This window comes from Tauraco erythrolophus, chromosome 26, assembly GCF_009769465.1.
Source record: "Tauraco erythrolophus isolate bTauEry1 chromosome 26, bTauEry1.pri, whole genome shotgun sequence".
Lineage (NCBI taxonomy): Eukaryota > Metazoa > Chordata > Aves > Musophagiformes > Musophagidae > Tauraco > Tauraco erythrolophus.
This window is the reverse complement of record NC_141490.1, coordinates 6,257,978-6,546,335: the sequence shown is the minus strand read 5'-3', so window position 1 is coordinate 6,546,335 and position 288,358 is coordinate 6,257,978. Positions and strand designations below refer to the sequence as shown.

At 43.6% G+C, this 288,358-nt stretch overlaps 2 protein-coding genes across 3 annotated transcripts; one reads left to right on the top strand and one right to left on the bottom strand.

Annotated features, from left to right (window-relative positions):
- The first annotated feature begins 13,880 nt into the window (after positions 1 to 13,880).
- KCNJ5 (potassium inwardly rectifying channel subfamily J member 5) lies at positions 13,881 to 33,145 on the top strand. The gene is made up of 3 exons (XM_009977882.2): positions 13,881 to 13,911; positions 21,715 to 22,661; positions 32,799 to 33,145. Exons 2-3 carry the CDS (start codon positions 21,722 to 21,724, stop codon positions 33,143 to 33,145), a joined length of 1,287 nt encoding a protein of 428 aa, XP_009976184.1. The 5' UTR covers positions 13,881 to 13,911; positions 21,715 to 21,721.
- Positions 33,146 to 82,266: 49,121 nt separating this feature from the next.
- Positions 82,267 to 263,004, bottom strand: ARHGAP32 (Rho GTPase activating protein 32). Of its 2 annotated transcripts, XM_086626940.1 has the most exons (25): positions 262,910 to 263,004; positions 233,788 to 233,896; positions 216,885 to 216,976; positions 215,851 to 215,892; positions 215,396 to 215,480; positions 179,322 to 179,408; positions 162,269 to 162,406; positions 160,438 to 160,530; positions 158,375 to 158,497; positions 156,132 to 156,209; positions 147,726 to 147,807; positions 141,538 to 141,588; positions 138,851 to 138,925; positions 118,870 to 119,019; positions 104,651 to 104,753; positions 101,558 to 101,702; positions 101,336 to 101,418; positions 94,136 to 94,243; positions 92,791 to 92,936; positions 90,324 to 90,525; positions 89,460 to 89,605; positions 88,441 to 88,515; positions 87,022 to 87,879; positions 85,449 to 86,356; positions 82,267 to 84,522 (listed from the first exon to the last, which is right to left on the bottom strand). In XM_086626940.1, the coding sequence occupies exons 1-25, from the start codon at positions 263,002 to 263,004 to the stop codon at positions 82,267 to 82,269; spliced, it is 6,330 nt and encodes a 2,109-aa protein (XP_086483066.1). The 2 variants fall into 2 exon arrangements, with proteins under 2 accessions (XP_086483066.1, XP_086483068.1); XM_086626942.1 differs by lacking the exons at positions 138,851 to 138,925; positions 141,538 to 141,588; positions 262,910 to 263,004 and having other exon boundaries at positions 233,788 to 233,895.
- Positions 263,005 to 288,358: the final 25,354 nt, after the last annotated feature.

The following is a 288,358-nucleotide window of genomic DNA, read 5'->3' as shown; positions in this document are numbered from 1 at the left end:
GCGAGTGTCACCAACACCCTTCCTTAAATAAACAGCCATGCATGCCAGCATGCAGATAAGCTGGAGGGAAGTGTAAATCTCCAGGACCTAAAGTGTCTGAAATGGAAGAACAGTGTAGCAGATGAAATCGATTATATCCCTCATCCCTTCCAGCACCTTGGAGCGTTGCTACTAATGAAAGTAAAAGGTTCCTAATCACTTCAGCCTTCCTTAGTCTTAGACAGCAGGTAGTTGAAGCCCTTGGCCTCTTCTGCTAACTGTAATGACAAAATTTAAATGCATAGGCTATTTAAATTCAAGAACAAGGCTGACTGTAGTGCAGGCTTAGCAATGCATGTGGAAATCCAGAAAGGCAGAGACCTGTGCTATTTAACTCCTTGAAGTCACAGTCAGCAGCTGAACAGCAACAGAGACCTTGTATTATCTGCCCTCCTCTATACAGAGCTGTGCAGGTGGGCTTGGGAGAGCAGAAAACAGCACTCGTGACTTCATAGCACGCGAGAGAAACTTGGCTGCCCACTGAAGAGTTGTTTTATGTCTTTTAGACACGTTTACACACTTCATTTTTCTGTCACTTTGCAAGGTAGGACACCTCTGCTGATAATGCCACCTGGGGAAAGTGGGCTTTATGCTCTGTTCATGGAGGAAATTACACCAGCTTCTCTCTGGAAGGAGCAAAGCTCATTACTTGTATTTACTTGTAATTCAGCTGCTTGGCAGAGGAGGTCTGTGCCAGAGAAGTCCTTACTTCCCCTGAAAATGTAGGGCATGTAGGGACTGCAACAAAGGCACTTCTCTCCTCCCTGGCTGTAGTAAGCTGGAGCACAGCACACGGAGCGGGGCAGCTGGATCAGAGCTCACAGCACCTCCGAGTAGTCCTTAGTGAGTAAGGGGTGAGTAATTGTGCAGAAGACAGTAAGAGATGTTGAGTCATGAGCTTCTAGTTTTGTTTCTAGATTTTTCGTTCAGGTTCGTCCAGTAGCATTAGAGTTCTGCAGTAGACATCAGACCTCTCATCCCTCTGTTATATATGACAGTATTAAAAGTGGTAACTAGCTGCAACTCACTGGCAATGTGTATTAATTTGGTAAAATTATGTGCACAGATGTCTCAGGGACACACTGTGCTCTAACAAGGTTTTTTTGAGCTGCGATTGATCAAGTGGTATGAAGCCTTAAAACGGGATCACACTTTGTTTCATCCTCTATGTGTTTCCTCTCTCATTGGTTTCCAAATAAACACGCTTCTGTAAGCTCTAAAAAGGTGTTTATGGAGATTTAAGTTGCTCTCAAGGGCAGCAAAATTCAGTTTCTGGAGAACAGCGTATGAACTTTAGTTCTGGAGAACAGAGAATAGGGTTCTGGAGAACTGAATATGGACTTTAGGTAAGCCTGTTGTCTGTCCCTCAGTTTTTCCACCCTTTGTGCTTTGCAGATGAAGAAAAGATGACTTCTGTATAGATACAACACCACGTTATTCTTTACACAACGGTGACCATCCCTTGTACTGCCATTCTCTAAGGTCCCTTGACAATCCAACGAGCTGATCTGGCTGCTTCTCAAAAGCTCTCAAATATTATCGTGCCTCCGGTGTCCTCTGAAGCAGGACCTTCTGGATGGTGGTCATGTCCCCCTTGGGATGCGTTTCTAACATTACTTTTTGGGTCAATTGAGAATTGATCATTTTAGCCTTCTCTTTTTTTCCAGCTTTAGGAATTCATTCCATCTGTTGTCTGTTTACCTGAGAGCCCTCAGCTGCATTTTATAGACTGTTAGATTCAGGTTTTGTTTGTTTGATTATTATTACTGTTTTTATTTTGGACAATGTCCCAGTTGCCTAGCAATGTCAGTAGGTGCTTTGAAAAGAAATAGTAAAGCATAAGCTTTCTGCAAGGTAGAACATTACATTCTGCTTCACATTGAGTCTTTTTATCTGCAAGTCTCCACGGACTCTATCAGCATTAAGAAATGAAATTCACCCTCTCTTTTGGAACGCAGGGGAGGGAGAGGAAGATACAGGAAGCAGCCATCATCTTATTTTTCAGTGCTGACAACCAAGGCAAAGCAAGGTAGAAAGTCTGGTTTGATATCCTGACCCACTGAAGTCAGGCATTGATTTTTTTATGGGAGTTGTGAAGCAAGCTGAGAACATATTGCCTGAAAAATCTGTTGAATTCCCTTTGCAGCCAGTGGGTTGGATGGAGCCCACAGTGTAAGGCAGAGTGAGGAAGCCAGCGAGTTGTGCGGATTGTTTGTTTATTTAGTTATTTCCCAAGAGTAGGAAGATGGTCCCAGAGGCAACACAGGCATAGGACAGGGTAGTGAAGAAATCAGCACGTGCTCTTTGCATGTATTATGCTCTTTGTTCTGCTCTTTCACTGGGAAAAGGGTTGTCATTGATTGTTGTCTGAGTTTACTGCACAGTCCTGCAGAGCCAAGCCTTGTGAAATTTAGGCAAAGCCTCTAAAGTGAGAGCTGGAGTCAAGTTTGTACTTTTGAGCAGCTGCAAGAGTGACCAAAGAGTACGTATGCTGTGTGTAGCCAGTGCTGATGGGAACTATAGCCCCTGTAGTTCCTGCCCTTCCTCTGGTAAATCCACAACTGACCCTTTACCACTAGTGATAAGAGAGCTGGGGGGTCATTTTGTCCTTGCTCCTAAGGGCAGCAGAGCGGGCTGACAGTCTCCCACTGTCCCCATAAAAATTGGCATTGATGTTGCTGTTATCAAAAGAAAAATATATGAAGCATCCTGGTTTTTTTTTACCCCCTCCAGCAAAGAACTGCAGGTACTTCAGCTACGTGCTCTCTTTACAGAAGCACATTTACTAGACCATCGTGCAAAAACTCTGGGCCTTGCTTTTGAAGGTCAGGACGTAGAAATAGCCGTGTAAAGAATGACTGTTTCACAGATGAGTGAACCCATCAGAACGAGTCGCTTGGGAGGGCAGCAAGAACAGGCTGGATAGCAGAGCTGTTACCACATTTGGTAGTAGAAAGCAGCCTCAAGTATCAGCTCCAGCCTGCTAGTTTTGCATGACCAGCAGAAATGGTCAGTGGTGTGCCTTCATGTGTGTAAGGCTTAACATGCAGGCTGGAAAAAACATGTTTTCTGAGGGGCACAGCTCTGGCTGGACTGTTCCTAGTCAAATTTTGGACAAGTTTCTCTGGGTGATACACAGCTTCCATCAAGAGGCACCTGGCTTTAGAGCCTCTACCTTAGTGCTGGACTAGGAAGCAGGAATTTGGCCAACTCTGAACAAGGTTGGCACCTTATCTCTCTTGATGATGCCGTAACAGATTCAATGACTAGGTTAGGCAGCTGAAGACAGTCCTCTGTCCTTCCTTTCACAGTGTGTCTGCATGCTGCAGTCTCTTTGTGCTGAAGTTTCCCCTTTACAATGGGTTTTTGTTCTGTCTAGTTCCACAGAGCCAGGAGGTGCTTTCTGAAGAGGAGCTTGGTTTGTGCCCAGGCAGGCACCTTCATCTCTTGGAGACCTGTGGAAAATCTTGCTACATCGCCCACACTGAGATGCACCTTGGCATTGCACAGCCTTTTGTGCAAATGGTAGATGTGCCAAAACGTGCTCGTCCTGCACAGTAACTCGTAAGTACTTTCTAAAGCTGTAAACTCGTCTGTAGTCCTCATATATGGGTAAAGTGCTTAAAATTGGCCTTTATCATGCAAAAGCTACGAGGAAAGTTCAGCAAAGCTTCTGCTTCATCTTAACCTTTTGTACTTCCTCGCAAATAGGATGCATGGTTAAAGAATGTTTCAGAGAGGTGCGTGGCTTTACCCCTGAGAATGGTGAGGACAGTGAAAAACCAACGTGGCTGCCCATCACCCTCTACTGGCCTGTGCAGGGACTGCTTGAGGCAATGCTGGCTCTGATGTGATGGGAAAATCCCTTCCAAAAAGATGAAAGAAGCAGGGAAGGGGAAAAGGTGAAGCTCTTGGCAGAGAACACCTCTGTTACCACCTTCACGCCACACCTGGCTGACTGCCACGAAGGTCCATCTTCCTTTTTAGATTAGGGCCAGTGTCATCAATTAAAAAAAAAAATAAATCAACCTTTTCTTATATGTCAAAATCACTTTGCTCAGCAAACAGGTGAGACGAGAGAGGGTGAACTTTTTGTCCAGCTGTGGCTGTTTTGCTGATTTTTTGGGGATGGAGTGGGCACAGCGGGGACTGTAGTTCTGAGTTGAAACAAGGGTGATAGTAGCACTCCATGTCTGTTGGCTTTAGTAGTTTTATCTCTGATTTAACACAGCTCAGATGAGAACAGCATCTGGTCTAGGTACATGAGGGAATTCTCTTGGCATTGGCTCAGAGTGCTGAACAAGTCCCTGATAAATCACCCAGAGCACTGATCGTAGCCTTTCTGGCGATTCAGTTTCAATAACCATGGCATGGCAAGGTGTGTGCAAGCTGTCAGCACAGATGAAATCAGTTCTCTCTGAATGGGACAGTACTGAATCTGCAAATTCCAGGGCTGTCGTTAGGGTGGAAACACCACAGCCCAAGGCAATTTAAGTGCTGACATGACATAACCCAGTCATCTTGCTAGAAAACCTTATGACAGAGGAAAGCCTGGGGAACTGGAGGAAGCCTCACCAGAACAAAAACCGTGTCCATATGGCATCGTATTTCATGGGAAAACTTATTTTTACACTTTTTGACGTGTCTACAATCCTGGTGTTACGCCTCATTTACACTGGTACATTCTGGGAAATCTGGTCAGTAATTCCTTGCGTCTGCTCTTGCAAGAGCGAGAGCTGCGACTTGTAGAGTCATCCGAGATATTTCTATGGTTGTGTCGCACGCTGAGAAAGCTTTATAACGGCCTGAGATGACACTGATCTCCTTAATCTTGGGCTCAGATGTATCAAGCAGTGGACGAATTTCATGACTAACAGAAAAGCAAAGTAAATTTCATCCGTTTGGGCGAAGCATCTTTTCCTGTACAGTTTTAGCACCAGGCAGATGGGAAACGTTGAGTTGGTGCGTCGAGAGTAAGCCCCAGGTAAATCCAGCCAGAAAGGAAAGCTCTGCTGAATGGCTGCAGGGTAAATCCAACAGTTTTGCTGCAATTTTAGGGAGCTGTTGCTGCACAAATTCCAGCATGTAAGGGAGCGCTCAAGTGAGCACGGTTGTGTAATAGAACTGAGCGTACTTCCAAAAAAGTTTGAAGATTGCAGAGGACCCAGCTTGTCTCTCAGCAGCACGGCCTCTGAAAGGTCCTCATCACTGGTCTGCATCATGGTTTCATGCAGCTGTAAAGCAGGTCTCAGACGTTCTTTAGGAGGGTGGGAAACGCTTTCAGGAAGGACAATCTCCAAATAAAGGGTTCCCCAAAGTCATTCTGCAGTTGGAGTTCTGGGCATGGCCACCTGCTTACAGACTGTGTAAGGGGACAGGGGCTGGCAGGACCGAACAGCAGCATCTGCATCGCTTGTTTTTCTGCAGAGTTCAGATCCCATAGCCTGGGGCATCATCCACCTTAGGCACACCAGTGTGCTTCCTGAGTGTGTCCATCACGCCCCAATCCACTGCTGGAGGAGTTACGCCAGGGGAAATTTAGGTTGGATATCAGGAAGAATTTCTTTCCAGAGAGGGTTGTGAAGTATTGGAACAGGCTGCCCAGGGAGGTGGTGGAGTCTCCATCCCCGGACGTGTTTAAAAACCGTGTGGATTTGGTGTTGAGGAACATGGTTTGGGGACCCTGACAGTGGAGGGTGAATGGTTGGACTCAATGATCTTGAAGGTTTCTTTCCAACCAGACGATTCTATGATTCTATGGAGAGAAAGGAGCTGTCACAGCGGAGCCATAGGCTGCAGTCTGAGAGTGGTGTGTGTTTTTAGAGATGGCTGCAAAGCCTCGCTGTCACAGCAGTGCAGGATGGCACGTCAGTCCCACAGCAAATGCTTCATCTTCTGGTTTAGATGTATCTCCAGTGTTAACGAGCAGTGGGGAACCTCTCTCCCCATCTCCTCGTGGAGCAGGGAGTAGGGGAAGGCAGGAACAGAGGCACCCGAGTCAAAGGGGTTTAGCACATTTTGTCCTTAGTGCTTTAGCCAGGCACTGCCTGCAGTTTTATATTTATGAACCTGTATCAGAGGATTGCTTGATAGGCCTTTAATTTCCTTTGGTTTCACTCCGAACAGACCTCTCTAGGGACAGTAAGAACATTTTCAGTGTTATTGAATGTCGTCTCTCTGCAAACCAAACAGGGGAAAAATATTCTGATAATAACTATGAAATATATGGGGGGGGTGGTAGGCTTTCTGGCTGCTGATTTATTTTATTTTTTTTCCCTCTGATGAGAGTTTCAAGGTCAGCTGGCTCCACAGATACAAAGATGCCAAGAACAAAACGTACAGATGTGCCAGGAGTCGGGGACAGCGACACGCTGGCACTGTAAACAGACCTGGATCGTGTCCAGCATTGTCAGGCAGCGAGCACACAGGAGGGTTCATAAAAATGCACTTTATTACAGTGGTATCAACATTTATCTTTTCTCTCCATGGCATCATTAAACATGAGTTATTTGTGTGTTTGTGGAAAAGCCTACATTCAGCACAATCTCAAAATTGTATTTGGAGGATGGGGAAGGCTGTTATTCATGTACTCCAGAATCTTACAGCAATATCTGAGTGCATAATAGACAGTGTGGTTCCCTGAATAAGTGGCTGGAGTAGAAACCAGAAGACTGGTTCTTTTTCTGATTCTGCTGCTGACTTATTGTGTAAACAGAGAAAAATATTTTACTGTAGCTGTTGTGAGTTCCCATACACCCTCTGCTTTCCCTCCTAGATATGTTTCCTTTCGTGAGTTATTTGCTTGAACTAAATCTCAACCAGTCAGGCAAAAGCTGGAAATATCTTCAGCTAGCAGTCTTGGGCAGACTTAAAATATTAATGTATTTTATAGTGTACTTATTTTTCGTAACTCTCAGTTGTTGCTACCAAGGCAGGGAATTCCTTATAAATATTGAATGCTGCTGCAAGGTCTGGAAAAAAAAAAAAATTCTAGAAACGGTTCTCTGAAGCTCCCAAATGACTGAAAAACTGCTGAAAATCTCCCTAGCGTTAGTGAATAATGTGGAAATCCAAGTTACCTAACTGTTAGGGGGATTTTCTAATAAACAGTCATAGTTCTTGAATTTAACCAGTCCATGCAGATTACTTACTCGACATAAACACTTTGGGGAACAATGGAACAATTGATTTTGTTCTTAAAGACTCCCTAGAAGTCGTTGTAAGATGCATCTCAGAAATTGGCTTGAAGGTCTGTTGCATATAAGGGAATAAAACTTAATTGCAGAGGAGATCCGCTGCCCAGCTTAAGTGCTGGAATTTTGACAAAGCAGAAAATTCCACTGGTAGAGCTCTTCCAGCCCTTGCAGGGGGAAAGAGTGTGCAGGCAGGGGTCTGCTGTAGTCATGAGTGGTCAGCAACCATGATGCTACTCTGTTCTGGCCGCAGCAATTCACATTTTGGTTCTTTGATGGACCCTCCCACGACCCTTCTTGCATCAAAAGGATCCTAATGCAACACGTTTCGTCTTTTTCTGAAACACGGAGCTGTGTGCATTGTCGATTTAAAATGGGGTTTGAAGAGGTTTTTTAGTTCAAATCCAGCCTAGCTTAACCACGGCCAAAGCTTTAACTCCCAGGTGACGTCAGCGAGATCCTAAGGGACAAGGCTCTGATCTCCACCACCGCTGATTGCAATAGAGAAGCCAAGGGTTAATTGCCCGGGTATGACCAGCTAATCTGTCTGTTGTGCTGGGCAGCCTCTCCAACAGAGCCCTCCTGACTCCAGAGCTGCTCCATCCCGTCACCTGGATACCCTCGGGGCACGATAATGCCCATTTGTGGCTAAATAGAGGCCTTTTGTCCCCAGGGCTGCTACTCTGCTGCCAGGCACACACACACCAGATTAAACAGTAATAAAAAGACTTCGTTAGAGTCAGTGGGGGTCACTTTTTCTGCAGCCAGAGTAGAGCTGAAAAGAATCCTGAAGCGAACTCAGAGCAACGATGTGCGAGACCTGCTGTAACAAACGCCGAGTTGCTTTTAATTCCCAAGGGTGGATTGCAAACGGTATCAAGATATGCCAGTTTAAACTGGACATGCTGGTGTGCCTTGCCTAAAATCCGTCTTCGGGATATTATTTTTGCCCCGTAGATTGTGCTTTCTGCTAAGTAACCACGGAATATGCTGGAAGTGCCTGTTTTATGTCACGCTGATCCGTGATGTTCAGAGGATCGTTGTTTCCCAGAGGGTGACAATCCAGCACTTCTCATGGCCACACTGGGCCTTGAATGATCTCCTCCTGGTGTCCAAAAGCGAAATTTAGTCTGTTACACTCTCATGCAAAGACATTTGTGGAATCCTTTGGAATCAACTAAATACCCTGGTAGATTCCTCCTAGTTAAATTAAGGAGTTGCTGCCTCTAGCTCTTGTCTATCTTTTACCATTCCTGGGAAAAACACAAGCTAGAGGTGAGATCCTTTTGCAGTGAAGGGGCTGCTTACTGGCTGAGTTTGAGAAATAAACTGTACATTTCTGGTTGCATCCTGCATGCACCCACCCCTCTCTGCAAAGGGAAGGCTGTACGTTTTTAGGACGGAATTCAACACCCTAAGATTCCCACCTGAAAGAACCAAGGCGTTTGCTCTTGTCAGAAATCTTTTTGAACCCTGACAGCCTAGCCAGGGAATTGTTTCCATAAATTTGCCATTATTAGCAGTGTGTTACAGGTACTGCCTTGTTGTTGTTGTTTCTGAGCTCGCAGGCAGCAAGGTAATTCATGGAAGATATACCACGCGTGTGCAAGTCCACGCACGCTCAAACGGTGCCCATTGCCAGTGGTCTCCAGCCCTGCAGCTACCACGGGCCTCAGTGGGAAATTTAGTCTCTGGGTGCCCTTCAGCCTTAGGTTCTGCTCCTACACCCACAAAACGAGAGCTTAATTAGTGTTAATTATAAGAGCAGTTCACTAAGAACTGGACTAACACACTTGCGGGCAATCCAGAAGTTAAAAGATAGCACCGATTTGGGGTGTGTGTTGGGATGTGTTGGCTGGTGCAAATCCGTGGTCGACAACAGCTCCGTGTAGCTGTGAGAAGTGCTGTCTCTTTCCCCAGGTTACCATTAGCTCCTCATTATCATATCAAAGGAACTGGTAAGCAGACTCCTCCACTCATGCTTCACACAGGCGGGGGAGTTGGGGTTTATTGCAGAAACTTTTCCTTCCCCTTGTCTGCCTCTGTTCCTACTTCCCAAGTTTCGTTTTGAGTTTGGGGTTTGAATAAGCCCCAAAACACAAAAGGCAGTCGCGACAGAGTGGGTGACTGTCACGTCGAGACTCTGAGCTTTGCTTGAAATCTCAGCTCCCGTTCAGTCGAGCGCACCAGGGAAGAGTGGAGGTGGATGAGACAATCTCAGAAGCTGTTTCCAGCACTGGCTCTTACAACTCTGTTTTCTTCTAGTGAAATGGTGGCTTAATGGTTGACAAACAGGAAGAGGCATCTCTTATTCCAGAGATCAAATTGCACAATAAATTAAAAGGCTCCCTGAAGGCACTGTTGCTCCCTCTTCTCTCACTACATGTAAAGCTGAAGACAGCCTCCGTGGATTTCAGAGCAAGCTACAGATTCTGTCACTGGTGCTCAGATTGAAGACTGTCCCTTGGGGTGATAAATGTCATCCCAGGTGGGATGACTCATTTCTGTGCAGCGAAACCTCGGGGAAATGGAGGTTACTCCCCATTTGGTTCAGGAACGCCCAAAAATTGGACTGCCCTGCTGCATTCTACAGGAACCAGCAAAAGTCCAAACTGTTTGTTTTATGAAAACTTTTTATATACATAATGTCCTCGGAGAGTTATTTAGTTATACCCAAGTGAGAGTAAAGTTTGTTCTTCGACATCTTGTTGCTCCGTTTGCAAATCCAGGAGCTCAGCATTCTGCAGTTGCCATAATTTTACCCTTGCATGTCCTTTGAACAGCCAAACACAGCTGTTAGAGCTTGTGAGCACCCCCAGGAAAATCAAGATGTTGCACCGAAGTGAAATTTGTATCTATGCACTCCTGGAATTAGATCATTCATCCCATCCTAACAGAAGAGTCTAATTTAGATGCTTTCTGATACTACCTGTCTCTCTGCGTCAGTTGGAAAGGAAGGAGCATGGCTGTTTAGACTCGGACCAGTGCATCCTAAATGGCATTGCCTGAGGTGAATCCCATCCCAAACACTGGGAGAACTCAGAAAAGCAATGCCTTTACGTTTCCCTGTTTACGTACTAGCCCCAGAACTGTCCTGCCCTTCTGCAGCAAACTGGTAACCGGAGTTCTTCAGCAGATTTCAGACTTGTGAGGCCATTGACAACTTTTTAAGCACCTTAGTAAGGGCACATTGATGTCACTGACTCACTGAAGTGTAGTTTTCAGCTGAAAAACTGTTTTCAGGTCTGGCTTGTCTTTAATTAGTACAAATTGGAAGATGTCTAATGAAATAATATGTGAAATAATGCACTAGTTCACAGTGTAGGAATAAAGAAGTAGAAGTCTACGAAGATGCTTGCACTCATATGGACCCATGCAAAAGGTACAACCTCTCTGATGATTAAATGGTTCCTAAAAGGCCTTTACCATTGATTGAAGTACGTACTTCTCGAGTGCCCTCTTTTCTGTGGCCTTTGCTGTGCTTTGTGACGTTGGTGGTGCATCAGGTCCCGGAACAGACAGCAACCCCAGCACACAAATGCACTGGGTGCGTGCTGGGCAGGGGTGTGAGCACAGCACCACGTCGTTGCATAAGGTGTTGGCAGAGTCGTGGCAAAGAGAGAAGAGCATCAAAATTAAATGCCTGCTCGTGAACTGGCAGATCTCGTTAGGGAGAGGTCTCTTTTTCTAGCTGAGGTGTTGGGGAAACAGGGCTTTCTGCAGCTTCACAGATTAGTGGGCGCAGGGCGGTTGGAACTGGATGATCTTTGAGGTCCCTTCCAACCCAAACCATTCTGTGATTCATTCTAAAATCCAGGCTCTGCTTTAAACCCTCGCTGTGCCCCACTTTGGGCAGTGTTTGTGGGAAATCGGTGGAAGGATGCGGTGCCAGCAGATGGCAGTGCCTGTTAGCAGAGCTTTCCACTCCTGTCCGAAGAAACAGGAGTCTGTTCAAACCATGGAAATGTTTTCAGTTGCGTTTCGTGAAGCACAGTGCTATTTCTGGCATGGGAGCGATGCAATGGTGTAGCTCAAGGTGGGCAGATGGTCACCACAGAAATGACCATGCTGTGAGCCCACTCCTCTGAGCGTCTGGAAGACCCCTGTCCACTTAGAGGCTGTTGACTGGGTTCATAGTTGGGATGTGTTGGATAAGCACGCGTGGGAGGTGGGAAGGAAGGCTTCTCCTAACATTGACCATGTCCTGCTAGCTTTGCCAAGACTCTGTCCCTCTAGGGCTGCTGGCTGGACAGCTTTTCCTAGCACAAAAATTCATTTTAAATCTTATTAAAAGAGATTAAATGAAAGAAGAAGCAGAGCTGATGCCCTTATGGAGGTGACACTGTCCCTAGTGCTGGTAAAGCAGCATCCAGGGACCTCACCTGCTCGGAAAGCCAGCGCTATGATTTTAGGGAGACTGACTCATGCTGTATGAATTACTGGTTAGAACTTTTTAAGTAAGTTTGAATGCTTATTAAAAACCAAACCAAAACTGTTAACGTACTCCCCAAATAGCACTTTCGTAAGAATACATCATGTATCATAGACATACTCCTAAAAGGTAAAATAAATATTGCTGGAAAGAGCGTTCCTAATGGTTGTGAGCAGGCAGAAGATCTGACATAATTTCATAGGATTTAATCAACAGTTTATTACCATGCCTTTTATTTTAATTGAAGATAGTTTCACCGTTGATTTTAATTTAGTCCTCTGTGCTGCTTGCAACCTAGATGGGGTAGTGCTGTGCTAACGCGTGCGAAGCAGGAGCCAAACTGGCCAGTCTGACCTCATTGCCCATGCTGTGGTGAAGTGGGAAATATAACCTAACGACGAGTGGAAAAGCAAAATTACATCTGCAAAAATAATTGTTAACGACCTAAGTCCTTGGTCTGGCTCCAGATTCCCATCCCATCTGGCCAGATCCAACCTCCACGTACAGCTCAGAGAACAAAAAAAAAAAAAAGTGCTGTGTGTATAGGGATGTGCTTTCTTAACCCAGTCCTCTGTGCAATATGACTATTAATGGTATTCAAAGCTGTGGTTATTTCCCTTGCTTTAGTGTGTCTGTCTTTGAATTTTTCCAGTCTAGCTTCCACAAGAAGGTGTTATGTATCCTAGAGTTAACATGGTCAAGAATCAGATTTTCTGATCTGCAGGAAGTTCCACTAATTCAATATTTTTCCTATTCCAAAACAAGAATGCAAATAATGAGTTGCAAAACATCCGTACAATAAAACAAAAATGTCAGTTTAATGCTGATGTATCTCATGAGTGATAGTGTAACTTTAAAAACAAATTAATAAAATTGAAAGTCATTCAAAGCAGAACATGGAAAAAATAGCTTTCAGATTCCAGCAATACCAACACATGCCTGTACAGTGCTTTGGTTTTGACAAGTTCTCTCTTCCTGACCAGAAAATCTTCTGTGAAGGCCTTTCTGATGGGCTGTGATGCGTGTGGTCCTGGAACAGAGAATTAGGGAGGACAGAGGGATGGGCTTAGGGGAACAGGGCAACAAAGCCTGAAGGTAACCTGTAGTCACCAGGCAGATCTATCTCATAGATGCAGCTGGCCTGACATTTGCTTTTCAGAAGAGGAAATATTTTACTAAGCTAGGGAGACAGTGTGGTATTATCAATGATTAAAAAAAAAAAAAGGAAAAAAGAGAAAGACAAAAAATACCACAACCCACTGAAGAGCTGTGAGAGCATTCCCTGGGACTGGCTGGATCACAGGCAAACAACACAACTCAGCAAACACCTTCTCAGCAGCTTGATGGTTGACAGGCAAGGGAAGGATGCCAGAGCAGTCATGCTCTCCCTCCTTCTCCCCACTTTTCCCAAATTCCTTGCTCCAGCCTGGAAGAGAGAGTTTCCACGATGCCGATGAATATGTACACATGTGCTCCCTGTTAAACGTGCAGCTTCTGCATTCTCCCTGTGGTCCTTTTTTTTTGGGAACTGCTTTCTGTTTGTGTGATTTGAAAGCAAGAACACAGCCCCCACCCCCTAAAAAAATCAAAACCCATCCAGCAATCTGGGAAAGGAGAGGAGCAGGAAACACACAGCGCTTGGGCAACTGGCAAGGAGAGGGCAAAGACCATGGGTGAGGGGGGAGCCCTGTGTTTTGCCTTTTCTCAAGGCACCGAAAACGCCTCTTCCCCCCTCCCAACCAGCCCTTTCTGTGCAAAGCAGCGGCTCAAACCCCTCCCCTCTTCGCTTTCGCTCCCGCCACCTTTCCCTCCGCTGCTCATTCAGAACGGATGATGCTCCCCATCACACGCGCTCCTCTCCTCTCCCTCCCCTCTGCCCCAGCCCTTTAAAAACCATTTTACCCCCCAAGAATTCCTTTTGGATGGGAGAAGTGGGTGTTTGACGGGCGAAAGGAGCCCTGCAGCAGGGGAGGGCGAGGGTTCGGAGCACCCCGAGGGAAATCAGGGATACCCAGGGATAGGGGCGTGTGCGTTTCCATCTCCCGTGCCACGTAAATGTTTTCTAATAACAGGCAGAGGGAAGAAGGAAGGAGGCAGCCCGGGGCTCAGACAACAACGCCAGCTCGCTGGTGATGCCATGGACCGGACACTTCTGCAGCAGCTGTTTTACCTACCTCGCATTGCCATCGCCGGCCGGTATCCCCCGCGTGCCAAGGCACAAGGCTGATGCAGAGCAGCTCTTAGCAAGTAAGTCACCTGCTTTTGTTTGGGTTTTTTTTTTTCCACTTTTCTTCTCTGGTTGCAAAGAATGAGGAGCCCAGAAGGCAGGAGGACGAGCAGCTGAGGTGTTAGGTGAGCTGAACGCTGGGTTTCGATGCCCAAAGGTGCCAGCTAGAGATGTGCTGTTGTCTAACTCACCAGCTGCTAGGGAACTCTTGGGGAAAGCAGGGATTAGATGTTGATCTTGGGCAAAAGCACTGTCAGGAATGCAGGAAAAGATGTTAAAAATGATGAACTGCTCAGAGATCAGCTTAGCAGAAATCACTGAAATACAACGGGCAGGGGGAGGCTGATCAGTAAGCAGCCCTGAAATGCATGGAGTGACTCCATAATCCTCACCTAGAGTCAAAGATTAAATTCTTTTATCATTAGGATACTTACTAGTGTCAGCTTAGGGTTTAAAGAGCCCTTTCAGTGTAGTCTCCGGACAACGAGGTGGCATGTTCAGCCCTTGGAGGGGACAGGCAGCTGAATGCACTGGGAATCCCCAGGGATGTTTATGGCTCTGGGAGGTAAAGCGTGAATAATGTTTTTACCAATGTCCTGCTGGGTCGGTCAAAAAGGTGCCCTGAGTCCTCCTTTTTGTCTTAGCAAGTGCTGGGTGGGAGGAACATGCTAACTTTTATACAGCATGTCTCTCATTTGGTTTTGACTTGGGAGTTTCAGGAACCGATGGAGAATTGGCAGAAACTGTCCCAAAAAGCTTACCATCCAAATTTTGGGGATTCTGTAATCAAGCAGGTCCTTCCTCCTGCACCCTTTTACTTTTGAGTAGACAGCTACGTTGGATTTGTAGTAGAGTAGCTCTGAGGGAAACAAAACTGGCTCCTTTTGCTAGTTCCCTGACCATTCTGAGCAACTAGTATCTTCTGTAGTACGTGGGAAGTGTGTCTGGCAGTGTTTGTGTTGGGGGAGTCATGTCACTTCTGGAGTTCAGTTCTTTCCCTCACTTTTCCTACTCATTTGGAGATGAAGGATCAGCATCATTTCTGGTTCCCATGAGAGAAAATTCTCCATCCCTGGAAGGTTCCAGCCCCATTATTTTCAGACTCTGAAAAAGGCAAATGTAGTTTTGGAGTCATGTTCTGAGCCAAATCTCCAGACTCTTTCATATGAGAGTCATCCACCTTCTATCCAGTTTGAGGTCAGGAGAACGTCTCAGACGTTTGAGGTGAGCATTGGCACTTAACCAGCAGTTTGGTCCTAGGTAGGTCAGTTTGTCTCTCTGTGACTCATCTTCTCTTGTCTGGACAGGGGGTTCATTAGCACTGTTGAATGTCTTGGGGCAGAACGAGCCTGCATTTGGTCAGTTCATCTTTGAACTGTTTGGGTGCAAGTTACAGGAGAAGTGGGAAGTGGTATCAACACCCTCCAATTTTATTTTATTTTTTTAAGCCAGCTGCAGCTTCCCCAGTGATTCTCAGTTGCTATAATGGTGAAATATCTAAACAATGGAGAACAGGGATGCGAGTGCTCTTAGAGAAGGGTTTTCTCTTAGAGCTGAGGTTCTGCTTTTCCCAATATTCAGTGTGTGCTGTGTGTAAGCAGCCAGCAGCAGGAGAAACAGGAGTGTCGTATCAGGACAAAAGTGTCTCTTTCTCTTGGTTCTGTTGTGTTGGTTGAAAGATAACAGTCAAATTTGCAATGACGCCATAAGGACTCCCTAAAAATAGTGTCTGGGGTAAAAGGACAGAGACAGAGAGGCTGCAGAGTGCCTGAGGCAGAGTCACTTCCTTGGGGGTGGAAGGATCAAACTGCTTTATTTTCTGCCTCTATTTGTTGGGAAAGAAAATACTGTTTGACTGTTCAAAATTAAGAAAAACACCTGGGAGCATAATATTGTGATTGTGTCCTTTGCACATGGATTTTTCGTGCTCAGCTTCTTTAATTCAGTGAAGTAGAAGGTAATTGCCTCAAAGTTACAGGGATTATACCCTCCAATCCACCCTGTGCATTTGAACTGTGCTGTATCAAGTAGTAGGTATCCCTTATGTTGTGGAAACTCCATGATTTCCTGTCCTTGTTTTATAACAAGTTGTTATAGTCTGTACACTGAGGTCATTATAATGTCTCATAAGGCATTTATTAGTTTTCATCTTTTTTTCTGAAAAAAACCCAACAAACCCACCTGTAGTCTCTATTCTCATTACAGTTTAGTTTCTCCACTCTTTTCTGCATTGGTCTGAAGTCAATATATTTAACACATCTGCATTAACTTTTGTTATGTATGGAATTTTTCAACACTTTAATCCATAGTTGGGGGGAAAAAAAATCTATTTGAAACCTGTAGCTACTCGAGAGAACAGAAATGTTATTTCTTGGCATTAGAAATGATCTGGCGAGGTTATTCATGCTGATAGATCAGGCTATGTAAGCTTTTCAGAGTCATCTTTAGACACACCTGAAGCAGATAGAGACTGTATTCACTGCTGCTGGATTGGTGGAAGGGGAGAAGAGTGGTGCAGTGACCACAGGCACTCGTTCAGGATTTTGGAAACACAAGGTTTAATTCCTTGCCCTGCCACAGACTCCCAGTGTGACTGTGGAAGTGTGTTTGTGACTCACTGCCCCCTCTTGAGATATGGGAAACAGAGCATTTCCTTGTTCCGCAGATCTTAATAAATAAATTAATAAAATTTTAAAGCACATGATACCTGTGTTGACCACTGTGAAACATCTGGATACTCTGGGAATGGAGGGGCCAGATTTCTGCCTCGCAACTGGCGATGGAAAGGCTGAGGGATGTTAGAACCATGATTATCCAGCATTGCTGGGAAAAAGGCTAGACTGGGAGGTAATTAGCAGATAAAAGTAAAGTGCAAACGCCCATAAGCTCTGTCTGTCTTTGTGTCATATTAGCTTCCCACCTAGACAGATTTTCTTACAGGGTATTTTCTTTTGGAAGACTCAACACCTTCTGTTTCGGTATTTCTGAGCCTAATGAACTCTAAGCAGACAGGCACCGTCATCAGCCTGGCTCTGTAACAAGCACAGAGTCATCCTGCTGCTTTTGGAGCTGCCTGGTTAATCATCAGTCACCCATTTTTGTGTGTTGGTGGGTGGGGGTCCCCTCTAGCCCCAGAGGAGCCTGTCAGCATCCTAGAAAAGCAGTGCTGCGACTTAATGAAAATTAAAAGAGGAAACGAGAGGAATCTTCCTACTTCAGTGCTGAGTGAGGTTACACTTGGAAAAGCAATTAATTGGATGAGGGAGCTTTTGGACCATGCCTTTATTAGTGAAGTGCCACAGGTCTCCCTTCTCGTGCGGTTCCCTTAAATGTTTTGCCTTGGTTTTGAATAACATAACCCTTTTGCATCATTTCCTCCTCCTGTGGATCTCCAAGCACTTCCCAAAGAGGCAGCCACCGTAGTTTGTAAGGCAGAAAACTGAAAGATGATGGTTTGCACAAACTCTACCTGCCTTTCTTTCTCCCGCACACATATGTATGACTCAAAAGGTAACCTCGTCTTGGCATCATTGAGTGCTCACTCTCAGCCATACACAGGTAGTGAATAAAAGGATAGTGGGAAAGACGTGTTTTTCAGGGAAATCAAAGCCCCACCTGTCAGTCAGCACCTGTCTGATAGCCATTTATCTTGAGACTGTCAAAAGCCATCTTTTCCTAATATTTCTTCTTCCTCCATCTTTCCACGAGCGCTCAGTGTTCAGCCATCAACGCTTTTATTCTTTTTTGGGTGCTACTTTAATTTGCCCTGTTCCTCTACCAACTTTCCCATGCTGCCAGTGTCTGTCAAGTAAGAATTTCATTCGCTTCGGCATTGTAACCCAAGAGAAAATATGTGCCCAGTGACCCAGGCTCTGTTTTACGTGGTGTGGACCAAGAGGCAGCAAAAGAACCAGGACAAGTTTTTCAGTAACGATCCGTTTAGTCTTTACTGCTCTATTGGTTGCTTGTTGAGTAGTATAGGACGCTTTGGGAAAAGAGATGACAGAATTAAGTGGAAACCTGATTTGGGAGGGAGGCAGGTTTACTAAAGAACAGTTGTTTATGCTCATAATGCAAGAAAACACAGGCATCAGATTTAAAACCAAAGGAAGTGGGCTTTTTTACACAAACTTGATGCCAAATTCACGTCTTCAAACTCCTCCTGCCTGCCAGTTTAGATTTCTCCAGAAGCAAATCCTACCCTGATGGAAACTTGCATGTACTTAAGTGAGATGAGCAATTATTTAAATTGAAAAAGTCACCACGGTCAGCAGGGGAAAGTGTTTCTTGCAGACTTTTCTTGTTTTACCTCCTGCGATGTCTTCAGCAAATGTCTGTCTTGAAGACTTGGAGCTATCAGGAGGTACATCAGCTCTGTCAGGCAGAGCTCGTAGACAGCTCTGCAAAACAATGCCTCCTGAAGATGCTTAGCTGACCCTGCCTTGACTCTTCTTCAGCAAACCTAAGAGCCCTAAATGTCACCACCTGCCCCGAGTCTGTCATCTGGGCGAAAGCTGAGCAACAAGAAGTCTGATAAAAAGCCTCTTTGCAAGGTTGATAATACACTGACTCACATCTCTTTTTGCAGTAGCCTGTCCAAAAGGAAAGCAGCTTCGTACAGAAGTGACATTTTTATTATCCTGCCCTCGTTTAACCAAAGATGGTAAATGCCAATGAATCAGGACGGTGCATGTGACTATAAGAGGTAATTTCATCTCACAGATCTCTTTGCTGGAGGGAGCAGTGATTTACAAACTGAAGTCTAAATCTCTGTGAGATGCTTGCACGTAATTGCCATCATCTGGAAAAGATGTGTATGCTCGATAGCAGTGTCAGTCTATTACACAATGAAGGAGTTCACCAAATCCTTCCATAGGTACAGTGCTCCTTTTATAGCAGCTCGTCGTTTGTGCTAAAGTTTCCCAGAGCAGTTCAGCTAATAAGGGAATGCTAGCAAATTTCCCAGAAGGATGCCTGTGCCTAGAATCTCACAGACCATTCATATCTGTATCACAATTTTTGCAGCCGGGGACTAAAGGCAGAGGGAAAAGCAGTGATTTGCTCCGAATTAGAGAAAAAATACTGAAATCATTTGGAACAGAAAGCTGGCTAGTCTTCAGACATCCAAACCTGTGCTCAAACTGCTAACAAATATTATTCCTTTTCAAGAATCTAATGCAAAGATCCGTGTGCTTAATGATTTTCAATAACCACATACTGAGGTTATGTTTATACTACGATGGGGGAGTTTGAGATTAAATATTGGGAGAAGTTGTAATTCCACTGAAGCTGTCAGTAAAGTTCATATACAGCAGGAAGTTTTCTGCTTTAATGGACCACGTGTAAGGTGTTCCTGAAGGTTTCCAGACAGATTTCTCTTGACCTATTGTTAAAGATCAGTAGCATTAGAAGAGTGATGTTGCCAGTCCCTTGAGTGCTTTAGTTAAAGCAGGTTTCCCTGTACTTTCATTAATGGACAGTCCCTGCTTCACCAGAGTGATATTTCTAGGGATTTAGGCTTTTTGATTGTTTTGCTTCTACTCTGTTCTTTTTAATATGTTTCAAGATCCTTTGGGTCTCTTTGGTATGACTCTGAAATATGAAACCTTACACTATAGATGAATATCTTGAAATTAATTGTTCTTTCATTCATAGCATCAATGTAAGTGAACCTCAGCTTCAAATATAACTTTTATAACAAAATTAACATGATTTTTTTTTAATTGAAAACGTGCAACACTTGCCTATTTTTACATTTCTACACGTAGGCTTTTTAGTCCAAATGGAGTGATTTTAGATTAATCAAGCAGACACTTTGCACACGTGTAAATAGTCACACGCCACGAGGCAGCAGAGAGCCAGACTGATGATCCAGGGCATTTGAGTTTGCAACAAGTAGTAGAAAATGGCAGAAGAACAGCTAAATATACTGTGAGCCAGCTCTTTGGAGTCCTACCTTCAGAAGAAAGAGAGAGAGAGGGATTAATAGTCTGCCAAAATCCTTGATGTTGCCGTTTGAGGAAGGCAACAGCACAGTGCTGGGGTTATCTGTTCCACCTCCAGGATCGTATGCGGTGGGGGTGGCAAACCTGATTCCTCCTAACTGACCATCCCAGCGTCATCAATCCCTGTTATTTACCCCTTCCTGTGGCTGCACTGGCTCAGCCCTGGCCCAAACCCTTCGAACCAGGCAAATTTGCCAGCGCGAAGAAGCTTTGGGACCGTGCTGTGGACAGATGGCTGGGCTCCCTGGTGATCCGAGCCAGCGGGTACGGATCCAGCAACAGGCTCCGGCTGCTTCATTGGAGTAATGATTGATGGTGACTTATACAAGGGCTAAGAGTAATTCTTTGCTGTTAACCAGCCTTGGCTGCAGCAGAATGGAAGTGGAAATTTGTCGCTTCCTTTATTCATCCTGCCTCTGCTTCCTTCCCGCCCACCCTTGTGCTTTTTAATACCGAAAAGATGAAGCTACTTTGCTCAGTCTTAAAACTGTCTTTCCCAAGATACTCTTAATTGTATCTCTGCACCTTTTCTCGTTCAGACGCATAAGAAGATTAAAGATAGAGGGAGCAGTAATAGATTTAGTTAGGTTTTAATAGGATTTGCAGAGGACAATGCAGAGAATGAACGCCACGGAGAATATTGCTCCCCTATCTTTGACATCCCTAAGGCTTCTTGGGTATAGTCTTTCACAGAGATTTTGTCTGTGCCTTGCATTCAGAGTCAAGACTCTCATTTTCCAATAGAGCATGTGCTCTATTTTTTTTTTTTTTTTAAAGGAGTATCTAATCATCTTGGTAAACAGGGTGTTACACTGTCATCTGCAAAAATCATTGCAGCCATCCTTTTGTGTTCTGTATTCGTTAAGCACAGTTTTGCATGTAGACAGTGGCTTTTTTAACAGCTGTCTGTTATGTTTCTCAAAGTGTCTGGTATTTTTGTCTCGTGTCAGGTGAAGTGAAGGGCTAGGTTCTGATCTCTCTGATGAACAGTAGGCCTGGATTCATCACACCTTCAGCCCCGGAATTCAAGGTGCTAAATTAAAAGCCTATTTCACATTCGGAGCCCAGGCTCCCTAGATAATTTGTGGAGGGGGTGGGTACTTCCAGAGGTGATTCAGGACACCTGAAATCTGAATTATCCCTGGAGGTACTTTTCTCTGCTGACTGTAAGGGAAACCTTCATGCATAATTTAGACTTATGTGAGATTTAGGTAGACAGCGGTGCTCAGCATTTTCTAAAAAATTTCTAAAACTCCTCTTTTATGCACCCAAAACCTGAGGCATCAAAAAACTCCAGACTCTCTTGAAAATATGTGTTGATGTATCTTTACTTTGCTCCTAGTTGTGATCTCAAGCGAATTTTGAGTGTAAAAAAATCTGAGGACCAAAAAAAGACCCAACAAAAACTGTAACAAAGCTTACCTATTTCTTGACTCCCAGTTCGTGCTCATCACCATGTTTTCTGAGGTTCCAGTAGTGCATTGGGTGACTGGCAGCTGGTTCATGCTTGAAGAGACTGTGCATTATGAATCAGTATTTAACATCCAGTCCGATGCAGCGTTATATTTAGCAAGTGGCTGTTGGGAGAGAAGTGCTGAAGCCTTTCAAAGCGTTTCCCAGAACAATACTAGGGACAATGACCACAGCAAAAAGCTTTCCTGATGTAGAATCAGCCCTCCACCAGCATGGGACAAGGTTTCTCAGTGTAGCATTAGTTTTGCAATGTGTGTTGTCCTGGTCTGTCGTAATGGTGAACACCATAAAATTAAATGGCTCTTTGCCTTCTATCCTAAACTTTATTTCTTTGTTCTCCTCTAGCCCAGTCATGGCTGGAGATTCCAGGATCTTCATGAACCAGGACATGGACATCGGAGTTACATCCAGAGAGCCTAAGAAGATTCCCAAACAGGCTCGGGATGATGTCCCCATTGCCACCGACCGAACCCGCCTCATATCAGCAGAAGGTAAGAAGCCACGTCAGCGTTACATGGAGAAAAGTGGCAAGTGCAACGTGCACCACGGAAACGTCCAAGAAACCTATCGATACCTTAGTGACCTCTTCACTACGCTGGTGGACCTCAAGTGGCGTTTTAATCTTCTTGTCTTCACTATGGTCTATACCATCACTTGGTTGTTTTTCGGGTTCATATGGTGGCTCATTGCCTATATCCGGGGAGACCTGGACCACCTTGAAGATGAGAACTGGATCCCCTGTGTTGAAAATCTCAGTGGATTTGTTTCTGCGTTTCTGTTTTCTATTGAGACTGAGACAACTATTGGGTATGGCTATAGGGTCATAACGGAGAAGTGCCCGGAGGGCATCGTACTGCTCCTGATCCAGGCTATTCTGGGCTCCATTGTCAATGCGTTCATGGTGGGGTGCATGTTTGTCAAGATCAGCCAACCAAAGAAGAGGGCTGAAACCCTCATGTTTTCTAACAACGCAGTGATTTCCATGAGGGATGAGAAGCTCTGTCTCATGTTCCGGGTTGGAGACCTCCGCAATTCCCACATTGTCGAGGCTTCCATTAGAGCCAAACTGATTAAGTCCAAACAGACCAAAGAAGGAGAGTTTATCCCTTTGAACCAAACGGACATCAACGTGGGATTTGACACTGGAGATGACAGATTGTTCCTGGTGTCACCTCTTATCATCTCACATGAAATCAATGAGAAAAGCCCCTTCTGGGAGATGTCCCGCACTCAGCTGGAGAAGGAGGAGTTTGAAATTGTGGTCATCCTGGAAGGAATGGTGGAAGCGACAGGTAAGGACTTGTCAAAAATCAGTCACAATTTTAAAGGGGGAAGGGGAAAAATGGAGTGCAGTTTGGCATGCAGATTTTACTGTCCATGTCACCTGAACTGAGAACATGTTGGGATTTGTCCTTCTCTAGTGACTGATTGAGGTGGGATATCGTGATCTGAGATAGACAGCAATTAAAAGACAGGTCCTTTAGCTCATATTGTAGGATTCCACACTCTTTTTATAGGTTCAGGATTCAGACAAAGAGGTTAGACAAGAAACTATCCGTAATCACTTAGAATTGATCCGTGGGAAAAAAGGAATGGGCTAAAAGAAATCCTGAGATCTCTTGTGGTCCTGCTTCCTATGATCAAAATCCATGGTGTAAATCTTTTTCATTCCTCCTCTGTATTAAAAATTGGCTGTAACTGTGCTATTTTAGGTATTGCTGTGGTGTTGCTTTTTAATGGAGGCTATGAAGGAAGTGCCCAAGTATTACTATATCCCATAAAACAGCATGTGCTGAAACCGAATGACTTGCACGTGATGTAGGACATATATTTTCAAAAGGAGCTCAAAGAAGAAAAATACAGAAACTGCTTTTGTGACTCTCAGGACTCAGCAGCTGTTTAACAGCATAAAACAATGCTGTGTAATGGGTAGATTAGGAGATACACTCAGCTGATTCCCAATTTCCTCCTATGGGTGTATTTGTGGCAGGCTACGAGAGAAGCCTCTGTCCATCTGTAATAAATCTGGAAAAGTTGTGTGCCTCAGCTTTCCAAAGCGTAGCAAAGGGAGGTGGTGGCGTGTCTCTCAGGCTTTTAGAAGTCATTTTGCCCTTTGGTGTGTAAGGATTTCAGTTATGAGACAGCACTGGGTACCCATTTTTGATTGGTGGTGGTGGTTGGAATTTTTTTCCATCTTGAATTTTTTTTCCATCTTGAATTTTTTTTCCATCTTGAATTTTTTTTCCATCTTGAATTTTTTTTCCATCTTGATGAGGCACGGGCTCTCTCTGAAACACTAGCAAGGCTTTTCAGCTTGATACAAGTACTCAGTGGTATCAGCACCCTGTCTCACAGATTCTGGCCCTTGCTCGCTATTAATCCTGTCCCCTTCTTGAGATTTGTCCTTGTTAGTCTCTGAACAGCCAGATGTAAGGGAAAACAGCCTCTCAAATTCCTGCATCCCAGGCCTTTGCTCTTAAAGGCAGCTCTCTAGAGAGCTAATTCAGTTTCCCAGTATCTCCCTTGAGTCGTTAGGTGAATAGCAATAGCTGACTTTTCCAAACAGAGCTAATGGGAGGTTATGTATAGATTGCACTGTACCTGGGTTGGAGTACTGCGTCGTAGGAGTGGAATTCATTTGGCATTACTAGGCAAATACTCTTCCCCAGCAGAGTATTGTAGAGATGTGGCAAAAGAAGGGGTGGGTGGAAAAGTCTATCAAAGGCAAAGATTTGTAATGGAAGCTTAGTTTGTAGCCTAAATATTTACTAGATACTAGAGCCTCCTAATCCGAGCATGGAATGCAATTCCTTGTTTGTCCAAAGCCTCTTTCCTCATCCCATGGTGACACTACCAAATTCCTTTGAACAGCTACTGCACTGCCTTCCTCTTATGAAAGCTCAGCCTCTGCTAGACATGTGTGAGAGGAAGTCATTACCAATAACAACCTCAAAATTAAAAGCATGGCATAGGAATAATATTGCTTTACAAATGGGCTCCTCTCCCAGAGGGATTGCACAGGCCAGCGTGTAATGATATTAAGGAGCACACGTCTGTGGAAATGGATTATTCTGGTCTCAGAAGGCAGGCTATGAAATTCCAGAATTGGAGCTAGAAGAGCCAGTTTGCATTGAACTCAGAGCAGAGTGGACCTCAGATGATGCTGAGATGGTTTTCTGAATGACATATGGTAACTGCAGGGGGGGGTGTGATGTTTTGCCACAAGGAAAGTGGCTTGCAGAAGGACAGTGTTTTGTGCTTTCCTGCTTTGTCTTCACACTTCATAACATTAAAAAAGCAGTTTGGGGGCTTTTCATCCCTACCTCCATACCTTAAAATTTGCTCCAAGCAAGTTCTTTAGCTTCTTTCCTTCCTATTGTACTGCTCAAGCCCCATCTGCTTTCAGGAATGGTGTAATTCACTTGCAGTGTGACTTCTATTAAATCCTGACACTAGTACAACCTGGTCAGGTTCAGGGCAGTATAAAAATGCAACGGGCTGATTGTTCCCATCGTAACCCCTGTGAAAAATTAGGAGCCACCATCACAGTGTTCAGGGGTACAACTGGTCAGCACATATAGCTGTGTTCGTGGTGCACGAGAGGCAAGCGAGTGCTGCGTGCTGTCTCTAGGGATAGGAGCAAACCATGCCATGAATGCCTCCTGCACTGGTGGGGAAAAGACAGCTGTAATTTTTCATTAGGTATCTCGAAAGCAGGTCAAAATGGCAATCATCCACCTACAAATGACTAAAGAAATTCAAGCGTAATGTCTGGAATAAAAGCATGAACGTTTTTCACTGAAACATTGGGGACAGCGATTTTATAACTATTTCCAGTAGCTTTAAGCAGCCACAGACCTATCACAAATGAAAAGTGTAGAATAAATTCTGAAAAGTTGAAACACCTCAAGTCATTGGGTTTTTTTCCAAAATGAAACATTGCGGTTTGAAACGATGGTTTTGTTTTCAAGTTGACTTGAATTTCCTAAACAATTCAAGTTGTTTTTTTTTTTTTACAAAGTAAACATGTGCTTTAAAACCATGTTTCTGTTTTCAAGTTGACTTGAAATTTTACAAGGATAAATAGCAACACGCAAGAATCATACCAGCCAGCCTAAAATGCAATGGTTTTACTATGCTGAAAAAGAAAATAAATGATGTATTATTCTAGTGAGAGCTCTCCAGGGACCCACAGCTGTTCTACTGACTAACCCACGAAGCCAGCTGTGGCAGGAGCTCACTGACAGGGGCCTTTCCAATATTTTAGTATGGTTGAGGCATTCTGACTCCACAAGGGGTTAAAAAATGCCAGAGAGAGACTAAGTTTCTGGGCAGATCTGTTTTGAGCATCGCTAAGTGAAACGACCGCTGGAAAGACAAAATCAATAGAGATGACAAGTGTTCTGACTTCCAGTGCTGCTCTGTGGGCATCTGGAAAGCAGCAGCATCGCTCCCAGTGCCTGCTTAATGAATTGGTCACAGAGATTACTTCAGGGAATTAATTCTCTTGTGCCTTATCTGAAAGGGACACTTGTCAAGATCAGCTCGGCCGAAATTAGACCCGCAATAAAAGGGAAGAAAGGGAAGGTGGAAAATCTGTTTGCAAAGTGAATACAGTTTTGCTTTCACTGCCTCCCTGCGTCCCACAGTGGCACCAAAAAATTAGAGGCATCCTGTTGACAGAATAGGTCGAGGCTGTTGTTGGCCAAACTCTTGTCCTTACCCTCCTCATCCTCAACTGAACATAGAGTATAAAGCAAGGCTGCTGGGACGTAGAAGAGCAGTGGAGATTCAGACCCCCCTTCCATATTCCTGCAGAGTCAGTTGGGTTGTGATGAAGAAGCTGGCTAATTCAGTTAGAGAACATTGGAGAGTCCAATATTTTATCTTTTTTTCCCCTGTAAGCCATTCTCCATGTGATGACGCAGTCTGCCTATCCTCCAAGACTTTCTGGCAGATAATTTGAAGATGCTCTCTTCTCTTCCAACTTTACCCTTCTGCTGCTGTTTACTGACAATTAACCAAAACCTGATTTATCAGTAGCTGTCCTGCAAACCTCATTGTGCATCTACAACCTCCAGCATTGTCTGCAGTCTTCAGGCATAGAGATAGCACTGCTCGGTACTTTACTCTCAGTCCTCACTGGTTTTCATTATCTCTTTTTCCCACCACCATTAAATTAGCCACAAGAGACAGTCCAGATGCCTGATTAGTCCAGCCACTACATGAAGTTTTAATAAACTCTTAGGAAAGGCTAGGCACATATATTTCTGGCTTAGAGTGGGTGTGATAAAAAGTGGTTTAACGATTAGAAGTGATTTACCTCATCCTGTCCCTGTGAGGGTATAGGCAAAGAGCAGCTTTTTTGCACCTCAATTTATCTAGCTTTACACAGGACACACTACAATTTCTTGGCTGTAAATATAGGCCCAAAAGAAGCAGTCACAACATAAGATATCCTGACATTAATCATGATTTTCATGGGAGAACAAAGGAAGGGTGAAATTACTAAATGGAGTTTTTGTGCATTCATCATCTGGTTTGGGTTGTCTTGTTGTTTTGTTTTGTTTTGCATTTTGCATGTAGATAAGTTTTCTGCAAGAAGGACCTTGCAGAACTGTTACAGAAACTGCTTATATAATTATAGGGAAGAGAGAGATGTCTCAAGTCATTCTTTTCATGAGCTGAATAGTCCTCCAGAGGTAGACATTGGCAGGCTGGTCATCTTTGGTGCCTCTGTGGTCACTATATACCGTTGTGAGGGAACTAATGCTACATGGTATGAACTCGGTGCTCAGGTTCTGCCTAGTACACGTCAGCTCAATCCAAGATCTTTAAATCATAAAAGGTCCTTCTTGCCCCCCCCAGTTTCCAGTGCCTGGGAGCTGTCACATGCCTGGAGAGCATTCAGATAAATTAAAATCCTATTACTCTCCTCTGGCATAAAAATCAAAGTGAATCAAGCCCAGACATGTCCTCCTCTAAAGGAGACGAGCACAAATAATTGGAGGACCACGCTCCTACCTTCTAATATTCCTTTTCAAGTTGAAGGGATATTGACTTTCTGGAAGTTGCGGTGTTCTTTGGTCTAATTAACGCAAAGAGGCGACTAAATTTTATAACTATCCAAATGCTGATGCTGATCTAAAGACATGTATTGCTTAGAGTGATAGAACTTAACATTTTTATAACTACTCCTTGCCATCCTGACTCACATCAGTCTGTCACTATACCTCTGAGCTCATCAGTTCTTTCCCTGTGCTCCTGTAGTGCAGGTCGAGCTCAGCTGTAGGAGCAGAATAGGTATCATGCAGCTTTAGTGCATTCAGTACAAGAGGAAAAGTCACCCTGCACACAATAGTGTACGAAAACAAGGGCAGAGAAGTGAAATCACTTCCAACAATAGGGGTGTCTGAACTGCAGGGAGAGCCTAGCAAATATGGCAAACATACGGTCAGCATCCACATGACGTTGTGCCAGCAGATAATCACTGAGCTCCGTGGCATTTACACGAGGAGAGTTAATTTTAGGCTGATGAAAAATGTTGTCTTGACAGCCCCAGGGGTTGGGATATCTCTACCCACTGAGAAAGTTCAGGCCGTGTAGCAGCACTGAAAGATTCAGCTACGCTCTTGATGTGATCCAGTTGAAGCCTGTGGCAGATTCTTGGGTTGGGTAGAGCATGTTTTGTGGTCCCCTTGCCCTCTGCTGATAAACTACCAGTAAAGGTACTGATGAACTACTTAGGGATATGGTTTAATGGGGGATTAGGGATGGTTGGACTGGATGATCTCTAAGGTCTTTTCCAACCTAGAAATCTATGAATCTATGGCTATGATGCTATGTTTGCTGAAAATATTCATCCTCCAACAGCTGGAGAGAGACTGCTGGTTCATCTCTGGGTGACCAAACAGCTGCAAAAGCAGGTAGATTTGGCCTGTGATAACGAAGTTTGATTCTAACTGGCAACCTAAGGGTACAGGAGACCTGGAAACGGGGAGCAGTTGTGCCAAAGCCAGACGCGTCCGCTCCAGTTGCATAATCAGCGGCGTTGCAAGCAGAGAAACGTTCTGAAATCTGCAGCTCCCGTTGAGCACGCTGCAGAAAAACGAGCTCCACGGAGCGAGCCATCAAATAACTGCTTTTTGTCAGCACGGGTGAACGTTCCTTTGTCTTTGATAAACTGTGAGTGGTGTGATCCCAACTGATTTTGATGACAGAAAAGTGCCTTATTGGTAGAGTTCCCTGACACCTCTTTTACACACACCAGTCTTTCCTCGGTGAGTCTCTGTTCTCAAACGTAATGAAACACCTGCTTTAATACACACAGCAATATATTTTGCATCTTTTCATCTACTGGAAACCAGAAATGAGCTGTTTAGGAAGGCTTCTCCGGCTGCCTTAAACAGGAACATGCACAAACTCTGTTATTGATCCTGTGACTCCAGCCAACAGACAGAAAATCCACTTCTTAGGATTCTACTGTAATGAAATTATCATTAAAACTCTATGAAATGTTTATTGCAGAACTTGAAACCAGGAGACAGTCCTCTGGTCTCCAGCTTTCTAAAAAGCCTGGAACTGGTTTCAGTTTTGTTGAAAATTTGGAGCATCTGCTTATAACTGTGTACAAACTTTTTTCTGTTTTCAATTAAAACTGAGTTTTGTTTGCGACTGAAAGCTAAGCTGCTGAATTAAGAGATGAGAAAGCTGTAACTAAAACTTGAAAGCTGAAGATTTCACATATCGTTTCACATTTTCCACAGTTGACAGATTGTACAAATTTATATTAAACATACTTTTTCATTTTTAAACCAGATGGTTTAGGAGAAAATTAAACTTCTAATGGTCTTGCTACCCGGAAAAATATGATACACTTGAAAAATAAATATCTCTATGACTTTATTTTTAGACAAGTTTTGAAATACATCTACTTAGGCTGACAAAGGGGAAATGAGGATATTCTTTTGGCATGAAGCTTGTTTAAACGAGATGCCTAAGTCACCAAATACCATTTCTCTACAACTGCACCAAATATCTGTACCATTTAAACCCAAAATGGGTAGTTATACCTACTTTAAGGAAAGGCTTAACAGCCTTTATCAGGGCCATAAATGATGATGATTTTTGCAAGAAATTCCGAGAGTTTGACATCTCCCTCAATCTCTCATCCTCTCCGAGACGTCAGTGCTTCAGGCAGCTGCAGTAGAGTTGTGCAAGGCAGTGCTACTACACTGAGGTAGAACAGCAGTGGCAAAGTTGGTGTGGTTCTTGATGGGTATGAGCACGTGGCACAGCGACTTCCTACACCCAAGATGTCCCATGGCCTCGGATAAGCAAAGCTTATGAAATGAAACCGCTGATTTCTGCAGAGACCCCACAGCCACGTGTGAAAGATCTTGGTCTGGAGAGTTTCTCCATCCCACTGCAAGCTGCAAAGTAGATGTTCATGCACAGAGGGCACGTTGTGTGCAAGTGGAAATGGGCTGCATCTGTGTGTTCTTAATAAAAGCAAGGTTTGTTGTTTCCGCACCTCTTCTGTCATCTTCTTGCAGTTACAGAGGCACTAATTAGCTAGGGACATTACAGATGCATTAATTAACCAGGCTGGAGAGCACAGGGCAGCCTGCAAAGCAGGCACTTAATGGAATTCGAAGCAGAGACAATGCTGTTGTTTACTGGGTGATGCAGGAGTTGCCAAGCAGTATGTCCCCACGCAATTAAAACACCACTGCACATGTGCTAAAAAGGAATATTTGAATGGGATTATGGAGCAATTACAAGTTGTCTTATTGTGCTGGCTCTGTGTACCCCTGGGGTTACAGAAAGCAGCTACTGCAGGAAGCTGGCAGTGTGCAGTGTTTGGTTGCTGAAAGCTTTCTATTGTTCCTTCCTTAATTGAATACTTACAGCAGGAGATGGCTATGATTGTGTCTCTGGAGCTCAGGTTCACTATCAGGTACGCCCCTCAGGGAAGGAGCTATTTCAGGCCTGGATTATAAAGCAGGAGTTCCGTTAGGATGCCTCAGGCCCCCCCATTTAGCAAGGGCACACCCCATCTTGGCCTTGGGGACTTCCACAGGACACATTTGTGCAGCACTTGGAGGACCACGAGAAGCATCAGCCGGTTCATTCCCAGGACCGAATCCTGCAAGGCTGAGCCGTCTCCTCTCCTGCTCTCTGCTGGGCTTTGACAGTGCTCAGAGCTTGGAGGAGGCACTTGAGATTTCTGGTGCAAAACCAGCTCAGTCGAAAGGGAAAAGGGCTATTTTATTTTAACTGCCTCCTTACCATACACATACGCTGCTGGTTGCTTGTGTTCTGGCCTCCCAGCATGAGGGAGCATCAGAAAATGGGATTAGCCCTGCAATGCTGACCCTCAGAACAGCCTGCAATAAAAGCCCTGGCCCAGGGAAGTCGTCAGTGACACAGCTCTCCTGAGAAAAACTGTAGAAGGACTCAGAAATTAGCAGGATCCCATGAGCTGCCCGTGTGTTGAGCTGTTCTTTGCTGGCTGCTAAAAGGGAGTGAAGATCAACCAGTCTTCACCTCGAGGACTGAGGAGCAGGTGGAGCATCTCCAGGGCAGGTGATGCTGCACATCACCATATAGTCAGGAGTGGTCTCCACGCTGCTTTTCACTTGTAAAGCAAAAGTCTATAGTTTCCTGAAAAGGTGCTGTACCACCATAGAGCTTCTTCTTGAGGCAAAAAGCACTTGGGGTAATTTTTTTCTTCCATTATTGCATTTTTCATAGCAGCTTCTGTGCTTCCCGGTTCCTCCTGGGCCAGGAAGCAGGCACGCTAAGAACACTATGACTAACTCTGTACTTGTTGTTCCTGCCCAGAAGCAAATACTCCTGCAGATCTTCTTGGAGGGGAAAAAATGGCTTTTCAGTCTGTGTGATACAGAATTGGAAGTTCCTCTGTGTTGCATGTGTTACTGCCTCTCTTCTCCCCTTTCAAGAACCAAAAGCAACTAATATACCCCTGGCCTGACAGCTTTAAACCAAGAAAAGCAGTCAGAGACAAGCAAAGCTTCCCAGAGAACTTGCTTCTGTGGGTGTCTTTTAATGGACTGTAGCAATGATGAGAACAAAATATTCCTCTTTTCGCAGACGTGCCTTCTCTTTTTTTAAGCAAAGGAGTTTTCTGATTACTCTCAGGTTTCAGTCAGTTAAGCTCTCGTGGTGAGAATACACGATATGCTCTTCCCTGAAGCGTCTGACACTGATATTTTTCCTCCAGTGCATTGCTTTAGATTTCTGTTTGTGTACTTTTGGGCTTCAGGAGTTAAACTTGAAAGTATTGGCCAGGAATGGGATCAAGTGCACGTTTTGAATGTATTCCAGTCAGGTCTATCCCTCATCCTCCAAAAGAGAACAGTGGAAGGACTTTGTGAGGTCCAGTTTTCCAGATTTCACCGAGATTAATTCCAAAATCATAACATAATTCGGACAAGCAGAAGACAAACATTTGGAAAAGAAGTCACCTTCACATTGGCAGGTGATTCCAAGGGAATTTGTTCACAGTTATAGAATCATGGAATGGTTTGGGTTGGAAGGGACCTCAAAGATCATCCAGTTCCAACCCCCCTGCCATGGGCAGGGACACCCTCCACTACACCAGGTTGCCCAAAGCCTCATCCAACCTGGCCTTGAACACTGCCAGGGTTATGCCAATGTTGAACGCTTATCCCTGGTCTGCAAAGCTTCTCTGTAAACTTTTCCAAAGTAAATAAATAAACTCTGATCCTTGGGGCTGAGAAACAGCTTGACAAGTACTGGTTTCATACTGCCTACGGTTCATTCAATCCACAACCCATTAATACATGGAATTCAATATGCTTATGATCATGGTGTTGTGGGTTTTGGTTCTGCCAACCCAACAGTTGGATTGAACCCTCCAAAGGTATTTAAAAACCAGCTTACTGTATAAATCCTTAGGAGTTGTGGCCCTCTCCACCTCTCGGGCTATACGTCTTGGTGTCTTAACCTAAGTGCAGGAGGGAGTTGTAGGTGAAGAGGGATGGGGTCATTCACAGTGGGAGCGCCAGGCAGGGCATCAAAATCCTCAAATCCTGACCCACCAACCCATGAGGAGCATTGGCAGGGTTGCATGTCGTTCTAGCACGGTTCACCAGGTGTGCTGTAAGGACAGAGAGAAGCTGCTTAGTGGTACCAGACTTCCAACCTGTAAGCACGAGGTTCAGGAAACAGTCTGAAGATGCGACGATGAATCCATCCCTTTTCCTTTGAGTGCTCAGCTTTTTCATGATAAAGGCTTTTGTGAGGCTTATTAAGCGAAGACCTTTTCTGTGTCCCAGAGCAATCAGGTATGGAGACAACATGAAAGTGCTTTTAAATGCAAGAAGTGGTTGGGTGAGCATGTAAGGCAGCTTTGCGTTTAACACCCCTCTGTTTCCACCCAGGGATGACTTGCCAGGCTCGCAGCTCCTACATGGACACCGAGGTGCTGTGGGGACATCGTTTCACTCCTGTCCTCACCCTGGAGAAGGATTTTTACGAAGTTGACTATAACAGCTTCCATAGCACTTACGAGACCAACACTCCTGTGTGCTGTGCCAAAGAGCTGGCCGAGTCTCGCCGGGAGGGCCAACTCCTCAGCCACCTCCCCAGTGCCACCCTCCTGAGCGGAGGCAGAGAAGCGGAGCCAGCAAAAGGGGAGGAAGAAGAAGAGGAAGGAGGCAGGGAGCCAGCAGGATTGAATGGAGCCAACGGGACAGCGGGAGAGGTGAAAGAAGATATGCCTGTATAACACACGAGCTGCTGGACAGTAGACACTCACATACTGGGAGACTGTGGCCTGATGAGTGAGGGATTGATCAGGAGTCAGAGAGCTGAGATTTATGTCCAGATCTCTGCTGCTTGATTCTGGCAAGTCACTGAACAGCACTGTGCCTCAGTTTCCCTTCCCTTTTATCTGTATAGTGAGATTCTGAGCTTTGCACTCGTTTGCAAAGCATTTTAATCTCTGTGGACAAGGCTCACTAACTTTGATCACTGTTAAAACTGAAATTCCCACCACTGGTTGTTTCAAAAGATGTTCATTGGATGTTCAAAACCCTTTCCCCCGTGAGAGGGTATTTAAAAAGTAAAAGTCCAGAATGTCCTATCTCAGTATGAAGAATGTGGTTTCATACCTTCACTTAATTTGTGAGTCAATGTATTGTAGACATTGTTACTGCTAAATTAAAAGAAGAGGAAAAAAGCTCTATGTAGTGAAGTGTTTGCCTTCATGGATTTTACAAGTAGTTTTTAGCGTTTTCCTCCTGGATCACAGTCATTGTGATTTGTTTCCTGAAAAATCCCTGATATTAACAGGACAACTTTCTCTGCAAACCTTTGGTCTGTTTTTGCACTATTTTTGACTGTCTTCTCAAAATGAAGTGCTATCTTTGTGTACTCTTTTCATGGAATCCCTGACACATTGCATAGGCTCTCCATGGTTAGAGAAAGTTTAGATCTTGCCCCAGTGAAGGGGTATTCTTGGCCTGGATGTCCCAGTTTCAATTCAAGTTGATGATTTAAAACAAAGTAAGTAGCTATTTGAGAGTTTGAAACGTTCTGGAATTTCAGACAGAGTCCCTGGAGTAGGTAAGTAGCAGTTTGGAGAATTTTCAGCTCTTCTGTAAAGTACCTATTTAAAATAAAGGTTTAGATGCTCATGTTGCTATAGCTAATGGGAACATGAAACCATCTGGTCAGGCTAGTGCAAGCACCTTAGTTGGTGTCCAAAATCAGGATCAGTTCCCCACTTCCACCAGTGGCAAACAATAACATCTCTGGAGGTCTAATGCTACTCTGCCAGTAACTTCCAGTGTTTAGGTGTGCTTCGTCCTGCAGCTCAATTAAGATCACTGTTCCTGTGAAGCACCAAACTGAGTTAACAATTTTGGTCTTCATGAAGAGGCAGGCATAAAACCATAGTTCCCCAAAGAGGATTGTCACGTCCAGAAAAAGGCGTGAAGAAAACTCATCTGTGAGATGACAAATTTCCACAAATTTGAACAACAAAGTAAATAAATGGCCTTGTCGAGGAAAATCTCTTCCCTTACCCCCCAAAATTTGGTGGAAAAAAGAGATACCTGCAGAATTACTTCTTTTACATTGCGTTACTACTACTGCATAATGAAGAATATGTAATATGCAAGGATTGTTTTCCATATAGGATGGACTTGATGTATATCTGTGAGATAAACATCCATCATAGTAGGGGTAGGCTGAGCTGCACTCTAAGGATCTGAAATATGCTTTTGCCCCTTGATATTAGTACAAAGAAACTGGAAACAGAAAGCAATGGTCCTATTGACACGTAAAGAAAGAGGAGAATACTATCTATAGGGACCAGAGATACTATTTCATTAGAGACCTAATGTTATAATGCAGGTAAAAGAGAAATTTGTGTTTCTTTCTGAAAGAGGTGGAAAAATGAACATGACATCACTCCGTTGTACTTAATGCCATGTTAGGAGCCAGCAGTCAGCCTGGCCTCCAGGATATGGGAATTTCCATCATGTTATACAGTAGGTTTCAAAGTGAAGTAACTTCAGTTGAAATCCTCGTCAGTTCTAGAAAGCGTCTTGCAGGCTTGGAAAGAGCAGTATTTTTCAAAAAGGTCTGATTTTAGTTTTTCTGCTCAGCTTCCTCTTTTTTTCCATACTAAGCCACAGAGGAACAGAGGGAAGAAAGAGAAAAATGGGAGAGTTCTCTTAGAAGAGTTTGTTCTTTTTCTGAGACCCTCACTTCTCACCCTACCTCTGCAAAATGATTATGTGTCGAAATTGTTTTTCAGAATTTTTTTTTTCTTCCATAGCTGAAGTGAACTCCTAATGCAGGGGATAGTAATGGGAAGTAAAACTAACTGGTCTGTGCGAGTCAGAGGCAATTTCAGCCCCTCGGAAAGATGTTATATAAGCTCTACCCAACGACCTGACTTGTCCATCTCAATTCAACGTGAGAGAGGGCTTGTGGGTCTCTTATGTGATGCCAGAGATAGAGAGCTTGGAAAATGGCACTAGATTGCCTCTGCACCTTTCTTCTCCTTCCTGGCTGCTATCCTCCAGAGAGAAGCCAGCCATCTTCAAATACCCAAAAAGTTATTTCATCTTCTCGTTGCCCTCGAAACATCTTCCTGTGTGTTTTAATAAGCTGAGCAGATCTGGAGGAGGATATCCTCCAGAGCTGAATGCACCTTGCATTTGATATATCAAAGTTGGGGAATTGTATTTCTGAGTTGTGTAGCCTGGTGTTCAGTTATGTGCAGTCAAGTCGTACACTTTCCAAAGCGTGGACTTTGGAAAGGAAACTTGGCAGGCCCCAGGACTGTCCTGTGTTCTCCTTTTCCTGAAAAGTATCCCAAAGAGGGATTTAATTCAGTGAGCGTGTTGAACTTTTCTGAAAGTAAGAGAGAGCTTCTTCCTCTTCCAGAATTGTCATCTCTGTAAATTACATCACTTTCCCTGCCATTCCCCAAGCATGTGCAGGACAATAAACCATGGGACTAAAAGCATAATAGACCCACTCTTTGCTGTAATGAACATTTAAATACAAGTCTGCATCTCTTATGTGAGTTGAAACAGCTCACATAGATACGTCCACCCACATTAATACATATTATACACTCATCAGCCTCTGTACTTTCAAAAATATTAATGAATACTCCACAAGAAACATTTACAACCTGTAAACACACTATTCATGCACAAATAACCATTCATATTTACATAATGCACTTAGTAAACAGGCTAAAAATACATATTCAAAACGTTGAATGATTACATCTGCCTTATAAACGTACCAGAGAGAAGCAAAATTCCCAACAATATCCATCCACACCAACGTACACTCGTGTTCTCCTGCCGCAGCTCTCGGAACAAGCCCTGTTGTGGGTGTACACAAAGTGTACGTGGTTTTTCACAAACACACCCCCACACAGGCTCACTCACCTGAATCCTGCTTTGTAAAACACCACCTGAGGACTCTGTTATCCATCGGGAGTCCAGGTGCCTTCGTACAGGCATAAGCGTGCGCATTGTCTTTCCGGCAGGCAAACCTACGTGTTCCAAGGATTTCCCAACACCGTGCGGCTAAACCCTGCACGACACAACACAAAACACATCATGTAACCCCTCAGCAGTGCAGAAGCAGGAAAGGAATTGTGTGTGTTTCTGTCCTGCAGTCACTAATGAGAGGTTTTGAGCGAACAAAAACATTTCGTGTTCTTTATTTTTCGACTCGTTGACAGGACAGTTGGGAAACACCTTTCTAATGCTTTTTTTTTTTTTTAGGCTTGAATTTACCCCCTCATTGTTTGCTCTCACTTGTTATTAGGAATATATTTCCATCAAAAATAGCGGATCGTGAAGCTGAGATAAGAGGGAATGTTATTTATGCTCAAGTAATTAATACCCCGCGATAAGCTCCGTGCACTGCCAGCCGTATCTGCTGCAATATCCGAGAGGCACGTTGCCAAAATGTGTTAAGCAGCAGTTTGGTGGATGATGGAGAGGATGCTGAATTAAGTTACAGGAAAACTAGGCGAGCTTGCAGGCCGTGCACGAAAGTGGCAGCAGTTTCCATTTCAAGGTTAGTGAAACAGTGATAATACTGCAAGTTTGATCCCAGTATTTTGGCTGACATTGGTCAGGACTTCATTTCCAGGGATGCGTGGCCATTTAGATGGGTGGGAGAAGCAGGAGAACCTAGCTGTTGGCGTTTTATTATATGAAGGAGTCAAGTCCAAATTCTGATCTCATTTAGGGAGATGGTTCTCTTTCAGGGAAACGGGGAGACATTCCAGGGGAACCCAGGGGTTCCCTCCGCTTTGCCAACATCTGGCAGACCAGAACTCAGCCCTTAAGCACCAGTGGTTGTGTTTTCAGGGAATGGAGGGGAGGGTTGTGTTTTCAGACTTTATTGCACCTAAGAAAACGCCTACAAAGGTGGCTTGTGTTGAACAACAGGTGCTGGTGGAATCATTTCTGCTAAAAAGTAAAGCCTAATTCTGTGGTTTTGCTGGAGGAAGTTTGTTATTTGCCTTACAGGACTGTCCAGGCATCCTGCTTCAGCTAGAACCAGGCAGCACAAACACGCAGCTACTTTCCCAAAAAGCATGAAATCTAACTGAAGTCCCACTGAAGTCAGTGTTTCACGTGCTGATATGAACACAATTGTAGAGTGACTTCAGTGGTGCCACTGGTTTAGCAAGCACTGAAGGTCACTGGTGTAAGCAAATACAGAATTTAGCTCAGTGAGGTGAGCGGAATAAGTGAAAAAATAGCCTGTTTTAATGAACTCCAGCAAAATCTAGAGTAACTCCTCAGAATTAATGCTATATTTTCATCGGTTTAGCGAGCTCAGAACCAGGACATGGAGTGGTAAAGAGGTTGTGAAACTTTGCTTTTATTCACAGTGTTATTTGAATCTCTAAGTAGGGGTGGAGAAGAAAACAAATGACCTTTCCTTACCTGGAGGTAGAAATGAGATGACCAGTGCAGCACAGTAGTATTTCCTACTCTCTAGGTATCTCTTCAACCCTACAAGAACACGACTGGCTTTGTGCAGGTCTGACGTAGAGCCACTATTGCTGCTTCTGATACAGAGAGAGGGGCAGGTGTAGCACTCAGCAGCAAAGAGCTGAGCCTTTAAATTAACACTCAAATACTGTAAATAACAGTCGACAAGGAGGAGGGGAAATGCCTTGGCTGAGCCATCTAAACAGGGGTTTGTTTGCCAAAGAGGATGGCAAGAGCTCAGTGTCTTCTGCATGAAGCTGTGGTTGGTCTATCCAAAGCAGTAGCAGGAGGGACAATGAGGTGGTTCTAGCTGATGAGGTCCCGAGGTGGTTCTAGCTCATGAGGTCCCGAGGTGGTTCTAGTTCATGAGGTTCTGAGGTGGTTCTAGCTCATGAAGTCCCAAGGTGGTTCTAGCTGATGAGGTCCCGGGGTGGTTCTAGCTCATGAGGTCCCAAGGTGGTTCTAGTTCATGAGGTTCTGAGGTGGTTCTAGTTCATGAGGTCCCGAGGTGGTTCTAGTTCATGAGGTTCTGAGGTGGTTCTAGTTCATGAGGTTCTGAGGTGGTTCTAGCTCATGAGGTCCCAAGGTGGTTCTAGCTGATGAGGTCCCGAGGTGGTTCTAGCTCATGAGGTCCCGAGGTGGTTCTAGTTCATGAGGTTCTGAGGTGGTTCTAGCTCATGAAGTCCCAAGGTGGTTCTAGCTGATGAGGTCCCGGGGTGGTTCTAGCTCATGAGGTCCCAAGGTGGTTCTAGTTCATGAGGTTCTGAGGTGGTTCTAGTTCATGAGGTCCCGAGGTGGTTCTAGTTCATGAGGTTCTGAGGTGGTTCTAGTTCATGAGGTTCTGAGGTGGTTCTAGCTCATGAGGTCCCGAGGTGGTTCTAGTTCATGAGGTTCTGAGGTGGTTCTAGTTCATGAGGTTCTGAGGTGGTTCTAGCTCATGAGGTCCCATCGTTACCCACTGCATGTGGAGTGGCTGTTGGATTTAACTGAGGCTGATTTAATACCAAATAGGGCAAGTTATTTAAGGAAGGGTGATTCAAAATTGAAACAACTCTGTTCTTTCAAGCCTCATCTTGTAATTGAAATATTCATAAAGCTCCTCATTCAGCAGAAGACAGTTGCAGGAGTATTTTAAGGATTTCATGCTTTTTGCAGTTACAATGTGCAAATTCAGCGACACTGGCCTGCTTTTTCTGAGTGCAAATGCATCGTATTTTTGACCTTTCGCTCTTTCAATATATTTTTCCTTGAGGGACTTTTCATCAGATTGAATGAAATTGTGTTTTTATAGTATGCACAAACAGCAGCTATGGGCTGGGTTGAGAAACCACCAAACTCATTGTCCCAGCCAGCGAAGGTTTTTGGGGTTCATCTCAGAAAAAACTCATCTTAAAATAGGTTCTTTTTTGAATTTTGCTGTGGTCATCAAATCCTGCCTGGGTTTGGAGCTCACAAAACTAAATGCAGATAAAGCCAAAGGTTAATAAAATATTCTATGAATCTGGGTTTCTTTCCCAAGAAACTGTTCCACTTTCCTGCCTTTGTTTCCCAAATATCCAGGAGCACATTCTTGTGTGCAGCTAGCTAAGCAGTGAAAGTGAAATGTCCGTTCCCATTGCCCAAAAGTGGAAGAAATGCACTACAGGAAATCATGGAAACAGAACAGCCTGCCAGATAAAATACCTGATGAGAATCAGGACGACAACTACAACCCTCCGTATTGATGCAGATTTATCACTGAATGAGAAGAAAAACTCGCAGGAACAGGAAAATTAATGATGGTAAAAGCTATTTGGTATTCATCCCCCCCTCCCCCTCCATGTTTGTTCCGGGTGGTTCTATCATGTGTCCGTGGGTTTTATGCCAAACAAATGAGCAGCACAATCGCTACGGAATTCACGCCCCATCTGCCTCCCTCGCATACGGCAGCAGAGCTCAGCTGTTTCTCTTCCTCCCAGAATAGAAAGAGGAGAGACAGATGCCAGGTGCGGGCAGAGGGAGGCATTGCCCGCTGGACCCTTGCAGGAAGGCCATGAGGGGTTTGTCCTTCCCGGAACGAAACTCCTCTTGGCTGCCAAGCTGCATAAAGGCACAAACCACAATTGGAAACGGAGAGAGGGGTAGGACCAGGACCCTGGATCCTGTGGGGCAGTTGGAACAACTCTCCGAGTACCTTTCCATAGCAAAGAAATTATTTCCACATTTAATTTCACAGTGTCAGGTTTTATCGAATCATAGCTGCCTTGCTGCCCTGTGCTTCCCCTGCCTATTTTCTTTTTTTTTTCCTACCCATCTGCTTCCAGCCTTGGCGCAGCGAGATGCGAGCTCCGGGGCACGGGTCTGCCCCTGTTGTGTCTGCGGGGTGGGTACCACAGCGGGGCTGAGTCTGCCTGAGTATTCCCACCTGGAATACTGTGTTCAACTCTGGAGTCCCCAACACAAGGACATGGAGCTGCTGGAACGGGTCCAGAGGAGGCCACGGAGATGATGTGAGGGCTGGAGCATCTCTGCTATGGAGACAGGCTGAGAGAGTTGGGGCTGTTCAGCCTGGAGAAGAGAAGGCTCTGGGGAGACCTTCCAGCACCTTCCAGTACTTAAAAGGGGCCTACAGGAAAGCTGGAGAGGGACTTTTTCCAAGGATGTGTAGTGATAGGACAAGGGGCAATGGATTTAAACTAAAAGAAGGGAGATTTAGGTTAGATCTAAGGAAGAAATTTATCACTCTGAGGGTGATGAGGCACTGGAACAGGTTGCCCAGAGAAGCTGTGGCTGCCCCATCCCTGGAAGTGTCCAAGGCCAGGTTGGATGGGGCTTTGAGCAACCTGGTGTAGTGGAGGGTGTCCCTGCCCATGGCAGGGGGGTTGGAACTGGATGATCTTTGAGGTCCCTTCCAACCCAAACCATTCTATGATTCTATGATTCCACTCATTCCTGCAATGCACTTAATAGACAACCATAATAACGAACTGCAGGAATAACTGGTCCTACGTGGTGAAAATGACCAGCTAGCCTAGAACAAAGTGCTGTGCTTCGTTATGCACGATGTTGGAGGAGGCAGGCTAATTGATGGGTGAGGCAGTGGGCTGTGACTCAGAGAACTTGGGTTCTGTCCCTGGCTTCCACTGACCCTCCTTGCAATTCTGTGCGAGGCAGTGCTTACACGTGGTGCTTTGCTGGGCGTTATCCGTTTAGGCTCATCGTGAGCATGTCCTGAATTTTAAGCTGGTCGATTTTTTTGAGGTTTTTTTTAATTGAGGCCGGAGCTATTTCCTGTTCTTGGTTCAGGAAACAAACAGCGAAGTGGGACACAGTCAGAGGGCACCATATAGCCCTTAAAAGAAGGGCAGGTCATCTTCCTCGTGATTTCACTCTCATCAGCATGGTCACTGATGTGGATAAGAAACAGTCCTGTCTGGGAAAAACTCTGGCCAGTCAGTGGGGACTGGATTGGAGGGGAGACTCAAACAGGGGAGAGCGAAGCCAAACGTCAGACCATGCAATCATGCCAACTCTGAGATAGGACATGACCTTCAAAACCTGCAGGCCCACACGCTTTTACACAGAGAAGGTGAGGTCTACCAGCCAAATCATAGAATCATAGAATCATAGAATGGTTAGGGCTGGAAGGGACCTTCAAAGGTCATCTAGTCCAACCCCCCTGCAAGGAACAGGGATATCTCCAACTAGATCAGGTTGCTCAGGGCCTCGTCCAACCTGGCCTTGAACGTCTCCAGGGATGGAGCATCCACCACCTCTCTGGGCAACCTGTTCCAGTGTTCTACAACTCTCATGGTAAAAAATTTTTTCCTAATATCCAACCTGAATCTACCTCCCTCTATTTTAAAACCATTACCCCTTTTCCTATCACAACAGGCCCTCCTGAACAGCCTCTCCCCATCTTTCTTGTAGAAAGAAATCCCCAAGAAACCCAACAGTGTCCACGGGGCAGCCTGACAGAAGTGAGATTTGCTCTTCATCCCAGCGACTGCCCTGTGTCCTGTGTCCCTGTGTACGAGGAACATCATCAGCTTATGCCTTGTTTTGACATGGGGTTCACACGGGGTGTACGTAGTGTTCAGAGTAAGGACTGTTTCTGTACCTGGAATAGTAATTGTGCCATTTACATAAAACATACTCATTAAGTAGCCCAAGCAGTTGTACTCTTCTGATGAGCTTTCCCCCTCCTTAGATCTTGCCTGTTTCAGGCTTTATTTATAGGCTCCCCTGACCTTTTCATTACTCAGAGCCTCTCATGGATCCTGTCCTCTCTGTGTTACCATATCAGTCTTTCTCGTCCTGCTTGACATTTAATTTTTATTAACTGCAGTGTAGGTAAAGCTGTTTTTCTTTGTTTTCCACGCCGTGTTCTTCTCCTGCTCTCTAGGCAATAGAAACTGTCGTTCCAGAAACACAAGGGAGAATTTTCTTTCTTGACATTTTGACATTTTCCAGCAGGACATGGGAAATTAAAACTGGGTTTAAGGTTAATAATGTCTCCTTGAGCTGATGGGGATTATAGAGTGGGTACATAAAAATGAGCCTCATTGCTGACCTGCAGAGTCCTGCCTAAGTGTGTTCCTCAGTATCTTGTGGCACACCAGAAGGTATCCGCTGGTCACTGGAAAACCCTTTTGCACCTCCTGCTTCTTTCCATTTCGTGCAAAAAGTGGGAGCACATAATTAGATATTACATATGATGGAGAGACACGTGTTGAAGTTTTCCAGCTGTGCTTAACATATTTGCCACACCTTTAGACGAGGAATCTCTTGTTGTTACTCATTTAACCGAAAAATCACATTAACTCCAACAGTTTAAGCAGAAAAGCAAGTAAAGACACTACTCACAACGACATCCAAAAAGGAATATTTGTGAGACAGTTGAAGAAACATTTCCTTTAGCTCCTCTTTATTTGGGAGGTTCCTACCAATTAACAGAAGCCTTCTTTCACTCACATCATGTGTTATTACCATTACTGGCTAATTAACAAATCCGTGCCTCAAAAAGATAAAATTGTCTCCATCTTTTTGGTGACTCACTGTGCATGTTTCACTCTGAAGGGTCTTATATTGAATTTATAGTCTATATTAGTCTGTATACAAGTATATTTATACAAACATTTATTGGAAATAGATCTATAGCTCATTTCTGACACTAATGGACAGTAGAAAAGCAGAAGCTAATGCCAAATCTCACTAAAATTAAATACTTTAATTCTGTTCAACGGAGCAACTCAACCTCCAGATGCCAACAGAAAGTTTTCTGTACGACTGTGAAGATTGATATGTTCTATATTCTAAAATAATGGAATGTTTTGCGTTCCTTTCAGGTGAAAAGTTGAAAACAGATCTCTGAATTTCTCATGGGACAGTGGTGTTATTTACTGAGCAAAAGTCTTTTGCTACTGTGTGTGCAAGGGAATATCAGATGTCTGGAAGAATTAATGAATATTCAGGGAGCACTGCTTTGCAATGATCTTCAGCTCATAGCTGTGTTCATTCATATACATTTAAGTAAAGCTTAAATCTCCTCGTTTTTCATAAGCCTTCCTTAGAAGGGAGGAAAACAATCAGACTGTGCTTTTAGAGAGTGAATTTGAAATTAAAATGAGACGTTTAGGTGTCATTTCAGTTGTAAAGTAGCCCTTAGTTCTGATGATGGGAACAGGGATTCCAATTATGTTTAATTTGTATGCACGAGGCTTGGTTAGACAAAGTATTAAGGGTTCTCAGTTGTTCATAATATTTCTGTAGTGCACAGGGCTTTTCTACACGAAATTAGCTCTTGGAAGCAGTTGTTCACTATATTAACATAATATATCCCACACATAGTAAGACAAACTGTTTGGCCTTTCAAATGAGAGGACCCCCCATCTTAATAAATATTGAATTATAAAATCTCTGCGTAGGGAATACAAGCGAATTCTTTTCTTTTTTTTTTTTTTTTCACCAGCTGTGAACTGCAGCGTGTGATGTATGGTACAAACTCTCCAGGAAAGAGGAGCAAATTGAAAACACCACCCCTGTGGGTTCCCTTATTAGACTTGAAGTGACTGTGAAATTCACAGGACACAGCTCATTAAAACAAGCCTGGCAATCTGTGACCTCTTGAGTAGGATGATAAGATCCATGCTGAAAAACAGGCTGTTGCTTTGATTATGGGGTAACTCAGCTCAGGAGGAGAAAAAATTGTGTAGCTACTTATTAACCCACTCGTTACCAGAGCTCCTTATAAAAGGCATCTTCAGGAGAACAGCTGAGCAGTGGCCAGGGTGCTCAGGCCCAATTAAAAATGAAGCCATAGGGCCTCTGGAGAGCTGTCGTCATTTCCCATCACAGCTCCTACTCTCAGAGATGTGTTGTGCTTCTTGGACATGTAAATGATCTGGTATGCAGTGTGAAAGGTAATGAAAATTTCAGTAGCTGGGTGTTTCATCCAGTAAAGTGGAAATTCAGCACATTACAGGGCCATAAGCGAGACAGTTGCTTTTTTCAGTACTGGGATGTTTAAAAGGTGTTTGAGGATACCCTTTAAACATCCCAGTACTTGCAATGGACTCCCTGACACAGGCGACTCTATCAAGAGGAGGAAAGTTTCGTTGACATCCTGGGCTCTCCCATGAAATAACCATCTCCTTGGAGTACACCGTGTTGAATTCTGTCCTTTTGGTAACTGAGCTTTAAGAGCACCGTGTTTTGTGTGTGGAAAACTTAAGCAGCAGGAGGAAATGTCCAGGCTGTTGTAAATCAGCATAGCTTTATAAAACTGTCTGAAGCCAGACAAGAGGGCAGTCTGCAGCAGACAATCTGACTTGCCCTCAGGCATAAGTCCTTAAAATTCCTGCGTGAGTGTACAGCTATCTAGGGTGCTTTCTGTTATATTAGTATCAAACCTGATATAGTACAGTTTGGTACTGAATATTCAGTTATAGGTTGTTTGCACTGAAGAAAAGAACAGGATATTTTTTCCACAACTTACTCCAGGTTCTAATAAATCCCATTCTCATGCTGGTAGAACCCAGGGAAAAAATGTGCAGAGAATGTTAACATTTTCTGCTTGGAAAAGCAGCTCTCTAAGTAGTTAGGTTCAATCCCTAAAGTGATCATCTAATTCTAGTCTGACATTTTCTGTAAGTGAATAAACCTGTGTCTTAATTCTATGCCTGTCAAAGATTAAATAATGCAACATCAGCTTTTAACATGATTGATCCAAATAAAGACCAGGAAAAATGGAGCCTGGTTGGAAAGATTCAATGAAATAATACATTTCAGAAAGGGTTCCCCCCCATCACTGCTAATGTGAAAGAGTTGAATTGTGGGAAAAGAAAAAAATGAGATGAGAACACTTAAGCTGGTGTCGCTCTGCATGAGGGAGAGTAGCAGCTGAATACGAAATGGGCTTAATAATTATGAGTGGGATTCATGCTCTAGTGAACTAGGAAAGACTGCTCGGATGTCTTATGAAAACCAGGTTCTCTTGAGGAATGCCAAATTGGATTTCCAAAATGACAGGTCAGTCACAGCTGAAAACTTTGGCCCCACTCTCCATGCTAGAGGAAGGAACTCGACAGGTGAGGGATTGGTACCCTGCTTGTAGTTTTCCCTTAGGAAAAATGGGAAATAGGAGTTCAAGAAACAACAGTCTTAGAAAGTTCTTATGCCTTTTGTGCCAATCTTACTATTCTTTTCAGGGAGTGTGAGGGATGTAGAGATGTCTCACTTGAAGTAACAATAAGGAAAGCACTCTATGATGTTGAACTTGATGCTGTTGTTGTAGTTGTCCATCATCTACCTGCAAGTATCCTATAATCTCTGAGGCATTGGGGTTTTTATTTGTTTTTCAATTGAAAATAGGTTCTAAATTCATCCTGTTATAATTCTGACATAAAGGAGCAGCCTTTTCCTGATTCAAGTCAATTTGAGGATTCGATTCTTACATAGTCTACTGATTGTTACAAGGATGAAATGATAGTCTTTTTAAAATGGTTGTAAAACAGGGGCCTGGCTCATAAATGTTTTGTTCTTGAATCAGTAATTTTAGTAAGTGAACTGAACTTTACTGTAGGTAATCTTGTGATCTGGGAGGCTCCTATCCTGATAATACTGAAAAGGAGAGGTCTATCTGAATATTTAATCTGCACAAAATGCAGAAAAAAAGATAGATAGATAGATAGATAGATAGATAGATAGATAAATAGATAGATAGAGGAAAGAGGGAAAGAAACAGAAAGGAAAACAAAGAAAGGAAGAAAGCCAGGAAAGTACAGGTTTATTTTTAGAAAGTGTTTATTAGCAGTGGTAAATCAGCCAGGCTGAATTCCACAAAGCATTTGTACACAATGTTCTGATATGCAGGCGTCCAGATCCCCTCCAAGAGCCCAACATGCAGGGTACAGGTTGGCCAAGCCTCCATTAGCTTGGTTCATCCCAGGAAAAGTGCCTGATTTCTTTTGCACCTATGCTATTAATAACTGAGTTGGAAGGGGAGAACTGATAAGTTTTAAATAGGATCATTCTTAAAAGTCAAGTTATATTTGGCATATACATTTGTTTCCATCCCAATTAAATTTGTGGTCCTCTTTCTTTAAATAGTTCATGTTCAAAAGATGAAGTAGGAAGTTACTGGAAAAACTCTAAACTGATATAAAGAGGAGTCATATTTCTTAATTATCACCGAGATGGATGCTTTGGCAACATTTCCAAGGCTACACTCAGCTTAGTAGTCACTTTGAACACATCTTACTGAAGTTGTAGCAACTAGGGGAGGATGGGAGGGATGTTATATCCTGCATGACAGTTCTAAAGACTGTAGGATGTGCTGACACAGCCTGTCCCCCCTGACAACTTCCAAGTTAGAGCTTGGATGAAATAAGCCCAAAAGATGCAGACCCTCGCTTAGAGCATCTTCTTATATGGCTTTAACTCCAAACTGTTTACAAAAAGAGAAGGGAGAAACTGGACAGCAATTGTGAAGAAGAGAAGACGCACTCCCTTGTCCCCTCTCCATAGCCATAAGTGCTGACAGCAACTCTGATTCCTATTTGTTTCCCCCCTTCCTATCAGAGCACATGGCTGCCCAAAGGAGGAATCCTTTCATGCCTATCTGCAAGGTCCTTGAGAGGTGTCAAGAGTAAACTAGGTGTGAACAACGCATCAAGTGGGCACACACAGGGAAGCCAAGGTGCTAAAGCATTTGCTCAGTAAAAATAGAACCAGGCTGTTGGCAGAAGGAGGTGTCTCTGACAGATGAGCCCAGCAGTGATTGACAGGAGTGGGGTTTTTGGTTTATTAATGCATCAGTCTGACTTTCTCGACCTTATGAGGAAGGAGGGGGTTTGGCAGGACAGGTGAGTTGGTAATTTGTTCTTTAACGCTGAAAGAAACACACTTCTCCTGATTCTGCTCAGAAAACCAATAGGGGTTTTTAACCCCTGCCTATCAGTTAACGTGCTTAATTGGAATGGAGCATACAGGAGGGATTGCCAACTATTAATGATCCTATGAAGAAGCGTGAGCTCTATTCCTGTTGGATTTTGGTGGGCTTTGTTGTGGAGGAGCTGCAGCTCTGGAGTCCCTAGCATCCATCCAGACGATCCTCTCTGATCATCCTTTGACACTGGAATGCTTGCCAGTGCACTTGGTTTTAAAGAAGGAATGTTCTTCTCAGGTGAAATATTTATAAATCAAGGGGATTTTTTTTTTTTTTTTGACTAAACAATAAACTGCAGTGTGGGTTTGATACGAACATCCCTCATGTATAACAGTCATACTACAGATTGCAATGCTGCCTTCAATCCACAGATCTCCTACGTTCCCATCCCGTAGAGATCAGCATATTACAAGCAGAAAGTGATTTACCAGGCAAGTCACAGTTCCTCTCTGCATTCCTATATGATATATGGCACATCTGATGTAAACGTAGCCGGAGTGCAATACAGAAGCCTGTTTTGCAACACAAACCAAGAGTATTAGACTAACAGATCTGATATTCAAAAGATAGACACCTCCTTTAGATTTCAACTATTTGGCCTGCTGTTTATTTTGCCATCTCACTCAAGCAGCTACTCTGCAAGCTCTAACCTTTCTTCTCTGCTGCCAGAAAGGCTAAAGCAGAAAATGGAATTTCAAGTATCAACAACTGCAGACCGTCTCGTTTAGCCACACATAGCAATCTACTGAATGGGCAACCAAAGATGGGGGGGGGACAGGAAAAGTGAGCCTGTTGAAATCCATGGGATTTTTGATACTGGCTTCAGATTTGGCCCGATGGGAGCAAACGCTGTGAATGAAATTTCAGACACTCCATGGCTATAGATGCACTTGCTTTTAAAAGCATTAATAGTGCATCTAAATTTAGAGCGCTGCACTTGGGTTTCATTAAGAATTCTGCTTTAGCTCCAGATAGACTCCACAGAATCCGTCCCCAAAAAAGACCCACGCGCCACTCTGCCTGATGCGCAGCGTAGCAGGATCTTTTATTTTTAAAATGGCCTCATCTGACCTGCAGCTGCTCAGAACTTGGTGTCTTTTCCACGTTTGTTCTCATTCCTGGAGCTTGAATCCCTGCCACCCTCTATACTTTATGTGTCATGGGGCAAATGTTGCTCAGCTGAAACCACTAAAAAGAGCTGATTTTACTCTAAAGCAGAATTATGAAGTCTTTCGTGGATGCCTATGCAGAAAAGAAACCCATGCTCGTTTGCAAACATTGGGTTTGAATTTCCCTTCTCTGTCTGAGTGAGATGCGTTCACGTGTTTCTCACGGTGAAGCTGAAAGATGCTGAAAATCAGTCTTCAAACTTCTGAACCACCTCACCCCGTCTTCAGGCACCGAGCATCCGACTTCCAGGACTTCAGATGCTCTTAAGTGTCATTCTGGTGGATCATATGCCATATGAGAGCCAGCAGAAGCCTCTGGGGGAAATGAGATTGAATATTAGAAAAGATAGGTACCGATGTTGCAGCAGGACCCTGGCCCAAACCCTGGAAATAACAGAATAAATGCTTTAAATCACAATACATTATACTTCCCAAAAACATTCTAGTAATAGACAGTCTTAATGCTTCTTTTTTGTGGAAGCATACCTCAGTGTGGACCTAACTAAACACTTAGGAAATTTTTTAGCACTTTGTTATTTTAAAAGGTTGAGATTTTGTGTCACTTGAGCAGATGGACTTGAAATCCCTGTTTTGCATCTTGCTAATTTTTCTTTCTGGCCTCGTTTGTTAAGGGCGAGTAGGATTGTTAAGACCAGGGGCACTTTCGTCATCTCTTGGGAGATGGTGCATGTGACTTTCTGTTTTCCATGGAAACCAGAGTAGGAAATAGTTAATGAAAAGCTCCCCAGCTCTGCAGTGTGAGAGAGTAGGTTAAGAGGTTTGAGGGGAAAAAAAAAAAAGGTAAATAAGATCATCATTTTCAGAAGCAGACAAGGACAGTGTTCTCCAAACCTTCTGGCAGAGCGTGTTCCTGAGGTCAATCCGTTTCACCGTCTGCTCTCCAGAGCCTTGTTCCAGTGCTGAGGACTGCACTGGCCTTTCTCACACTCAGACTGGAAATTCTTTCCCTGGGGAGCTCTGACTTTGGGAGTGATTTGATCTAAAGCTTGCAAAAGCGCCTATCCGCCTGGAATACTCAAAGCAAGCAACCTCTGTGCCTCCTCCTTTTAGAAGTGATTCGTTCCAGCACCTCTCAGAGCCCAGGCCACCCCCATTTAATCCTAGATTCCTGCAAAATCAGGGGCTTCCCTTGCCTTGGACATCAGCTCCCTGATCCACCTCGTCAGGCTGAGCCGCGATCTGCCGAGCAGTTGGTGCACGAGGTTGAAAGGCAGCAGAGAGACGTGCTGCAGCCAAAAAGATGCCACTTACAACTAACATAGTACCGCTTCGTAGCAGATAAGTGTCCACTTGTGATGCTGGTCGGGAAACATTTTCACATATATGGACCTTGGCCCTCTTGTGCCTCAGTTTCTCCTCTGCTGGGAAATGGGATACCTCCCTCTCGACTAATTCTGCGACTTTATCGATGCTGGTGAAATGTCAATGCTCGTAAGGGAGGCATTAACTGAGCTTTGGTGGTGGTTGAGCTTTCTCCTTTCCTTGTGCATCTGGACTTTGGAGAAAAATCTCCCCACTGCTCTCCCTTGATATTATTTCATAGCCAGGCACGTCCCCTCAGCTCGACAGCTTTTCCTTGGGGATCTACCCTCGTCTGCTTTTTCCGTGGCAGGCCGTGCAGGGAAGAAGGGCGACGATTTAACAGCAGAGCAAAGCACTCGGAGCCACACCAACACCTGGAGATGAAATGCCTCCTCCCACCTGGATCCCCAAGCAGCTCGCAGAGTCTCAGCACGCTGTTACTGACACACAGCTGCACCTGGAAAGAACTTATCTGAGTATTATAGAAGACAGGGCATATTTTTAAGTCCTTTTTTTCTTCCTTTCGTCCCCCTTTTCAAGGTCTTTCTCTCTTTGATTTATGGGTTTGGAGACCATCTTTAATTATCTCCCTGGAACGGCTGCCTGAAGCGATGCTCCACAGGAGTTAGACGGATGCGGTGTGCGGCCCCCCTGGGTTTTGCATAGCAGCACGCTGGGTGGAATGACCATCCCTACCCCGTGCCAAGGGCACAGTTTCCTGTTGCCATGCTATCTGGGCTATGAACACGTTCACGTCTGGCTCCATCACACACACGTGCTCGTGCACGTTTTCTCTCTGCTCCGCAGCCGGTGCACCAGAGTGACTATTACAAGGGGCACGTCAGACGTGCAAAATCTTCCAGCGAGGGAAATCGCTCTGGATGTGATGCCTAAAGGCATTTTTCAGTGCTGGGAAATAAGGGCTCGCTTATTCCCTTTAAAATTTATGCTCAAAGATGAGTAGCGACGATGAAAATCCATCACAGTGCAGGCAGATTTGCACACATGATGCTCGGTGCTTTGCAAGCACCCTGAAGTCCAGTTTGGGTCTGGGCACTCAGCTTTCCCTGTCCTTAGCTGCTTTGTAAGCCTTTGCCTTGATTGTCTTGCAGAGGAGGGATTGCCATGTCTGTGTGTGAGGCCAAGGAGGTCCTACCCAGCTAGCTCAGGCTCTGGGATAGCGTGGTGGGGTGTACTTCCATCTCACTCAAACAGTTGTCTGATCAGTCCACACCAAAGCATGAACCACCGTAGCTTCCCACCAGCAGCAGCACTTCCATCTTCACAAGCAGGATTGGAGCTCCCATACGTTTACACGTGTTGCAGCTTAACCACTTGCTGAAGTATTGATGCACCCTATGCACCATCATCCTGATCCAACACCATCCTGATGCAACACCTTCGGAGAGGCAGTTCTTTAGGCTGGAAGTGCTGCTTTGTGCAGGCTTTGCCTTCCTCATCGACTGTAGGGATCATCTTCTACTGTGCATGGTAGGGTGCAGAACTGGAGCTTCTTCCATCTATGGGTAAATCCTATTTCAGCTCCCTTACATCATTTTGTACTAAAAAGCTTGCAACAGCTTTCCTTTGGAAGCGGGGAGATTGTTGTCAAAGCCTCAGGAAACCCCTTCGATGTGGAGTGGACAACTGGGAGAGCTGGTAATGAGGTGCTGGGAGAACTTCAATCACCAGTGAGGGAGATCAGCATTTCTGCAGCTGCCAGAGCAGCACAAAGCGAGGACTACCACGCTGTAGGACAAACTGAAGGGGTGATGGAACGGCTGATTAAAAGCTTACAGACCCCCCTGATTTTAGTGCTTTAGGGACATGGCTCTGAATGATGTTGTCGACTTGCAAATTTATGGAAACAATTTTTGGTCAGCAACAAGAGAGCATTCAATTAGCAGACCATATTCTTACGTCCACCTGACTCCGATGCCGGTATGTGGCGGAATTCCACAGACTCCCTTTCTCCCGGTCTTGCAGCCTGTTTGAATTGTGAATTCTTCGGGGCAGGAACTCTGCCCTTCTCTTCTTGCACGGCTCAAAATAGAAAGGGATTTCAGTCTTGGGTGGAGCATCTTGATATCACGGTTATAAATACAGTGCTAGTGACAGAACTCGCTGGTGACATGGCTTTGTGCCCAACCACAGGAAGTCTGGGACTTCAATTTAAGCTGAAGAAGTCGTGAACTAGATCTGTAGACTGCAGATAGAGATTGTTTCCAGGTCCCACTTACTACCATTCAGCTTTACCCTCCCCAGTGTCACCAGTCACAGGCCACCTCTGTGGCTGTTACTGCAAGAACTTCCATGGCAGGGCTGTTTTAGGGACCCAGTCCAACCAATTCCACAGCTGGGCACAGCAGAGGTGTAGGAGTCTAAATATTCTGCTCTGGACGCATCGCCCGTTGCAGCTTGAGAATCCCGATGTTTAAACTGACCCTTCCCATCCTTCCTCTCTCCCATAAATGCTCCTACTGCAATTTGTTTCCAGGGCCAGCAGGTCCAGTGAAGTATCCTGCCACTTTCAAATCCCATAGTCTGGGGGCAACGTGACCTCTCTGAAATGGCACGAGCTCGTCACAGGGAATTCTGTTCATATTACATGATGGTGAACGGTTTACGTACCATCTCCTACCATCTGTCTGGGCAAAAAAAAAACCTTGCCCTGATAGTGGCTGCCTCCTGCACAGCTACCATGAGAACAGAAACATGCTAAACACATTCCCCAAGCCAAATTCCTCTTTGGCTCTGCTGGAATCGCAATCAGCAGGACCACAGTGCAGCATCCTTTGCTGAATAAGGCAGAAAGACCGAGGTGAGTTTTGACCTGGGCTAAGTTTTGAAAGTCTGACCATAAATCAGAAATAAAGATTACATGCCAGACAGATTTTTTTTTTTTTTTTTCCTTTTCCAAAGTACTGCTGGTAACTCAAAAATATTGTCAGGAATCTTGCCTGCTGCAAGTGTGGACACTGGGGAGAATAACAAAGAGAGGATGTTTGTGTGGCTGGAGTTGCTACTTAATAAATTAAGAGACTCTGGCTTCTCATTAGAAAGTACCATTTTACCTTTTTATTCTTTTTTAATGAAACCATTTCTTCCTGAAAGAGAAGAGAATTGCCTTTTTCCTAAGTGGACATTTTCATGAAAAAATAATTTCCAAGTTTTCATTACATTCTTGTACAAGAACTCAAAAGTAAAATATGCTTTTTTCCTTCCCTGGCATCCTGCAAAAGGGGAAAAAATTGGAGAAAAAGAGAGAAGACATGAATTCTCAACACACATTTTTGTGGACAAGCCGGAAACTTGTAAAAGTTCACTCATTTTTGAGAGGCTAGAAATTGAGCTTCTATTCTCATAAGTCCTCAAAAACCCCATTGAATTATTTTTGGTGGATTTCAGCTCTAACCCCCTAACAACACAGACCGACCAGTAAGAGACCAGTAGGAGCAAAGTGGCTTTGCTCACAGGTGGACCTTGTTACCCTCCCCAAGCACTCAGGAGGACTCACTTAGGCTGTTGATTGCTGCTGGGAGAGGAGGGGTGGGGGCAGTTGGGTTATTTCCTTTGTGCTCCGTGATGAAAGTGTGGGTTGTAGTTCGTTTTGCTCTGGGAAGGAAGTAGCTTTGTTTTTGCTGGAGCTTTGTGGTGGTGAAGTCTACTGAGGTACATGGTGTGCTTCTGCTTGACTTCTCTGCTGCTCAGTTTGCTGCCTCGAGCTTTCCGTGTGCTGGTGAGGAAGAGTGTAGTGCTGCCTTCTTCCTTGAGGGAAAAGAACAGCCATGGAGGAGAAAGGAGGTAAGGAAACCTGGTAAGAATTTGCATGCTGCCCTTATTTTGGTATGCAGAAAGCAAGCTGGCTTCTTTTTGGGGTCTTAAACTTCAGGTTTTTGAGGTTTTGTGCCTCAGAGGAGGCATAATTAGTCTGTCCTTAGTGCATCCAGGGATGGTGCTCTCCTTGGGGAAGGATTTATCCCTGCCCTGTGCTGTGGGTAACCAGTAGGTTATGCACTTGGAACAGTTCTTGGAGTTGCTTGCTGTGTGTTAGAGCCTGGTTGTGTTACCCATTGCTCGTGTGAAGGATGTTTCCATTAGCACCAGGCAACGATGGAATGCGTGTCGTGGCTTTGTTAATAGATGCTTTTTGCTTTGCTAAGTCATTCCTGTTCCTTGCACTGAAACATGTAGGAGTCTAAACCAGTTTTCCTGCTCCATGCCTGTGGTTCTTGCTAACAATACTGCCTGGCTGGCCCCAAAGCCCCTTTTGGCCCTACCCCTCCTTTAATAGACTTTGGAGTCTGTTTTAGTAGTTCTTTGGAGAACGTGTTGGTCACAGCGTGCAGCAGCAATCTGACCTGTCCCTAATGCTTCGTGATTTTGTGTCTCCAAGTATTGCCTGGGAATGGCTGGTGTCACTATCACTGTTTGCAAAGAGGGAGAAACTGGAGCACAGAGCGGACTGGTAATGTGATTAAGGGTTCGAAACAAGTCTGTAGGGGAACTTGTTCTGAGTTGGAGAACTTTCTGTAAGTCCTATGTCCCCTCTGCTAAGCTCTTCAGCCTCTTCATCAGCTGCTGACCACAGCTGTGATAGCACTAAAAAAAAAAATAAGAAAATGACTTATCACCCACACCTGCTCCTAGGCCTACACAGGGCACACTTGGCCTGGTTGCCCTCCATGACCTGTCTGTGGGAGGGGAAACTGAGGCACAGAGCTACTGGGTCATCTCAAGAGCCTGCAAAACCCCTGTTTGTGCCTGTTGTGATCTGCAGTGCTTTTAGTGAAAGGTGCTGGGTGGTGGAGTCCTTGCTCCTGCCTTGACAAAACTGGCATTAAAGTGGCTTGTGGGGTTTATCCTCTTTGGTGCCAAAAGGCTTTGTCTCCTGTTTGCATCTGTTCTGTTGTCCTTCTCTAGGCACTCAGAAGCAGTCATCTCTTCTTCTCCCTCCCAAATTCGGTAGGAAGCTGCCTTTCATGCTGCCTAAAATCCCTGACACAGGAGGATTTCCACCCTGCTGGGATCATTAACCTTTCTGCTCTTCCAGTATTTGCAGGTAATAGGTGGTTTCTTTGTTGTTTTGGTGTTGTGGTTTTTCTTATTTATTGAGGCTCTGTGGCTGCCCTGGAACTGTCCTGCTCCAGAGGCACGGCCTCAGCAGGGGTCTGATGATCCCATCAGATACCACCATGGAAATCACAATGGGATGCTGAACTCTTTGTTAATGACTTCCATGCAGTTAAAACATGTCAGTCCTAATTCAGGGCAAGGAGTAAAGAGGTTCTCCACCTCTTTTTTTTTTTTTTTTTTTTTCTCCCTCCCTACAGGGAGGCTGCTAGCTGTTGGCTAAGTAGGATGCTTCTTCAGCCCAGGTGTAGGGAGGCTTGGGATTTAGGAGGATTGACCCAAGATATGTCACTGGCTGGTGATTTATGCAGTACCACAAAGTGATTTCTAACTAGGTCAAACACAGGCTTCTCGAAAGTGCCAGAAATATACCTGTGCAAGGCAGGAAGAGCTGCTTTACTGGGTTGATCACATCCTTTGTCCTTACTATTATAGGGCTGAAGTACCTTTGGGTGCCTTTTCTTCTGGCCCCATGTGAGATCGTTTATATGCAATCAGGAAGCACCAAATGCTTCTCCCGAAAACAGCAACACTCCAAATTACCAAGAACAGACAATCCAACCTGCCCTTTGCAGTCCTTTGATCTTTAGCAAAGAGTTAACAGCAGTTGGCTCTGCCGGGAGGTTATGCTTTATGAAATTGTTTCCTGTTGATCACAGTGCGTTATGGAGGGTTTCTAGTCATTAATGGGAACTTAATTCCTGGTGTATGAAGATTAATTTGCTTTTTCATCCAATAGATGGCTGATACAGCACGTGAAGATGCAGGCAGTCCAGACATCAGTGTGTTGACCAGGATAACTAGTGTGCTGGAAACACTCAGAGTGGTGGCTTCCGGTTCTTTGCAGGTGGTACAATACACACAAGCAGGATTTAAGGATCTGAAGAGTCTTGCCAGGAGCTACACCAAGGAGTTGCTGTTCTGAAAGGGGGGAATCGGATGCTATTTTGGAAGCTAAGGAAAGCTGAAAGGCAAATCCTGCTTTAGGATGCATTGCTTTGTAAGAGCCCAGCAGACAAGTGGGCGTGTTTGGGTGCAAACTGGAGCTAGTGGATGTTGTCTCATTGCCCAAGAGGTGTGATGGATTTTTGGCTAATGGCTGAGGCTTGGTTAGGAAACCCTGTTGTACTTTCTGGATGGGCTGGGCGACGTTTTCAGTGTCTCCACAGTTAAGTTTTTATGGAAGCCTCATTCTGTTTAATGTAGCTGTAGTTGAGTTATAAATTAATAATCCCTGCTGCTGGGACTGCTGTGTAGCAAGATGGCTTTCCTGAATGTATGTGTAAATAATTCATGCTATTAAATTAGTTGTGTTCCCTGTCCACAGCTCGTTTACCTGCTGTGACTACAAATATTCCTCTATACAGTTGGAGTAGGTGTCAGAATATGCCAAGCGTGAGGGGCTCATGTCTATGGGAAGGAGCCCTTACCCCTTGTTAAATGGACTGGAAACTTTTGACAGAGTACTGGAAAAGCCTGGTTTGGTAAACATGACGCACTTTACAGGGATATACCCACGTAGGTGAAATTTTGATCTTGGATTTTTAGATCCTAGGAAGATTCAGGTTGTGGGAGATGGGCTTCACCTGTAAACCACAGTTCTGGGTCTTTTTCAAGCTCTGTCTCTCATTTTAGAGCTTTGCTGGAATGATTCCAGCGGCCTGTGCCTCAGTTTCCCTATCAGGAAAACAGGAGCAATAGGAATTCTTCCCTGCTTCACATGCCAATTATGTGTTTTTTTTTCTAATTTACTATTTTTATTAAAATTTCCTCTACGTTTCTTTGGAAAGCAGCTACCACAGGAACAGCAAATAGCCCATTTCAATCTTGGGGCTGAGATGGTTGCACAGGCATCAGCCGTCCTGTGCTGCAGTGAACAGTGTGCTAAGGACACGAGTCCTCCACAGATAAAGTAAAAAAGGAACAAAGGAAAACAGGGGAGAAATGATGATCTTAAGTCTAAAAGCCATTTTTTTGATTCTAGCACAGTTTCTAAAATGTCTGCATCCACCCAGTGTTCCTAAGAGCTTTGATGCTGCATTGCTTCTGTATTAGCAAATCATTTTAGACCACACTGGTAATATTTTTGCTAGTCTGATGTTGTCAATTCTTGTTTGTTTTCCCCCAGCCTTGCTGCTGCTCGTCTGCATGTGACCATCCAGGGAAAACTGTGCTGTAATATCTTCCATCTTCTCCTTCCACACCAGAAACCTGATCAGCTGGCAGTAAGTAATATTTATATGCTTTCATGCATCATACATAACCTGCAAAATTGTTTTATTGCCAAGTTACCATCGTATTTTATCTAGAAACAACTTCAAAACTTTGGTTTAGCTTAATATATAAATATTGATGAGAAACTTGAACCATGTTTTTCTGTAGAAAATACCTATGTTTAAATCAGACTCGAATACATGTGGAAAAGGTGTTATTCTTTATGCTGCTGCTGAAGTCTATTTAGAAGACATCCCAAGCAAGGATGTGTCTGTATGAAGAACAAGTACTGTTAGTCTGGGACCAGTGTAGTCACTGGAAAGGCTTCTAAAGAAGTGTACCAGCATATTGGAAATCATTAATGGGAGATTTAAAGGTTTTTGTTAATATTTATTGGGACTTAAGACATATGCTTGCAAATGGAATGAATGGAAGCACTTCTAGATACTGAAGGAACTGGCGGCATTGCGATTCGAAGCTTGGCACCTTTCTAGCTTCACTTTCTTAGGAATTAATCTGCTTGTTCTGGTTAAACTTTTACACTGGGATTTGCAAACGATGCCTAGCAAATGTCCGATCTGCCTTGCAAATGTTCCTGTACAAACTGGAAAAGCAGAGGAGTGGCCACTGTGGGCTGCATTGGTGGGATGTGTGTTATCCCAGTCGGTCAATGGGAGGCTGAGTTGGGAGGAGGCAAATGGATGGAACGATTACTCGTAAGCAAGGAAATGGCTTATAATATCTCCTTCTAACCATGTTGCAAACAAGCTGAGGAATGTTTTTTTGTTTGAGGCACTGCAGGCAGACATCAGTAACTTCTCAAATAGCTAGTCCCTTGCTTGCTTTTGCTGGGGGATTGCTGTGTTGCTTTGGTTTGGATGCTGTGTTTCTTGGAGGCTTCTTCTAGCTCTAGTTGGAGCAGCTTGTGTGATGCTGTTTCCACAAAACATGTGGGATAATGAAACATGAAGCATTATGCTCTTCCCTAACCTATTTAAATGACTTAATTAACATTGAATTTTACTGAGCATGTCAGGATTGGAGACACACCGTAGAAGAAAAATAATCTAATAGGAAGGAATAGACCTCTCTGGAGTAGTCAAGCTGTGAGATGAAAAATGTGGTTTAGAACAGAGAAATGAACTGGTGCATTGGGGAAGGAAATTATCACACTCCTGTCCTTCCCCCACCCCCCCAAAAAAAAAAAGTTAAAATTCCTCCCACAACTTCAAATGTTATGACAATATTCAAATATTGTAACCAGTGTGTATCTTTTTCAAAGATGAAAAGGAATAACAAAATGAAAGGTGATGGAAATGGATGGATGGTGTGGTGAGGTGGTGTAGGGGGGAGTCAGTTGGGATTGGGATATATGTTACCCTAAAATATACTGATCAAATATATGACTGTATCTGGGTACCCTCTGGGCTGTGGGAGTTCCCAGACTGTTTGCCCTGATATGGAAGCAATTTAATCTTTAAAAATAATAATGAAAGAGCAAACTGTAAATGAGACCTTCTGGCAGACTGACGGGGCTGCAGTCCCAGAGGCAGAAACACATGCTAGGATGACAAATGAGGTCATTAAAGTAAATAGTGTAAATTGAGTTTTGGCAGTGGGTAGGAATCCTTATTATGATGGAGGGCATTAATATGGGAAGAAAAAGAAAGGGATGGAAGAATTCACTGGTGACAAGCTTATCTGGGGTGGGGAAGCTGTAATTCTGTAGCAGTTCCAGCTATTTATTTCGTTGCAAGGTAATGAGCCTGTTTAATTTAGCAGGGACTTCAGTAGGGCATGTTTTAGAAGGGTATTAAAGATTATAAAGTGTCACCTCACTAAATAGCATCCAGGATGCTGCTTAACTGAAGTCTGAGGTGTTCTTCACTCATTCAGTTGGTTCTGTGACTTTACATTTGTAGCACAGTGGTGCTTTGCATACAGATTTTCTTTTTTTTTTTTTTTTAGAAATTCTTACTATAAGTGTTTTAAATCTGAGCTCTTGATGTCATCTTGAAAGTTTTTTTGAGTATGGGAAGTGCAAAGCATAGTGTTAAAGGGCTGTGGTAGCCATTTCTCACTTTTTACTGACCACATAGAGAGCTCTGGACCTCTGAATTTGGTCTTTTGATGTACTCTGGTAGGTGCTGGTGACAGATGACACGATTACCTTGCTCAGCACAAGAGCTCCTAACAGGCAGTTGTCACAGTGCTTAAGGTCATGGTGAATTTTTAAAGCTATTGGACTTTTCTGCAGCTGTGGTGAGATTTAGTGAGTAACTCTTCTATACAAAGTGTTGGGGTTTTTCCTTTATCACTTGACACTGAAATAAAGCATCATTCTTGTACAAGCAGATGTAGCTTGCAAGTTAGGGCTTTGCCCTGGGAATCCTGAGCCCTGAGTATTGCTGTCCTCTGCTACTAGCCTTTTTGTGGCCTTGGGGACATCTGGGTCCCAGTTTCCCCACCTCTATAATGGAACTAGTGGTGCTCACCTAACTGGTGTAAAGGCACCTTACAAGATATTGCTAATCATGTAGAAGTTCATATGTTCCTGTTAGTACACTAGTTGTGTATTTCCAGTTTCTGTGCTTCTCCTAAAACGAGGATAAATTACTTGTAAAACGCAATTTAGATTTGTGAAATACAGATTTCAGCTTCATGTTATCTGCTTTTGAAATCTGTGCTAGAGCCAGTTTTTTTTCTACATATTCCTGAAACTTCCAGCAGATATAGGGGCCTGTTGGGGTTGGGTGATGTATGGATGTGGCTGTAAGTGATAATTTATACCCTGATAGTAAGCAAAGGCACAAAGATGTGACTGGGCCAAGGGGGTAAGCAGGGTGTTGAGAATGGCATGCAAGAAAGGGCAGAGCTGTGCTGTAGCTGCTGGTTGGCACACACACAGCTCCAGATCTCTGATGGAGATCTTCCTAATGCTGATGGAAATGTGAATCCTATTGGTGACCTGACTGTGCAAATTGATTCTCGTGTTTAGTGTTGGAAGGGAAGGACCAAATCCCACAGTGTGGACCTGGACAGCAGTGGCAATGGAAGCTATTAATCCCATCCTGTGCTACCACAGAGGGCTGTTGTCCATTGAAACATACTTTTCCTATTTGGCTTGCAAAGGAAGATGTTCCTTTAAATGTGTGTTTCTCTCAGCTTTCCAAATGCAGCTCTTATTTTTCACAACATGCCTTTGAAAAAAAACAAACAAAAAGCACAAAACAACAACCCAAAATCAAAATTTTTACTTCCTTTGCCCAGGAAAGGCAGTTTTCTGTTGAACCCATCATCGCATGGTAATACTGATTTTTTTATTTTTTTTTTTTTTCATGGACTGTTAAAAGGAATAAGCACTAAAGCTGTTGTTGGTGCTGAGAATGGCATTGCAGCTGGGGGAAAGGGGGAAGTTGAAGGCTTAAGGACAGTTCAAGGTATTTGCATTAACAAACACTACTGGGTTTGCACTTGAATTTCGGAAAATATATTTCACTCCAGCATCTCTTATGATTGCAGCAGGATGAAGTAATACTTCTAGAGGGTTTTGTTGCATACGATTTGGAGAATAGCTGTTGTGTAGATGGGGGATGAGCAGGGAAATGGAATGTGAAGGAGCTCAAGTAGCACTTAAAATCATGGGAGTCCAGGCGAGGGCTGTACCAGGTAGCTTCATCAGAGCTTTAAAAGCAGTATTCACTTAAAGGCTGTGGCAGGGCTGGCAATGCAGCTGCACCAGTGTACCTCCTGCTGATGTAGGAGACACTTCCAAAGGAATTTTTACACTTGATATGCAGGAAGGAAAGCTATGTGATAATATTATTGTATGGGGCTGGCTGTGGACTGACTCTTGGGTCTCTCATCGCAGAGTTCAGGGCTATTAAATTGTGACCCAGAGCATGGTGCTTGTCTCCTGCTGACCTGTTTCTTGGATTTCAGCAGATGAGGGTGGAGCTGCTGCAGTGTCACCCTGTGCAGGGTTAAACACTGGCAAAGCTTAGTGAGGTGCAAAATTGTTTTGCTCCTTCGGAACAACAAATGCTTACAGTAGATGGGGTTTTCCTCCCTGTGCAAGCCCAGCATGGATGCTTGGAGACCCAAGAGCTTGCTTGGGATTGTCCCTCTTGTAACTGGAGAGGGATCTGCCTGGTAGGCTTTGTGTTGGGCTGCTTGTGCTCCTGTTGGGGTGCAGGGCAGGATGGGATGTTCCCAGACTATTCTGGCATTAGCAATTATGTCAGTCTGGATTTCTCTTTCCTTGGTTTCTGCCTTGCAACTGTTCACCTGTGTGTGCTCGACTGCTGTCGGTCTCCCAGATGTGCACACAGATGTGGTGAGCAGCCTTAGTGTGGCTTTTTTCCTATGAAAGCTCCTGTATCAGGCACTGGCAGCTTGTTCTGACAAAGCCCAGGGAAGCATGAAGCAGAGTTGTTGAAGTTTTGATAGCTAATTTGCTTAGCTCTTGCCTCTAATTACTGCAAACTGAAAGTCTGCTCTACTTTTCCAGGAGGGGCTAAATACAACCTGAGCTCACACCAGAAGGCAATACATGCTCCTTGAAAATGAGGATAGGAGGAAAGTGCTATCATGGATCTCTGGGGAAAGGGACCTGAGGCTGGGAGGAAAGAGTTTGGGGGGGGGGGGCGCTCAGCACTTTCCCAGTGAAACTACTGACCTTGAGAGGATTGGCTGTTTTTTTTGTTATGCTGGGTTGAAAAATCCCCACTATGCATAGCACACCAGGTCCTGACACTGGGAAAAGATTGTATTGCGTGATTGTATGAAATTCTCATGGTTTTGGACCAAAAGTGTGATGGGTGGGTGTTACTGATGATCAGAGCTTTGTCTGTCTTGATAAGAAGTGGGAAGCTGAGCAGAAATTAAAGATCTGTCCCCAGTTGTGTGCAGCTGAAGTTGTCCCTGTGCTCTGCAGTTTAGGAGGAATTCAAGGTCTCCAGTTTAGGAGGAATTCAAAGTCTTGCTTAATGCTGTTGTTGTTAGTTAGAACATCTAAATGCTGGGAAAATGTTCCTAGAATATTAATAAAATAGCTGTATTTTTTTTGCCAAGAAACATTCAAAACCTTTTAAGCAAATACTGGCAAAAAACACTTATTGGAAGAAGGAAAAAAATAAGTTTGACACTTTGAAAAATGGGACTTCCAACACCTCCCTCCTCCTGCCTTGAAGAAACCTGAAGTTGTGCTTAGTCAGTAGCAGACCAGAAATGTGGTTCCAGTGACACAAATCCCTAAACAACAAATGTTCCTTGAATAATAGATTGACTTACTTGTGAGTGCTTTTTCCCTAAGCAAACTTAGAGGTCAATAACTAATTATTTGCAGGAAAAAATCTTGCAAATTTCCCATCATAAATAGATTCAAGAAAACTGTAAGTTGCTCCAACCCATTTGTGAATAAAGAGGTAAAACTAATTATTCTCTTAGCTTAGATGCTAATAGGCACTTTTTTCTCCTGCTGTACTTGATGGAATAGCTGTACTTAACCCATGGCCTCCTTCATGGGAGGAAAAACTGATCCTTTAAATCAGTTCAGAAGTTGCACTAGTTCATTAACTGTAAGTTTCTAGTATAGGTTCCAACTTAATTACTGTTTATGAACTGATCACAGCTGTACTAAGGATTTACTCATGATGAATGACATAAACTTCTAAACAAGCCACTCTTTGAGCAGATTGTGGCTTTCTGCTTCAAACATTAATAAAATTTGCCTCCTGAGAAAGCCTTGCATGCAACAGGGATGCTGTTAGGGCTTCTTTCCCTCTGCCCAGCTGCTCTTCCACAAAACTGGTCAGAACTTATTAATCTTTGGGGCTTCTGTCCTCCAAAATTATTCCTTCCAACTAACTTTCGGATCTGATTTTCTAGTAAAACTTGTCTGGTATTTTTTTTTTGATAGTGTACGAGGAGAATACACTGAGACTTAAAACTTGTTGGCTGCTAATGTTTCCAGGAGGTGTTTTTTCCCTTTTAGAGGCTAGGACAGCATCTGTCTTAGATATCCATATGTGTTTATATTCACTCTTAGACCAAATATAAATTAGCTCAAAGGGGCAAGAGAAATTATGTATTCTGACCAGTTTCTGTCTCTGCAGCCAAGCTGCTGCTTTTCTTGATGAAATCTCCCCCATAATGTCTCTTTCCACCTCAATGAATTGCTTTGTGTGTTCAGTATTTGCTATTGCTGCTGCAATAGCCCTGTACTGAAAGCAGACCTGGTGAAATAAGCTTCGGTGTGAAACGATGGGAGTGTAGAAGTATGCAAGGGGAAAGAGATATAACCATCATCTGCTTCTTTTGGAGCTGCTCTATCAACCCCAGGGATGACAATGAGCTGTATTGTTGCCTGTCTAGTCGTGTAGGAAACCCTCCTCCTCCTCCCCACTCTTTGCTCTTCCGTTCATCCCTTTACTGGCATGGCACTGTCTATTCAGCTCTTTCATTTTCCCACTATCAGCCAGTAACTCCATCCAGGTTTGCTCCCGTGATGCCAACAACACAATTCCTATGGCTTAGTCTCTTGTCAAGCACTTTCTCTCCAGGGTATTTTATTTTGCTTGTTGTCAGCAGCTTTCTCCGGAGAAACTAAATCCTTCCTTCCCTCCCCCTTCTCCCCTGTCCTTCTGTTAAATAATCTGTCTGCACAGGCAAGCCAGAAACAGCTCTCGTGGAAAAATGGGCTGAAAGCCCAAACGTTGCCTGATCACTGACTTGGAGTAGCAAATCCAGAGAAATGGTTTTACCAGCTCAGCTCTGCTGGGGCTTCAGCTCGCCCCCGAGGACCGAGGCACATCCCTGACACTTCATCACAGAAGGAGCTGGAATTGTTCCCCAGCTTGCCTGATCCCAGTGCTTGCTGGTGTTGGGTCTGTGGCTGCCTCCCAGTTAGCTAGCAGAGCTAGCTCAAGGAGGCTGTTTCACAGTCTTGCTTCAAGCTTGTTTAAACAGAGATACTTGGGTGAAAATTAGTCCAAATGAACTAACAGCATGAATTGTAAAGTGGATTACTTAAACTACACTGGCCTGTAGCACGGCTGCTCTTACTCAGAATAAAAGTGGCCTTAATATGTTTACTTCAAAGCTAAATTAAATAAAGCCTGCTTCTAATTCTGGATAAATGTGTCCACACAGGGGTTTAATCTAGTTTACCTATGAGCTTTTTATTCAGATTAACTGCCTTGATCATCCATATGTCAACAAGTCTCTGCAGAGCGGGATATTCCAGGGAATATGGAGTTTTGGTCTGTGAATCCCTGATCATCAGTGTGTGTGTCTACATTTCCCTGTCTGACCTTGTGGTTTGTGACAAGCTTGTTGCTATCCGTGGCAGGAATGAAAGCAGTTGTGTCGAGGACTCCTTAAGACCTGGCAGAGACCCATATCTGTGCTCTCCTGTTTTGTTATTTCTGCCCAAGACCTTGCAGTGGTTGGATAAGCACCAATTTCCTTGTCTGGAAAAGCTGGACAATGGAAAGAAAATAAATCCAATTTGTGTAAGTATAGGGAAAACAGAAGGCTGCTAGTGTATTAGTGTCACTTTTGTATTAATAAGTCTCTGATAAATCCCCATTTTTTTTTCTCTAGTCTAAAAATACTCCTCCAACTTGGCAGCGTGTTGCAGTTGTGATAATGAAAGTGGTGGCATGTGCATGTCAGAGCTCCTGCCCTTTCCTCCTTGGACTGGCAGCAGCTCTGCAGTTGTCTTAGGAAAGGCTAGAGGGCATAAATATATATTTTGAGATGTAAGAAAGCTAGTCGTGACTTCTACTTTCTGAAAGGCCACAGCCTGGAAATTATCTCGATTTCAGTGGAACCGAGTGAATTATGGAAATGTCACGTCCCTGAGCCAGTGAGATCGGTAGAATACAAAAGCAAAACAAGAATGGCATTAAACTTGAAAAGAAAAAGCTAATTTTGAACTGAGCAAAGTAATACATCTATCTATTTATTTATTTATTAATCCCAAAGTCTGTGGAACCCACTGCTAGAAGTAACTTTGGAGCATAAGATGGCACTTTGCAGGTGTGCCCTTGGGAATATGTGGTATGGCAAGTGTAGAGTCTCACATCTGGGTAAGAACAACCCCATGTACCAGTATAAGTTGGGGACTGAACTGCTGGGGAACAGCACAGGGGAAAGGGACCTGGGGGTCCTGGTGGACAGCAGGATGACCATGAGCCAGCAATGTGCCCTTGTGGCCAAGCAGGCCAGTGGCATCCTGGGGTGTATTAGAAGGGGTGTGGTTAATAGGTCTAAAGAGGTGGTTCTCCCCCTCTACTCTGCCCTGGTGAGGCTACATCTGGAATATTGTGTCCAGTTCTGGGCCCCTCAGGTCAAGAAGGACAAGGAACTGCTGGAGAGCGGCCAGTGCAGGGCCACAAAGATGATGAAGGCAGTGGAGCATCTCCCTTCTGAGGAAAGGCTGAGGGAGCTGGGTCTCTTTAGCTTGGAGAAGAGGAGACTGAGGGGGGACCTCATTAATGTTTATAAATATGTAAAGGGTGACTGCCATGAGGATGGAGCCAGGCTCTTCTCACTGGCATCCAATGAAAGGACAAGGGGAAATGGATCTAAGCTGGAACACAGGAGGTTCTGCTTAAACATGAGGAAGAACTTCTTCCCACTAAGGGTAACAGAACACTGGAACAGGCTGCCCAGAGAGGTTGTGGAGTCTCCTTCTATGGAGACGTTCAAAACCCACCAGGATGTGTTCTTGTGTGATCTGATCTAGGTGGTCCTGCTCTGGCAGGGGGATTGGACTAGATGATCCTTTGAGGTCCCTTCCAATCCCTGACATTCTGTGATTCTGTGATGACAGTGCCTTAGCTGAGAGGAGGCCCTGTTATTGGTGATGTGTCTTTATGTTGTGAGGAGTTCTAATCTAAACTGATGCTAAAAGGAGAAACGGTGGCACAAGCTTGACTAAGTACCTGCCTCTTGATCAGCTGATACTGGAGAAGATCATCTTTGTCCTGTCTCGTGGAGAGTCCCGTGCTTAAACAGTGTTTTTTGGGGGTAGCTCTGAAAGCTGAGAGCCCAGTTTGACCAGGGAATGGCTTCTGTGGTTATGTGTGTTTGGGAAAGTGCATCTTGTAATGGAGCTCTTAGCTGCCAGCTCTAACAGGTGGGGAGAAGAATCTGGTCTGTATTTAGGTGTCTGTGAGTGGTGATCACTTCCTTACCGTGTGTGTCTTGTGTCAAACGTGCACCATGGAGGACACAAGAAGTTTTATACTCGTGTAGCAGGCTGGACCAGAGGGTCCTGCCCTGTTGTGGGACCCTGTGGAGGGACCTTAATCTTTGAACGTCCTCGTGTATGTGGATTTTGAGTAAAAGCCCATGTGCTGCAGAAAAGCAATCCACTTGTATTTGTGGAAAAGGAGAAAAACAGACATGGCAGATGTTCTGTGGGATACAGTGGCAAGGATCTGCGAAGGGGTCTATGGTGATATCCAACCAGTCTCAAGTCCTAAGCTTTCATTTGCTGAATTTGGGCTTTGAGCTGTAGCAGTCCTTGCTTAAGTCCTCCATATGGTGGTTGTCACATTTCCACCTGTCCAAGAGCTGGCTCCTGGGGCCAAGGCTTAGTTACTGAGGCAACTGGGGCTGGCAGGGACTGTAGTCATCCTGTGGACAGCATTGTCTGCTGGGAGAAGTGCCAGTGGAGCAAGGGGAGGCTGAGATTCTGCCTGGAGTGACAGATTCACTGTTGTGTTGAGTATTTGTCAGCCTCAAACTCTACCAAGATAAATGCACGAAGCTCTGTCCTGTCCCTGTGAGATGCTTGAACTGTTATTGTTTAGTTGGGGCAGCAAAGCTGACCAGCTGTGGTGCCAAGCAGGAAGGCTGGGTGGACTGGTGTGAGCATCCTGCAGTTCTCCTGCTCCCTCATCCTCTCCTAGCTTGGAGGCTGTTTTGAAGAAGTTAGACTATTCTATTTTTTGCACAGCTGCTGCCTGTATGATGGTCAGACTATCTGATGCCAACAGTTGAGTTACTCTTAGGCCCTCAGCAGTCCCCTAGTAGGAAAGGGGGGGGGGTAGAAAAGTGATCCAGTTAACATACCTTGTCCTAGAAGCAAGCCGCAGCTCATCCACTCAGTGGCCTTAAAGGCAGTGTAGAATTAACTTGGCAGACAGCTGAAAGATTTACTGCTGCTTAGAGAATCCTTGGAAGAAATGTCCTTTTCTTGCAGTTTTTCCTTGAAGTTTCAGTAGCAGACTGATAATTCACTGCGTGTGCGGTGCACAGTGCACTTATTTCATCCTAACTCACTTTCAGAAGGCTGTTTGTGACTCACAGTGAGACAGTCAGGCTCAGCAGAAGAAGAAAAGTCACATCAGAGGTCATGGCAGGGGTCTTGGTGAGATTTGATGTGGCCAGAGCAGTTGGGACAAAGGAAACTTAAAAGGTTTTTTTTTAAGATAATGACAGCTATTTCCTTGCACAGTCTCTCTTAGTCCCTTCCACAAGGACACCGAGTTGCCTTACACTGTGTGTATCCTGGGAAATATCCATAATGGATTGCCCTTTGCAGAAAACATTCACCCCTGACTTTGTCCATGAAAGAACAAAGCAGAAAATGTAGTTGAGCCAGCAAGTCACTAATAGCTTGGTCTTTGAGGGTAGAGCAGGACTCCAGAGTTGTTTTCCAGCATGGTTGCTGGCTGGTTGGTGGCCCTGGGCCAAATAACTCTTGTTAAGAGCTCCCCGAAGCTTTGGTGCTCAGTAATTTGACTTTTTGCCCCTTGTTTCAGGCCATCCATAGGTCCACCATCTATCAGGTGGTTTCCAGGCACCTAACAGAAGTTCGTTTGTGGAAGGGAAGAGTGTTGCCTCATCTGTTGATGATGGTTCAGAGACAACACTCGAATGATTGCTTAAATGGAAAAATGTTTTGTGTACATGGGAGACAACTCACAGCTGTCATGAGGAGCCTGTTGGCTGTTCAACAAGCTCCTGCAGGGTCCCTGTCACTGGTAGGCTTTTGTTATCTCTGTCTTGCAGTTGGCAAAGCTGGGGTGCAAGCAGGTAGAGTGATGGGCTGAAGTAGCTCAGCAGCTGCTTTGAAATGTGGTTTGGTTTTTTTCCTTATAAAACTTGTGTCATTCTATTGGAGAATGCCAGAAGAAACAAGCCTGTATATTACAAAAAGGCAACGTTTTGATTTGAAATGGAAAATTGGGCAGTTTCAGGGGAGGCTTTTCTGTCTCATCTCTCCAATGCCTTGCTTTCAGCTTTTCCTCTTCCCCTGTTCTTTAGGAGAAAAAAAAAAAGCAGGACTTTATATTAACAATTTTTGCAGCAAAGCTTAAGTTGGGAAATGTTCCGCAGAATTTGAATGAGTAGGGAGAAAAAGAACCTCTTCAAACTTAATTGCTTTGACACTTCTATTCCTCAAGTGCTGATACAATTGTAGAGTGTCAAAGCCTGTCTTGGGGATGCTTCAGCACACGTGTCCTGGGTGCACACCAAAGCAAACCTCCAAAACAAGAAAGGCTGGGCATTTCAGGTCTCCATCCTATTCTTCTGCCTTCTAAACCAAGAAATAAGTCTGCTTCATATTTCCAGCTAGCAATTAGAAGCTCAGCTTCTCAAAATTGATTAGCTGCTTAATTACCTGAAGATACTGCCTTGGTTGTTCGTGCCAGCTGAGCTAAGCTCGCGTTTGGCCCCCTGAGTCAGGTTTTGCTGAGTGCTGAGGAACTTCTGAAGGGGTCTGTGGGTTTGACCCATTTCACATTAGTGTGCAAGAATAAATCATCACACTGCTTCGAAGCCAGGAATATAAAATCAGTTCCTCATGGCATAGTATCCCAGGGGATGTGGATGTCTTGGGTAGTAGCTGTGGAGTCTCGTTGTGTCCAGCTTGCCATTTGGTCCCCACAAAAAGCTTGGCCTTCTTTTTTTTATCTGTATAATGAGGGTGGTACCTGCTTCCCAAGAAGCCCTGGTTAAAGAGAAACTGGAGTGTTTTTGAAATCCAATGCTTTAGTGAATGGCATATTTGAAGCCATGTTCTTGTCAGAAGTGGGGCATTTATATGAAGGAACTGCTGGACCAGTTTCATGGTGCTGGACCTCTCCTGTTAAAAAACAATCAATGCTGTGAGCATGGTTTGCTGTTTGAGAATAATTAGCCTGTGGTAAGGTATGTCTTGATGAGGAAAGTCACAATACCCTGCTGTCACTGATAGCTCTCCCAGAGGGAGCTTGGATCATCTCTAGAGGGAAGTGCCCATCTCAAGGATGCATGAGTGCTGGAGGACTCCTGCCAGCTGCAGGCAGGCACCCACTGTGTGAATCTGCTGGGTTGGGCTGGGATAGAGTTAACTTTCTTCACAGTAGCCAGTATGTGGCTGTGGTTTGAATTCCTGCTGAAAACTGTTGACAATAGAGATGTTTTTGTTATGGCTGAGCAGTGCCAACACACAGTTAAGGCCTTTTCTGCTTCTCACCCCACCAGTGAGTAGGCTGGGGGGGCACAAGAAGTTGGGAGGGGACCCAGCTGGGACAGCTGACCCCAACTGACCAAATGGGATATTCCAGACCATATGATGTCATGCTCAGCATATAAAACTGGGGAAGAAGGAGAAAGGGGGAGATGTTGGGAGTCATGGCATTTGCCTGCCCAAGTTACTGCTGTGTTTGCTGGAGCCCTGCTTTCCTGGAGATAGCTGAGCACCTGCCTGCCCATGGGACATAGTGAATGAATTCCTTGTTTGGCTTCACTTGTGTGCATGGTTTTTGCCTATTAAACTGTCTTTCTCTCAACCCACAAGTTTTCTCACTCTTCTGACTCTCTCCCCTATCCCACCGGCGTGGAGCTGAGTTGCTGGTTGGGGTTAGACCTCGGCAGAAGCCCTGGTGCAGCCGGTGAGACTTGGCAGGGCTGCTCCAGCTGTGCCAGGCAACTGTCCAGCTTGCCCAGAGGCACGTACTGAGGTTAAAGCCCTGGGCTGGTGCTCTCTTGGCACGAAGGCTTCACCTGCACTTGACTTTTCTCCAACTATATGTATGAAAATACATACAGCTTGGGTCTGACCTTTTTGAAATGTGCAGGCCTCCATCCCAGCCTCTGGATGGGAGCGATCTGCCATACACCCATAAAACCACAATATCTGTAGGGAAAAAGAGAATGCAATCCTAATTCCTTGTTTTCTTTCTGCCCCTTCGTGATGGGGCTTTAAATCAGCCTCTGACAGAGCTTCTTTCCCAGTGGTGGTGTTGTGGGTAGATGTAAATCAACAGAACTTCCTTCTAATTTGGCCAGTTCAGGTTTTAAGCTGCTCAGTGTCTGGTCTGAACTGCAAAAAGGCGTGCCTGCTCCCTTCTTTCCCTTACCACTGCTCCATTATTCATCCTCCAGGAGATGAGATGAAAGCAAGCCGGAACAAGGACACTCAGGCTGCTGTGTTTGGGGGTGGGAGCAGAGCCATGCTGGGTGGTGGAAAAATGCTAATGTGTGCGCAGCAGCCGAGAGCAGAGGTTGCATCTGTAATACAAACTCCCAAAAAAGCGTAGTCCTGAGGTTACAAAGTGACTTAAAAGGTAGGAATTGCCAGAAAAGAGATTTCTGGTGAATCTCAATTCGTACCTGTGTGTATATGTGTTATGATGGTCTTTAACTGTGCAGCCTCATTGTCCTTTTCCAAAGCCACCAACCTGTCTCACTCGGTGTGCAGAACGGATCATGTCCACTTGCTCAGCCTTTATTAAATCATTTTTCTTCTGTGATGTCTTGTCTGGCCTTGTATTACTTCAAATCCCACTCTGGAAAAAGATTATTAATGATTAACTTAAAGCCGTGTACGCTTCTAATGGCATCGATAGCTCTTGTCTCCATACGCTTCACAAACAGTAAATAACCCCTCTGGCTCTTGAGACAAGGCATCTCCCTGTTTTGCTGGTGGCCTCTCTGTCCCTCAAAACCTCAAGTGAAAAATCCCTCAGTTAAGTTGTGTTGCAGCTGTTGTGTGATGTCCCAGGGATGTGTTCAAGTGCACAGCCTCAGCCCTTCAGCTATTGGAAACGTGGCTCCTGAACCCTGGCTAGCAATTCCAAGTGCTCAGCGGTTCTGCAGAGCAGACCACACCACAAAGTCTTCTGTCAGGCACCCAGAAAATGCATCTGAACAAACGTCTGAGTAGTGTCTTTCTGCCTGTTGCTCAAAGTAGTGGTGGTTTGAGGCTGTGCCCAGTTCTTCTGGAAGCTGGCTTGGCAGCTGGGAGACCTCTGCTCGCTGCCGAGTGGAGATGCTGACCACTGTGCTCATCCTGAAGCTTAAAACAATCCCTGAAGTGGAAGGAGAAGTTTGTGGATTGGGGGTTTTAGTGAAGGGTTTTGGTTTTGCTTTTGAAGTTGTGACGCTAATGGAAGAAAATATTTTCCACTTCTAAAAAACTGTCCTCCTTGAACATTGTTTTCTTTTCCGAAAGAGTCTTTCACTTGAGGAAACATGAGAGTTCAGACCAGCTTTTTTCTCTTGCTCCGTTGCAGAAATTGGTGACTGCTCTGTAGCACGTTCCTGTGCCTTCTGTACGCTACAGCGCTGCTCAGCAGGTGTCAGCTGGGAAGTCGTTGCATTATGTGTTATTACCAACAAACTTCCACTTTCTCTGTATTGGTGAAACATTACTGGCCAGCACAGTGCTGTGTTCATGTGTTTGCTGGGAGGTGTTGGTGTATTTTCCTTCATAGAATGGTTTGGGTTGGAAGAGACTTTAAAGATGTGTTAGTTCCAACCCCCCTGCCATGGGCAGGGACACCCTCCACTACACCAGGTTGCCCAAAGCCTCATCCAACCTGGCCTTGGACACTTCCAGGGATGGGGCAGCTGCAACTTTTCTGGGCAACCTGGTCCAGTGCCTCTCTACCCTTGTTGTCAAAAAACTTTTCTCTTTTGACAAGGGTGTGTAGTGACAGGACACGGGGCAATGGCTTGAAACTGAAAGAGGGGAGATTTAAATTAGATCTAAGGAAGAAATTTTTTACAATAAGAGTGGTGAGACACTGGCACAGGTTGCCCAGAGAAGTTGTGGCTGCCCCATTGCTGGAAGTGTTCAAGGCCAGGTTGGATGAGGCTTTGAGCAACCTGGTGTAGTGGAGGGTGTCCCTGCCTGTGGCAGGGGGGTTGGAACTGGATGATCTTGGAGGTCCCTTCCAACCCAAACAGTTCTATGATTCTATATCTAATTGAAATCTCCCCTCTTTCAGTTTAAAGCCATTGCCCCTTGTCCTGTCACTGCATGCTGTTGTCCAAAGCCTCTCTCCAGCTCTCCTGCAGGCCCCTTTAGGTACATGTGCAGCCATCTCTTCTCAACATCACTGTCTCTTGCAATAGATGATGAGAGAGATCATGCTCCAGTTCCCATCCTTTTGGGGCTAGATAAGGAGAGCAAGGCTTGCAGAGCTTGAATGGGATTCAGAGGAAAGAAACTAAAGGTGTGGGGAAAAAAAAAAAAAATCCTTTAAGCAAGATGATTAAGATACTCTTCAAAAAAGCAACTAGAGGAAAACTGAAGGAAAAAAAAAAATGCTAATAAAGTAAATGACACTTGTGAAAGGCAAGCATTGATGGAAGGCAGAGGGCAAAGCAGATGTCTTCCCATCCTCAGAAGCAAGCCCTGGTCTGTGTGTGTTTCTGCTGGCTGCCTGCCTGTCTGAAAACCTGGCCTTGTCTGGCACTTTTTTTTTGTGATTTTTGTGTTTGAATTTATAACTTCAAGTGCAGCAGAATGAGGTTCTCCTAGAATATTGCTGTTGATGTGATTGTCTGCCCCAGAGGGCGAGGGGTGATTTGGAGGAGGGGAGAATTGTTTTTTACTTCCATGTCCATGGTGGGCTTGTTGCATTACCCTTCTCACTGCACTTTGTTCGTCTGAGTTTCTGCTTTACTGCTGCATTTCTGTGCAAAGTTTGCTTTTAGTTCTGTTTGACACTTGTGAGGCAGGAGTGGTTTCTCCCTGGATGTATCCTGAGTGCATCTCCCTGGGATTTTCTGGGTAGTTCAGGGGTGGAGAGGAAACGGGGCTGCTGTATCCTGCTGAGGTACAGAGCATGGATAGAAGCCATGGAACCATTGCAGCTGCCCCCTCCGTTGGGATGGCACAGATCACCCACACGTCCTCCCTGGGAATGTGCCAGGTGACTTGTTCTCATTGAAGGTTTCCACATCTCTGGTCTTCAAACGTTTGTGCAGTTTGAATAATGCATCAAGCTCCAGCACTTGCTGGAGTCAAATATTTTTCTCTAGCATCTTAGATCATTAAAAAATGGATGAATGCATTTTTCACTTGGAAACCTTCCCCTTGCCCTTTGTGCTTTGTTTCCCCTTTCTAGCATGTCACACTTTGCACAGGCCTTGCATCTTTCTCCAACATACAATTGCCACGAGGGTTAACTGCCCTTTTGTACAAGGATCTCTCTTTCCTGTTGTCTTTGATATTTAGGAGGGTGACTTTTCTTTGTCCAGAAAGGCAGCTGCCTCCTTGACTATATCTGTCCACAATTAATAAATCCAGTCAAGCTGTGGAGCTGGTGGTGTAATAGGGAGTGTGTTGGGTCTGCTACAATGGGGGTGTTTGCATATGTGGGGCCCTGGCAGCTGGGAAAAGGTCTTCTCCTCATTTGCAAGCGTAGGTGGCCTCTCCCCTGCTCTGGGACCTGCAGGTAGGTGCAGAACAGAAGGGAGGGAACTGGGATGTGGTGCTTTGTACCTGTCTGAGAGAAATGCTGGGGGGTTACATGGTAAAGCAGGAGTCTCTTGTGTGAACCTGGTGCTTGATGGGCTTCTCTTGTCCCACGCTGGGCAGAACTAGTGTCCCATTGTTGTGCAATGACCTCCTTGAACTTGGAGCTGAAGCTGCAGTGTTGCTGGCTTCGACTTGATAACTCTGAGCACTTGCAGGGAGGGAAATACCCAGTGAGAGATGTAAAGACAGGACAGACTGGATGCCAGCTCTGTGAAGAGTCGGGAGAAGGCCTGTGTTGGGCAGAGAGACCTTCCCAGGAAGGTGATAAGGCAGATAACTGTAAGCCAGCCTGTCTTGGCTGCTGACTTGAACCATAAAGTGCAGACATCATGTCTGAAGCCAAGGGTGTCTGTCCAGGGGCTGATGATTTACTTCAGCCCACTGGTGGGGTAAGGAGTGATCAGGGGTTCTGAACTTGAAAGATCAAGGTGCTCATGGCAGATTTGAGGCAACTTTAATTTCACTTCCCCTTCTTGCTACAGGACAGCCCGTTCCCTGTTTAGTGGATGCTTTCTGCAGGTAGCATCTTCCCTTTGGGCTCTGTAGCCCGTGGAATTAACGGCTTGAGAGATGGGGTGGGGTGTAGATGGCTGTACTATAGGACAAAGCAGTTGCAGCTGCCTGTCTGCAGAGCTGCAGTGATACCATGTGTGCTCAGCAGTGATGCTGGATGGAGCCAGCAACTCCCTGTGTTTAAGCAGGCAGTGAGAGATCCCTGGTAAGGTTTCTGCAGGACACCCCAGAACTGTTTGTTTGATTCCTGTTCCTCCCTGACTGCTGTTGAGATCCAGTGGCACCTCGACCACTAACTGTTGGGCAATGCACATCCTTAAGTGTCTCGGCGTGCCAAAGGCAGGGATCTGAAGTGTGAAAAGCTTGTGCTACACATACTGCACTTAGGCTGAAAGGTTTTGGCAGGACAGCAGACAGATAAACTGCAGCTGGGTGGCAAGATGGGGCTGGCTGATAGCAGGGAAAGCTGAATTGTTTGGGCTTGTGAGACTTCAAGAGATAAAGTTATAACTTGGAAGAAGAGCTGTGTTGCAGGCTGGAGAACCTGGTTTTAAGTGGTATCCTTTGGTGCCAACCGTACCCTGAACTGACCTGAGGGCTTCATCCCACTGTGTGTGTGCACCCAACTGACAGGACAGAAAAAACCCTTCAGGAAAGAGAGATGAAGTGATTGCAGAGGGGTAGGTGAGTGGTGTGACGGTTCCTGATGAGGGCTGACTCAAAGCTTTTGCACAGATCAAGTGTAGGGCCAGGACTGTGGCCTCTCTGCTCGGAAGAGATGTGGGAAGGAGGAGTGAGATGGGGCTGGACAGCACTGAGTGGGGAGCTTGTCCCTGCTGTCCTTGGGAGGATGAGAGGAGCAGAGAATTCTGCTTTTCCCCATCTGTTCTGGCTGCTGCTGTTGGCCCCCACATCACAAGTGCTCCCTTACAAGTGGCCAGTTGGGCTTTGCTGGGCTGCGATCTTGGTGATGGGCAGGATGCTCTGCCAGCTGTGGCAGCCTGTTTGGGGTGCTGGCTGTCCCTGCATTGAGTAGTGCTTCTGCACCAGGAATGCTTATCTTAGGGGACTTGTGTCACCCCCCGCATCCCTCCCTCGTTCTTGTGACACTGCCAAACTTCTACCAAGTCCTGCTCACCAAGGGCACCAGAAGCCTCCTTGTTTGGAGGGCTTCCTGCCTGCAGGTCCCTTTGTGGGGGCAGAAAGCTGTCAGCTGTCCTGCTGCCCTGCTTGGCCCTGGAGGGAAGGAGTCCGCCTGCACCAGATGCTCAGCCCCTGATTAATGTGAAGGTGAGAAGCCAAATCCTGGTTCGTGCCCAGCCCTGTGCTGGGAAGTGGAGTTGGACAAGTCGCACCCTGCAGGCTGCCGTTGGTGTGAGTGGCTTGAGACTCTTGTGTTTGGATGAGCTTGGCTCTGACAGATGCTGGACTCAATGCATGTGGCTGGGGGGCCTTCTAGGAGTGTAGTCTGCTAATTAATCTTAGCAGGGTGTCCTTGCTGCTGGGAGGAAGCCAAGGGGAGGGACTGAGCAGCATTTGCACCTTCCTGGCTTTGGTTGCTGCTTCTGGATGACTTTTCTACTGTTGATGTGAACATATTGTAGTGCTCCCCCAGGGATGGAGCCCTTGAACAGCTGATGGCTGCTTTGAAAGGCAGCAGTGATCTGCCTTGGTCCACAGTCTGCCTCTGGGCTTGGATGCTCCAGTGTTAGTGGTAGGTCAGTGTACTGGGCTGGGTGCTCTGTGCGAGACCCGTGGGCTGGTGGTGCCTCGGGGAGACAAGCAGGAGCGCTGGGTGCTCAGTATGGCTTTTGAAAAATGGAAAATAATTAAAAAAGAAATCTACCTCTACATATCAGGAGTTGGAAACCTGAAAGGAAACTCCTAGAATAGAACATAAGCCTCTCAAATGGTCTGAAAAGTTGGCTTTTAGCAGCAAATGTGGTTGAACAGCGCTACCTGGTGGAAGCGCTTCTTCAGAAAAATCGGGTTTGATGCCTGAGGTTTTACCGGGCCTTGGGTACTGATCTGTGCTGCTGCCCTGCCCAGTCAGCTCCGAGGTGCTGCTCAGCACAGGCTGTCAGAGAACTTGAGTATTTTCATCTTCTCTTTCTCAAAGCGGTGGGAGAAATAAGGGTGTGCAATTGAGGGACGTTCTCAGCACTGCTGGTACACAGAGTCCTCTTCTGATGTGGGGCAGAACAGCCAGCTGAGAACTTCTGTCATCCTGAGAGCTATTAAGGGAAATGCCCTTGTTGGCTGGGAGGCACAGCACTGCTGTTGGAGTGTTTTAGGCCAAACCAAGCTGGGGAGGTGGTATGGCAGCTCTTGGGGATGCTCCTTGAGGCAATGGGTTCAGATTGCTGCTATGTTCCCTTACCTGCTGAACCAGAGTCTTTTGGGATAGGTGTAGTCATTGATAATTGTCCTTCTGACAACTACTGTACTGTGCAGAAAAATCTGAGCTGCCACAAATGCTTTAGCCAAGATGTGAATTTGTCTACTGGTCTTCAGTAGAATTTTTAAGTCATCTTAATTGTGTTCTGCTGTTGGCCTCCAGGACAACTTCAGCGTTAGTGGCATGAGCAGACGACTTGATCAGACATGTAGGAGCACGGGGGGGTTCCTGTGGAGGTGTGTGAGAGCCTGTCTGATTCTTATCATAGTCTGGATGTGGCAGCAGTGTCTCTGGTGCTCGGCAGAGGAAAAGCTTCCTGCTTTTAGTGCACCTACGCAGGGGAGAGGTGTTGCTCATACTGAGACGTAGCTCAGGTACTTGGTTTGCATGGCAGCCTTTGTGAAAAGGGTCCCCCTGTCCTCTCTCTGTTGCTCTGGAACAGTGGGAATTCCCAGTGCCAAGCAGATGTTAAGAGAACAGAGATGAGGTGGGCTGCTCGGCTTGCTGGTGGGACCGGTTGAAAAGACTGCTAAAAGTATGTATGAAATTAGCTTCCTCTAATCATCTTTTTGCTACTAATTAACTATGAGCAGTATTACCAGAATCCCTCCTGGCCAGCTCCAAGGGCCAAGGTGCCCTGTGCCATCTGCCCTGCGCCTTCTGTGCAAGTGCCAAACTATTTCTCCTTGAGCTGTCGTGCTGAGTGAGAAGAAAGGGAGACTAAAAAAAGCCCAGGCTGGTTTATTTTTTGTTACAAAGCAGTCATGGCCACAGGTGGAACCCAACAGATAAGCAGTGGCACGGGCTTATGGTGAGCAATTCTGCGACAGCCTTGGCATAGGAATACAAAGTCACCTCCTCCTTTGGCTTTAGAGACACCTGCCAGCATCCCTCCAAGGCAGCAGGGCTCTAAACTGGCTTTTCCTGTGTTTTTTTAAAAATATACTCTTAATTAAAGAGGCAGAGGCAAAAACACACACCAACACAAGGGAGTAGTTTTTAACCTGGCTTGATTAATGCTGTCAAGTTGTACATCTGAGTGTGAGCTCAGTGGGACTGTTGCTTTTCTTTAATACCACAAGACACCTCAGTCTGGATTGTTGCATTACAGTACAAATAAAAAACCAAACAAAACCACATCTGCATCATACAAGGTGAGAAGAATATGAGAATTCTAAATATTTACAGAGAAGGGCAAGTGGGGAAACCACAAAAAATATTTACATAAAAATACATGAGCTTGTCAGCATATACATTTTACACCAGTTCACAAAAAAAAAGACACTATATAAATTAAAGTGAAGGGAACTCCAAAGGTAACCCAAGACTTTCTGGGATGTTTTTCTCATGCGGCTCAGGGAAAGAAAAATCAAGTCTTCTACAGCAGGAAAATGAACTGCAAAACAACCCTTTTCTCCCCCCCCCCACCTCCCTCCCTCCCTCCCCCCAAACTGGACGAGGCCAGACTCTGCACACAAAGGTGTCAGGCTGTATGTTTGGTAAAACCAGACTGTGCCTTTCAACATGGGGCATCTGGGAAGAAGAGTCGCCTTGAACAAAAAGTAGCAAAACCATTTCTCATCCAGATTTCCCAACGTGTCGCTTCGGTCAATGCCCTGTCCACGTCCTGATGAATGGCAGAGTACACGGGAGGGTCTGTCCCTTTCTGGGGTTCAAGAGGAACAGTATGTTTTCAAGTTGGTTTTGGTTTTTTTTGTAGCAACTTACTACCACTGTGCAATCCTTACTGACCCCCCTCTTAAATGATGAGTGTAAAACGAGGATCTCTGGAAAGACATAGGCACCGAGTTGTGGGTCTTCTGTCATAGATGCATATAGATTTCACCTGATAAGACTCTTAAAAATCACATTAATGCTTTACTTAAGACTTCATAGGAGCAAGGTCCTCATTACTCACCTAAAACTTGCACTCCCCCTTCACTAAGGAAGGTCTCCTGTGTCGTGTGTTCCGCTCCGGAGTTGGAGCGCACTACTGGACTCTGACTCTTGCATGCACTAGGGAGAAACTGGGCTGGACACTTGGGAAGTGGCAATTTTAAGATGCAGATAGCTGGTGGTGAGTTTAAGGGAACTACTGAAGAACGTAGCTGCTTGTCATCGTGCTGGAGATAAGGTTGGGCAATAAATTACTTAATCTGAGCAAACTGGACCTGCAATAGAGTTATTATTTGTGTTGCTGTCCCCTTGCCCTCTCCTACTTCTCTACTAAAGACTGAACTACCAACTTAGCTCCAGATCATCCACCTTACTCAGATGTCTGGTGTACCCTCCCCTCCTACTTTGCTGCACAATGCCCTTTTTAACCTCAGCCATGATTTTTTGGCAAGATAGAGCTGGATGTTTTGACTTTGTCATGAATCAATTAATGAGGATGTGAAGCTCTTCCTAAGGACCATCAGCTTAACCACAGTGCAAGAGCAGAACTGCATAGATCACTATATGGCTTTGCGTGGGGCGGACGTGGGGGTGGCTGCAGAACTGGACTAGATGATTCAACCATGGGAAGGAGAACACCAGAAGAAAGATGCTCATCATCTGGAAAAAGCAGGTGCCTCAACCTTGCAATTGTGGTTTTTTTTTTTTTTGTTCTTGTGGCTCAACACTGGTGTACAGAAGCTAGTTTGGGTTCTTTGAGAGCTTCCAGCCCCTGAAGTACACACTGACGTGGCTGTATGCAGAGGGATGGGAGGATGGCTGGGTATTAATTTCTCTGCTGTGTGTCTTTTAATGGAGACCTTCTCCTTCCCAAGGGAAGGCTGTTTGTAGCAGCTATCTAAGTGTACGGGTGGGCACTTCTAGAAGCTCTTGTTGAAAGGTGCTGAAAGCTTTTATTTCCCATGGGATGAGAGGGTGCTTCCCGAGCACCTGGCATGTCATACAGGGCAGTGAGCTGAAGAGCCCAGGCTCAGGCAGTAGCAGCACAAGACTTTAAGGAACAGAAGTTGTCCAGGGATGGCACTTGGTCTCGAGGGGGAGACAGTGGCTCTGAGCAGGAAAATCCAGAGAGGCATTTACAAGGAGCAGAAGGACAGTCCTGGTTAATGTAAGGCCAAACAGAGGTTGGGAGAGTTGCTGGGGGGGGGGGGGTGGGGGGCAGGAGCAGGGAGTTAAGGCTTTGGTAGAGAGAGAAGTTTGACCTACAGCTCTTGTTACCTGAATCCCAAATAGCCTGAAGGGAATGTGTTGTCCTTGCTTCCACTGGAGACCTCAGCAGGTAACCAGCAGCTGTGCTGCTCTGGTTGAGGACTGGTACTCACCCTAACGCAATCCATCTCTCTCTCACCTAATGGCCCCTTTCCATGTGTTTTTGTTAGTTTTCCTTAAGAAAACACTACAAAAAGCATTCCCTCACCAAAAAAAACCCCAACCCTTCTACCTGGTAATTCCTCACAAGGAGATTGCGGTAACCTCGATCACAGTGCTGCTTTTTTTTCCCCCTCTTCTTTTTTTTTCCTGCCAGATTTATTTCTGTAACATGTAAGAACAACTCTTCTAAACAAAATGCTTAAAACAACAGCATTGCACAATAAAAATAGGACCAGAAGGTAGTGTCACTGAAACAGCCCCAGACAAGGCTACAAGATTAAAAGAAGCAAACAGCTCAAGACTTTTTGGCTACTAGAAGCAGGTTATTCTTACGATTCAAAAGCCCCAGAATAGCCATGAAACTCTCGTTCAATAAAAAATAATCTAAATTCCCTTTAACTTTCACAGCTGTGTGCGAACTGCAGGACCTCCAGGTTTTTAACAAAACATTAAAGATTCAAAACGGGTCGAGAAGTTCTTCAACCACAAGGAACAGGAATGGCCTTGGAATTTATCAGTGAAGGCTTTAAAAAACTCCTAAATCTCAAGTATTGCTTGCAAGCCCTGTTTAAGGAAACGGATGTGCTTTGTAAGGTGGGGTTGTAGGGAGTCCTGGGAAGTCTGAGGTGCTGCCTGGCTGCTTTTACTAGACAGAAAGCTTTCAGATAGGTAGGACAAGGTTACTGGTGTGTTGGAGTGCACTGGCCTTCTGTCCCTACTGCTAACTCAACACTGGCATGAGCTCCACTCGCGACACGGGAGGCAACACTATTTCACAGCGACAGACAGCACGTAACTACTCTATGTGCCACGACTTCACGGGGATCCCCTTGCCAACACCATGGGACTTAAAGGATACGGAGAGCTGTGTCCTGGAGACCATCCGCTGAAGGTCACCAGGAGCATTCCCTGATCTAAGAGCTGCAGGATCTGGCCTGGGGCAAATAGCTGGTCATGCAGGTAACTTGGCACTTACACAGTCATTCCCAGCTGGTAAGCTGGGCTCCAATTTACAAGCTGGACATAATGCTATAGAGATTTCTTTCATTTTTTTATAGTAATTTTTTTGTTTGTACAGAGATTATACTGTCTGGCCAGCCAAAACATGGTGTTAAATCATCTGGATTGTAGATAGCCTAGCAGTAAAGAGGAATTGGCATGAAATGGGTGTGCTGTTCCCAACTGTGTGTGTATGGTTTGGTGTATTTTCATGTTGTTGTGTTGTTTTTTTCTTTTGGTATGAGAAATGTGAACCTGCCCTACTTGGTTTCCATAGCTGGCCTCTGCTTACAACAGAGAAACTGAAAGCAATTGCATTTCTTGCAGGCAGAAGCAGCTTGTTAAGCAAGCAATTGAAAAAGTGCTTTGTATCCTGGACTTGTTTCGGAGTCTGTTCCACAGGCTTGAAGTCAAAACAGGCTCCCACCCACTTCAAAGCAACCGAAGTGGATCCACTATGCCTAGAGCATGAATTTCCAAGGGAAAGGCAGGACCTCAGCGCTCTTATAGAAAAGACAAGACTTGGGAAGTCTTTCCCCTCTGCCCAGCTCTTCGCCCACTCCTGCTGCGTACCCCCAGGAGGGGCACAACGGCGGCTCTCCCAAGGCATGGCACGGAGCCCTCTCTGGGAAGGCAGCAGAGGGAAGGGCCATGTAACTACACACGGGGAAGAACGGCTGCATGCACAGTCCATCATGCACAGGACCGCGGAGGCACGGTGAGGAAGCGGTGGAAACTGCCGATGGCAAACCTGGGGAAGGAGAAACTTCTCCTTCCCCCCTGCCCCAACAGCATCTCAGCTCTGCCTGGCCTCTCTGGCAACACCTGTGTGCCACCAGCCTGCCCTGTCGTTCCAGTTGTCTCAAAATCACATGGAAAAGCTATATCTCTACTACATAAAAACAGTGAGTGGTGGGCTGGGGCTGAAGGTGGGTTTGCTTTGCTCATGGGGGCAGGGTTGGGTTTTGTGTTTTGTTGTGTGGTTTGTTTTTTTTTTTGTTTGTTTTCCATCACTGAAAAAATAAAACAGTCCGCTGTCCAGCAGAGGCTGCTTAGACTCTATCCCTCCTTCCCCCCACACCAGCTCACTCGACGTGGACCTCTGTTTCGGGCCTCTGCAAACACAGCTCCGTCGGGAGGAAGGCTCCCTGGCCAAGGGCCGTGGCGTAAGTTCTACTGTGCACGTGGCTAAAACTGGGGGGCACGAACCCCCCCCCTCCTCCGACATAGCCCCCTCTTTGGTGCTGAGGCATGGTATGGTAATCCTCCAAATTGTCGTACTGGGACACCACAGTCATAGTGCTTTGGCGCTTCCCAAGGGTTTGGTACGGGTACAGGAGGGCAGAGTCCCTCTCCAGGGTTTCGGGGTGCTGCATTCTGAGGCTGTGGCTCCGTTCGGGCTTGGGGGGTGGTGCCATGGGGGAGGCAGCGTGGTCATCATCTTTATAGCAGTCCCTGGAGTGTTTCTCCATGGCTGTGGTGGGTCTGGCTCGAGACCTCTCCAAATCCAGCCTGTCCTCCACCAACCTCACCTCCTTATGGTTCAGTCTCAGGGTATCCTGGTTCACTGGGATGTACTTCCCACCTGAGTGCTGGTAACTGATGGGCTCGGGGGCCTCCGGGCCACCTTTGGGCCGGTAGTCAGGGTAAGGGGGCCCGTTTTTGGGCTCGGAAGGTTGCCTGTGGCTCGCTTCCTGCTGTGAGTGTGTCCTGTGCTCGTTCGTGGCGCAGCCCGGCTCGTGCGGCTTCCTGCTCCGGATGCTGCTCTGCTTCTGGGGAAGCGATGGCTTCTCCGACTGCCCGTTCCCGTAGGTGCTGTGGTAGTGGGCTCTGTCCGGCTCCGGCTCAGGGTGCTGCATGTAGTACCGTTCGTCCCCCTCGGGTGTAGCTGCTTTGGCTGGGTACCTCCCCTCCTTCCCTTCCGCCACCGTGAGGAGACCGGTTTTCCCAGGGTCCGATTTGCTGCGCAAGTGAATCACATCCAGTCCTCCCAGTTCCTCCTGCAGCAGCGGGGCCACGTTATCGTACTGGGACATCACCGGCCCTTTGACTTTCTGGCGCGTGCGGCTCTCCCGGCGAATAGACTGCATGCGGTACTTCTCCATGTCCTCCAGGTCCCACGACATGTACATGTGCTTGATGTCCGGGGCGGGAGGCACGTCTCTGCTGATGAAACTGTGCTCTTTGCCTGCCAGGTGGCCCACCAGGCCACCCCGAGGGTAGGCGGACAGGCTGGGGTAGCGGTAGGGACCTCTGCTCTGCAGCCGAGAGCCATATGGGGCAAAGTCTCGGCTGGGAAGGGGGTGGAAAGGTCTGACCCGCACGGTGCTGTAGGGGTCCAGGTCGTAAAAGCTCCCATCGGCCGTGGTGTAGTAAGAGGATCCGGAAGAGCTGGAGTAAGGACTGTAGCGGTAGTGCACCCGCCCGTTCTCGAAGTAAGGCTGCAGCTGCGTGACGTGGTAGTCGGAGTGGGGCTGGTATGGCTTGTACTGGTAGAGGGGCCGCGGGCAGTACAGCGGCTCGTCGTCCGGAGGCACCTCGGTCCGCGAAATGGGAACGGAGCGGATGGCGGAGGCGGCAGGGGTGGGGACGTGCAGCGACTGAACCCTTCGGATCATGGGGTAGGGAGGAGCGTCCTCGGCGTAGCCGGCGTTACGCAAGCCCGTCGGGCTGATGGAGGACACGAACTCCGTCCGGCTGCGGGGCTTGGAGTGGAGAGCCGAGGTGCTCTTCCCTTGGCTGGTGTAGGTGTTGTAGCGAGCGCTGGCGGAGGTGGGGGTCTCTGACCGAGGAGGGTAGGCTTGGTGCTGGTCGGGCTTGCTGTGGTAGATGTGAGGAGGAACGCTCTCGGGTCTGTACTGGTGGACGGGAGCTGGCTTGTGGTGCAGGTAGTTGTCTGGCCCAGAGGGCTCGGGGATGCTCTCCGGCTTGGGATGCGGCACGTACACGGACTGCAGGGAAGCGTGCTTGGGTGGGGGAGGCGGCGGTGGTGGGGGCAGCAAGGCTTCCTCCACGGAGGAGGCCAGCATGGAGGAAGAGAGGAAGGCGTGATAATTGGAGTTGTTGACGGTGTCCGTGTTGTTGGAGTGCATGGCGGCGGCGATTTTGCTCTCCAGCGTTCTCACGGGGGGGACGGGGGGTGTAAAGCTGTAGGAGGAGTGAGTAGGGACGGATTCGGACCTCAGGTGCAGTGGGGGAGCCCTCGTAGTCTCCCGAGGCTTTTCCAAATGGCTCTGGTGGCCCGTGGGCACGGAAGAAGAGCAGCGGGTGGTAGAACTGCTTTCTGAGACAAAACCAGGCGTGGGCTCAGGTGGCTTTTCAGGTGCAGTTGTGCTCCACACCTACAGGGAAGAAACCAGTAGAAGTTAGATGTTTGTATGGATTAGTTCAATATACAGTGGTGGCTTGTTTTTTGTTTGCTTGCTGTGGAGAGCCAGCGCTGCTGGCTGCAGAAGAGTGGTGTAGGTCCCTTCTGCAGCATGGTGCCCCTGGGAAACTTCAGGACCTGTCACAAATGGCAGCAGAGGGGCTTGTGAGAGCTCCCCCTGCAAATCTCCAACTGGAGAAAGGGGAGGAGGTGGCTGTCTCGCTATAGCAACAGGTTAAAACTCTTCCACAGTGTTTGGTTATTAGGCGATCTGCTTAGAAACGTACTTGTCTTCATGAAAATGTGCCTGGATTGAAACTCCTCCTGCCCTGGTGAGCAGATGAAGGAGTGGGATACAGCAGAAATCCTTTCCTTAAATGTGGCTGTGGTGCTTAGGACAGGCTGGAGGTGTGTGTGTTTGATGGGCAGCAGGGAGTTTGGGTTTCTCACTGAACATTTCCATGTCTAACTCCCACACAAGCAACCTGGTGTGCTTTATATTACAGAATCATAGAATGGTTTGGGTTGGAAGGGACCTCAAAGATCATCCAGTTCCAACCCCCCTGCCATAGGCAGAGACACCCTCCACTACACCAGGTTGCCCAAAGCCTCATCCAACCTGGCCTTGAACACTGCCAGGGATGGGGCAGCCACAGCTTCTCTGGGCAACCTGTGCCAGTGCCTCACTGCCTCAATATATTGAGGATATTGCCAGCCTCAGTGAAGAGAGGATGCAAAAACGTTCCTGAGCACTTCTAAACTAGCGTTCCCTGCACCAATCACCCCAGCAGATCCTCCTGCCCTTTGGATTGGGGCCGTCTGTCCCAGATCTCAGCCTCTTTGTCCCAGGTTAGCCATGCACGGGCACTGTGCCCGCAGGGCTGAGGGCGCGCCACGTACCTGGCTGGAACTGCTCGATGCTTTCGCAGAGGCTGCTGGCACCTGTCCCATTGCTGACTGGTGATCCTGCCTCTGCGCCGGGGCGGGCTGGCTGGTGGGGAGCGTGCGCGGCGCGGCCGGAGCAGGGATGTCTGCCTGAGTCGTGGCCGGACCCGCCGGCCCGCGGGTCGGCTCGGCTGCTGTGGTCTGGATGGTGGTTAAATACGGGAGTGAAGGCGGGGTGCTCTTCTCCCCGGTGGTTACGACAGGAGGAGACTGAAGTTGGTCATCAGCTGTGCAGACAGGAACGTGGTGCTTGTCCCCAGACATGCCTGCACGGAGATGGGGCTTATCTACAGCCAAGTCTGCTGCGGGTGGTTCCCAGTCAGGCAGTGCACCCGGAGCAGGGTGGGGGGTGTGCTCCCAGTCCCCAGTGTGGGTGGGGAAGTGATCTTTGTCCCCCGGTTTACCAGGATGGAAGCTGGACTGCTCCTGCTCTGCATCTCTGCTAGCAGGCATGTCCCCAGGCATGCCAGGGTGGAGAGGTGGGGGGTCCCGGTTTCCAGGTGCACCCGGTGGGTGGTTCTGCTCCCCGGGTGTGCTGTCACCTTGGAAATCCTGCTCTACTGGTGCACCAGTCTGGAAGTGAAGTCGGTTCTCGGGCAGACCGGTATACAGGTGGAGCTTGTCTGGAGCACCAGCAGAGAGATGGAGCTTTTCTAGAGCTGTGCCAGCTTCAGTCTCTCCATAATTTGTGCTTTCAGAATGAGTATCTCCTGGCCTTTTCTGAGACTGAGCGGATGCTTGCTGTGCAGACTCGGCTAACGCTAGGGCTAGCATGCGTGCTGCGTTTTTCGGAGGAGGAGGAGGGATAAGAGACACAGAACTGACGGGAACAGGATCCTGGGGGGAGTCGAGGGCAACTGCTCCTAATGGGGGGAAAATTGAGAGAGAGAGTGATTTTATGTTACCCAATAAGGAGAGTGACCTCTAACCTTAACGACTACTATAAAAAAATAGATGCTTTCCACACTTTTACAGTGGCAATTCCTTCTGATGCGAAACGCTCTATCTTCTGTCTCACATGCAAATGCTGCTCAACAGCACGGCAGCTCATCCCAAAAAGGAAAAAAAAAAACCACAAGAGATTGTCTAAAGGCTCCTCTTGCATTTCTAGAGAGGTAGGAAGTAGGTAGCAGAGAATGAGATACCCTTACTCAATTTTGATCATAAGGTTTTAGGTGAAAAAAGGTCCCTTCTTCGAGTGTTGGCAGATTTTTAATTTAAAAAAGAAAAGTCTCAGATGGTTTATTGGCTGAAATGATTTAGAAGAACATGCTATAGATTTTCACGTATGACAGGATGGGGGGGGGAAAGAAGTGATATACAAAGTATTATGGAAAATTATCTGAGATTTGTGTGATGTAGGGAGAAAGCAGAGGTTAAGACCCTACTGATCTGCACAGCCCTGCAAGACACTTGTGATCAGAACTGACGGGCAATCCCCTCTCCTAAAAGGCACGCAGAGGAGGACGTTTTGGAGAGCAGGTCCCCTTTGGAACTTAAAGAAAGAATGGAGGAAAAAGCACTGTACCTGGCTGTGTGTGTCCAGTGGGTACAGTCTTATTCTGACTGCTTGACATGGGTCTCTCCCCTTCTTCTGGCAACTCTGGCTTGCCAGCAGCCACTAGCTGGGCATGCTGTAGCTCTTGGTGGGCTCCTTCCCCTGCTCCTGTTTCACTGTTTTTCAGGGGCAAGGACATCTGGGTTGGGGACCTGTTTGTGATTTCAGTGATGCCAATCCCTTTGCTCCAGCAGGAAGCGGAGGAGTTCCTGGATGCGACGGGTACTCCTCCCATCGCTTCCGACATGCGGCTGGGCAGCGCGAAGGAGACGGGTTCCGATGTGGTCAGCGGTGGAGATTTGATGGGCTTTCGCCCCACCTTGGGCGAGAAGGTGTGGGGTTTGCAGGCCTTCTCTTCAGTTGGGCTCAGGTCCAGAGTAAAGAAGGGACTCATCTTCTCTTGGAAAGGGGAGACTGGCTCAGAGCTCGTGGCACTGCCTGGTGTCTGGGACTGGCTGCCTGATTCTAAATCCTTCTTCAGTAGGCTTGACTTCTCCTTATTTATGCCAACTGACTCCAGCAGGGAGGTACTGCTATCCAGGCACTCGGACTCAGCTTGGGGTGGGCTGCACTGAAAAGACATTGGGTCAAAATCCAGGCTAGCGACTCCGATATCTGGTGGGCTCAGGTCAACGTCCTCAGCAGATCGAGGAGAAATCAGGGCAGGAACGTGGATGAGCCCCTCGTCCGCGTCGCTGTCGTTGTCGTGGGGAAGGTTGTCGTAAGAATTGCAGCGATTCATGTTTCCTAAGAGCTCTCCGTTGAAGGAAGCAGACAATGCATCACTACTGGACCTAGGTCTTCTGGGTCGAAACAGTTTGGATTCACCTAGGAGCGAGTAGATAGATACAGGTTAGTGTCAAAACCTTACTGTCCAGGAGGTGATGGCTTGGTGTGGTTTAACGTAGTCCTAAGGCAGTGTGCAAGATGCTCTCCTGGTGAGCTCTAAACACAAAAGTAATGTAGTTAGCAGTAACTGTTTATTATGTTTGCTCAAACTCTTTTACAGCTGTTGTCAGGTCTGATTTAGTCTGAAGCTAAGCTGTTTGCAAAAGCAAAACCAGCACAAGTGTGCTGTAGACCTGAGGCTTTCTCAGAAAGCATGTTCCTTCCCACCTTAGAACAGAACAAGATAGCAAGGAATGAATGTAAGTGGTGTCTGCTACACGCAAGCAAGAGGTTTGTTTTCCTTCTAAAGTGAAAAAGACCTGAAGAGCATTTCTTTGTGATGCTCCTCTGTGGTGGGCAGTGCTAGGCTGCTTCATTAGTTAGCAAGTCCAGCTTTTGCTGGAGAGGTGGGAAATCTGCCCTGTGGAATACCTGGGTCAGTAATGTCACGCTGCCTTTTTAAACCCACGCACGTTCCAAGTGCAGGTAGAACTTTCTTACCATCGACAGCATGCAGAGAGGTGAGTGATTCCTCACTTTTGGCTGAGCGAAGAGTCCCGCTGTCTCCTCGTCCACCTGAGGAAATGCAACCGAGAGAGGGAGAAGCTGAATTATACAAGTAGTTTATATTTGGCCATGTAACTGTGGCTGGAAGAAACAAATGGGTTTCTTGCAGCAGTTCTGCTGTCTTTGGGAGTACCATTGTGCTTTTTTGGTTTAAGGTTGGGGTTTTAGGTTTTGTATTTACTCCAAAGCTGTTAAAGAAAATGTTTATCCTGTTCTGCTGTTAATATGCTTTACTAAGACACGTAGTCTTGATTTGCATGGGAGACTGGCCTATGGAGAGAGGTCCCCTTTATTGGCAATAAACATAATGTATTTATTCCACTGAATACTATGAGGGTTATGATTTCCAAGTGGCACCAGGAATAAGGCAGGATAAAAGTCCTCACTGACTCGTGTTTAGGGCTTTGTGGTGTGTGTTACCACAAAAATATATATTGTTGCTATTTTTATATTTGGAAAGAGACAGCAAACTCTACACAGAAAAGGCTGAGAATTCAGAGTTTATGTATGTTGGATGCAGCTACAAAAGGTTGTTGGGTACCTTCTCCAGCTACGCTGGTAGAACTTTCAGGGTGGATGCTTGTGGAAGGGTGCCTTTACCCAGTCTGTGTGTCTTTTGGGAGTGGCAAAGGGAGCCAGAACTGTCTTTTTATTTCATAATTTCATATTTTCATATTTTCATAATTTATTTCATAATAAGAAGGAATTATTCTGAGACTTAATATAGCAGTGTCCACACAGGGTCTTTCAAAAGCTACTCTGAGAAGAGCACTAGAGGTGTGTGCTCTAGCAGGCTTGGCTCCTGAGCTACAGCAGATCCGTTTAGGAAAGCCAGCAGTTGACTGAAGATGCTATGCCTGGCTTGAACACTAGAAGGAGATAAAAGCCTGCTGTAAACACGAATTCTGTGTTGCTGAAAACCTGTTTTTCGGAAGCTGGATTTGCACTCTCACCTGCCAGGGCTATGGCTTTCATTTCCGAGGGCTCACTGGGATTGCGCTGCAGTTTGCGTTTGGACACGGACGACGATTTTCCCAGGTTGAAGAAGGAACGCCAACTGCCCACTGGAGACTTCTTCATCTTGCTGGGTGGTCTTTTTCTGGAGTGAGAAAAGGGAGCAAATTGTTGGAGAGAAGCTGCGTTTAGTTCCTGCTGCTGGTTGGTTGTTACTAGCACTATCTGCTTTCTGCTGAAACAAAGCTTGGGAGCTCTGTCTTTTATTTCTGAGATGATGAAACTCATCTCAGCTGAGGATGTTTTTGTTCTTACAGCTCAGCACTGAAGTCTTGCTGGGCAAATTCTACCAAAGTATGCAAAGAAGGTGCCATGCAGGTGAGCAAAGGCTCCATAAAACTGTACAGTACAGCAACTAAGGGATGGCTTTTATTTAGCTGGCAGATGCAGCCATAAAAAGTATTCTAAAGCATCTCTTGCTCATGCTGTAAAATCACATCGGCCTCTTCCTGCTGCCATATTTGATTTCTAGTGTCATCAAGTCTGTCCAACTGCTCCACTTGGAGGGGGACATGGATTTGTGACAGGCATTTAGTCCTGAAATATGGAAAGCCCCAGTGTTTCCAGGTGTTAACCTTGTTTACGTTTCTGTGTGCATGACTGGTACAGGCATCTATATGCATCACCTGTGACATGGCTTTATGCATTCAGTGACAACTCTGCTAAAAAGGAGGGAGTGGTGCAGAAGTTATATGGCTAAACTGAGTCCACCAGACAATAGATGTAAGCTGAATGCTCACAGAGCCCAAAGCAGGTGGAAAATGGCTACAATTCTTGACGTGTGACTAGTTACTCGTCTTTACCTTTCAGATGGAAAGTCTATGACTGTGTGGAATTTCCCCTGTAAAGCTGCAGGGCCTTCTCCCACTTCTATGTATTTGCTGTCTGCCACAATGGGAGAGTTGATCTGGGCTTGTGTCCGTGCCTGTGCCTCCTCCAGTGTGAGCAGCTTTGTGGAAGGAGAGGACACCAGCAGCGACTTGGGCCGTGATAAAGAACTGTGCCCTGTAAGGGAAAACCACAGGCAACAGGGAGAATCAGAAAACAGCAGTACAGAGATCAAAGCTCTGAGTCAGTGTGTCTAGGGAGGTGCTGTGTTTTTCCAAACCTTTGTTATCCCAGCCACTGGAAGATATGGTCAAAACAACCATTTTGTCAGAGGTATGTTTATGACAAAAACACTCTCTCAATCATGGGAGCAGCTTAGTCTAGTTAAAAAAAAAAAAAGGCAGAGGGAAGCAGGTAGGCTAGAAACCTTCCCTGACATATTTTACTTAAGCAAAAGTATGTAAACAAAGTGATGGTTGCTTTTCTTAGAAAATTCTTTTCCTGTTTTTCAGTCATTCCCAGGTTCCACCTCCTGGTGCAACTGGAAATGCCACGTGTGATTGAAGTTGCTGCAAACTGATGTACAGATGGATATCAGTCAACAGAATCTAGCTGTGTGCCTTGCCCTCGGCCTTTTTAAAGCTTATGCTTGACTTTGGAGAAGATGATGTAAATTTCTGTACAAATAGCTGGTGTTGCCTCCTGCTGCTGGGATCTCTTAGGTCAGCTTGCAGTGTAGAGGAGACTGCTGCAGAGGGGCACAGGGAGCCTGCTGTAAGAAGAGCTGCCTTGTGTTTGACATGGCTTATTGTGCAAGTACTTATCTGGTTGTTCTCACATGAGTTAAGGGGTGTGGGGGGAAGTATGTCACCACATCAACATCCTGGTTGGTTTCATTCCTACTGCTATCCCTTGAGCACCACAGCTCTTGTGTAAAAGTGTGCACAGCCTGGGGGGGGGTGTGTGTCAGCTGTAAATGCTGTCCCAGGTGAAGTCTGGGTTCCAGCTGTCTTTGCAACAGCCTCACCTGGGATGGCTTTTAAAGCAGGCTCAGGAATGCCACTTTCACCTCCTGCAGGCAGGTACAGGTAAGGAGCTGCACTCAGACAGGCTCTTGGAAGCACTGAAGAGGATGCTCTGTGTATTCCTGCACTTAGCTGATACACTGTGAAATAGCCTGACCCTTCTCCGGGGCCAGTTTTGTGTCAAAGCACACTGAGTGCAAATGACCAAGTCATTAAACAATTAGCTGAATTTACATGGTCTGTTCTAAGCCTGGATAATCATTTGGCTCGGATTCTTAGCATGCTTATCTTCCCCTGCCAGTGCTCAGCCTGCTGTGGGCTATTACTGTAGAGCCAAGCTAACTTCTGGCTCCTTATTGACTTAAAATTGCTTTCCAGCAGGAACAAGAGCTGGACTTGGAGCAACTCTGCCATCCTAAGTAGAGGTAGGGCTTGTTTAAAAGTGGGGAGCAGCAAATATACTGGAAAACCAGCTATCTGTACTCTGCAGGTGGTAGTAAGGGCATCAACTGTGTGCATTTAATAGGAAGGGCAGGTTACCAAAGCAGATGGTACACACCTAATGCTGCTTAGGAGTAATAATAGCTTGTGGTGTCCATGTTTCTTGATCTAATACGGAGTAAACTTTCTTCCTGGTGCAACTCTGCTTGTTTTCAGTGGAATAGGTATACTTATGGTCTTAGTCACTCAAGGGAATATGTAGGTTCTAAGGCTGAATGGCATTTCATGTGTTCCAGGGCTGGGTGTGAATGTGTCACGGTTCATCCCTCATCCTAAAGCCACAAATCAGCAACAGGAGCAGAGAAGTGGGCAATAACTGCGGGGCCAATGCAGGCTGAGCCATGTGGCTGGATGCTAAGTAACCCCTCTGGACTCTGCAGAAGAAATACCCAGGATAGCAGATGTTAAAATATTCCCTGTTAAGAGCAAGGCTATGTTTCTTAGTGTCAAGGCTGCTGAATACAGACAGCTTTATTTAAATCAGTTCACTTCTATTTATGTTCTAAGGTGCTGACAGGGGTAGACAGATCATGTGTTGTCTTGTACTGCAAGAGAGCTCAAATGGAGAAGCAGGCAGGAGCATCCATGACAATGGTTTTAAATTTTTCTGTCCCCTCCCTGCTCCTCCCCTTTAAGAGAATCCTTACAATTTCTCAGTGCTAGGACATAAAAGTAGCAGCCAAACATGAAGATGTGCCCTTCTGTAGAGCATCCTTGGCTTCTAAGAAAGGTACTGTTAGCAGTTTCTAAAACCAGGCTATATTTGCCAGGTTCTAACATGGTAACCCTGGAAACCTGTCCTCCAGGTTATAGTAAGAACATGCTTGAAATGTCCCAGGGGAGACTCAGATACCCATAAAGTCTCTGTTACTTTTTTTTTTTGATCAAGGTAAAGCTAGTGGAAGAAGACACACACCTGCTCCATCTCGTATGACTGAGCTGAGTTTGGAACTGAAGAGGACGTCCACGTGGTTCAAGATGAATTCCACAACTACCGACTGGATTCGCACCTCCATGAAGGCGGCTGTCCCGCTGAAGCAGGCAGACTCGATCTGCTTCGATCTGAAGAAAAGGTGTGGATGAAATGAAACACAAACAGCCAGAAGAACACGGGAAGATGGACTCCTCTTGGGTGAGGGTTTGGCATGAGTTGAGATGTTGTGCCCAGTTGCTGTGGCAGATGACTTCAGAGGCAGTTATGAGATGAAATCTCATCAAAGCATCACTAATGATCCTACTTGACCGTAGGGATCGATATCCACGTTTTGGTTTCAGGTTTGAGTCTTACTGACACAGCAAGAGGAACACTGGGTCTGGAAGGACAAGGAGTGTGTGGCAGGTCTGGGATGGAGGTCAGTGCACTGCACACATGAAGTGGGGAGTGTTTTCTCAACTTGTTTCCAGATACTGTGAATGCAGCAGGTGGAAACCTCAGCAGCGGCGTCGTGAAAACCTCACTGTGGCCTTCCAGTGTGATTGTCCCCTCTAGCAGGGAATGTCTCCAACTGATGCTGCTCAGCAAGCACCCCAGTGCTCACAAAAGCAAACTGAAATGAGATGATTTGACCCCTTGTGGGTGAATTGCCAGAAAGGAGAGAAGAGCTTTACCCTCGTTAGCTGCACACGGGGGAATCTCTGGCTCAGATTTCTCAGGTTGGTAACAAAAGCAGTCCAGAAATCGACACAATAGAGGCCAGGGTGATTTGATTTATTTTTTTCTTTTGAAGCAAAATTTCAAAATTACATCATGAATTTTCAATTACTCCTATTAAGCACATAAAAAACCAACTGTAGGGGACAGGTTTATCCAAGATTGTTTCCATAAGTCTGAATTTTTGCAGCTAAAAGCTGTCAAAGTAGACTCTTGAGACTTATGCACTGGGAATTCAGTGATGCCACTGAACAAATTTTCCTGGATGATCAAGGACACACAGTCTCATCTAAGCAGGTTGGGGGAATCCTTCCTTTTCATTACTGAACTGCTCCGTGGTGAGACATACTGGGGTGTTCTCTGAGCACATGGACACAGTTCCACTGAGAGCAGTGGGGAGCTATTTTACATCACCAGTTCAGGAGCCTGGCTTGCCCCTGCTTAGCAATTTTACAGGAGAAAAGCACATTGGATAGAAGAAAGGAAGACCTCTTCCTCAACTGCAAAAAGTTATGATTTTTTTTTTCTTTTTGCAGAACAGGTATCTCCTTTATAAGTACAAAACCTTATCTTGTATTGAAATAGGGGGAAAGGAAAAAAAAAAAGGTACCTTAGTAGGTTTGGAGCCCAGACAATTGCCAAGTTCTTGGTGTGCATGTTGGTGATGGAGCAGTAATCAGCCAGACGAGCTAAGTGTCTCATTAGGAACTCCAGTGTCCTGGAAAACAGGAGATAGGCAAATGTTCAGCACCAACGAGCAAAGCCATGCTGCACTTTACAAAACAAATGCCAGCTCATTTTTTTTTTTTTCTGGTTTGACAGCTCACAGAAAAAAAATTAAATTATGTACCCTGAGACTGATGGTAAAGTTGTCTTCAGCAAATAATTACACCACTGTGGGGTGAGGAGGGTCTCTCCTGATTTGTCCAGACTCATGGATAAGATGACCAAAGCATCTGATCCAGCAAACACTGAGGTGGATGGGAATAATCTAAATGGTACCAGCACAGCACCCTGGAATTTCATCACTTGGCTGCTTTACTGTAACATGGTGCAAGAGCAGTTACACCCCTCGTGCTGTGTGTGACAGCACTGCTTGTTGGAGGGGGGGAAAGGATGTGGAATGTTCATCTTGGCAAGGGGGGAGTATTCCTTTAGAAGCCTTGGGATATTGAGTACCACTAAATTGTGTCTGAGTTGTACTTATGAAATTAAAGGCTACACATTTCTTGCAGGTCTCTAAGGCAGCTAGAAGGGGGTAAGGAAAATGCTGATGCATCTTCCTCAGTGTGTCTGTCTCACAAAGTACCTTTTGTTGGATGGGGAGGGTGGGGGGCACCTTGAAATTCTGCAAACAGACAAGGCCTGGAGTGAAGATGGATGTTTCTGCCTGGAAACAAAATGGACACCTCCAGCACCCAGTTACCTGCACAGAACTTCTCTACCTCCACAGAACTTCTCCTCGCAGAGCAGCAGAAAAATAAAGTGTTGTTTATTCCCACGAAAAGGGAGCAGTAGTGGTGTCTGTCTGTCATTTGGTACCCAGGAGTGTCTCCCACCCCCTCTCTGGTCTGAGTCGGGCATCACCAGCTCCAAGATGCACACATTTGTTTACCCCACAAATGGAGATTCACTTTAGGAAAAAGGTGGAATGGACCAGAGAAAAGTAGAGCCCCCTTAATTAGTGGTAATATTTTTTTATTAGTTAATAGCTGAGACAGTCTTAACTAAGTAGTGTAATGCTGTGTGAAGAGCAAGTAGCACACAGTTGTAGCTTATAACACTGTAGTTAACTGTTGTAATTAGGTAAGAGTATAATGACCATGGAGTAAGTCACTGAGTTGAAAAGCATTTACTAGAATCAGTGACAACATGCAGGGACAGCAGTGCACTGCCCAGCTGATCCCTGTGTGTTAAAAGAATTAAAATGAAAATATTCTTTATTATAAATAGTTACAACTGGCCAACTCCACCAGTCAGGGAGGAGAATCACAACTGGTCTGCAAATAAATCAACATATATTACAACACTAAAGTAATATGCCAATGGGATAGCAGCAGCCAATGGACGTCTGTAGGCATCAGAGCTGGCATGGCACTGATCCCATCAGCTGTGCCTATTAGTGACATCAGCAACTATTAGTAATAAAGATTCAATTCTATTCATTTTAATTTTAGTCTATTCTGTTTTATCCTATTCAATTTTATTCTCTTCAATACTCTTCAATTTTATTCAATTCTCTTCAATTTAATTTTATTCAATTCTATTCTATGTAATTCTATTCAATTTCATTCTATTCTATTTTTTTAATTCTATTCTATTAAATTCTTTTTTCTATTCAATTCTATTTTTTCTATTCAATTTTTTCTATTCAATTTTATTATTTTCTATTGTATTTTTCAATTTTATTCTATTCAATTCTATTTTATTCTATTCAATTCAATTCTATTCTATTCAATTTTATTCTATTCAATTCCATTTTTTAATTCTATTTTATTATTTCTATTCTATTCAATTCTATTTTATTCTATTCAATCTATTCTACTCTATTCAATTTTTTTCAATTCTATTTTATTTTTTCTTTTCTATTCTATTCTATCCCATCCTATTCCATTTTTTCAATTATTTTTTCTATTCTATTCCATTTTTTTCAATTCTATTTTATTTTTTCTATTCAATTCTATTCTAGTCTAGTCTATTCAAATCTAGTCTACTCAATTCTATTCTATTCTTTTCAATTCTATTTTATTTTTTCTATTCTATTCCATTTTTTCAATTCTATTTTATTTTTTCTATTCTATTCTATTTTTTTCAATTCTATTCCAGTCCATTTATTCTATTCTATTTTTTTCAAGTCTATTTTATTTTTTCAAGTCTATTTTATTTTTTCAAGTCTATTTTATTCTATTCTAGTCCATTTTTTCAATTCTTTTTTATTCTATTCTCTTCTATTCTCTTCTCTTCTATTCTCTTCTCTTCTATTCTCTTCTCTTCTATTCTCTTCTCTTCTATTCTCTTCTCTTCTCTTCTATTCTATTCTATTCTCTTCTATTCTCTTCTCTTCTATTCTCTTCTCTTCTATTCTCTTCTCTTCTATTCTATTCTCTTCTATTCTATTCTCTTCTATTCTATTCTCTTTTATTTTTTTCAATTCCATTCCAGTTAATTTTTTCAATTCTTTTTTATTCTATTCTATTCCATTTTTTTCAATTCTATTCCAGTTCATCTATTCTATTCTAGTCCAGTCCATATTTTCAATTCCATTCCATTTTTTTCAATTCTATTCCAGTTCATTTTTTCAATTCTTTTTTATTCTTTTCTATTCTATTCCAGTCCAGTCCATTCCAGTCCATATATTCTATTCTATTCTATTTCATTCCATTTTTTTCAATTCTATTCCAGTCCATTTTTTCTATTCTATTCCATTCCATTCCATTTTTTTTCAATTCTATTCCATTCCATTTTTTTCAATTCTATCCCAGTCAATTTTTTCTATTCTATTCCATTCCATTCCATTCCATTTTTTTCAATTCTATTCCAGTTCATTTTTTCTATTCTATTCTATTCTATTCTATTCTATTCTATTCTATTCTATTCTATTCTATTCTATTCTATTCCATTTATTCTATTCTATTCTATTCTATTCTATTCTGTTCTATTTTTTCAACTCTATTCCAGTTCATTTTTTCTATTCTATTCTATTCTATTCTATTCTATTCTATTCTATTCTATTCTATTCCATTTTTTTCAATTCTATTCCAGTCCATTTTTTTCATTCTATTCTATTCTATTCTATTCTATTCTATTCTATTCTATTCTATTCTATTCTATTCTATTCTATTCTATTCTATTTTTTTCTATTCTATTCCAGTCCATTTTTTCTATTCTATTCTATTCTATTCTATTCTATTCTATTCTATTCTATTCTATTCTATTCTATTCTATTCTATTCTATTCTATTCTATTCTATTCTATTCTATTCCAGTTCATTTTTTCATTTCTTTTTTATTCTATTCTATTCTATTCTAGTCCATTTTTTTCAATTCTATTCCAGTTCATTTTTTCATTTCTTTTTTATTCTATTCTATTCTATTCTATTCTATTCTATTCTATTCTATTCTATTCTATTCTATTCTATTCTATTCTATTCCATTTTTTTCAATTTTATTCCAGTCCATTTTTTCAATTCTTTTTTATTCTATTCTATTCTATTCTATTCTATTCTATTCTATTCTATTCTATTCTATTCTATTCTATTCCATTTTTTTCAATTGTATTCCAGTCCATTTTTTCAATTCTTTTTTATTCATTCTATTCTATTCTATTCTATTCTATTCTATTCTATTCTATTCTATTCTATTCTATTCTATTCTATTCTATTCTATTCTATTCTATTCTATTCTATTCTATTCCATTCCATTCCATTTTTTTCCATTCTATTCCAGTCCATTTTTTCTATTCTATTCTATTCTATTCTATTCTATTCTATTCTATTCTATTCTATTCTATTCTATTCTAGTCCATTTTTTTCAATTCTATTCCAGTCCATTTTTTTCATTCTATTCTATTCTATTCTATTCTATTCTATTCTATTCTATTCTATTCTATTCTATTCTATTCTATTCTATTCTATTCTATTCTATTCTATTCTATTCTATTCCATTTTTTTCAATTCTATTCCAGTTCATTTTTTCATTTCTTTTTTATTCTATTCTATTCTATTCTATTCTATTCTATTCTATTCTATTCTATTCTATTCTATTCTATTCTATTCTATTTTTTCAATTTTATTCCAGTCCATTTTTTCAATTCTTTTTTATTCTTTTTTATTCTATTCTATTCTATTCTATTCTATTCTATTCTATTCCATTTTTTTCAATTTTATTCCAGTCCATTTTTTCAATTCTTTTTTATTCTATTCTATTCTATTCTATTCTATTCTATTCTATTCTATTCTATTCTATTCTATTCCATTCTATTCCATTTTTTTCAATTGTATTCCAGTCCATTTTTTCAATTCTTTTTTTTATTCTATTCTATTCTATTCTATTCTATTCTATTCTATTCTATTCTATTCTATTCTATTCTATTCTATTCCATTCCATTCCATTCCATTCCATTTTTTTCCATTCTATTCCAGTCCATTTTTTCTATTCTATTCTATTCTATTCTATTCTATTCTATTCTATTCTATTCTATTCTATTCTATTCTATTCAATTTTTTTCAACTCTATTCCAGTTCATTTTTTCTATTCTATTCTATTCTATTCAATTCTATTCTATTCTATTCTATTCTATTCTATTCTAGTCCATTTTTTTCAATTCTATTCCAGTCCATTTTTTTATTCTATTCTATTCTATTCTATTCTATTCTATTCTATTCTATTCTATTCTATTCTATTCTATTCTATTCTATTCCAGTTCATTTTTTCATTTCTTTTTTATTCTATTCTATTCTATTCTATTCTATTCTATTCTATTCTATTCTATTCTTTTCTATTTTTTCAATTTTATTCCAGTCCATTTTTTCAATTCAATTCTATTCTATTCTATTCTATTCTATTCTATTCTATTCTATTCTATTCTATTCTATTCTATTCTATTCTATTCTATTCTATTCTATTCCATTTTTTTCAATTCTATTCCAGTTCATTTTTTCATTTCTTTTTTATTCTATTCTATTCTATTCTATTCTATTCTATTCTATTCTATTCTATTCTATTCTATTCTATTCTATTCTTTTCTATTTTTTCAATTTTATTCCAGTCCATTTTTTCAATTCTATTCTATTCTATTCTATTCTATTCTATTCTATTCTATTCTATTCTATTCTATTCTATTCTATTCCATTCCATTTTTTTCAATTCTATTCCAGTTCATTTTTTCATTTCTTTTTTATTCTTTTTTATTCTATTCTATTCTATTCTATTCTATTCTATTCTATTCTATTTTTTTCAATTTTATTCCAGTCCATTTTTTCAATTCTTTTTCATTTCTTTTTTATTCTATTCTATTCTATTCTATTCTATTCTATTCTATTCTATTCCATTCCATTTTTTTCAATTCTATTCCAGTCCATTTATTCTATTCTATTCTATTCTATTCCATTCCATTTTTTTCAATTCTATTCCAGTTCATTTTTTCATTTCTTTTTTATTCTATTCTATTCTATTCTATTCTATTCTATTCTATTCTATTCTATTCTATTCTATTCTATTCCATTTTTTTCAATTTTATTCCAGTCCATTTTTTCTATTCTATTCTATTCTATTCTATTCTATTCTATTCTATTCTATTCTATTCTATTCTATTCTATTCTATTCTATTCTATTCTATTCCATTTTTTTCAATTCTATTCCAGTTCATTTTTTCATTTCTTTTTTATTCTATTCTATTCTATTCTATTCTATTCTATTCTATTCTATTCTATTCTATTCCATTCTATTCTATTCCATTCTATTCTATTCCATTTTTTTCAATTCTATTCCAGTTCATTTTTTCAATTCTTTTTTATTCTATTCTATTCCAGTCCATTTTTTCAATTCTTTTCTATTCTATTCTCTTCTATTCCAGTCCATTTTTTCAATTCTTTTTTATTCTATTCTATTCTAGTCCATTCCAGTCCATTTTTTCAATTCTTTTTTTTTATTCTATTCTATTCTCTTCTACTCTATTCTATTCCAGTCCATTCCAGTCCATTTTTTAAATTCTTTTCTATTCTTTTCTATTCCATTTTTTCAACTCTATTTTATTTTTTCAAGTCTATTCTATTCTATTCCAGTCCATTTTTTCAATTCTTTTTTATTCTATTCTATTCTATTCCAGTCCATTTTTTCAATTCTATTCTATTCCATTTTTTTCAATTCTATTTTATTTTTTCAAGTCTATTCTAGTCTATTCTACTCCAGTCCATTTTTTTAATTCTATTTTATTTTTTCAAGTCTATTCTATTCTATTCTAGTCCATTTTTTCAATTCTTTTTTATTCTATTCTATTCTATTCTATTCCGTACTATTCTATTCCATCTTTTTCGATTCTATTTTTTTCTATTCTATTCTATTCTATTCAATTCCATTTTTTTCAATTCTACTCTTTTAATTCTATTTTATTCTATTCAATTCTATTCTATTCAATTCCATTTTTTAAAATTCTTCTTTATTTTTTCTATTCTATTCTATTCCATTTTTTCAATTCTATTCTATGCTGTGCTATTCTATTCTCAGTCTAACATGCTCACCCAGTAACACACGTGCACACTAATATGTGCACACACCCTGATACCCCCGCACCCTAACAGGCGTGCACTAACAGGCCCTTGAATAGAATCTGTTAGATTCTATTTAAGACAAATAGATTTTATTAGGTTCAAATAGACTCTATTGGTATCTATTAGCCAAAGGACAGCTGCAGGCATTAGAGCTGGCTAGCCACTGACCCCAAACAGCTGTACCAATTAACAACTATCAGGAAGTATCATTGATAGATAAATACCCATGTGCATAAACTGTTAATGGTCCTCTAAGCCACTCAGGATACAGCATCCCAACTAGGCCAACTCATTACAAGTTAGTGATATTTAAGTAACTTTTAACATACATTGTAATTAGCCATGTATACCAACTACAGGATGTAACTGGTGAAGCCTACTTTACAATACATGATTGCAAATATTAGTTATTAATACTAGTTTAAGAATCATTAACATACAGATTACATATTTTAATTTACAGAGGCAGAGTGCATCTCTCCTGAGGGGGAAAACGCCAATTGTGTCATTTCTCTCCTACACCAGAGCAAAGGCTGCACTGACCTGTAGTGAGGTGGGGGCAGCTGCTGGATGACATCATGGATTTTCACCAAGCGTTCCTCGTCTGTCGCAGCAGAAACAGCGTCCTGGAACAAGGCAGGGAGGGAGTTACCTGCGAGTCATACCTGCTGCAGCATCCCTAACCACGCAGCCAAGGTGCTGCTCTTCATCTTCAGGGAGGTGAAGATGAAGTCCTGCTGAAGAGGAAGGTTGCCTGGTACTTACCGAGAACTTCTCATAGAGTTGGTAGGTCAGCAGAGGGTTTGGGAGTTCACGGAAGTACAGTTTGCAGAGGGAGCCCACGCAGTGGATGTCTTGGATGTAAATATCCTTTGTCAAGTCAGGAATCTGCTCGGAGTCAAACTCGTGGCTGGAAATGAGAACAGAAAAATGGGCAAAGAGGTTTGGAAAGAAGGAATGAAAATAAAACCCAGGGCAGATTACAGTCAAGAAAAGCAAGGGTTTCCTGATTTACAGGAAAAAACAAACAGTCAGTCACCAAAGCCACACGACCCGTGGGCTGTGGTGCTGCTAGACTGGATTTTTCCAAAATGAGACTACTCTTTTTCTTAAAAAGCATTTTCAGTCAGTTTTACAACCGACTGGTTACTCCACAGTCCCTTTTCCTGCAACAGGGCCTTTCACAAAGCCTCCAGAGAATGTCTTCCAAGACCATGGAGACAATCTGAATATTTAACACAAGGGCTGTGCCTGGGAGCTGCCTGGAGGAGGAGGAGGAGGCCCCCAGGTCTGACTGAAAGCTGCTGTCCCTTTGCATTCCCAAGGCCTGGAAACTGAAGTGAGAAAGCAATGCGGAGCAGCAGGCAGTGCCACGGGAACTGGTGTGTGCAGAAATTCCTTGGGGACAAGCTGGCGAGCTGAGCACGCCTCTGCTACGGGGCGAAGAGCGCCAGGAACCACATGAAGAACATCTCGGAGCGTTGCCTTGGTTTTCAGAAAGAGCAAAACCCCAAATCACAAACATTGATGAAATAAAAGCTGAGCTTAGAAAGCCAAGGGCTGGCTCACTGCTGGAGTATGTGCCTGGAAAGTGCTGTTTCCAATTAGCAGGAGGGATTTGCAGGGACTCGTGGTGAGTCAGGCCACGGGGAGCGGTGAGAACGTGGCTCTTTGAGACCCTACAAGGGTCTCCAAGCTGTAAACCAGAGCTGCTTATCATCGACGTGGGGAGTCATCCTGTCTACGCGACACCCACAACAACGTCAGGGGCCCGGTGGCGACAGCCCCGGCTTCTCCCACTGTCTACACCAGGCAATGGGTGACCTAGAGGGTGAAACACACCTTTGGCACGGCTCCAACATGGAGCTCACCTCTCTGCCTACAGAGCAGAACCAGTTTGTACCCACGTCCAAGGCACCAGGAGTATCAGTAACCGCAGGAGTCAACCGTACATCCCTTAGGAGATGAGGAGGGAGCTCCTTCCTTCCCTGCTACGCCAGACTCAGGGGCAAGAGGGTGAACAGTCCACCCCAGCTCCTCACCCCAAAGAGGGCACCAGAAAAAGGTCTGTTTTCCCCAACTGATGGCTTGCCTGCAGCCACAGTCCTCAGTGTTCGGGATATACCACTCCCACGGGCACCTTCTGACTCACCACTGACTCATATCTGGGACAGAAACTTATTTCCTGCACTTGGCCCTGCAGAAGAGGAGAAAGCTCAGAAGGGAGATCAGGGAAAGACACCGACCCACCCCACACAAATAAACTCAGCCTGGGCTGAAACTCTCTGGCCATGTCCCTGCTCCAGTATATCTTCCCTAGGAAAAAAAAAAAAAAAATCTCACGCCACATCCCTGCAGGAGTGGAATATGGAGTGAAGAAAGGGAAGCCCTACCACATTTAGCTGTTCTCTCTGCACTGGTTGTTTTGAGAACTACACATTATTTCTTCTGACCCCAAAGGACAGAAGAATACAACTTCACGGTCCCTCAAAAACATCAACAGAACAGCCAACCTCTGTCCTGGAGTAAATCTCCCATGTGGAACAAATTCTCTAACTTTCTCTCCACCCAAAAAGCCCTTTAAATCCGGGAGATCCACTTCTTCTATGTGAAATTTAAGAACAGTGACTCATTTATAAGGATACTGCAGCTCTGGATTTGAAATAAGCCCTAATGATCTGTTTATAGAGCTGGAAACTACAGCAATGCAACATGTCCTACATTCATCAAACACTTAGGAAAAGCTGTAGGGATTTAGATGAACAACAGGGACAGTGTCTACAGGTTATGCCACGTGCTCCCTTCCTTTTGTCTTTGGAACATTTCGGAAAATTGAAAAATAGGTTGTCACTTCATCCTCTGTACTACGCCAGGGAATTATGCCATTAAAGTTTTAGATAACTTTTTAAAGCACCTTTAGAAAACAACGAAGGAGAAAACGGTCTTGGCAACACAAAGGGGGAAAAAATGGACTTGGGATGTAACTGAAGCAAGGGCAAACATTTTATCCTGCTGAGCTTGCTGTGGGCAACAGCCACAACCAGAATCTTTGGATCCTGCACATCAAAGCCTCAGGAGCAGGTTTTTAAAAAGGAACTCGCTGTGGTGAGAAACAGGATTAAGCTGAACCAGAATAAGCCCATCCATACATGGGTTTGTACAGTAACTGTACCAGCTCAAACCTGTCTGTGAAACTTGGGAATAGCTGGTGCAAAAAGGATATCCTTCATGAGGAAAGCTGCCTCGGAGGGGCTGTGGGCCTAGGACCAAACCTGGAATTAGTCACATCCCACCAGGTTCTCTGTTTCTTCAGACATAAAGATGCATCCCAAATGCTGGGAGGGAAAACAGCCTCAAGAAAGGATGAAGATCACTTAATGTGATGAGAAGAGCTCCTAAGTGGGGAGGACACACACCTACCCCTTCCCTGCACAGCCACGCTGCGTGGCAGTGCCACCCACCGAGAACCATGCAAGTATTCTTTGCACCTTACCAATTAATTGCTAACGTGCCAGGAGGCCAAAGCAGCCAGGAGAAACATCAGCTGCTCAAAAGGGCTCCAGAAGCAAGAGGAAACAGGAACGAAACGTGACAGCACAGTGACACCACAACCCCAGAGCCTTCTGATGCTGCACCCTGAAGGAAAACGTCCCGCAAAACGAAGTCTACCAAGGAACCCTGCGTTGCTCCGAAACGGTGGGACAAACCCCACGTACTGTCCATCGAGGACAGACCACACGAATCCACTGGAGCCCCTGGAAAAAGTCTGCCCCACAACTGCCACAGAAGCAGCCTCTGAACCTCGTGCACGTCTCACGTGTCCCGTGCAAACGGGTTTCTCCAGCGTGGTGCCCTTACCGTAGTTTCTGGATGTTGGAGGCGATCCCGGACAGACGATATATTCCATCCACAATGCCATGTTTCTCAATGAATTCAGTGCAGCTCTTGAGGACCTGGGGGACTAAAGAACAAGCGTTGCTGGTTAGTTGAGCATGTTATTAACGTCCTAGTTCAGGTTGTGGTCTTGTCAGATGCCATAAACTAAGCCCGGCTGGGCTACTGCTTTAGTTCTTCCTTAGAGGAGAAAGCCAGGAAGAAACGTAACTTTAGGAGTTGGTGTGGAAACCGTACTTTGCTTGAAAGAAATGCTGGGATATGAATCAGGTTGAAAAAAGTCTATTCTGGTCAAGCAGAGACAGTGCAGGTCCCATCACAACTCCCTCAAGAACTGTGGTGTTAAATTCCATTCCAGGAGAGCTATAAAGTTGAGTAAACACACTCTCTTTGGCCAAAGACTTCCTTTGTTTTCAAATCTATGCGGGATTAGCCTACACTGCTTGGTTTAAGCAAATATATACATTAAGGAGATGCTACTTTCTGCACCAGGGCCAAGAGAGTTTTTACAACTGATAGTTTCATCCCCGATGTCTACTGGAGCGTGACTGGATTTAGATAGCTACACAACATACCACACTCACAGAAATCACAGACAGACCAGGGTATGACAGGATGGAAAAAATAAGCCCAGAGGATATAATTAGGTGTCAAGTTAATATTCAAGCCGCTTCACCAACTGATTCCTTCCAGTTGACTTCTCAGCCTCATGCAGCACCCACTGCCGGAGCTATCTGTCCATCCTTGTAAGCTTAAGGAGGAGCAAATGACTTTATTTAAAAAAGGAGATAAAGCTGCCCTGAACACAGAAAGAAAATTAGAATTGAGCTCTTGTAGGCATCAGCAAATCTTCACGGGAAAAGCTCAGATCCTTGGATTCCTCTGCAAGCCACCTTTTTGCTACAGCTCTCACGACGATCTAGGTTTATTCTTGCATTAGATGCCAGGTCTGATCAATTTGCCACGTGACACGGATTCTGAATAGGTCATGTGGCAAATCCCCTTATATCAAGCAGCAAATGCCATCTGCCAGTCGGTTCTCTTAAGTGCTACTGAACTTAGACGCTCCGTGCTTTCCCCTCCCCAGCCACCTCACTGCTTTCCTCCCCCGACCTGCAGCCCACGCTCACGCAGCCAGAGAGAAAACTCATTTTAAATGGTTCCCTGGAAACCAGCAGGTGCATCCTGGGCTAAGGGCACATCCACTCCACACTCGAGCACAGGACAGAAGGAAGCCTGTAAATCCGTGGGACACGTCAATCAGGCAGGCTCAGCTATAGCAGATTAGTTCCTGGCCCTGTGATACCCAAAGATACCAAGAGACAGTCCAAACGGAGTCCGTCAGACGCCAGTATTACACCTCCAGGCACTGACAGCATCTCACACTGCTTTCCAAAGCAAGGTGCAGACTTTGGGGAGCACGTTGGTAACACGTGCATCAGTCATCCACAACACCATAAGGAATGTCCAAGGACAGGCAGGTGGGACAGATGGCCCCACGTTCTGATACCGTTTCAAAAAAACACATTTCTGGAGGACACCACTTACCCCTTTACGCAAAAAGATTCAACGTGTCTTGAAGAAGAAAGTTTTTAAGGCTTTAAGAGGACAGGGAAGGAGTTACATCATACTCAAACAGTAGCCATAAAGGGTTAAAACACGTTCTGTGTTGCACTACCACGTTAGGAGGCAAGTGTGGCTCAGGTGCCAAGTGGTGCAGAGAAGCAGAGAGGTGAGAACAGCACCATCCACTGCAGCAAAGGATGAGGCTCTGGATGCTGATACAGTTGGTGGTTTCTTTTCCTCTGTGAGGACAGAGAGCACCCTAGATCGCAGGAGACCTTAGATTTGTGCTCGTTTTGGTCTCACTGAGAACCAAATGAGACATTTCAAGACGTCCACACGTGTGTGTCTCCCCACCACCACCCATTACGCCAGGCAAGGGGTCACAAATCCCACCGGCGAACGCAGCGAGGACGCTGGGCTCGGCACCGCATCAGCGGTGTTTCCTTCTGCCAACGGCCCCACTACAAGAGTTGCAAAGTTCACCCAAATTTGAAGGTGTCGTGGCAAGTTCTGCTGATGCTCGGTTGCAAAAACCCAAAGGCTTCAGTGGTCCGTACTGGAATCTCCATAGGGATCCCCCTTGATATTAGTAGCACCCGTTGGAATATTTAAGTAAGCAAATAAATAAAACAGTAGCTGTTTGATTTATGAGAATGTGAGTCGGGTCAAGGTGAGGGATGCAGCACCAACACCACGCTTCCTAAAGCTCTTATTTGTCATGGAAGATCCTGGCAGTTGGAAGAATTAATAGTAGAATTAATAGAAAATATTAATTAAAGAATTAATAGAAAAATTCTAGCAGGCTTGTTCTACGTGTTTCCCAATCCGGTTACCAGGACGAGCTGTTCTTTAAGCTAAATATACCACGCCAGCACCACGGATATTTTGGGGGAATTCTGCACGGTTGGAGAAGTGTCTGAAATTCAAGCAGGGTTATTATTAATCTTGAAGGCCCTTTGCTGGAATAGTGACTTAATTTTTCTAATTTTTGAACAAAGATAACACCTGACAATTACATGAGTGTTTAACCTCCCTCTCCCCTTTAAGTCCCAATCCCTTTAGCTAAATATACATTTTTATATATGTATATACACGTATGGAGGGAATACTGTCTTTTACCACCAGAATGAAACAGCAAGATGAGAGCACAAGCTAAGGCTTAATTTTGTGAATGTGAAGCGTGCCAAGACGACCATCTACAGTGGCTTCTGACACCGTGTTGTGACTTTTTCACGTACTTATCTCTGTCTACGAAATAAATCCTGCTGCAGAGGTGAACTTCTCAGTGTACAGGTCCTGATTTTGGCTTCCACATCCCAAACCAATGACTGGATTTGACTCAGAGAGGTATCTCAGCCACATCACAGCGGGAAACTGCTGGAGATTTCTTCTCGTAGGATGTAATAGCATCTAGATTAAAATTCTATTAATGTTAGTTAATTACCGTGGGTTTCTGCAATTAGAACCACCAGACTTGATGACGCAGGTGGTTTGTATTAACAGCCATAAAAATCCATGGAGCTCAGCACCCAGTTTCTGACAGCCACCCCACAAGCAGCCCACTTTGGGAAAGGCGTGAGGAGGGAACGAGCAGAGGGTAACAACACCTCCAGCCCCAACCCCCTGTGCCCAGAACTGGTGTCTGTGTTTATTAAACCCAGCACACAGCCCTTCCCAGTTCCACGTTCCCAGGCCAGTAATGGAAGTGCACTAATACTCACTGCTGGTTTTATTCCTTTTCTGAGCTAACTGGTCTCCAACCACCGACTCCAGAGAATCTGAAGTCACTGACTCAGCTGCCACCCATGGGCAGGTGCCAGGTTTGGACGCCTGCCTCTTCGTGGGAATCTCAGCACTGCACCTCTCCTGTTCCAAAAATCAATCCCCTTCCCTCCTTCCCTCTCTCAAGGAACAGGAAGTTCCAGAAAACAAAATCCAAAAGGCTGGCAATGTGGATGCATCAACAAAGGAGGCTCGAGCGTATTTCATCACCGCAGCAGCTAAAGGAATTTACTCAACTCATTCCTGAGCATCTCTCAGCTGGTTTGAAAGGTTTATTGCATCTCCCAGGGCTCGTTAACTGGTTAATTCTTTACCATTAAGAGGATGCAGAAGTTTTATGGTTTTCATTCTGAAGAACATTTTGATTCATCTCAAAATCAGGCACATTTCCTTTCCTATCATCTTGGTTTTATTTTTTTTTTTTCCTTTTTAATCTTCCGTAATATTCCCTTCCTGGGTTTTGGGAGGCTTGTTTTACTTTTTTTTTTTTCTCTGAAATTTATTTATTTTCTTAGCACGTTGCTGGAATCAGAACTATTTGTTCAGCCTGGGGAACGAGGCCTCCCATCAAGCTCCCCTCCTGCAGCGTGGTTTTCACAATATTACAGCAACAAGGTGAACCCCCCCCACACAAGCCAAGCCTTTTGCCTGGTTAATGGACCATGGCACGCCGAAACGCAGCTGCTCAGCTGAAATCCACCCCAGCCAACCTGCAGCCCAGCAGGAAGAAGGAAAATGAAAGAAACTGTCCTGAGTGCTACTCTGAACCACCGAAACGAAGGTAATAACCACGGCTGGCAGGTACGTGTGCTGACTCTTAGGAAGCACGTGAAAAAACAGTTGAGTGAAGGAATAGAACAGAAGGTTAAGGGCTGTAATTTTGAGCCACAAGAATCTAAATTTAAATGATCAGCCATAGGATAAAGTCCAGGTGGAGGCAGCTCACTCCTTATTGTCCGGGTTGCCTTTATAAACAGCGAGGAAGGATGGGTGCATATAGAGGATAAAGCGCCCCAAGAACCTCCAGTGCAACACAAAAGGTGCAAACTGCATCACGGATGTGTTCTGTTCTTGAAATTTTGGGACTAGCTGACACTTTGGGAACTTCTACACATTGGAAATGGGCCAAGTAAATCCTGTCTCCCACGCCATATTAATGCATGGTTATATAAAAACCCAACAAAGAATATCCTCACCCGAAGAAACACAGTTGGTTTTCCCCCAATCATTACTGGGGGAAAATATTGAGCTATTTTTAGCTCAATTTTGCAAAAACCTGTCCCAAGTATTTCCTAAAAAAAGCCACCAGTAAAAAACCTGTAATAATTCAGACTGCACCTTTTTGTAGGGACTTCATTTCAACCTACTCATTCCTGAATCCCTCCCCTTCACCTTACAGTGAAAGTTACACAGAGGTGTAAACCAGCACGGGACGGAGAGATTCAAGACTTCCTTTTTTATTGTTCTGTAAGGAGCTCCCTGCCACCCAGCCAGTTGCCTGCACGAGTCATTTTATGAGCACACAGACCCCACCACCCCCTGCACGTTCAGAAAAAAAAAAACCAAACTTTAAAAGATTCTCTTCTAAGGACTTTTGTCTCACTCCTAAATCCATCAGGAGTAGGAGAGAAGTACGAGACCAACCAAACCACAAACCAAACCAAGATGCTCTCTTTGCAATTGCCATGAAGTGGATGCACATTAAAATTATTGATGCTGCTGCTGAATTTAGCAAAGTCCAAGCCAGTTATCACGAGCTGCTCTATTTCCTGGTAACATGCAACATTTTTAGTTGAGGTGTGACTTCTGCACTTGGAAAAGTGCAGTCATGGAAGAGGGGCCATAAAACACGAGCCGGTTCCAAGAGCAGATACCACACAGGGCCCGTTTGTGGAACCAGCCTCTGGCACTGGACTCTGTTTTTACACAGTTCTTGAGTAAACTGCCATAAAAAAATAAAAGTCCAGTCTTAAAAAGCAAAGTGCAAAGTTCAAACCTGAGAAGCAGAAACGCTGCTGTGTTGCATCAGGCTAGGGAGGCAGAGAACCACGTTTTCCAAGTCCTGCGAGATCAGGAACGTTCCTGATGTTGAGGGTATGTCTGTGCCAGGGAATTTCTGAACTTAAGGACTGCAAGTGGGACCTTCCTGCTCTTGTATCAAAGACTGGAGCCTTAGTACAACCATCTCCCAGGCTGTATCCACCTAATTCTCTGGGATTGGCTTTTTTTAATACAAAATATCCACGAACATAATAAAGATACAACTAATAAATTCATACTTGGACTGTGTACTCATGGTTTCTTTTCAGATCAATTACACTTCACAACAGCAAGTTGAAAGGAGAAAGAGTATCCACCTTGTGAAGAGTGGAAGGATAAGAGTACAAGCAATTCCTGTCCTGACTGCTGCATTTTTTTTCTCCTGTTTGTTCCCCCTACAGCGTTTCGAAACGCAAATCCAGTTTCAACTCCCTCCTGCCCTCTGGGTCACTCAGGCATAAAGAATTTCTCTTCTCACAGCTGCAGGCAGGGCGAAAAAGAAGGGGAGAGAGAAACTGCCTCTTTTCTTCACTGCAAAAGCCTGAAGTGCCTGCTCAGCTCTCCCCTTCCACAAGTACTTCCCCCAAACAAGCAATTCTCCACGGGGACCCCACGTACCTCTTTGTAATGCTAACCCTGTACCCAATAATCTTGAGTTCCAGCAATTCAGAGGGCAGATGGTGAAGCAATAACAGTGCCTGTTATGTTTGGAAATTTGCCCAAAATAGCTCAAAACTATGGGCCTTTAAAAGCATCACCTTGTGTTCGACGACTTTGTGTAAAAGGCATCTGCAGGAAGTGGAATATTCTTTGCTCATCTACAAGTTGGGTCAACTATTGCATTTCTATCCAGGCTGCTGGAGCTGTCTTTTTAAGTCACAGGAACAAACATTTAGGCACCTAAACCACACAAGCTCCTCACGATTTACAGGGGTGCTCCAGTGAATCCGGCACCGTTCAGTTTCCAAAATAGCTGACACGTTTAGATTTGTGAAATTACACAAACCCAATCGAGGAACAGAATAAATATAGGGGACACATACAGATAAGTTTACTTAGTTCCTACACATTCACAAGGCTACTCTGGATCTAGCACACCAACCTGTGTTAACACTTGAATAAATACTATTTGATGCCTATATCACGCTCCTAATCTTCCAAGTACTTCACAAGTTTTAGAAACTTACCCTTGTGGCACCTTGGGGGCAGATATGGACTATTAGTTTGATTTTACAAGCGTGGAGATGGAAGTGGAGATATCAAACGAGTTCCCCGAGGCCATGAAAGGTGTGTGAGAGATGGGGTTTGAGCTCAGGAGCGCCCGGCTCCCAGTTCACCAGCCAGAACTCTGACTCCAGCTCAGGTCACTGATTGCCCAAGTCCTTTGCAGATAGCTGTGGATTAGAAAATTACTATAAATTGTGAAATACTGAAAGGAAGCTGGTTTTGGCACGTTTGAGACTGAGTGGTTTCAATATATGGCCAATCTGAAAAAAAAAAAAAAAAAAAAAAATCACAACAGCCTCACCCAATTACTGCCCCAGAACGTAACTTTACAACCAGTTTTCCACCCATTTACACTGTCTGTGGGCAGAGCTGTGGCAAACATGGACTCAGATGTAAGTGAAAATGCTGAGACAGGCCAGTGTTTCTTCACTGCATAACATAAATCAAGCAGGAACGGATAAAAGATCATAAGAACCAGAGATGGTCAGTCTGGGCTCCAACGCACAAGGCAAATCCTCCCCTTTGTTAAGGATTTATCAAGCACAAAAGTAAATCTCTTGGGGAGGACAAGACATTAAATGTTATTTTTATGGCACACAGCTTATAAACAACTGCTAAAGTTCCAAGTAGTGGAAAAAAATTAGTGATGGAAAACCATATCCTCCCTATCTCCAGGCAGCTGCCTCTTGTACCTAATCATGGGCAGATCTGTTACAATTTCTTGTTAACCAAATTAAATATTTGGTGTTGAATTTGCCCTTTCACAGTGATGAGCCATGTACTACACAATTAGTTCCAGTTTTCTCACCAGGACCACAGCACACAGGAAAATAGTGTTAAGGGAGGCAGAACAGGAGGATTCCCAGTTTCCTCAATACCTGCTTGTGTCGGGAAACACAAGGTACACTCCCCCACTTGTGAGCTGTAGCCCTGCCACACGAATCCTTCACTTGCCATGGGTTTTATTTATGGCTCTCGTCCCCCAGGTGTCAAGGAAGGTGTCACAAAAATGATTTTTTAAGTAAAAACGCGTTATTTTTCCTGCTGTGCCAATGGAGAAGTTAGGATCCACTTCCCCCCGCCCCCAACACCTGCTGTTGGGTGTTCTGTAGGGTGAATCACCCTCCAGATACACCCATCTGCTTTAATGGGCTCACCTTAAACCTGCATAAACACGAGATAAATAAACTCAGAGTAAAGGAGAGGAATCCTGTTTTAGGGGACTTGCCCAAAGTCGCAGCAGAAACGCCCGAGCAGAAGAGAGAAAGGCAAACAAATCCTTCAAATTCAAGTTTATGTCCTAATTGTCAGCTCCTTTAGGCACATAAATGCTTAAAGCCGGAGACAGAAGTAAAAGCAGGATGCCAGATCTGAACCTACTTGGAGGTTTGAAACTTTTTAGTTCACATTCCAACTTGTCAGCTTGGATATTCTGAAAATACCTATTGAAAGTACGAAAACGCCCCAAGGGTTAATTCACAGAATGAAAACAAATGAAAAAAAAAAAAAAAATTAAAATAAACCTTCGGTCTCATCCGCAGCCAACGTCCTCCTCAGCCCACTGGAATGGCTGCAGCCAACTTCATCCTTCTGATCCACACATGACCCACCTGGTGCATGCAGGGTTTCAATAAACCTTTGTGCAAGGAACAAGGAGGTGTTGCTTAAACAAATCGATTGATGTGGCTGCCAGCGTCGGAGTCGTAACAATTCCAAGCATATTTGGGGAACTACGCTCCAGGGTCGCTGTGCCGCTGCGTGACTATTTGCTATTTGAGTGGCAGTCAGCCCAGGTGAAGCTTCAGGATCTATTTCCGATGGCAGCTCTGCCAATGCTAAAAAGTCTTCCTGAAGGGAAAAATCTTGGAGCAAAGCAATTCTCTACCAAGGACATAATGAGCAGGGATTTCAGCTGGGCCTTCAAAAGATAAATTGGAAGTTCTTGGATTTCAGGGGCTGCCTTGTGTTTGCAGTTAAATATAGTATTTCAAGAAAGGAAGGGAAAAAAACAGCAGTTCTGTAAACATTTATAACTTTCTACTTCTCAAAGTTTGCTTTACTTCTTGTTTGCCATGTTCAGCTTCATTCTCTAGCAGTGAGAGAGAGTGGAAACTGGTTAAATTTACTCCCCGAGAGTTAAAACATCAAGAAAAACGAAAATTAATAAATATGTAAGACTCGGCTGTCCTGAATTCCGAATCAAGGCTTCCTTCACAGCTGGCAAAGACCCAAAGCCAGCCAGGCAGATTTTTATTCTAAGGAAAATGATTAGCTAGTAAAAGAGACTCTGCACGTTAATTCTAGGAACCGAAGAGATGACAGAGAGATTTCCGAGCTTAGGCTTGAGCGGAAGCGAACCGGATTTTACGGATCCCTGCCAAGATGCTGCCCGAGATCTCATCCCTCGTGTTCCTCTGCTCCGGTAACAGTGCTCTCCCTGCACTCAAATCTCCAATAAATCAGCATCAAAGGCAACGACGTCGCCCAAGTGCAGCCAGAGGATGGCTCCAAGGGAAGGATAACGCCGGAGGAACCCAGAGCAAGCGGTGATGTCACTGCAAATCCCAAGGAGCTGGTAAGGAGCTTATCTGAGGAGCATAATAACCAGCACAAGAGAACAAACCCATACCTTGCAAACAGTTGTTGCTAGAGCCCAGCACATAACAGGATCAAGATGCCACATCTGCTATAATTCCATCTTGCACACAGTTCTGAAAAGTCTTAGGGTTTTTTTTTTTTTCCCTTTAATCCTACCCATCTTCTCCAAAATAATTGCTAATATCTTAGAGGGGCTGGGAAGAATAAGGAGAACAGAGAGCAAGAACCAGGTGTGTTAGTACTTTCATAGGCATTTACTTTTTCAGCAAGGAAAGCAGTACCTCTTCCTGTTGATTACAGACCAGTGGTAGCTTATAATAATCAAAAAAATGAGGTATAAAACCTTCAATATGGGAAACTTGTCAATTAAAAATGAGTGTCGTTTCTAAATCCATCTCTGTCAATTATGGAAGCTGATGATGTATCAATGCAACAAGTGCAGAAAGAAGCACAAAAAATACCATTTGCTTTTAGCCTACAAAATGCTATTATATGGATTATACAGCTGACTCTTACATGGATTATCTCATGGAATGAACACCCGATACCACCGTTTTAGGGTACGCCACAGTCGGCCTCTGCTCCGCTCTAAGCACCAAGAGAGAAAGGACCACCTCCATCAAGTGCCAGGCAACAGGAACATTTTCAGCAAGGAAAAAAGAACTGCCAGTATTTTATACCCCATCCTCTATAGTCCAAGAAATTCCAGCACGTTATTCCCAGCAGCATTTCAATATAAAGCACGCTGTAAAGCAACGCCTGGTCCGCTGCAGCTCGCAACTAACTCCTTTACTCCCCAGAAAAGCCACGTGGCTTTTCTCTGGCAGAAATTCCTGCAGAATTCAGAGGCTGTGGAGAGCTCTGTTTTTTGAAATATGCTGAGGCACAAACGAGGACGTGGTACAGATGCTGCAATGCAGCATTTAACAGCTCCCACACCGAACAAACACATCCTCTGCAAGCACAACTCTTTCTAATTGAGGTTGAGCTAAATTTAAGTTCTATTTGGTTTCCTTTCAGAGGGGAAAAAAAAAAAAAATCAAGGGAAGAAAGTCTCTCTACCTACAAAGGGAACAAGGTCTCTTCATGAGTCAGGGATTATGCTGAATCTGCAGCATCTGGCAGCTCTGTAAAACAAACCAGCGTGGCAGGTGTCAACAGCACCCAACCAACTGGGAACATCTCTCGGGGTGATGGAGAAACAGCTACTCCCTGCTGAGCTTGGTCTGCTTCCAAATGATGCTTCACTGGCAGGGGAAGTCTTCTAAACCCAGAAGGAGCCAACAAACGAATAACACACCAAAATTAAACAGAGACAAGCCTCTTAAGGCATGGTCCACTGGGTGACTAGAGCCGACTGGAGAAATATTGTCCAAACCAACATACTTGAAGGGAGCATCACCACGACCTTTGCTAGACTCAGACCTGACAGACAAGACAAAAATCCCTCACATAAAAGCTGGTTTTACTCCTACAGGTACCAGCCCATCATTCAGTACTGACACATAGAAGAGGAACCAAAAGGACAGACTGCTGTTGCTTTCCCTCAAAGCTTTCACTCAACACACCTATGCACACCCCAGCTACCAGGAGCACCGTGGTTCGTAATTCCCATTTTTCAGAGCAGCTTGGAACACAGATGACTTGGAAAAGTAATCCTGTGATCTGCCCATGACTCAGATCCTCATCTAAGAAGCTGGACAATGATGCTTCCATCCCCTCATCGCTATCTTGTCCACCAGAGCCTTTGGGAAAGGACTGTTTCACACCACGCAGAGGTGTAACTCCCACCACAGAAGGGCCCCACCACCATCTGCAGAGCTCAAAGCGCCAGCACACTAAACTGGAATTAAAAATAAACCGACCAAACCCAAACCCCAGACACTGCCTGTCTCCAGTTGCCAAGCCCAACAATCCCTGCAATCCCCAACATGAATCACCAGGCACACAGAAAGATTTTAAGGTACAGTACTCACCCCTACCGCTGTCATCGCAAACATCTTAAACTCCTCACCTCCCTCCCTACACCTGCTTAAACTGCACTGAATTTAGGCTTTGCCAGCTTCCCAAAACTTATGGGAATTAACAAAATTCCTAAGAGAACTCCAGTTTGGTTCAGTATCGCATTTCTGAGGAGCACACAAAAGCTTCTGCTGCTCAGTTCAACCCCTGTGGACAGTGTCGTTTTCTCCTCCAGCCCTGCTAAATCTTTGAGCATTGGAGAGCAACCTACCAAAATGAGCATTATCCTACACAAATCTAGGAATGTAGTGGGTCTTTTATGTTCTTCTGAACTGAGATGTTTCCTGTTGTAACCCCGAAGCATCAGCAGTAGGTACCATGCACAGACTTCAGCTACAGCACTCTGTGCTCCTATAAAAATATTTATGGTGTAGTTATGAGGTGGAGGAGCAGGACAGCATCTCTGCTCTATCTAATCCAACTTAGGGTCTCCTGGGACATCTCAGCCCCCTTTCAGCAGATCGGTGCTGCAGCTGGCTCCGAGGCTGAGGAACATTAATGCTCCACAACGAGGGAATCTTAAAGTGCTGTGCATGCACGGAGCTTGATTCACAGGAACCCAGAAACGTGGCCATGAAACCAACCCTGGGGATTACATCACTTGGAATACAGGTCAGAGAGCTGAATCACACAGGAGAAAAAAAAACCAAACAATCCTGCTGCGTGAAATGGAGACGTGCCCCTGTTAGCAACGTTCAAATTGGAGCTGCTTCACTCCAGGGAGTTAGGAAAGAGTTATTAAATCACAGGTGAACACGACTGGTAACTTCTCAGATGAAGAGACCTCTTTAGTGCAGCTCTGTCACAGTCACTTGGTTGCACGTGATGGCAGGGGAGGGACCAGAACAAGAAGTGAGCTCCTAGAGAACGTCCAACAGGAGCCTCCAGTGGAGTTGGAAGAGTTTAGTCCAGCTCAGGATGCGTTTTCTAATGCTAAATAAAATGCATATCCCTTAAAGCCAGGGGAAGATGACAGCACGGAGGGCAGGGAAAAGCTTTAATTATTGCTGACTTGTGCCAAACTAAAATGGACAGGAGGAAGGCTGGGGATAAACAAGAATTCTCTCTTTCCCATTAATGAGCTCACTCTGCTGGCACGTCTCCTGCCCTCCAAGATTGCTCCCACAACATGAATATAAAACCAGCTCTATAGCTACCCGGTGGTGTAAACTACCTACTCCTGATGTAGTTCTTACATACGTTACTGCTGGTTTCTGCCTCCAAACCATCCAGTTTCTGTCTCTCTGACGCTTTTCGAGCCCCAGCAATGAAGATCTCGACTGGTTCCAATGAACAAGCCAGTGAGCCTTGCCACAGACCAGATTCCACAAGAAGCAGCTCATGTTTTTCACCAACTGGTAGTAAAACATTTCAGACAAGGGAGTGCACACTGCTGTTTCCAACTGAACCAGTTGGAAAAAGCACATAAACCAGCTCCCCACCCTTTACCACCCCCTTCCCAAAAGGTGCTCACGTATGAACGAGGAGTCTGAAGTACCACTGAAAAACAAATTTAACAGAGAAACTCCTTTCCTACCCTACACATGTCACTTCTCCTGCAGCCCGCACGCAAACTGGGAGACATCAGATTAACAGCTTGGGCATAAGAGGGCTACTGCAAAATCCACTGCATGAGGCAAGGAGCAAAAATACGAAGTAGAACACGCTGATGCAGCCAGTGCTGCTACACCCATCACTAATTTCCTGATGGTTTTCACTCCTGGGCAAGCTGGCTGCTCCAGACCGCTTTTTAAATAACCCTCAGCATGGGCTGTTTATGGGAATGACCTCAGCTGGTGAACTGGGAAAGAATTGGAGTTCTTTCAGTTGGAGAGGGTCCAGAGGAGGGCCACAAAGATGATAAGAGGGCTGGAGCACCTTTCCTATGAGGACAGGCTGAAAGAGTTGGGGCTGTTCAGCCTGGAGAAGAGGAGGCTCCGGGGTGACCTTATAGCGGTCTTCCAGTACCTCAAGGGGGCCTACAAGAAAGATGGGGAGAGGCTGTTCAGGAGGGCCAGTTGTGATAGGACAAGGGGTAATGGTTTTAAAATAGAGGGAGGTAGATTCAGGTTGGATATTAGGAAAAAATTTTTTACCATGAGAGTTGTAGAACACTGGAACAGGTTGCCCAGAGAGGTGGTGGATGCTCCATCCCTGGAGACGTTCAAGGCCAGGTTGGACGAGGCCCTGAGCAACCTGATCTAGTTGGAGATATCCCTGTTCCTTGCAGGGGGGTTGGACTAGATGGCCTTTGAAGGTCCCTTCCAGCCCTAACCATTCTATGATTCTATGATTCTCTGTTTGCTACTCAGCAACACAGGTACCTCCCTGACTTCACGGCGAGAGGGTAGGAAACAACACGTGCAAGAGTTCATCCGAGGAAGAGTAGTAACAGTTGTGTCATTTTTTTCTTGGAACAGACAGCTCTTCTCTGCTACCTCCCTAAGACAACGATCAGAAGGTGAAAGACATCAAGGCGAGCTACAGAAAACTCACCGTAACAAACAGAGAAAAGTAAGCTGTGACAAAACATAATATCCAGTTAATTCCTGTAAATGTTGTGAAATTAAGGGAAAAGGCAGATGAAGAATTTACACTGCAAATTGTGCTAGAATCATACAAAGGTACTGAGTTAGAGAAATGCATGGATTTAACACACCAGTTGATTATTCATTGACACTGACACATAAATAAGGTGTATTTCCCTGAAAAAAAATATTTGTTTGAAGACTTCAAGAGGCTGAGAACTCACCTTCAGTAGTTCAGTCCATCTTGAGTGCTCTCACATCGAGCCACGATGCTTCTTATTAGCATCAGCCTCAACTTATCTTTCAGCCATCTGTTTGTGTCACACCCTTCTAGTCTAACAACTCGCCCTTTGCTAGATACGATCACCCCAAAATAAGATTCCCAACAGAGGAAGAACTCAAGAATGGATAGTTTCTTACCGTCATGGCCAGAGTTGAGAAGATGCTCTCCCAGGTCACAGCCAAACACCCTTTCCTTCAGGATTCCCCGCTGTTTCAGTTTCTGTTTCGTTGGGCGCGACTTCATGAATGTACGAAGGAAGGTGATGAGCTTACCGTGTTTTTTTGACACTGCACAACGAAATAAAAAGCCACACACTTCATTTTAGATTGGGCTCAGCTGGGCAAGGAAGCATCACATGTTCTACAGACCACACAAAAACCACAGTAACGTTAATATCGATTATTCACAGAAACAGATTTCCCAAGGTCCAAAACTAAACAGAGACTTGGCTCTTGTTCCAGTTCTTGGCTAGTGCTGAGATAACAGGAGCCAGCTGTCACGGAAGAATTGAACACAAAGACACAGTTATCTGCAAAGCAGCTTCAGGTGGGAGCGTACTCAAGCTCTGTCACAGCGCATCGGATGGTGGGCAGCACCTGAGAGCTGCAGTTTTCATCTCCAGCAAAAGGAAGGAGGCTGCACTAACAAAACCAGTAGTCTCACCTACGTTGACAAACGCACCATCTGACCTACAAGCAGAGATAAATGCTTTGTTACTGGCTCTCGTTTCAGCAGTCTTACTCCTTTGTTCTAGAGGTGTGTGATATCTGAACTTGGAGGACTCCCTGAATCTTCTCAGGCCTTTGCAAAATAAAAGCATTTCTGTCTTTGGTTTATTCAACAGAAAACTAAGGCAGCTGATCTGAAGAGATGCAGTTTTCCCCCTCCAAAATAAACACAAGTAGCTTACAAAGAGACGGGAGGATAGCTCAGGAGTTGCCCCTCCAAACCTCCCGCTCCGTTTCTCCACGCGATGCGTTACGGTGGTGAAATGGGTCACTCTTCAACCCATCCAGTCCCGCCAAGGAGCATAACCCAGAGTTGAAAACGGGAAGCAACACAGGGCAGAAGCGGGTGACACAAATAAACTCATGCAAATGGGGAGGAGAGGCTGGGCACGGGTTTGAATGGGAAGCAGAACAAATGCCCTTGGATATCAACTTCTCTTCCCGAGGCCCCGCTCTCCGGCCTCCCAACAAAAGCACCATTGTACACATGATTTAAAAGCAGTTTAACTTCAACAGAAGAGCTCTACTGAAAGAACAAATCCCTAGGTATAAAAGGCTGGGCTTTGTCAGGAAGCCTTTACAGCTCCAGGAAGTTGTAAAGGCTCCCGCAGCACCGCGAGGCAATAATCGCTCTGCCCCGCTCCTGTCTCGGATCCAGAGAGGAAAGACAACTGTAAATTTCAGCCCCATTAAAACCAGAAGTGCTGTAACCAGATTTCAGCAGAGGAACCCTACTTCAAACAAAGGAGAAAAGCAAGGAAGACCAACAGTGACAAAGGCGCATCACTTCGGTGTCGCTGCTGCTCGGTAACACGCGCAACCTGGAATTCTGTGAGTGGCTTTGGAAGTTGGGACTCAGCAAGAGAGAGGTTTGTGCTGTAATGCTTCATACAGGGTGTTCTTCAACCAGACAACACGAAAAACCTTGTCCCAAGAACCAGGTTACACCCCGCTATGCTTCATGATGTTTTAATCCCTTTAAACGACTGAGTATTTCCCTTCTGTTTCACCAGGTATTGATGCAGTCCCTCTATTTATAATAAACCTGATTCCAATGACTTCCAATATTTCTGTCTACTAGTAGAGCTGTGCTTTTGGATAAAGTCCCTTTTAGCAGCGTGATCCGCAGCAGCCAAACACATCTGAATACCCGAAATCCTAAAATCTCCAACAAAACCCACGTCTGCATTCTCAACAATCAAAATCGAATCATTCAACGAAACGCAGAAGCATTGAGCACGACAAACTGTGGCTATGGGGGCTTTAATTAAAGGAATGTTTTCAGTTTGACGAGTTTTTTTTTAATTACACACACTAAACGAACAGCTTGTGCTGACATGCCAAACGAAGTTAGGATAGATTTTGGTTGCGTCCATCATCACAGTAAAGTAACGGCTCATTTGTCACCTCCTATCTGCCCCACTCAAAAATAAATGGAGATGGAGTCTCATCTTGACCTGTGTGGAATTTCAAAGGGTTTGCACCCTCAGGCTCCTGTGATAACGCTATTGGAGGTGACAGACCTGAGACAGATGCTTTTACAACAGTCAAGTAAACAGACACATAAAGCAATTACTAATAGTATGGAATCATTTCGCAGACTTTGTACACAGTTCTTCATGAAGTATCTTGCTTGACCTCAGGAAAAATGAGTCCATCCGTGACAGATTTAAAATGGAGAAAAATGCATCCAATTCTACAGCTGCAGAAATTCTACTACTGCTGGTGACCAGGTCAGCAAGTGACTTTTGGGTGTCACCTGAGGCGTTAAAACCAGAAAAAGGTACAACAGATACACTTCCATGACCCAGGGATGTACTTTGCTCCGTACTGATACTTGTTTACGTCACTAACCGGAAAGGAAACCTGAGTTTTTCAAACACAATAGATCTGCTCTGCCTTTGAGTCACTCAGTACAGGTTAAAATAATTGTCTTGTTTTCTGCATCATGAAGTAGACTCCTACAAACTCACTCCCGTACTGTACCAGCGCAACAGTCCAAGACACTGCCAGGGCAATGCCCGAGAAGGTTAAAAAACCAGGAATTCACTTCTCAACGGCCTGTTGAAACATTTGCATGGTTTCTTGGCTGAACAGTTTCCTGCACTGCTCTTCTCTGAATCACTGCCTACTCTGTATGAGCTAAACCGACTTCAGAGTCTCATACCTACGCAAGAATGATTCACTGATAGGAGTTAGGCTGCTCCTGGGTGGAGAAGAAAAAGAGAACAGCAAGAAAATCCAAGCAGTCATCTCTTTACTGACAGGTTATAAAAAAGAACAAAAAAGCAAGTAGGTGTCTGATAAGGATGAGCTGCCCTTATAAGCTGCAAGAGCTCAGGAGGCTGTCAGGTATGCAGTTGTTCTGCCAACAGCAATAAATGTGAAACACCTTCCATCCCATTTCCAAGTCTTCTGGCATGGTTTGACCCTCAAATCAGCAATGCATCCTAAGAGATTTCGTTTCTGATGCATTTCAGTTGAGATGAAGCTAGCACAGCAGTCCCAGTTGCTACCAAGAATCCCACAGAATTTTCTGCTCCAAACACTGGTCCCAAACCTGTGACAGCACCAGTGACTGCAAGCAGTGCTCTTCTGCTGCAGCCCAGGCAGTGGGCCTGTGTCCCTCACCCACTTGTCCATCTTGGAAAAAAAAACAAACCAGAATTATTGAATGCAAGGAAGTTATGGAGTCAAAGCACAGGGTTCAGACCAGAAATAAACCTAAAATTGTTACGAACTAAGGAGATGTGGATAAAGTAGTTAGCCCTTTTCTACCTTCCTTTATTGTCCCGTCAATAAAGTGGGGATATGATAAATCTGAACCATTCCCAGTTTGGGTCTCCATGTGAGGTGTCCAGGTTGACAAGTGACATAGAAGGAAATTCAGCAGCGTTACCACCAGATGATTTTACATGGTTGCTACAGTCAGAGAAACTGCTGAATTACCAACTGAAAGGTAAACTAAACTAAACAAAAATCCCAAGTTATCCATATTGCTTTCCACCTCAGATTTAACTGCTACAAAACAAATTGTTTACCAAGAAACAGAGGCTTTCTTAGAAGGACCAGGGGATGATTTTCCTCAGAAAGGCAGGTTTGGCTAAATATCCTATCCTGAACAAGCAAAGACAAATTCTCCATCTAACATAGTGGGACTGGCTGAAAAATAAAAACCCCAATCAAAGCCCAGACAAAAAAAAAACATTGGAGGTTGGACTACTTTTGAAGTTTTGCTGGCACAAATGCATCAATTAGGAGCAAGAAAAAAAAAAAAACACAGCCTTAGCTGACGTAGCTACGCTGGCCAAAGCCTTTATATAGTGGGAAGGGAGGGAAGAAAAAGGAATACCCATGCCAGGTAGTTTATTGTGGTTTTGGGAAGCTGCCATACATTCTACCTCCCCGAGGAACGTTTATCCATCAAACCATGCCATTGTTGCCATTCCACCACACTTTTGTGCTACAAGCGAGGCCCGAAATTCCCCTGGCATTGATAAAAGCTATTAAATAACAATTACTTCGTTAAAAGCAGGGCTTGTTCATCCCAACGCCACCCACTGAAAAGGCACTTCGGGATGTGCTTTATGCAGCTTCTTTACTGGAGAAACGTGTCAGCCACCAGCTGAGTCCAAAGTAGTTTCACGGCGGTTGTTCAACACAACGTGCTTTTCCACAGTTATTTTGGGACCCCACTGGACTCTCAGGCAGATCTCTTGGGATACACTGAGGACTCCTGCGTCGTCTCCAGGTCATCACGGCATTCCTGTTGTGTGAAATCCTGGGAATTCATTGCTCAGAGAGGTGGTGGATGCTCCATCCCTGGAAACGTTCAAGGCCAGGTTGGACAAGGCCCTGAGCAACCTGATCTAGTTGGAGATGTCCCTGTTCCTTGCAGGGGGGGTTGGACTAGATGACCTTTGAAGGTCCCTTCCAGCCCTAACCATTCTATGATTCTATGAATTCCTACACATTCGCCAAGGCACAACCAAACCACGAAGCGTCAACGTCTGATCCCTCCTGCACCCATATAGATTTGACAGGGATGCAATTACTCTGGATTTAAGAATAAGGTTGGAATACAGCCCAACAATACCATGTGTCTTAGCCCAAATCGTAAAAGTATCACGCCTGGGCCATAAAACTCTTCCTGAGACCACTTCTAAAATGTACTATTTGATTACAATTGTCCAAAGTGTTGGCAACAAAAAGAAAGACGGGATGGAAAAGAGCACTGGCTCCTGCTCCTCGACTTTGCACCATGGTGACCAAACAGGAGAGTCTTTTAATAAATGCAGCCTGTGTCCACAATATTATTTTTTGTGTGCATTTTCCTTCTACTTTCAGTATGAAAAACCCCACGACGCAAAGGCTCTGAGAACAAAATACAACACAGCCAACACCTTGAGACTCTTGCAGCCCTGGACAGCATCTCCCATCTGACACATCCTGCCTTTTTCCAAAGACCAGGGGACACAAACAACAGAAAAGCAAACTGGAGCAGACTTCAAGTCTTGCACATTTGTGCGCACAAAAAAAGTTAAGTGCTTGCTCTGTGGACATCCAGTGACCCAGCAACATATTTCAAATGGGATTACAGCAGTTTCCTATAGGACACCCTCACAAACCCACTGCCTGTCCCCCTGCAATCCTCTTACCCTTTGGCTACGGGAAAACAAACCCATGTTAAAGAAATAAAATATCTCACCTGCTATATCTCCTGTTGCCATCACTAATATTTTGGTTTTGAACTCACACTTAAGACAAAATGCTCTTCACAGGATGGGTGACAGCAGCATGTTTTCTAACACGGGGTTAGTCAACTTTGACTCTAAGAAGAAAAGTCTTGGAAGGTGTATGCTGACCCACATTCCCAGCACATGGTCAGTGTGTGTGTTTCTGTTATTATTAACAGTGGTTTTAGAGAATCCAGCCAGCCCCTGCTGCGAGGGGAGCGTGGTGCTAAGGTCAAAAGCAAGAACACATGTACCTGCATAGTTTGAAATATAGAAACAAATTGCCAGGTCCAGTCACAAAAATCAGACAGAAAAAGGTGTAGGAACGTTGTAAAAAAAGCACAGCTAGGCATTACAAAACAAAAGCAAAACCCATCCTCTCTGAAGAGAGACCTACAGCAAGCAAAGCTATAATTTTTCCAGGCTATTAGCCCCTCGAGACCCATTCTCCTCTAAAATTAAACTCTGCTGCAGGGAGAGAAAGAACAGCAACAGACTCTTTTGAAGAAGGAGCAGTACCAGGAATCAGGAGATGAGAAGCCAGGTTTGGTTTTGCCACGTATTTCCTATGCTCCTGATTCTGCAAACACTCAGGAACACGTTGAACTGGACTGAGTTCAATCGGTTCCTCACAAAGCATCAGTTATCTCGACCCCTCCTTAAAAGCTCAGTAAATATTTTTGATATCCATCCCTTCACACTCAAAAACACGCTCTGTGGACCCACATCTTACTGAAGAGAAACTATACAAAGAGAAGACTTGAGTCGCATCTCCCAGTTCCCCATCATGTTCCTTAGCAACAAGACATTTTACTCCTTTCCTCCTGCCACGGCAGATTCTATTTTGGAAGCTAATTTATACAGCCCTAAAAACCCAACCAGAATCTGGAACCACGCATCACCAAGCACCGTCCTTTAGTCCTTGAGCAGGATGCTGGTTTTGAAGAAGGACCAGCCAACACCACATCAATAATTGCACTAAGCCCTATGCTGGGCTCCCTTGTCGGTCGTAAAGATTTTCAGAAAGAGATTTTAAAATTCCATAGATGTGAGAGTTTAAAAATAACCTTGAATCTCCAATAACCTTCATAAACGTGTACTTACTGATTTGCTCATATAAAATAAAAATGCTGCGTGCTTTTTGATGCTGCAGCATTTACCTTGAGCCAGGCTGACAGCAGTTCAGGCTGGTCTCTGTGCTGTAAGAAGTCACGAAATATGGTGAAGGTGATTAATTTCAGTGTCATTAGATAAAAGCCATTAAAATTAACTACGATGACAAGAACCAGCCAAGAATAAGCATGTATTTCCAGCTATCACATGAGCACCCTACACATGGAGAGTAAAGTAGGTCATTAAAAGTGGTAAGTGATGTTGCTGTTCATATTTACAAAGTCTAGTAGTAAGGAAGCTGCACTTGCATCTGCCCAAGCTTCTGGAGCCATCCTTCAGGCAGGGTCTGAAAGCCATAATCTCAACTAAACTAGAACTCTTCTTTGTCCTTGCCAACCTCAGCCTTTGGCTCAAATTTGAGCACCAGCTTACTTTAGTTAGCACAGGAACACCTGGCACAGATGGTGTGTATCCAGGACCAGTTTTGGCAACTCACCTGGTGCATTTTCATGCCCAGATTCTACAACCACCTGTGTCAGCTTCCACTGCATTTGGGTCCACTTAGTCCTCTTCCAGAGACAGAAGACTGCAAATTCAAAAGCCAGCAGCACATCTGACCAGCAGCACCGACTGCTTTCAACATGAACAATTTAACTAAAATCGCACGTCTGTAACGATACGCACAAAGATTATCTGCAGTTTGAACTGTCTTAGAGATGGTTTTATGTTAATGAGTAAAAGTATACAAGAATTAAGAACTAATTGTAATGGCAAAACCCCTTTCCATGCTCTTCACTGCCAAATTCTGCCAAATTTGTTGAGTATTTATAATGGGATAATAATGACAACTGTAAGGTTAGCTAGATACCTAAGTATGTCACCTAGGGAGGTTTGATACCAAGAAACCTGCAATATTTTCCAGGTTAAAGATGTGTCTGACCTTTTCATAGACTCTAAGACCACAAGGGAGCACCAAGATAATACGACCTGACCTCCTGAACAAACAAACCACAGGACATCTCCGAGTTAATTCCCTGAAGCACAGCATACCTTCCCCGAGGGAAGCAGTAGATGGTTAGGAGATATAAATCAGTTAGCTGAAGGCTAACAGAGGAAAGGAGAGAGGTTTCAAAGGCTGACAAGGTCAATCTATTAATTCTATTAACATGCTGGAATTGTATTTGGGAAAAAAAAATAAAGCAGCGCTGACTAATACAGTGTTAGTGACAATGCAGCAGGGATGGGCTTCGGTTGGGTAACACCAGGGTCTCAAAGGTTTGCAACTAGAGGTGAGGACGTAAAAGATGAGGCTGTAGTTCAAAGGCAACAAGTTAGCTGAGACCAAAACTGGGAAACAAGTGGGCATTTAAAACAAAATGACAGAGATGAGGCCACTTTGCACACAAGGTAGTAGCATCAGTGGCTCAGGTGGCACAGAAGAGGCCACAAGACCAGCAGCGGGACTGGGAAACAAGAGAAGCAAACTGGGAAATGTAGAGCTAGAAGAAAAACAGCACAAGAGAGGCACCTGCAAATATCTTTTTCCTCTTTCATTCAGACCACATTTTGCTAAACCTCTGTGTGTTCCCAGAGTTTAACGTGGTTCTTTTGCTTATCTCGCTTACCTTGGAGACAAATGATCCTCTGGAACATCAATGTTCTGACTCAGGTAACTCACTAACACGACGACACATCAGATCTGTCCGTCAGGGAGACAGTGCTGGTCTTTCACCCACGTTCAGTTCAGGCTATCATGGTCATTTGCCCTTGCATGCCCAAGCACACGCGACACCACAACAGACCGAGGCCTTCATGTGACACTGAATTTGCACTAACGAGAACATGATACTGTAACCTGAACGTATCTCTAACACTTACACATATTCATGTAGAATAAATCCTGGTTTAGAACAATCCCAAAGGTGATGCACCCTGTCCCATGAAAGGTGTTACCTGTTAGCAGATTTCTTATCTTGAACCTCAAGTGGTGCAGCAGCATGAAGGACATCAATGTACTCAAGTGGTGCAGCAGCATGAAGGACATCAAAGGACATCAAGGCCAGTAGCAACATCAACAACCAAATGAACATCAGCATCAAGCAAGTAACTGTGTATCAGATACTCTCCAGGTTCTTGTAAATAAGGAAGAGAGGGGAGAACAATCAAGAGCCAAGCTGCCACCTAAACCATTAAGTGACACCAGCACAGGTTCAAAAGCTCCTCAGTCAACTCTGCCACAAGTTTCTCCAACTCATTCTCCAGGGATGAAAACGCCACGCACTCTCTGTTGGTAATTACTTGAGCTGCTAGCTATCCTTACAGGCTAATTTCTCAACGGCTGGCCTCAACCTCCCTTTAATACAACCTAAACCAAACGTTTATTGTCCTGTCTACAGCAGCCATGGATTGAGGGAAGTCAAGAATGGACTGTTCTCATACGTATTCGAAAGCAAACTGCCTTTGCCCTCCCTCTTTCAAACACCAGCTGTACGCTGCACGCAGGATCCTTCCTTGATCAAAAGGCTTCAGAACACTCTCAACCAAGTTGCAGCACAGCTGCTCGAGCCTCACCCACACTATTTCTACTTCTACAACAAATGGTAGCAGCGCTGCAGGAGGTCTTCCAAAAACTTGACAGTAACCCAAGCTGCCCCTGAATAACATCAAGTACTTGGGACACACGCAGGCAGCCCAGAGCTCTCACTAGCCATTCAAACACAAACCACTCTTCAGCCCAATCCTGACATCAGCTAAACCAGGATAACCGGAGTGACTGCAGCAGTCCAGTTCCTCCAGTTTCGCGCAGCAGCACGCTCCGGCTCGGGTGGTGGGAGGAGGCAAGCGATGAAAAAAGATCTGACATGAATCAACAAACAACAGAAGTGGAATGATTAAGAGTTTGGCAGATGGAACCCAATCCTGGAGCGAGAGGGTGTTTGCTCTTATGCAAAGCCTTGGGAAGACACTTTTTTATTCCATCAGGAATGGATATGAGCAATCCCTCTGGAAAAAGGAGGAGGCTCGGGTCAAAGCGCACTGTCTCCCTTTTCTTAAGCCACATGGCACAGCTGTTACTTCAACCCTTACTTAGTCCTCAGCATACAGACTCTTCTGAAATATGTGGTACTCCCAGTAGGACAGGTAACATCACTGCTGCTCTCCCAATCCCTTCCCAAAAGATGCCTATCTCCATTTCCACTAGCCCCAGGGCACCTGTTTACAGCCCAGCCCAGCCACTTTCAAATTACAGTCATCTACTCTTCCAAGATTAATATCGTTCTGGTTCTTTTTCTATTTACAACCCTGACTCTCTAAATTGTTTATACTTTAGCTATTAACACCAGCATTAAGCCTTGAGACGAAATTGCCTTTGGAAGCCAAATTCCCACTCACCTGGAGTGGAAACAATATTGAAGACAACAGACATGAGCCTCATTCACATCACAGTCACTTTATACAGCACCGGCGGGACACAATAGCCTTAAAGAGGATGAAGAGGACATCTTCCCATGCATCCTCCTCACACAGCTAAAGCAGCATCAAAAAGCTTTGCTGAAAATGAAAATCGGGCCCGATACGTGTGGGGATTTGCAGCAAACTAAATCTGCTTTCTAAGACTTAGGAGTGCAGATACTGTATTGTTTTGCCTGCTTTATTCCTTTCCTTTATCTCACCAGTCCCGAGCTTTGCTTTCAAGCGAGACTCTTTCATCGTGCCTGTGTGGTGCCCAGAACAAAGGAGGTCAGGGAAGAGTGGAAAGGGAAGGCCTCCTGCCTTCTCTGTCATAAATAATAAGATCCTGCAGGGCATTTAGCCCTTAAATGGACTATAGCTTCTAGGAGGTTTTCTTAACAAACATGAACAGCCGAGCCATGACTACTTGCAAAGTGTCTACTACGATCACGGTAACTGCTCTCCCTGGGAATTTTATTTTTCAGAGTGTGTGTTCGCTGCCCCAGGGGCTCCAGCAAACAAAGGACGAGCATTTTTCAATAGGAAGCCCCCTTCTCCTGAACAACGCATCAACATTAACGCTCAGGAATGCATCCTGTGTCCTCCAGTCTGGGGAGGAAGGGAAAATAAAAAGATAAAGCGATATGCAAAAATCCATTGAAATTCAAATTCTAGACATTCCCATCTGTCAGCTGCCTCTTTGGGAGCAGAGGTATAAATCTGAGCAGGAAGCATTGATCTCACATCTCTGCAACCCCAAGGACCGTGCTGAGATACTTGACTGCGCCGGAGGGGGCCTGCAAGCTGAAATTCCTCCTCTCCTGGGATTTGGGTGGGAATCCTCACACAAATCATCCCGGACATGAAAGAGGCTCCCTTTAACAGCTCTGGTTTGCTACACACCCATGACCCTAGAGTAAGTCCAATAAACCACTTTACAACTATGGACCTAGTGAGTAGAAAGGCACAATAGAAACCTGAAGTCAGAGATTAGTAGAAGGGAAACAGAAGTAAATCAATTAGCAAAGGGGGAGGGGAGGAAGTAAGTGGCATTAATCAGTCTTCAGCTGGCAGGAGAAGCCAATCACCAAGCCAGGCGACCTGCCCAAGGGCACAGATCTTCTCCCACAGCAGAAACAAATGGGTCTGCAGTCAGGGTGTCAGATGAGAGCGCGTCACTGGAAGTTACTGAGTAACAGGTATTTTTTTTTTTTTTCCATCTGGCTAAAAACCACGATCCCAGGCTACCCCTCTGCAGCAGACATCATTTGAAAGCCTCGACTGCATCGCCCCTATATCAGACCAGTTCTGCTCCAGGTGCAACACCCTCCTGTGCCATACACATCCGTGTGCAGGACACCTTACAGCAAAGCCGGGCACCTCTGTGCCCAGCTTGGGGGGGGGTCTTAACTCCAATACGTGCCAAGCCGCCACCGGAAACGAAAAAAAAAATCTTCATTCACATACATTAAGTCTCCAAAAGTGCAAATTAAATAGCTGGTGAGTTACTAAGCAACAAGTGGGCGCAGGAACCTAAAAATAGTCTGCGAGGCTTACATAAGAGAGACGCTAACGCGAGGCGGGGGGGGGGGGGGAGGCAAAAAAAAAGAAGAAAAATCAAAAAGAAGAGACCTGTCTTACCTTGCTCGCTTGGTCGCAAGCCAGAGAACCTCTCCGGCAGCTGTCCCCGAGCCCAAGCCCGCAGCGCGGGGTCTCGGCGGAGCTCTGCCCGCCCCCGGCCCGAGGGGATGGGATGGGATGGGATGGGATGGGATGCGCCGCGGGCGGAGCGGAGCGGACTGCCCGGCCCCCTGCGCGGTGCGGTGCGGTGGCAGCGCGGATCGGGTGCTCACCGCCTCCGCGGCTCCCGCCAGGCCCCTCCCCGGCCAAACCGGCCCGCCTCCACCTCCTCCACCTCCCGCCGGTGCCTTCTTCCCCGCCGGCTCCCGGCGCCGCGTCTTCCTCCTCCGCTTCGGATGCTCCGCTTGAGCCGGCGGGTCCAGCGCCTCCCGGTACCCGGTGCGACCCTCCCGGAGATGGCTCTGCCTCCCCGCAGCCCCGGGCTTACCGCTGAGCGCAATCGGCCGCAGCTGCGGAGCGCAACGTGTCCGTCTGTCCTTGTGTCCGTGTGTCCGCTCCCCCCCCCGCGGCTCCCCGCTCCCTCCGCCAGCGGTCGAAGGGCAGAGATCAGAAAGGGAATGGAAGCAGAACGCAGCTCCGTCTGCGGAATATCAGACCTCGGGGGAATATCAGACCTCTGGTTTCTCTCTGCCAACCTCCGTTGGCAGGACAGACCCGGGCTGGCCATCCTCGCCGAGCTCGGGGATACCTCTAGGAAAACACGCGGGCGCAAAGAACGGGGCCAGGAAAGCCACGCTCGAGTTTATCCATGGCTTCCTCGCTCCTTGCACAGAGGCAAACTGCACCTCCATGCCCCAAAACCTACAGAGCAACACTGCAGTAAGGGCCAAAGGCCAAGTTCATAAAGACTGCAGAGGTCCTGTGCCCTCATTTACTACTCACGCTGCAAACCCTCAAGCTACAAGGGCATCTCAGTATGTCCAAAAGAGATGCTGAGCACACCTGAATCCTTCCACGGAAGCACACCGGACACCACACACGTGAGCCCGTTTGCCCCTGAGCTCTGGGGGCAGCAGAGACACTTTGCACCTGGGGTGCCCGTTCTGTTAATTAATTACAGAGCTAAAGAAATTATGCCCCCTCCCACTCTGAGTGGCTATTAAGCAGCACAGTGCACGGCCACACGGAGCAGATCACTGAAAACAAACTCAATTAAAAATTCTTTGGGAGTTCGACTAGTTAAAACCGAAGCAAAATGACACGGATGGTTTTACAGTGACCTGGTTTACAGCCCAGCTCCAAAAAAAATGACTGTATCAGCACATCACACTCCAGAGCGGAACGCACAACGCACCGTGACTTGATTTTACCACCAGCTATGGCATCCCTGCTCGGCCACACCAAGGCCAGCACCTGGCAGCAGGGATAAAAGCCAAGAGAGCTCAGGAAACTTCAGCCAAGCCTTCCAACTGCCTTCTAGTGCCAGTGAAGCTGGTGGTGTTACCTGCATTTATGGAATAAATCCTGCGGCTGTTCCATCTAACCACGCTGACCCCAAGCTCCTCAGTTCACACGAGGCTGCGATGCGGTTGATCAACCTCAGTAATTGCTGTCAGACACCTCAAAACGTGGGCTCACGAGATAACTTCGACCACCTCGGGGTCAGAAGGATTAAAGAGGAATCTGCTTCTATTTCTGCAGACATCTTGATGATCAGGAGGGTCAAACTCATTTCTTTTGGTCCACAGTATCTCCTCAAGCAAATGTGTTATTTTCAAAATTGCTTGCTGACTCATATCTCCAACTAATGCTTGTTCTCCAGCTACTTATTATACTTGGTATTTATTACTGGAATTGTTTTGCTTGGACAACGATCATACCACCGCATTACTTTTTTCCTTAGCAGCCAAGCATGACTCCTAAATCCAGTTTTATATGTGCTTACGTACAATTCTGAATACAAAACCTTCTTCCTGGTAACAACTCTCCATTCCAGGAGCGTTCTTCCTATCGAACCCTTTGATAAAAGTTGGTAAAATCCCAACACAAATAGGGAATGAATACAGCAGAAGCAACGCCATTCGAAATCTGCATGCAAAATGCACATACAACAATTCAAAACAGTATGAGGACTGCAGAGCAGTAATGCTATCAGCTACTCAAAACTGCCAGGATGTGTTATGTGGTCCCTACATTGGGTTTTTTTTTGTTTTTCAATGTAGGCTGGGGCAGGCAGAATCCTACAAGGCCGATTAACCACGTTGTGACAAGCTGTTCCAGTTCACAGTTTGCCGGTGCACGGTTTCAAACCAGGGCCAGAGATGACACAATCCTGGTTTTGCTAATCAGAGCAGGAATGTAACAGCCACATCACCAGGAATACAGAGCTCCCTCAGCTGTAGAGGTGGGTATTACCTTCGAAAATTATTGCTGTGATGATCGACAGGGCTTGAGGAGGTATTTTACTACGTGGTGTACAATGGCACACCTTTCCCCCACCTGCACTTTGTTCCCTGTAAAGAAAAATACTTAAGGCTCGTTACAAAATGCCTTTGTTACAGGAACAAAACCTGAGCAACCAGGGATGTGGCTCCTCTGCACCTGGAAATAAGTCTGTGTTTGGCACATCATGGCTAAAGAGCTTGTCCTCACCACATGGCCATAACTCCTCTGGCTCTGGAGCTTACAGGCTCTGCCCTTGACTGTACTGAGCTTCTTCTCAATCTTTTGGTTGAAAATAATAAAATAATCTTCACATGTGGGTCTTATTTTCTGTTCCTAATTTCTTTTGCCAGACAATTTGAAGGAACAAAAGCAAGTGGAAGAGATGCATTCTCCGCTACTTACGTGTTCATCAGCTTGCAGTGGAGCAGAAAAGGTAGGTAATAAATGTCTATCTTTAAAGCCCAGCTAACAAGCCCAAGCCTTTGCAATCACAGACAAAAAGGCCCCTTCCACACACTTGTCACAAATTCAGTCCCTAAAGCATTCCGAAGTTTAACGTATCCTCCAAAAGTTATTTCAGACAGAAGTACTGGGAAAGCAGAGTAACCTAAAAAATGTTATTAATATACCCCATAGTTTCTTTCACTTTCTGGTTTTGCAGATTTAACCACTGAAGGAAGCTTCAAGCCATTATTAGAAGTCAGGCAGCCAGTATTTTTCAATGCTGCTTCTTACTCAGCTAGATTTATCCTGCAATCAAATACTCTCAAAACACAGAAAAAGAGAAACCCTCAAATAAACAAAACCCCCTTTTTAAAAAAAAGGAGTTGGGGGTGGAACCAGGTTTGACATAAAGGCATCTCATGGCCCAGAGTACCTGGACAATCACGTGGTGACTTGCTCTTTTGGTGGACATAGTCATGCTCCGTCACGGCTGTCCAGGTTTGCAAGAAAAATATTGCAAATATTCCATTTACAAAGATAAAAATGTAATTAGGAATGACATAATACACAGCCAAGAGAAGACTTTCACTTGCCTTTCCTTTAGCAAAAGCAAGTTCCCAGGAGCAGCCTTGGCTGCTCGTGTAAGATTTCTGGTGGAAACATCTCGCAGATGTCGCCCAAGCAGCGGACAAGATGCGTTTCTATGCAAGGAGGACATGGAGCTGCTGGAGTGGGGCCAGAGGAGGCCACAAAGAGGATCCAAGGGCTGGAGCACCTCTGCTATGGAGACAGGCTGAGAGAGTTGGAGCTGGCCAGCCTGGAGAAGAGAAGGCTCCGGGGTGATCTTATTGCAGCCTTCCAGTACCTAAAGGAGGCCTACAGGAAAGCTGGAGAGGGACTTTTTACAAGGGTGTGTAGTGACAGGACAAGGGGTAATGGATTTAAACTAAAAGAGGGGAGATTTAGATTGGATACAAGGAAGAAATTTTTCACTCAGAGGGTGATGAGGCACTGGAACAGGTTGCCCAGAGAAGTTGTGCCTGCCCCATCCCTGGAAGTGTTCCAGGCCAGGCTGGATGAGGCTTTGGGCAACCTGGTGTAGTGGAGGGTGCCCCTGCCCATGGCAGGGGGGTTGGAACTGGATCATCTTTGAGGTCCCTTCCAACCCAAACCATTCTATGATTCTCTATGTGTTCACTTCAGGATTCTCCTGAACACACACCATAGCTGTGCCCAAACCAGGACCTTCTGAGAAAGCCAAACAAACAGTATGGATCTGCCAGTCTGATTCTCCAGCTCCACTCACTTTTACCATTAATTTATAGTTTTACACAGGCACTTTGTTGCAGATGTAGCAAGATCACTGATCCCTAGGGGCACCAGAGAGAGAGCACCACTGCTTTGCACACGGAGAGGTGATGGTGCAGCTGCTCAGACTAGGTGAACTTAACAAGACCAGGTTTTAATTGGAGATTTGAGACATGCACCAGCATGACCCTTGATAAATCCATATGCCAGTGCAAGAAGAGATCAAAGCTATGTGCTATCATCTAAGGTTAAAGCTGCCTGAAAATATTTCTGAGCCACAACTTGGCTCCTATAATAATTTACAGAGTTATTTAGGAGAGAAGCAGAGGAAAAGCAGAGCAGAAGAATCTACCTTTTCCCATGATTTCAAAGCTCTTAGCATAACTGCAGAGTTTTGCTCGAGCCAGCTATTATTAGAGTTAAGTCCCATTTTGACAGAGCTTGTGAGAAAAGAAAAAAAAATCTCTAGTTTAAAAATAACAAAAACCCTCAACGTGGATAAGTGGAGAGCAGGCAGAGTGAGAAAGCAGCACAGAACATGTGAAAAGAAAGCTGGCCTTATTAATCCCACCTCGGTCCCTCCAGCATCCCTGCACCCAGCCACGTTCTACTGCTTTGCTTCACAACTAGTCATCCCATTTCAGCAGGTTCAACCTCCCAAAAAAAGGTTAAGCTATGTCAGCCCCAAACGTTTCCATGTCAGAAACACTACGACATCTCTTTCTTACCTACACGGAACGCAGATCTGCGTAATTATTTCTCAACTGATGTGCCCAGATCCATACACCACGCTTGTTCGTTTTTCTTTTCCAATTAAAACTGCCCAGGAAACATGGCCAAGACTCGCCACAAAATTACCTGTCAAAATTTGGGAAGCCTGAAGCTAAGGGTTCAACTTCTTCAGAAAGCCGCGGAGGCGGTGAGCGACCACACACACGGAAGAAATTCCACTCCAGGGAATACAGAAATTAATCCGTCTCTTCCTTCTACCTGGGTTTCAGGCATTTCCCTGTGACTTCAGGAGACTGGAGGCTGATTCCCAACGCCGGAATTACACCAGTAGTGCCTCCCAGTGGAGATGCTGGTAGAAGATGTTTCTCAACTGGTGCAGAGCTCCGCTACTCCCTTGACATAACCTGAGCTGACAAAAGGGCTCTTCTGCCAGGACAGCTGTGCCTACACCCCAGTGGGGTGTCTAGGGTGGTTTTGTTGTTTTCTAGTTGTTTTTTGTTTGTTTTTTTTTTTTTTTGCAGATAAGCTGTGGCAGGTCTGGGTGCAACCTTTTTCGTACTTCCAGCATGATTTAGCTACGCCAGGAAAAACATTAGTGCAAATCTGGCCTGAGGCTGGAGACGGAGACCTCATTCACTGGTGCCCTGCACCTGTGCTGCTACTGATACTGGACAAAGAAGCCAAAAGGTCACCAGAGCAATCACCTTTTTTGCTGGGTTTGCACTTGTGCGAATGATTATGCAGGGAAGGAGGCAAAGCTCATGTGAAATAACTTATCCTGCAAACTAGGTGCTTTGCACACATGACACTGAAATCACAAAGGCTGCCCTTCTTGGGGGCTGGGAGGGCTTGGACAAGCAGGTCTTGCCACAGATTAGAAAACTGTCTAGTTCCATTTCTAGTTTCAGCTAGAAAAGAAAAAAAAGATATAAATGAGACAGCAAGACTTCTCCTTCATCCCTGGAGCCTTCAGATACCCTTCTGGTTTAGTCCAGACTTCTCTCCAGGTTTTTCCCCAAACTATGGAGTCTCCTGCCCCATCAAACATCCTCTGCCCCTGCCTCCCTTGGACCCTTCGGACACAGCGGTAATACCCAAATCCCTTCTCTTCTACATGCTTTCAAATCCAGGCCTCTTGAAGAAAACATCAACCAATTTACTCTCAAATACCTGACAACCATCAAGATGTGTTTCCATAGCACCTAGGAAACGTTACAAAAACATCTGTTGGTTCAGATTGCAAATCCTTCACCGACTACAGACATCACCTAGAACTCCACAGAGTCTTTGGGTAAGAAACACAACCACGGGTGAATCAAAAAATACTGCCAAAATGCATGCTTGGTTCTTGCTACTACTGTCAGAAAACATCTGCACTGTTAAGGATAAAAGGATTAAGAAGGAAGAATAAAATATACTGACTCCCTCCCATGGCTTGATGAAGCAAAATTTGACTTTAGCTGAGTTCACTGCCCCAGAAGGCTTGAAGAGTCTTTAGTACCCAGGGCAGGACATACGTTGCTGCTGTCGGGATGCTCATCATCCATACCCAGGCATACTTGCCCAATAAACACAGAATCTATAATTTAGAGTCAGTATCTATCCCTAGCACGCAGGCACCAGGGAGCTGTTCTCTCCAACTCATACTTTCCAGCAGAATCACAGATTTTGTGGTGTGACTTTCATAGGAGGCCAGATGAATCCTGTATATAGCAGCATTTCCACAGATCAGCCCACAGTTCTTGTCCCTTTCTATTTCTGCCAAAAAACAGGAAGGGAAAAAAGAAGGGGGAAGAATCACTTGAAACAAGGGAGGGAGAGCAAAGAGAAAGGAAGACTCCAAGGAAATGAAAAACTAACAGGAAAACACTGCTGCAGTTCTGATTTGTATTTCAATTCTGTGCAGGAATTTAAAGACCTAAAAAGTCCTGGGCGGTCACAGCAATAAATCCCTTTCTCCTAAAACCAGGTAATTACTGGAGCAATTCAGATGAAACAAGCACTTTATCAGAATTCACTGCACTGAAAGCAAGCAATGCAACATCATTATGGAAGACTAAGTTGGGCATTCCTAACGTATCCAAGATGCAAACTACCAGCAAAATAACACTGCTAAAAAATTTCTTCTTTTTTTTTTTTTTCCAATGGAAGCATCCAACACTTACTACAGCAGTAAAATAAAGCCTTAAAGCCTAGTTATAAAATAAATCTGCCATTGGTGACTTTAGAAGGCAACAATGGAAATACAGACAAGGATTTCAGCAAAGGCAGAGCTTTACACATAGGCAACCCCAAGGAGATTTGCAATCAGTCGAAATACAAGTAGAAAAGATGCCTGCCACTTACCAAGTGCTTAAAATCACTGAATTGCACAAACATCAGCCTCCTGAATAAACTGAAACGTAATTCCAGTGTTGTGGGCAGCAGGACTCAAGTGAGCTCTGACTGGCTGTATTTATTAGCACCACTTTGATATCAAATATCCATGAACCTATTCATTTTACCCAAAGAATGGATTGGGATGATCTCTGGGAAAGGTAGAGTTACCCTGCAAATTAATTTCAACCTCGATACAAAGGGACTAGATGACACAGAGGAACATAAGATGACAACATGTTGTCTGAACACTTCACAAGAAACATGACATGCTGCCTGCCTTACTGTAAAAGCCCTAATGTAGCCTGCTGGAAAACAAAACTTACACAGTTTGCTCCTCAGTCTCTCCTGAAATTCCACTTTGATTTTCTTTCAAAGCACTTAGGAGATCCAGGAAAACAAAAGTCCAGATATGATTTAATGAAAGAAAAAAAATTGAAATGCCTGTTATCAAACACCTCTCAATAACTGACAATTGAATTGTTTAAGTACATAAAAAGTACCAGAGACATATCTCAGTTCCGTCGTTCCACTGGAACACTTTAATTTTGCTTAATGTTAGTTTTGAAAAGCTATAGCGACGTTGTCATGACGATGACAACACAACACAGTTGTTTTCTGCTACCTCTGTGCAACTGGGTATACATTAGGGTCATTTACGTTGCCATATAACTATAGTATTTAACCACATTTCTTTTCTTTCTTATTCAAGCAAGTTCTTTCCTCCAGAACATGGTCAAATAGGGTTTGGCACACTCTTTGGATATAACTTTCGGAGGCACAAATTGAAAGCCTGGGAAAAGAAGAACACTTTATATTTAGAAATTCAGCAGTCGAGGGGGGAAAGAAGAAAAAAAAAAGCAGCTAATTTATGATACACAGACTTCTGGCCACGTAGCTACTGACACTGTGGAGCATCCACACCACGAGAGCCAGGCTTGTCAAGCACTACTCTCAAGATTTGGACTTGAATGAAATCACTTGCAGGAAATCTGTGGGAAGATTCTTAGAATCAGGCATTAGCTTTTCCAGCCATCAGATATTAAAACAACCAAAAAAAAAAAAAAAGAATAATAAACTATTTCAACTACATCTAGCTTCTGCAGCCATACCTAGGGTGTTAGTAAGTGGTTATTGCTATCACATACAGGGTTAGACTGGGTTAGGACACTGAGAGACTAATTGTACGTAACGGGCTCTACCTGAGCTCAGCTGGGACTGGTTCAGAGCCTCTGTAACACATGCAGAGCCTGGCTTTACACTATCCATCTCCAAATCTGCACATCGTTAAGGTCAGGTGGGAAGAGGGCAGAGGGACAGACAGAAGGCAAGAGAAAGGACAAAGTTAAAATACCTCCTGGAACAAACTGCAGGAGACGAATAATTTAATGTGTAGAGACAGCAATTAGAGAAAAAATTCGAGATTTCAGTGTTATGCATTCTAAGGTGTTGCTTCTCTGGCGTGTTCTAGATCTGAAGTATTCTTAATGAGCAATGTTTACGTGCAAAAAGAAGTCTAAGTGAAGTGCTATGCCAAGCTTACAGGGTGAATAGCAAAAAAAAGATGAGGTGAGATGAAATAAGCTGAGTAAACACCCAAATCCCAAGAAAACTTGAGCTGCTGAGGATGAAGGTGGATACTGCTGGTACCTGAACAACTGGGCTTAAAGCTGGCTCAGGTGTGACCACAGTGTATGCAGTCTAATTCTCAGTTCCAGTGCAAACACACGCCATCGTAAGCAGAGTTTTCAGTGTAAAAAGAGTTAAAAAACCTATATAAAACAGATCTCAATTTAGGTTGGCAAACGCTAGGGGAAGAACCAGTGATTTGAAACATAGCTGCAACTTGCACAATAATGGTTTTTGGTATGGTGGGGAGACTGAAGCTTTAGAGCTCGTTTTCAGAGGCACTCTGTCCCACTTTTGAAACCATATTTCAGCCTTTGCCTCCCTATTCAGATCTCAGCTCGCTTTGTCTGGGGAAACAGAGCCAAAAAAGAACTTCAGTGTCCAAAAACTGCTTCAGGAGCCCAGAAAATAACTTCCCCCTAACACCAACAAAGTCTGAACAGGACCTCAAAGCTTCCCCACTTAAAAAACACATCAAGCATCTTCCTAACTCACTGGTAGCAGAAGAAATGTGACCGTGATCTTTGGTACACAGCACTGTCATGAACAAGAAGCACCAGTGCAGACCACAGAGGAGTGCTCGGGCACGTGAGGGATGTGGCACACGATCTCCCAGTGCTCAGTGATAGCCAAGTTTCTACTCTCTGTTGCAATTGCATGACTCACAGAGAGACACGACTGTCAAAAGAAATTAATTTCATATGAAAAACAGGCAGAACCACTAATAAGCCTTATACCTTTGAGCAGAAATATTATAGCTGCTCCAGTGTTGAACTCTTCCTCCTCACAAACAGCTCCAAAAGGAGGATGACTCTAAGTTACTCATTAAGTAATCAGAAATCTGGTGGTTCTTTATCTTCATGTTAAAAAGGGCAAGAAGCCCAACCCTGCCTTTATTACCTGAAGTTAACTGCTACTGAACCTTAGCAGGAATGGCTCTTTGAAGGCCTCGTGGATTCAAGGAACTTGACTATTAAGGAGAAAAAAATAAGAAAAATCTTTTCTCCATAAGTGTATGTCCAAAGGAAACTCCTCGGATCTTACATGCATTCACTATTCTGACTCATCCCAAACTTTTTGGCAGGTTACTTATTTATCAGTGGATAAGCCAGTCATAGCAACAAATTTTGCCCTCCTCCTTAAAAACTCGAGCCTAGTTTAAATATTCCCTGGCTTTTGTTGCTGGTTTGGGTATGTGCAGTGGAAGAAGCCTCACCACACGCACTCTGTGTGATCATATCTGAAATACAAACCCTGTTCTTCTCTGCCTTGCTGAAGTCTCTACCTTTCTGTCCGGGGAGCATTTGATAACTCTGGCAAACGCTCAGGGAGGTGCTCAGAAAGTTGAGTCTTCACACCAGAAACAAGAAGTCTGCTGTCAAATAACATTCTTCTCCTGGAGGAAGCAGCATGAACAGGAACCACAATCCTGTCTCCCACATTGCAAGGGTGTCAGTGCACAGTCTCCATGCCAACAGGCTGGAAGCACGTATGTGCATGGGGAAAGCACATATATACATGTATATATACACACAAATTATATATATCTATCTACAGTATATGCACATCCAGTTTTAAGACTGATTTATGAAATCCAAACAACATCCCAGGGGGAGTCAATATGTGTAAATGAGACCTTTACAGTAAAAAAATGTTATATTTGGAAACAGTCACTAATTTTACCTGTGCTAGGTTATTGCTATGAGTTTTGGATCAGCACTAGTGAGATCTAAGACCATGGCAACACGAAGCAGGACTCTCTGGATAAGAAAGCCACTGCCACATAACTCCACAGTTCACTTTGGGCATTGGGAGATGCTGAGCACAAACAGCATTTTCTGATCTTTAAAACAAGGAATTTTTGCTTCTGAAGATTTTCAAGTTCTAACAAACTTTCAGAGTTGTTTAATTCCTCTCCATCACCCATTTTTAACTTCTCTTTCTTTCAAACTGACATTCGTATTTGGTTGCTTGGGACTTCATTTCTTCCAGTTATGATTTTATTGATTCAAAGTGATCCTATCGTCTCCAACAGAAAAGAGTTGAATCACCCAGTTTCCCTGCTGCATTGTTTTATGTCCAAAAGTATTTAAAAAGGCAAATTAGACTAAAGGTTTGGTTTGGTTTCCCTGAATATCCTTCAAAACACCAGTGCTACTGACTTCTATGTACAGAAGAAGGGAAAAAAAGAAGAGACACCCACACAGAGACAGGGAGAAAAAGGGTGAAAGAAGAAAAAAAGGAATAAATGAAAACGTACAAGGGGGGAAGTAGCTCCAGGACGCTGGACGGGCTCCGTGGGCAGGGGAGACTGGGAAGGTATAATTAAAAAAAAAAGAAAAGAACAAACAAACAAAAAAGAAGTTGGTTAAAACATGCACCCATTCAAAATGGGTTAATTTCATACAAAGCTCAGCTGGGCTATACACAGTGCAATACACAACCACAGACCCAATCCTTCAAGTTGTTTGGTGCTTTATTCCCTACACGCTTTGGGAATTTGTTAGAATCCAAGAATTCCCCATCCAGTTTGTCCCAGCACGAAAAAAAAAAACCAAACATTTCGCATGTTCAAACTTTTCAGCACAAGGTCCATCCCTGCAGAGCAACTGTGAAGCCCAGGATTTGTTTGCATTACTTCCAGTGTCTGCTGAGCACGTGGTTATGGTTAAGAACATGTTTAAATAGTTTGTTGAGTCAGAAACAGGGCTGGAAGATCTTTCTATGGATGGACAATGCCAAGAAAACAACTCCCAGATTTGTAAATTCGCATTTTGGGGTAATTTGGACCCTTAGACATTCAGCTTTCCTCCATTTCTAACGGTGCTAAAGCAGGCAACTGCTTTTTATTCCATGCAAAAAGAAAGACAAAGATGTCTCAGAGCTATGTTTTGCTATCAACAAAAGATGTTCTCCCTGAAAATCATTAATTCCAGAGAAGGCAGAGACTTTGCTCCTGCTGGAGCTCCAAGTGTTAGCTTTTTTTTTTTTTCCCTGGATGGAAGAGAGAAAAAAAGTCCAGGAAATAACTTCCCCACAGATCAGACCAGCTCCAATCTGGGGTTTAAGCAAGTTGACATTGTCCTGCTGAAGTCTCTGTTTGACACCCAGCCCACCAGGCTGAATTGTGGTGGCTTCCAGAGCCTTGGAGAAACACCCACAGCCCATTTCAGACACGCCTGCAAGTCTCCTGAAGAAGTAGTTTTTACTTTTTGCAAAGTAGAGCTTTCATCCCAAAATCTTTGTCCATTCACAGCTCTGCCTGAGCTCCACAGGAGCCAAGAGAACATGATTTCTTGAAGGATTGGTCCTTAGGTCTGTCAATACTGGAAGCACATTTTCTGTCTTCTGCCTCAAGGACTGTATTTGGTGGCCCTGAGCACGTTTATTCCCTGTCTGGAATAAATATTGGAAACAAATACTGTCTTGGCTCAATAACATTTTCATTTAATTTAGCTTTAATGAGACCGTTGAGTGTTGAACACCAAGCAACTGGTTAGTTTATATCAGATTAACAAGACTGATACTAATTACATACATTTTATCTTTCCATATTTTCTTTACAAAAACACTAATTAAGACATTAGTGTCAAATGGCTGTTCAACCTGGGCATCTGCAGAATCTAAGTTCTATTGGCACCTCATTCTCCCTGATTTTTATTTTTATTTAAGAAAAAAACAACTGCACAATCTTTTTTTTCCCAGGGATTAGCAACTAGCCTGTTTCAAACCAGGCATGACCTCTTAAGAGTCAGTTATAATTGCAACAGCCCTAACAAAATCAATGTAACTCAATTTGCATTTTTGCAGTTAAAATTAATTCGTTCAGCACTGTACCAGAGTCTTCAGGAGGTCAGAACGGAGTCTGTTGCCTGATCCAGACCTAAATTTCCATCCTCCTGAAGTTCAGTGGATTATTTGTATCTGGCATGTTGACCCAGATTAATATGTTTTAAAAAAATAATTAATTTACAACAAGTATTACAAGCTTAATACTACCAAGTACCCTTTAACGTGCCCTTAGTTGCGTATCCTGAGTACATTTACCTGTTAAATCTAAATTAAATGAATGGATGAGACAGGAATTTGAAAAAAACTCCATAAAAGTTGGGCAGAGCTCCTGAGGTTATTTATTCTTATACCCTAAGCAAGACTGAGGAAGTGGTGAGAACGACCCCTGAAGTTTTAATAACGCTCATTGTTTTGAAAAAAGGAAAGGGAAACATTACTTTCTTCTCCCTCATTTTTCTTAAGCTTTATTTTTTGTTTCCCCACTGAAAGCAGATGCTCCCCAGCAGCAACCATGTTCAGGAACCTTCACCAAATTACCATGCCAAGGCACACCGCAGTGAAGATGTGGCACCCAGCGAGATGCTACTTGTCAGCAAAAGGCATGAAACAAATTGCACATATGAGGAGAAGCGTGCTACGTGATTTTAAATATTGTTAAACCACAAATATCCAGAATTCTGAGAAAGAACGGACTGAAACAGAGAGCTGAGACATGCTGCTGTTAACTGTGCCACAGTGACGAGCAGGGACAATATGAAGACACACACACACTGTTCCTAGAGAAGATTGGAGATGGACAGAAGTGAATGAGAAGAGCAAACACAGTCACAATCTACAGGCAATTCACTTAGAAGGAAAAAACGAAAGAGCTATTCACTTTTTTTTCTTCTAAGCAGCACAATGAAGATTTAAAAGATGCACTTTGCACCAAATATCTCCAAATGCAACCTTTCATCCTGTATCTCTTTAAAAATCTTTATAAATACAAGCTGATTCCATCTATTGTAGTACTGAAATTCAGCTAAATTGTCAGTAAATGGTATTAGGTATGAAATATTAGATATCAATTCAATATAATCAGGCTAAGAAGTTACCATTAGAGTGTTACATCTGAGTGAGAATACAGGAAGAACTCAGAAAAAAGGAAAGTGCTCAAGAAATTTGGGGTTTGATGAGCCCACGCTACCTTCCTGGATCTTTACAGTGTTTTTTGCCTAAATAGATAGAGTCAGGAACATCCCACCTGAAAAAAAAGGCATTTTCTCACAGCACTGAACATGAAAAAATGGGAGCACGGGCTTAGTACAATACTGAAGGGAAAATACCACTCAACAGGTAACTTCCAAGACCTCCTGACCAACACCCCTTGCTCTCCTTGTATGACTTGCTGACGTGTACAAATTTTGAAAAAGGAAAAAAAAAAAGAATTTGTTAAGCAATAATGCAACCGACTTCAATTTTCAGGCGCTAGCTTGTGTGTGCATGCACGCACACACACATCTCTGCGAGCATCCCTGCTCCCAGAGGTATTTTGGGAGATGATAGCTTTGACAATCCAAACTTCATTGCCAAATGCATTTCGGAGGTGACTCAAGGCAAAGCCAATGTTCTTTCTTATTACTTTGAACTTTCAGAATTGAATAAAAGGGACAGTTTTCCTCTATGGTTCATTTACTCTCATTTATCTCAGGCACTGATGCAAGCATGTACTTCCACAGTCAAAGAAAATATTGTTTCTAAAAGCAGAGTTTGCACTTCGAGCCAACCCTCCTCTCCCATTCCCTGTGTTTCATTTTCATTTGAACTTCAGTCATTATTTGTACTGCGTTATAGACCATTGCAATATTTTATGGTTCTATTAAAATGCTGTCCCCATCGCTTCTGCAAATCAAAACCTTTAATTATAAATAATAATAAAAACGCAGGGCAGGAAGTTCTTTGCTTTCCATCTGCTTTTCATCAGATTACTCAACCCCGCCAAATCTATGGACAATTAAAAAACTAAGGAGTTCTATGTTTGTAAATTCCTTCATGGCAAAGAGCTTTATGCTGCAGATACAGAATGTCCTAGATGCTCTACACATGATATTTGGATTAAAGAAAATAAAGTTTGCACGTTGATAAGTATGTCTCATCAAGCCCAAATCTAAAACTTCACATTAATTCCAGAGGAAATACCCTGCTAATGTCGGGTAAGGACAAAAGCTCCAAGTGGTTCCTTTTAGAAACGTTTCTGTTCCTTGGGAAAAGCCAATCTGAGGTTTCCAATACAGGCAAAAGGAGAAAATTAATTGATGTGGATATTTAAGTGTATGAGAAACTCCCTATACGTTTAAACCAAAGATGAGAAGACACTACATGCATGGAAGGAATACGGGTGAGGGAAACACAAGCTCTTCTGCATCATCCCGGCAATGCAATTCCTAGCGAGGCTCTGGAGGATCCACTTGGAAAGATCCAATTTCACATTTTGCAGCAGTGAAGCCGCTCAGGGTGCTCCAGCAACTCATTTCTGTCCCTGTGCCACCTCCCTGGCATTCAGCTTGTGCAGCTGTATGGTAACACAGCCCAGGAAACCGAAACTCCTTCCTCCCCCTTCATCTTCTCACTCCTTCTGTATTTCACACATCATTTTTCCCTCCAGGCAGAGAGGTTCCTCGAGTTCTCCAACATCACATTCAATATTCCTTAACTACAGGAACCTCCCTCCCTGACTCCTAGCTCCCTGCAAATCACAACTTCTGTAGGAACCGAGGAAGAGCCTTCCAGACTTCTGCCTCCACCATCCAAGCACGGTTACTTCCCACGGTGGAAAAACCAGGAAGCCTAACGCTACAAACAAATGGTATCATCAATCCTGCGTGCAAAGGAAGGGCAGGGAAGGATCACAGAAACAGCTGCAACATTTGTTCTAGCAATCCTGACATCTGAAAGCTCATTAGTGCTCTTCTGGAGCAGCCTTTTGCCTTTAATTGTACGCGCAGTACAGCTATCAGGGAAGGTCAACGGGGACAGCCTCATGACTTGGCAATATCTTTCAACTTATGGCTTTTAATAGGGCTTGGGCTTTTGGTATCAATTTTATAACAAACATTTCCCAGGCCTGAAAGAGGAAATCCTCCCCCCAGCGTGCTGTTAAAGCCAAACAGAATCTATTCATCTCTGCTGCTTCGTTATCTCTCATTAAAGCATGGCAAGAAACTACCCACTAGCAGCTCATGCCATTTAATTGCCTGAGCCATATTTAATAATAAACACTTGCTTAGGATTGTATTTATCAGCCCAGCCTGTATTTAGAGTTAAAGTTGCCCTTGTCTACATGCTTCAGCTGACAGAGTACAGAGAAGTGACTGATCACAGCATTTCGAGATCAACTTCAACCAACAAAAGGCAGACACTGGATTTATGGAATAACCACCTGCTGCAGCGCTTTGAATTGCTAGTGATCCCTGTGACACCGATGCTAGCAAATACATTTGCATGTTCCCAGGAATAACAAAGGCTGGAGATGCCAATGGCTCAGAAAACTATTTCCCTAAGCTGTCGGATTAATGCAGTGCACTGATAGCTTACGAGTGGTCTTGACTTTCTACCACTGAACCAAAAGTCCCAAGCTGTAACATAAGATCTGATAAAACCCATTTCCTTCAGTAAAACTTTTGAATCCCATCTATTTGTTTTAAACCCTCCAGTCAGCAATCTTAGAAGATAAGGAACATCATTAAAATAGAGAAAATAGATGAAAAGAATACCAGTTAACTCGCTTTCTAACTCAACTTGCCGGCTGCATAATGTTTTAAGAAAGCGATTTCAAACTGCTTCTCTTGATACAAAAGATATATCTTTGTATATATTAATATATTGGTATTAAAAAAAAATAATCAGGAAAAAAAAGTTCACCACCACTAAATTCTGCAGAGATCTTATTTATGCCAGCACATCTAACTGCAATCATTTCCAGTGTATACTAGGATGACAGTAGAATCAGTTCCAAGATCCCATGTTCTGTTTATTTTTCCTTTCATCAGCAGAGCTTAGTATCAATTTTCCTGTATTTCATACAATACAAAACGTCCAGAGGGCAGTAGTAGGAAGTAGATGGAGCCACATACCCAGAGTAGAAGCAATTAGGATTTCAAGTTCTGCTATATCTGACTTTCTCCATCAATCCCCAAACAGAAAGAAGGTTCCAGTACCTAATTAATCTATTTATCCTAAGTCAGCATAAACATTTTTAGGTCACATGTATGCTCTGTATGAAAAAAACCTAACATACAACACTCTCTGGACACCAAGAACGGGGATGTTGCACAGAATCACTAATGACAGATTGCTGAAGAAATCTTAAATTCTTTCAAGCCTAAAATCTTGGAGATTTTAAATCTAAAATCGAAAATTCTTACAAGCCTAAAATCCAGGAGATGGACATTGATAGTAGCTTACAAAACACTGCAGGTGAAAGACATTCAACAGTGGCAACTATTCAGAAAGAGGTAATGTGGAGATGATCAACACATAGAAAGGATAACGGGTACGTATAAGGGATGATCAACACACAGAGAATAACACGGGATGTATAAAGGAGGTATTAAACATGGGACACCAAAAAGATAACTCTATTTTACTTTACTGCATCATAAAACATAAAATACATACCTGGTTTTGGCACAGAATTGGTCACGGACTGAGGAACTTTGTCGTTAATTAGTTCAACACACTCACTGGGAAAAAATCCAACCTGTAGTAAAAACAGAAAGAGAGGCAGAACACTAAACACAGTGTTTTTAAGATCTGAACTGGTAAACCAGCAACTATTGCATATTTTCCTCAAACTCTGCTTGCCTGATGCCCCATAACGTTATCCAACATAAAATGACCAGCATTAAGAGTAATAATTTTTCAGGAGGATGCAGCCAAAAATTCTACAACCCAAATAATTAGTTCTGTAAAATACGGTTTTAAGTCTGTTTTCTCAGCTTGGTACACAGGATCAGAGATACTCAACTTGCAGCAGAGAGAGGAGAGGACAAGTGTGCTTAAATTTCCAGTGGAAGGAGGGAGAGAGAAAGACTTCAGCTGGGTTTCCTGCACCTGGCTGCACGTATGTTACATGAAATTTAATGAAGAGAGCGAGATGTTTCAGCTCTCAGCATCTCAATTATCTGCACACTCATCTCACCGACGCTTGACTTTTTTTCACTGTCAAAATACCATATTCAGTAGCACTTTGAACATGTTATTCCTTCAGAAAAACGGACTCAAATATGGCTCAATATATTGGCATGTCTGTAATACAGAAAAATACTCTCGTGTCATAAATTAGGAGAAGGCACTTTGAATGCACAAAGCTCTCTAATGTGTCCCAGCCTTACTGCGTGCGCTGAGCAGCACTCCTGAAGCATCCAAATCAGGTGTGTTTAAAGACCTTGCTAAAAAAGTTCCATGTGCTTTAAGTTAAATTAAATTCAATTCAATCTCAGAACTGAGAACAGCTTTAACAAAATATACACGGAGCAAAACAAGTTCTGCATTTGTAAGAACCCAGTTAATTCGGCTAGAAATAAATACCAGTATTCTCAGAAGAGACTGCATGATGTAGCAAAAAAATCTTTTCACAAGAGCCAGAACTCCTGGTGTGTACTCTTGTGTCTGCTCCTGAACGCACAGAAGCCAGCGCAACCATTGTGCCTCAGTTTCCCTATCAGCAAAGGACAAGGGAGAATAGTGCCCAATATCCATTCCAGAAACGAACCCCAGAGGCCAGAACCTCCTTGGCAAATATTTGAAGATGCTTCAACAGCCATGACCTGGGCTACCACATAGCAGTGCTATGCAAAAAATTTTGATGGACACTGAATGCAGCTTCTCTGCTGCCAAGGAAGACATCTCCAAGTGCCCAATTCCCAGCAAGGTCCGGTGACCAACTACTTTCTAATGCTAATTTGCAGCGTTCCTGCCCTCCCCTTTAACATGGCATTTTCCCTCAGAAACGCTGGAGTGACTGTCTAACAGAGGGGTTAGAGTGTGGGGAGGATCATAAAGTTTTGTTTAACTAAGATGTACCTGCAGAAATTCACACGCCACTCGAAGGTCTCCGTGTCTGGGGAGAAGTGGAATTATTTCCTTTGCACTGCTTAAGGATTCAGGCTGAGATGTGGCCAGGTAGGAGTTTTACACTTCCCAGCATCCCAACCTTCCCTCCACAGTGTCTGTCTTTTTGCTCTCACCCCAGGTGAAAGTCAAGCCAGACCTTTGGCAACTTCTAACCTCAAGTCTGTATTTCCAGACCTTCTTCTCTTATATCCTACCTCCTCGCCCACCACAGCTTCTGTATTGTGAGATGTAATTCAAGCACCACCACCCTCCTGAGACACCCCATCTAAGCCATGCCCCGTGTCAGGCATGTGATTCGGACAGCTGAAAGCATCAAGTCGCTTCACGCGGCCACGGTTCGGTCAAGCGCTGCAACAATGCGTGGCCAAGGGCCAGCGGGTGGGCCCCAAGCTCATGGAAACAGAAGAAGTGGGCCAGGACTTCTGCCAGTCATGCCAGAACATCTATGAAAGTCACTGGAGCCACAAGGCAGTCAGCACTGCGAGTCTGGCAAACAGTCCCTTCTCTATTTATTCATCTTACACAGTTATCTTTTGTCTCCAAGAAAAAAAATAAAATAAAAATCTCTCTTTTCTTAGTCCGAGTTGATTTTCATCCAGTGGCATGCACGGTGTATCCAGGTAAACACTCCAAACTTTGAAACTCTTCCAAATTCCCTAAGGGAAGTCACAGTTAACAGTAATACCAATAGCTTCTCCTTCCCACACCCTCCAAATCCGACAAGGCAGCATTTTGTCCAAGGAAGAGGACAAACTGTAATCCATCACGCTTACTGTTAAAGACTGGGAATATGCTTTTTGTTAAGATTATGACAGCACGGGAACAGCAGCACTATGGATCAGCAGACCTTGCTTCTCTGATCTACAGCTCCCTGTAATTGCGACTGGCCCGTGCATGATGCTTCTGCTCAAGAACAGAAGAAGCCATCCAAAACCCAAGATAACGTGTGGCTTCACCCAACCAACCACTCAGCTGGGTGTGCCAGTTTTGCAAGGAGAGGGTATCCCGGAGTTACATAACGTAGTGGTGATTTTTGGGCAGTTTATAGATAGAAATATGCCAATTGGCACAAGAAAACCAGCAGGAACACCAGCATGGCATGCAGGGGACCTTCAGCAGGCAGCTCGTAGCTCAGTGATGCTGCTTTGCTGAGGAGATGTTGAGAAACAGGCTCATTGGTACATACACAAAAAGTACTGGTATTTAAACAAAACAAAAAATTTAAACAAAATGCATTTTCAATGTTTTTTTAAATAACTTTCCCATAGCTAAGAGTCTCTCTTGGGACGTTTCCTGTGCACAAGATGCAGGAGGCAATGCTTCAATTAGGAAAATGTACACATCCAGTGAAAGTCTCAGCCCCATCACCCAAACGACACATTTGGGAGACTCCACAGCCGAAGTGAAAGAGTTTCTTTCATTCTCAATGCTTTGAGAACTTTTTTTAAGTGCCCACAATGTCTATGTCTGAGATGTGTAAAGAAACCTGAAGTACTTGGACACCGACCTTCTGTTAATCATAAGGGAAAAATGGTGGCTCTAGATCCAGCCCAAAATCCCATGCTGTAATCAAAAGCTCGTTTGCCTCTGACTGGTAACATAATGTTTTTCCTTGTTTCTGGATGCAACATACAACACTGAACATGAATTTAGAAATGAAAGAAGACCCAAGATGATTACATCACCACTACTAGATATCTTGGAACCTTTCCCAAATAAAACACTACATCTGTTCTCAATGTATCATTTTTGCCATGTTCACAACGAGTAATTAGAAGGGATTTTTCAAGGAAGGAGAATTTTTACTTTTGCTAGTGTTGACAAGCTCTCTGATGTTAACTTGCTGGTAATAGTTCTGGTGACTTATATTTTCTGACTTATTTATTCTAATTTTTTCTTATTTATTCTAACACCCAAGAGATCATCTTCAGCGTCATAACCTCAAACTTGTGCCTCATTCCCACCCACTCAAAAGATGCTGCTTTTCCTCCCATGGAAAGTTTTCCATGATTTTGTATAAATAAATGAGTTTAGTCCAAGAGTTAATCTCAACAGATGTAGCAAGGCACTATTAGGGCTTGAGCCAGGATTAAAGGATTTGGCAACGCACGAAAATTAATAGCAAGGGTAGTATATATTTAGATAAATACAAGGTCATCTAAAGGTTAAAAAAATCACCATGCACCTTAAGCAGGGGAGGAAAACATGGGCTACTGTTGCATGCAAACCTTCCTGCAACAGCTACTAGATCTTTTTTGCACTTTTATTCCAGCGTCTGCTAAAACTGGAAAATACAGGAGGCTTTCAGGGGAACAGCCACAGTAACAGTAATAATTTTCCGTGTTCGAGGAGGGAATTTAAACAAATGAGAAAGTAGCAGCAACAGAAACGGCAAATGAAATGTCGTTTGAGACATTTTGATTGGTTTTGACATAGGCTGAAGTTGGGGTTAAACATCATTTGAAAACCTAAGAGTGAAACATCAACTTTTCATGGCACGTTTGGCTTTCAGGAGCAGGATTTTCCTTACGTTGTTTGCCAGGTAACCCCAGAGCAGTGGCGAGGGCACAGAGCAGGGCTCCCTTAGCTTCCCAAAGCACAGCTGGTACCAGTGCAGCTCCTGTTATGGAGTACTCACCCATTTCAGAGGGGCACCAGTTAGAGGAGGAAGAGGATTGTTATCACGGCCACTGGGCTCTCGCACGCCGCCTGTTCTGCGGGTGATGCCGTTCCCCAGCCGGATGGAGAGTTCCCAAATCGATGGATGTGAACCAGAAATCAAACTTGGGCTTCTCATTTAAGAGCTGGTGTTTCCAAAGTGACATGAGCCCCAAAAACGTGCTCTGGATGGCAAATCCATCCAGTCTTAAAGCCCGTGTTCGGGTCCAGCACGGAACGCGGTTCGAAAGCAAGGGCCTGCAGTTTCCCAACCAGTTCAAGCTCCTGTAAGCACAGGCTGATTCCAAAAAAAGTCCAGCCCAGCCTGGTTATGCCCGATCCCGTTTTGTGTCCCCCCCAGCAGCTGTGCTGTTGTGCAGTAGCGCGACTAATGAAACTATCCCCCAAAAGACAGAATTATTCCGAACATCAAAAGGCAGTTGTGCATCAAAAAAGGGCCTGTCCTCAATGATTCAGCTGCCTGGAACAGAGGTCCTGATTGAAAAGACAAAGCATGAAGAAGAAGAAGGGAAGAACAAAGAGGGCTGGAAGGCTGTTAATGTGGAGGTGGCTGTAATTTAGGTAACAATCTTACAGCGAAAGCAGTGACTCACTAAGGGCATTTGAAAAGAAAAAGGCTTGAGGAAAAACGTCTTTAAAATCATTTTACTTTAACTGGAGCAAATGATAAGAAGCCTACTGGGCTGTTTTGTTCTGCACAGGATTAAATGTCTTGCAGAGCAGTCATTAGATCAGGTATTAGGAGAATACTGTAAGGTGGAAATCTGAAGGATGACAAAAACGGTGATTCACTCCTGAAGGACAGGACTTCCACGCTGAATCAAAGCTGCAGTTGAAACTGAACCTATCAGATTTGCTTTCCTGTCGAGATCTGGAGACCTGCCTCTTGCTCATTTGCATAACACAGAGAAACCCTTTATTTATTCTACTAGATGGATGTGCTGAAAGGAACACACTTCTGCACAGACATACACAAGTCACAGCTAGTTTAAATGCACAAAACTAGGTAAGATCTTTCAAGTCAACGTGTAATTTTTTCCATGTTTGGCAAAACCTTGTTCTCCTCCTATCAGAACGTGATTTACTACGTAAGCTGTGGCCCCTGTGATAAAACCGTGCTCCCTTCCTAGCACAAAGCAAAAACCTGAGAAGTAACATGAACAAACCGTCCAGATGTTTGGTGTTTGGACCTCCTCTTTTTATCTGATCTCAGAAGCACAACGATCTGGCAAGACAGTCTTGGCTGATTTATTTTATTAATTAAAATGACTGGATCAACAGATTGCTATCATGTTTACAATGGCTGTTGTTCCTAAACAGGAACAGAATTGTTTGCCTGTAATAAATGCTTTAAAGGCTGCACAGCTTCATCAGTTCTTACACATATTTCTATACCAACCTTTTTCACCTATACACTCTTTTTAAGTATTCATCAAGTACACTTCTATACTGAACTGGAACACATCTCTGGGTCTGGTGTATCAACACCAGAGAGAAATTTCCTTTCTCTGAATTCTCTTCTCACTGCAGCAGTTGGTATGGTCAAAAAACTCCACTACAACAGGAAAAGTACTTTTTCTGTACACTCATAGCTTATGGGCCTTCAACTTGAGATGCAGGTTAAAACCCCCTCGGCTCTCTTTGCACAACACCAAAAATTGGCATCTCTTGGTAGCTGATGGTCTTCCATGGAAATGAAAAGCTCTGATAAGCACATTTCAAAGAAATGACAAAAACTGTCAATTCACAGGAAAACTGCAGCTCTCTGCAAACCAGATCCATGGTTGTGTGAAGAGATGTTTACGCAGCAATCACGGAGATACAGCTGCTGCAAACCACCTCTGCGCTAACGAGCTTCACTCCGCAGTCCGCAGGAGCAGGAAGCGTACGGATGGTCTGGTCTGCTTCCCTATCCCAGCTGGCAGGCAGGAACTTCTTAAAACCCACCAAATTCATGTTCTGCCTTTGTGCAAACACACCCTCAGAGCTACTGGAATATGCAGCACGGCTGCTGCATATCATAGAATCATAGAATCATAGAATGGTCAGGGCTGGAAGGGACCTTCAAAGGTCATCTAGTCCAACCCCCCTGCAAGGAACAGGGATATCTCCAACTAGATCAGGTTGCTCAGGGCCTCGTCCAACCTGGCCTTGAACGTCTCCAGGGATGGAGCATCCACCACCTCTCTGGGCAACCTGTTCCAGTGTTCTACAACTCTCATGGTAAAAAATTTTTTCCTAATATCCAACCTGAATCTACCTCCCTCTATTTTAAAACCATTACCCCTTGTCCTATCACAACAGGCCCTCCTGAACAGCCTCTCCCCATCTTTCCTGTAGGCCCCCTTGAGGTACTGGAGGACCGCTATAAGGTCACCCCGGAGCCTCCTCTTCTCCAGGCTGAACAGCCCCAACTCTTTCAGCCTGTCCTCATAGGAAAGGTGCTCCAGCCCTCTGATCATCTTCGTGGCCTCCTCTGGACACACTTCAGTGTGTTGACATTTCCAACAGTGCAGCTCAGTGGCCGCGATCAGATTCACATCGTGAAAGACTCTGGCTTATAATTTAAGAGGCAAGATTATTCCACCCCTAATTTTCTAGTGAGCCAAAATATGGTGCTCTATTTCTGCAGCTGTTCGGATCTGTTGTGTGTCAGTAGAGTGGCCGTGCACGGGTACAGACAAACCCCTTTTCACGTGGTTCGCTCATCAACACATCCTTATGCTGGGAAAGCACAACGGGATTGCTCTGACCCGAGAGACAGAAGGCAGTGACAAAGTGCAGAAGAGCTCCCTTGCTTCTCGTGTCTTTAATCACCAGTGATGCTCTTCAGATCTCGTCACAATTTCAACCAGCCTGATGGCAAGCAGGGAGCTTGCACTGAAGAATGGGATGGGGATACCATCCACTTGCAATCAACCAGCTTTGTGCAAAGCGTCTGCACTCGTGTGCAGATCACAAAGGAGTTTTGTTTCATTGATTCATTTGGAAGTTAAATGTGGCACAGCCTGATCATTCCAAGCAGCACTACAGCATTTCATTAATTTTTGATAGCACACCAAATAGAGCTTCAGGGCTTCTAAGATCAGAACAAAAGTCCCACAAAGACTTAACACAGTTCAAAAGCAGAAGAACAGTCAAGTTTGCCCAAGAAATATCAGTGTGTTAACTCTAGAAACAAATTTCATTTCAGAGCAGGTATCAGATGTCCACGCTGCTCCGATTTTACAAACGAGATGTTATCCGAAGTCCCACACCTGATGTAAAGCCAACAAAAGCTGTATCTCACGTGCTCTGGCTACGGAAATGTACTCATATAACTAACACTCCATTCAGATGGGATCTGCAGTGTTTGGAGATCCAGCTGCACACAGTCCTGGTATTAAAGCAGAACCACAATCTGGGTCTGGCACAGAAAGGTCTGTCAGGGAAAATCTGAGGTACTTTGAGAAGACTTCCCAGGCCAAAATATACAAGTGTCTGATCAATTCTGACCCTCTCCAGAGCAAACTCATGATTCCACCTACTCACACGCAGCAACTGCAGTATGAAAATCCCTCCTCCTTGGAAGGAGCTGAAACGTGAGACACTACAGTGTGAGGAGACGGAAAGTCAGTTACCCCAACCTTGAGTAGCTTTTGGGTTTTGTTTGAAAATAGAGACTTTTTTAAAAATTAAATTTCCTAATGAGAAAATCCAAGCTAGGGAATAACAACTCTCTGGGAAGGAAAGTGCTATTTTGATGCCAAAGTTTTGGTACCTAATTCCCAGGTATGTTTAGGATCTTTTGAAAATTCAGTCTGAATCTTTCTCCTATAACATCTGGAGAGACCAGTAATATTAACACTACCCAATAATCACAGACACGAAAGCACAGGTTAGTGGGGTGCCTTGTCCAGGTCAGTGGCAGCATCTTATCCACCGGCTTTCTCCGAATCCTCTCTGTTCTGCCTGATCTAGTTTCAGTGGAGGGAACGGGACGATTTGAATAACAGTGTCAGCTGCCTGGGAGGGGGTGCAACATCAGCTTCCACTAACATCAGGCCAGCTGTCGATCAAAGGGTCATGGCTACCCCTAACTCGCACACTTAGGTAGGCAGATAACTTCTAGGAAGACCATGTGTCTGCTGCAGCCCAAGCCTGGAGAGAAAGGGGAAGTCCTCTTACACCAACGCATAACCCTGCGCAGGCACAGCAGTTCTGTGAACACACTGCTGAGTTTCCTGCCTTTATTTCAGTTGCACTCTCAAGTCTGATGCTTGTGCCTACCTGAAATCCATGTTTGCCTCTCCACCACGTGGTCAGCTCCTTCGGGGGCATATCAATAACAGACACTATGTCTCCCACCTGCAAAAGATTGGCAGCATCAATCACAGCTTGCAGTGTGGTCAGGAGGAAAGCACAGTTCAAACATTGCATCCTTTAGCACTGGCAAAAAAAAAAAAGTAAAACTGGTGAGCGACTGCACCGACACCAATCTTGAGGCATCAGCCTCTCTAAAGTCAAACTGTGAGGAAGAAGAGTTACTGCATTACACAACACACAGGATACAGCTGCTCATAAGGAAACAGTTCTCAAAAGCAGCAGGCTCTCTGCCAAAGGGTACAGAAGCGTTCTGATTAAACTGCAGACATCAGCAAGCAGTGACAGTGTGGAACACTTTGGAAAACATTCTCAAGTAGCTGAAATAATTTTTACTACATGTCCTATATATGTGTGTGTAGGCACCGACAGATGTCTGCTTGTCTCCCTTCACAGCAAAAAGTTAAGGGCTCCCTTTGTAGTTCACAAACTGACCAAGACATGCTTTTCTTAATTAACAGAGGAGAGGTGGGGTGGTGGTACAGCCACAGAAAGGAAAACGACCAAGGAGACGAAACAGGGTTTCTGAAACCTCTTTCCCGTAATAAAATGCAATACTGCAATAGTTCAAAAGGAAATCAGTATAATCAATACTAAATTTGGCTTGGTGGGAATCAAAATCTGCATAACAGAAAATAAGCCAGAGCAGAAGGGGCAGAACCTAAATAAATACTGCAGCTGGGTACAGCAAAAATTGTTAACAGTAACGCCCAATTTTTACCAGATGTTTTACAGTGATGGATCTCCAAGTGTTTTACAAAGAAGATAACACAACCCCATTTTTCAGACAGGGATAACTGAGACACAGGGAAGTGAAGTGATTTCCTCAAGGGAACAGCAAACCAACAGCAAAGCAAATTTCCATTAAGGAAACTGCTGTCACCACGGTGAGGAGAGGAGCCAGGTATTTTCCTCGGTACTGGGGAGCAAATGCCAGTTGGCTACTTCTGCAGCTGCTTATTAGACATCAACAGTAGCCTAAACATCGAGAGCTAGTTTGGGTTAAGGAACAGAACCCAGCACTGTGAAATAACGGATCTTATTCCACTTCTGTTCTGCCAAGGCTTCTCCCTGTGCAAACTTGGAAAGCCACACGTGCCTTGGTGTCCCCGCTTGCATACCATACCTCTTAACATCCTGCTGGCCTGCGTGACAGTTGCAAGGCCAAGTTAGCCTGCTGGCACAGGGCTGGAAGATTTACAAGCAGGGAGTGCCATCCTTGTGCTTTTTTTAATTATCAAGACACTGTCAAGCAGCCCGAATCCTGTACTGCATGCACTTGAGATGGGAAGGTGACAGACCCACACGTCTTTCTGATTAGCCTGGTTCTTTGGTGTACACTAATCATCACCTCGGTTTTGAACATGAACCAAACCCTGGCAGCACTGGACTATCACTATTATTTTTACGTCAGCTACACGCTGAGAATGCGATCACAAAAACTGCTTTGGGCACTAACTGTTTTCCTTCACACTTTTTTTGTGTAAAACTGTGAATGTTGCGTTGAGAGTACCACTGCACGTCAACCATCAGAGCAGAAAACGCTGCTTTCTGGGTAGAACAGACAAGAGTCAGACATCCAAAGCCTTCCAGGGCCTGATCTTCCACATCCTTGCTCCACAGCAGCCCCTACTCTGCATCAAGTAAGATTTTCAGAATAGTAACAGATTACCACCTGCCCTTTAAGGACCAATTCTTTGACACTCTGGTTCTTTACTTTTCATGGGAGTCCAAGTTCTTTAAAATGATTTTAGACAGAGACTTGCTAACAGGAACACAGGTTGTGCAAACTGGCCAACGAATAATTAAATTGGCACGTATCCACACACAGACACATGTGGACAGTCTTCCTGAACAGATACAACATACTTTTGAGCCACTCTGCAGCACAAACTATGCAAGGTCTGCTGCTGCTCAGAGCACTTGGCAGCATGTGTTTGATCAGAAGATATTTTTAAGATGACTGAACTCCCTCCTGTATCCAACCCAATGCAAATCTAGTATTTAATCGGATCTTCTAAGCTTCAGCTCACAGAACGTTCTGAAAATGTCTGAATATGTTCCTGATGCGTGCACGCACACACAGAGACACACGTGTTACACTCTTCTGGACATGACAACAAGGAATGTCAGCTCCTTTAATTATTTACCTCAAAGGACAGTTCATCTGCTGCCTGAGCAATGTATCTCTTAATAACATGGGCAGCAGCGATAGCAGGAACGTTAATAGATGATTCCTCATGGACTAGCAGGTGGTTCCCCTTGTTATCAATCTGAAATAAAGAGCAGAGGAGAGGGTGAGGCAGCTGAGGACAAGCGAGGACGTGGTTTACTGGTGCTCATACATGGCAGAGACTTCAAGCTGATGCACAGAGACAGCAGAGCTCAGGGGCCCCTCGAGGAGAGAAGCACGGAGAGACAGTGCAGGGCTCTGCACACACAGAAAGCAAAAGGCAGAACAATTCACAGAGTATTTCAGAAGGTCGTATGTCCCCATCCAAGAAACGGGGAAAAACGCTGCATTTGTCCATCTTTGTGTACAAAAGTAACATGAGAGTGGATGTTTACACCTCCCTTTAACACCAAATCGTACTGTTTTTCCTGAAGGACTTAAAATGGCAATACAAAAATACTACAAAAACTCTCTGCAAAGTGGAATTAATGCTCAAGAAGAGGCACTGTGGCAAGGAGGAAATGCTGTCAGCTTTCTCCCACCCTTTTATTTCTTAAGAAAACACAGCTTCCAGTCCTTGCTGCAACCATCAGCCTACTTTCAAAATTCCTGTATTTCTGTGCGCATGTAGAATTTTGTAAGGCTCTTGGTTAATCAGAAAGGTCATTCTGCACTGCAAATTTGCTGTAATTAATCTCTAGGTCTGCTGTGTTGCTGTCAATTCTACAGTTTCATTTTCCTCTACAACTTCCTTCCTCCCTTCGTGTTGAGAAGGTTTCCAAGATGTCCCTCATCCCAAAGGATTGCAGGGTGAGCGGCGTATCAGCGGGGAAAATTTGCAGGAAAATGCACTCAATCCTTATCACAACCATTTAAAAATGAATTGCAACGGTCTAATAATAGTTGTTCCTACTCCTGGTGTGCAGGGATGTTACCAGGCACTGGAAAGACACACATTACCTCCACCCAGACTAACCAGCAACGCCACCGCTGACACAGGCAGGTGGCCTTCATCACTCAGCCCCATTCTTCCCAACACTCATTGCCCAGTAAGGTCTATTGTTTAAGATGGTAGAAGCCCATTAACAGAGGAACCAAAGCTGCAGCTGCAAGTCACAATATACAAACAGTGCCACTGCAAGCACAACGCAGGCTCTGTTGAGCAGTGTAACCAACAGGGACGGCAAGCAGGAGCAGATAATATTTATTGTTTCTGCAGCTATGGCAAGGAAAAATAAAAAAAAAAAAGAGGGCAGACAAACACTATAACTGAGACAGCTCTGATGGTTTTAGAAACTTGTCACGCTTGCGGTGTTAGAATCATAGAATGGTTAGGGCTGGAAGGGACCTTCAAAGGTCATCTAGTCCAACCCCCCTGCAAGGAACAGGGATATCTCCAACTAGATCAGGTTGCTCAGGGCCTCGTCCAACCTGGCCTTGAACGTCTCCAGGGATGGAGCATCCACCACCTCTCTGGGCAACCTGTTCCAGTGTTCTACAACTCTCATGGTAAAAAATTTTTTCCTAATATCCAACCTGAATCTACCTCCCTCTATTTTAAGACCATTACCCCTTGTCCTATCACAACAGGCCCTCCTGAACAGCCTCTCCCCATCTTTCTTGCGTTGCCTTGGCAAAAAGGAGTGTAAGAACACGGACTGTAAGAACACGGGTGTGCTTTCTGCAACCTACTACTTAGAGACTTCAGCCAGGAACTGGACCTTCCCAGGTGGCCCCTTGACTCAATCTTCACTAGAACTGCCACCTCCTTTTATTTTAGCAACATCAGGAAAACGATGTGTCTTTGAGTGGCAAAATCCAAGCTCCTATATTCCTGACATTGGCTCTGATTCTGTTTGTGCTCTACCTTTTGTGGCCACCTACATGGCTGTAACAGGGAGACAAAGCTTTGGGGATAGCCATTCAGTGACAACAACAGGTCTGGAAGGATTGTACCTCTTTCTGGAAAGGCGGGAGAGCACATTTGTGGCTTGCTTAGCAGGAGAGGAAACAAAGAACGACCTGAGCTTCGTACTGTACCTCCATCCATGTGAGAGCAGGCCCACAGTTGATCTTGTTGCCTGCGATCGCCGAGAGACGTGAGAGGTAAGCCATCAGCATCTGGGTGACAAGCTGGAACAAAAAAAAAGAGAGAGGGAGGCAGTTTTTCTGTTAATACACAATAGTTTGGAGGGGCTTCTTCAGACTTGGACAGTGGTGTTTCAAATATTCAAAAGGAGTTTTAAAAATACATTTAGTGATGTCCCTTCTGTAAGAGCAAACTTGCTTTTGCTAAAGAGAAGCTAGTGAGGTCCTTCCAAAGCTTCACAGTGACAGCAAAGTGTTGTAGCAGGGCTGTAGCCCAGAGCTTGCAGGGCTGTTTAAAACATTGCTCTCCTCAAACATCTGTTCAAAATAAAAAATATAGTACGAGACAACACACAGCTGCAGAATTACGTTTCACAGAGCACTAGAGCTGTTCAACACCTTCACGTCTACTGTGCTTCCAGTTAAAATGCAGATTTTGAGCCTCATGCTATAAAGTACATATTAAATCAGTTGTACAAATAAAGATGTAAGAGAGAGGAATGCCTAAAATATAATTAAAAAAAAAAAAAAGAATGCAGGAATTCATTATCCTGACTATTTCTTCTTTTGCTGAATTTAAGAGACTAGGAACTTTAAATTGTCTTCAGAAATGACCTGCATTAAACCAAAGCAACTGATAAATCTGACTCTGATGAGTGATGGGACCGCAGTACCAACTTCCTATATCCAATGGCAAAAGCCCTGCAGACTTCAGTGGGGCACTGGTTCCAGCCACTGCGGGTTGCTCAGAAGCAATCAATCCTCACTTGCTCAGCACTGAAATAACACAGATTCTGATTTATAGATCTTGGACAGATTCTGCTTGGAATGGCCTCAATTCCCTCATTTGCCTTTGCAGCTACACATCTCCCGGGCAGGCAACATCAGCTTTCCGACACAGCACGTCGAGACTTTTCCGTGCTTGTGCTTGATGGTAGGGGGCAAACGTACAACTACAGGTCCCAGAGATAAGTGACCTGTGAAATGCAGCAATGGGCACCGTCCGTCACCGTGACACAGGCTCTTCCCGCAGACAGACTGAGGCCAAACAGCTTTGTAATGCTCCTCTGGCTCCAACAACCTCCGTGGCCACGCATTACACTGCCTCCCTCTCCACATCTTCCAAAACCATGCAGTCGAGATGCACCTGCTGCTTCCCAGGAGATTATTTGGGACACGAATAAATCTCTAAATCACCAAGAGCCAAGCGGCCGAAGGAATTCCAGCTCATCGTATTCCAGGTGAAGACAGTAAGTCAAGAAATGAAAAACACCTCTTATTCAATCAGGGGAAAAAACACTCTTTAAGCTTTTTAAAGACCATTTAAATAAAGCACTAATGCAAACGCTCTTAAAAAACAGCTTCAGTAATTTTCAGTTTATAAACATAATTCCAAATGGTATTACTCTTGCAGTCCTGGAACAGCATGATTTCCCAGGACTGTTAAGTTGCTAACACTAAGTCAGAAAATACCCACAGTGTTGAAAAAGCTTCCAAAGACAGAATAAAATTCTTATCTAAGGTACTAACAGGAAAGCTTCTTTCTCAAAGCTCTCCATAACCATTCCACATTTAGCAGCACATTAATTCGTATGAATTTGCACGGCATTTCCCTTTGGATCACTGAAATTAGGGGTCGAAAACACATTCTGATCTTATTACTACTACTCAATTTCTAAACCTAACCCAGGCTGCATTAAAACTACTTTGTACACACTTGAAAACGTCTTCCAACCCCTTGCTGGTGACTGTGCTGTAACTGTTGACAGAGCTGGGAATTTACCTCTGGACTGTCCTTCAGGGCATCGGAGCGAGGGAGCTCGGAGAGCTGGGAGAAGCGCCGGTCATAAATACACAGGTGAAGATGCTTATCGAGTACTCTGAAGTCTTCATAACTCCTCTTCACGATCCAGCTCCTCCCCTGCGTGAACAGAAAAGAGAATCACGGTTTTCCAAGCTCCTCACCAATTGGGGTTAGATGAGGAAAACGAAAATTCGGGCAGAAACAACAGATCCGGCCATTCTTCTTCTCAAAACGTTTGAAAACGATGCAAGTGCCTCCGTAATATTTTCATGTTTTATTTTGTAGACAGCCATTCGTGCTCAAATCCAGCTGTTAGCACTCCTGTTTTAATTATTCAACTGTGAGTTTGGATGTGGCCCAGCACGATGGAACCCATCCAAAGCTTTTAGCTTCCACCTGTCTCACAAGGATTTTGTAGCATTTTCGTACACAAGGTGTCTTTGCTCAAATGTAAGCTACAAAATGTATAAATAGCGTGAAATCAGATCCCACATAGAGAGAAGAACACACAATCAGGGATCTGAAGGCAGAACTGAACCTTGCGAAATTGCTGTCAGACACCCCAGGCAAATCTTCAGCTGAATTAAAAAAAAAAACAATCTAGGATGAGTAACACTAGCTGAAGATTTACTCCTGAGTGCATATCATTTCCACAATTAAAATATTGACAAGATACACACTGCTCCAGGGGACAGGGAAGGAACCATGGCAGCACAGCATCATTTGCTTTGTGAAGCTTTTAATACCTAATGACTACTTCTAAATGCTTCATGGCCTGTTATGATCAATAAAAAACGTTGTAATCATGCAGCAGTTTACAGGACAAAGCACTTTATGAACAGTCATTAATCCTCTCGACACTCCCACGCAGCCCCTAAAACGAGACTATTCCTCTTATACAGACGTGGACACTGACTCAGTGACCATAGACCTCCCCACCTTCTACCTCAAGTTCAAAACACTTCTCCAGTCTTTCCTTCCTAAAATCAACAGCATGGCCATATTTAAAAAAGAAAAAATTCTCTATCAGCATTACAAGCTCTGCTTCACACTCCACATGCAGTTGCCTCCCTAGGGAAAGGACGAGGGAAACGAGAAAGGATGCAGTAGGTGTTCGCCTTGCTGTACAAGCCCAGGTGCTCCCGTAGCACTGCAAGGACTCAGAAGAAGACATCAGAGGAAGGAATCAGATCGTTCTGAGTTACCCAGCCACTCACAGGCAGAGCTAAGGATGAAAATCGACAGAGAGATGCCTGGCAACCAGAAAAGCAGGGAAATGCACGGCGTAAGAGGGGACATGGCATCGTTTCAGTTTTCCATGGGGAAAGCAGGTGTAAAGCGTGATCCCAGATCTGCTGTGGTGGAGCTCTGGACCCGATGCTCTCTTCACAGGAGCTACTAAAAAGCATGGCCTACTCCCACGTGTCCCAGTCACCATCCTGCTGAGTTCATTTGTTTATCAGGAAAGTTATAAGCATCACTTTTCTATTAATATCCCAAAGCTTGCAAGGCAGTTGTAAACGTAAGACCCATGACTAAGTGTACTGGCTATGTTCTGTCCAAATTTATTTAAGACAACTCCAGACTGTGCACTGTGCCCATCATCTCTGCTTTCCCATCACAAGAAATCACCCATTTCACAAGCCTGCATGGAGGGTACCTACACAGGACACAAACGCTTCGTAATTTCCCTAAGTTATGTCATTTTACTTTTCATCTAAAGGAGAAAAACAAAACCAGGAGCACACATCTAATTATCCTGTAAAAGATGACAACCTTTCCAGTTTCTCCATCTTTTGCAATCAAGCAGCTCTTGGTAAGTTGCCAGTACGACCTTCAGCTGAGCAAGGTTTAGTCACCAGTGCAAGAAACAACAGACTCTGAAATTGCTGCAATCCTTTATTTGCTTCTGCCCACTGCATCAACAGCACGTTTCAATACAACCTCATACGTTGCCCACACAAAGAATCAACCTCTTTGTTAAACGATCGTTAATTCTGCCATTAATTCCACAATAGACAGATCCAGGTGGAGAGATCCGTGATTTTAAACGTTAAACTGTAGATTTGCAGTCTCTTTGAGTCGTGAATTAAGAGCCAAATTTACAAGACAGGAATAGCTGGGGTCAACAAACCACTGGTCCGTGTGACAAGGTGTGCAGGATCAGCTGTGCAGAACAGCGTTCTCCTTCCTTCTGATGAAACCCCTTCTACACCATCACACTAACGAGGCTGCTAATAGCTAGCAAGGAAGTTGATTAACGAGCTTACCTGGTGCCAGCAGCGGCGTTTCTTGCCCCACCATCTCTCTGGGAGGTTCTTCCTGCGCTGCAGGACAACTCGTGGAGCCGGCACGGTCCGAGCGTGGTGCAGAAAGGTAACCCAGAACCACCTCTCCTACCTTCCAACTGCAGCAGTTCCGCAGCTGCTAAGCAACCAGCCGAGCTATCCCTGCGAGCTATCCCTGCGGAAGCAGCAGCAACCTCCAGGAGAGGGGTGGGTGCAGATGCCTGGAGGCCACAGCCGCTGCCACCATTCCCAGGTCAATCAGCCCAACGCCGGCACTCACAGCCCTGGATTTCAGGACCTTGTGCAAAAGGATGGCAGGATACCGGTGGGAACGGGGCTGCCCGTTCTTCAATCACGTTCAGAGTGACTGTGCAGATGATGTGTAAGCACAGAACACAGTTTCAGGAGCAATAATGCAAATTTCCACCCAGCAGAAAGTTATTTCAACGCCCTAAATGTGAGTATTTCCTAATATCCTACAGTTTTGCGCCTGCCATAACTAAATCCAAAACACTTACATGCTTGAAGTTGTTCTAAAAGATGTATTAAGCAAAATTTTTGCAGCTTTGGAGCCTGAGTGATAAATTTTTAAGCAAAAAGAAGATGTCCATGTTTGCAAGGGGTACAATTAACTTTACAGGATGGAATCATTGCAGCAATCCAGGAAGGAACTGGGCAACATTTAGTGCTTCCCATCAGATCTCTAGTACAAATCACAAAAAAGTCAAGCCTAAATTCTTGCAGTTAGACTTCCAGAGCTGCATAGCCACAGCAGCAGAAACAAGTGACCTCAATCAATATCAAAAATACTACCATGTTTCACTATATCAATATAAAATTGTACATCATGCTCCCATTTCCTGCACGTTCTGAAGTGCCAGAAGGGTTTTGCAAAAGGGTTTTTTACTTTAAAGAGTTAATAAAATAGTAGAAACAAGCAAGTGACTGTTAAGTTGGTCTTATGTTGTCGACTGTGTTTTATAGCAAAGCTACAGATTACTGCTGCTTCAGCCCCATAATATCCCTAAGGCAAAAATGCTTTCTTCACATGCTTAATGATTTCCATAAATTGTTGCTCAAATCCATTTTTGATCACCCTCTGATATTCCAATTCAATAATTACTTTTCTAGTCTTTAATTATTGATGGTCCTGATTTAAGCACATGCTTAAATCCCATTAATTTCAATGGGACATAAGAACAGAGGTGAAGTGAAGCACGGAGTCAAATGATTTCCCAGGTTCAGACCTTCAATTACAAACCTGAGTGTGACAAATTTCATAAAGATAAAGGATCAGTCTCAAACGAAGATTTCAGTAATGCCATAAAATAGTTTCATGCTCTTTAAAAGGAAAAATTGACCAGTGACTCAAAAAACCAAACAGCCCTCTTGAAGAAAATCCAAGTATTATTTGGAATTTTGTTTTACAGAAACGTTCACAATGAAAAGCGTCATGCCAATTATGGAATTTCTCATGAAATGGAAAACCTGGGTTAATTTCTACTCTTATTACAGTTTGATCTCTTCTCCCTTCCTCTTGCATGCTGTGTAGGATTAAATGTGTGATGAAAGACTGGTGAGATCTCAGCACGCTGCACAGAGCTTCTTATTTTTTTCCCAATTATCAAAGCAAGAAGAAATGTCACGCTAAAAAAATGATCAGAGATTACTGAACTGATGATTTCATTTCCACTGAGCCAGAGATTTGAACCTCCCTTTAGCAAAACCGTCCCACCGAGATCGCAGATCATAAAAAGTTACCCAGGCTTCCCATCACACGAGACAAGATTCAGAGGGACAAGGACTCAGAACCCCAGCTCCACAAGCAATATTTTTAGCTCTACTGGTCAAACGACCTCAGGGGGATGACATGCAGCCCCAGCCAGGAGAAGTTCACGTACTCCCTTAAGCACAGCTCATTTGGTGATGCTTGGAGCGAGCAGCAGCATCCCTCTCCGTTCCTTTTCTCCCCAGGCCCAGCACGCAGCACCACGTTGCAGCTCAGGGATGGTTTCTTTTTTACCAACAGAAAGGTGTTACCTATTCCAGCACTGCTTCGTTACTGTTGGACTGGGAAATGCAAATTGAAGAGGAGGGTGTTTTAAAACATTCTTTCTATTTTCATTCCTATAATCATGGAATGGTTTGGGTTGGAAGGGACCTCAAAGATCATCCAGTTCCAACCCCCCTGCCATGGGCAGGGACACCCTCCACTACACCAGGTTGCCCAAAACCTCATCCAAGCTGGCCTTGAACACTTCCAGGGATGAGGCAGCCACAACTTCTCTGGGCAATAGTTAATCATCTCTTAAACCCACCAGCTGACCTGTAAAAAATCCTTACTCTTTTCTAAGAGCGGCTCCCACGAGCTCAAGGCTAGTTCTGTATAGGAAATATTTTCACATGGATGTAACCGTTTCCACTTGGGATCTGGCAAGAAGGAATTCTTCCTCTGTTGTGTACTGAACAGCCAACGGTTTACTCAGAGGCATCCAGCTAAGACAAAAGAAGTTGGTCTATTGCCCGTATCTGTGATAGGATCCATCCACAAAACAGACATGCCCAAGTGTTCTAATAAAGATTTACAGATCTCCTCTCCCCATTCTGCAAGCAAATGACTATCTTTCCAGCTGAATCTGTCTACACCTGTGCAGACAGGAGTCCTTTTTGTCCATCAATGCCTCGTCAAGGCAGGCAGGGTGCTACCGAGTTCCAGCACGCACAACTTTCCTGTCCCACGGCCTCAGTATGTTTTCTCTGTGGCACCTAAGATTTATTTATTTTAAGACAGGGACAGACCTTTCTTTTCTGGTTCAAATGCTTATTTCCTGAGAGAAAACCACATGGATGCTCTCCTGAACCTTACCAGTCCACACGGAGATGGAGACCAGAAAATGAGATGAAAGTATATGGCAAAAAGTCACTGCAGTTTGACCCTATAGTAAGGAAACACCACGTATTAAATAGCTGGAAAAATGCCAGCATCCACCAGTGGAGTTTAACCCTGCCATGTGGGTGACTTTTACAGCTGTCTGGGTCTTGGGTTCTGTATGTTATTCCAGCATGACCCTTCAGCCCTTTTTCTATTACAAGTCACACTGAAAAAGGGCTTAGAAATTTAGTCAAAACAGAAAACAAGACCGATAACATCCATCACTTAGAGTTTACCCAGGAAGTGTTTTTAGCTGATGCCGTGGGTGGCTTTATCTAAGCTTAAGTCTGTTTACCAAAACGTCCTGCATGATTTCTTGACTTCTGCTGTGTTATTGCAACTTTAAGGAAATGATAAATCTTTAAAACTTCCAGAGAGGTTGCACTAAGGCAACATAAAGCTACTTTATTTCTCAATGAAAGTGCATGCTCAGCAGCGTAAGGTTTTTTGGCCAGCACACTTCCAGTCCCACCTTGAGCCCATGGAGGGATGCCCGCTTTCATTGCTCCTGGTACTACCCATTAACAGGAGCCCACTCCTTCCCTCCCACACCATAAGGAACACCCACATTATGGCTCTTCCTAAAGCTGGAAGCCATTAGCATTAGCTTATCTTCACTGATGGATGCATAAATTTTCCTTAACTTGCTCCCCTGACCCCTTCAGCTGGAAGAGCCGGGCAGGGATGAGAGCTTGGCACCATAACAGCTACATCAAGATGATGTTGGGTCACTTCTGGAGTTGACTTGGCTTAGAAGATGGCATCAACGGCTTGCAGCGTGATATGCATCCTGCTGTCAGGCAGCTGCATGTATGTTTAGAAGAAAACAAAATATGGGGAGGAGGGAGCTTTAAATAAGGTAGGAATGATGGAAACACTAAAACTTCTGAGCTCCACCTGGAAGTGTGGGAAATGGACACGTGAGAGACCAACTATCAGAAGATAAAGGGAACATACATACAGACGGACCACAGGGCAGAAAAGGAAGTTTAGTATATTTATGTGGTGAATCCTTAATAGCCTTATTCCACAGAAGGAATTAATCCCTTCCAGCATTAATTATCAGTTTATTATCAATTAATTGCAATCCACCAGAAAAAAAGATATTTTAATGGAAACAACGGCAGCTCTTCTCCCCTAAAAATTACACTTCCTTGTGCTCCCTGATTCCAATTACAGATAGGAACACTAAAAGCACACGTGGGAACACAAGGCTGTCCAAGACCCGGCCTGAACAACAGCAGTATAATTCCTGCTTGTTCCAACCAGCTTTGGAAACTCACCATGATCGGGGATATGCAGCTTTCTGGGTGCTGCGCTGAAATAAGCTGAGAGCTTCCAGTGGTTTCTCCGTCTCTTGGAAGAGCAGCTGTGCCAGAAGCATCCAGACAGCAGAAAAACATCTGGCTCAGGCTCTGGTGGCGACTGGTTTTGTGCAGGTACAGAGAAATAAGGGCATGCTAAGACCACCTAACACGGACAGACCATGCCTATGGCATTTGGAATCCTAACAACCACTCTTCCTCCCACAAGAAAGGCTGTTTCTGAATGGCAGGCTGGCAGACACCTAGAGAACCTGAAGCAGGATTTACAGCTCTCACCATGTGAATGAATTTCCCTGCTCTCCAGACATGTTATAATTTAGACAATTCAGTATCAATCATCTCTTTAGTGAAATTATACCGTAAGAGCAACGGGTCACGGAGAGGCACAGGGGTGAAGGGGAGGGCAGCCACAGCATGGGAGACTGTTTTCCTAATTTTTTTTAGGTTTTTTTTTTTTTTCTTCAGAATATTAAAGTACTAACCCAACATGAGCTTACAGCCACAAAGGAAATCCTTCAAAGCCACGGGCAGACCGACTGCTAAGTAACGGGAATTAAAATTCCACCATCCTACAGGTAGCAAGGCAATGAGTGAACGCACACGTATTTACAAATTATTATATGGACATTGCACGTACTTAAATACAACACCTTCTTTACCCTGAGCCCTAAATGTGCTGTAATCTACTCAGCACTTAACCACAGAGAAGGAACAATGTTTCATCAAAGTAAGCGCTCCTTTAAAACAAACCAAACAAAAAACCCTTTGAAAATTGCTTGCCTGAGGTTAGTAAAACCAACCAAAAAAAAAAAAAAAACACCAACTTTCAAAATGACTTGCCTGAGGTTAGCTGCAGCAATAGTAGCTCAGGCAGATCTAGATCTCAATTTTCTTAAGTCTCATTTTTTAACTTTTTTTTTTTTTAAGGGACCAAAGCACCGAAGCATCTGTTTGTTAAAACTAATTGCCAGGGAGAAAGGATTTTATTGGTCCAAATCCAAGAAACTTTGTTTGAAAAAAAACCCCATAACCCCAATTATGGCTGCTACGCAACAGAACATGCATCTATCACAGCATTTACAAAATCACAGAAACTTAGAGCAGTGGCCCACCTATGCCTGTAGCCTTCCTCCAAGAGTGGCAGAGATGCTCTCTCCCAAGGGTACACGTGAGTTTGGCTGCTCCTGCAGTCCATTCCCCACTGATCATCCCAAAATTTATCAGAGGATGTCAGAGAGAACACCTATGCCTACACCTCCTCTTTAGGGTAGGGTTGTAGAGATAAAACACATGAACCTTTCAGAAAAAAAAGGTCTGCAGACAGGTATGTGAAAGATGCAGCTGACCAAAAGTCAAGGAAAGAGGGTAGAAGGGTGAAATATTGTTTAGAAAGCGCAAGAAACAGAAGCAGCTTTGCAGAAGTTTTGCTAACAGAGCTGGAGTTGTAGCCAAAATGGAAAAATAGCTGCTTTTTTGGCAGCTGCACGCATCGGTTTTAAGAAGAAACATCGAAAAGCGGTGCCAAGACTCAGGAGATGAAACATTTAAGACAGACATTTTGAAAAGACCCCATTAGGGACATTAGATATTAGAATCATAGAATCGTGGAATGGTTTGGGTTGGAAGGGACCTCAAAGATCATCCAGTTCCAACCCCCCTGCCATGGGCAGGGACACCCTCCACTACACCAGGTTGCCCAAAGCCTCATCCAACCTGGCCTTGAACACTGCCAGGGATGGGGCAGCCACAACTTCTCTGGGCAACCTGTGCCAGTGCCTCACCACCCTCAGAGGGAAAAATTTCTTCCTTATATCCAATCTAAATCTCCCCTCTAAATGAAACTTATTTTTAATTTAACATACAGTGAGTTACAAATCGAGTTGGGCAAAACACCTCTAGTTATCGAGGAAGACAACGGCATTTAACACTGCACTGTTTTTATTACCAGAACAACTCAATTACGAATTTTCTTAGAATATCAGAGTTTGACTAAACAAGTACCAGTCAGTGTACCTGGTAGGACTTAACTTTTGAGAACTTTCCAAATGGAGAGTTTTGCCACTTTGCTCAGTGATGGTAAATATTTGCTCCAAGCTATGAAAACGACGCATCTTTCATTTACTGCTAAAGCATCTTTACGCACACAGTATTTTTTTTGGATGCGGTTTCTGTGCCTCCAGAGTGCTTTTTTTTTCAATATTCTTTACTAATCTGCTTGTCCTACATTTTTCCAATATCCTTTACCAACCTGCTTGTCCTACATTTTTCCAATATTCTTTACCAACCTGCTTATCCTACATTTTATGTCCAGCCAATCTGTTGTTTGGAAGTAGACGCTCTTCCAAGATTTATGAAATTTATCCTAAGTCCTTCACGTTTGAGGCACCATGACCACGCACCTTGTCCATCTCCTGGTGCTTGCCCAGCCACCTAACATCTAACATTTGTTGATCAAAGTAACTTTGCAGCCTGCAGAGTACGATACTGGATGAAACTGGTTCGTACTATCTGTTCCAATGGGCTGCCAACTTTCCCAAGTAAACGGGCACTGCAATATTGCTATTACAAATAAACATCACGGTAGCTAAGAAAAACAGGAACATCCACCACAAACCTCTTATTTTGGATTTGCACCAAGTCCAGCTCTTAAAGAAGTTGTAAAACAAGTAAAATTGCAGACGAGCTGCTCCTCTGCAATGCATTTCCACTTGCTTAGTTATGGGGCAGGACTTGATGTCTCTTCAGAATAAAGCCAACTGTCCTCTTCAATTTGTGGCCGGGCCCTGCCTGGTCTACAAAGCACCACAAGACAATCGGAAGCCCTGCCAAAATGCATCACTTACAGAAAGAAACCATAATCGCCACCCTGTCCTCTTAGATTTCACCAGTGATTTTTCACTTTTGCTTCAGAGCTAAGTACAACACAATTTGGCCACGAGAATGTTGATCTCTCTAATTCAGAGCTTTGCTTTCTGAAGGCAAAATGCCCAGAGGACACGACGTTAACAAACTACCATATAATTGTAAAAGCTTCTGTTGCTTAAAAAAACCGTTTCGTGGCGGCGCATTCATGTGATATTGGATTTTATTCTGAGAAATAATTTTCCCTCTTGCTCATCGTCCCCTCCTAGACCAGGGCTACATCGACCAGACGTTTCAGCTGGTAGGTTTCCATCACAGAAAAACATCTGAAGAGCACACGAAAGCAGCTGCTGCCATATATCACTCACCGTTCCCTTTCACAAACAACTGCACAGCAGCTCGGGCCAGTGCGAGTCTGATGAACTGGTTATGGTGATCATTTTCGGATACCCTCTTTTCCCAGGAAAAACCACCCTCAAATAAATTCACCAGACCATTTCTCTACGAGAGTTTATAGCTGAAGGAATTGAGGGAGGTAGATTCAGGTTGGATATTAGGAAAAAAATTTTTACCGTAAGAGTTGTAGAACACTGGAACAGGTTGCCCAGAGAGGTGGTGGATGCTCCATCCCTGGAGACGTTCAAGGCCAGGTTGGACGAGGCCCTGAGCAATCTGATCTAGTTGGAGATATCCCTGTTCCTTGCAGGGGGGTTGGACTAGATGACCTTTGAAGGTCCCTTCCAGCCCTAACCATTCTATGATTCTATGATTCTATGAATTAACACAGAGCACAGTAAGCCTCTGGCTTCGGCTTACTGAAGGAACAGCTCAAAATGCACCTAAATTTCCACCTGCTGACGGAATGTGCTCTAGCACAAGCAGTTCCATGGCAGTATTTATCTCTGTGGTGCTGCTCAATAAATAAATCTTTCAATTCCAAACCCCCACACAGCTAGAACCCTGTTATTGCATCTTAAGCATCCAGAGTCATGGACAAGAAAGAACCTCGCTGACCCTGCTTCCTCCACAATACATATAGAGAAAAAAAGAGAGAGAATGGAGAAATTAAATACCAAAGTTTAAGGACTACAGTCACTTTGCATCTCTTGTTACCAGTGGATAGATTTACACACAAGAGAACCAAGCCTGCTCCGTGGCTGGGAATGAAGGACGAGTCCCATCAGCCGGGCAATGAAATCCCAGAGCCCCCCCGACACACGGATGCTGCTGCAGGTCAGTGCAATGCTGCTCCTGGATTCATGGCACTGCAGCGTTAATCCTGTTTGATGTGAGTGCTGCCCGACCCAAACCGGTGTTCTGCGGCAAAACTCAAAAAACCAGTCAGTCATACCCTTGTCCTCAATGGTTATGATCCCAATTAATGAATGAATTTATCCTTTGGGATTGTCAGAGTAATAGACATTGATTATGCAGTTCTTAAAGGCTTCAAATGCAATTCAATACCTTCTTCCCTCTTCCCTATAGATGGCAGTTTATTTCAAAAAGCCTGGAACAGACCCAAGTTTTTCAAAGACACGCCACCTTGGCAGCGCTTTGGCATCACCTGAGCTTCGAACACAGCCCAACAGCACTTCTCAGGCTGGCTGCCAGCTTCATGCATTCTTCATTAATCCACATTACTACCGTCACTTCATTTTTATTTATCACTGGCAAGAGCAGCAGGCATGTAGGATATGACCTCAGATCAACCAGTCGAGCACAGAACATCAAGTGATGGATTAGGATTGGGGAAAGAAAGATTTCAGTTGCTTTCTTTTGACTAATGTAAAACAGCCCTCCTCACCTGAGAAATGCTTAGGACAGAGGTTTCAACATCTGGAAGGACAGGCTAAAAATATTCAATCCCTGAAGTCCCATGGTCAGGGTTTTAAAAAGTTTTTGGGGACTTACAAACAAATACCCAGTATCACAACAGGGATTTTCAAACACAGGGGCAGGAGACTGCAGCCAGACTGCCACGGGCATAATGTGAAACTTTACCTTAATTTACTATTCGATACAAGGATGCAGTAACTGGTTTTGTTGAGCAAAATCATAGAATCATAGAATGGTTACGGTTGGAAGGGACCACAAAGATCATCCAGTTCCAACCCCCCTGACATGTGCAGGGACACCCTCCACTACACCAGGCTGCCCAAAGCCCCATCCAACCTGGACAACAAAGGCAGAAAATTCCATCTTAAGAAAGGAGAAGCATACACATACTCTGAAAACAGATTTTGCATTGGGTAGGATCCAGCTTGGATGCTCCACATAGATATATCCCATTAACAAAGACGAGACCAGTTCTTCTCTCTTTTTTTTTTTTTTTTTAATGTATATAAAACACACAGAAGTGTATATGTGTGTGTCAGAATTTGGTCCTGAGAGACATCTGTATGAAGAACTGTAGCTTTTCACAGGAGAAATGCTGGTAGCACTTACTCAGTAACTGTTCTCTTGGTGTTTGAGCTTCAATCACACGAGACAAAACTATCAGTATATTGAAGAACAAGTCTTTAAGACAAAAAACAATCATACAAAAGGTTTTTGAATGTTTGGCTCAAAAATCCTACTGCAAGCAATCTGTGGTTTTTCCTATGGACCATCACAGGCAGACAGAACCAGCAAATCATACTTTAGATGTTACTAGTCTGAGTAAGACATTTGCTTCTGTGAAAATATATTCCACTCTCCTCTCCCCACAAACCACCCAGGATGGGGAGTCCTGTCTGTTCTTCCTACTTGGATCCCGTTTTTTCCTGGCATTCTCCCCGCTGCCCTTGAAGCACTTATTATTGCAACCACGCTTCCGGCCGTGGAACGCTGGAAGGGGTGGCCTCCAGAGCTTTGCAAATCCTCTTCTTCCAACAGAAGATACCCAGCTTGGATCTCCTGCAAGGCAGAGCTGGGAGGTACAAGTGGCATACATTTGCGCAAACGCCTTCATCTAGTACATCACAGACCTTATTCTATCCATCAAAAGGAACACAGCAACGGCTGCCTCGAACAAAAAACAGGAACAGGGCAAAGTACTGTGCATCCTGTACAACAAAGCCCCGTGGCTCAACCCACTGCCAGTGTGGGGTGTGCAAATGTGAGCAGAAAAATGGAGAAAACCCATGCTTGGACCACGAGAGCATCCTGCTTCGAGAACAGCCTTAGAAATCTACCTAAGTTGTGGCAGAAAGAGGCTTCCTTTGCAGGATGTTGGCGTTATCCCATGAAAAGCAGGACAACAGTCTGTCTATGTTTAAGGGTCTATCACGAGATCTAGTCCTAAGGTTTTTAAAAAATCACTTGTGCTTGCATGGTCTGCCATTTCTGTTTCAAACACCTACCTTTGATAATGGAAATGAACAACAAAATCCACACGAGATGGCTGGAGTTTAAGGTCTCCCTTAGAACTAGAACATTTGCACAACTGCTCTCTTGTTCCCTCCTCGTCATTCAAAATTTCAGAAAAAAAAAACAAGATGTTTGCAGTGTTGAAGTAGTGCAAATCTCACACTGTAATTAATTTTCTTTCATTTTTTCAGATCAAAAGCTTAGACAGCCCATTCTTTTATAAAGTTTAAATACGTATGCAGGTAGTTGCTGCTGTAATGTCACACAAGTGAAGCCAAACCCAACAAAAAGGCAGATTTTCAGCCTATTTTACAACTCGACAAAACACTCTAGGTGGATTGGACTACTTCAACCTTTCTGCAGGATCTTACTTCTGTTGATTTATTCTCAACACACATAGTAACCCCTTTCAAACGTGTTGCAGACCTTGTAAATTCTTTGCTTATCCTCCTGGAGCATAGCAAGGATTGCAAACGCTGCCAACGGACCTCCACAGCCTACAGGTACAGCATCAACTCCTCGAGGTCCCAGACATTCCCTGTGGTCCTCCAAGGCCCACGGTCATTGTCAAGGCTTGCAATTACTGTTGACAGAGCTCACAAGGTTCACAGGTACAGTCCTCACTTCACCCCTCCCAGGATTTTATCCTTCTCTGTTTCCTACAGAAATAAAAACAGTCTTTAACAAAACCAAATCCTCCTATCATCAGCTCTTTCCAATGAAATTTAAAACCCTACCTTTGTCATTTGCTAGTTTTCCTGTTTAAATTTGTCCAAAGAAATCAAAAGAATCCTATCTTTCAACTTTTCAGAAACACTTGGAACAGCTCTTTATATTTTCCCACTTCTTTTTAAGAGCTAATAATCTGGATTAATTTTTTGAAGTCTCTAAGTAGAAGAAAAGCTGAATATAGAGACTTAAAAAAACCCCTTTTGACCTCAAACAAAGCTTGTATTTCACAAGCTGACTTGCAGCAGAAACGTGTCACAAATACAACTTCAAAAAAATTTTTTTTCAACCTTATCTGGGAAAGTTTTACAAAATAGGCATCAAACAACAGTTCTCTTTACACCACTAAAATTATACTTAGGGATGGGAAAGAGTGGGATAGAATTTCCTTAGTGTAAATGCTGAACTGTAGTCTGCCAAACACAGCTAAGACTGAGCTGGATGTTTTAAAAGTCTGATGTTCAAAAGCTTTGGCTTGTTGTCTGCTACAGAGTGAAATGACAAAATAAATGTCTTTTCATGGATCACACAACACACAGATTGTATCTGTACAGTCCAAACCGGGCAAGGCACAGTAGTATACAGCATTCAACCCCAAATTCAACCAAAAGCTAAGTTTTTTTAGCTTATTTCTCTAAGGTCTGTGATCTAAAATTACCAGGACGGCCAAACGCCCTTGCTCTTCACCATGCCAGCCAATTTTGCAGCAAATCACAGATGTCTTAAAGCCTTTAAATTTATATGGGTTTAGCCTTCATTAAGGGAATTCATCTTCTCTGCAGCCACCTGAGAAACCCAGGAGATTCTTGCAAGCTGCTGCAGTAGGCTCTACACCAATGCTAGTAGCATATCCGAGAGACGAGCAAAACTAAATTTGTTTTACAGGTTTTTTCTGCCTCCTTCAGTACTTTTGGCCTGATACAGATGCGTCCTGCCAAAATCTCTCTCCACTGCACTATCATTCCATGAGCTATTTCACACCTCCTATTCAACTCTAATGTGGAGCCAAACCCATCCAGACACCGCTGGCATCCGACGCGTGACAGAACGGAATCTTTCCCTGGACATTAGGAGAGGCCGTGAGATGTCAAGGGTGACGTATCTCCACGGTAGAAACGATGCTCAGCTGTGCAGCTCCTTCCATGCCTTTCCATTCATTGAATCCAGATGCCAGGAGTTTCTCAGCTTTGTAAGTATCTGAGAGACTGGGATGTAGACTAACACGCGAGAGGTGAGTCACAGACTCGGGGTGGGGAGAAATCCTAGCGAGCCAGCAGGATTACTTAATAAAAAAAATAAATAAAAAAAAAAGGTGACTGGTTCTATGCCCACCCTTTAAAGTGGTGAGGTCAACTCCCAGCGTTTTAGTTTAGTAAAACACTGAAAAAGAAGGTAACAGAACTTCTCAGCAGCTGGCGATGGTTCACGGCCTCCGGATCTTTTGGACAGCACCTCAGTTAAGTCTTTCTGCAAAGCAATCCCTTCTTTAGCCAAGGCACAGAACTCACTGCGTTGTCCCCACACACATCACATCTCTGTATTCTCAGAAATATCCCTGCAAAGCACCTGAGAGTCTGACAGAAGTGCCAGGGAAGCTGCCGGGCTCGCTTCGATCCGTGCACCATCACTGCCTCGCACGCTGCGCGCGGGCTATTTGCTACTCCTGGACCTTGTTCCTGCACAAGGATATTTTGGGCAACATGTTGTAGTGGAGGATTTCTCTGCCCATGGCAGGGGGGTTGGAACTAGATGATCTTTAAGGTCCCTTCCAATCCTAACCATTCTATGATTCTACATTCTGCAGGGTTTGAGGACACAACTATACTTGAAGGTGTCCCGTTAATCTTTAGAGATGACCGTAAGGTAGGGAGAAAGATCATCAGTGGTATGCTTCAGGGTTAGAGAAAAACTGGTCTATAAAACATTGGCCCACCCAAAATAGTCAGGAAAGAACACGAGGTTCATCTCTGCATTAAGCACTGTGAATGCAATCCCAAAAAACATAAAGAAATTCCAATTTCCCAATGTCCCCTGAAAAATCTCATTCTTGCTCACTGTACTGCTGTGGGCTGGGACACAGACATGTGTCCACCATCAAATTTTGCAGCGCTGCGTGGCAGCTTGGATTCCTGCTCGGAAAAGCGGTTGTTTTCTATGAAACTGCTTACAGCTGGGTCAGAACAGCACGAGCAAAATGCCCAAACACAGGCAATTTTGATGATGCTCACTTTCAGCCTCTCCTCCCCCTCCCAAGAGCACTATTTATAAGTACGTACATTTACACACACGTGCATGCTGACAACAGAGAGGAATTATTCTGTGTGTTTCTATCAGCTTGTGCCAGGCTCCACCTTCGAAACAGGGCAGGATGCTTCGCTCCTTGGCTCTCAGAACACCCTGCACCAGTGGGCACACGGAGGCAGGGCAGAAGAGCGAGTACACTGCAACTTCACAACCTTCTCCGTGCGTACTAACGGCACTAGGCTGGTACAATCCGACAGCAAACACTTCCCTACTCCAGACAATTCACATGTAGGCAACACAGGCCTGCCTATTCCATACATTTCCTGAGAAATGTCAGCAGAATCACGTCGAGGGCTCTAAAAGAGGCAGACATCACAGTGATTCCCATGAATGTTCGGCATAATTTGACAAAATGGATGCTCAAGAAGTGCCAAGATGAATGATGGAAAGAATTGCTGTGCTAAGATCAGAGAAATGACCAAAGGCAGGCATTGCTCAATCTCTCTCAACCAAATTTGTCAATGCAAGGTGTTTTCTACCAACACCAATTGCATTCAACGCATTAAAACACGACAACTTATTAGGTAGCGCTTTACGAAGTCACCATTGCCGTAGGAGCTGTGGTACAAACTGGGAGATTTCTCTGCTCCAAGCATTTTGATAACACAGTAGCAGAGGCAGTGAAAGAATTTCAAACCAGATGTCTGGAGACTTAACTGGGAACGGATTGAGAACCTCCATCTCCCAGCTGCCAGCAGCACGCCTTGACCAACAAAAACGCTGGCCGGCGTTCCTCCCTCACGTACCTCCTCCATGCATCTGGTGTGTCCGTGTGTCCGTGCACGCTTCCCCCCCGACTGACGGACGTACACGCAGTCGGAGCACGCACGCTTGTGTCTCCGGGCTCCTCGTTGTGCAGCTCTAGCCAGGATTCAAGGAAGTGTCCAAGGCCAGGTTGGATGAGGCTTTGGGCAACCTGGTGTAGTGGAGGGTGTCCCTGCCCATGGCAGGGGGGTTGGAACTAGATGATCTTTGAGGTCCCTTCCAACCCAAACCATTCTATGATTCTATGATTATTTGCTTAACAGACTCCTTTTTCCTCCCCTCTTTTTCTTTTCTGGAAACGAGCCGGTCGCAGCACCACAGACAGCATCCTTTGGAGGATGGAGCTAGTGTGGAAGTGGGGAAAAAACCCACTCCATGCCGCAGGAAAGGGTTGTATGGAAATATTCCGAGGCCGTGTTACCAAACCCAGTGCAATGCAGCCTGCGAAACGAGGCGAGGGGAGAAAACGTGGCGTTTACCTGACACGAGATCTGGACAAGGTAGACCAGTTCCTTGGATTCACAGCCGTTTCTCGTTACTTCATTCTGTTCCTCCGGCAGCGAAAGCTACACCAAGGGAGCGGGGAGGGGGTGGAGAGAAGAGGGAGAGAGAAAGACCAGGTCAGTGAGCAGGGATAAGCCAGGCATGTAGTAACACATAAAGCACAACATTCACATCGACTTGCTCCAAGACATGCTGAGTATCAGGGAATCAGGGAAGTCCTTGTCTGTCTGGAGTTGTCAGACAGAAAATATTCGGCGTTCACGGCTCGCTCAGAATGCCACTGGATCTTGGCACCTCGCTTGAGTTTAGAAATCAAAATACGGTTCAAAAAGAAAACAATCACAGGAAGGCAAACTGTTCAAGCCAGGGATTAAACCTCTAGTTTAGAAGTCTGCAAAATTAATTGCTCGCTGAAAATATCTCTATAAATATTCATGTATCAGATAACAGTGATTTCCCCCCCTCCTACCTCGATTTTGTTCCTTTTTTATTTCCTGTGTTCAGGCAGACGTTAGATAAAACAACATAACTCTTAATTTCAGTGTTGTCAAGCAATTTACCACAGGAGAGAGCTTTATGGCACCATTCATCACATCAAGTCATTAAATACAAGATCAGACGTGCTTTTTTCCAGAGCAGTGAGGAGAGGTTTAACCGTGTCATTCCTGTACATGTACCAGTCCTACTACGAGTCCTGCTACTCCCACTAGTCTTGGCATCCTGTCCTTAAACCAGCCTACATTTAAATGATTTACATTTAATGAGCAGAAATGATGTCAGCTTAAAACCAGAAAGCACTGAAGAAGAGGCCATGACGAAGGTCTTTTGGAACGACGCTTTCTCTCTTGGAAAAGAAGTACGTAAAAATTGAAGTCTGTAAAAAAATTATGGTTAGCTAAGGCCAAAAAACCCCAACAACAAATGGAAGCAGAAATAAACATCAGAGCGAGGAGAAAAATCACAAATCGCTGTATTTTCATGAATGTAAGCGAGAGAAAAATCAGAATCATGTGATTAGAGGGAGACACAAGGCAAAATTCACTTATCTGTAAATGACCACTGATACCCAGAGGGATTTTAACTTTGCATTTTGCCAGTTTCTCTCTCCTCTTTGTAAGGAAGTTGCAGAGCACGCAAATTCAGCACTCTTCCTTCAGCAGACACAGCATCCTGAATACTGATTTCTTCTCTGATGGTTGTACACAGGACTGCAGATAATTAAAAAGACTTCTGGACCAAAGAAAGTCTTTGGATTTCCATCATGAAATGTATTTAGAGGAAGAGAGAGAGCACGTGCAAATGCTCACCGCCCTCTTGCAGATAAAACTTGCTCCTGCTTTGTGGCGGTCCTTTTTGGAAAGCAAATACAAATTTCCCATCAAAGGATTTGTACCAGAAATCAAGCTGGCATTCTCAATCTTCACTGCTGCCTAACAGTGTAGAGCAGTTTAAAAAAATTGTACCCATCTGGGGACATCTAGGAGCCTTCGCTGAGGCTGCTCGTCACACGACTAGAAGGATGTAGAAAGTCTTAAAACACTGTGCAAGTTCTTGAAGATGAAATCCACTCCGTGTCACCTCCATCTGGACACTGTCCTCACTCCTGTCACAAATCACCTCTCTAGAAAACCCATGAAATGTCTCCTGCAGCTTCTCCAGCACCACTTCCTCAGGACACTCTCTTTTCCAGCTTCTGGACAGCCTCTTGCTCCACCTATACGTCCTCCCTTCAAAGCTCTCTTCTGTAAGGCTTTCCAGCAAGAACTTTAAAGATTTTTTTTATGCACGCTCACATCCTAAGGTTGGTGTGGAGCACAGTCCCAAAGAGAAATCCTTCTAACTGCTGTGGAGGACCTTTGACAAGGTGAGCAAAATTCCACTAAAAAAACCTGCATTCCAGAAAGAGGCAATTTTAAAGGTTTTTAAGAATGACTTTTCTGTGTGTGTAATGTGATTTTCTGTGGGTGCCATTAACGTGATTAAGTACGACCATTATTTATTTCTGCATTGCACACTCCCCCCACACTTTATCATCATTCTTTGCGACCAAATTTCACATTTAAAGTGCTGCCAAGTTTCAAAACTAACTGACAGTCAAAAAAAAACCAAAATAACAAAGCATGCAGTAAAGGAAAGCTAGTACATGGCTGGAGACATTTTCCACAGTTGTCAGGTAACAAGGAGCTCCAGTTCAATTAAACGTGGGTTTCCTACTCGGGGAGAAAAGTTTCCATCCTTTAATCTTCCCTATGCTTTTTTAGGATGCACAGGCTTACTCCATCAATCCACAATGAAATTCCAGGCCTTGCCTTCCATAAGTATATCAGCACTAAAGCACGTCACCACGGGCTCCGCGTCGCTCCGGCAGGCTCCGTTTTCCTGAAAAAGCCAGCAGCCAGGCAACGGGATCACCAGCATGCAACTACAGCAGCTCCCTAAACACACTCCAAGCCTGATTCTGTGCAACACAACACGAGGTAGAAAAAGGTACGGGTCAAGTTAAGACAAAGGTTGAATTGCATCACCTTTTACATACTCTCTCTACCTCTCACATAGTTTGTAATTAATTTACACCAGTTTGGACTTGAGTCAAGCCAAGTCTGGACATGAACTCTCCAGAAATAGCAAGTGAATCATCCGTAGGCGTGAGGTCCATGTGTGTAGGATGACTAAGTTGCAGCAAACTTTTCATTTGAAGGAGCATATCTACCCGAGGATTAACCTACTGACTTACATCCACCAACTTTACACCCCCGTAGTTAGTTTCCACTTCGATGCTTCTGCATGTCCCCACTTAGACAAACTCACTGCAGTGAGGAGTGACATTTTAATTCCACTGTACTGCCATACATACATGCAACTGTCTTAGTTCAGGGTAAAGCTGTAAAACTAAATGACTGCTCCTCTTCCTGCAGCCAGCCTCGTGCCTACTGAGAGCCAGAGCGAGTAGAATTTTGTAATTCCAAAATCCATTGGTTTTATCCTGTGATGTAACTGTCCTCGCAGCAAAACACCCTGGAAGATTCATATTCGTTTACGTTCCCTGTTCCCCACGTGGCACAATTCTTGGTTTGCTCTGTTAACAGACCTGCATTAATGCTCTTCCAAAAATTTTGGATGTCATGCTGTTTAAGAGCCCTTCCTCCCGCAGCATCTCTTGGAAACAAAACACCCTACAAAGTACAGGTGCACCTGGGTCTGATTTGAAATCCAGGGAGCGCAAAGCAAAGGCCTCTCTTGACTTTAGTGGGCTCTGAACATGACTCACAGGCAGAATTTGGTTGACTCCAAAAGGATTTTTGTCTTCTTAGAGGACAGACCAAAGACAGCAGGGTCTCAAGGATACCCCTGTAACAGCTCCAGTGTGTACCATCTGAGATAGCCGAAATAATCTGTAAATAGTACTTATAGTAACCCATTAAAGTGTTAAACAGCACACTTTTTATGTATGGTTTGATACATAATCTGAAGTGTTCATTTTCTACATCCAAAAGAGCTGTCAAACTTCCCGGACCCGATAAAAAATCATGCTGCAATAGGTTGTGGCAGGTTTATTTATTACTGGGGTATGTATGCTCAGCTCCCACCATTAGATATGACTGGCTTAATCAATTAGGTTGATGGTATCCTGAACTTTTCAGTGGCAGCGTTTTAGGATACACAAAGAAAGCCCTAAAGACAGCCCTATGAACACATCCCACTTTACACAGGTGTACGGATGACGCAGACTGCTGTAAACATTACATCAGGGTATCGTGCAAATTTGCCTTTACACAGCTAGAGATGAGTTTGTGAGCCTCCACTCTGCCTTTCTGCACACACCCACGAAGACCTGATGAGGGTTTTAAATCCCCGAGCAGGCAGGCAATTTCTCCTCTACCAGCACATCCACGCTACGTCGCTTTGTGCAGCTGACTAGGAAGAGCTGGAGTTGCTCATACAAGGATCTGCCAAATGATGGGTAACTAAAACGACAGGACGAGAGGGAACGGCCTCAAGTTACGCCAGGGGAAATTTAGGTTAGATATCAGGAAGAATTTCTTTCCAGAGAGGGTTGTGAAGTATTGGAACAGGCTGCCCAGGGAGGTGGTGGAGTCCCCATCCCTGGAGGTGTTTAAAAACCGTGTGGATTTGGTGTTGAGGAACACGGTTTGGGGACCCTGACAGTGCAGGGTGAGTGGTTGGACTCGATGATCTTGAAGGTCTCTTCCAACCAGACGATTCTATGATTCTATAATAAACAGAAGAGCAGCAACGACTTCCAAAAGCAAGAGGCCACTATCAACAGTAGGTTTCACCTGGCTGTCTTGAAAGACAAAATTAAGTCATGTACCTTGCTCATACACAATTTTGCCAAAAAGAGCAGTGCTTGCTAGCCAAGAATTTATTGATCATATACACGGGCAGGACTAGCTGAAAAACGCATCTTGTTCATGTGGTCTTCCCTCTGTCTCCGAAAAAGCAGCTCACCCCGAGTAAGCTAGGAGATACAGGCAGTGATTACAGGAGTCTCCAGCAGAGGATAATTCCTTGGTTATTCCTCTTGTACAGATAAACAGCTACCAAGTAAACTGGAGGGTAAGTTACAACACGGCACATTCAAAAGTCTTATGCAAAAGCCCAGTAGTTTTACAGGGCACAATTCTGCCCGTGCGTGCATTTATCTTCCAGAACGAGGGGTTAACCAGAACAAAACAATCTCATCCGTCCTCTCCAAAGTGGCTTTGGAAGCTCCCTTCTGCTCTCCCTCCAAGAATAATCCTTGCATCCAAGTCTGGCAGATCTGGGCTCGGAGCAAAGCCGCAGGTGTTTTAAAGACTCATTTGTTTGTCTGGAGCTCCGTCATTTCCAGCCTCCTGGGAACCTGTCTGGGAAGCGCACGGGATCTGCCACGTTCCCCGCACAGAGATCCAAAAACCACGGGCTGGTGGCTGCGGAGAGGACTTGGATTGGAGCAGAGGCAGCTCTTAAGTGGCCTTGTTTCACCAGCATGTCTCACTCGTCAGTGTGACCACAGTCAGGGAAATCATGAAAAACACAACTTTTGAGATTCGTACATTTTTATGCTATATATGCTCCTCTTATAAACCACCAACACTTTTAAAAAACATTTTAAGGAAAAGCACTATGTAAACCTGTAGCCAAGAGAATGAAAGCACCAAATCCTCACCAGGCAGGAGCTGGGTTTGCTTGGCAAGGTCAATGGGGCTGTCCCCGCTCCTCCCAGCCACACCGCTGACTCCCAGATGCCAAAGTAAGCTCCTTTAGATAGCTTTGGCTTTAATTTCTCTGTCTCCTGTGTTTGCCAAGTGATGTTAGCTCCATCAACCAGCTCTCCTGAATGAAGAAAGGGAGATCTGCGCAAAGCTCACAAAGTATACATTAGATTTGCCTACGAAATTCAACTTATTTCAACCTCTGCTTCACAAAGCCCTGGACATTTGCTCTTCATCTTGCTCACATACACACACCTCAACAAGTGAGTAACACAGAGCTGTTGGCGGAGAGCTGGGCAAAGAAATCCTACGTGGGAAATTCCTACAAAGGAATCCTACACCAGGAACCTGCCTCGCTTCCAGTGACATAACTCATTTTGCACAGTGTTGTTATCTAAAGCTTAAAATCTTACGTGCAGATAAGAAAAAAATTTAAAATTAATAACAAAAGAGAAGAACAAAACAGAAAATAAAATAAATTAAAAAAAAACCCCAAATCTCCCTCCCCAATGGAATTAGAGTTAGGGTTAGATTTTAATGTGGAAGGCATTAAATAATTAAATGATAATTAATTACAGAATGAAAACTGTAGCCTAGAAAAATATGCTTGATTCCTTCTCCCTTCAAATGTTCTCCCTATCTGTTTCCAAAGAGAAGGAGAAACTCCAAACCTGCCTGCACTACCTGTGCTTTAACTAGTCCACCAAGAAGCATCTCATGTCAGAGGTGTGGAGCTGGGACATACCCTGGGAAGACCACTCCAGAGAGCAGCAAAACCCCGTGGAATAACTCTTACGACCTTTTGGAGCCCATTTCAATATTCCACACAGCATCCCCCAAGCTCTCCCCTAAATTCCTCTGAAAACGATGCGCTAATTGGAAGCCAGTAGAAAGCCAAAAAAGTTTATGCATTACTGTATCTGCACGCTGGTGACTGGCTCCTGGAAAAAGTTTTAGTGACACGACGAGTACATAATCGACACGTTATTAAGCCACAGGGAGCAATTAGTAGCTTTTCCAGCCAAATGTAAGCACAATCCCACATATCCATATCCAAGCCTGAGCTGCCAGATACGTTTCTGGCATCTCATACCAAGATGCTGACAGAATCACGCCTGACCCTGACCCTGAGCAGCAGGTGCATCCACCAAGGTGTTCCTGAACATACGGTCCTGCCCGGAATTCGGTTTGATCTGCACAAAACAGGTGAAGCAACAGCCAAATTGCACATATCTGTGCGTGGTGCAACGCAAACGCACGTTCTCCTCATGGGAAAAATGCATTTCATGGCCAATCAAAGTAATTAAGTCCATTAAATGAACACAGCTGCTCCCGACGGATTAAGAGGAACTTTGCAATGTTCATCCCAAACACAGCGCGCATCCGTAGAAACCTCGAGGAGAGAAGAGATGGCAAGAATTCTCGAAGAGGTCTTTCGCCAGGAGTTTGAAGTCAGTGGAAAAGCTGATGCTTTTCCTGGCAGAGCACGTGTCATTGTTCCAAGGAAACCTGGTGATCTTTTTATGTTTTTCCGAGATGGAATTTAAGGTTAACTCCCTGGCAAACGCAGCCAGACACATGCAAGTGAAATTTCTGCCGCTCAAACTCAGCCATAGCAAAAGCTCATTAAGTTTCCAAACCAATATTACATCTGATAATTTTTCCTGACGGACTTTTTTTCCTTTTTTCTTTCTAAACTACCACTTCTAACGCCTCCTTGATGTCTGTCCTCTTCTTAATTTATGGTGTTTGTGCAAATCAGCAAATCAGACGAGGGAAAAACCACAGGACAAATGCCACCTTTATGCATCACTTTGGAATGTATGTATTGGGTGAAAAGTATGTCTGATGGCCAAGAGCAAGAAACACGAGGCTAATTTTCCTGTGAAATATTGCTATGTTTTATTAAAAAAAAAATATATATAATTCTAGGGGCTAAATATCCTTGGGACAAATCCTGAAGAAATTAAAAGCCTTAACACTGATCAAACTCAGAGATGCAAACTGATTATAAGAAAATGTTTTTATTACCTCTCTTAGCTCCAGTCTCCTAATAGACAATACTTTCACTATAATACTTTAATATATTGTCTCCTAATAGACAATACTTTCACTAAAATGACCCTGGTGATTCAAACACCACTGCATCTTCCTTTAGTTGAGTCCATTACTTACATCAGTGCGTCTTGTAACGGGGCACCTTCAAGACCTGTTTTTTGACACATTTGAAGCTCTTATTTTATTCTATTTGAAATTTTAGGTTGGCAAATCTTTTTACGCAGGGAAACGTTTTCTAAGTAATTACTTTGACAGCATAAATGTGTTTATCTGGCCTTTTTTTTTTGCTCTCTCCAGATTTATCTTGGTAAACGTACTAATTATACTCCCACACAGTTCCCCATCTTCTCCTGCTTTCTCCTTTTCATACTGAACTTCAGAGCAGGAAAAGAACATTTCCAACACAGCAGCTTCGTTACCCAAGAATAAATATCCTGAAGTAATGATGAAAGTAAAGACAAGAAAGACATCTTTAAAGAATATTTTTATATCCGAAACTCCGTTTCTTCGCCCGGGTGAACGACAGGCAAGCAAAGTGCTCCCAGGGCGACCAAATTTTCATGTCATTTTTGTGAAATGCACATGGTACCACAGTGCAGAAGCATCGCAGAGATTAATCCTGGCCACACAAGTTTGCTAATATGGGTACCGAGGGTCACTGCGTAGTTCAACTTTGTATTTGGATGCTGAAATTCAACCCAAACGCAGTAAAAACGCAAAATGTTCCCATGAAGGTATCCTGTTTTCCCCCCAGGGATTGAGTACGACAGAAAACATCACTGGAACATGTAAGCAGGATATTTGCAACAGAGGTGAAATTAAATGCTGGCTTAAATTCTCCTCCTAGCAGCCACACGTTCACATCAAATCGCAGGTGTACTCAGAAAGCCGAATTTTATGCAAGTCCAAGCACTAAGTAAATCCAAAAGGTTGTGGGATGTGTATTTTGCCTGCAGTTACTTTCAGAACTATTTTCAGCTTGCAAGTCACATGAGACAATTTTTTCCTAAGGAAGCACGATTATTCAGCAGTCAGCATCCTTTCAACTGAGCCTCACCTTCAAGACCAATAAATCCCACCGTCATTTATAAATATGCACAGCCAGAGAAAAGGGCAGATACCAACTCCACAGCGGGATCCTTGAGGTGCTTTAATCATACTGGCTGCAATAATAGTCCCATATGTGCCTTCTATGAGCAAGATCAGGCCTCCTTGGGGTGATTTTGTTATTTTGTTTTTAATATAAGCTTCCAATGAGGTCGCTCACGCACGCTGCGCATCTCGGTACTGCTGAGACAGGCTGGAACAGCTGTGACGGTCCTCGAGTTCCTTCACAAGTGACATCATTTTAAGATGGCAGAAAAAAGGGACATCTCATGAGATTTAATTACTCCTGGACTTGGCATCTGATTTACAGGTTGATTCCAGAATGTAATGCTGGACCAAAGGTTCCTAAGGCTGTTCCCACTGCTGCTCCCAGGTTTTTGCTAGTGGTGTGCCCTTAGAGCAGGCAACTGCCCTTGCTCATGCAGTGCAAAAAATACATCCCATAGACAGCAGACAGAAAAATATATGGCACCTACGTGCAAAGCATTGAATTTTCAGTCTTCAAGCTGAAATTCAATAACAACTTTTAACACTGACTGAAGTTACCAGCATCAGTCTGACAGGTGTTGATTTCCACGACATGACCATAGCTGAGAAGGATGATGTTCTCTTGTGCTGGATACCACCTGGCTTACAACATGTTGCTCACTAGATGCTGGTGTACGTGGAGGTCCAGAAGCATTCCTTTGCTGGGAAGGAATTGCATCAGTGCAACAACACAGGTCCAGAAGCATCCCCTTGTGGGGAAGGAATTGCAACGGTACTGGGGATGGGGTGCCCACGTAACTTCATGCCAGGAAAGACTCCACCGAAAATACAGCAGCTTCTGACCTGATGTTTTTCAAATTTGCCATAGTGACTAGTGCAGGACAGTTCCACTCTGGGTATTAAAGGTGGTCAATTAGGGAATTAAGGAATATCACTCAACTTAGCCAGCAATACAAAATAAACGTGAAACCAGGCAAAACACCTGCACAGTGCCACGTTTCTGTTGCACGCAGCAAGAGGAGATGGAAAACAATTCCTCATGACCCCTACCCTTTCCATCTCACACGCAGTTTTGGAGAGGTGGATCCTCCCCCACGCCACACTACAACTGCTCTCAGACACGAAGCACAGTTGGATCCAGTTCGTGCCTCTCTGAAGACCAGATCAGGAGTAACCTTGACAGAATTTGACCCGTACTGCAGTCAGAAACGTGCAACTTGGAAAGATCTCCCTTGGAATACCTGATTCCAGGTTGAGCTGCCAACGCAGGCATATGCTGCTGGAGTTTGCTTTAATTCTTAAGCCAAGTATATTTGATGCCTAAGCTTGTTGAGACATAAAATCTCAGAGAGTTGTATTAGAGATAATTTCCCCAGATTTTCCTGTATTAAATTGCAAATGTTTTCTCACGTGGTCTCACCCTTTTATTTCCTTTAAATGTGTAAGAAGGTCAATCTTCATAAGCCACGAAATATTCACAAAAACTTCTTAGATGCAGCCATCAGGGACTCCATTAGGCAAAAACAACTTCTTAGGGTCTGAAAACAGAACGTTTTCATGACATTAAAATATTTGATGTTATTAAAAACAAACTAACGAACATCCCCTCCACGCAGCTGCATGCAGAGAAGTGCCTCGGGCACTCCATGATCAGCAAAGGGGACACAACATCCTGGAACGCTCCGTAAAGCTGAATTTGCCACCTGTGGGTTTTCTGGTTGGAATTGAGTGGGTTTGTCTTTTGTCTTTAAAGCTCAGTATGAACTGACCATTAAGAAACTTCCTCACTTGTGCATTCCAGGCTACAGAAATAATGGCCATAAGATAAATTAGACCCAAAACATCGTTAGCGGGAGAATTTTTCAGATTAAAGCCACTAGCCTGAAAGCTGCTTTTCACCTTAGTTGGGTGAAACCTGGATTTTCTGGCTCCTTCGTATGAAGCAGAATCTATCTTGCTCGTAAGGAAATTTAGGAAGACGTGGGAGAAATAGAGAACTACTACCAGACTTGATGCACGGATTTCTTTCCTGCACGGTGTTTTGCGTCTACGATGACCTCATTTTCTTCTTCTTTTCTCATGGGGGAAACGACTTCCAGTCTCTGGGGTTTCAGAAGACAACAATGAAACACGACACTTAAGCAGTGGCTCTCCCACAAATGTTTACTGTGGACACGAGTGGCTGTACTTTTGCCAGGCACACAACGGGGTAATAAGTTACACATGGTGACAACATGGAAAGTCCCTGTGTTCAGTAACTGTGACCACAGTCGGGGAATCACTGCCAGAGCGTATCTCAGAGTATGGATGGGTGCAGGCAACCGTGTTCCTTCTGCAAATGCATCCTCAAGAGAGCTTATTAGGCCACACCAAACACCACGCTGACCAGGCTCCAGGGCTACAGCAGCCCTGAAGCACAGGAGCAAACGTCCACCTACTCTGCTGCATAGACATCTGCCTCGGGGATTAAGAAATAGAAGATAAATGAACAGGATCTGTCACTGACTCCATCTATTATGACCACCAAGAGACACACCGTGGGATAAAAGACAGTTCTGCTAGCACGTTGGTGATGGAAATCAAAACCACAGCTATTCCAAAGCAAGCCTGTAGGGTAAGCCCAGCCTCAGAGACATGAGTGCATCTGGTTTCAGTAAATACAGAGCCTCTATTATGGCATGTTGCTGATTAAATGATTGTTTTGCTGTTGGGAGAAAACAGAGCATTCCACTTTGACAGGCACAGGGAGGGTGTGTGATGTTTTTGCTCCACAGCCTCAGTATTTTCGGCGAGCGTGCTGAAGCACCGACCCCCTGCCCAAGCATACCTGGCCAACCTCGCCGGAGGGAAGCGTACGGACATCTGGGCTCTCCAGGCAAGGAAAGCAAGCAAGAAGTGAAGTGTAGGCGACAGGAAATGAAAATAATCTTGAGGTACACGAGTTATCACTCTGAAATTAATTTTCCATCGAAAAATATCGCATAAATGAAACGCTTCTTAATAAAATCAATGGCAAAGATGTGTTAAATGACTAAAGGTACAGGTTCCCATTAATATTGCACCGCTGAAAAAACATAATTATAAACACTGCAGCAATTACAGGTTCAGATACCTCCAGGTACAATAAACCAGGATCTGATCAGAGAGGTTTGATTTGGTTTTGATATAAAAGAGTTTGAACACATGTTTGAGTGGGTTTATGGAAAGTGCATCACGCAAACAGCGTTTCCGGACCCAGCTGAGGATTTAGAACTTCTCCTTCCATTTCAAACTTCTGAGATTTGACTCTGATTAAGCTGAAGAGTACTTGTGAGGAGTTTGTCCTCTAGATCTCCATCAAATACTGAGTTGAGCAACCTGATCTAGTTGGAGATATCCCTGTTCCTTGCAGGGGGGTTGGACTAGATGACCTTTGAAGGTCCCTTCCAGCCCTAACGATTCTATGATTCTATGAACTTCTAGTTTTTAAAATGAGAAAGATAAGAAAGATAAAAAAAATGATAGAAAGATAGAAATAAGCAAGCAAAGAGAAAACTCGGGTACTCACGGAAGTGTGTTGTAAGGAATCAATGTTAAGAAAAAAGTCACGAGTCAAACAAATGGATTCCGAATAACTAATTTACATCCCACAGCTGCTGAATTTTCTGTGTGAGAAGCACTGCCATGCAAACTGTGTAGTATTTTGAAAGCAGCTAGTCCAAACAGTCCTCCTTACTCTACTCTGACTGCTCAGCCAAACACAAAACATAAATAAAACACAAAAAAAAGGTTTCCCAGTTTCTTTGACTTATAGCAAATATTAAGATTTTTGAGTAACACCAAGTACTGTATCACCAGCTCTTACTTGTCACACTAAGCAAAAACTCCAATGAAAGGTGTCACTCAGCCTGACACAACTAACAAAAAGAGGGGAAAAAAGTGTGTAAAAGAGATTCTCTTTATTCACATATGCAAATGTGGGTGCAAGGGATAAAAGGCTTAGAGGGCCATATGAAAAGCAGTGAGCAAAGACAGGCAGGAAATAGGAAGTGGTTTAAGTCCAACTCTCCTACACAAAAGACAAGGAGAGCTGGGACAGCACAAAGGGAGAAGTTACGACACATCCTAAAAGCTTACAGTGACTTGGGATTTCCAAACGAAGGAGCAATGGTCATCCTCATAATTATTCTGTAGACGCTTTGTACCAATTTGCACCACTTACTGAGAGCTTGGAATGGCTCTCAACTGCCTGTGGCAGGAATTTCAGAGGTAGGCACGTGAACAAAGTCATTCCTAGAAAGCCCAGATACTGATTTTGCCTGGTTAATAATTTACTGGCTATGAATGAAAAAATGCATGTACTCTTGTAAAACTTGTCTGTCTACTGCATATTTTCCTATGGTTCCTGTCAGCATGACGTCAGAGATGAGTGTTATGTGTCCCTGCACCTGATTAGAGAGTTATCTGAATCTGTTTCACATACATGGATACCTGCATCAAGAAGAAATAATCAATGAAGGTTTACAAAATCACCCAGATCAAAGCTCAGGGTCAATACGCATTCTCTTTATCAATAGATCTTACTTTGTATTTTAAAGATTATTTTTAAAGATGCAGGAAAGATCAAAGAAATACATTCAAAAAAATCTCATTTTAAAAAGAAACCTTGGCTAAACCTACCCTCATAACAAAGGAAGTGTTCTAGGCATTATTAGCAACAGTTTGGAACACATCTAGCACCATAAAATGCAAAACACACTTTTTTTTTATGGGCACCTCATTTCTCTAATTAGTAGAAGATGCACTAGAAGCTTAAAAACGTGTATCTGAGCAGCCATTCACTCCTGCTGAGGTAGGAAACCACTACTGGGATGCTCCCAGTTAATTCCTTATACCTCGTTAATATGGCTTTCGGACTGACTTCCTCAGTGCAGAAAATCTTTCAAAAGGGCACAGGTTAATCTCTGGAAGGAGAGCCACAGTTTGCATCATCCTGAGCTTTAAAATCTGTAATGCATACATAAAAATGCAATAAACTCCCCCTTTAAACTACATCTGACCATTCTGCAAAGCAAACGCTGCCTGTTCAGCTGAAATCTGATTCACCCTTTACTGCCACATTAGCATTTGGTGCCATCCTTAAGGCATTCTTCCAGCTGCTTTTATTTTAGCATCATGATTATTCTATTGTGCCAGGAAACAAAAAGGATCTTATACCAAGCAGAGAGGATCTCTGAAAGGCTGCGTGCTACTTACCCCTGCTACAATGATCTATTCTTTCCATGGATGGGATCCCTAGCCAAGGCCTAACAGTTCCAGGTCTCTCCGGAGCTTCCCAGCAGCTAACTGGAAAAAACCTTCCAGGCATCAGCTCCGAAATGCAAGAACTCCAGGCTAGCAAAATCGAATTAAACTCCCCACGTTCGCTTCACTCCCTCTCTCCTCTCTTCCTGCTGCCGCTGCTTCTTCGGATGGCCGTGCCTAGGAAGAGCATTTGAGATGTGCCTCCACAGCCCCGTCCGCCGTTTCCACACTGCCCATTTCATGCTCAATTTGCACTGCAGGGCAACCAGTGGCGTTCCTTTCTCCCTCGCGCGCTCTCTCCTTGGAAAGGTCCCACAAGACGAGCCGGAGAGTTTAACAAGAGCCAAGAGAAACAGAGAGGGAGGGAATGCATGCAGGGATTGTGTTCAGGCGCGGCGTAGAAGTCTGCTGCTGCAGCTCAAAAGGAGGAAAAAAAATAAAAAAAAAAAAAAAAAAAAATGACAGCAAACTGCCATCACATGCCTGAAAGCCAGCACAGTTTAAGGCGAGCCGATTCCTCATCGCTCGTTCTTTTCCGCTGGTATCGAAACGCTCAGAGCTAAAGCTCCATGAAATTCCTCTCGGGTCCCTGGTGCTGTGCAAACTGCAAATCAATGCAGGATGTGTGCCCTGACGCCGAGGCACAACGCTTCTCTGTTCGCTGCCCGTATTCCCTAAAGACAACAAGTATTTCAATGATGAAAAGTTTGCTGTCGAAATCTTCCCCGTTTAACAGCCCGGGGGTCCGTGTACGACCGCTGAACGAATGATCCTCGGGCATCTGCAAAATCAGATTTTGCAGATCATTCCTCACTGGCAGGATTTGGTCATTCAGCACTGATAACCACCACCGAGAAGATCGCCCCTTCCCCTCAGCCCCCCAGTTTTCGATTCCATCCTCGGCGTGCAAGGTAATTTAACCATTCAAAGAACTAGTTCTAACGAACTCCCCATCATTCAATACCTCTCCTGCAATTTCCCAGCACTTCTGCTAGTTCAGAATATCAAGGTCTAGTCATTTCTGTTCAGAAAGAGGCACTTTGCAAATTACTGACCATCCAAGTGGTTCTAATTATAGCCAGTCTACCCTTGCCTGGCATTTATTTCACCACTGAAGGGAGGGAACACAATTAGCTCCCTCTTCTCACATCCCAGCTTCTGAACTCACAGGTTGAAACGGAAATCTTAATATATGACAGCTTCTTAGCACAACCTCATGCCCTTATTACAATATTTGGCCAAAGAGCTCCCTGTCCATATTCTAGTTTAATTTGCAGCCCAATTCAGGGAAGTTGTAGAACATACAAGACACGGTTAAGTCAGTTCTCAGAAGCTGCAGGTTACTGCCAGCACCTTCATCTTTCACGAACCAGTAAGAGCTTTCACCTTGAACACGTCAGAATTCTGACATGTATTTAATTTCTTATTATTACACTCTCAATGGTGCTCTACTTGAAGCAGCTACTTTGCTTGGGATGCTACAGTCAGCCTCAGAGATGGGCTGGCCAGCACAAAAAAGGACAGTAAATTATCACATAAGCATCTCACGGCGTTAAGCGTGGTGGCTTGTTCCACGAACATCACGCACTAGGGATATCCCATAAGTTCCCATTTTAAGTCTGACTCCGCAGAGTACAGAATTTAAACACTTTTTTTTAAAAAAAAAAACCCACAATTGCACACTCTTCATATTTATTTCCCTAACAAGTGGAGTCCAAGACGCAGTGAGGTGACAGAGAACTATGCTCATTCCAGTCCTGATACCCATTCTCCATCCCACGTGTCATTCTCCCAATTTTCCCTCTTTGTTGCCTACACTGACACAGACTTTAATCTATTTTACATGCTCATTTGTCCATACTCTATGTGGTAGTGCAACACATACATCCTTGATGCCTGGAAAGCATCTTCACGGGACCCTGGAGACAGTTCATCAGTTTTTATTTCTCACCCACGTACAATATAGTACAGTATAGCACCGCATAGTACAGGAACATACACTTTTTTAAAGACTTCTCCATCAGCTGATAGTGATCCCCCTGCCCTTAAAAGTTTCTCTTTGTTCTTTCAGCTGTGAAAATACCCTAGAGAATTTGTAATGCTCAACGCAAGCTGTTTAAAAACTCAAAAATCAGCATTGCTAAAAAAGAAACCCATTTTCTTCCCCCACCCACTCCCCAACACACTACTTCTCCCAAACCTTGGAAAATTCCTTTCCATTAAAGTGTCTTCTTCACTCTTACACTGGAAAACTCATCGGAAGGTGCCACTGGTTGCTGTATTTTCAGGTATGACAACGTGACAAAATTAGCTTCTCATACACATAAATAAATGAGACTACAGGGTGCTGCAACAGCACGAAGAAAACAAACATGACCAAATGAAGGAAGTCAGTGCCTTTAAATTATACAGCCTAAGCCACCTCAAGGACAGCCTTATTTTGTGCAAAACAGGGTAGTAATCAGTAAGCAGCAGCCTTCCAAGTCCTGCTCTCTCTTTACCACCCCTCGGCCCATCTGAAAGCTGACTCCCAATTCCCTCTTGCACCTGGTCTTCTCTGATAAAATTAGAAAGCAATTCCTGACACAGAATTCGTGCCGCTAGTGATGTGTTGTAGACTGGCCTGTCATTGGCACAAAGAGATTCTAGAAAGTGACAATGAAGAAAATCTCTTCTGAGGACGAAAGCATAGTTGTTAAGGCAAACAGCATCCTGAAATGTCCTGTAAAATGCAAGAGAGGAATGTCTGAATGGTGATCCGTAAATTTGCCTGGATTTTACTAGCTAGTAGTATATATTATTCACAAGTACATGGAGCTGAAAAGGATCTTGCCGGTGTTAGACAAGCCTGATTGCAAATTTTGCTCCCCCTTATAAACCAGTTATGCTACTCGCTCACATTATTCCTACCAGATAGCTAATCTCCTTCCAGCAGGGAAAAGAAACACCACCAAATCACCAAAACAGTTCTTAATCCCCCAGTTGACACATCACATTTTAACCAGCTACGATTTGGACTATTCTGTACCTCGACTTTATGAAACGAAATCATTGCCTGCATCCTTACAAACAACAACATCCAGTTCTCATCTGCACAAGCCAAGGACGTGGATAAGAAGCCTGGTTGTGTTTCAAACTCTGAAATGATTTTTTGTTTCATAAGAAACAGCATCAGGATTTATATAGTGTGGCACAGCGAATCTGTGTTTTTAATGGAGAGCACTGATGCTGAAACAAACTCAACTACCTGTCAGGTTTACACACACCTCTAAAGGAATTCTGAAGAACCTCTTTACAACCTGCCTGGTATATTGAGGCACATGCACCCAAGAGCATGCAGAGGGCCCTGCACCACGTAGCTCCAACTCTCCTTGCTTGATTCTACTGCTCCTTTTAAGAGGTTGTTATGCCAAAGCCTTCTGCTCCCAACCAGGCTGAGCTGGGGACCTCTGCAGTCTGCAAAACCCAAGGAGCAGTGACATGGAGAAACATCCAAGTATATATATATATGAAATAGGGCACCACTTTCCCATTTCCTTGGGAATGTGGGTATTATTGGAATCAGTGGTGAGCTAGAACAGTTTGGGAGGTGGGGGAAGCTGCTCATGGAACGAATGGGTAAATGGTGTGAGCTGAAGCCAGGGAGGCTGCTTCTACTCTTACAGGCAGTCTGCTTTCATAAGTTTTGATTTTATTGCACACCTACAATCAGAGAAATATCCCCCCTGTTGTCACAGGCAGAATCTCTATGCCTGGCACCAGGCAGGTGTAAATTTACTTTCTGGTGAGCATGGCAGTCAATATGCCTCACAACCCATCATGTTCGTCCCTCCATTGTAACGTTCTCTAGACAAACAATGCAAGAGTGTCCTTGAACCTGCCTCAACTCCTGCCTGGAGAAATCACCTTCCTCATTCCAACAAAACCAATCGCCGAGCAACACCATCAAAATCCTCAAGTTTCCCAGGAACTCAAACCAAATCACGCTGTTGAACAATAGAGACAATTAGCCAGAAGGGACATAAAGTGTTTTGCCAGAGACAATCTCTTACTACTATCTACAGCACAATCAACACCAGGTATTTGTTCTCCCCCCACTCCCTGCCCCAATGACACAAATTCCCATAAAACTGCAATGCTTACCATTTCAGAACCAGCAGCCAACAAGAGAAACCCAGTCTGTCTCCAAAGGAAACCACCTTTAGTCACTAGTTAATTGGTGAATATAATACCAGTTGTTGGGAAATAGGCACTTTGATATACAAAGTGCACATGCCCACTCTTGTGTGTTATTTGTTACACCACAGGCTGGGTTCAAAAAGGGAAAAGTAAATATCTTCCATGTTACTGTTCCAAGCCAAGCTAACATGATGTAATGATGGGTTTCCATAGCCACATTTGGTATTTCTCAAATACAGTAACTTCAGGGTGCTGATAGGACTCCAGCATGTTCAGTACTTTTTTTTTTAAAAAAAAAATGCTACTGACCTTCCACCTACATGCAAAGTAGCACATTTTTCAAATTGGCCATATGTGGAGCATTTCAAAGCCTATGAATGGCTCCAGCTTAATTTGTTGTTGTTGTTTGGGTCTGTGTTGATTAACACGTGTAAATAAAGGCATCTGGTGTTACCTCTCTCTATTTCCACTTCACACTCTATTAAAATCTGATTTCATAATTAATTGAAACCAAAAGGAGATTATTCAGAGATGAATCCTCTTTGGCAGCCTTTGCCATGCTGAGGTGTAGGCACTACCTGGGGAGATGCAGCCCCCCTCCTGGCAGTATTTACAGTTAAACATTCTGGATATCACACGACGATACCAAAAACAGTGTTGGAAAAAGAAGTGAGTCTTCTTCTTGGGAAGTCTTCTTGGAAAAAGAAGAGACTTCTGCAAGTCACTTCTGTTACACACAAGTGAGGGAGGGATTCTTTGTCATACTGAGAGGAAAAATGATATTCTTCCATGTGCAGAATTTGAAAGAGACAGCTAAGAGATCAAAGCACAAATGAAGCACTCTAATTTCTGACATCAACATAAATGATACAGAATCAGCTCACGACCACAGAAAACTGCTCCTCAGGATGGACACATTATCACTGTTTCTCCTGCCCTTTTCTACTCCCCAGCCCATCCTCACTTCGAAAAACCCCAAGCAATTGTCAAGATGAGATTTTTGAAATTTGGAAGTTCACGGTGCTAAAACTGTATTACGACCATCTCTGCCAAAAGATGCAGCTGCGATGAATTTCCAGAGGACGAGAAGCCTTTGCACACTAGATGGCATTGCACTACAAATGATGGCAGGGACTAGGACACCAGTCTGGTTCCTATGGAAAACATCAGCGAAATTCTCTTTCCTGCTCATGTAGCCCTTTTCCTTCACGAAAATAAGGCTCAGCACAACTGTGTGAATATTTACAGTGTCAGAACAATGGAGATGGCTCTGTAAGAGGAACCACTCGGTGGCTTCGGGCAAAAACAAAGAGGCAGTTAAATTAAAGGAGTTGGTTTATTTCTTTATCTATTTATTTATTTAAAAGAAAAGTGGCTTTGCCACAAAACAAAGCATCCTTTCTTTCACTGCCTGCCACTGGACAGAAGAGGACACTCACTCTGGCTGTTGCAAACCAACGTGCACAAACGCAACGTTCCCCGCGTCGTACGACAGGGACTGGTTTTAGAGTTGGCCCATTCTGGAACTACTTGGGCAGAAAAGCCACTGGAATGGGCCAAGAAGGAGACTGCTTTAGAGTTTTCACCCATCGTTTTATATGCTGGCAACATATGCTAAGGATATAAACCACCTAGAACCTATAATATGTTATTGTTTAAGCTTATTGAGAAATGCCTTCATCCATAGTCAAAAAAAAGACTAAGCTAGTGAATATAAATTTTTTTACAGCTATAAGACACATATACTTTTTATCTTCCTGCATACAGCATTTCATAAAACTGCTGACTTTCAAGGAAAGTGCATTAAAATCATTGAGTTAGTTATGACTACCTTTTCTTCTCCGAGCTCCAAAATCCATTAAATTCTGTGGGAGGTCAGTGACAGTTTTAGTCATAGTCTACTTTTCCATTTGCTGGAAACAAGCATATTATTCCTCTGAGAGAACTGAAAATTGATACAGTCCTGTCATTCCAGGCTATTAGTCTCCTACTCACTCACTTTTTCTCTTTTCTCCCCCACTAAATCAATATTAACTTTTTTCCCCACGCTGATAAGAATCAAAGACTGTGGAAAAAATGCCTTATGCACCTGAAATACCAGCAGGAGTTCCAGGGGAGGAGAAAGAACAACAAAAAAGCCCCAGAAACAATAATTTTGATGGGGAGGAAGAGTACTGGGGCAATAAGAAGGTAATTTAAGATACTCATTGATCCTGTCTCACTGTCACATTTTCTAAACACCTTTTCTTACTCAGGGTGCCGACAGGTTTATGTCACGATTTCTCACCTTCACATCATCCCAAGAGAGGTATTCACGTTATTTTTAATGCACAGGCCAAATCCAGAACAGTGCTGTGCCAAGTAACATTGCTTATTTTGCATCTATAGAGCACCAGTGACGAGGAACCAAGCTCCTAGGAGCAAAGGCAGTAAACAAACCTTAATAATGCACACGAGGGAAAAACAAACATTCCCCGAAGAGCCTTGAAGGCAGGAGCCTGGTTGTACCATACTTGGAGGTGCAGGATGTGAATAAATCTGAAATCTCATTAGGAACTGCTCCTCCTGGCTTTTATGTAAGCAGTTCTGTCGGTGTGCAGCCCCTACCCCTTTTAACAAGTGGGACTCGTTGCTCAGCAAGGAAGGGAGGTTAGGGGCAGCAAAACCAGCATTCATGAAGCTGCAAAACAACGCTCCCCATAGGGGACATACCATCTCCTCCTAACACCCTCCCTTCCACAGACCCATCTGTGCAGTAATTCCATAGGCTCAGGGGAGTATTTCAGCTTATCCTGATGGGTTTCTGAAGTCTGACTTCAAAACAGTCACTGTTACCTTCCAGGAGCACTGGAAAACCTGGCCTTTACTCCATGTTTCCCATATTTACCTCTCTGTCCTCAAGTATAGAGGGATCTATATTCTTCAAGTTCCTGCCTGCCCCTTTCTAGACTCAGATGAAGAGCATAAGCTCAACAAGATGACCAAGTCTACCTATAGACTCTAAAGGAAGGTGTCCCTGCCCATGGCAGGGGGGTTGGAACTAGATGATCTTTAAGGTCCCTTCCAACCCAAAGCATTCTATGATTCTATTCTATGATTCTATAAATGAGAATGAATAATGCTGACCCAATTTGCACAGGTATATACTTCCATGGCAAGCCTGGTCTGCAGGGTCTTCAAAAGCCTTATGCTGCAGAGATGGATGAACATGTCGGCATTCAGTAGATGAGCAGCCCCCATTAAAACTTTGTAAAAGCTTCAGAAACAGACTGTGAGCAAAAAGTAAACAAGCTTTGCACATCACCTATACGCAAACCACATCTTCCGGAGTAAGAATTTGCAGGACTAAGCTCAAGGCAGTGTTCCTACAACCACATCTGAGAACTCCTTCGCCAGGAAAAGCGTTATTTATTAGCTGGCTGAATCCCAACTGCTCTCGCTGACAAGAGGAGCAGCAAATGAAGGAAAATAATCTCCCCTCAGTTGGCAGGAGGAAGTGATAAAAGCTGAGGGGGAAGCTTACTCCATTTCCTCCCATGACCCCAGAAGTGGGAAAGATCAACAACCACTCATCTTTACAAATCAGGCTGTGTGAAACCCAAGGCTTTTGGCATTTCGCTACGCCTACATCCCCCAGTTTTACATAAAGGTTAGTCTATGACTAAACTGACCACTGAATGCCTTTTAATGTAACACAGACACAGCACGGAGCTACGGGTCTCCCAGGGCTTCCAACTCAAGCCTGTGATCTTCAGCTACTTGCTGATTACTCTGCCAAACTTCAGCTGGGGAGGGAAGTGCAAGCACAATTTTCATAGAATCATAGAATGGTTTGGGTTGGAAGGGACCTTCAAGATCATCCAGTTCCAACCCCCCTGCCATGGGCAGGGACACCCTCCACTACACCAGGTTGCCCAAAGCCTCGTCCAACCTGGCCTTACATTTTGTACACGCATGAGAAAGAACACAGTAAAATTTCACATCTCAAATCCCTCCCTGCCTCATTTTTTCAAACATGGAAAACGAAAGTCCATGTTCTGCAGCTGGGTTCAGAGGCACAGTGCAAAACTGACACATGTTTTATATCACCACGTGCATTTTTATATAAAAACTTGAGCGAGAGCTAAAACATGGAATAGACTAGATGGAAGCGTTTCCCCTCAACTACTCCCTTTTGGGAAAGAGGGGCTGGAAAACGAGCAGGAGAGGTGTATGGTCCAATTGATTTTCATAGAATCATAGAATCGTTAGGGCTGAAAGGGACTTCAAAGGTCATCTAGTCCAACCCCCCTGCAAGGAACAGGGATATCTCCAACTACATCAGGTTGCTCAGGGCCTCATCCAACCTGGCCTTGAACGTCTCCAGGGATGGAGCATCCACCACCTCTCTGGGCAACCTGTTCCAGTGTTCTACAACTCTCATGGTAAAAAAGAAAAGTTTTCTCATTCTAAAAATGAATTCTCTCATTTCTAAAAAGAAAAGTTCTTCTAAGAGTATAAACAAAAACTCCCCCTCTCAGTCAGATGTCGCATAAAAACTTCAACCAGACTAAAAATACCTGGCTTTACCACGAAACTCCGAGGGGATATCACAATGCTTCTTGTATTCATTGCATCTGTCCTGCTCTTCATGGCCATGAACACATGGTTCTTGTCTTCTGCCACTCACACACCCGTCCCGTATCCTTCTGGCTCCAGTTAGTGTCTTCCCATGTCATGAATCACCTGGGAGCGTGAGGATACTGTGCTCTACACAACTTCTCCAGTGTCACCAGCTGCTTCTCCTTTGAAGAAAGGGCTGTCCCAAAGCATCTGCAGGCTTTGGGCAACACACAACTCCCACTAGCACAGAGAATTCAAAATACAGCTGACCAGTAACTAAACAGTCCTAATATGTCTAAGGCCTCAATAATTTCTACATACGGAAAATAAAAAAAATATAAAAAAATAAAATTGGCTATACACTGCAGGTGTTTACCTGCTCGGAAAAGTAAATATTGCTCAAATTAAAGAGAAATATTTACACTAGTTGCAGAAAGCATAAATCAGTGATGAGAAGGCACTGTGAAAGCCTTCCCTTCCACATATACACTGTGTTTTTATATGAGATTTGACATTATGCTGCAATCATACAGCCACGTGACATGATTAGACTTTATGCCTGATGGACTGAGGGTATTTATGATGAAAACATTCAGTGACATATACAGGAGTTAAATGATTCGAAGAAATTATCCTCAGTCGTGAAAGAAATTTTGCAGAAGACAAGCAACCACGTGGTTACACTCACGCCCGTTAGCACAGGTATAACAATTATCCTAACACTGCATAATAGTGGGGGATGAGGAAGATAAAGGACAGAGACATGGCCCATTTCTGCCACATCCTTGTAAACTTCAAGGTTCTATCAATTCTGATAGTAAAAAAAAAAAAATTAATATATTTATCATTATTATTAGCATTCTAACCTAACAAAACAGAGATGCTAAAACCTTGATAGAGACCCACATGAGTACCCATATGTAGATACCATTATTCGAGCCAGACACCCTGAAGCCCTAAAATGAGAGGGTTGTTTTAGGTTTATCTCAACCAAATTAATGAGGAAAATCTCTTAAGAGATGGAAAAACTGGATGTTTCAGAAGGAGGTCTCCAAAACCCACACTCAGAAATTGCCTAACGGTTGATATATAAGGTTCCAGCCTCAAAAATTCTGGTGAAAGGCACTACTCAGCAAACCCAAAGCTGCTATAATGCAGCCGTGAAGAATGAAATAGTTGTCACCACTGTCACCAATTTTCAGTTCTGAAAATGAATGAGTTGGAAAAAAAGACTGAAAGAATCATGTTGAAACCTTAAGTCCTAAGCAATTATCTTTAAACAAACAAATTTCTTCACTCTTGCTGAGAAAGTCTTGAAGACACGTGTACACTTGCACAGAAAAATCCCTACAGAAAAGCGAAACTTGTTTTGAAATTCCCACAATTTTAAATTTAATTCTATAATTGAGTGATGTTGTTTCTGGAAGATATTATCTTAGAAAGACTGGAGCTGTCAGCCCAGGAAAATCTTGATGTTGACCCAGTGAACAGCAGCAAGAACAGCCTTAAATTCATGGTATTAAAGAAATTACCTTGGAAAGGCTTAATAAATAGGATGACTTTTACTTTAGTGAACTAGTTCATAAAGGATGTCTTGGTTTTTTGATCCATATGTCAAAACCTTAATTAGTTGTCTCCAGAGTATGGACTTCCAGAGTTAAAAATATAGGAGAACTGCAAGAACAGTCAGGGGTAGATCTGAAACTCTGTTTCAACTTTTAATTAAGAAAATTGTGCTGAGATGCCAGAGGCAGAAGATAAAATACTAAAGATCTGAAAAGAACATTTAAACCTTTAAATTTCCCAGATGACAGTTCAGGGAAGGTGGGTTTTGGACAACTCACTTCACACTAGAAACAGGTCTACACACGGCAGACTCGACCTGAGAACTTCCCATTGGAATCGCAGAGTTGTGGTTTCAGTTTTGCATCTAAGCATTGAATTGCACTCTCTAAAAAAAGAAAAAAAAAAAAAGGTTTTGGTACAATCCTGCCACTGTGTAATGTACTCTTTGGAAGCTCATAAGAGCCTTGTTCCCCTGACACACTTGTCCTCCATGGAGAGGGATAAACCTGCAGCCCTCGAGGGGCTGGAATTTCTGCAGACTTCAAGGGAAATGGGTCTTTATGAACCAACTATTACTTATTTATTGCTTAAAACACAACCATGAGGATAAGAGTGATGGTATCAATCAACCTGAGGCAGCACCCCTGAAGTCACCCTGGACTGACACCGCAATGACTGTGACTCAGTTCCTCTCTGGGCAGGTGAAACGATGCTCCAGCTAAAGGGCCAAGTCCTCAAGTCACTGGGCAAGTGATCAGTGGTTAAGATGACAAATGGAGGTCATCGCATGGGAAAGAACTACTTTACAGAAGGGCAAAAAAGCAGAACCATTCCAGAAAAGGCCCCCAAGCAGCTCCATATAGTGGACAAACGCAAAATTTGAATTCTTATTTTACTCTGACACTGGCATTTCAATGAAGTTTTGCACTAGTAACTTAGCAGTTCCCAAAAGAAAGGAAAAGAACTGAACTGAAAAGAAAGGAATGGCCACCAGTTGTGTGCAGAATAAACACTGCTCTACAGCAAGCACTGATGCAATAACTTGTCTAAACGAACACACGCAAGATGTAGAACGCTACAGGTCTTTCCATAACTCAAACTGTCTTCAGCCCTTGAACCAAGCACGTTTGAACATGAATGCTCTTCTGTCTGGGGACCACGAGTAGGCACACACGGCGTACGGAGCTCAGAGCAGCGGGTCGACAGGAAACCCGTGCTGCAGTCTGCACTTTTTTAATTCAATTTAATTTAATTGCATGCTACGGTAGCGCTGAGATTTAGTATTCTTGCTCCTGTTGCAGATACAGCTTGTTTGACAGTGGCTGGTTTATCCTTAATCTGATCACAGCGACTTGCGAGACACGTACACGTATAATTGTAGCGGAAAACATAATACATCATCCACATCTTCATTGTTTTTCAACGGGAAAATAAAATATGTATCAGCATGGTAGACAACAAAGAACTACAAGAGTATGTGGACATTTTGTTGCCTTCCCTCTCCCCTTGTTTATCTTAAAATCATAATAGAAAATGGGAACATTTTTTCTGGACTGTCTCTAAGAGAGCTGATGAATGGCCCAATTTCATCTTTATGATATTAGAGAGGCAGGAAAAGTCAAAGCCAGTTGAGAGAGCAAAGCAGCACTCCAGGACAAGAGCTTCACTGTGTCCTCTGATTCAACATCAACATCAACCAGCTCTAAAAAGATCTTCTGCTTCCTTTGAACTCCACTTAGTTTAAAGCAGCTAGAAAGTGAGGGATCCAGGGAGGCTTAAAAGAATTCAAAGGAATGCAGGGACCGTGTACCAGGGGAAATAAAAACCAACACAGCTTGTCTGGGGTGTATTCAAAGTGCACATCACAGCTCTAGTGTTACTGCTAAAATGCATTAATAATTCAAAATGCATGGGCCAGCCTAAAAGCTCGCTTTTCCAAAAAGAGTTTCCAAACTACAGCTAGCTTGTATTTAGTTTTAAAGCAGACAGCAAAGTCTGACACTAAACCAAACCTTGAGCCACAAGAGAAGGTGCATGGAAAGGGACTCTGGATCAGGTTCTGAGGCTTCTCGAGTCTCACACCTTCACTACACCTAAATAATCCTGAGTTTCCCCACACTCTCGTCCTGATATGACACTTCCCTTTCTTTCATGCCACTCCTTCCTACTCCAAGGCTCCAGCTCCCAGTGGATTCCCTGCCCATTCCGGAATCGCTACACCTATAATCATTGCAGGACTTAGCATACACAGAATGATTAAATCATTTATCAGCATTTCAACTAAATTCCCAGACTCACACTGTAACAATAACAGAAGTTGTTTTGGTGTTTTGAACTGCTTCAAGCTGGTGAATGGGAACTTGGTCCAAAATCAGTGATTTTAAAGCCTGAATGGTTTAAGATGTGATGCTTGCAATAAATAAGTTTTAACACTCAAGCACCATAAAGATCAATTGTTCAGCTACACTGAATTTAAAGGTGACTTACAGGAATTTTTGTTAGTATCTAAACATAAACTGGCAGGACCAGACAATACCACCTACCCAAAAAATGAATTTTCCAGGCAATTTGTTTTACAACCATATTTATAGGCTTCATTAGTCTTTCAATAGAACAGAATTAATTTTAAGGCAGGTTCATGGATCCTGAACATACACAAAGTATGAAGCACTACATATTTTTATTTCCAACTTGTTATAATACTGGATTTGTGGGTGTCTGTTAAGCAACAGTTTTCCCTCTAAATTATTACTGACTTAACTCTGAGTGTGATGGTGCCAAAAGCTCACTCTGTAGTTAGAGGTCTCACCTCTGACTGCAACTCACAAACCAATCCCAGATCGTCCAGAAAAACATTTGGTGGGGCTTTAAACATGTGCATGCGGACCTAAACAAGCTTCTCATAAAAAGTTCCTTCCAGGATATTAAATATTTGAAAGGAAAAAATTTAGGATGGTGGTAGGGAAGGTCTTGCACTGTAATGTATGTCCCACAGCAAGTCATTTCGTTGGTGTTAATGTTTCTTTCATTCACACAGTGGAAGGATGGAAAGAAGAACTGCCTAGTAGAATCAAAGTTTGTTCAGTTAGTTTCAGGAGAGATAAAAGAAGTTATGCTGTACAGAGGGGTCTTGAAGGGGCAGTGAGAGCATCACGTGCTTCTTCATTTGAGTATTTTATTTTAAAACTACACGACCACACATCCACATGATGCATAACAGCAGCATTCGATTCCATACTGCTTTACCAGGAAAACAGCAACCCGAATTTGCAGGTTCTGTTGGCAAAACAGCCACAAATGAACAAGAGGAAATAAGCAATTGGTATCGTTGGAATTCTCAGTGGAGGTCAAAGAGCTTTTTGGTACAGATGTTCAGGAGAGCTGAAGGTCAGAGCCTTGCCTGCAGGACGTGGAAGCAGAAGCCTCCATCTTCTGCTCACACATCACGGCAAGGGATAAAACAACAAAACCATCAAAGCCCACAAACATGTTCGAATGCCTTCCAGACATTATAACAGTACGTGTGGGTGAGGATATGTGCCTGTGTGTATGCTTCCCCTTTTAAAACCAAAAATCTGTCTGAATCCAGACCCCTGGGAAAGTTTAGGTTCACAGGAAATCTCTCTCTTGCAAGTAAAACAAACAAGAAAACTTGAGCCTCAGCTTAGCAGATGGAGAAACATCCTCTCCGAGATGCACATCCAGCTACACATAATGCATTAAAAATCCCATCCCAGCACAGCAAACGTTTGCACGTGTAATATCTAAATACCATTAGTTCAAGTGCTTTCCCTGCATCTTCTTGCCTTGCAGGACAGATTATCGTAGTACGAGTGCAGTGACAAGCTTTTCCCTGAGTACTCCAAGACAACTCTTCCAAGACAACTCTTCTCATTATAAAATTCTCATTTTATAATGAGAGAACAATCTTTGAGTTCACCACGACACATGCCCTTGTGTGAGATTATGTCACTGGGTGAAGCAGATGGGAAAGTGGTGTTGATTTCCAAAGACTGGAAACTACCTGGAAACCAGACCACAAAACCATCAGGAGTAAATGGGCTCCGCAGGGTCCCAGGATGCAGAGCATACCTGGCAACACAGATGGGGCATATCTGGTCTGCTCAAACCAACACACCTTAACCAGCGAGAGATCTCAAAACAGGAATACCAATTTTGCAAGATCAGGTTATATCCTATCCGTACTTCTTCACCAGGAAAGGAATGAAAGCATTTATAACTCCAGGACAAAGGTACACACACATCATTGCAAAGCTAAGCTAATGAATGAACAGCTTAAAAACCTGCAGCCTCACTTACAAGCCCTGAGCTGCCAACTCTGCCATCCAAATTCTGGCACCCAAGCACAAACCAAACAAACTACCCTTTTTCTAAGCAGGTACAGTAAACACAAAATGTAAATGTTCCCAGTGATGTTTGGTTTAACAGCCAATACATCCACTGGCAGGACAAACCTCCACTGGAGAACGAAAACACACCTCTGCTGCCGTAAATCTCAGGGATCAGACCAACAGGAAGTTTGTTAGTTGTTAAAATCACACCAGCAGGTCTACGAGTCCAATATTACGCTGCATTTCAGCAGCATTTTTGTTAACAATATGGCTTACTATGTACAAAAACATAAGGCTTTCAAACTATGAAACACTAGTGAAATAGGGATTATTTTTCTGGAGCACATGAATTCTTTTCAAATTTTTAATATATTTTAATTATACATCTAATACGTCTTCCTGGGTTTTTCGGGTCATTAAACCTCAGGGAAGAAAAATCTTCCAACACAACTCTGTTCCAGTTACTAATTAAAACAATTTTTACACCTTTCTGTGACACGCTGCTAAAGATGATTTATGACGGTGGCAAACAGCAGGAGGTCAACGCCAAAGTTAACAGCTGGGCTTATTACAGTCACTTCTAAGATTTACTCATGCCATCAAATAGCCACTATGCACCAATAAAGACCAAAATATTCACAAGCAAGTTTGCTATATTTTCAGTGTTAAAAGAAGGGGAAGAAAATCCTGCTCTGGAGACAGGCTGAGAGAGTTGGGGCTGTTCAGCCTGGAGAAGAGAAGGCTCTGGGGAGACCTTCCAGCACCTTCCAGTACTTAAAGGGGCTACAGGAAAGCTGGAGAGGGGCTTTGGACAAGGGTTTGTAGTGACAGGACACGAGGCAATGGCTTTACACTGAAAGAGGGGAGATTTAGATTAGATCTAAGGAAGAAATTCTTCCCTCTGAGGGTGGTGAGGCACTGGCACAGGTTGCCCAGAGAAGCTGTGGATGCCCCATCCCTGGCAGTGTTCAAGGCCAGGTTGGATGAGGCTTTGGGCAACCTGGTGTAGTGGAGGGTGTCCCTGCCCATGGCAGGGGGGTTGGAACTAGATGACCAGGGAGGTCCCTTCCAACCTAAACCGTTCTATGATTCTATGATCAGCTTAAAATAAATTACATACATGGAATCAGAGAGCTAATCGAGATAAATACTAAAAGAAAAAAAAAAACTTTCCACCCTATGACAGGCAAATCAATAACCAGCCAGCTGAGTAAGGTCAGACAAATTACCTTTTACCGTAAAAAAAAAAAAAAGACAAACATTTACAAATTATCAATTTCAGTAACTGTCACTCAAAGGGAGGAAGGTGAGAGCAAAGCAGATAAGATGCTTTAAAAACGACTTGCAGACTGAGTCCCCCCCTCTTCCTTCAGAGGGTTGCAAAATGATGACCACGGGGTCAGCAGAAGGACCTGCTCAGCCTTAAAATTATATCCTGCCAGCTTTTTAAGCAGGCTTTAATAACTGGACTCTTCCCTACTTGAAGTTATTCTTCCACTATAAAATCTACACTGGATTTCTCCCCGTTTCACTGGAAGAAAACCAAGCAAGCTGGAATTTCACAGGTGTCATCTTGTTCCAGGGAAGAATTTTTCTGAGGAGTTAGTGGCAAGTTGGATGCAAGACCAGGAAACAGAAGAATCCAAAAACTGAGGTGAACTTACTCGAATATTTTCCTAACTTTTTTTGGCGTCGAGAAGCTTGGCCTAGAGATTCCAAATTTTACAAATCTGTTGATCTTGGCGGGAGACTGTGCCAATTTTCAGGGAGTTGTGGCTGGAATTATTAAGTTAATAGAAGTAGTTTCCACCTGGACTATGAACATAGTTGGGTTTATATACCCATGTCCTTAAAGCAGCCCTTGCAACATCTCCCCTTACCCCTTCGGAAGGTGACAGTAAAGAAACCATAAGGAAAAGATGAGGAACAGGAGGGGAAGTTCTGAAGAAGGGGAATATAACATATCAGAATATGCCAGAGTCATTTTGGGGTGAGATCAGCAGCATCCAGAGATGAAAAGCTAAAAAGGAGCACCACCTCCTTTTTGAGATGCAGTATGGATGTGCATCTCAAAACCACTCGTATGTTCGTAAAAACCAAGCAAAACCCAGCAAAATTGTCTTGCATGGAACAAACACACAGCAAAATTCAGGCCAGTTTCTGTGATTTTTACTATGTATTTCCAGCTTTTAAAAGGGAATGAGGCGGGGGGGGGGGGAACTGATGTTCTGTGTTTTGCTTTTTAAAATAAATATTTTTTTTCTTTTTAAACACTTTGCAAATGAGTGGAATAAATGAAGACAGTTAAGCCCGTAGCTGCTCACGACTGCCAAGATCCTGAAAATTTTCATGCCCACAGAATAGCTGGGGGAATGAACAAGCCCTCCTACACCTAAGGCAGTGAGCAGGCTTAGTCTAAAATCCCTGATGGAAGGAGATCCTGGCCAAGCTATCCGACTCCACACAGACCCAGAGCAGGGAGTGCTCCTCCAGTCCTGTTGTTTCTAGTCAATCTGTGTACAAGACTGCTTTTTGTTGTGGCAGAAACATCTCAAACTACCCCAGTTAACTCCAGAGGAGGGCATCTGGTCAACCTTTACCATTTCTGTTTCCTTCACAATCCGTTTCAGGAAAAAATTCTACTGTTTGATTAACACAGGCACCTTCACAACCACCCTACCCCTCCACACCCCCTTCCCTGGAGTATTATTAAGTAAAAAAAAAAAAGGCAAATCAAAAGATGACCTCAAAAAATATCTTCTCAACAGGCTTTGCTGATAAAAGGCACAAGAAGAACTGAACTGCTCTTTGCAACGCTTCTAACTCTTAAAACACAACAAGAAAATAGAATTACAGGCATAAACCACCGCCACCGCTGAAATGCAGCCCATCACCTTGGCTGCAAGGCTGCAGCTTGCCAAAGGCATTCCAACAGCAAACAATGCTGCTGAGCTCTTAACAGGAATTCCTGGCAGCTGGTACCTCGGCGGACGGAAGCGATTCGGGTTCAAATACTTCCTTCCCCGCTGATAACACCCTCCCACCACTGGCAAGGCGAAGGCTTGAGAGATAAGGAGAGGATCTCCAAAGGCTTGGGAGATAAGGAGAAGATCTCCGAGGTGCCGTAACCCAATCCTGTCCCAACAGGGTTTTATTTTTAGAAGGCAGCTACACCAATGCAAACACAGAGACAGAGACCGTGTTGTCTGAAGGGGCAAAGCTGTGGCAAATGCCAGCTGGCTGAAGCCATACGGATGGGCATTAAAGCACTTTCTCTCCTTTATCAAGGCGTTTTTCAGGAAGCAAGGAATGTTATCCAGAAAGCGCAGAGCTGCTGTATTCCATTCTTCCATTACTAAATTCCATTATTATTTAGTATTCCATTACTAAAACCTACTCGACTCAAGATAATTTCTTAATTCTTTCAAGTGAAGAACACAGTCTGTATTTCTGGCAGCCAGTAAAGATAGGGAAAAGAAGTAAAGTAAAGACAGGGAATACCTAATGGCTGTTTATAATATAAAATACTATAATTTCCTGCTTATATTAATAAATATATTGTATATTATATATATTCTCTGTTTATATTATTATATAATAATATAATGTCCTGTTTATATTAATATATTGTATATTATATATAATTCCTGTTTATATTAATAAATATATTATATAATAATATAATTTCCTGTTCATATTAATAAATATATTATATATTATATAATTCCTGTTTATGTTAATAAATATATTATATAATAATATAATTTCCTGTTTGTATTAATAAATATATTGTATATTATATATATTTTCTGTTTATATTAATATATTATATAATAATATAATTTCCTGTTCATATTAATAAATATATTGTATATTATATAATTCCTGTTTATATTAATAAATATATTATATAATAATATAATTTCCTGTTTATTTTAATAAATATATTGTGTATTATATAATTCCTGCTTATATTAATAAATATATTATCTAATAATATAATTTCCTGTTTATATTAATAAATATATTGTATATTATATATTTTCTGTTTATATTAATATATTATATAATAATATAATTTCCTGTTTATATTAATAAATGTTGTGTATTATATAATTCCTGTTTATATTAATAAATATATTATCTAATAATATAATTTCCTGTTTGTATAATATATAATATAATTTCCTGTTTATATTAATGGCACTAAGTAAAACCACACTGGCACCACGCTGGGGGGGAATCATCCTACTTTTGTACAACTGACCAATACAGAGGTTTTGGTGAAGTGGTTCAATCCCTACATATTAACACACCTTAAAGCTCCAAAGGCAGTGAGACTGTGACACAACTGCTGCACCGAGACACTCAAATCACGAGCAAATGAGTTACCTGGAGCAGCTCCACGGCTCAAAAATAAAACCTGGCACATGCAATTCGATTAGCCTGGGCTGAACACCATGCTCATGTGCTGAACTTCAACTCAAAGGAGTGTCTGGAAGATGGAGCACTGCTTAGTGTGCACCCAGCAACTCTTCCCATGTTCGTTCAGCTATCTGCAGTACGCTGCACGCTGCTGGAACAACTCAAGCTCCTAAGAAGGAAGCTTTTAAAACTTGCAGATCTTGAAATCACACTTAAATTTAATAATGCTGAGTAATCCTAAATGTTTATCCAATGTCATAAATCTATTACGCAGAACCTGGCTTTTCATCGTAAAATTCAAAATCAGTGATGCAGCCTTAAAAAATAAATGCAGTAATAAATGAAAAGTATTTCAGCAAAATACCAGTGAATTTCCGGCATGAAAGCAATCTGTAGAGCCCATCCTATAACTACAGCTTTGACATCAACTACCTTTGCTTGGAAAACCAGGAATTTCCTGCCAATGCAATATGCATCTTGCTGGCCAGACGTAGATAAGGTTAAAAGCAGGGTAGCAGAACATTTCTGATGAGAAAAGCATCCCAAAAGGCACCTAGTTGGTGCTAGGATGAGAGGAGAACAAATCCTTTTTTTTATACATCTCAGAAAGTTAATTTAAAACAATCTCAGGAGGTGAAATGCCAAGATATTAATACCGACTGCACCAGGAGACCATCTTATAAGTGACATAAACGTTACAAAACAATCTGAAATTCGGCCAGGCTGTTAATAGACAGCATTACACAATTCCTGACGCAGCCAGATAATGCTGCATTTCCACCATGCAAATTTCTAACAGTGAATAGATTTGGAAAGGAGTTTACACCCACTGCTCCTCGGATGCAACTTGGTAATTTGCTATTAGGTGCCAAGCTGTCATTTACGAGTCACTTCAGCCCACTGCTATTCTCTGGTCTACCTTGTTATCACAAAGGAGCCACCAACCAATGCCACTTGATTAAAATGTATGAGCCCTATAGGAACCTATTTTTAAGCCTCTAAACGAGTACTGCTGTTGTATTAAGAGCTTTCATTTATTTTGCCATTAATACTGATCTTCTCCTGCTAAGCAAATACTGTAATTCCCTACCCTTTCCCCATTTCAGGAGAAAAACTCTGTTCTTCAAATATTTTTATCCATTATTACAAAGTCATTGTATTGTGGGAACCTATCAGAAATCTTGCTTGGAGAAAGGAAGGGACAAGAGGCACGGAGCTGGTACTTAGGGCCTGGTTCACCTTATTTAACTGAATTCACCTTACCTTTGCTTTAGATACACAAATATTTAAGGATGTATGTTTTTTTCAGAGGTAGCAGGGGTGGAAACAGAGAACTGACCCCCTCAACACATACAATCCCACACTTTTATGATGGTGCCTCCCGTGCTGCCATCCTTCACCGATCTCCTCCTGGCTTCACAACACAGACACCGTGAAAAAACACAGCTCAGGGGCCTGACGTGGCACAACCAGCATTACTTTTTCTTCCCAAGCTATCTTTCCCCAGTTATTGGTTTTTAGCCAGACCACTCCTCTGGTTACAGCAGTTGATCTGCTAGGGACAGAGGGCACGACACAGGCACTGAACAGGTTGCCCAGAGAAGTTGTGGCTGCTCCATCCCTGGAGGTGTTCAAGGCCAGCTTGGATGAGGCTTTGGGCAACCTGGTAGAGTGAAGGGTGTCCCTGCCCATGGCAGGGGGGTTGGAACTAGATGATCTTTGAGGTCCCTTCCAACCCAAACCATTCCATGATTCTATGACACAGAAGACAACCAAGCAGGAGATCATGGGAAGCTGTAGGTGCAGCACTGACACCAGCCAGCACCAGCTCCTGCTTGTGGAAACGTCCCACCAGAATATGCTTCAGGTCTGTTGGCAGAACAACACAAAGAAAATCTGTAAAGAATGTATCATCTGATTTTACTTCTCCCTCTCACAAATATGAAAATCTCAGCATATCAACTCTGCCATCCTTAAAGCGTTTCATGAAATGCTCAAACCCACAAAAGAATTGAATTATTTGTCTTCAAAATGCTTTAAATACTAGTGTCATGCAAAGGTTGTAATCTCTCTCTAGGCTGCACATTGTGCTGAATATCTCTGAATGATGGAAAGAAAAACTCGGAGCATCACACAATGCAAAAAAAAAAAAATCTGTGTGTACACAGAAGGGTGCTCAACACCTCCTCCAACACAAAACTTCTCTCCAAAATGACTGAAAAATTAGTGGTGTCAAATCAGAAAATTACCAGGAGACAAAAGATGGGGACGTGGATTAGTCACACTATTCCTACACACAGAAACTGAAAATTAAAAACCACAGATTTGTTTCTCATTAGAGATCTTCGCACTGGTCTCAAGCCCACTATTTTGTCTGTCCTGCTGTGCCATTGTGTCTGTCTGTCCTGTGCTCAGCAGAACGGACCTACTTAGAGCCACTAAGGGTGACTAACTCTAGATAGGAGCTCCCTCTCCGTAGGAATTTCACAGAGGCAGAAAAAACGGATGCATAATTCCGCTTGCAAAACCGTCAAGCACGGAAACACGAAAGGCTGTAAATAATTCACTCTGTATTACAGGAAATGTTCTACAAATGAAAAGGTTGTAACCTCTTTTTGGCTACGAGGCTGGCAGATGCTGGAGGCTTTCCTGCTTCTCCAAGTGCAGAACAAGACGTGCCCTGTTTAGGAGAAACCAGCAGTGATTCTTGGTTCCCAGTCCTCCCCAGCACTGAATGGAAAATGCTTCTGCCGATATTTCTGACGGATGGATCACAAAGGAGTGAAGCCTGCACACTTCTAGAAAGCCAGCTCAGGCTGACTAGCAATTTCTTGTGTTCTGATGACCACAGCTGCTGCAATGCACAACGCAGAGCTAAGATAACACGAAGGGAATGGATAAATTCGAATTATTTATATTTACTTTCACACAATTGTTTAAAGATACGCATGCACAAGCTAAAAATATGCATGCAGTGATTACAGATGACTCAATAATGAATGTCTGATGCAGTCTGAAAACAGTGACAGCAGTCAAATCACTGGAAATAAGATTATCTCCAACCTCAAAGGGGTGACCACGTGGCTGAGGACAGATTCTAGCCCAGTACACGGAAGCAATTCCAGGTAAAGAGACTCTCTTGCTTTAACTCTTTATCACTAAACAATATTTTGCAACAAACCTTAGTGAAGGTCCCTCTAGTGCCTCCCTCACCAGGTTAGTTGGTAGCCAAACACAATGATGTTTTGAGTAGAAAAGAAATCTGAAACTCACCTGTATGTTGCCAAAGTCCACGTTTTCGTAATGGAAATGTGCACACTCAGCCATCTTCGGGAAATGACCCTTTGTAAAGGATAACCTGAAGCACACCAAAGGCACACCATAAGAAACAAAACACTGAAACAATGCTCAGCATCAAGGACTGTTATAAAATGCAGTCACTGACAGAAAATAGTAATGACTTTCTCATCCTAAAGCCAAGGGAACCGAGGGGTTTGCTGATGTGATGCACCAAAACAGAGGAGAAAGGAATTGAGTGAGAAAGGAAAACTAAATCACAAAGTGGCTTTTATCATCGCATCCTTAAAGAACTGTGTAGCATTTCATCAACACCAAAGCCCACATCTTTAAGAAACGGTGCAGGGAGAAGCTGCTCTACCTTCACAAATGCATTTTTGCAGTGCAAAGAAACAGCCTTACACGAGACACAGAGGAAAGTAGAACTTTACCTGTGAAAGGCATCACAGCCCATCAGTCCCGGGTTGATGTATCTGAGGGTGCAGAACAAACGCTATTTATCCTTTGCCTTTGCAAAATTCAAAAGTGAGGCATCATTATTCCCAAGTGTCTCCAGCTACAATGATGGCTGATGGGGAGATCCTCTCCCTCTGCAACATGCTCTTGCTTCTGCTGAAGCTATTATAGACTCCTATAGATATTTCTGGTGGGGAGCCAATGAGATTGTCATTATCTAGCTTTCTCTTCCCACGGGAATGTAAGTGGGAAGTGAGAAGCAGCATCTGGCTGCTCAGCACTAGAACAAAGAGCCATTTCCCTCACAGCACTAAAGAAAGGTGATCTGAACGCACGGATCAATCAATATTGGGGAGTTCTGGTCCTCAAGTCAGCGTTCTTAGCACAGACAAGGCAAGTAACAGGGATCACTTCTGATCCCCTTTGCAGGTCAGAGGTTTGAAACCTTAGCTGCAAACATAAGTTGGTTTATGTTCTCTAAGAGAGAAAGAGAGTGTAAGCCCACAGGAAAAAAAAAAAAAAGAAAAAAGAAAAGGTACAGGGCAGAATGAAAAAAAAAAAGAAAAAATATTAAATAAAAAAATATATCTAGGCCACCCACTTGTCCTGGTTTAGCTTCTCAGAGCACAGAGAGGGAAAATGATCTCATTTATACATTGCCTGGGCTTCTCTTTAGGTTTTTCATATATATCTCTCTCTATCTTCTTTTCTTTTGTTTTTTAATTTATCAGTTTCAGGAAGAAATCACAAAAATTTAAAAATACAGTAACCATGAGGTTCAAGACCCTTAACAAGCTTTGCTTCTATGGCCAGAAAAAGGTGAGAGAGCCAACAAAACCTCTCACATTCCCAGTTTTAGACTACATGAGCTGTTATTTACTCTGTTTTGTATGGATTTTGGTTGCTCTAATGAAGACACCATCAAGAATCGTTGCGCTAAACCCCAGGATATCAAAACCAGAAGCCCAAAATAGACAGGAAAAATCAAAGAACACAACACTGCTCTTACTTTTTCACATTCTTCACTTTCATACTTGCTGTGCTGCCACAGGTCCGGAGCGGCAACTCCCCTGGAATGTCAGGGATATCTGCACCTCTTGCCTGCAAAAAGAAGAATAAAAAAAGCAAGGAATTTAAAATATGACTGCTGCTAAGCAGCAGCCTATACATTTGTACATATATGTACAAACACAGCTCAAATCTCCTATGTGCTAAAAGCTGAACTGCTGCCTTTTTAACAAGGAAAACAAGGAAAACTGAACCTCAGGTTTATGACCTAGTATGATTATCTCCTCCTGAGCCATGTTGTATATGCAACTGTCAGATCCAGTATTTTATTCATTACTACTTCTGGTTTCTAAAGAAGAGATTTTCAGAGGTAGGAGCCTAACATACATTCCTAAACTCCATACGTCTCATCAAGTATCTGATTTTCCAAACACCTGTGCACTTAGATTCAGGCAGAGGCACTGGAAGAAGCTGGATACCTCATACAGTGGAAAACCAAGTTCATGACAAAGCTGCTTGTATGTGGGAGGTAGCTTTTAAAAAAGTTGTTTGAAGCCATTGGTGTAAGTGCATGAACATACTAAAATTCATTTATTTTAGTGAGGCCAGAACTTCAACCTCCCTCTTTTTGTTTGTTCAGTCATGCTTTCCCATCCTCTCCCTCCTCCAGCTGCTTTTCCATAAGCCATGAGCTCTGCTGGGCTAGCGTTCAGCATCACGGGGGACTCAAACGCTCAGCACCACGTCTTTCTCTTGCCGTAAGCTCTACAGGAATGAGGGGTTTTAGGTGAGCCTTTTATGAAGGCAGCAGTGTTCCACCAAGAAGATCATCACAGACTTCACAGAGCAGGAGGAGAAATATGTTGGCCAGAGACAGCTCATTAGTGATGTGGGTGAGACAACTCGAACGAGCTTTTCTCTGCTTTACACCATGCACTACAAAACATGAATAATGTCCAAAATAGTGAATGCTCAAGCCAGGGGCAGAAAGGCACTTCAGTATTTCCTCTCTTGCAGGCCTGGAACAAAAAAGTGTTACATCAAATCCATTTTCTAATGACAGGAATAAACCTATGACTTCCCTGACCCAGACCAGTACCAATGCTTCTACGCTGGTCCACCAAAAGACCTCTGAACTGAGATGATCACTCCAAAAGCTGTTATGCACAACATATCCGAACACAATTGCATGCTGCAGTGTAAAACATGGAAACAACTTGGTCCTTGCCCTCAAAACTTCAGTCAGACAATTACAGTTGATGCTAGAAGCCTACATTCGGGACGAACAATGGGGGAATCTTTCTTATTCTCCTCCCTGAAGCTCTCATTTTAGCCTGACATGGATCATTTTAGCTTCACCACATCATAAAGAGCTGCAGTAAATAAGTCAAAACCATTCACCATGCCTGTATTCATTAACTAAGAGCATCAGAGCTGGAGGGAGTGATTCATCTCATTCAGCTCCAGACACGCAGGAGGTACGCAGCTACAACTGTCTTATCTACCCGAGGCTACTTTTATAGTCACCAGAGATAAACAGGCACTTTGGGCCCAGTTCATCTGCTTTAGACAACTAGATTAGGTCAAAAGCAACCCTGTTCTCCCTTGGTAGAGGGAATCCATGAAGACCCTGGCTCAAATGCAGACATACACTGTAGACAGCCACGTCCATCCAACCAACATCACCGTGGCTTACGTAGGACTGGAGTAGAGCACAAGTCCTCTGCACCCAGACAAGCTCCTGCAATTTATACCACTGCCCTTGGAAAAGCAATGCTGCAGCTGTTAGGAGTGAGCTCCCCCCCTGTCAACACTACTCCATAAATTTGCAACCAGAACGTAAGCGATGCTTCAGCTCCATCATCCCACAGCTGCCCAGAACACGCACACCCACCCTCTGAAGAAACACAAAGACAACATTTATACCCTTAAATAAACCTATCCTTGGCTGACTGACTGTTACTAAGCACACAATTACTTCGGTGTGTAATAGGACACTTGAGAGTCTCACTGTGAATTTTAACATTAAGAGGATCACCAATTTAATAAACCTTACAGGTCCTTTACATAAGAAAATCACTAATTACAGTAATAAATGTGCCATTCCTGTAAGCTGCTTTTAGGCAAAGCTGGATGTGCTTGCCTTAATTTTCTAAGGAACAGAATTTCTGTAGGAAGGAAAATAATTTTTTCTCCATCAGCAGTCGAAGCTGGTGGGATATAAAAACGGAAAAACAGATCTGACAGAAAAACGTCGGCTTCAAGCCAGTTTGCAGCAGTGGGTAGAGACTACCCTGGATCTGACTCAAAGCAGTGGAGGCAAAACTCACACCTCCAGGAGACTTAAATGCCAGCATCTCTCTTCGAAAAAGTTGTATTATCCTCTTCTTCCCAGTTGAGTTATGTCCAAATCGTGCTGGAAGGAGCTATCTGCCTCTCCCATTGCAACAGCACATATCCATTTGAATGGACTACAATGAGATGCAACAGAGTAATTAACTTCGGTCGCTTTTCCAATTAGATCTGAGCTCTTTGGACTCTGCTGCAGAACAACAACCTCTCATAAGTCTCACAGTTGAGGAAAAAGGGCAGACTGGTGATGTTGTGCAAGCTAATTTTCTTTGGTATGAGCTACTAACACCAAAAAAACTTGGTGAATAGATTGATAAGCAAAAAAAGAGAAACTTACTGCAATTTTAGAAACCATATTAGTCCAAAATAAACTGCAACTACTTTCCATTTAAACCAAAGATACATGACTACATGAAAGCACACTTTATTCACCACTAGTTGGCACCCGTTCTGATCCAAAACCTGGCACACAAAATGTCACCCTCGACTACCCTCCTCTCAAAACACTAACAAAACACTCCAAACGAGATTTGTCATCTTTTGTGCTTTGTGTCACAGCAATTTGGTTTTAAAAATCATTTTGAAACAGCTGAATTATTTACATTGGAAAATTAGCCAGCTAGCAGCATCAGCTGCTTCTCACCTGCCTATTTTCTGTGCATCACCGTTCTGTGGAAACCTAGTAATTGCATAGCAGATCTGTTTATGCAAATTATTTAGTCCCATTTTCACAGCTTAATGTCACTGCTGCGTCTATCTGCTTTGGTCCAAAGCTTGGTAAACAAATTAGGGCTTGATCCAGAACGTAGCCAATTGAGTTCATCAGGATCCGTGGTCCTCTTACGTTTCAGAGGAAGGTTTTTTGAGCAAAACCACTTCCCCAGTCTCCCCTGAACTGAGATGTTCTCCCGTGAAGAGCACTAAAGACCACACTTATATTAGTAGCAGCTGGGAAAATATTTGAGAACTTCAGTATTTTATGACAGATACCTACATCGATTGTGAGGCAGGTAGATACCACTGAAATGTTTGCTCTAAGCAAATTTGGGAGAACACCTGTCTGTCTGTCCCACCCCCTGATGGATGATCATTCCATTTTTAAATCATCGCAGTTGTTTGATCGGTGGGTACCAGAAGGATCCCCGAAGCACCTACATCACTTGTGCAATTTTCAGTTGTTGCTGCTAAACTCCATAAACTCTCTAAATCTGACAGCTCTCACAAACCAGGGTGTCCAGCTTCGAGCCTGCAAGTCTGAAATTTTTGGTCTTTATGTTTACAGACATGATTTGGAAAACTTCAGCTTCGCACTCTCTAGCACACAAAACCTTAGTCATAAATAATTTATATCTAACAACTCTCCACTGCATAATATAGAAGGATTTTCTCCCCAAAAGTCTCACTGCATTTATCAGAAAACATGTCAACCCACCTCCCTCACATCCAGAAACGTAACACGATTTGAAAATTCACGTTAAATCAAAGAAAAAAGTCCAGTGAACAGGATGTGATAAAGTTTCCACCTTGGTATCCTCAACAGGGGAGAATATTGAACCTGTGCAAAACCCATGGTCCTCCTCCTGCTGCCACATCCTCCTGCTGGGATGCAGAAGAAGAGAAGGAAGGGTGGAATCCCACCGAGCTCCAAGAATCCCATACCTGGTGAACTGGTTTTCCATAATACTACTGGAAGACCCCTGAGGAGGTATCACATACAGGAACGGATACAACACAGGACTTGACAGGTCAGCGTGTACCCAGGCTACTGAATTCAAGTGGGATTTCTGAAGGTGGAAATTTACTCCTCCCCAAGGTTAACAGAAAGCAAGAATAACTATTAGACAGGCAGTAACATTTATGCGTCTTCCTACCATCAGTCTCTCAACAAAACCAGTTTGGAAGGACCAGATTGCTCTGGATTCTTTGAGCACATGGCCTTGTTTCTAAAAATGGCAGAGCTGATTCAAAATGCTAGTTGGTTTCCATGGCAGTTTTTCCTTTACATCATCTTCATTTCTCCTCGACTTTCTTGGAAGAAGGGGAAAAAAAAGAGGAAAAAACCCCAAGACAAACCCCCCCAAAGCTTTTCCAAAAAAACCAAACTTTCTTAAGAGTTTTACTCCTTCACTGCAGAACAGCAGGAAACAGAAATGTTTCAGTAAAAGTCGCAGCCAGACTACACAGTTCAATATCTGAGGTGGGTGCTTGTGCACAAGGACATCAACAGCTGTTCCAAATGTTTGGTACCAACTCCCTACACAAAGGTGGCTCGGCATCACCTTCTTTCCTGAACTTTGCTACGTTAAGAAAGAAACTGTCCTACAAATATCCCTGATCACTCAAGGCAAAAGATGATGGCTCCATCAGCACCATCCTGCTTTTACCAATTAATGCTCAAGAGTTAGCCTGAAGCACAAGGAAAGAAGAGACATGGTTCATCTCAGCTTCCCATTCCACAACCATTCCACTCCAGGGAGAGAAAGCTCTTTCTGCTCTCACTTTCTGTGTTGTAATGACTATCCTGGATCTCCACAATAAATAAATCAACAAAGCAAAGGGAAAAATGCTTTCACTAAACTAAACCCAAGTCACCATGTCCAAGCTACTACGAGTAACTCCAAATGAAAGGTCTCAGTTCTGCAGCATTTATCTGCCCAAGCACTATCCCTAAAAGGATTAAAATGTACCTAAGCACGGGAAGGCTGTAACTGGGTCACTTTTCTGAATCGAATAAAAGTACAGTAATTGATGAAGACACAACATCCATCCAAAAATATCAGTGGTTCACTGGCAATACGATAGAAACACAAGTATTTGCCAAATTCTTCGTATTACTGTTTTCCAATGATGCGTTTAGTGGATGCAAATGAGTTTCCTAAGTATTTTCAAACAGGGTGTTTGTGTCACTTTCACACATTTCAGCTACGTTTTTCAGAGCTGCTCGAGATATTTGGACACATTTAAGATGAAGAAGCAATTGCATCTGGTTTATGTACCTGGGCCTGACAATCTCAGCTTAAACAAAAACATCTGCTCGTTAAACTACAGCAGCTTTACCGCAGAAGTAAAAAATAAAAATAAATACCCCTCTCCAACTCTGCATTTGCCAACTGATTATCTGAAGGATTAATAGCCGTGCTGTGCGCGGTCTGATCAGCAGAGTGCAGCACTGGCACATTTAATAACCACCCAGAGTGGATGCAAAGCTGCAAACCAAGGATGAGTTCTCATTCCCAGGGTGCCTGTGTTCCCCATCTGTATTTGCAGACGCTGGCTACACACCCTCACTCAGAAAAGAGGAAAGCATTAGATAAATTTTACCTTTCAGAGAGCAGAAGGGTCTGGCATACTCTGCTTACTGCAATCCAAGCCACTGCGTGCAAACAAACAGCTTTGAGATCCAACAGAAAAGCACAAAGATGTTTTCCAGAAACAGTTGAACTTTTTAACTTTTATAATTTTTTTTTTTTTAAATTTAAGTCATCACTTAGCTCCTTACCCAGTGCTCTGCTGCAAAGATAAAAGAAACCCCCTTTCTGAGGTGCCAAAGGATAGCTGTGGGACTGGCTTATATGCAGGCATAGCTCAAGGCCACAATGGCTGGAGTAATTAGAGGCAGTACTGACTTTTTAATTTAGCTCCCAGTTTGGGGATTGTGGTAGGTGGGGAAACAGTTATCCAGCCAGAGACACCTTGAAAATCTCACGGTAAATGAGAAATGTAATAGAGGAAAGCCAGTGAAAAAATGACAAGTGCTTCCAGTAGGGAATCTCTGAATACTGGCGATGCACATCCTTAATCCCATGTCTAAGAAATCTGCATTCAATAAAGAAGATACTTTCATGTGTATCATTTTTTGAGTTTAGGACTTCTAATTCCATTTTCCACACTCCCTGTCAATGCTGAATTGTTCTAGCCAGTACTTATTGCATGGCATGGTTAACAGTGAATTCTTCTTTTTCAAAAGACCACACAGGATGTGTTTTTTCTACTCCCAGCTTCTCCCCTCCAAAGGGGGGAAAAATAAGAAAAAGAAAAAAAAAAACAAACCCACTTTTAAGCATTGCCATGAGCTGGCAAATCAAGGGAAACCTCTCATTCCTGAGACTTAGCATTACAGAGGAGTTAGTCCAGGGCATCCATTTACCATAGTTTAAAGGATCAGCCTGGGATGAACAAAGAACAAATTCCAAACTATTCATTTAATGTGTTTTCAAATAAAGTTCTGCTAGCTCTCAGCTACGTGGGTAAAACCACCTCCAGCTCACATGTAAAATAACTAATGGGGTAAGTGGAACCTGAGACACAGAGTAAGCAGCGTGGCAGCTGCATGACCCTACTCAGGCAGTATTCTGGCCCCTGTGACCAAAATTCACCTCTGTAAAGCAGGCTGGTTCTATGCCACCACCAGACTTCCTAAGTGAGGCATAAAGAGATGCACGGGCTCACGCTGATTCTCTGCAGACAAATCAAATGCCCCCAAAGGATGGTGGATATTTCCAACAAAACAGTCCCACACTTGTATTTCCTTTCATAGCTATCACTTGTTTTAGACAAAAATGGATGCACCAAGCAAAGATGAATGGTTAGCTGCTGAGGACAACATTAGCATGATAACTACCTTACAGCTTTAAGTTTGGATTTGCCACTGCTATAGTGAAGCAGCAGTGAAATTGCCTTATTCACAAAGATCTCAGCTCAGAGAGCTGCCACGGTACAGTACAGAGCCTCACATAATAGCATACTGGCTAAGGAATGTACTTGCTTTAAGAACAAAAATCCCACATACAATATGCGTGGGAAAGGCAGCCAGGCTTAGAGTCCTTCTTCTGCACAGCCTACAAAACAAATTTTAGAAAAAAGCCACAGAAAACAGAACATCCAATGAGCACAATGCTTTGATTCCAGTTAAAAAAGACCCTCAAAATCCCAGACCCTGTTTGATGCACAATTTCTACAGTCTGTTGTTTCATGGAGGGAGAAGGGGGTCGTAATGATGTTTTAGTTATCAAGGACAAGTAGAGCTTTGGGTCGTTATGGTAGAAAGCAACTTCTCATCACACAAAAAACTACGGAGGTGAATTCAGCCTGAACCTAGCAGATCCCACTCTGGTAAGTCCCCTGGCCACATTCAGTGATTATGCAAAATAACAATCTTATGGTATGGTGTAGCTATAAATTAGAAACTGAAAAATTTTCCCAATGCAGTAGAAGAAAGATTGGGAAGGTGGAAAAAACAGCAGCCTGACATTGAACCCCAATACCTGAGTCGGGAGAGTTAACAAAAATTGATATTTATGCACATAAAGCCAACCTGCACTCAGCTTTTTGTTTCTAAAAAGAGCTGTTTCCATCAGCACACCCCACAAAACTGGTGTATGATACACTCATTTTCCAAACCCTTGTAACAACACAGTCATGTGAAGAATGTGTCTACTTGTAACGTGCAATTTATACCATAAGCTGTCCATAAACTTCTGAACAACAGAACAAAAGAGTGAGTTCATTAACTTTGTGCCAAGGTTATCCGGGAAAGCTTGGCTTGGGATCACAGACCCTGCTCTGGCTGAGCCACCGGAGCAGCCTCCAGCTGCTGGTCACCATTCCCAAAACCTGCCTTCCTGACCAACTGTTCAAAAACCAGGTTAGGAAAGATGACACAGGGATTTCTGTTGGCAGATCTGAGGTGACAGTGATCTCCAGGACTTCACGTCACCTAGGTGAGGTCAGAACAGGACACCCACCGTATGCCCCAGGAGCTGCAGGAAGGTCTTTCCATGCCACTAGTCAGCAAAACCAGGAATGACCACCTCTTCCTCACATCACCAAGAACACAGATGCTGCAGAAGCTGATGGTGAGACTCTTTGTCCTCCAAGAATGTTTCCTTGCGCTCGTAAAATTATTAGGTAAAAACAAGGGATTTTTTTTTTCCCCCCTAAAGATCAATACTTAAGAAAAAAAAAACACAGAGACTGAGACTTAAAAACAAAACACACATGCACAGAGCAAAAACCACAGCAAATTAAGATGACATTCCCCCACACACACACGTCTGTAACCCACCAGGCTATCTATTCAGCTTAAGAAACCAAGAGCAGCCAGTGAGCCACACACAAATCCAGGGGGAAACGCTGTGCCACAAAGCAAGAATCGACAGTGACAACTTCCAGTTCTGCAACCACACCGAAGAACAACTCCAAATGCTTTCAGGCTGAAAATATTTGCTTGCAGTACAAGCCACAGAGCGAACCAAGAACACACAGACCCTAAAACTTCTTTTACACTCTCTGAAACAGAAAGGTCTTCAGGAGCACCCAGAGTGTAGGTTCACAGACAGCCCAGCTTGAAGATGTAAAGCCAATTTTTCAAACTTACACCCCAATCCTTCAGCCCCAGGCTACTCTCTCCTACTTCCCCTCGTTGCAGCTGCAACTGTTTTAGGGGCTACAGTACAAGTCCCTGAAACAATCCAGAGTAAAAAGAAAGAGGAAAGCTGAACTTCTTTGGGGGGATTATTTTTAAATAAGATTAGCTCAGTGATTCACTTCCCAACTCTTCATCCCAGAAAATCTCTAACTGTCCTGAGACGCTTCTCTGCAGCACGGGAGGAGGGAAGGAGTAATCAAAGACAGAAACTTCTCAAAGTGGATTCCTGCAATCGAGAAGCCTGGTGTACTTGGAGCCCACAGAAGACCACATCCAGTCCCACATGGATAACATGGAGCCAATAAACTCGCTGATGTTACAGAGAACAGCGGTGATTTTCAATCTAAACCAGTACAAACCAGCTCTGATGTCTACTCAGAGGAGGACGTGCATCCTCATATAATCAGGTCACGGACACAATCCTGAGGAACACCAGCTGAGGAAGATGAACTGAGACACACTACCTCCTAGGGTGGGAAACACTTTGAAGCCTTCCTCGATGGAAAAAGGACTTGTAGCATGCCCTTGCAGCATCCATCGCCCGTTTTCATGGAACAACCCCAAAGCAAAGAGGAAGTGTTAAGACTACTTGGTGCAAAAACATTGGGTTTTGCAGTCGGAATCATCTGTGCCCTGGCAACTTGATCCGACACCAACAGACATCACGCAGCCCCACACCGACACAGCAGTGACCACTATGAACACAGCGAGGCAGAACTATGTGGAATGATTTAATTAAAAAAAAATCAGGTGAGAAATTACCTATATTTTCATGGAATAATTCATCACCTTATAATTAAGAAGGCTGAATCATGGCAAAAAAAATAATGCCTACAACCTTCAGCCGGACAATATACACTCTGGCATGTTTGTCTCTTGGGGCTAACGTGGGGGTGGGGAGTGGAAGGGGATAGATGAGCAAATTGCTGACAACCCTTCAAAAACTCTTCCTTTTTTTTTTTTTTTTGCATTACAGTAACTAAGAAGCAATGAACATTGATTTAGAAAAAAAAGTCACTTATTTATAAGAGATTCCTTTCTTTTTCCTGGATGTTCCACCTCATTTTTAAGCAGCTGGGACTAGGGAAAAGTGATTGACAGATAAATAAGTTTTATCTCCCAAATAAGTACATTTCAAATAAACGTGGCATTTCTTCTATTACAACAACAAAACGTGTAAAAAGAGACCACGTTCAGAATAGGGTGGGAGGAAAAGAGGCAGAGGGTCACGCCAATGCAATCCTGTCTTCGGAGCTCATCTCATGTCGTCTCTCAGAACTCAACAGTGGTCAATAATTTGGACCAGCACCAACCATCAGAAGGGCATCCCCACGCCCTCACCGACAGGCAGCGCGACTGACTCCAATCCAATGTAAAATGGGTGTTAATTAGAGAGGATATTGGGATATGAAAACGTCTGATTACCTAAACCACAGGCAATTCAGACTGGTCATTCACAGGCTGAGCCAAGCTGGCCTGCACTGCCACCCAGCAATAGCAGCAGTGATCCCACTTACACCCCTGAGCCCAGTGGTTTACTCACAGTTTGATAAACAGAGGCACTCAGCTCCTTAATGCCTTAGTAAACCCAGGCTTAAGTGCCTAACGTACATTAATGCATGGTTATGCCTACCTACACTTATGTAATTTGGCAGAGGGCTACTGGGAGCATTCAAAAAATCACCCACTACACTCCAGTGCCATCTTTATCTTTTTAATTGCCATTATCCCCTACGACTGCGAAAGAAGAAGCACTAGTGGTGGCATGTAAATACATGACCCAAACATTTCACTCAGCAAGACACTGATGTGCATCAGATTCTTGAAATAGATAAGATATACAAAATTAGGGTGCATTAACACTGGTGAACAACAAACTTTACTGACCTGGCCTTAGCAAAGTTTGAATCATTCCTTCTTTGCTAAAAGCATGTGCACGGATTTTAAAACAGAAATTTAGAAAATGTCTTTTTTTTTTTCTCCTGGATCAACACCGTGCTGCAAGACTGCATACACTGTAAAGAAAGTAAATGTAACTAGAAACAATTGCTTCTGTAGCATTGCCAATGAAAATTAAATGATGGCTATAAATTAATACTTACTGCCAAAAATACAGTATCCATTCGGGTTTAATTGAATTCATTTAATTGGCAAACCCAAACAGAAGCCAATGCACCAGTTAAATGATTGTCCCAATTTTCAAAGATTCTCAGGGACAAGCTTCACGCTGGGAGTTAGCCTGTGAAATAAAAATGACTCTCTAACCAAGAGGGAGAGGGAGAGCTAGAGCCACAAGCAACAATATAATACCTTGCCAAAAGCTTAACAAGGGAAAAAATACTTCAGCAATAACAAGGAAAACAAGTTATGGGAATTGAAAACGAAATATAGGATACTGGTGCGATGCCAGACCAGAACTGTTTTGACCAAAATATTGTTACAGCCTGATGGCTGCCTGGTGTGCTGTGCAGAACACTGGTCTCATGTCGATGCCTACATTGTCCACACTATCCAAAATCCCATTTCTATCCCATCATCATCTTTGTAATCAGCTGTAAAATTCTGGTGTTGGTTCATATGCATACAAAGCATGAAAAGTTGTAAGCTACAGGAATAAAAAGTCCAAAACGTCAGTTTTTATGTATTAAAGGGTATTATATCTATAAATGTCAGTTGCTGAAATGAGACCACCTTTTTGGAAATCACCATAGTTGACAGGGCTCCCTTGTTCCTCAGATTTTGCCACAGTTCCTCAAAGTATTCATGTTAGCTTGGGTCAGGACTGACACACTCAGAAACATGCCTGATGCTTTTCCCATTAAAAAAACAACCAACCAACCAAAAATAATTTCAAAAGAAACCCTATGTATTCTTATTTTTTGCATCTATTGTTGGAAAAGCCACAAGCAAGATCCGGGGCAGCACTGGGCTAAGTGCTGTACAAATGAGAAACAAACCCAGGAGAGTGAAATCTTTCTTTAAACCTTTACAATTCGTTAATCTCTACATACTTTTATAAATTGCGTTTAAAAATAGTGTTCTCCTCCCTCATGTCCCAGATTTAACAGTGATATATTGAGGTCTCATTAAAAAGCCTTTATTACCTTCACAAGCCATGGCACCTCACCTTACCTAGTATCAAACGCTGAAAACACTACAGATCTCAGAATCCCTCTGACCTGATACAAGAACTAAGATTATTCCAGGGACTTCACAAGACAAAGTCTAACCCCTCTGCCTTTCCAAAACATTTGTAGGCTTGCATTTTTCCTAAGAAAATGCCACTGGCACAAGCCAAAAGGATGACGTGTATCAACTGCCAATCACCTGCCTTCTTCTTCACTTTGCATTTGACAAATCCAGGGATTCATAACAGTTTCCCATCAGTAATTTAGAGGTTCCTGCATCACATCTTGTCTAGACAGCCTGGTTACGAACTAGTAACACTTTGGGATACTATGGCTATCATCTCAATAACCTCATTATGGACAATCGTACTTCTAGATCCTTAAAGCCACTGTTCAGAGGTGCACTGGGGTGGGAAATCGGCTGATTTCCTCAAGGTGGAGAACCCCTGGTCCCATCCAGCCGTGACCTACTCATGAGCAAACCCCTGCAGACAGTCACTGTAGTCTGTGAGCAGGTGTCAGGATGATCCCCTGTATTCCTGGTGCTCAGGGCACTATGGAAAAAACATCACACAGCAAATAAACCTACTGCAGCTTTAGGGACTCGCATTTTGAAAGCTTCCAAAGCTGAAAGAAGTGGCAGGCACTGCAGAAAAACAGACCTTTTCAGAAACACACACACATATATATATACAGACACACAAAAGAAATCCTATTTCTAGCTTTGGAGTGCGTATATTCACCTTACCTCCAGTGCAGGACTGCTTGTCAGGTTAATGCAGCTTCAGGTGGTACCTTTCCCTGACAGCACGATTTCAACAGAGTGGATAAATAAAGATTTTTAGATTTATCTCACTGTTTTAATCCTGCTTGCCCACAAAATTTAGACAAATGGAAGAAAAAGGCAAGAGGGCTAAGGCGTGTGTGCATGCCTGTGAGCGCAGCAGCCTGCTGGGGGGAGAGGCTGTCAGCAAATTAAAACACTGCAACTCAACTGAAGTCTTAAAGAGATGCTGAGAGCAAGTCAGATGGTCAATATTTTAAGGTAAATGTAGTATTAAGTACAAATATCGACTAAAGTTAATGACAAGCTGAGGACAGCTGTTCTGTAGGCTCGTGTAAGAAATACTATATAAAGGCTCTCTTCCACAGCTTCATTTCTTGTAACAGAGAAGGTCCTGCTCAGGCAGGGAGATTGGACTAGATGATCCTTTGAGGTCCCTTCCAACCCCTAATATTCCGTGATTCTGTGAACAGAGAAACACCTGAACAGAGAAACATCTTCAGGACCTTACAAGGAAACACTATTCCTTTCCTTTAAAATAATACTACCTCAGAGAAACGTTGGAAAATCCATATACTGCAATATGACCTGGCTCAAACACGGCTTTTCATCCCTGGAACTCACAAGTGTTCTACAAAGAAAGTCAATATCATCAAGTGCCTTTTCCAAACTGGAGCAGATGGAAGAAAAAAGGGGCATGTGTGAAGGTTACCCAGCAGGCCAGCAGCACGGGGGGAATAGGAGGCTGAGGTGGTGACAAAACGGTGTATCTAATACAACCAAATTCTAAAAATACAGATGATGGGGTCGGGGGGGGGAATTCAGAACATAGCAGTCCTTGAGGACTGCTCTTCTTATCCAAATCCTGTAAAGTCTGTCCATCCAGCGTTGGATTCCATCCAGCCTGGTTCTCAACATCTGCTGCACAGGATTTCCTAACTGCTCTGAAGTTTCAAGAACCACCAGAAGCACCCAAACAAACCAGGTCTCCAATAAAAAAAAAAAAAACACACTTGCCTTTCTGCTAAACCACAAAAAAAGAAACAAGCAGGTTTAAAAAGTAAGCAAAAGTACAAACCATAAACGTAAAAAAGGCGATAAAAGTAGTATCAAACAAAGGACTAAAGCTACTCAGGTGCCCAGAATAAACTGGCAATGACAGAAATATTAAAAACAGAGTTTCTGCCCTACCTTATATTTACAGTATAGGAGGGCACTCAACCTCCATACATTTAGAAAGATGTTTAGTTTATTCTGGCTAAGAAAAAAGCTCTGGAAACAAAGCACTTAGATAAATTAATAATAAGCACTTTGAAATATATTGTGGATGAAAGCAGAGAGGGAGATTAGGGATGACTTGAAGATGTTCATCTAACTGTGAATGCATAAATCACCTTTTCCCAAAGTACAACATCACGTACGGGGGCAAAGAGACAAATGAATAAGCACCACCGATGTGTCGACTGTGTCAGAATTTCCAAAAGTGGTGCTAGTCTCAGCTCACCTGGCAGAGCATGACATTCATTTCCAGTGACAAAGCCTTGCACCCAGTTGGGTCTCCAGTTGTCTGCCACGGGAAGCAAGGGAGAGCAGAAAACAATCCAGCTATGTCCAACTTCTCCAAGCAACAACAAAAGCTGAAGTCTGCAACTTAAACAGCAACTAGCCAAAAACTAAATGTGTTATGCCACTATGAGGAACTCTTCTACAACGTCGAGGGGGATGCTCTGGGAAAAGGGTAAACCAGAGGCTGCTAAAATGTAAAATGAAGGGAGTAAGGAAAAAAATCTCAGGCTCAAAATGAGCAGGAAAAAGAATAGAGTAAACACACTGGTTAACAGAGAATAGAAAGTGACAGTGTTGAACACTCTCCTGTAAATATTTACATCTTGTAAATATTGCCTTCTGACTGGGCATAAGGCAGGGGTTGAAAGTGGAAATTTGGTTCACTCAACACAGCAAATATGAGCAAGTGAGGTTTTTCTACCCATCTACAATGTATTCAGAGGACCACGAGGTCAGAACAACGCTGTAAGCACAAAACCATTATACAGACAGGTTCGGTAGACTTTTATGTCACCCTGTGCTTCATCACACTAAACCACCGTGCAGCACATCTTAGATGTGAATTTTCTTGTTTGTCATCCTCTAAATGCCTTTTTTACAGCCTGGACTGCTCAGTTTTTACACTGCTGGCACAGAGCTGTGCAAGAGGACATGTTCTAAAAAGCGAATTACTAGCACAGCGAGAGGAAGATGATGCACACGTGTAGGCTGCAGGATGGAGCTGAACACGGAACTCCGTCCATGAGCACAACAGCCCTGGTGAGAACGGGGAAAGTCAGGTCAGGTGAACCTTTCCTTCACTGTAAATCAACAATAGGAAAAAAAAAAAAAACAAAACCAACCTCAATAACAAATGAGGTATGCCAGCTAACTTGTGTTACAGGTGGAGGCGCTGAATTACAGACTCACATTCCTGAGACACACCTTGAGGTTACAGACAGCGCGGTGTCGAGCAGTGATTTACACCAGCACCCTGGCTCTGGGGTGTCGAGCAGTGATTTACACCAGCACCCTGGCTCTGGGGTGTCGAGCAGTGATTTACACCAGCACCCTGGCTCTGGGGTGCTACGAAGCACCCTGGCTGAGCAACGCTGATGAGAGCAGACAGGGCTCTCAAACAGGCAGCAGCAGCAGCGTGAGCTGCTGGCCAAGGTGGAGAGAAGGAAAAAAATACCTGCACATAAGCAAAATCATCCTCAGGAAGTGACAATTGCAAAAAGTCACAATTAACAATGGATTATCGAGGAGGCAAGCAGAGCGGCAAGGACAGAAAATACCAGCAGACAAAAAGGCTGGTGATGCCTAAGTTTGGGGTTGTTGGGGTTTTTTTTTTTTACTTGAAAATGAAGTTTGGAACAAAATATTATCATTGTATTATATGGGGTTTGATGATGCCTTTAAAACAGTAAACCATAGAACTTATCTTTGTTGCCCTGTTTAAAATTAAAATAAATAGCTGGCTTGTAGGGAGATTATTACCTACACATTTTCTGAACGCTGTGCAAAGAACAGTTAAGCCAAAATCTATTCCACGTGACCCAGTCAGATATTAGTGGTGCTTGAAATTTCAAATAATACTAATCCACTGGGATGAAGACCCCTCAGCCCCACACATCAGATGGATCTGGCCACCCCTCGTGCTGTTGCTGCACTGCTGGCTGCAGAAAACACACGGCTTTTCCAAGCTGAAGCCCTGTCACTGCCACACGATCTGATGAGAGGGAAAAAGTGTCACTGGTGCCACATCACAGTGAGTAATCTTAGCCATGCTGCTGGACTGGCCCCCGAGAGCATCACTGCTGGCCTGGAATGTTCAGACCTTCCCCCTATCCCAGGTCTGTTGCAGAATGTAATTTCCTCTTCGGCTTAGTGTGCTAATGAGGCAATTTAGAAAAATCTTAAAATAACAAGATTCCAGACAATCTTATACTGGAACAAGGTAGGTCAAGCTTCTGTGAGGCAAGAGGACTTCACAAAACCACCTAATCAGACTGCTCTATTTGGCTGCTAATAAAATAACATCTGACCTTTCAAGCTCGGCAAATGCTAAAGGGAATCAGGAAAGTGGAACTGCAGGTACTTAACTCACTCCTTTAAAAATAAAACAAATATATTAAGGTACTACAGCTGTCTGTGGCCCGCTGCCCACTTGTATTGCCTTCTGTAAGCATGAGAACAGCACCTTTGTGGTTGCTTTTCTGCAATTCTCTTCCCTCTGATGTAGCTTTCAGGCTGATGCTTTATTTCTGGAGACTTAGCCAGCATTTTGCTAAAAATCGTGTTCTTCCACAATGCTGCATGCTTCAAAGAGCATGTTTTTACCAGAAGTTCCCTTCATGCTCAAAAGTCTTGCTGAAAAAGAGGTTAATGCAGACTGAAAATCGTCGTGACATTATAGACTTTTTAATTGGTTACTAGAACTGCTTTGGGGCACGTATTAATAGGGCAGAAGCGTTATGCACGTTCCTTCTCTCCCTCCTTGACAAACTGCCAGAGGAAGGGAAGTATTTTGGTCTTGTTGGAAGCACTACTCAATCCATTTAAAAATCTGAAACTCGGGGAATAGAAATCAATGCATAACTAGAATACGAGTAGATTGTTCAGAAATTAAAACAGTGCACACAGAAAAAGCCACAAGGTGTTTTACCATAGCGCTGAGAGTCTCCTCCCAGTCTGGCCTCTCTCTGGGATGGATGCTTCTCTGAAGCTCTGGCACAAAGTCATCCTCTTCTGCATGGACCGAGGACTTCATCATTCTGGAAAAGAGGACAGAGAGGTTTGATACTCTTGACAATTTCCGAGTAACTGTACATACAGTCTGCTGTGGTGCTCAGTTATGTGGCTCACGACAATATAAATGATTTTATAAATCCAGAAATCCTACAGACTTCTTAGTTTCCCTCATTATACAAGCAGGACAAGAGTGTAACTCTAGGAGAGAAATCTGCACTTCCTAACCAATCAATGGATAATTTTGTATAATCAGTGTACAATTTGCAAGTCTTACAACACAGAAAAATACAGAGGAGCAATTTTCAGTCCATTTCAAAAAAATTGCTTCTATTGCCCCAGCAAACAACATCAGCCTTACAAGAAGAAATACACACATTTGCTTCCTTAGTTGTCACTGCATGTTTTGCCTAAAGCAGAGATAGCAGTTTCCATATCTTACTTATCCCGAATCCACGCCCCAAGGCGAGAGCCATCAGCTCCCAGAGTTCTCACTGATCCTATCTGAAGGGTGAGCACATCCAGCCACCCCACCTCTGCAGGGATGCGCTCAAATCGCTCTCATTTTATCAAGATAAACTTTTCTTCAGATAAGGAGCCATTTTTCAAATACCCTAGGAAGTATATTTCAAGCCTGCACAGAGATCAGAGGCTCAAAATAAAAATGTGGAAAGCATTCCTGAGAGCTTCTCATCCTATCCTTAGGACAGCTCTGCTGGTGCAGCCAGAGAGACATTATATATTGTATTGAGGCCATATAAACGTGTCTTTGTGGGGCTGATGGTGCAGACCTGGAGTGCCAAAGGCCTGTTTGAAAAGTGTTATCCACATCCTCTGGTGTTATCCATTCTGGTTTCACTAAATATGAGAAATTATTATCTCCCATATAATTTTATACCTAGCTCTCCGATCATATTTCTTCTCTAATAAGACACACATCCCAGAGAATATGGGACTCAAACCCAAAACTCATAATGCCTCAGGCTAAACCGTTTCATGTGTCATTCCCACCGCAAACATCACCAATGGAAAGCAGCTTGTCCCTAACGAGGTAAGGAAAAAGATGCCTACGTGGTGAAAGCTGTATAAATCTGCAGGAAAACACCACTATTTGGAATGCAGAGGTGCAATGGAGCTCAGATGGGACACTCCCACCTTTGCAACATGTGTTCCAAAGAACTGGATTTTTGTAAACCTGAACATTTCTTGATCAGAGTGGCGGCTCTTTCATTTCTCCATCAAGAATGTGAAGACTTGGCCTGTTTCTCACAACTCCAGCCCTACCACATGAGGAGTTTGCCACTTATTTTAACTGAAAGTTGAAACCTGGTTGCAGAGGAAACTTGATCGTGCAACTCAAAACCAGGAGATAAACTAAAAAAAAAAAAAAAATCCTTGTTTTTTTTTAAATCACCCTTGTGATTTTGAAAAAGGCACAATCAGGCTTTCCTCAGGATTTCTAGATGTTTGGGTTTGGCAACACTGCAGTTGTACAAAAAGATTCTAAACAAATCATTCCACAGCAGCTTTAGTCTAATGCCATGGGATGGCATTTAGTCTTAATTCCATCGGGTGATGGAATGAAAGGAAGGGTAACATCATCAAGACCCACCTTTTACACTATGGTTAAAACAAACAGCTGAAAATAATGAGGTTGAATTTACATCTTTATCAGCACTCTGGATTACAAATTAATTTACCACCCAACCTCTCGGGCTTATGGCAATTCCTCCTGGATTTCTCCAGGAGTGCAGAGAGGAATACGTTCTGGTTTAAAATAACCCTGGGAATCAGGCTCATGTTCTGGGTCTCTGCCCTCACAGTGGACAAACATGGATGTCGTGGTACCCGGTTGTTTTTGCTAGACTCCAACCTATTTACTAACATTAGTTGTTTAATCTGATTATTCCTCCAAAACTCCATGATAAACTCTTCCCAAACCCTTCCCACTGAGATCCTGAAACACTATCCCATTATTCTTCCTATTGAAGGCGTTCTGGATGTTCACTGGAAATAAGAAAAACTCTGTGTGTAAAATTCAATATTTAACACAGTCAAGTCTTTGAGCATTTGCCAGACTTGTTTAACAGAATATTCTACTGCTGATGGAAACTAAATACTTTGTCGCAGAACCACAAAAATACTGGCAATGACACTGCAGATTTTCTCTCTGACACAATTATAAACACTCGATAACCATCTGTGAACCTTTATTAATCTTTAATAGGAACTATTTAATCCCATGCCACCCGAGACAAGAGACCTAGGAAGGCTGAAGATGCTACAGGTAATATTAGTTCCTTATATATCAAGTGTAGTGGCTTTTTCCTCCCTATATCTGATCTGGTCGAAGGAAAATAACCTTTAGGAATTAGCAGCGATGAAAGATGGGCAGGAGTAGGGCCAGAAAGGAGGAAGAGGAGGAAAAAAAGCAGCTACTCAAGGCACTCTCCTTTTCACACTGTTTCAACAGAATTTACAAGAGCTCTGCGTTCTCAAGGATGACACGGAGAATGAAAGCGAAGCTCAGGGTCCCAGGGACCGATCCACAAGACTGGCATCCATCTGCATCAACACTTCTAAGCATCATTTCTTCACGCACCCTCAACTCATCTCCTGGGCTTTCTGCAGAAACTCAGCGATTCCTTTTCAAAGATGCAGCCCTGTGTTTTGTTGGGAGCCCCCACTGCGAGTCCCCAACTGGGAAACCAATGACAGAGTAACTGGGAAAGAGATATTCTGGTTGCAGTCGCTGAAAGGAACATCAGAAAGGTCCTCTGGGCATGTCAAACCTTAGGGACACACAGCTGGGGAAGGAGCTTTCCCGACTGTCCCCTTGTGATTGTCCCAGACCTTGTGATTTTCCCCGGCCTCACCCCAAGACAAATTGTAATAACCATATATACACACACATATATGTATGTATAATTCTATACATGCCTTTTATATGAATGCACATTACCTGTTTTTGACATTATTTTAATTTATAGAGCAAATAAGTAGCACAACATACATATGTCTGATTCACCACACATGTCAAGCTGTAACAAAACTAATTATTTTGTTTCTGCCACGGATTCTTTTTCACGGGAAGGGGAAATACCCAGAGTCCCACCAGCACTTTTACAAAACACCAGTGCACGTATTTTGTAAAAATTAAAGGCCAAACAAATTAAAGAAGCTGCTCTCTTCTGTAAGGGCTACGTTTGGACATTTCATGGGACTGAAAATTCACTGCAAAATTTAATATCAGCCATGAGAACAGAAATACAATAGTATTTAAAATGCCACTTCTTCAACTGTTCAGTAGCTCTGCACGCCCTTCAAATGAAAGCTGACACCATCATATTAATAAAAGTTGTGGCTGTACAGAGGCCATTAAGCAATCTCTCTTCAGATGAATGAATCCTTCTTCATTGTAAATTGAGAATCAAATGTACTGGAACAAATGTTTACAGGACATTTCACGAAAGGTCCAGCCCGCGTTCACACCCATCCTTTAAAGTCCTCTGGTAGGTCAAGTTGATAAATTTCAAGCCAGAGCTAGTGCATGTGCACCTGACACAACTGTATCAAGAAAACACCTAATGCCCTTTTTCCGTGTTTTCAGCTCTAATTTGCTGGTCCCGTCACTGATGGTGGGACCATAACTGCTTCTCAGGAATCAGAACATTTCAGTGCTGTTCTCCTGACCAGGCTCTCCTACAGTCCTGCGTTCTGGAGCGTGAAGTCCTCCTTGGACACACCAAGGAGCGTATTGCCATGTCTCACAAGGCAGAAGGCACCTCGAGTAGATAAGCACGGGTGCTTTATAGGATGAGTAAATTAATGTACGGCTTGATGTCCATAAACTCTACTGCTGCTTTGTGTTTGTAACACTGGAAATGTTAAATACTGCTTCCACTAGTCAAGAACTTTCCCTGTGGGTTTGAAGGAGTCCCACATCCACAAATCCCTCCTCCATCTGCATCCCTCATCCCAGGGCTGGAGCACCTCTGCTATGGAGACAGGCTGAGAGAGTTGAACAGCCTGGAGAAGAGAAGGCTCCAGGGTGATCTTATTGCAGCTTTCCAGTACTTAAAGGGGCTACAGGAAAGCTGGAGAGGGACTTTTGACAAGGGCATGGAGTCATATGACAAGGGGCAATGGATTTAAACTGAAAGAGGGGAGATTTCGATTGGATCTAAGGAAGAAATTGTTCACTCAGAGGGTGGTGAGGCACTGGCACAGGTTGCCCAGAGAAGTTGTGGCTGCCCCATCCCTGGCAGTGTTCAAGGCCAGGCTGGATGAGGCTTTGGGCAACCTGGTGTAGTGGAGGGTGTCCCTGCCCATGGCAGGGGGGTTGGAACTGGATGATCTTTGAGGTCCCTTCCAACCCAAACCATTCTGTGATTCTATGATTCTAAATCCAAAGTGCTTCCACACTTCTGTTGGTGCAAGAAAGAATCATAAAAAGTGGGTTTGTGGAAAGAGATCCTTAAATTGAGCAGGAGAGGAGAAAGAACAGAAACTTTAAAATGTTGTGGGATTCCTACAATTCCTGTTCTCCTTACGTGGGTTCTTTAGCACATACCATGCCCCCCAGTAGACCACAGTGGTAGGAGTAACGCAGTGTGTCATGGACTTTGATGTCACCTAGATGCTCCTGACCCGCAGCTGAACGGCTCTCCTCTGGCAGGACAGGAGGTGTTGACAAATTTCTTTCAGAAGTGCCAGATGGTTTGAAAGCCAGGTGCTAGCACGGGAGCACGAGGCGTTTGGAATGTCAGACTCCTCATATCAGCCAGTGAATTGTCTGCTTGACAGACACTCGCTTTGGACTGGCTATATATTTTTTAAATTAAATGCCAAGCGTGATCTTTAGGCTGTGCTCCCCCACGGGGACATGAGGCATTTCAGCTTTCCTTGCTGCTTCTCCCTCAAACGACTTTTCTTTCTGACCTCAATTTAGGAGGTGAGAGTCAATGCTAAGTGATTTATTATTTTATTTATTGCTTACATGGCACTGTTGTTGTGCCTGGAGATTTCTCAGCCAAAGTGAATGCAAAGCTCTAGCTCTGTCCTACAGAAATGACGATTCAAGAGGATTTACAGCTCCACAGAAAGCGATGCTTCCTGAGATATAAATTGTACCCAAAAAGCCAAATTTAAATAAAGCTGTGCCGACACAAATCTACATGGAAAACCAACGAGCTTCAAACGCTGTCTGGTAAAAACTGGTATTTATGCCACTCAAATAATTTGCACAGAAGGCCAAAATAACGGAGTCTTTACCAGGGAACTAAAAAGGAACCACGGATCCAGCTCTGCCTTGCTTGCAAACGCAAGGTGCAGGGAACTGCACATCCACTTGGCTCATCTTCCTTGCTCCTAGCAACCATGTTTGTCTTCAACAAGCACTCTTCAGTTAACAGACACCACTCAAGAAAGAGGAGAACAGCAGAAACAGCAGATAGCAATTGGAACAGAATTGCGACGCAGCGCTGCAAGTCGAAGGGTCAGTAGCACGAAGCAGTGCTGCTGGGCACCATCACAAGAATGAATTTTGTAGAGCAAGGAGATTTGGGGTTACTTTAGGCTTTGGGACTTCACTACAGGTGAGGTGCAGTGCAGAAACCTCAAACTAATGCTGAGCATATCAGCCCTTCAAGGCACAGCATAACAGCCTGGATGCAGCATCCTTGTCTCTCCTGATGTAATCAAGCACAGAGTTTCCAGGATTCAATCCCATAACTCAATCAGAGCATGGAAAGTTAAGCCAACAGTGAATCGACTCTCAAAACTCTGCTTTAGAGCATTTAAAAATAACTTGATCAAAACGAGGAGTCATAATGCTACAAGGAAAAAAAAAAATATGCAAAGAACTGCAGATGTCACGAGACAATGTATGACAGCAGAATTAAGACAACTCTTCACATCATACCGGTTTATCCCTTATCACCACCACAAGGAAAGGAAGAAAAACTAGGAAACAAGAAGTGAAATCTGACCCAAAGCTTATAAACACTTGGACAAGAAGCTGGAATCAAATCAGAAGCAGTAATACATCTTCATTTCTGACCTCAAACTTATACCACACACACAAAATAAATGTCATGAGACATGGGAAGAAAAAAACCAACAAAACACACATCCCCTCTCCCAAGCCAATTTTCCAAGTAAACTCCGTGTCCATGAAATTAAAACTAACACAGTGGAAAAGAAAAGAATAATCATGCAATATGGAAAGCAGAGATAGCTCCAGAGCCCCAGGAAAAACGAAACAAGAGATTGGAATTGAAGGCTGACAGTGCTGACCTGAAAGAGGATTTAATTTCTCATGTTTTAAATCAGCTTTGTCAACACCTCCCTGATTACACTATGTCCATCTGTATCCCATAAAACAAGATTTCTGAGTCTGTCTCAAGAATCACACAACGTGAAGATAGGAAAGACCTATCTTCAAGCCAGGTCAGCTTGAAGCACACCCCAAGCATTTAATCCTTGACCAGAAAACGAAAACCTGGCATAACTAAACGGTTTACTGGGATTCATTCTGCAAAGTCAAAAGCTGTAATTGCTGCTTCTGATGGAAGTTCATAGTCGGGGAGGCAAAATTCAATTGCTCGGGAAGCCAGCGCAGAGGAAAAATTAATAGAATAACAGTATATTACAAGTGAGAGAATATTTTAAAAAAATCAGTTGAAAGAAATATCATCCAACTATCAGTAAGCACGAACCAAACTACATTTCTCTGATTTACTGCTAAAAAAGGAAGCATTTAGTGCCCACTTTTAAAAGTTTAGATCAGTGCTTTTCAACTGGTGGTCTGTGGAGCTGGGAGGGTCTGAAAACTACTGGTGTGGGTGAGCAGAAGTTGGGAAAAAAAATAAAATTCATTGCTGCTATGCAACTCTTCAGTAAATATGCACCTTTCAAGGAATGTCGTGCTTTACAGGCAAATTTGTGCCCAAATAAGCAAGCTGGAAATCACCGAGCTGGGGGAACAGAGGTCTTAACAGGATCATCACTGGGACAAAGACAGATTAATTCTATTTTACTGATTGTGATTGTTTTCAAAAATGAATCCTGTAAATTATGGCTACAAAGATAGCTTCAAAATATTTTACAGTATCAGAATTTGTAGCTTTTCCAATTCCAAATTTTTAATTCTGGGGTTTCTATTCCTACAAAATATTTTTTTAAAGAAAAAAAATCACTTTCCCACTTGATGTGCATCACTACCTGTTAAATTAGATTCTCAGCTGTCTGCCAGAAGTGAAATTTCTTTCTCTGAGGAAGAAAAAAACCTTTTTTTTTTTGCATTAACCTTTTGTTTAAGAATATAGGACAACAGAAAAACATTTTTTAAATTAAATACAGGAAGCTTTAATTAAAAGATCTTTTAAAATCAGCAGTATCACTTGATTAATTTTTTAGAATGCCAGAGTGGACACGTTAGTCCTTCCAGTGTTAACCTGCTTCTACTGAGGGAGGCAGAAAAGGCCAATAGTACTGCAGAGATTAATTAATTTACTGGTTTCTTGCCCTGTTCCAACTCTCTGGACATGCTTTAATACAAGTGCCAATACAGTCAGAGAGTCGAGCTGTCTTTGCACAAGGATTTAACTGAGTTTTCAGACTTCAAAATAGATGTCTTGCTTATTAATTTGCAAGAATATTTAACCACATTTTCTGAGCTGCCAAAGAAAAGTTGCACGAACAAGAACAGATCACCTGGAATTTCAAAGCTGTGGGCAAATGGGCACGTCTGGGTAGGACAGTTGACATTTTAGCAAAAAGGTATCTTCAGCAAAAAGCCCACAAGTGAATGTTCTAGTGCTTGAGGGCACTGCCTACGTTCTCACCCAGTCACACCTGGGCTGGCTGCCAGGGTGACCCACTGTCCTTAGCCATGGCAGTTCTACCAGCAGGACCTGGACACCACTGATCAGGTTGCAAGTACCTTCAAGGTGTTCAACAGCTCACCACTGAGGAGATGCTTTCCACACCTGCCAAGGGGTAAGGAAGGATGCTGGGATAGGAGAAGCTAACACCACACTATAAACCAAACCTGTTGTTGTTTGTTTTCCTCAAAATATACAGTAGGTATACTGTAAGATCAACCTCAAAATACCTTAGGTACATCTTCTCCAGAGAAGTTGTGGCTGCCCCATCCCTGGAAGGGTTCAAGGCCAGGTTGGATGGGGCTTTGAGCAACCTGGTGCAGTGGAGGGTGTCCCTGCCCATGGCAGGGGGGTTGGAATTGAATGATCTTTAAGGCTCCTTCCAACCCAAACCATTCTGTGATTCTATGATTCTCTAAATTTGAAATCAACAAACAGCAACGGGAAGGGTCAACAGACCCATCTTCTTTTTATTCTGCTCTTCTGCCATAGTTCTGGCAGCTTCATTCACCACTTCTTGTCTCACTGGCTTGTGTTTTATGTCTCAGCTCAGTAACATCCATCTCTGAGCACGGAGATAGGTACTTCATATTCTGGAAGGGATTGGAACATGTACCTAACAGCCTTGTTGAACTGGGCTGTAATAATTTGCATTCAGGTTTTGCATAACTGGAATTTCTTTAAACACTTTATGAAAAGAATAAGTTCTTGGAATATTCAGCTTTTACAAGCTCTGAGCCATGTTCTTAGTTATTAAAAGCTTTATAAAAATAATCACAGAATCCTCATGCTTTTGCATACGTACATTACTGAACAAACCTGCTCTATTATTTGGCAACACATAAAAGACATTGTTTTAGCAGGTGCTTGGCATTTTCTTTCAGAAGAACACAGTGACAGTCAATAAAAAAAAAATCCTCAATAATAGGTTTCTCTTATCACTTTTGCCCAGTATAAGAAAAGGAATTAGGAAATCACTGAACAATCAGAACCACTGAGCCTTGGCTTGGATTTCTTTTGTTTGATTCAGGAACAAATATAAAAGTATTAAAGAAAACTGCCTCTAGGGAAAAAGAGTACTAACCTCCCATTTACAATTAATAAATTGCTAAAAGCAGCTCTAAAGTTTCAATATAAAAGAGACGTAGGAAAGGATGACTGCTCCTGCCCTTCTTGCTCCACTGAGAAGTCTAAACTTGGGCACCATTAACAAAAAATTCATGCAGGCCAGTGACAGTGGGATGTCCTGCCTGTGCTTCCCTCTCCCTCCCACTCCGGGCATAACATTGCCCAGACTGCTGCCACTCATTTTCCTCTTCCAAATGACAGCAAGACAGGTACCACCTCCCCAAGCTCCTAGTCAAAACCTGTTCCCTGCACTTCCCTTGCAACCTCTGCTTTTTGTTTGTCTTGTCTGTTAAGATGATGCTGTCTTCTGGGCCAGCCCTTCATCCCATGTCTTCCTCACCGCCCAGCAAAAGCACTTCTGATCTTCACTGGGATCTTCACATATTACCGTAACACCAAGCAGTAATAAAACCCATCTGTTTACAGCTAATCCAAATGCAGCAAAGATCAAAGTATACCCCAAAACTGCAAAGCATGACCCAAACCTAGATCCAAGGACATTCATCCAGGCTGAGCTCTTGTTTGTTTGTAGTTCAGTGCCAACGCAGAGCCATGGTAAATTTAATCTTTCCTCCTAGAAGCATATACTGGAAAAATGATGCTTTCAGCACATGGAATGATCAAGTGCAATCAACTAATCAGTGACAATTAGCCTTGCATGCTGTTAAGTGACAACTGTTCATAACACGAACCAACATTTAAAACCTGTCCAGTCAGCTAGCTGCTTAGCAGGGAAAGCCTTTCTCTAATTTAAACATTTCTACGGAGCCCGTCGCCTACCTGGAGCTACACTTTCTGTCTACCCAGTACAAAAATGACCATGTATGTGCTGTTCTGCACAGTGTGGTTATGGGACACACTGTGGAAGAAGGGGAAAAAAAAACATCCAAAGTGGACTTGCTAGCAAATACTCACAAGGAAAAGAATGGAAATGAACTCTGGGCCACCAGAAGCCGATGAGCTGAGCAAACAATAAAAGATAAGCATGAGCAAATAAATAAAGAGTAGCTCCAGCTACTCTGATGTAAATAACCAGTCTTAAATGACTGGTGGCCCTCACTCCACACTTGCAACAGCACTGCTCCTGCCCGTGCTGCTATCACGGCACTTCGATGGTACCAGCAGCAAACAGGAGGCTGCTCGGTCCCTTCTGTGTCTAGAAATCACCACTAACATATTTCACTATTATTATTCCTACTGGGTTGTTCTTGACCAGCCAAATGGAATTAAATGGAGGCCTCCAGTAAGTCACCAGGGCCAGATTTAACCAGGTGGGGGTCGTATGGGTGTAATAACGTGCAAAGCCATACCGTAATTATTTCTCGACAGCAGAGAGACAGATCACAGACAAACGGGTCATTCTGAGGCAAACACAATACTGGGGGAAAAAAAGGACAAATCTGCCTGGGTCACCCATCTGCTACTCGTGTTTCTGATGCACGAGGTGAGGAAATGGAAGTGGCAGCAGTGCAGTAAGTAAAGATGTACGGGTGACAAGTGGAAGCAGTACCTGGGAGCTGGAGGCTGATCAGAAAATATAGGTGCTATAGGGGTCAAAATGCCTTGCAGTGGTTCAGAGCACATTTCCATTCTCACCTTGTGCAGAACCAACGCCAGCACTACAAACCAACCCAATGCTGGCGCAGCCTTTAACAACCAAAAAACAGTTACTTTGCCCTTTTGGAATAATTTGCAGCTGTTAAATCTCTTTTTCAGTGAATAGTAACGAGAAAACCCAAAACCAACACACACTAAAGAGATCATTGATCTCCCTTGCCTTGAGTTCTCCAGGATACAGCTGCAACCATTACTGTCCAAACATTTTTACCTTCAACACCCACACATGCATTTTTGGTACAAACCCGTTGGAGCTGGCACACATGTCTGCTGTGAATGGAAACCCTGCTGCTAGGTTTCCTGCTGCCACGGAGATGAATAGAGAAAGAACAATTAGCCAAAGCTTCAGTCTAATTTAGATTTATTTTTCTTTTCAGAGGAGAGACTGAGAGATGGTACATCATAAAACAAAAACATTAACTCTAAAGGCTATTCAGAGGAGCACTATACTGAAATACCATGTGTAACCTATTTTAGAAGGACTTCTGATAATAAGCACTAGTGCCCCCAATTATGCTAAATGCTGTACTGGGATATGCCAGGAGACTGTAAAATGTCAAGGCAAGGACTATCTACATCAAGGCAGACAAAAGGTCAGCAAAGAGAACACTTCTATCCATTTTCCGAAAACACAAACTATCTGAGACAGCTCAAGTCTTGTCCAGAATTTCAGAGGAAGACCGAGCCTGAAGTAGGAAATAGTTCCTAACCACAAAGACCATTTTGCAGTAGCACAACTTATATCTTAAGGCATGTAAATATCACACATCTTATCAGGGCCTGGAGGATAAAAACATCAAGACTTGGGAAGAACAACACCTTCCTGTGCAAATGAGAGGATCACACGCTCTGCTCTCATCCGATCCTTGCCACAAAACGTTCTACAACCTGAAGTAAAGAGAGCAAGAGCCCACTGGAGCTCACCAACAGATGAGTAGGGCACTCTCAGGGAACATAGTTGCACAGGCTCAGGAAAGTGTCGCAGCCTGCTGTTGCCCAATCTGCAGCTCTGACCACTAAGGTTTTGTGCAATACCTCCTCCTCCTCCTCTCTTTTTCCCATTACCTTCTGAACTTCTTTCCAAAAAGAGAGAGGGGAAAAGAAAGCAATAAGCTACGTACACAGGAAGACTTACTAGGACCACTAAACTTAGAAGTACTGGGTTGCAGAGACCAGTGTTACCAACGTGCTTACGCAGCACAGCTTCAAGACAGTACTTTTATCCAGCGGTGAGGTTTCCACAACAGCCTAAGAAGCCACACAAGGGCTCTTCAGTTTCCAAAAGGGGCAGCTCCCCACCTCTACCCAGCCATCTGATGATACATCCTCCCCGTGCCAGCAGAGGTGCTTGGCCCATCTCTACAGACACTGCCCTGGAGGAAAAATAAATAAGTTTTTAAAATGACTAGCTTTCCACTGGATCAGCAGCAAAGAGACCACCTTCTGACTTTGGCCACCTCCTGTCCTATGAAGCCTCACGTGGGCTTTTGCAGATCCCATCCTATGAGTACACATGTCTCCTCATCCTGAGCAAGGTGAATTTGGGCATTTCTCTTAGCTTTGCAAATACTGGAGCTTAGGACCTGAGGTTGTAAGGATGCGGTGATGCTTCATCCTGCAACAGCACCCGAATCCCTGGGGGATATCAGAGCTCAGGAAAAAGAATAGAGTTGTGGGTTGATTTTATTTCTAATTAATTGTGAGGAGGAAGCATCTGAAACACAAACACTTTGGGGGGGGAAGTCAAGCTTCTGTTTATTTTTTTTTAATTTGAAAAGTAAACTATGAGCAACAAAATATAAGCATCACCGAAACAACCTGTGACTAAGAACAAGGGTGTTGTAAAACTGAAAAGATGCCAGCCAGGAATTTTCACCCTTTTAAACCAAAAAGTATTAATTGCACTGCTTCACGATTTTGTGGGTTTAGGCAACCTCTTTAATTTTACATCAGGCTGGCCAAGAAGGTCACTGAAACACCAAAGGCAGAAGGAAGGGGGGGATGAAGAAAGAAGGAAAAAAGTGAACTACGTATTCATAGATAAAGCAAGATTGAAAAGATATTCAAAGCACAACGAAAAGAGGACTCCTCTAATTCATTATAGAGGATGGAAAAGATGAAAGGTGTTTAATTGCCTAAGCAGATGCCAGCAGTGGAATGTATGGAAAAACAAAAGCAAAGGTTTTCTGTCCCCTCGGTTAAAGATAACACATTCGCCGGCTGCCTCTGTGTAAGGAAAATGAATAATTTTAAAACGTTACCAAGATCACAGGAATAACAGCTTACTGAGCACGGGACAAATCCTGTCGTGAGCACATGCCTCACTCACCCTGATCACGGAGAGACACCGTGGGACCATCCGAAGGGGGTTCTGCTGTGCAGAAGTGCTGGAAACAAGTGCAGTGATGTTAAAGGTAGGAGGAAAGAAGAGAGGTACGTGACAAACGGATTCGAGACTCCAGGAAGCAAGGCACACAAACGACTGTTGAGTTGTGCAATGACTCAGCAGGAAGACAAAAAACAAAAAAAAGAAAAAAATTAGAAAAAAAATATAGCAGCAGACAGGAAAGTCTTTTCCATAAGAAATGAAGGCTACCATAAAAAATAAGTTAAAATAAAAAGAGGAACAAGACGAGTTCCCAGGCTGGAATTTTGCCTAGTCCCATAAGCTCTGCGCACAAAGTTGCTCCTCCTAATCAGCCATTCTTTATTACCCTTTGCAGCACACCTGAGCAAGCAGAGGAGCAGGAAACCCAGCTGGCTTTAACCCCTGCTTCACCACCACCTCTGCCCGGGTAGGCTGGTAATGTGCTTTTTTTTTGGGAAGCAACACGATGGGAAGCTAAAACCAGGAGAGAAGTCAGATAAGCACACGGCAGAAATAAAGGCAGCCTGGGGGATCCAGCACAAACTCAGAAAGGAGCAGGAGTGAGGCAAAGCAGGAGAGTCAGTCCCTCTCCTCCCGACCGTGGTCAGGACAGAAGACACGGTACTTCTGCACCTCCTCTGTTGGTCTCCTGAGAACCCAGCATGAAATCCAAGCTCCCATTTTACTTGCCTAACTTTACAGGACGGCTCTCCCGTGGCTGTTGAGGCTCAACAGCTCTCCCTGAAATGGTCAGATGAAACATGATCTGTTAAACAGAGCTGCTGTAGCCCAAGCAGATGGACCAGGCGAGTCGAGCCGTGCCGATGTCGAACACGTTCTCGCACTCCTTCCCTCTTTTGCAAACCTTTATGCAAAGGGCTTTTCAAGAACATTTAATCCTCTGCTGTCCTCCTCAGTTACCACTGAAGTTTGGAACCTGGCTGCAGGAGGAACACCAAGGCACTCAGGTAGCTGCCTGGCTTGAACCACCTGGTAAAGCTCAGTGAAATTTAAGCAGGCTCCTACGTGCTCTTTGCAAGGCTGGGGTAGAGCAAAAATATATCAGGTAACCGTAATTCCCTTCCTTCTCCTCTGCCTTTGAAACCTCTCCTGGCGTGGTTCCACCAGCAGAAATTCTACACGGTCTCTCTGCCACCATTTTGCTCATGCACCAGGGCAACAAAAGACGAGAGGATGCCAACGCCTTCCCTATGCAACGGAATGTATCTGGATAACTGAAGTGGAGAACTATGAAGTCAGAGGGGAGAAAAGGCCAAAAAATCTGACTGGGGCAGTTGAACAGGTGCTTACAGAATCATAGAATCATCTGGTTGGAAGAGTTGTAGAACACTGGAACAGGTTGCCCAGAGAGGTGGTGGATGCTCCATCCCTGGAGACGTTCAAGGCCAGGTTGGACGAGGCCCTGAGCAACCTGATCTAGTTGGAGATACCCCTGTTCCTTGCAGGGGGGTTGGACTAGATGACCTTTGAAGGTCCCTTCCAGCCCTAACCATTCTATGATTCCAAGTCCAACCATTCTTAGATTGATTTTCTAAATGCTTTCCTTCGCCATCGTACCTCCCTTTACAGCTAACACAAGGCACTGTCCATTCCCACTGCAGAAAAAAATTAACCCCTGCTGCCCCGAGGCAAGGAAAGCTGGGCTTTATGGTGAGCACGTGAAAATACGTGTATTTGTACAGCTGGGGGGCTGGCAATGAGGGATCAAGACAGACCCTGGACTGTTGTGTCAAAATAAGTTACAAACAGGAAGCCATAGTGAGGAGAATCCCAACATCTGCAACATCCAACATCTGTGTCAACATTCCCCACTCCCCTGCGCCTTGGGCAGAATTCTTATCATCCAAGAGGTTGAGAGGGGAACTGAAATAAGGACAATCCTGCTGACAGTTACACGCAGCCACTAAATCCACCTTTCAATCCTGTTTGAAAAGACCAAGAGGAACAAACTAAATTTTTGCCTTCAAGTAATTTTCCTACTTGAGCCACACAGCTCTTCACGATGAAGCCAAAATGTTCCTGTAAAATAGCTATTTTTGTTACCCTCGCTTAAAAAATGGTATAAATAATGCACAAGAAAACTCAGCACTGGTGGAGTCAGTGAAGCCCAGAATAAAACCCAAGAGTCCTGGTTGCCTTCTTTCCTTCCTAATACCCTTCTCTCCATAAAATGTGGCCATGGACAACACACTTTTAACATTGCCGTGCCGACAATTTGATCACACACCACCACAAAAGCACATTTCTTACCAGACACTCCCCACACAATGATGTACAGTGGGTGAAGTTATTGGGAAGAGATAACTGGTAGACTTCTCTTGCACAGGTAACAGCCTACAGTGCATTAATTAGGTTTTTTTTTCAGTATGACTAAGGTAACATTTCATTTCAGTTCATATTGCATCACATCAGAAGCTGGAATATTTCACTGCAGCCTTTAATTGCCCTGACTCATGCTGGCAGTAATGCAATACCCTCTTGGGAAAATAAATAAATAGACAAATAAATCCTTAGCAGATTTGGTAAAGTACCTATCAGTGCAAGCGCACTGCCTGATTATTTTTAAGATATTAAAAAGGGTTGTGGGTGCAATATGCAAACCTAAAAGGACAGGTGATGAACAGATTTATAGCTTTTTCCGTTTGACAGAAAAAAAAAAAAGAAATAGAGTGTGGATCAGCTTTTGAAAGCATTTGTCTCGAGTACCCAAGGGTAGTCTGGAAAATGAAAGCATTTCTATCACATCGGTACTTGTGCAGAAAGGCAGGATAATGAAGTGACCAGGCTATTACCCTTCCCAAAGAACTGAGATATTGTTGAAACTTGTGCACTTTAATTTCAGCACCCAGGAAAATGGCAGTAAACATCCTCTTCATGCTTTTCCCCCCTCTCCCTCAGTAATCACGGTGATTTCAGAACTAACACCTGCAAAAGAGACTTTTTAGCACATAATGAGTAACTCAGCGAAAAGAGAAGGCTGTGAGAGAACAGGATACAAAAATAAAAAAGGTAAGAACATAGTGAACAAAGGAATAAAATTGTAAGAGAGAACAAAACTTCCAGGGAAGAGAGCAGCCTTCCAAAAGGCTCCTGTTGAGGACTGGGCTTACAGAAGCAGCTGAGAAGCTAATGAGATGTCCCAGAAAGCTCGACGCCTGCTCCTTGCTCCTCACATCACCTCCTCGTAACACTCAGGAAAAAAAAGTTCATCTTGTCAGCAGGCCAGGGAAAATTCCAGCGCAACAAAACCGAGATCGGAACCCTCACCAAGTCCTCCTACCCAAGAGGAAAAACTGGAACAGCCCAAGCCAGAGCTCCTTCCCTCCTCTGTCGGTTTTTCCTGCCCAAAGTCAAATGAGCTCATCAAAATGCTTTTTGCAAACTGTTCAGAAATTTATTCTTTTGTACGTGTATTTTTTTAAAACATTCTTTCCTTGTTTGGAAAAGCATTTGCGGTAGCTACCCAAGCTGTTCTGTACGTCAAAGCGAACATAAAAGAAAAATCAGCTGCTCTCTTCTTATCTCTGAAATATATCAAATTAATCAGGCAATTAGCCAAAGATTTTTACATTTAATGTAAGACTTAGCAACGTGCTTTGCAAGAGAACTCTTGGCGCTTATTTCCATGAGTTTCCTAAGATTCTCATTAGAGGAATTTTCTTTTTGCTTTTTCAAGCAAAATCTAAATGGTCTCTAACCCATATCAGCATCCTCTTCTAGTTTTGCTACGCTTTATTTTTCACGCAGTAAATGAATAGGCAATACCATCCAGACCTGATGCCTCCCATTAAGTTTTGGAAAACCTACAGGAGAGAGCACAGTTAGTAAAAAATGACAACCGTTTCTGTTCTTGGATGGAGATGGATATCATCTCGTATTCCCATTACACAATTAAAGCTTTCAACGCACTCTTCTTCTATTGTAAACGCAGCAGTAATGAAATATGTTCTTTCAAAATGACATCATTTTGTTTTCCCAGCACATGCAAACAGATCTAATACACTTGGAATAGAAAAGGGCTCCCTACCACACAAAACGCGCGTGCACTCGAAACGTGCTGCTAGGCCACGCGCACACCACGGCACCACTTCCCACCTTTTGGGTTGCCATAAACAGCCAGCACCAATCATTTACACACAAAGCAACGTGGTCAGAAATGGTGCCAAAAAAACATTGAATCAAGCCCTTTCTCAGATTTCATGTCTTATTTTTCTACCAGCATACTGCCACACGCTTGCTATTGCCCAGATAGCTGGTCAGGTTCAATTAATTTCTTTTAGCACGCTCAGGATGCCTACATAGCAATAAAAGGTAGTAAAAAGGATCATTTTTATTAAGTTTTGAGGTTCTTGATAGTAGTAAAAGGAATTCCTTGATGCACTTTTTTCCCTCCCTGTTTTGTTTGCACAGAGCACCCAAAGATGTCAAACACTAATGGATACTATTTCTCTGATTTAACTAAGTTAAGGAGAGGAGAGCTGGGAAAGGGGAATGTTTGGGCCAGGTTTGGGAAAGGATGTCTGAGAGACAAAGCGTGGTATTAGTAGGCATGAATAATATATTTATGGAATCAGCAGAAGCCAGTCTATTTCACCTAGTCAAAGCCTACAACTGTATGTATTCTAATGTGCTCTATATTAAAATCATTGGCTATTGGCTTCCTTTGAGTTCCTAATATATTTCCAAAGATAGTTTTATCACAATTTTTATGAAATACACACGCAGAGGTAAAGTCACCATCAAGAGTGGGCATATAACAAGTAACAAGAAGTACCTGCAGTTTCTACATCACTATTTCCCCTCTTTTAAACGGCCCTAAAGATGATGAAAGCTCTTCCCAAAACCTGCATTTCTTTCAAAACCCCCCCATGGCAGGGGCGTTGGAACTAGATGATCTTTAAGGTCCCTTCCAACCCAAACCATTCTATGATTCTATAATAACTAGCCTGTTTTCTTCAGCTGTTGGGCTAGTTTTAGAAAAATGTGTACTGGGACACTAGATATCCTGCAGTTTTACTGCATGCTTGTACGTGCAGTTTTACTGTCCCATTGTCTCGTACAGATCCCAGTGCTTTCAAATGGGCAGCCCCAGACAACAGCATCAGTGAGTATGAAATGTTTCTTGTCTCTTTTAGGCCAAACAGTCAAACAACAATCACTTTTTTTTCTAGCAGGTGAGACTAGGGTACGTTGTCAGAGACGTGTTGTCCACAAAACTCCCATGCAATGCCACATCTCACATTTCCTCTATAATTGCACAAGCACTTTCTCCCAGTGAGTAGCAGACTAAAGTTCTTTCCTACAAGTCTTCCCATTCCTGTGCATCCAGACTCCCTGTTAATACTTTTTCCTTAGCGGGCACTGAGAAAGCTTCGTGTATGCAAAAGAAAGAAGACCCCAAAAAATTACCTTCTGTTCTTCTATAAGCCACTAGGGATTTGTCAAAAATTTTCCCTATGCAGAGCCACGTTTCGGTTCAAAAATAGGCCGGGCACTAATTAAAAAGCTTATGTGGGCATCAGCTGGTGTTCACCAACATTTTTACATGTCAATGGGTATTTGTTACCAAAGCCATCTCCTATGTCAGTATATCCTTAGCTGTAATCAGAGAGGAAATCTCATGTGCAATGCCTGCTGCATCAGCAAGAGCAACACCTTGTCCTCCCCTTGCTGCTGCTGAGCTGCAGTTCACAAAATGCATCACGTACTCTCAAGTCAAAGCAATATTTCATGGGGCTTCAACATGATAGACAAAAACAACTGAAAAATATAGAATCACAGAATGGTTTGGGTTAGAAGGGATCTCAAAGATCATCCAGTTCCAACCCTCCTGAAATGGGCAGGGACACCCTCCACTCTACCAGGTTGCCCAAAGCCTCATCCAACCTGGCCTTGAACACTTCCAGGGACGGGGCATCTACAACTTCTCTGGGCAACATGTTCCAGTGCCTCACCACCCTCATGGTAAAAAATTTCTTATCATACATATATATACACACACACGTGTTGCTGTCGTTTCCCCGTAGGAGGCAAAGAACAGCTCCACAAGGTGGGCAGCATTACCTGAACGCCTCTTCCTGTACCTGAAACTCTGCCTTCACCCAGCAAGAAGGGAAGATGAAGCTTGCTGCCCACCTTCTGCGTAGAAAGCCTCGCACAGAGCAGGAGATGCTGCCACAATACAACACAACTCCACGTGAAGCTGTACTTAAGATCCCCTGCAGAGGGAACAAAAAGTGGGTGCATATACATACACCCAAACACACAGAAAAAAATACCTTGTCTGCTGATTTTCAAGGAGCTGAGGAGACACAGGGAAAGCTTTTTGTTGCCAGACCAACCACCAGGATTTACCTGACCTGCAGAAATGTCGTTGGGACTGAACATGACCTTGAATGACAAGCACATCAGAATACAACGTGCAAGATCTAATGTTAGAATTTCTTGACACTTCACTGCAAGTCTCTCAGCATTTCGTATTTTCAAAGCTCCAGTCATGGAGTCAAACAGTGAATAAATATTCTCAGCTTTAAGTATACTTATTCATTTATTTTGCAGAGGAAAGATGAACATGACCCATCTCTCACTTATAAACTCAAACTGGAGGCAAATTAAAAAGAAAATAATCAAAGTGCACCTTAAAAGTGCATAATTTTTAAAGCCAGTTTTTTTGATTTTTCAGGAACTTGACTGCTGTTTTTTAAATGCTTGAAGAATCAGTCATACTATAGATGAAAAGACACTCCAGTAGATTGGCATTTCTTTAAAATGAGTCTTTCCATCTCCAGTGTGACTGACTGCATATATGCAGTCTGATTTAGGTAGGGATTCCCATAAGAAAATAAAGAATGACAAATCCCACCATAACTTCGGGATAAAATAGCACAGGTCAGCACTAAGATAAGGTATTATCACACAACGGAAGAGATGAATGGCTGGAAGAAGCTATGGGAGAGTCTAGAATTGAAAAGATGGAGAAATCCTTTAGGGAGCCCGGGTAATTTTACTCCAATCTCTCTAAATTAAGTGTTATAGTCACTCTGTTGGAGCACAGGACTATGAGTCAGCACTGGACCATGCATTGCTCTTCACTTCTCTCGCTCATAGAAGGGCAGCGCATCACGTACGAGACCATCACGCGCCCTGGCCAGCCTCAAGCCCAGGCCACACACAAACATAACATCAACGGGCAGAGAAAAAGTCAAAACCCCTCTACGTGTGACCACAGTGAGATGTTTTAACCAAATAAATCTCAAATTCAACTGCAAACTTATAGAACGTCAGTCTACCGCATTAGGACACCAAAAAAACCACAACAAACATAGAGAGACCTATACTCTTTCCATACTATTCCCTTAAGTAAGAGAACAGGAACGACAAAGTGCAAAGTGCATATTATCTTTTTCACTCTACTATTGTGCAAACACACGATTTTAATAACCTCAGTATCTCCCACAGGTACCACGTGCTCCCAACACAGCTGCACGACAGTTTCCCAACAGGTCTTCTCTTCCACACAACTTCATCTCATTCCTCAATCTAACATTCGCCCACAAAAAGCGAGTCAGATCTGCCAGAAAAGCAGTTGCAATAGGAAATCTGTAATTATTTCTCTCATGATAAATAATTCTTCCCGTTCAACCTGTGATGGACGCCTGCTTGCGCTATTTGCCAGGAAAACAAATGGATTAACCCCACTGCACATAGATCCAAGGACTGAACACAAAATGAATCACACAACTGAGTTTTTCTGTTGTTAATTTCTGCCACGATCGCTTACAAGGTATGAAAAGAGTCAAATAAAACCCAGAAAAAAAGAGTTTACTAAACCAGCTTTTTTCTTTTAGTAACATTTTTCAGAAATTGAACATCACGGCTACACTAGCACCCAAATATATCAAGTATTTTTAACATCTTCCCTACTGATCCAAGGAGCAGAAAGCACTGAAAAGGCCCAGATTTCTGCCCCATGAACCAGCATCGTGTGCTGACACTCGTGTTCCCAAGGACGCTAAAATCTGCACGTATATAGCGCTTTTCAGTGTGCTAAACCTATCTCCACGGCATCCAGAGAAAAAGTGCATAGCAAAATCACAAAGTGGTATCCAATTCTCTTACTGGATTGTACTCCAGACGGCATGAGTCATTTTGGAAAGCTGCAGCTTGCTGATGGAGCACAGGCTTGAACGGGAGTAGGGCCACCGATAATCTGTGGAACCACTAGACGTCTACAAGAATGCTTGCCTTTTTTTTTTTTGGCCCTAGTTTAATCCAACGTGGATTTTCAAAGCCACACAAATTCCATCCTCAAAGCAGCAAGTCTGCAAGACTTTCGTAGAGAGACGTGACGGCACTTCCCTCCACCCTTGCAAGTCAAGTCTTCACTGATACTCTTCTGTCTGCAAACAAACTGATCAGGATTCTTCAACATTATGTACTTTGACAGGACTCAACATTAAGTGCCAGATTTAAGGAGCAGCTGCATTCCAGCTGGCATAGCTCTTCCTTGTACCACGAGCAGCCAAAAAGGTTCAAGCAATTCCAGCCCTACTCCTTCTGGTGGCTCTCCTGGCTGTTTTCTGTGTAAATGTGGTCAAGTGTACATTCCATTGTTCAATTGACTGAACGTTGACTCATCTGCAAATCATTTAGAGGATTTATAATTATCCTTGCCCTGACATTTCCTCACCAAAAACGAAAAAGAAATGAGAACTAAGGAAAATTATTCTGAAAACTGAATTCAATATTCCTTGAAGGGAAATCTTTATCTTCACAAAGTCTTGTGGCCAAGAAGTTCAGGTTTTCCCTTGCCATATCGCACCAGCGTTTCTGACCCGCGTGTGTAAACTGAGTAACTAGTTCTCAGGGGGTAAAAGTTCTCTCTCAAAATTCATAAGCAGCACAGCAAAGACCAGTGTTCACTGGTGCTTGTGCACCCGATGGCTCTGCAGACCCTGCAAACCCTATAGCTCTTGTTAGAGGAACAGTTACAAGCAAAGCATCTTTCATTTGCCAACTTCAAACAGAGAAGACAATAGATCAATGACTAGAAGTAGCTTCAGCTTTTATGTGTGAATTTTGAGATTTAAAAGTATCTAGAATTTATATTTTAATTAAGCAAAGAGATAGGCCTGAGCTTAAAAAGCAATAAAAGGGATTGGGAAAGGTCAGCACGAGCAGGCCCAATACAGACCATGTAGTGCTGTATTCAGGGTCTGTCTGCAGCTGGAATTATTTGTAAGCAGCTGCTCCTGAGAAGATCCACGTGTGGTCTAGCCCTTGAAAGGGAGAACGTATTCAAAACCAGAGACATTTGCTGGAGAAAAGGTTTTTGTGTGATTTGGGTGTCTCTACTGTTTGTTAACATACACCGAAGCGTGGAGAAAAGGGGTATTATGCCTACAAGTAATGTCCTACACGCAGCCAGAGAGCAACATCTCCACCAAGCTGACTACTGCTGCTCAAGAACTGGAGAGAAGCCATTTTTCTCAAATGGAGAGACATCCCTGGGAAATTGGGGGGAACTAATTAAGAATCAGACATGCACCTTAAACAGAAGAGGCTGTAAGCTCTGAAGGTGCTCAAGAGAGATCTAACATGGAGATTGATGGAGATTTCCACAAAACATCTATTGCAACTGTTAACTTCTCAATGACAACAAAGGGACTGGGTAAAGAAAGGACAGGAAAAACACTGCTTCAAAATTACTGTTGTGTTGTTTGGTTTCTTTTTTAAACCGTGCCCAGTTCTCCTTCATTTTGGTTTTAAGAAAGAGCTTCTGATCTTGCACTCGTAATCAATCAATCATGGATACTTCCACCAGCAGGGGAAAATAGAATTCAGGTGTCAATCTGTATTCACAAATCAGACTGGGGGCTCTGGCACTTGAAAAAACAGACTTACTGCCTCTTAGCCTGAAGCAGGCACGAGGTAAGCATCAAGTGCTTCAGGACAACGCTATGCACATACACCATACCTAACTGGGAGAAAAAGGGAAGAAATTGGTATGTCTGACACGGCTTTTTCCCCTCACAAGAACTCCACTTGTGGTGCTCTGAGCTGTCACAGCAGTTTTTCCAGCAGCATAATTATCTCCCTGTGAAACTTGCTTCCCTCTTCAGAGTATCTCTGGGGGAAGGAGGGGGGTGTTTGTCTTCTCCTTCTAATAATGAACCCCCTGGCCAGCAGCCTCAGCATCTCTTCTGTGTTCCTTAAAATCACGCTGGCTCCAAGGCTACGGATTGAAGCTCAGCTACTCCATCATCCCAGCAACCAAACCTACAACCTCTTACGTAAAGAATAACCCTCAGCTTTGCCAGCACGGCCCCCATACGAGATCAACAGAGCTCTGACACTTTCACAGCTTCCCATGGGGATTTAAGTATCAGATATGGAAGCGATCAGAGGCTTCTTAATCTCATTACGTTGCTCCTGTGAAAAGCTAGGAGAAACCGTGGCAGAATTAAACAAATTAGTTTGTAGACAAAAAAAAAAATAAAAGTCAACACTGCTCTGGTAAACCTTCTGGGCATGAATTTAATGGCTCTCTGCAACCACAAACACTAGGATTTAAGAACAACCATCTTCTGAAATTGATATCTCGCAGTGGCTTTGTTTCCCTCAATCATTAATAGGGAAGGGAGATTTTCAGTCTATGAAAATCTAAGTGGTTTCATGTGTGCCCAATAAGCAGCTCCCTGAGTAGTACAAGAAGCTGGGAAAGTCCCCTTTGAAAGGGAAGCTGTCAACACCACGCATCAGACGAAACCGTGCAAAATTGAGACATCATTGTCGTTTCCTCCTCTTGTTTCATTTTTCGCGACTCACGCCTTGCTTCCGTCTCGGGAAGCACTCCATCTCGCCCGCTTTGCTTGCAGTCTACCACACGAGCTCAATTTAACTGCAGAAAACTCTTCAAACCTGCTCCTACACTTCGGATGTCCAAGTTGGTTTCCGAGTAGGCTTCGCTTACGCAAAAGCATCTTAAATGTCGTCTTCGGGAGCTGAGCTGGCTGACTGGTGCTATTTTCAAAGGAGAATGTCTAAGTTTCAAACACATGGACCAAGGTGTCAGGCCACGTGCCCAGGGTTGGAACTCACTCTTATTTCAGGTGTAGCGAGGGGCTCGCTGTGTGTTTGATGTCACACAAAGTTCTACCTTACTGTTAAATCACTACTGGGAAACATGGAAATATTGTGTCAGGGCCCCTCTTCCCCAGCACTCCCAGTTACGAGATTTGCTCAGAAACCATGAAAAAAAAAAAATGTAATGGTAGTTTAATGCTCCTTTTATTTACCTTTTGACACTTGATTTCATGGTATGTATTGATACGGTTCTCAAAACTTTTATCCCAATACAGCTTTATCTACAAAACACACAGCTTTTCACACAGCTACTGAGGGCATATGCACTAAAATAGTCGGATATTTTAAGTAAATAATCTTAAAAAAAGAGCATGACACGCATTGGTCCAGCACACTTACATGCCTAAGGCAGAATTCAGCACAGTGACACTGAACGAGCTGCAAAGAGATAAAATGTACGTTTCCAAATTACATTTATTAATACAGCAAGTAAAGTTGTTCCATTCAAGTATCAGGAAGAGAACACGTAGAGAACAACAGATTCAAAAGGCTTGGAAATTTTCTGTTTATGTTTCAGAAAAAAAGTTTGGGTAATATCTTGCCATATTCCCCTTTTAAAAAGCACAAAATGGTGTGAAACACACAAACGAAGAAACGTGGCCAGAAATTAAAGCGTGTTTGCATGGTGAAAGCACTCCTTAAGGGCTGAAATGTCATCTGCTACATTCCAATCCTGGACAAGGTTTGGAGCACTGATTTACAAACCCTACGGAAAAAACGTGGAGAAATCCTTGGCTATTCAATGGCACTACAAATAGGCAAATTGCTGTATAATATATAAAGAAAAGAAGAAAACACATTGCTGGAGCATGTCATGTTTGGTTTATAACAACGAGCTGCACCCAGAGACTCGGATCAAGTGGAGAGTCATGACAGAGCTGCCCCCTCTACGAGTGGTTAAATCCCATCAGGACCACGCACTGCATTGGATCCATGTGCCAGGAGAAAGTGAACCATCACCACCGCCTGTGTATCAGCTCAACATCCAACACAGCCCTCATCTTATTTCAGCAAAAGCCACAGGATGCTCGTGATGATCCAGCTAAAATTGCCCCCAGCTTGGACTGTCGGAATTAAAAACCAAAGAGCTGTGTCAAACTCTTGGTCTGCTAATGTTAGAAAGGCTTTCTCGTCTTTTCATGTTACAAGAAGTGTCAGGTTAAGAGTCCTTCCCCAAGTTGGAGTAACCAGAGACTTCAGACCTCCGAGGAGCTTCAAAATGAACTTAGAGTAACGGTAAATACGTAACCCAACAAGCAGTAATGCACTGTCATCCTCCGGATGCTTCACAAGTTCATTCAGCCATGGGACCTGCTGAAAGGGAACACAAGGCCGGGCAACCCTTTGTACATTGAAGTGGAAGCCGTGATGGCAATCTAAGAGGTGATCCAACACAAACACAACGTTCCTGGCCCAGGAAGCTCAACGGAGGTCACGCTCGGCTCTGCCCAATATCATGCTGCCAATGACGACCACCACCCTCTTGTGGTCGTTGCCACCACAAAGCATCTCGGACCAGACAGTGGTTGCTATCAGCTTGGAAAGAAAACTGTAACAGATCTTGTAGCTAGCATTGCACTTTGGCTGCTGTTTTACCCAAAGATGAAGAAAACCAGATTAGATTAGACTAGGGATTGCGTAAGAAAAGGCATCAGACAGAAAACAGGTATTGCATCACCTCTGAGGTGTCTCCAGAGGTGCTGGGACAACAAATTTCGCATTCACCATTTCAGAAGGAATAATCACAGGACATGAGAGAAGCTAGAATGTAAATGGTGCTTTGAAGCAAAGGTACCAAGTTCAAATTCCTCTCCCCTTCCATCATCCCGCTCTAAATCACGCTCCGGTGTGTGCTGTTGGACCCGAACAAAGCAGCAGGTATGAGTGTGAAATATATTTAAGTGCTGAGGCTTATATCTTAATTTGTTTTCAATACACATGGAAATTTACCCTGTTCTGACTCAGCAGCTTAACAGTCACCTGCTCTGGTCGTTATCCTCATGATTGGAAAGCTCGGATCCCATCCCAATTCTTCTGCTTTCAGTCCATCACACATCACTTCAAAGTCACCTTAATTCTCCCTTCCAACACCTACTTTGGGGTTTTTTTTTTGTGGTTTATTTTTTTCTTTTCCCCAGAAATAACATTCCTTTTTATATCACAGGACCATTGGTGAAAAATAGGGGATTTAACTTTCCTTTATTGACCACTGTCGGGAGCAGAATATCAAAACCTCACATTCTGGTCCCTGAAGTTTTCAGAAAGTGTCAAACAACAAGAAGAAACATAGTTCAGAGAAAGGTTAAACCAAAAAGCCTGGTAAAGGGGGATTAAACTAATTTTTTTTTTTTTTTGTATTCTTCATATAAATGCTGAAGACACCTGCCATAGTATATTTGACATGCTGGTTGTTGCAAGGAGAACGGGGTGGGTGCAAAGGACATGCTCACTAACGTTACATTTGTAAGACAAAACGCAGGGATTTTTTTTTTTTTTTCCAGGGAAAGCATCCTGGGGGGAGCTGGAGAGAGCACGTTCCTCACCACTGGAGCATGGGAAAGCTGTGCAAGGCGAGCTGGAAGGCACACAGAGGTCAGGAGAACAGGCAGTTTAGCAGTCCCGGCGCAGCTCTAGCAGAGGTAACGTCATGCCATGCCAAGTCACCCAGAACTGGTTCTGCATAACACAAATCACCGGAGACTGGCCCAGGAGAAGATGCTATCTATCCCAAGGAACGCTCACCGCCGTGCTGTCGGTGCCGTGATTCAGCTGTCCTGGGCAATGACTGCTCTTCCACAAGCTCAGAGTTGCTTTTTGCTGTCCCTCTTCCTCTCCAGCCAAAAAGCTATTGCTACAGGTAGGGCAAGGATTCTACAACCCTTAGATGTACCACCCAGAAGATTATTTTTTTCCCCCTGAAGAAAATACACATCAGCACAACTCCTTTTGTCTAGATTTAGTTTTACATCAATTATCGGAAAACTCCCTCAGACTCCAAGAATCAGTCAGGAGCACTGGACTGAGAGTATGAAGTTAAAAATACTTCTATAATCCTAATAAATGCAAGTCTTGCTTGTAAGAAAAAAGCAAGTTTCTGTCTCTATGCTGAAAAGGACACTGAGGGAACGTGAGTAAGAGGTTCTCCTTCAGAAAGACAACCATAATAATCTAATACAAAGTTCTGTCATGCTCTGGACTGTCCAAATAACTGGCAAAAAAGGGGACTCTCACTGCCAGAACTCAAACATATTTAATCTGCAGACTTCCCTGAAATACAAAACCCATTTGGAAGAAAACTGCACAGGTCAGATCAGATCATTGCTAAACTTCATCTTTCTTTAGGTACTGCACACGCTGGCATCACCAGCTACTTACAAACATCAGAGTTTTCATCTGGAGTGAGCTCCACGCATTCCCAAGGCAATTCCCATCAAACAAAAATCCTGTAGTGTTCCGATTTAGAAAATCCTTTAAGGCACGTGTGTGTCTGGATATATGGGTGCCAATATATTGTGTGTTGTGCTGCTTCTGTCACAAAGGACACTGGGGAGTGCAAGGGCTCCAGAATTAGTACTCCATACACATTCAGTTTTTAAATTCAGTTTTGTTTCAAAGTAAGGGGAATCCAAATGACCTAACCAGATTTCTCCCAGTACCTGAGTCACCAGGTAGCACAAACAATGAGAAAATATTCACTAGCAGCTTTCCTGAGGCAAAATACTTCCAGAAAGGAAGAATGCACAGATAATTTCAGAGAAATTTTGCAGTGCTGGTAGGAGCTACTCTCCTCCAGTTTCTGGCAGTGTAAGCTGAAGTAGGTGGAGTTAGCATAAATTACCAAGACTTTGTTGATAATGTGTGATACAGTGAAAGAAGAACCTGTGTCTCCAGCTTCCGGCAGCTATGTTCATAAATAACTTTTAGCTTGGTAGAAATAGCCTTGATCTGTAAACCAGGCAGGTGGTAACAATATGCCCAAGACAGCAAGTTTTAAATTATACTGGTTTCCCGACTCCCTCCTTTTTTCCACCAACTAAATATTTATGCACTCTCAGCCCTGAAGTAGAAAAATCCCATCTGAACTGCAACAGCAATAGGCTTTTTCCTACCAGCCAGAGCACAAATCCAAGCCTAGGGTGAAGGAGACCATTTGCCATTAAGATAATCAGCACTGTCTCACTCCACAAGAATTTTAACTACATGATAACCTGGCCCTCCAGAATTATTGCTCCTAAACCTATATCGTATCAACAGCACTTAGTTACCCATTAGAAAGGGGGGAAAAAAAAAAAAATACACTCAGCACAGAACCCTTGTGACTATTGCTGTTTTCACACAGCCAAAGTACAGAGGATGTGCTCTGCTCCTGACAGCATATATTGCATTTTTGATTGAAAAAACGCACCTTTCAGCCATGCTAATAACCACATTCGACACACTTCACCCGAAAACGCCTCAAGGACCACTGTCACATGAAGAATGGGATGCAAAATTATACTTTGTCTGCTTTCTACGTGCTGGTGTAACCTACACAGAGGGATCTGCTTGAAGGAGGTAATTAACCTTCCTCCATTCAAATACTCAGCCACTTAAAAGACACGCAGCCATATGCATATGCTTAAAAATACACTAAAAATTAAAATGAAGTTTTGCAAATGCCACGCTTGCCTTTTTAAATCGCGCTCTACATTTTTATTAGGCATCGCTGGCTACGGCCAGTTGTGGAACAATTACATTCCACGGAGACACGGTATCGTTCCAATACTCCATTTATGAGAAAACTGGGGGTTGTTGTTTTTTTTTTTAAAAAAAAAAAGGCAAGAAAGCATCTCCGAGGAGCGTTTATCTGCGGGTGATTTATTGATAGCACTGACCTTTCAGATCCATCAAGATTGCTTCCAGCTCCTACGGTTCCCGCAGCGAAAGCTGTCGGATAGATGCTGGTGAAGGCTCCGGTCCCTCCCTCCATGTTGCACACACACACACACACAGGCTCTGCAGGAGGAGGAGGAGGAGGAGGAGGGAGGAGGCAGCAGGAGAAAGGGCTGAGGACTGAGGTTGTCCCCCCCCCCCAACTCCTTCTCCAGTCTTCCCCACCCTCCCATTAACGACACGCTCCCGTAATCCCACCGGCTCCAGTGTCCGCTCCGCAGCGCCGCATCCGAGCCCCCCCCCCCCCCCCCCCCCCCCAAATAAAAAGGTACATGGGAATGAGAAGCACAAACCAGCTCGGAATTCCAGGTTCCCATTCTGCCTCCCTCCCCTCGCCAGCACTGATTCATGCTTTCCCGAGGCTGTTACAGGCGTTTCGGCTGTAACCCTTTGCGCGCCGGAGGGAGGTAAAGGAATTAATTCCTTTGTCCTGCGCACCTCCTGCCCCGTCCCTCGGATCCACGCACGGATGGTTCCCACCTGCTCTGGCTGGTTTTACCCCTAAAAAAAACTTCAGCAACTCTGATGCGAGTGACCAGTAAGAGTCACAAGAGCGGGAGTCCATTCCCAGTTCTGCCAACTGCATAACCTCGGATATATGACACTCGTGTTTGCTGTTCTGCTTCCTCCTTTTTGAAAGCAGGATAATATTTACTGGGGTCCCAGAGGAGACTGGGAACTTAATTTATTTCTCTGTTTATGCAGCCAGTTTTAAAAGGAGCTGTGTAAAAACTGGTATTACATTTTCTATCCTCTAAGCCATAAATAGGAAATAAGTATTCTCATAATGAAATAACAGAAATATGACCAACTTTCAAATCCCATTAGAAGACTGCAATCTTCCATCAGACCACCACTGCAGCAGGCTGGATCATCAGATACCCCTAAGAGGCAGTGAGGTCCAGCAAATAAAGAGGAAAGCTGGGATGATGGATGACTGGCTTTGCCATGAGCTTGCTGAGTGACCTTGATGGAGACATTTTAATCTTTCTGTATTGGTACAAAATGTAGAGCTATTCTCACCTCTGTAGAACAGCACAAGTGGTTTTTTGTATTATTATTACTGCTAATAATAAAAATCAAAACACTTTTTTTGTTTAAAATTGAATAGAAGAGGCTACACAGTTGGTACAACTCTGGGGTTTGTGGGTTTTTTTTTCGTTTTAAATGTCTGTTTGCTAAATGCTGCATAACTGAGTGACAATAACCTTGTTAATTAGCCCTAATGCATAAGGACACAGCATGCCAACCCTTAGTTCAGCAGCTCCAGGAGAGGGAGAAGATGCAAGCTCGGCAAAGCCTGAGCAAAGTCAAACAGGTTATACCTGTCCTGTGCCTAGAAAGCCTAATGATTGTTTCTAAATCCCTTTCTCCCAGTGCTAATTTTTCTTTGTTTCACCAAAACAGACATGCAGGAGTGGAGCAAGCCAAAATCAGAAGAACTGACTAGGTAACAACATGCCCATTTAGGAAAAAAAAAAACACTATTCTGACTTTGCATCAGTAGCTGCTGGGCTTCAGGAACCATCACCACGCTTCTCCTTCCCCCTCCACCACCCCCACCTGCAGTTCCCTGCAGCAGAGACCAAAGGATACTGGATTAATTCATCTCTGGGACTCTATCCCTCAACTTGTGGTTTTGACTTCTCCGACTTGAGCGGATGAGTTAATTCAACTCGAGCCAAACTCCGTCACAGGAGCAAACAAACACATGGCGAGAAGGAAAGTGTTGGCACAAGGAGAGATGGGGACAGAGCCAGGATGAGAACTCTGTGGTGGTCCAGGACCCCAAAGCACTGACACTAACGAGAACACGAGGTGAGAAAACCTGTGCAAACTCACCAACCAGCTGTACCACCACAAGCTCCTCTGCTGCACCCTAAGGTAACCACAGATAGAAGATAACCCACTTCTTAAGAGAATGAAGCTCAAAGCCACCCTCGGAGCTGCTAGTCCAAGTGATCAGCGTTCAATCCAGGCTGAAACAGTCACACACATAAAGCAAACCCAAAGCTGCCATTCTGTAAAGCAATAAAGCATAAAAACTCAATAGATGCTGTCCATAGTGCATCTGCTGCAGCTTAAGGTCTGCTATCGTGTTTAACAGCAGAATAGAAGTAGCTGTGGGGAAAAATTTAAGCAAACATTTACTGCACAGCTCCAAAAGGGTCTCCTGCCAGCTAACTGCAACCACTCACTACTACCAAGAGGATGCTTTTATCAGAAACTCAGCACATCCACTACCGACAGCATGCAGGTGTTTGGGGGCACAGGAGAAGACTACACCCTGCTGTTGCTTTCCATGCTTCTATGACACTACAGTGCCAACCACGCCAAGAGATGCCATCTCCAGCTCCTCCTTTCAGTCTGTCTCCATCCCACACCTGTTGCCTTGCACGCCAACTGTAAATTCACCAAGGCCAGAGACTGTTGCTTTTGTATTTATACATTTTTCAGTACAGTATAGCCTTTCTTCAAGACCAGGGCTCCAGATTTTGTAAAAAATAATCAGTATTTTGTGTCACGGCTAACAAGAATTCACTAGTTATTAAGAAACGCTGCTGTAGACATCAGTGTCACATTTTAAAGGTCTTCAAGACATCTCTTAGAAGACCAGGTTCGAAACTGAGCTACAGCCTGATGTAAACTAACACAGCTTTACTGCACATAAGCTTGATTATTTCTGCTGGAGACAACTTGACAGTAATGGATCATTTTTCCAACATAGACAAGACCTGGTCTCCAGTCAGCTATATTTTATCCTTATTTAGGGCTTAAATTATCGTAGTAATAGCAAAACCAAATTAAAATTTTGACCCAAATTGTGGAGGATTTTTTGTTTTGTGGTTTGTTTTTTTAATTAAGAGAACAGAGCAGAATGACATCACTAACTGCAAGCTCCAATTTGCTGTTAAATTAGCAATGGGCTTGGAAACATTTTCTCTCTTAATCCTTGGGGTAACAGAGAGTAGTGCAGAATTGAATTCAAGAACAAATCTCCAAACTGGAAAGCTTCTTTATGACACAGTTGCACTCATGACCAACTTACCAGCTTCCAGGTTGACAGCTCACAAGAATGATAATTAGATTTACACAATGATTCAGTTCTATCTAAATAAACTTTGGGAAACTGCACCACCAACTCCTCTTTCAGACACTTCTCTCCTAACAGAAACTCCTGTCAACCACTTAAAGAAGATAATCCAACTTGAATACCACTTGTCACCTCTGCCAATGCATTCATTCCTCCTGTGGTAGTTCCTTAAACACCGTTCCATTTAAAAAAGATAAAAATGCTGAGCAAGAGTGGATTTTAAATTTAACCTCTTAGATTGCTTGAGGTTATCCAGGCTGCAAGACAGCTTCCTCCTTTGCTCTTCGCATAATTTTTCAATAAATTAAAAATGGATTGCAATTAATAATGTATGTGTGACAAGACAATGTAGGACTGCTTTTGATTCCAAAAGCAAATGAATTTAATGGGGAAACATTTCAATGTTGATATATTTTTTTTTGAATAAATGACTTGAAGCAACACCGTTCTCATACGGTACGTACCACCACGATTTTAGCTAAGCCACTGCTCAACACGCACTGAGGAAAATTCAGGAAACGTGAAGATCAACTGGACAGCTGGAACCAAGAAACTATAAATATTTAAGGAAAACCTTGCTGCTAGCCCAAGATGAGTACTATTTCATTGCTAATGGATGACATAGGTCACAAACTGCTCTCTGCTGAAGCATATGACAGGACATTTGCCTTCTCTGAGCCACAGAGCACAGTCACTCACAGCCTGTTCGGTCCCATGGTATATGAAAAATGGCTTTTTATACCGGAAGGACTCAGTGAATCACCACACAAGAAAGAAATCCAGACTGACAAAATACATGGGGAAGCCTTTCAAGCTCTCGCCACATCAGTGGTATGGTTAAATGAATTTCTGAAGGGCTGGTTTAAGCCATGCTTTCTCCAAGAAGACAACATAACTGCTGAGCAGGCTGCAGCAGACACCTTCCAATCCCGGTTCAAAAGGGAGTTGGAATTCCAGCACATTCTCCCGTACAAGAACTACGCTCAAGGCTCTATTTAAAGTACAAAGCTATTGCCACTACGGCACACCTCCACAATTAATCACCTTCAAAGGCCATTTCTACAGCTATGCATTATTACATCTCCGTTGACAGTTATTGCCATGCTGAATTCCTTGGGTTTAGACCTTGTTCTTTGGAGGATCAACTCATCTTCTGCAGATATATTTCTGTTTTCTCTATAAAGAAACTGCAGATTATATGTGTATGTGGTATCAGGGGAAGGAGAAGAGGAGAAAAAATTTAGGATCTCAATGAAAAACTCAGTCCTGCAAATATCTCTGATCAGGACTACAAAAGGGTGATCGAGCTGTAGAGGAAAACCTCCTCTCACACTGGGTGCACACCCTCAGCTCCCAATCAAGTCTTTTTTTTTAAAAAAAAAGGTGCCAAATACAGTTTTTATTACAACACAGGCTATCAAAGGAACTTCACAGCTCTTGCTAGAGGTACCAAGCAAGCATGCAGAAGTGTCCTATCACCTCCCCTTCCTTCCTGAGACCAGTTTGAGCCACCAGTCACGGCGGAGGTGCTGTACCTGTGCAACCTCCACTGAAAACTTCAATCCTTTCCTATCTGGATTTGGTTCTATAAAAGCTACGAGCACAAAACTGCAATAGGATGCTTATACTTCAGCTGAACTGGAAATGACACATGAAGAGGAACCTGAGGAGCAGCTACCTAGCTCTAAAACCTGCATGGGACACGTGGTATGTGTTTTTAAGTCACAAACCATCATCTTCACTGGTGGAATCCCTGCCAGGAGTACAAGAAACAGGTACTCCCTGGGACTTATTGTTAGTGAAACCTTATTCCAAAGCAAAGAGGAACCAGCCTCGTGAAGCAGACGTTCAACTGGGTGACTAACCTCAGAATTCCCACACTGCTTTTCTTCCTCCATCAAACAGTCTGAGCGAGCTGCTGCTCAGTACAAGTTTGTGCTTGCACGGCTGCTTTGCAGCGCTGTGCCCAAGGTGTGTCTGTGCAATCCACCTGCTCGTACTCAGCACTGTTAAGACCTCAGCCACCTGCCCTCTAGGGAATGAGGAACACGGCAGGGCAGGGAGCGTGGACTTGAAACACATTCCCCTCAAATGAGTCCTGGCCATGGGAGAACAGAGCTCTGCATTACAAAAGAAACAGCAAGCTTTGTTAAATATTGACATCTTCAGAAGTTAGCTAGGTAGAAATACATCATCAGCCTCAGCTGCTCAGGTGTAGCTCACGCCTTGGACTTGTTTCCACTTGGACTTGAAAAAAATGTTTCTCCTGAGCCTAGTGAAAACGCAAGGTAAGCTCATAGGACAAGAAAACGTCCTGAGGGATGGGGAACAGAGACATGAGAGAGGAACACAAGCCCAGTAATTACCACAGAGAAGTTCTGGGTTTCTCTAGACTTGGAGAAAACAAGCAGGTTCCGTAGCAGAGAGAGAAGCAGAAGCAGGCTCAGGGAAAAAAGAAGGTGGTCAGGCACCTGACACTACTGTCTAGAACTGTGTCACCTTGAAAACTTGTGGGGAAGAGAGCAAAGCTGTTTTTCTTCAAGTTTGATGACACAACTGGAGTGAAGGAGAGCCACAGATTGAGACATCCTATGGTGGAAGGTGGCCAAGTCTGGAATCAAAGGGTTTGAGTAACAGGGGAACGGGTCAAATGGCAAGTGGCACAGGCAACATTTCACTGCAACCAGGTCAAAGTCCTCAAAGACAGCAGTTTCCTGAGCCCCCAAAGGACAGCACCCAAGGGAGCAACTTTTTCTCCTGTGCAAGAGTTTAGCAGTAACAAGGAAACAAAGAACATCCTGAAAGTGATTTGAGCATCTCTGTATCTCTAACCAGAAGAGATTACATAGTAGTTGAAAAACTTCAAATGCTTCCCCTGTTTGCCCATTCCTCTCATTTCTGAGCATCGTTCCTCCTTAACTCAAGCCCCTTTTCAACCAGCTGCTCTTCACATACAAGTTGATCCTCCCTTTTATCATACGAGCTGAAAAACGCACGTCAAACCTTAGCACTTTTGGTAGGCCAGGCCATCAGACCAGTTCACCTCGAGGTGATCCCATCTAATGGGATCACACAGTCCATCCTCTGCAGCACGAATGCTCTAACTCCATGCTTCCATGCCAAACTCCCCACCTCGGAGGGGTGGGAACTCCATTAAGCACCTACCTTGCAGCTGTCACGCACCCAGTATCTAAATACAGAATGGTACAAAGGACTCCAGATTTCCTTTTTCCCCAGGCATAAAGGCTTGCAATATGCTGCTCTGTTTCTTATATTAGCCCGTGATTTGACTCACAGGAATACACTGTAATAATTCTGGTAATAATTCTGCCTCTATCTCACCTCAATGCCCTCTCGGATGAAAGCTTTCAATTAAAATATCCCCCAAGATAGTTGCAAGGAGAGAAAGAGAGGAGATTTTTTTGTCTTCTCTATCAGCGCCTGTTCTTATCACAGTCGTAATTCTCCTTTCATTCTGGCTGACCCTCTCTGAAACAGGTCTATGGTTTAGCTTCTTCAGACATTCAAGTTGGCCAATACTGTGCTTTAGGTATCCCCATCTCTGTGCTCTCCCAGTTCGACTCTTTCTAACCACGTCAAGGCAGTTTAACACCTTTGTTCTCCAGACTAAAACATCCAAGCACCTCGCTGGTGTCCTCATTGTGAGAAGCAGGGAACTGGAAAAGACAGAAGATGAATGATTCCTCAAAAATTACCAGAGATGTCTGTGCAATCTCTCAGAGCTTGGATTGTGTGTCACGCCAAGTTCTTCACGCTCACGCAGAAAACAAGGTGTGCTGCTTCTTTAGAGGTTAGTGATTAAGGACTGGTAACAACGTCAAGCCACCACATCTCAGGGGGTGAGCCTCAGCGAAGCCTGCATGAAGCTTCCTGGATTCTGCACGGGCACTACTGCAGCATGAAGGTATCTTCAACTGACTCTTCATCATCTCTCCATTGCTCTCATACTGTCAAAAAACATTTTCAGAATTGTTCTTCCTACATTAGAGTTAAAAGCCTGTCTTAAGCCACATCAAACAAGCCAAACCACGAAGCTCACCTAACTTTCACTTTACTCTGCTGTTCACATGGCTTTGCTTCACCAGGTTCTCACTCAACTTCAGTCTCTCTTTAAAATTCTCTTATTTCCTGCTCTCCACTTTATTACCCCCTGCTTTCCTACTTGTGTCTTTCACTGTCCTGCTGTTATTTTATTCATCTTTACTTCCTTTTCCTAAAAAAAAAATAAAAAAATCAGTCCTTCCACAACCCCTTATCTATATTTATCTTCCCATTCTTTCATTATCACAAAATGCTGTGTTTCCCCTTTTCCAAATGTTGCTTTGTAAGAAACTCCTTTACCCTGATACAAAAAAAAAACCAAAAAAAAAGTATCACTCTCTTCTTTCCAAGTGAGTCTTGCAATTGTTAAACTTAAGGAAAGGGGTTGGAGAAAGTTGAGGAGCACTGTTTGGCTTTAGTTTTTAGTGATGTCCTTCCGCTGTCCCTAAATCAATATTTCATGCCAATAGCTTTTATGGACAAATGAAACGCTAACAAAATCCAGCCAAAGTTAAATCCAGTACTCAGTGCTCTTAACACAAGCCCTTCTTCCTTGATACTAGGACCTCACCAGGAATCCTGGAAAGAGCGCAGGACTTGATCTCCTGCCGGGCTTGGTGCTTGCAATAAGGGACTCACTCCACCAACACCAAGAGTAAGGATTTATCACCAGGAATCTTGCAACCTGTGCAACAGCCAATGCTAACAAGACACAGCAAATATCCTGTGTCAGATCACCTAACAGGGAAGGAGTTCGGGCAGGTGATGCATCCAGAGGTGGAACATTTTATTATGCTGTAGGTAGAGATGTTCATTTTTATTTTTCTCTGCAAAAATAGCTATTCCTTCTCCAGCCACAACACAGCCCACAGTCTCTCCCCTGCTCTGCAGCAAGCCTGGAAGCTGAAGAGGTGAAAGAGATCCAGTTACATCAACTGGGACTGCTGAATGGCAGACAAAGCGTGGTGCTGGAGGAGGAACAGGAGGCAGGAATCTGCTGAAAGCCCCGCACAAACACCAGACCGTTCTGCACCACAGGGTAGGAGCAAGGACTGGGAGAGGGAACACTTCAGGAATGGTGGTGTTAAACCTGTATTTATAGCTCGTGGGCTAACCAGCATCAAAGCAGGTCATCTCAGATTGAGCACTCACCTTTATATGGGCTTTCTCCAACTACTTAAATCTAACAGGGCTCTTGGCAGGTAAAAAAATGAAAGCCATGAAGGAGCTACGCTAGAAGCTCAAGAATGACTTGGAACAGCTAGGGAGCCTGCTGATATCCAGGATGTCACCATCATAGCCTTGTGAAAGGCTGGAGTTGCAAAGAAAAGTCAAGCAGCTAAGAAAAGAGGTGGGAAAACACAGCAGCATGGATAGGAGCATCCACAATCTTCTCCAAGAGGCTGTGCTCTGCTCCCAGCACTGGCAGGACTCAGTTACTTGCAAATATAACTAGCTGGAACACTTCAAATAAATCAGGTGTGGTACCAGCTGTGATAGGAAGGGCTGGAAAAACCACGAGCTGAAGCCACCTTTCAGCCTGTGCTTTGCAGAAGGTGCCTGCTCAACAGAAAGGACACAAACAACAGGAAAGAAACGGAATATGGATATTTTTTCAAAATAAGGCTGCAACTTGTCGTTGCACGAGGAGAGTGTCTTATCTTTCCCTGTAGGCAGATTGTTTGATCCGACACAGTTCTGTATCTGCAGCTTCTCCTCCTTTCTCACATTATAAACACATAAATATTCCGTTTTGAGAGGCTTCGAGTAGTATTTGCAGCAACTGTCATTCCATTAACCGTGCTCCTTCTACATCTAGAAAGACAACGTCACCGAGATGCCACTGACAGAGCAGCTTTTTGCTGTTACTGGGGTGTGTTTGGTTTTTAAACATTGGAGACGTGGATAATGCATGGAAATTATCTTACACACGTTACATAATACGAATGTTGCACAGCAAGAAATGCTACTCCTACTCCTACCCCCAAGGAAAGCCACTGTAGCTCTAAGCTCCAGCTAATCTTCTCATGTTCAAAGGTAAAGATTAATTCTGGCTACCATCGATAGAAGAACGTACAAACAAAACACAGGATACATTTTAATGATATCCTTTCATGAAAAATCACTGTTTTTTTAAAAAAAAATAACTGGACATAAGGGTTTTCTGTTTAAAAAAATACATTCTGTATTTTCCTGAAGCACAGCTTCTGGGATATATTTTTTTTAAACACCACTGAAAGCTTTTTAATGCTGAACATGGTTAAATGAGAATAAAATGGCCGTTTTGAACGTGAAGAAGAGATGATACTTTTTTCTTTTTCTCAACCAGAAAAAGAAGATGAAAGACGAATCTAATTTTCTCTCATTACAATCCACTGATGCATAGATTTTTCCTTAATTGCTTTCCTTATGGGTACAATCTAAACATTTAAAACTATAATAAACCTACGAAGCACCACAGGAAAATAAAAGAAGATTGAGAAAGAGCTTGGGGAATCTTTTAGCAGATTTTTCATTAGTTTTTGCACAGAGAACAACATCCAAGAAGCTCGGGTGCATGTTACAGCAAGAAAATAGAAAAGCTCAATGGTTGGGGGAAAAGGACACACAGAAAAGGATGTTACTGCCCAGCTTTCCAGGCAGGGAACAGAACACCTAACAACTTACACCTTATCCAGAACATCTAACTCACTGGGATATTGGTTTGGTGGGAAAGGAAATAGGAGAATTTGTTAAAACACACATGCCAGGAAAATGAGTTGTAAGATGTACCGAAAATTTCCCATCTTGGAAGTGGTTCAGTGGTAATTTATCCCAGAGTTATGAGAGCACAGCCACTGATGTTCTGCACTTCAAGACTTTCATGTCCCTGGCCACCAGGCCTCTGAGCCACCACTGCTGAAAACACAACAGGAAAGACTTCGACAGATGAACTGGAAATTGCCCCCACTAGGCTAAAAAGTTGCTTCCTCATTAAGTTTCAAGAATTTAATGAACTCAGGTATAAAAACCAGCAGTTAAAAAGCAAACAGACCCAGTCTCTCCCATCTCCACACAGTACCATTTATAAACACCCACAAATTCACAGGTAACTAAAATTAAACACAAACTGGAAAAAAATTTAAAGCATTTTCTCAGCAACTGGAACTAAACAGGGATTTCACAACTATAAGAAGTCGCGCTTTTTGTCTTCATGCTGAAACTTCTACAGCAGGGCTGTTTTTTTTTTTTTTACTTTAAGTACAGCCTTTTGCAGTTCATATATACAAAATGTAATAGCTGCTTTTTGGCTATAGGTAAAAATCAGTATTTTTGCACACACACACTGCTGAATACTCCTTTTAACATATGCTGGATTCACTTCAATCAGCAAAAAGGTGAATTATAAAGGACAATTGTTACGACTCCTTCTCCCCATCCCCCCAGATGTTTATTATGGAAAGGCAACTGCTTAAACCACTACAGCCAGGTTCAACAACCTGAAGTTCCCAAGTGGTTTTTCACAAGACCCTTGAACAGTTACGAGATGAAGAACGTGCAAGGATGCCCCACTGCTGCCTACTATCCTGTTGCCTTCCTCGCTCCAGCTCAAGAGAAGTGGTCCTGCACAGCTTTGTACAGACACATCTCCTCCACGGTTTAAAATTTTAGGGTTGTAAACAGAGTTTGAAAGGATGCCACTACGGGGGGGGGGGGGGGGGGGGGAGGAAGGGAATTATTAAACTTCAGACAAATTCAGCTAGAAGAACAAAAAAAAGAGGCCAACACTGTCGTTTATATCCTTTGTAATAACGTCCTACATATGGGAAAGCAGCATTCTCCCTTAAGCCAACTCCCTGGTTAGGCTGACCTCTCTCTTGGTTCACCAATCTGCTTTCATTATTTTATGAAGAACTGCTGTTGGCATAAATCAAAGTCTTCACAAATTCCAGAGAAGGAACCCGGCACAATCTGTGAAACACGACATTTTCCTGAAAAACACTCAACCCGTGCAAAACTTGGATCAAAGGCTTACATCCTAATCTTTTGGGGTGACAGGATTTCTTAGCCATTCATTGCAAGTTATTTTAAGCAGACCTCCTGTCTTCCAGTATCAACTCCATGGACAGAAAAGAACACAGGAGAAGATTCTAGTGCTTGAGTTCTTACCATCATTAAAGACCTCTTAAAAAGAAAAACAAATAAAACCACTTTTTTTTCCATTCAGTGGAAGTTCATTCCAATAGTGTCTAAGAGTACCAGCACAGATCAAACTCCGTAGTGCCAGCAAAAACATTCACAGAAGAGTTTGTTTGTCCTCCAGCTTTTCTGTGCAAAGAGATGGGGCATCAAATGACTTGTCTGAGCACACACAATGAACTACTGTGGATTACAGTCCAGGTTTCCTAAGTCCCAGTTCAGTTTCTGAATCTCTCACAGTTCACACTGGTTCACCAAAACAGATTTCTCTCAATAAAGCAGAAAAAAAAAAATAAATTAAAAAATCATGTGGGGCCAGAACACAGGGCAGACTTTGTAGTCTTCTGCACACTTTGTTCAGCCAAAACAAGCCCTTTAAGCTGACCTCTAAAAACTAACATAAACCAAACAAGTAATAAATAATTTTTTTTCATGGACTGTGAAAGGACATGGGTGTCTAACTCATACCAAACATAACGCCACTTTCAGTAGTCTAGCAGGATAGCATGTTATGTGTCATCAGAGAAACAAGTAGCCTTCTGCAGTCGAAGAGCAGACCTCCAACAGCAGATTCATGCAACTGTGGCTGATGTCAATACAAGTACCAGCCTGCTTGCCTCTAATTCCACTTTAAATGGTGCAAGAGTTGGACATTGAATCAACTACACCACTCTCTCAGCTAAGGACTAGGAGTTTTGCTTGGGAAATTAGGTGGATGTGCTAGAAAACAGCTTTGGAGGGTGGGGGGAAGAACAGGAGCCCCCACCACAGGGCTCCATGACTTCCCACAGTGCCTGAGCAGGGTCACAGCATGGCAGGTTAAGGCCATGATCGTGTGAACCCAGATGTATTCCCAGGGGAACACCAAGAGCACCGATAATTTGGAGTAATTTCTTGTGCCTATTTGGCCAACCACACAGGTGAACGTTCAGACACGACACCTGTGACTTCTCTCGAGGAGGAGCAGGCTGTCACTTTTAATTCTCAACAATCCACACGTAGCTTTAAGATGTCTTGGGACTCAATTTCTTTAAGAGGAACAAAAGGAAAAAAAAATAAAAATCACTATGTTCAAGTCAAATCTATAAAAAGAAACACAAGTGCCAGACTCCTGGGTGACAACTGTCACACAGTAAGAGGTGAATCATGCCCTGGCATCAGCAGGCTGTAATTTGGTGCAAAGAAGTTATCGTAATCAATATTTACAGGTGAATATTTTTATAAAAAGAGCGTACATTTGCCACAATAAGGATTTGGAGAACGCTCTTTGAAGATAAATAAAAGTACCAGCTGAAAAATGCCGTGTGCCCCCCTCAAAAAGAAACAGATCTTAAAACCTGAACATGCAGATTGACATTTCCTGTATGAAATTGAAAAGCTGAGCAACAAAAACTCGGAGTGGAGGAGCCACACGCTCTTTTTGCGTTTGGTGTAGGACAAATTGAAGAAACAAAAGTTGGAGAAGTGCAACTATTTTACAATACTACTGCAGAACTGGCTCCAAGCTCCTGCTGTGCAAAGTGCTGCACCACAACAGTCTCCGATCCAGAGAGCCCAGCATCCAGAGCAATCCCTGGAACAAAACCACTGTCACCAATGCCCCATGAGCAAGAGGTGGCCACTCCATCAGCACCATGAAACTTGTTTATAAGTATCTGTCAAACATGTACTGCACTATTATGCAACTGTTCAACACGCTCCTGTTCCCAGCGTGAAAACAAAACACTGGGAAGAACTCCTAAGGGATGAATCTCTGGGAAGCACCGGATAGATTTCAAGCACAGGAGTTTGGATGTTTCTGACAATTTCATGCTGTAGATAGTGAACCAGAGCTGGTGCCTCTGCAGAGTCTCAAATTTGTGGTGGCAGTAACATCCTTTGCTCTGTGTTTTTATTATCTGGCTAATAACAGCGCAGAATAATTTTACAAGAAGAATTTTTTTAAAAAAATCTTTTACAAAAGACTTTCTAGAAATCAAGGCATTCTACAATAAAGAAAATTTAAGCTCTACTGATGCATATAACTATTTTTCAGGCTCCTAATGCTCACTACAAGATCTCCAGATGATCAGCTCTGTTTTGTTTCAAATATACAACCTCGGCTCACCTGTGAGAAGGTCTGATATTTGCAAACTAAATCAAGATCATCCCCATAATTTTAAATCACTGAAGATAAGCTCGCAGACGTGTCTTTACAGATCAAACAGGAGAACTCATAGCTGATTTAAGTCAAATTCTGTTAGTGCCAAACACCCAGCATTCCAGAATTAGGAAATTGTGTATCCAATTATCGCTTGTGTAGTTCAAGGGACTGCATTTAAATGAAGATTATGAAAATGAAATGGACTTGAAACGCCTTTCTGACTAGAAAATGAGTGTGGAAAGTGACAGTTGCTCAGGGAAAGTGCTATAAAAATATTAATAGCTTCACTACGAGTGGTTTTAATAAAGATTTAAAGGATGTCACTGGGAAATTTTCTTCCTGTTGCCCCCTCCCGCCTGTGACGAGGTAACCTACAACACTCAAAAAAAAAAAAGCAAAACACCAAACACTAAGAAAGAAGGATTTTAGTAAGAATGAATGGCTTTGTGTCTGAGCTCAGCAGCTGTGTCCTCAGCTGCTGGACCTCCCATTGTTCCTTGCACATGGAGCAGGACACAGCAAACCACAATATTAATGTCTTGGAAAAACCTGTTTGGACAAGTCTACTGGCAGGCTCTATAGAACAACAGGCTACGTAACTCGGCAGGTTCTAGGAGAGGTAGGACTAAGCAAAAATGGGGAAAAAAGAGCCAGCAACAAAAAAAACCCATACAAAACTACAGAAGAAGTTGGACATGAGAAAAAAAAAACTTGCTTCTAAACAGGGAGCCGACTCTTCAGGAAAAGGTCGGGCATGCTGAAACACTGTAAATTATGGAAAAATGCAACTAGGCAGGTTCACTTAGTGCAAAACCCACACAATTTTATGAACTAGTCCATCCAAACACCTTTTCTTTCCTCCTCACTTGTGCTAAGTTATCTCTCCCTAAGTATATATTGGCCAATATATGGACTTTTTTTACAGCTGTTGAATTGCTGCCTTTTAAACGCTGCCTCTCAATTTAATAGAATGGTAAACCTGGTGACACTTGCAGGTTTCCTTCTGCCAGAAGTCTTCTCTTCATAAACAAATCTAACTGAATAAAGTGATTTCAGCATCCCTGAGTGACCAGGGCATACCATTTTGAACAGGTGAGATCAATTAAAGAGAGATCCATTGGGCAAACGAGGGAAAAAAAATAATGTTTCCAAATAAATCTTTAGGCAGGAGTTTCAAACAAGCAACAGCTCCAGTCCTCGGTAATCTGAATCCCAATGTCTCACACCAAATGATTTTGCAATATATTGCTTCCAAAGCAGAAAAAGCACAGAAATATTTAATGTAAAGGAGGTCAAATAAAAATCACTTGGCATAATTTTACTGTCATAGACAGAAGGATGAAAAGTGAAGGAAAACAGCTACTAATATTCCTGATTTAAGTTCCTACACAGCAGACAAACTTGATAGATCCGATGCTTTCGGTAATACAGCCTGTCTATAACAACATCGACTCTAACAACATTCCCAGGGCAACAAAAATCATGTTTGATGGCGCTTCAGAGATGGAAAGAAGTTCTGTGACTTCAAAGCCACCACAAGACTTCTACTCAAGTTGCAGAAGTTGCACCATGTGCCCGCCAGAACAAGGCACAACAGCCCATTTGAGATCACAATGAAAGCACTGCCTTCTCCCAGCTGGCAAGGAAACCTTTTCCACTCAGCTTGTGCCAGGCAGCGTTTCATTTCGGGAAGAAGATGCACAAAGAAATGCACAAAATACACACAAGCTGAAACAATGCATCAAGCCTTCTTGGTTTCATCCACATCATGGATCCCGTGCTAACACAGGGGTTTTCTTTTCTCTTAATTAAAACTTGGAAAGCAGATTAATGCAAACGTTATCCATGGTGACCGGATCTCTGTGCACAGAACAATCACAGGTTTAGCCACAGATTTGTTCTCACATTAAAAAAAAATAATTACATTTTTAATTTAAATTAAAAATTCAGGGATTTCTCACCAAGTGATTCCGTACTCAATTTTCCCCTTCAAGGTGAGCTATATAAGAGAATACTCCAGGACTCAGTAATATCCTGGGCATTTTTTTTTTTTCCTATTGCATTTCTGGTCATAATCAAAGAGATTGATTTCCTGCTCTGCTCCTCCAGAAGTTATTGCTACCATATAAACTTGGCCTCTTTGGTTTTCATGCCAAACTTTCTCATGCAAACCCCATATTAGATGTTGGAAAGGTTCAACTTTTTCTTGTGACTTCTTCTGTTTAAAATAAATATAAAAGATCCAAGGGGTTTGAAATTTTGTTTTATAAGAATCCTATTGAATTTTTAAGCCAATTATCTCCTTAAAAGTGTCTCCTAGGTGTGTCACAATGCATGCAAGTGAGAGCCTTTAAAAAACTACACAAATTTTCAAATTAGTTTCTCTAAAATTCCAATACTTTTGTCATTGCTGAGTATCATAACACTCCTACAGGAAAAAAGATAACAGAGGAAGGAGGAAGGAAGAGAGGAACACTTGCTCATAAAAAAAAAAATCAAGAACTTGGAAAAAATTTTTCTCTTCTCCCAATAATTCTTTACAGCAAGGCTGATGAAATTAAGAAACATACACAACCCATGCATTCTAAGAGAAGCTTTAAATGCCTTTTTAACATAAGCAAAGCAAAAATTAAAAAATCCAATAAAGTTATACGGAAAAAACCACATTGCATATTACTGAGAGACTGTAATTTCATTTTCATGCTTGCCTTGGAGTCACGAGTTCTCACATTATGTGGCACCTGAGTATACAGATATATTATTTCAGTATTTTTGCAGTGTCCTCAGCAGCATATGTTCCCCCACTTTCTCCTTTGCACACAGTTCTTCCAACTTGCAGCTAATCAAAAGAAATTTCTGGGATCTTAACTTCCATTTTTAGTGCTGGCCTACTTAAAAAAAAAAAAAAAACACAAAGGGAACCCAGCAATGGTAAGACAGGCTCTTCTTTTTTTGAAAATGAGTAAAAGGAAACAATATCCCTGTTCCCCCCTTGATCAGATTATTGAGGCAAACAGGCTTAGAGACTCTCAAGAGCTGTTAACAATTCACCCAGCCTGGTGTAACGCATGGAAGGAAAGCAGCTGGGGGAAAAAAGAGGAAACCTGCAGCTAGAAGAGATTTGATGCAACATCAAACCATGCGTACAGCCATGGCACTCCAGGGCAGCGGTGGCAGGACACTTTTCTTATGACTAAACTTCCAGACTCCTGTCCTGTTCATTTTCAGTGGATTCAGTTAAATTCTTTACGTGTGACTTCCTGAACAAGCACCCATCCGTCGGACTCCCACGCTTTATTCATGGAGCTCACGGACAGCGGGTGGCAAAGGCAGGAGTGGGATTTTGCCAAGCCCTGGATCACTGACATCGCACCAATCAATTCTTCCACTGCTCAAGGATGAATGGCTAGCAACAGAACCTGGGCAGATCACGTGGAGGCAGCTGACTTGGAGCAAGTAAAGCCTTGGAGGAAAGGAACTGTATATGCATCGCCAGCACGCACTGGGTTTTTCTGCAAAACCTACTCTAGGAAATGAGTTAAGATCTAACTCCAGCCTAAACTTCCGCTGTCCACAGTCTTCCTTACTTCTTCCCGAAGAACTAGTTTTCTTCATGCCTATATCCAAGATGACTGAAATACAGACTAAGTGAAACTAAAAGAGAACACAAAAACTCAAGCATTATGTCAGGAATTATACGGATTTCATCATCGTGGGATTTCACCTGGCTGCATCCCACGGCGGGCTCAACTACACTCCGCTAGGAACTGCGCACACAAAGCACTCTGCATCCTGATTTTGGAGCAAACTTGGTTTCACAATGACAGCTAGGGGCTTCCTCTGTGTTGGAAGAGTCCAAACTGAGGCCTCTGGAGAGCTGATTTGCTGAGCTCTTCCCAGTATCCTCAACTTCAGTGGAAAAGAATTCTCTCTTATCAAATAACCTCTAACTGAACCAGCACCAAACAATTCCAGGTGCCTGTTTTGCAGACAGTATTTCCCATGAAGCCAAGCTCTGTCCTCATGTTCTACCTATGCTACAAATCATTGGAATTGGAGAAAACTGAAACGTGGACTCTCAAATTTATCACGAGTGAAGGAACAAGGGATAAATGAGATTCCAAACCCTGCATCAGTTCAGATGAAGAAAGGACACACTTTCACTCATGGTACAGAACAGCACCCACATCTGTATTGCAGCTGTCTCCACCCTTTCTTTGTGCTTTCTGCTGGAACTTCAGTGGTCTAACAAATGCAGTAATTACAATTTAAAATGAACCTGCTCGAAGGAAGGGTGAGGGGAAGGAAAAATTATGTGGCAGGTACCCTTGGCAGCAGTCGTAAAGGACAGGCATCTACAACTAAGTGATCATTTTAACAAGGCAGCTTTCCTTCCTCGGAAGCATTTTTGTCCTCTGCACGCTGCAGCTTATCCAATGTGCTCAGCAGTTCTATTTATATAGATGTGACTCACCTTAGAATTGCCTCTGAGACAACACACCTCTTCCACTTGCTCTTAAAAAAAAAAATAAAAACAATAACAAAGGGAAAACATTGTGGAAATAAGAAAGCTTTCTAAAATTCACTCCCAAACATTGACAAGACTGTACAGACAATGTGATATTCAAGGTTTTGGAATATTCAGAAACCATGTGGAGGTCTCAGGTGAGCAGAGGGGAACTGCTAGACCAGACACTGTCATCCTGATTCCACATGACGTTGCCATATGCCTAGCACAGCAACAGCCTCAGGAATAGGAAAATCCAAAACCTCACCTGCATGCAGAACATCATTTCAAAGGTGTATTCAACGGTCAGACAAGTTAAACAGTTTGGTTTTTTTTCATTTAGTCCCTTCAGTGAATTGTTATGTTGCTTTTATTGTTATACTGAGGACACTACTTTAAAATACGGAAAAAAAAATAAGGAAGAAAGCATTGAAGCTTGGCTGGAAAGTTAGGAAAGTCCCTAGAGATGTCCCGTCTAAAGTCTGGGAAAAGCAGGCTCTAATCTACTCTGGTACTCTGTAGACTGTGAAATAGAAATATTTTGCAGATGGGGCTCCTGAGGTGGTGTGGGAGGCAGGGAAAAATAACTTCTCCAGGTTCAGTCTTTCTACAATGCCTACAGATTAAAAAAAGGAAACAGATTTCTCTCACTCTTCCAGTTCTGCTTTTTTGTTGTTATTTAGCTCACTCCTAGCTGCTCCCTTCCCTCAGTTCCCTGGAATCCCATCCACATGCTTCCTCTCCACTACACCTCATCCCCTTCAGCTAAAAAAAAAAAAAAAAAAACTGTTCCAAGGCTGCGGCCACCTCCTCAAAGTCACCCAGCCTTCACTTCCCGACAGCTCTTTCCCCATAAGAGCTCCTCACCAGCTGTATAACAAAGAGGGGAATTTATCTCTCTTCTCATCCGTGTAACAGTCAGAGCAGCCAGCCAGGCTCACAGCCACCAAAACGGATGTTCCAGTGAAAATAATCAGTGCTTCTCGGGTATATGTCCTTCCTTCTGAAGAAGATTGCTTGTGGGCTCCATTTCAAGGACCTACATCGAAACTGGGAGTCGCAAGAAGTCGTAACAGCTTAGGAACAATTTACTGATTCGTTATCAATACCAGCAATAAGGCTGATTCAATACATGACATCATTTCCCACCTGAAAGCAGTAAGCAGTTCTGACAGAACAAAGCAGAAAACTCTCCTGTCCTGTCCTCTGTCACATCCCAGCCATTTCAGCTAATTGCAGATGACACATCATCTACAGCAACGTCGTTAGTTTGAATTTATATAGTGTCAACTGCATGCTCGTAAAAACCTCTTGTTCTAATAAGAAAAAAATGTTTTGCTTTGTTTGTTTTAAAGCTCAATGCAAAAAGATCAATTTTCTCCTTTATGCAGGCCCAATGCCCCAGTTGGCAACACTTAATAGTAATAACCTCTAATCAGAAAAGGCTGAGTTGTTCTTCCCAAATTCCTCAGCTGTAAGTAATCTTTTGTGAACCACTGTGAAACCAGTAAAATCCAACTTGTCCTTATATACAACCGTGGACTGAAATGTCAGCATTCCTCAGTGAGGTCCAAAGTTGGAGAAAGCTGTTCAGCACAGCAAACACGTAGGTCTACGTGCAGTTGAGTATGTGCCCAAGTGCTACTGCAAAGCAAAGGGCCAAGACAAACCTCCTAAACAGAAGCCACTTCTCCTGGTTCTGGTGTTAGACTGTAAAATACAGTTGTCTTAGCTCCTGAGACCCCACCATCAGCCTACCCTAGAAGAACCCATGATGTGCTCTCCTGTTTCAGGTACCATAGTGGGCACCACAGATGACAGGAATGGGATGGAAAGGCTCTCCAGCAACCCCTTCATTCCTGTCCTTTTCAGAAGGATGGAGTGGAATTAAAGCTCTCAAATCACCAGAGCTATTAAACCAGGAGGTACTCCAGCTACCTGCAGACTCACATGGAACACAGGAAGACTGCTTTGGTATAGAAACTGCACACCATGACCTTGAATTTCCTCCTCAGGTGCAAGACTCATTTCAGTATGCCTCACATCACACTCCCTCTGACATGTCAAATGCCACCAATAAAATGTCCTTATTGCATTTGGTTTCAATGGGCAAGTCCTACCAACAGAAACTGAATCAAGGCAGAGTCAGTTAAACAAAATTTTTGCTTTGCTGCTGCCTAATTAGATGATGCTGACTAATCCTCTGCATCACTTTACAGTGAAAGGAACCCAGCAGGAGTGTTAAGATGGGTTTTTAAAGAGCTAAAAGCCATGAATGATTTCCTTTTACAGGGTATTTCTCTTGCACAAGTTGCTTCCATCAAGTGTTCTTTTCTAAGATTATATCCTCCACAAAACCCCTCTGTGGCCAACAGCATTAGAAGTTCAAAGAACAGCATAAGGAAACAGAAAAGATGAAGAGAAGAAAAAGCTGGATGCAATCTCCTACAAAATTTTCCATACAGAAGTGACTACAATGAGAAACGATTTGCAGGACTGGCCTTTTGACCCACCATTAAGCAAAGAAAGACTACGGATTTTTTTTCTCTGCTCTTGCCAAAACCTAGACATGAGGCTAACTGTAACCCTAATGTAGCCCCTTTCCAAATCCACAAGGAATTGCTCACGGGTTTCCAGTGAGGCATGCACAAGCAGCCCTTGCAGAGCTCAACTCCACACTTGTATAGTCTGGTTGGACTGAAGGATCCTTCACAGACTTAACACTGGTAGAAATTCAAGTCTCAAGTGTTCTAATTGCTTTGGTTTCCTCGGAGATCCTGCTAAAGCACCGCTGCAGAGTACACAAGTTGAAAATAAAAAGGCCCCAGACTGAACTACTCAAGGATGAGGAATCATTATCAATCTTTTTTGAAGCTTTAACACAATGACATCATCAACTATCACATTATGTGAACCAGATCCTAGGGCAAGGGGAATTCAACTGCTCAAGTCTTCTTTTTTCCTCCAAGCTTAGCTTGTAAAGTTATGATCAATTAGGAAACATAATAGCCCTACTGGAAAGACAAGGCAAACAACAATAGAAGCCCCATCAGCAGGGGGTGTGAGAGTATAAGACAGCACTGTTTAGGAACTAATGCTCCACAGGCATGTGAATATGTAAAGCCTCTCCATTTTCAGCCATGTCATTGAATCACAGAATGGTTTGGGTTGGAAAGGACCTCAAAGATCATCTACTTCCAACCCCCCTGCCATGGGCAGGGACACCCTCCACTACACCAGGTTGCTCAAAACCTCATCCAACCTGGCCTTGAACACTGCCAGGGATGGGGCAGCCACAGCTTCTCTGGGAAACCTGGTCCAGTGCCTCACCACCCTCAGAGAGAAGAATTTCTGTCTTATATCCAATCGAAATCTTCCCTCTTTCAGTTTAAAGCCATTGCCCCGTGTCCTGTCACTACACGCCCTTGTAAAAAGTCCCTCTCCAGCTTTCCTGTAGGCCTCCTTTAAGTACTGGAAAGCTGCAATAAAATCACCCCAGAGCCTCCTCTTCTCCAGGCTGAACAGCCCCAACTCTCCCAGCCTGTCTCCATAGCAGAAGTGCTCCAGCCCTCACATCATCTTGGTGGCCTCCTCTGGACCCGCTCCAGCAGCTCCATGTCCTTCTGATGTTGGGGACTCCAGAGAGTCAGCCAAGAGGAAACAAACGCGCTTTGTAGTTGGTGATTTTTCAATAAAAGTTGAATGACCTCAGTGCTCCAGTGTTTTATCCTTCATGATGGAGATTCCCCAATATCATGGAAAAGGTAGACAGCGCTCTTAATTTAACTTACAGCCTGACCTCTTCTGTGACTTGTGGCTTGAGACACAGGTCAAAAACTGCTACCTCCTGCTAGCCACGCATGCACAAATAAAAGAACACTAACATCACACTGATGGTGATAACTTGGAGAAGTTCAGCCCTCTACAGTTAGGATGCTCAAGGCCTCATGTACCATATCAAAATCATGTCAGCTGCAAATTAAAGACTGAGCCCTACAGGGGTATCTTTGGGTTCCTGTACGTGCATTTTGAACTGTATTAAAAAGTACTTCTTAGGAGAGGATAGTTTTTGAACCACAGCTTTATCCTTAAAAATAACTCAACATAAACAACCTTCTGCTCAAGAGCAAAGCTCCTGAAAGCAGTGCAAGGTCAGATATGCCTCCTTACTTCAGTGATAAAACCAGGTCAACAGAGCTGCCTACTTGGTTCAATTAGTTACCAACAGCTCATCCACAGGGAGCAGCACCAGGGCTGCAGCACTCACTGAGGACAGATTTTGAGGTCTCAGGCTTACCTGAACATGCAAGGTGGCTCCAAGATTCTCTGTTATCAATGATTAGGCAGAAATTGGGGTTAGTGACAGAGGAGAGAATAGGAGAAGACAGCTGGGTTTATAGAGCTCCCATCTTTGTGCAAGGGTAAAAAAAAAAAACCTTCTGCTTGCACTGCAGATATACTTGGTCAGGAAATGGAATGAATAAACTCAAATCCACATAGCTATTTTCAAAGTGCAGCTGCTTTCAAAGAAACTTCTGAGGTATACCTGCAGGTAAGCCTCTACATTGCATGTAGCTCTTTCGATCTCACAATTTTATGGGCAGACAATTTTCCAAGTGCCTACTGCAATAATGCTCAAAAAATCCCATAGATCCAGACCTGTTCTTGCATATAACTAAAATAATAACTAGTTCCCATACAGGACATACATGAAACAAGTTGATGCAGAATAGCTGAACCTGAGGAAGCGTGCAGGCATTAAGTCAGTACATAAAGGCAGAAGAGATGCTGCTGGAAAAAACTTTTGCTCAAGGTCACTGGTGAAGTTGGTTTAATGTAATTAATTCAATAGCATTTAGAATCATCCAAAAGAAGTTGGCATAAAGCAGTAATTGCTACAAAGCACAAAAAGCAGCCAGAGACTGTGCATCACCTACAAACACAAAAAACCACTGCACTCCTAGCTGGTGTCAGCCACGCTGGAGAGGGTTAACCAAAGCCTGCTGACTCACCAAGGCAGCTCAGTCATTATCCCCTCTAAAAAGGATCAAGAAGAAATGTCCCTTGAAATTCAGGACCCAAAATGCAATTCCAGGGTAAAAAACAAAGGAATGAAGTAAGTGGAATGATAGCTGTTTTCTACACCACGGTATTCCAGTGATAGCACACAAGGACAAAATGGAATAACAGCAGCCAGGGGAGGATGAAACACCTCCGAACGTACCTCAGGCTGAATCAAACAGATTTAATACGAAATTATTGCACTGAAATGTGCATCTTCTTCCAAACTGCATGTGACCTATTTCAGGCCTCACTCTGGGTTGACTCTAATTAACTGTAATTTGTACAGATTTCAATTTAACACATGAACTGGCTTGTTTAAAAAAAAGCAGGACAATTTCTAAAGTTAAAGTCAGAAACCTATTTTTAAGTTAAAACATCAGAGGAAATACTTTGCATATCAAGCCTATACACTATTCTCTCCAACACAACTCCAAGGTAAACATTTTAAAGAGGCTTTTCTGTTGTCTCAAACCTCAGCACAAGGACAAAAAGGGATTTCGCAGTCACTTCTCCTTCAAGAAAAATACGTTTTAAATTTTGGTTTCTTAATGCCAAGCGAGACCGCTATATTTCAGAACTTGTTCTTGCTTTGTAACACATCCTTAAAAACTTTTTGCAGACATGACAAGAATAGATGCATTGAGAAAAAAACAAAACAAAACAAAACAAAACAATATTCACTGAGTGTAGAGCTCAAGCTTCTCTTAGAAGATTCTGCCATTAAACTCTCACGAAATTAAGCGTGTCACTTTTTCCCTTTGTCCCCATTTCATCTGCAAGAAGGCTATTATCACTTCCCTATTTTACTTACTTATTTTGGAAACCTTTGGAATAAAGAACATATGACTAAAACAAGAATTTTGCTGCTATATAAAACACAAGTTCGTTTAGGTTCAAAGGAGATCCTCACCCTTGGTGAGACACTTATTTATTTCAGTCTCCCATTTTCTTCTCTCCTGTTTCCTTACTGGAGGAAACACAGACATTTCCAGCCTCCCATTCCACTGCCACCCCAGCACCACAAAATCCCAGGAGTGAAGACAAGTAGAACAAAGTTCTGTTTCAGAAATTCATGTAGACTTTCCCCTAGGGAAAAAAACAAAACAAAACAAAAAAAACCCACACAAAACCAAAACAAAAACACACCACACAACCAAGAATAACTACTTAATCATTTATACCCAGGCTTTCCTTTTTCTCTCCCTCTCAGCTACTCTTATCTACACTACAAAATTTTCTCTGTCCATGAAGGTGAGTTATCACAAAATCCCTTCTATAGTCAACATGACAAAGAGAAGCAGCCTACAAGGATTTTAATTAGAACTCGGCACACTGTACATTTCCAAACGGATAAATCTTTCTGCCCTACACCTCCTATCTCTTCTTGCAATGACATTGCTGTGCTTTGTATCTTTGTATCCCTCCTTATTTTGCAAGTTTTATTTCTCTAGTAACTTTTTGAAAGAGACAGCAGTTTGTGGAGCAAAGAAAATAAACCCACGAAATCTTTTGTAAAGTAAAAAAACCTCCCCAGTGCCCTTATCTGTATCAGCACCTGCACAAAACACCCACTGGATTTCACTCCAACACATCCCTTCGATGAAGATAGCCATATCCGCTTCAAAAATCAGCGTCAGGCTTCTGCTGGAAGTTTTCCTGACTAATACTGCAGAGCCTGGCTGTGAACTGAGCTGCAGTGACTTCCAACGGACAGCCAGAGCTGTGCCATGCTGCCTGCCAAGCCAGGAGAGAGACGAGGGATGAAGAGCGTATTGGAAATGGAATTAAGTAGATGAGGTGGCATCCAAGTAGAGGAGATACAATAAAAGCACCAAGACACCATTCTGACTTGACAAACGTCAGATAAAGTAACTTGAAGTTGACAGAGCAGAAGCAGTTGATGATGATGCAAAAACAGTTGGGAGTAATTGGAAGTATTACCTTTCCCTGGGCTGTTGTCATTGCTACAGCCCAGATGGAACTTTTTTTGCCTCTCTACAATTTAAGTCGCACCGTTTTGCATTTGGCTTCCAAAAAAATTTGTTCTAATTCAGGGAAATAGTCTTCTTCAGAGGAAAGTGAGTTCCCAGCACTTCAGTGAATGAATTAAGCACAATAAAGGCACACACAACTTTTAAGAGAAATGCTTTGAATTCATTCCAGCATTAAAACAAAAAAAAAAAGGCAACATCCAGTCAAGATAATCATGAAGCTAAGGAGAAGACACAAGCACACAAACACAGTCCAGGAAGCATCAGTGAAGTATAAGGTACCAGAAGAGCACTGTAGAACTGCAATAAATAATAAATAAACCAAATAAGAGGTTTGGGCTCCAGAGCATC

What these genes read in the sequence shown, in the direction of transcription:
- KCNJ5 (XM_009977882.2), top strand. Translation starts at nt 21,722, where the DNA reads ATGGCTGGAGATTCCAGGATCTTCATGAACCAGGACATGGACATCGGA. An exon ending in AGGAATGGTGGAAGCGACAG is followed by an intron (nt 22,662 to 32,798) that starts GTAAGGACTTGT and finishes GTTTCCACCCAG; the next exon opens with GGATGACTTGCCAGGCTCGC.
- ARHGAP32 (XM_086626940.1), bottom strand. Translation starts at nt 263,004, where the DNA reads ATGGAGGGAGGGACCGGAGCCTTCACCAGCATCTATCCGACAGCTTTC. An exon ending in GAGGCAAACATGGATTTCAG is followed by an intron (nt 147,808 to 156,131) that starts GTAGGCACAAGC and finishes TTTTTACTACAG; the next exon opens with GTTGGATTTTTTCCCAGTGA. An exon ending in CACTGGACACACACAGCCAG is followed by an intron (nt 86,357 to 87,021) that starts GTACAGTGCTTT and finishes TCCCCCCATTAG; the next exon opens with GAGCAGTTGCCCTCGACTCC.